The sequence below is a fragment of the Apodemus sylvaticus genome, chromosome 22 (genome assembly GCF_947179515.1).
Source record: "Apodemus sylvaticus chromosome 22, mApoSyl1.1, whole genome shotgun sequence".
Taxonomy (NCBI): Eukaryota; Metazoa; Chordata; class Mammalia; order Rodentia; family Muridae; genus Apodemus; species Apodemus sylvaticus.
In genome coordinates this window covers 30477733-30720593 of record NC_067493.1, presented here as the reverse complement: position 1 = coordinate 30720593, position 242861 = coordinate 30477733, and the positions used below count along the sequence as shown (strand labels likewise).

The window sequence follows — 242861 nt, the reverse complement described above, 5'->3', positions numbered from 1 at the left end:
CTCCTGCATTTCTTTAAGTTTTTTTTTCCTTTCTTCTTTATTGGCTTCTATCTCTTGGGCCTTATTCTCCTGCATTTCTTTAAGTGTTTTTTGTGTTTCCATTATATGGGTTTCTAGCTTATTCATGTTCCTCTGCATTTCTTTAAGAGATTCATTCATGTCCTTTTTGTGTTCTTCTAGCAGCATCATGAACAGTGATTTTAAATCCAAATCTTGTTTCTCTGGTGTGTTGGCATAACCAGGACTTGCTGATGTTGGAGAGTTTGGTTCAGATGCTGCCATATTGCCTAGATTTCTGTTAGTAGCGTTCCTGCGTTTGCCCTTTGCCATCTTGTTCTCTGGAGCTAATTGGTCTTGTCTCTGGCTGGTGTTTCAGCCTCCTGAGAGGCTCTAGGGCTATTTCTGCACCACTGGAGGGCAGGGTTTCCCCTGTTGCAGATTGCTAATGTGCTTTCCTCCTCTTGGGTGCCCTTGCAGCCCTAGTGTTCTTTGCCCCAGATTGTGTCTGTGAGCCAGAAGGTGCCCATTTGCTCCTTCAGGGAGTGCTGAGGCTGTATGCTGTAGGGACCTTTTCTGCATGCTGATCTCTCTGCTGGGCAGCGGAACTCCCAACCGGGTTGGTGCACACAAGGCTAGCCTAGCTGCTCAGGCCCTGAGTCTAGGCAAAAGCCTGGCAGGCCAATGTCTGAGCAAAGTTCCCCTCAGCTGTGAGTGTTAATTGGGTCTGTCAGGTGGCTAGGATGGTGGCGTGTGTGCGCTCCCTGAGAGTGCTGGGAGAGTCTGCTGGGCTAACAACTTCCTGGCCTCACCATCCCTGACCTCAAGAGCAATAGTGATAAAAACTGCATGGTATTGGTACAGAAATAGACATGTTGATCAATGGACTAGAATTTAAGACCCAGAAATAAAACTACACACTTACAGACACTTGATCTTTGACAAAGAAGCTAAAAATATACAGTGGAAAAAAGAAAGCATCTTCAATAAATGGTTGTGGTCTAACTAATTGTCTATATGTAGAAAATGAAAATAGGCCCATATTTGTCACCTTGCACAAAGCTCAAGTCCAAGTGGATCAAGGACTTCAACATAAAACCAGATACACTGAATCTAATGGAAGAGAAAGTGGGAAAGAGCCTTAAACTCATTGGCACAGGGGGAAACTTCCTAAACAGAACTCCAGTGGCTCATGGTCTATGATCAAGAATTGATGAATGGGATCTCATGAAACTGGAAATCTTCTGTAAGGCAAAGGACATAGTCAATAAGACAAATCAGCAACCTACAGAATGGGAAAAATCTTCACTAACCCAACATCTGATAGAGGGCTAATATCCAAAATTTATAAAGAACTCAGGAAGCTATTCACAAAAACACAAACAACCCAATCAACAACAACAACAACAACAAAAATGGGTTATAGAACTAAACCGAGATTTCATAAGAGAGGAATCTCAAATGGCTGAGAAGCCCTTTTAAAATGTTCAAAGTCCTTAGTGATCAGAGAAAAGCACATCAAAATGACCCAGAGAGTCCACCTGACACCAATCAGAATGGCTAAGATCAATGGCTAAGATCAGGTGACAACACATGTTGGAAAACCTCCCATGCTCATGGATCGCCAGAATCAATATAGTTAAAATGGCCATTTTGCCAAAAGCAATATACAGATTCAATGCAATACCCATCAAAATCCCAACTCAATTCTTTACAGAGATAGAAAAAGCAATTAACAAATTCATCTGGAATAACAAAAAACCCAGGATAGCTAAAACTATTCTCAGCAACAAAAGAAATTCTGCGGGAATCAGTATCCCTGACCTCAAGCAATACTACAGAGCAATAGTGTTAAAAACTGCATGGTATTGGTACAGTGACAGGCAGGCAGATCAATGGAACAGGATTGAAGATCCAGAAATGAACCCACACACCTATGGCCACTTGATCCTCGACAAAGGGGCTGAAAACATCCAATGGAAAAAAGATAGCCTTTTCAACAAATGGTGCTGGTTCAACTGGAGGTCAGCATGCAGAAGAATGTGAATTGATCCATCTTTATCGCCTTGTACTAAGCTCAAATCCAAATGGATCAAGAACCTCCACATAAAGCCAGACACTCTGAAGCTAATAGAAAAGAAACTGGGGAAGACCCTTGAGGACATTGGTACAGGGAGAAAATTTCTGAACAGAACGCCAATAGCGTATGCTCTAAGATCAAGAATTGACAAATGGGACCTCATAAAATTACAACGTTTCTGTACGGCAAAGGACACCACCAAAAGGACAAATCGGCAACCAACAAATTGGGAAAAGATCTTCACCAATCCTACATCAGATAGAGGGCTAATATCCAATATATATAAAGAACTTAAGAAGTTAGTCTCCAGAAAACCAAACAACCCTATTAAAAAATGGGGTACAGAGTTAAACAGGGAATTCTCACCTGAAGATCTTCGGATGGCAGAGAAGCATCTTAAAAAATGCTCAACTTCATTAGCCATTAGAGAAATGCAAATCAAAACATCCCTGAGATTTCACCTTACACCAGTCAGAATGGCTAAGATTAAAAATTCAGGAGACAGCAGGTGTTGGAGAGGATGTGGAGAAAGAGGAACACTCCTCCACTGCTGGTGGGGTTGCAAATTGGTACAACCACTCTGGAAATCAGTCTGGCGGTTCCTCCGAAAACTGGGCACCTCACTTCCAGAAGATCCTGCTATACCACTCCTGGGCATATACCCAGAGGATTCCCCACCATGTAATAAGGATACATGCTCTACTATGTTCATAGCAGCCCTATTTATAATTGCCAGATGCTGGAAAGAACCCAGGTATCCCTCAACAGAAGAGTGGATGCAAAAAATGTGGTATATCTACACAATGGAGTACTATTCAGCCATTAGAAACAATGAATTCATGAAATTCTTAGGCAAATGGATGGAGCTAGAAAACATCATACTAAGTGAGGTAACCCAGACTCAAAAGGTGACTCATGGTATGCACTCACTAATAAGTGGATATTAACCTAGAAAACTGGAATACCCCAAACATAATCCATACATCAAATGAGGTACAAGAAGAAAGGAGGAGTGGCCCCTTGTTCTAGAAAGACTCAGTGATGAAGTATAGGGCAAAACCAGAACGGGGAAGTGGCAAGGGGTCGGTGGGAGGACAGGGGGAGAAAAGGGGCTTATGGGACTTTCGGGGAGTCGGGGGCTAGAAAAGGGGAAATCATTTGAAATGTAAATGAAAAATATATCGAATAAAAAAAAATAAAGATAAAAAAAAGTCAAAATTGGCTGAGTAGTGGTGGCGCTATACCAGCACTCTCGGGAGGCAGAGGCTGATGGATCGAGGCCAGCCTGGCCTACAGAGTGATTTCTAGGGCTGTCAGGGTTGTTACACAAACACTCTAACACACACACACACACACACACACACACTACAGATTTCCCTACAGGCCAGTCTTCGCAGCAATTTTCCCCATTAAGATTCCTTCTTCCCAGATGACCCTAGCTTATATCAAGGTGACATTAATAAAGAGCCAGCATGATACCCTGAACCCAACTTTTGATATCTTTCCATAAATTCTCAAAGCCCAGAAGCTGAGGAGGTAAGTCAGTAAAGTGATTGCCACGCAAGGACAAAGACATGAAGCATTTTCCCAGCATTCACAGAAAAAGAGAGGAGAGGAGGAGCCTGGAGCTGCTGTTTAGTGAGTATAGCCAATTGGTGAGAGACCTTGCCTCAAAAACTAAGGTGGAGAGCAATAGGAGAAGACACTTGATGTTGACCTGTAACCTACATGCATTCTCAAAGGTGTTGGCAACCACATACACATAGATATAACACATTCACAGTCTCAAAGCTCCTGTTAACGGACTTGTTGTCAATGAGTCTCTGTCTGTTACTTTCAACTTGGCCCCCTTTGAACAAGTCTCCCTTCTTTGTCCTCTATTTCTATTCATCTTTTTAATTATCTCATGCAGATAATTAGAGCACATTCAGCTTGTGCTGTGGGAATTGTCAGAACCCAGACTTTTGCCCTAACCCTGGTATCAGATCAATAAGCAAGACTATTTATTTCTGAGCCTAATACTTTCTTAGCTGTTATCTAAAATTGAACTTTGACTTGTTAGGGATACAGAAAATGGTTAGTACATCAATGCTGATGAGTCTGTGTGTTTCAAACTTCCATGTGATTAAATTTTACTTAAATGTGCTGTAAACATCACCTTGTCCTCTCAGATTACAACTAGAATTGCTTCTGGCTGTAACTCACCTCTGTCCTCTGTGTGGCTGTGAGTCATCTGTGTAGTTTTAGCAAGTTGTTAAAGACATGTGGTAAAGAATTCAATTAATGTGTGTGGGGATGAGAGTGCTGAGGTTATCAGGATGGATTTCATCACCTAATGTCTGTTTGTATTTCTGCAGCTCCATCTTCAGTATTTTCATCTCTCCATGTTTAAAGCTACCATTTAAAATAGAACAAAGTTCAGAAAAAGCATGATTCTCTTTATGGTCCTTTGTAGGATAACACTGCATTAGATTTCCCACAGTACTGACTGGGTTTTAGTTTCAGGAAATGACTAGGCTATCTATCCTTACACAGTTAGGCTACAGGCCTATAGTGGATAGGACAGATAATATTCATGTTAACCCTATTTCAAGATCCTCTCATGTAAATTAAGTGTTTCAGAGTAAACTGTTATTTCCATAAGAGTTTTATATCTTATGTGCATGTGGTGTGTGTGTATGTTTGTGTGTGTGTGTGTGTGTGTGTACACACAAGCACACGTCAAAAATCAACACATGGCGGCGGCGGCGGCAGTACAGCAGTGGCTGGTCCAGCTGAAGGGCCATCAGCAGTGGAACCAAGGCGACACAGGGTCCAGTTAGGCCCTGTGCCCACGACCACTGACCTTTGCTGACCAGCCGGGCTGCAAACAGCTGCGGTTTTGCGGCGCCTTTCGCTGCACAGAAGCCACTTCAGAACTCGGCCTCTCCATCTTGATTTCGAACTCCAGTGACATCGGACAGTCTGAGGTACACAAACATAATCCGAGGCCAACACCGCGGGGGTCTGAGCCCGACGGGCATTGGCCTGCACCCAGGCCCTGGGCTGTTCGGGGGGCCATTGGGGTGCCAACCCAGCCAGGAGGTTTTTTTGCCCGGGCCTGCGCGCGCCGCCATTTTGCCTGCAGGAAGACAGAGAGCTCTGGTGGGCAGAGCCTTAACAGGCATAGCCTGAGGCTAACAAAGCAGGGGTCTAGGCCCCAAAAGGCACAGGACTGACCCTGAGAACTGGGCGGCTTGGTGGGCCATCTGTGAGTCAACCCGCCCAGGAGGTTGTTAGCACAGCAGACTCTCCCGGCGCTTTCGGGGAGCGCGGGCGCACACGCCCGCCATCCTGGTCACCTGGCGGACCCAATTAACAGTCATAGCCCTAGGGGAACTTGGCTCGGACCTTGGCCTCCCAGGCTTTTGCCTGGACTCAGGGCCTGGGCGGCCAGGCTAACCTTGTGTGCGCCAGCCCGGTTGGGGGATCGGCTGCCCAGCGGAGTGATCGGAACACAGGGGAGGTCCCAGCAACATACAGCTCCGGCGCTCCCTGGGGGTGCACACGGGCTCCATCTGGTCCACAGACACAATCTGGGGCAAGGCCTCAGGCGGCAGCCCTCAGCTCAACTCTCTCCGTTTCAGGACCCAGAGCAGCCTGGGCAGCGGCACCACATCTCCAGGTCCTGCAAGAGGCTAGAGGGGATTCCGGGCGGCCAGCTGGGAAAAGTCAGTGTGCTCCAGTGAATCCAGCGGGCCCCAGCGGGAGCCTTCGGGTGCCTGCTTCGGAATCTGAACAGCCTGGGCAGCAGCACCCTGTCTACAGGCAGTGCAGGGGGTAAGCTGTGCACCAGAGGCCAACTGGGAAGGGGCAGCTTGCACTGGTGAGTCCAGCACTGACAAGACCAAGTAACACCACTGAGAACTAGATGGCAAAAGGCAAACGCAGGAACGTCACTAACAGAAATCAAGCCAATATGGCAACATCTGAATCCAATTCTCCTCTACCAGCATGTCCTGGATACCCCAACACACCAGTAAAACAAGATTTGGATTTAAAATCACTGGTCATGATGCTGGTACAGGAACACATGAAGGACATACTTAAAGAAATTCAGGAGAAAATGGATCAAAAGTTAGAAGCCCTTGCAAGGGAAACACAAAAATCATTGAAAGAAATCCAGGAGAATACAAAAGCCAGCAATGAGGAAACACACAAAAAAAAAACTTAAAGAAATACAGGAGAACTTTGGTCAACAGGCTGAGGTCATGAAAGAGGAAACACAAAAATCTCTTAAAGAATTACAGGAAAGCACAAACAAGCAAGTGAAGGAGCTAAGCAAAACCATCCAGGATCTAAAATCAGAAGTAGAAACAACTAAGAAAACTCAAAGGGAGACAACTTTGGAGATAGAAAGCCTTGGGAAGGAATCAGGGGACAGAGATGCAAATATCAACAACAGAATACAAGAGATAGAAGAAAGAATCTCAGATGCTGAAGATTCCATAGAAACCATGGACTCAACAGTTAAGGAAAATGCAAAATGCAAAAAGCTTGTAACCCAAAATATCCAGGAAATCCAGGACACAATGAGAAGACCAAACCTAAGGATTATAGGCATAGATGAGAGTGAAGATTTACAACTTAAAGGGCCAGCAAATATCTTCAATAAAATTATGGAAGAAAACTTCCCTAACCTAAAGAGAGAGATGACCATGAATATACAAGAAGCCTACAGAACTCCAAACAGACTGGACCAGAACAGAAATACTTCCCGTCACATAATAATCAAAACACCAAATGTTCTAAACAAAGAAAGAATATTAAAGGCAGTAAGAGAAAATGGCCAAGTAACATATAAAGGAAGACCTATCAGAATCACAGCAGACTTTTCACCTGAGACTATGAAGGCTAGAAGGTCCTGGGCAGATCTCATGCAGACTCTAAGAGAACACAAATGCCAACCAAAACTACTATATCCAGCAAAACTCTCAATCACCATAGATGGAGAAACTAAGATATTTCATGACAAAACCAAGTTTACCCAATATCTATGCACAAACCCAGCCTTACAAAGGATAATAGGAGGACAACACCAATACAAGGAGGGAAACTTCACCCTGGAAAAAGCAAGATAGTATCATCAAACCCAAAAAAAGTTAAGCAATCAAATTTAAAAAATAACATCAAAAATGATAGGAAGTAACAATCACTATTCCTTAATATCTCTTAACATCAATGGACTTAATGCCCCAATAAAAAGACACAGACTAACTGACTGGATACGAAAACAGGACCCTACATTTTGCTGCTTACAGGAAACACACCTCAGGGTCAAAGACAAACACTACCTTAGAGTAAAAGGCTGGAAGACAATTTTACAAGCAAATGGTCTCAGGAAACAAGCTGGAGTAGCCATTTTAATATCAGATAAAATTGACTTTCAACCCAAAGTCATCAAAAGAGACTCTGAGGGACACTTCTTGCTGGTCAAAGGAAAAATACAACAAGAAGAACTCTCAATCCTGAACATCTATGCTCCAAATGCAAGGGCACCCTCTTTTGTAAAAGAAACTGTATTAAAACTCAAAGCACACATTGCACCTAACACAATAATTGTGGGTGACTTCAACACTGCACTTTCCTCAATCACAGTCCATAAAATCTACCATATAATTGGTCACAAGACAGACCTCAACAAATATAAGAAGATCGAACTAATCCCATGCCTCCTATCTGATCACTATGGAGTAAAAGTGGTCTTCAATAGCAACAGAAACAACAGAAAACCCACATACACGTGGAAACTGAACAATACTCTACTCAATGATACCTTGGTCAAGGAAGAAATAAAGAAAGAAATTAAAGACTTTTTAGAACACAATGAAAATGAAAACACAACATACCCAAATCTATGGGACACAATGAAAGCAGTGCTAAGAGGAAAACTCATAGCCCTGAGTGCCTCCAAAAAGAAAATGGAGAGAGCATACATTACCAGCTTAATGACACACCTGAAAGCCCTGGAACAAAAAGAAGCTGTTTCACCCAGGAGGAGTAGAAGGCAGGAAATCATCAAACTCAGGGCCGAAATCAATCAAGTAGAAACAAAGAGAACCATACAAAAAATCAACAAAACCAGGAGCTGGTTCTTTGAGAAAATCAACAAGATAGATAAACCCTTAGCCAGACTAACCAAAGGGCACAGAGAAAGTATCCAAATTAACAAACTTAGAAATGAAAAGGGAGATATAACATTGGAAACTGAGGAAATCCAAAAAATCATCAGATCCTACTACAAGAGACTGTATTCAACACAACTGGAGAATCTGGAGGAAATGGACAATTTCCTTGACAGATACCAAATACTAAAATTTAATCATGACCAACTAGACCATCTAAACAGTCCCATAATGCCTAAAGAAATAGAAGGAGTCATAGAAAGTCTTCCAACCAAAAAAAGCAGAGGACCAGATGGTTTCAGTGCAGAATTCTATCAGACCTCAAAGAAGAGTTAACACCAATAATCCTCAAACTATTCCACAAAATAGAAACAGAAGTAACACTACCCAATTCCTTCTACGAAGCCACAATTATGCTGATACCAAAGCCACACAAAGATCCAACAACAAAAGAGAACTTCAGACCAATTTCCCTTATGAACATCGATGCAAAAATACTCAATAAAATTCTTGCCAACCGAATCCAAGAACACATCAAAACAATCATCCACCATGATCAAGTAGGCTTTATCCCGGGAATGCAGGGTTGGTTCAATATATGGAAATCCATCAATACAATCCACTACATAAACAAACTCAAAGAACAAAACCACATGTTCATTTCTTTGGATGCTGAAAAATCATTTGACAAAATTCAGCATCCTTTCATGTTTAAAGTCTTGGAGAGAACAGGAATTCAAGGCCCATACCTAAACATAGTAAAAGCAATATACAGCAAACCGGTAGCCAGCATCAAACTAAATGGAGAGAATCTTGAAGCAATCCCACTGAAATCAGGGACCAGACAAGGCTGCCCCCTTTCTCCTTATCTTTTCAATATTGTACTTGAGGTACTAGCTCGGGCAATTCGACACCATAAGGAGGTCAAAGGGATACAAATTGGAAAGGAAGAAGTCAAACTATCATTATTTGCAGACGACATGATTGTCTACCTAAGTGACCCAAAAAAACTCCACTAGAGAGCTCCCACAGCTGATAAACAACTTCAGCAAAGTGGCAGGTTATAAAATCAACTCAAGCAAATCAGTGGCCTTCCTATACTCAAAGGATAAGCAGGCTGAGAAAGAAATTAGGGAAATGACCCCCTTCACAATAGCCACAAACAGTATAAAGTACCTTGGGGTGACTCTTACCAAACATGTGAAAGATCTTTATGACAAGAACTTCAAGACTCTGAAGAAGGAAATGGAAGAAGACCTCAAAAAATGGGAAAACCTCCCATGCTCATGGATCGGTAGAATCAATATAGTTAAAATGGCCATTTTGCCTAAAGCAATATACAGATTCAATGCAATACCCATCAAAATCCCAACTCAATTCTTCACAGAGTTAGAAAGAGCAATTATCAAATTCATCTGGAACAACAAAAAACCCAGGATAGCTAAAACTATTCTCAGCAACAAAAGAAAATCTGGGGGAATCAGTATCCCTGACCTCAAGCAATACTACAGAATAGTGTTAAAAACTGCATGGTATTGGTACAGTGACAGGCAGGAGGATCAATGGAACAGGATTGAAGATCCAGAAATGAACCCACACACCTATGGCCACTTGATCCTCGACAACGAGGCTGAAAACATCCAATGGAAAAAAGATAGCCTTTTCAACAAATGGTGCTGGTTCAACTGGAGGTCAGCATGCAGAAGAATGCGAATTGATCCATCCTTGTCTTCTTGTACTAAGCTCAAATCCAAATGGATCAAGGACCTCCACATAAAGCCAGACACTCTGAAGCTAATAGAAAAGAAACTGGGGAAGACCCTTGACTACATCGGTACAGGGAGAAAGTTTCTGAACAGAACACCAATAGCGTATGCTCTAAGAGCAAGAATTGACAAATGGGACCTCATAAGGTTACAGAGTTTCTGTAAGGCAAAGGACACCATTAAGAGGACAGATCGGCAACCAACAAATTGGGAAAAGATCTTCACCAATCCTACATCAGATAGAGGGCTAATATCCAATATATATAAAGAACTCAAGGAGTTAGACTCCAGAAAAGCAAACAACCCTATTAAAAAATGGGGTACAGAGTTAAACAAAGAATTCTCACCTGAAGAACTTCGGATGGCGGAGAAGCATCTTAAAAAATGCTCAACTTCATTAGTCATTAGGGAAATGCAAATCAAAACAACACTAAGATTTCATCTTACACCAGTCAGAATGGATAAGATTAAAAATTCAGGAGACAGCAGGTGTTGGAGAGGGTGTGGAGAAAGAGGAACACTCCTCCACTGCTGGTGGGGTTGCAAATTGGTACAACCACTCTGGAAATCAGTCTGGCGGTTCCTCCGAAAACTGGGCACCTCACTTCCAGAAGATCCTGCTATACCACTCCTGGGCATATACCCAGAGGATTCCCCACCATGTAATAAGGATACATGCTCTACTATGTTCATAGCAGCCCTATTTATAATTGCCAGATGCTGGAAAGAACCCAGGTATCCCTCAACAGAAGAGTGGAGGCAAAAAATGTGGTATATCTACACAATGGAGTACTATTCAGCCATTAGAAACAATGAATTCATGAAATTCTTAGGCAAATGGATGGAGCTAGAGAACATCATACTAAGTGAGGTAACCCAGACTCAAAAGGTGACTCATGGTATGCACTCACTAATAAGTGCTTATTAACCTAGAAAACTGGAATACCCAAAACATAATCCACACATCAAATGAGGTACAAGAAGAAAGGGGGAGTGGCCCCTGGTTCTGGAAAGACTCAGTGAAACAGTATTCGGCAAAACCAGAACGGGGAAGTAGGAAGGGGTCGGTGGGAGGACAGGGGAAGATAAGGGGGCTTATGGGACTTTCGGGGGTGGGGGGCTAGAAAAGGGGAAATAATTTGAAATGTAAATAAATTATATCGAATAAAAAAAAAAGAAAAAAAATCCCTGTCCTCAAAAATTGTACAAACTATTAGTGAAGGAAATGTGATAACTGTTATAAGTTTATGTGATTGGTATCTCAAATGGTCTTTTAGCTTTGGCATTTCTTTCCTTTTACTTCTTCTTTAGTAGTAAATGTGTGGGTGGTTCTCCCTAAGGAGGCCATACCCATACCTGAGTATATCCAACTTTATTCTGAACACCTCTCTTTCTCTTAATCATTGTGCCTATATTAAAATCTCCTTGATAAAATTAAAAAAAATCAACACATGTCAAAAATTCAACATCAGAAGTCTTTCTCAACCAAACTCCTTCTCAGACTCCTTGAGACAGAGTCTCTCACTGGATCTGACCGGACAGCAAGATCCTGGATCCTTTCTGGTTCTACCACCCCACCACTGGAGTTACATGTGTGGCTTTCTGACTTGCATTCCAGGAATTCTAACTAAGGTCCTCACACTTATGTAAACATTGCTTCTCTCTTAACCTGGTTTTATATAGTTTTTCTTTCTTCTTTTTTGTTGGATATGTTATTTATTTACATTTCAAATGTTACCCCCTTTCCTGATTTCCCTCAGAAACCTCCTATTACATCCCCCTCATCCTGCTTCTATGAGGGTGTGCCCCCCACCCACCAACCCACTCCTGCCTCCCCACCCTCACATTCCCCTACACTAGAACATCGAGCCTTCACAGGACCAAGGACCTCTTTTTTTTATTGACTATCATCTTCATTTACATTGCCAATGGTAAAAACTTTCCTGATTTCCCCCTCCCCAAAGACCCCAACCCCTCCTCCCACCCTCTGTATCCATGTATATGCCCCTCCACCCGATCCACTCCCACATCACCCCCACCTCGATTTCTCTATGTTGGGGCATCTAATGAGCCTTTACCTGACCAAGGACCACTCCTCCCACTGATGCCCAACAAGGCATTCCTCTGACACATTTTTGTCTGGAACCATTTGTACCCCTTGGTTGATGGTTTAGTTCCTGAGAGTCCTGGGGCATCTGAGTGGCCAAAACCATTGTTCTTCCCATGGAACGGTAAACCCCTTCAGCTTTTCTGGACCACCCTCTAGCTCCTCCATTGGGGACCCCATGCCCAGTCCAATGGTTGGCTGCTAGCATCTGCCTCTGTATTTGTAAGGTTCTGGCAGGGCCCCAAGTGGCTCTTCTATTGATGCCTGACAAGGTCATCCTCTGCTACGTATACAGCTTGTGGCTCCCTCTATGTCTACTCCTTCGTTGGTGGTTTAGAGCTCTGTGGGATCTGGTTCATTGATATTGTTCTTCCTATGGGGTTGCAAATCCTTCAGCTCCTTCAGCCCTTTCTCTAACTCTTCTATCAGGGACCCCACGCCCAGTCCAACAGTTGGTTTGTGAGCATCCCCCTCTGTATTTGTTAGGCTCTGGCAGAGCTTTTCAGGAGACACATACATCAGGCTCCTGTCAGCATGCACTTCTTGGCATCCACAATAGTGTCTGCATTTGGTGACGGTTTATGGGATGGATCCACATGTGAGGCAGACTCTGGATGGTCTTTCCCTCAGTCTTCTCTGCACTTTGCTTCTTTATTTGCTCCTGTGAGTATTGTGTTACTCCTTCTAAGAAGGACCAAAGCACCCACACTTTGGTCTTCCTTCTTCTTGAACTTCATGTGGTCTGTGAATTGTAACTTGTTTATTCTGAGCTTTTGGGCTAATATCCACCTATCAGCAAGTGCAGGCCATGTGTGTTCTTTTGTGATTGGGTTACTTCACTCAGGATGATATTTTCTAGTGCCATCCATTTGCCTAAAAATGTTGTGATTTCCTTGTTTTTAATAGCTGACTAGTACTCCATTGTGTAAATATATCACTTTTTCTGTATCCATTCCTCTCTGTTGAAGGACATCTGGGATCCTTCCAGCTTCTGACTATTATAAACAAGGCTGTTACGAACATAGTGGAACTTGTACCCTTGTTATATCTTGGATCCCTCTTGTTGAATTAGGAAAGGATGAAGGAAGCTGAGAAGAAGGGCAATCCTGTAGGAGGACTTAGCAGTCTAAATTAATCTGGACTCCGAGATGTCTCAAACACTGGACCACCAAACAGTCAGCATACACCAGCTGATATGAGGTCCTCAACACACATACAGTAGAGGACTGCCAGGGATGTGCTCATCCAGAGATGACACACCTAACCCTCAAGAGACCAGAGGCCCTAGGAAGTTTAGAGGTTAGGTGGGGTGGGGTGTGGGTGGTGGGGACATCCCCATGGAGATAGGGGTGGAGAGGAGGTATGGAATGTGGAACAGTGAGAGGGTGACAGGGGGAGGCAATGAAATCTGGAGTGTAAATAAATAAAGGATTAAATAAAAAAAGAATTTGGCTAATTTGGGGACTGGGAGGATGGCTCACTGTGTAAGTATTTACAGAGCAAGTATGAGGGCTAACATTCAAATCTGCTGCACACATATCAGGTAGATATGGCAACCTGCTTGAAATCCCTGTGTGTGTGTGTGTGTGTGTGTGTGTGTGTGTGTGTGAGAAAGAGAGAGAGAGACAGAGAGAGAGAGAGAGACAGAGAGAGAGAGAGAGAGAGAGAGAGAGAGAGAGAGAGGAGGGAGAGAGGGAGGGTGGGAGAGAGGAATGGTGGGAGAGAGAGAGAGAGAGAGAGAGAGAGAGAGAGAGAGAGAGAGAGAGAGAGAGAGAGAGAGAGCCCAGAGCAAGCTGGCTAAAGTGCCAGAGTTGGTAACTTCTGGGTATGAATGAGAGACTCAGCCTCAATACCTAAGGTAAACTAAAGGAGACACTGGAAATGTGTCTCTGGCTCCAACATATATTTTCATATACAATACTTCCCCATGCTTGTAAACACACACACACACACACACACACACACACACACACACACACACACACTTTTTCAATTAAAATAATAATCTGGCTAACTTTGTCTTCTCAGGGACTCTCATACAGGATGCATGGGAAGGAACATGAATAGATATTGGTTGGTGTAGTCACCAGCTCCATCAGGTAGTCACCAGATTGGCCTAATTTTGTTGAGAAGGTGATTGAGGTCTAGTTAAACTTTCTCCTTGTATTTATTATCAAGGATCATGAAGTAGTCACCAAAGGTTCTTAGGAAAAAGGGAAGCAGATGGACAACTTCAACCAAAGTTTTAGACTCAAACTCTTTCAACATGCTCTACTGGGAAACATAGATTTAGCTGTTAATAATATCCATGCTTATGACCTCCTCATGAATACATATATGAAAACAACCATGCTTTTTGAATGTAGAAAGAAAGTAGAATTTTTCATGCCAATAGTAAGAGTTGTCCAGGGAATAAAGAAGTTCTATTTGATGAAATTGTTGAGAAAGGACTTTTAGATGGATTTGTTTGAGGTGGTTTGTTATTGTTGTTTTATCCCTCTATCTATGAATATATATTTAAATCAAGAAAACACAATTACATTATTTTTTCTGACTATCTCCTTCCAAAATCAGGTCTTCCTCTTTTAATCATTGCTTTTACATAAACATAGAAATGCATTAAGATATAAATAAAACCACTGAGCTCATTCAATGTTTCCTGCATAGTTATGCTACTATGGATTATATGTGAGTGAGAAACCATGGTCTTTGTTTTTCTGAGTCTGGGTTACGTCACTCTATTTAATATTTTCTAGTTCTACCCATTTACCTGGAAATTTCATTTTCCTTTATAGTTGAATAGTATTCCATTGTTTATATGTACTACATTTCCAAAATCCATTTGTATGGAATTCTCAAAGTATAAGTAAAATATATATTTTAAAAATTAAAACTGTAGTACATTAGAAAACCACATTTTCTTACTAGGATCATTTTAGGAAACAGCAAGTTTCAAGACAGCAAATTTGGTTGAGATTCAGATTGTTTTATGAGATTCCCCCTGGAAGATCCAATGCATGTCTTCTATAATTACTACTTGGTCTTATATCAGCAGGGACAAATCAGGAATCAAGGGTGTTCTGTGGAAATCCCAACCAAAGCAAACAATACATGAAAATTAGGGGGAGACTGCTGTGTGCTAAGTGTTGATGACTTACAGAGCTTGCCAAATAGAAGGCCTTTATACTTTAAAAATATAAGACAAGAATAAGGGAAAAGCACTGCCAACATAACTATGAGAACTTTAGTTGGAATTCCTGGGATGCAGGTCAGAAAGTTACACAGGTAACCACAATTGTGCAGAGGTAGAGATAGAAAGGTCCCAGGAGCTTGCTGTCCAATTAGATCCAGAGGGAGACCCTGTCTCAAAAGGTGAGGTGGGGTGTGATTGAGAAAGATCCCTGAAGTTGATTTTTGACCTCCACACAGGCTTGTGTGCTTGTACACACACACACACACACACACACACACACACACACACACATACACACACACACACACACACACACAAAACTCTTATGGAAATAACAATTTACTCTGAAACACTTAATTTGCATGTGAGGATCTTGAAATAGGGTTAACATGAACTTCATCTGTCCTATCCACCTATGGGCCTATAGTCTAACTGTGTAAGGATAGATAGCTTAGTCATTTCCTGAAACTAAAACCCAGCCAGCACTGTGGCCAATCCAATGCAAAGCCTCAGCTTATAAAGTGCCATAAAGAGAGGCATGCTTTTTTTCTGAACTTTGTTCTATTTTAAATGGTAGCTTTGAACAAGAAGAGAATACTGAGAGTGGAGCTGCAGATATACAGACAGACATTAGGTGACAGAAATATATCCAATAACTGTAGCACTCTCACCCTCCCACCCCACATTTACTGAATCATTTACCACATGTCTTTCACAACTTGCTAAAAATACTTAAAGTACACAGATGACTCACAGCCCAAGGCCAGAGGCTAGTTGCAGCCAGAAGCAATTCAGATTGTAGTCTGAGATGACTAGGTGATGTTTACAGCAAGTCTAAGTAAAATTAACCACACAGGTGCTTGAAACACACAGACTTATCAGTATTGATATACTTATCTTTTCTGTATCCCTAACAAGTCAAAGTCCAATTTTACATAACAGCAGAGAAAGCATTAGGCTCAGAAATAAATACAGTCTTGCTATTGATCTGATACCAGAGTTAGGGCAGAAGCCTGGGTTCTGAGAATCCCCACAGGATAGAATTATGATAATTAAAGAGATGAATAGAGGTAGAGGACAAAGGGAGCAGATTTGATCAATGAGGCCAAGTTGAGAACAACAGGCAAAGGAGTTCATTGATAACAAGTCTGTTAACAGGAGCTTTGAGACTGTGAATGTGTTGTATGTATGTGTATGTGGTTGCACACACCTTTGAGAATGCATGTAGGTTACAGGTCAACACCAAGTGTCTTCTGCTATTGCTCTCTATGCTAGTTTTTGAGGCAGTGTCTCTTACCAATTGGCTACACTGACCAAACAGCCCAAGGAGAATCCTGTCTTTTTTCTGTGATTGCTGGGAAATTGCTTCATGTCTTTATCCTTTCATGGCCAGTACTTTACTCCGTGTTTCATCTCCTTAGCCCCTGGGCTTTGAGAATGTATGGATAGAAACAGAGTATGTGTTTAAGGTATCGTGCTGGCTAGTAATAGATTTCACCTTGATACAATCTAGGGTCATCTGGGAAGAAGGAATCTTAATGGAGAAAACTACTGCCAAAGAATTGGCATATAGGCAAATATGTAGTGCATTTTCTTAATGATTGATGTGGGAGAGCCCAGCTAGCTGTGGAGAGTGTCACCTGTGGGAAAGTTGTACTGAGTTGTATAAGAAAGAAGGCTGAGCAAGCTACAAGGAACAAGAAAGTAAGCAGTGTTCTTTCATGGAGTTTCTACTTCTAGGTTCTTGACCTAAGTTCTTGTCCTGACTTCTCTGGATGGTTGACTGACTCAAAGATGAATAAATCTTTTCACTCATGAGTTGCATATGGTCATGGATCTTCATTACCTCAATAGAAACCCTAATTAAGTCAGGTATGTATGAAGTGTAGAAAAGTAATCTTTAGTTACATAAACCAATAGTATAAGAAAACCAATAAGTCTTAAATAAATAGTCTAAGAAAAACATCCCACTGCATGTTTGCTTCTGCAGGGGCCTCTAGAGAAGCTCTTGTTGCTGTCATCATTTGCATTCCCATGTGTTGGTTGCTCCTACTCTGTGATACACCTTGCCATCAGAGATAGTTACCCTCAGTGTGAGTGTGTGTGTGTCTGTCTGTGTGTTTTGCACACATGATCTGTTCTGTAGGTTTCATTGCTGAGAGAAAGTAGGTTTGTTCTATAGTGCTTATCAAGTAGTCACATCATTCTTATAGTCTAAGGTAAATGCATGGGGGAGTAACTCGGAAAGAAAAATCCAAAGAGGCAGAAATGGGACAAAATTGAGTTGGTTAGGTCAGTGTCCAATTCTCTTCCTTATATCCTTTTGATCCATTCACCCGTTAACATTAGGATTGCACTCAGTGTGCAACTTATTATTTAAATTGATATCTTATGTGCTTTGGCTCATGGGAAAGCTAATCTGACTTCCACTGGCTAAATGAATTCCCTTCAGTAGCACAAGGAAAGCATTGCTCTGAACAATTTGCATATTACATTCAAATTTCAGAAGTCATAATCTGTTGGCTAATTAATTTGCATATATATGTGTGCTTGTGTGCAGATATGCATGTGTGGGGACATGTGTATGTGAGAGTGAAAACACATATACAGAGAGTACTTGTGGGAGTTCAAAGTTGACCAAGTCTCCCTCTATCTCTTTCCACTTTACTGAGGCATAGAGATGACTAATTGATTAGTCTAGCTAGTCAGTTTTCACAGAGATAATCTGTCCCTGCCTCTTCAGGATTGGGATTGTGTGTGACCTTCAAGCTTTCTCATCTTTTAACTTTGCTCAGGGGCTCTGAATTCCAGTTCTTTCACTTACACAATGAGGACTTTATACACACAGCCATATTCATAGCCTATGTATTCTAAGTGGGCAAAAACATCCAGTCAAAGAAGAGCACCATTGTTACCTAACAAAGACAGCTGCCTATCTTTCTGGGAGGTGATAGTTTAGCTGAGCTGAGTAGTGCAGAACTATAATTCAGCATTTGGAAGGTGGTATAAAGGGCTCCAGGATATCCACTGGTATGTAGTGAGTTCAAATCCTGCCTGGGGTAAATGTGACACTGTTTCCAAAACAATGAACCAGCTAACTCAATCTAACCAAATCCAAAGTAAAATACACTGAAATAAAAACATACACACAAAGTACTCTTGCTTTTGTCTATTTTGGGAAGCATGTGATTGTTGAACTTTGGTGACTAGAGGAAGTGAGCAGCTTGGTGAAGGCCCAGAGTCCCCCGTAGATGAAGAGAATCAATCCCATCTTCATTTCTGCACTTTCTTCACAAATGAGTTGGCTTCTGGTGCCCTGAGACACTGTGTTACAGTAGGTGCAATGTCAAGTTCCATATGTCAAGTCACATATGGTTCAATCTCTTGATACAGCCCTTAGAATGATGGGTTTTTCTGGTTGAAAAAATCCTTTCTTTCTTAGTTTTAAGGGAATCTGCAACAGTTGCATAAAGCACAGTGAGGTCCAAACAATGAGGTGTCACCAAGCACAGAAGCAAGAAATAGATTCATTAAGGATGAATATGACACATAAGCACATGAAAACTACTCTTTCCTCAGTATTGTTCTTTAGGAGCCATACACGTTTTTAAAAATTTGGGCTTCAAGGATAAAACTTGGATATTCATGCTTACAATGCAGATATTTCCCTGAATGAACTACTCTCCAGCCTCTGAATTTAGAAAATTGTCCTGTTTTATTTTTTATTTATTTTATTTATTATTTTTTTTAAAAAGCAAAAGATACAGTTTCTAAACTGAAAAACTTATGCCTCAACAGATTTCACAAAAGTAGTTGCTTGGCTCATAGAATAAATTAAAAAGCAACCAAGCATACATTTCTCTGCATATAGATGCCCCCAATTAACATACCAAACTACATGTGACTTATTGAGACATTACACTGACCTGAGTTTCCTTACAAGGTTGGAAGGAGAAGTTCTGCAGGACTCTGACAAGAGCAACTTTCATGTTCATGAGAGCAAACCTCATGCCAATGCAGTTCCTGGGTCCGTTCCCAAAGGGCAGGTACGTGTAAGGATTGATCCTGTCCTGATTTTTCTTGCTGAACCTGGTCCCACAGGTTATGATAAGTTATTATATGTTATTATAAGTTATTAACTTATCTTAGATGAAGATCTAATGCACAGTCTCCACAACTGCCACTTCTTTGATATTTCTTAGATACCTATATTCAGCACCACCAGCAGACTAAAACAGATGCAGAGACACACAGCTAGACATTGGATTTGGGGAGTCTTATGTAAGGGGTGGGGGGATAATTGAGGGCCATAAAAGAGATAGGAACTCCAGAGGAAGGCCAACAGAGTTAGCTAACCTGGAGCCTTGAGGCTTTCAGAGACTGAAGCACCAATCAAAGAGCATTCACAGGCTGGACGTAGGCCTGCCTGCACATATGTAACAGATATGGTGCATGGACTTCACGTGGGTCCCCCAACAACTGGAGTAGGGGCCATCCTTAAAGCTATTGCCTGTCTGTGAAATCTGTTCTCCTAACTGCACTGTTTTGTCTCGCCTTAGTGGGAGAGTATGGGCCTAGCCCTACAAACACTTCATGTGTCAGGGTAAGGAGATATCCAAAGGATGGCTTCCACCCTTTCAGAGGAGAAAGGGGTAGGGGGAGAGGGAGAGACTGTGTGAGGGGAGAAAGGAATGGTTGCAGTAATTGGGATGTAAAGTGAATTAAAAATGCTAGTAGTATAAAAAAATCTTGCTGGGGCTTTTTGGTAGGGTTTTTTTTAGTTATATACAACACATTATGATCCTATTTCTTTTGATCCATTCTTCCAAAGTAGTCCTCCTGCTTTCATTACTCATTTTTTTTATTGTGTTCACGTCTTTTACAGGTTGTTACAAATTCCTTGCAGTTATGATGAAACAGCCATGCCATCTCCAGAAGACATTTTATAGCACACTTGCCAAACCTCTAGCCACTATAGTCTGTCACCCCCCTCTTCTGTGATATTACCTAGGCCTTGGAGTGTGTGATATACTATACAAGTTGTAGGTTACAGGCCTCTCTCCTTCCCTTTATCATGGAGATGATTTTACCTGTATCTAGAATGCTGTTCAAAATATTTATTTTCTATCTATCTATCTATCTATCTATCTATCTATCTATCTATCTATCTATCCATCCATCCATCCATCCATCCATCCATCCATCCATCCATCCACCCACCCACCCACCCATCCTCCCATCCATCCATCCATCCATCCATCCATCCATCCATCCATCCATCCATCCATCCATCTATCTATCTATCTATCTATCTATCTATCTATCTATCTATCTATCTATCTATCTATCTATCTATCTATCATCAATCTGTTTTGATACAAGGTTGTAGTAGGGAGCCATGGCTGGTCTGACACTCTCTGTGTAGCACAAGTTGGCCTCAAACTCACAGATCTACCTGCTTTTGACTCCCAAGTGCTGGGATTAAAGGAATGGTCCACCACACATAGTTTAAGAAACAAGACCAATGAAAGGAAAGCAAGTCTTGGCTTCAGTACCTCTATTGTTCACTGCCCATTGGGCTCAGAGGATATAATGTCTACAATTATTGAAAGTTTGTTCCCTTTCACTCTATGATTCTCTCCTCACCTCTCGATTATTCCTTTCCTTTCAACTACATTCCCTGTCTTTCTTTTTTCCCAGATCTTTTCTCTCTTCCTCCCAGCTTCCCTCCTTTTATTCTCCATCTTCCATTTCTTTTTCTCCTCCCCTCTTCTCCTTTCTTTCTCCTTTTTCCTCCTTTCTCCCTTTGTTTAATTCTGCTTCTGTTTCTTCTTTGTTTGGTTCATCCTACTTCCCTTACTTTATTACTGAATATTTAAGTCAAATATTTTAAGAAAATAATAATTGAATTTGATTCTATTTAAATATTTAAGAGAAGAATAATGATTTGAGGAAGGTGACAATTGTAATATGGTTATTTATTTTTAACCCAGTTATAATTTTTATATTGAAGAAAATTGTGAAATATTTCAATTAAAATGTGTCTACCCCTCTAGAATTTTATACTCAAGAAAGCATATGTACCAAAACTTGGATAATGACATTACAAAGTAGGGTGACATTGTATATTTTGTTAAAATAGTTGACTTAAATACACAATAAGAAAGGAAGTAGGATGATATGTTATTCACAAACATGTTTCTTATACACACACATACACACACACACACACAAACACACACACATACTCACACCACATGGATAGTTTAGACAGAGAAAGAATATGGAAGTTGAATGTGTAACAGCTGACACCAGTGAATGGTTGCTGGGCACAAAGAGTTCCATTTGGAGTGTATATTAATGTCTATATATTACTGTTTTATATTTGTCAAACATTCTTATATTAGACCTATATTAATATTTAGATTTTATCAGTGTTTAGAGTAGTTCTTCATACAAAGTAGGCATGTAATACCCGTTTCACTTTAAAGAAATCAAAAATAAATATACTTGGTAGTTTGTTCTTTTATAGTCACATTACTATAGGAGGTGGGATTGCTGAGACTGGATGGAACACAGAAGTCATCTCGAATAGATCAATGTCAATTGACTAACTTGGTAAATATTATGGTGGCAATAGGCATGCCACAATCACTAAGACTATTATAGTGGCAATAGGCTTGCCACAACCACTAAGACATGGACTCTGAGAGCATAAAGTATACAGTTAGGGTCAGTACATATCTAGATAATAGGTCCTCTGACTTGCTTAGCCACATTTCTAAATTCCCATTCTCTTAAGACTCAAACCTTAGCCTGACTTTAGCTCCAAAATTGAGCCACGTATAAAGGCTTCTAGACAAATATGTGGCATAACCTTAGAAGGGCTAGTAAGGGAGCTGGTAGGATGACAGCTACAGACAAGAATGTGAGGGCCCATGGGTTCCTCTGTCCTTAGCAGGGTTGCTCTAATCATAAGGGAGAAGGACCTCCAGATATACAGCAAAACTATTACAGCCATAGTAGAATATCTAGGAGGCAAACTCTAGTGAAATGGGAGACTCAAATGCTCTCTATAGGTGATAGAACAGCTAATGGAAATGGAAAGAAAAAACCCGAGATGAATGAAAAGCACAATATATTAAAAGAGATAGTGCTAAGGAAATTATGGCAGATGCTATGCCTTCCTAAAAGTTTACATAGGCAGACAGGCAGGCAGGCAGGCAGGCAGACAGAGAGACAGACTGTTGTTGCTACAAACATTAATTCAATACCAAGAGACAACACATCATGCTTGGACTAGTCTGGCTTGGGGTAGTTTCTATTTCCCACATCTTTGTACCTTTCAGGGCAAAACTCCTCAGGCTCTGGCCAGCACTTAGGATCTTTGTGAAGAGCAAAAGTTGGTACCATCACCACAGTCCCTTTGGGAATGAACACTCCATTGATTTCAACATCTTTCTTACAGACCCTCTCCAGTCTTCCACCAACTGGATACAATCTGAGAGTTTCATTCACCACCATGTCCAGGTATTCCATCTCTGCCAGGACATCATAGGTTACAGGTGTCTGGAGGGGTGGGAAGGAAGAGGGAGGAAGAGAGGGGAAGAGAGAAGGAGGGAATGGGAGGTAGAAGGATAGAGTTAATTTTCATCTACAAGGTACTGCTGTGGGGTTTTATTCGGACTTCCATAGAATAATTCCTTTTGATAAAAACACAGCCTGGATGGAGCATTTTAATAACTCATATCCTTCGACCCGTTCAATATTCCATTGAGAAGGATATTTTTAAAATTATCCTTAAAAAGATAATCCTTAAAATTATCATGTACTCCTTTTTCTTTCTCATGTCAATGATGCTATTAATAAATAATAACAATTACATAACAACATGCCACAGTTAGGGTTACTTTACACAGAGAAGCTACACATGTATATGAAAGTCTACAAAATATAGACAAGGACAAATTTCTATTTTTTTAAAAATTATTTTTATTTATTTGTATCTATCTGTGTTGAGATTTGTGCATGCGAGTTCTTGTGCTTTGGGGGGACAGAAGAGGATATCAGAACCTCCATAACTGTAACTGAAGCCTGAAGAGAATGATAAGTCAGACAGACCACTCCTGAGACGAGACAACCTCACACTTATGGCCTCCCAGTTCTTTATGGGATTTTTGGACTGAACATACTGTAGAGTTAAGAGTATAAGTCAGGGGTCACCTATTAGTGGAAATAGATATGTGTGGTTGCACCAAATCCATCTGCCTAGCTCAGCTCAACCAAGGCCAGTCACACTCAGCCAACAGCAAGTAACAGTACAGTGCATGACATCAAAAGAATTGACCATCCAGAGATGTGACTAATTAGTGCTCATAAATCCTTGCTACTCTGGCTTGTGAATGTTTCTCGGTAATTTTTGGTGATAGTTAATGGAAAAATCTATACCATCATTTGTCTACCAAGATTTTTTTTTTTTTTACTAATATCAGCATCTGATGCCTGTTTCTCATCAATTTTTCTTTTCAGAACCTTCTTAAATAAAGATGGTGAAGAAACTAATAAATTTGTTGAAATTTCTCACTAGATGTGATTAGAAACCATTTGTGTCAATACTTCTTCCCACTGCCCTCTCCAGGTCCCTTCCCCTCACCTTATTGGGCAGAGCTGCATCAATTTCATCCTGCAGTTTCTTCTGGACATCAGGATGAGTGGCCAGCAAATACAAAGCAAAGGAAAGAGCACTGCTAGTGGTCTCATAGCCGGCAAAAATAAAGAAAATGGACTGAGCCACAATCTCCAGGTCAGATAAACCTGGAGGGAAAGGAAGTACAATTTGTTTCATTTATCTGAACATTGATGGATGGATTCAATGTGTGTGTAGATTCTAGCATGCCAAAGCTAGAAGTCAGTTTTGTGTTTAGAAGAGAGGAAACCTTGCAAGTGTGAGTTTTTCACTACTATTTGGGTCTTGGAGTTTGAACTCAGGTCTTTGACTTGGAAGCAAGTGTCTTTATCTGTTGAACCATTCCATCACACCAGGTCATAAGATTTTAGGTGAGAGAGTTGAGTATAAAACATGGTTTGATGAGGAGCAAGCCATAAAAACCATGTGAGTGTTTGTGTATATGTGGTATATTCAGTGTATGTGTGCTTGTGTATGTGTGCTATATTTGGTGTTTGTGTGTATGTGTATGTATGAATGTATGAGTGGTGTATGTATGAGTATATGAGAGTGTATGTGAATGTGTATGAGTGTGGTATGTGTGTGAGTATGGTATATGCGTGAATGTGGTATATATGTATGGCATGTATGGGTGAATATAGTATCTATGTGAGTGGTGTGTGTGTGTATGTGTGTGTGTGTGGGGGGTATATTCATGTGATTCATGGTGTGGGGTCAAAATCAGGATGCTTTGCAGACATCAACAGAGCTGATTATCAGGATACTTAACTGGCCAAAGTTCATACTTCCATGTCACTATGATCTTGTATGTCTTTGTGTTATTTCCTTGCAATAGGGTCTTTTACTGACCTGGAAGTTTGCTCTCTCAGCTGTACTGGTTAGGCAAAAATCTTTAGGATTCTCTGATCTCTGCTCTCAAATGCTGGGGTTACAAAGATGTCCAGGTACATTTGGCTTTTTTATGTGGGTGCTGGGGAAATTCAAACTGAAGTTCTTTTGCCTGTGGAGTAACAGTTCTTAACCCTGGAGGCACCTAGTCAGTCCCTGGAATTCTATTATTAAAAATAACATAGGGACTAATATTCTTCCTTAGGACAAATTAAATAGTTCTGGGCAAAATATAGCTGAATCTACTTTGAGTGAGCATTCAATATGAAGGCTTGAGTATATGGACATTAACAGATCTGAGAAGTAAATATACTTTAAATCACCTGAGACAATGGTATTAAAGATACTCAGAGTATAGTCTGTGGACTCACAGCATCAGTGTAGTTGAAATACACATTTATATTTTTCAAATCAAATTAAGAGCTTTTATGAGGTTCAATATATTTCTGAACAGTTTCAATTGATAAGCAAGGATTACTAGCCTTCCCAAATTAATGATGATAAATATTAATTATGCCAAATAAGAAGCTACTGGGTGGTGACTGACCATATTCTAATAAATGTACTTCATCAAGCTCATCTGTCTAAACACTTGGTCCCTAGATGGTGGTAATGCTTGTGAAGGTTGTAGCCTTTTTGGATGATGTGGGTCACTGGGATGGGACCTTGAGGTTTGGTTGCCTGGCCACACTTCCTGGCCACTGTAGGCACTTTCTGTGATCATGCCTAGTCCCATGTGTTGTTAAGTCTCCAAAAATGAATGAGGGATCAGCTTGAACCACAAGTCAAATTAAACCCTCCTTCCTTTTGATTTCTGAATGTCATATATCTTCTCACAGCAACAAGAAAATAACTAATCCATGAAAGTAGAGTATGGAGGCAAAAACCTCAGAACCCTGCTGTCTGATATGGCAGATAAGTAGGGACACAATACTGCTAAGTTCTAAAAAAATTAACATTTCATTTCTTTGGCCTAAGAAAAGATTTAGAAGTTCAAATGAAAGTGCTTCTATGCTAGACAAATGTAATTGAATCTGTGTGTCAAAATAAATATCTATGGTAAAGGAACAGGTTTAATGTATAATTATGTTGGAGAGAGAGAGAGAGAGAGAGAGAGAGAGAGAGAGAGAGAGAGAGAGAGAGAGAGAGAGAGAGAGAGAGAGAAGAGAGAAACATGTGGGAGAGGCAGGAAGAAAGCGAGAGAAATGAAGAAGTAAAAAAAAGAGAGCCATATGTCTCTTCTTTATAATGGGATTACAGCTGCACAGGACCTGGTAGAATTAAAAAGCCATTATTCTTCAACTATCACTGCAATGTTTTTCCCAAAAGCTATCCATGATGAAAAATTAAGTAGGGAAAGAATTGAAAAGAACGGAATATGTGTGTGGTACCCAGGCTTTCTCCACTAATTCTTTTATGAACTAGACAGGAAATCAAAGCTCGACTATAAATCAACGTCTGGGTAGAATAGCACCTCGTGTTTCCAGGGACTATAATCACTTTGGGGTATGCCTGCTCACTGGATGTCTAGATGCAAATCTCCAGGCAAAGCTTCTGACTCAGAGGTTGTAGACGAGAATGAGATTTTGTTCTGTGGCACAAGATCCAATGACCACTGATGACTTCTAATCATAGTCTGAATCATAAGCTATTACTACCTTTCAGGCTTTGAACACAGTGACAATACTGTGCTTGTAGAAATTTATTCTGGCAGTATATATAATATTCAAAAACAGTATTCCATAATTTACAGACTGTTCATCTCCATGGAAAGCATCTTATTTCCAGAACACATATCTGAATTTGTGGTTGCTTGTCCGTACATTTGACCCAATCTTTGCTTACCTTGATCAGACTCTCTGTCTCCAGAACTCTGGGAGTTTATCATCAGCTGAAGAAAATCTAATCTTTGCTGAAAGAAAATATTTTGAAAGGTGCAAAGTCAGTTGTATGAACTAATATCACAGATCTTAATCTTTGAAGAAATGAGCCATTTATAATGGTTGCAACATTGGGACCTCCTGATCCAACATTAAAGCCATAAATTCTGTTCCCAATACACAACTCTAGGATAGGATTGAGTGATATACCCATGACAACTTGAACCACTATTCAAGGATGACGCGTTTTTCAACCCATGTATATGGTCCTAACCTGAAATATATCCATAATTGGAATTTTCCAAAATACTCCTAACTAATTTACATCCTCACAGATTGTATGCAAGGGTTTTTTGGCATGTAAAGTTCTCATCTCAAAAACATTTATTTCATGCCATATCAGTCATATTATTTCTCATTTATTTTTAAATATTTTCTCCTTGGCTTATTTAATATCTCTATTCCCAATGCTTCAGTTTTTTCAAAATATAAACATTTCCATGTTCCTTTTTGTTTTTGGTTTTTTGAGACAGGGCTTCTCTGTGTAGCCCTGGCTGTCCTAGAACTTACTTTGTAGACCAGGCTGGCCTTGAACTCAGAAATCTGCCTGCCTCTGCCTCCTGGGTTCTGGGATTAAAGACGTGTGCTACCACCACCCAGCTCATTTCCATGTTCTTAACCTTGTCTATTTTTAAAAATTATATCGAGCAAATGTATACTCGCATTCATATTAACACCGTCAACAAATGAATATCATTTTGTGACCAGCTATTACCTTTACTTTTTCTTGCATGCGGTTCTTTTTCATTTGTTCTACAGAAGTTCTAAAAAACCTCATAACATCTTTTGGAAACACGGTTATTTCAAGTGCTTCAAAAACTGGGGTAAGGAATGGAAAGAGTACTAGAGGAGAAAAGAAGAAATCATGAAGAAAATACAAAATTTACCTGGAATAATTACATTTAGTCTGACACTCAGAACAACAAAAGTCATCAGGATGTCAACCAAAATGCATTCCTTCTGTGTTATTGTTCAGGTTCCAGACCATTGGCTGGAAAAGGGCAAGTCAGTTTATGTTACCAACATATCAGTGATATTAGTGTCACCTGTTGTCATCTTTAAATGCAAGACTAATGTCTGTTAGAATAAATCAACGTTTAGTCGAGTGTTGCAGTTAATAGTGTTCAAGAAAGAGCTTTTAGGGGTGAAGAGATGGCTCAGTGCGTGATGAGCTTGCCTTGCAAATGTGAGGATCTGTGTTCAGTTCCCAAAATTCAAGGTAAAAGCCAAGTGCAGTGGCTCAGCAGTGGCAACATGAGAGATGGAAACAATTATTTCTTGGAAACTTGATGGCCACATAGTCCATCCTGCTTGTTGAAGTTCTAAGTCAGTGAACACCTATTTCAAACAATGTGGAAATATGTCTACCTCAAGACCTGGCTATACCACTCCTGGGCCAAGATATTCCACTCTCCCACAAGACAATTTCTCAGCTATATTCATAACACCTTTATTAATAATAGCTACAAACTAGAAACAATCTTGATGTTGAACTGAAGAATGGATAAAGAAAATGTGATACATCTACACAATGGAATATTATTTAGATATTGAAAACAAAGACATCATTAGTTTTTGTGGAATTGTGCAGCTAAATTGTGGAAACTTGAGAATATCATCCTGAGTGAGGTAGCCCAGTTCCAAAGGGACATGCATGGTATGTATTCACCTATTAAGTGGACATTAGCCATAAAATACAGGCTACCTATGCTATATTTCACAGACACAAAGAAGTTAAACAAGACACAAATAATGATGCTTGAATTTCACTCAGAAGGAAGAATAAAATGGTCATAAGAAACAGATGGAAGGAGGAAACTGGGAGGGAGAGGGGAAGAGGAGGGATGGGCTGGGAGAGTTTATGATCAGGAGTGTGGTGGGACAGGGACTGGAGAGATGTCCAGTTGGCCATGAGAATGAATGGAAATCTGCAACAGACAGGGGTGTAGAGGTGGGGATCATCTCCAGGATGAGACAGAAACATGGGATGCAAGAGGTGCCCAAGAGTCAATTGGGGTGACATTGCTGTGACTCACAGCATTTGGGGTATGGAATCTGGAGAGACCATCTCATGTAGCCAGGTAGGGACCTCAGTGGAGTGATGGAGACACCAATCCAACTTTTGACTTCAAATTTATCCTATCTACAATAAAAACAGGGATAGGGAATGGAGCAGAGGCTGAGGGAATGGCCAACTAATAGCTGGCTCAACATGAGACCCATCCCAGGGGAAAGCACCAACCTCTGAAACTATTAATGATACTCTGTTATGCTTCCAGCATGGTGTTCCTCTGACAAAGGTTCCTCCCAGCATCTGATTCAGATGCAGACACCCACAGCCAAACAGTGGATGGAGGTTGGGGACTCTTATGGAAGAATAAGAGGAAAGATTGTGGATTCTGAAGGGTATAGGAACTCCACAGGAAGAGAAATAACATCAACTAACCCGAACTTTTGGAACTCTCAGAGTTTGAACCACCAACCAAAACGTATACATGTGCTGGACCTATGCCTCCCCACACATATGCAACAGATGTACAGCTTCGTCTTCATGTGGGTTCTGAACAACTGGAGCTAGGGCTATCCCAATAACTGTTGACTGTATGTGGGATATGTTTTCTAGCTGGGATGCTATGTCTGGCTTCAGTGGGAGAGGCAGCACTTAGCCTCACAAAGACATGATGTGGGAGGGTGAGGGTATTCCCAGGGGCCCTCACCCACTCAGAGGGAAGGACAAGTGGGATGGACTGTAGGAGAGTGGCAGTGAGTGGGATGTAAAGTGAAGAGGTAAAATAAATTAAAAAAGTAAAAAAAGAGAGAAGGGAAAATATACTTCAGGCAGAGAGGGGGTGATGATCAAAGAAGAAACTAATGAAATAAAATAAAACAAAAACATAGAGGAAAACAGCAAGATATGCTTCTTTAATAATATCTTCAGGGAAAGGTAATCCAGAGACTGTCCCCTCCTGGGGATCCATCCCATATACAGACATCAAACCCAGACACTATTGCAGATGCCAAGAAGTGCTTGTTGACAGGAGCCTGTTATAGCTGTCTCCAGAGAGGCTCTGCCACAGGCTGACAAATACAGAGATGGATGCTTGTGGCCAGCTATTGGACTGACGACAGGTCCCCAATGGAGGAGTTAGAGAAAGGACTGAAGGAGCTGAGGGGGTTGGCAACCCCATAGGAAGAACAACAATATCAACCAACCAGCCCCCACCCCCAGAGCTCCCAGGGACTAAACCACCAACCAAAGAGCACATATGGAAAGGCCTATTGTTCCAGCCACATATGTAGCAGAGGATGGCATTATGTGGCATAAATAGGAGAAGCCCTTGGTCCTGTGAAGGCTTGATTCCCCAGTGTAGGGGAATGCCAGGGTGGTGATGTGGGAGTGGGTGGGTGGGAGGGGGAGCATCCTCAATGAAGCAGGGGGAAGGGGAATTGGAGAAGGAGGTTCTAAATGGGCAATCCAGGAAAGGGGATAACATTTGAAATGTAAATATATAAAATATCCTCCCCCACCACAAAAATATCTTCAGATTGGCAAATGTTAGCTGGGATTGTTCTAGAAATAGAGTGAAGACTCAGATTGCTACTGATAAAGTTAAGGTTTTAGGGTAATAATACTGTTATTAAAAATACAAGAGCTTATTAAGGCAGTCCATTAACAATTGGAAGATAAGAAAGATTGCTTAAATTACATCATTTAGCTTTTTTTAAACATCATTTAGCAAGAATGTACAAATTCATAGAAATATACACAACATAGAAACTGACTGTATAATAGACCTGTGACATAATGAGATAGAATTAATGATAGAAGGCAGTCCACAAGAATAACCTAGGACCAGAAGATTTCAGTGGTGAATACTACCAAGTATTTACAGAGAATCCATACATACATCAGAACCCTTCCCCATCCACTTCTAAAATCAGAAGAAAAGTAGAACATCTCCAGAATTCTTGTTCGGTTTACAGCGTTCTAATTCCATGATCAAACTGACATCTCTCTGATATAGAAAACTGCAAACTAACATTACTTGTAAACATGGTTGCAGAATGCTCACAAAATAATAATACACCGAACCAAGCAACTGAAAAAATGAAATAAATAAATATTTAAGAATTATATTGCTGTATCTAAGTAAATTTTACCTCAAGGATGCTCTGCTGTGTAATAAAACATCAATATAATTTAAAATGAGCAAAATTGGTTTATAGATGTAAAGCATTCTTTGAGAAGAACCAACTCTATATTTGGATTAAATGTACTTCTAGAATTAGAAAAATGTATCAAAATTTTACAATTTATTTTCATAATTTTTAATTAAATGTAGGTGTGTGTGTCTGCATGTGGTTTTATGCATGGGAGTGAAGGTGCCCTTGAATGCCAGAGGTACTGGATTCTCGGGAGGTGGTGTTACAAATGATTGTGAGTTGTCTGATATAAATCCCAGAGATGAACATGGGTGTTCTGGAAGAGCAAGTGCTCTTAACCACTAAACTATCTCTATAGACTAAGTAAGTATATTAAACATTACTGTACAATTCATCATTTCCACTTGAGTAAATGTACAAAGAATGAAAACTATTGTTCAGTCTTGTATAAAAATATTTATAGCAAAAGTATTAATAACAATTTGAAAAATTCTAAATGGCCATCATTGACAAATTCAGCCACCAAAAGAAAGGACATACTGAAACATCTATTGAGACATACAAACTTCAACACCTGATCCATTCCTCTAGCATATAAGGGACTTTAAAAAACATAACAATTATTATGGAAAAATAAATTAGGAAACTAGACATAAGAGGTGACAAATTATACAAATCTATTTACAGGAAATTAGAAACTAAGCTGCTGGGTGCTCACATATGCAGAAGCTAGGAAGTTGATGGCTAATGTACAGGGCTGCTGAGTTGACAAGAAGATTCGATAGCTGACAATATTTACTACTGAACATCTTTAAAAATCACTGAAAGCCAAGAGTCAGCTCATTGAAGTGGGTCAAATATGTGAAATAAAGTTCACAAAAATGCAAGAAAGGGGGCTGGAGAGATGGCTCAGCAGGTAAGAGCACCGACTGCTCTTCCTGAGATCCTGAGCTCAATTCCCAGCAGCCACATGGTGGCTCACAACCATTTGTTATCGGATCTGCTGCATTCTTCTGGTGTGTCTGAAGACACCTAGTGTACTCATATACAAAAAATGTATAAAACTGTTGGAAAATAAATGAAAAAATTAGTAAATAATGAAATGTTAGTCCACTTACTCACTGAAAGGAAGAATGGGTCCAAGAAATTAAATTTTAAGAGTTTCTTCACTTTTTGTACAAAGGGATTCTGTGGGTTGTTGAGGGAATCAACGTTTACTCCAAATGATGTGCTTGTTATCACATCCATGCTGTAGGCCCCAAAGATGCTGAAGAGAGAAGTGAAAATTAACATCTACACCTCCTCCTATTCCTACTAACATAATGAATCAAATGCAAATAAATTCACAAGCCAAGGGAAGGAGACACTGTCAGAATCCCTGCTGTGGTCAATCTAGGCCTATATTATATTTTTCATATGTATTTTATCTTTTGACAGTGTTTACACTGTTCTCATGTTGAGTTGTGACAGAGACACTATGAGGGTCGATTTTAGTTGTCAACTTGATACAATCTCCAATTGTTTGGGAAGAGATTCTCAGTGAGTTATTACAACAAGTTGACATGTGGGCATATCTGTGAGGTATTTGTCGTAATTAATGTGGAAAGATCCAGTGTACTTTGGTAAGCGCCTTTTTCTTGCTTTGGGTCCCTGACTGCATGGGAATAGAAATAGCAAATTGAGCTCATCTGTATCTATTTATTTAGCTCTCTTCTTGACTGCAGATGTGACTTGTGGAGCTTCAAGTTCCCACCTTAGCTTCCCTGTAATGATTGACTGAAACCTAGAACTCTGAGATATTATGAACTCTTTCCCTCATAACTTTTGTTTTAAATTCAGTATATTTTATCACAGAAATAGATGTGGATTAGAATAGACAAAAAGAGACATGGATTTAGGATTCATAGGAAAAGTGGAACCTATATTCAGACAAACTGCTTCAATGTGAGTGAAGTGTAGATAGATGAATGATGTGGAGGTGCCATGCCTCACCAGGATGGGTACATGCACATGTACCTGATACAATTTTCCCTTGCTTAGTCCCCTAGGCTTGTTCTATCAGGTACATGTGCATCACTGATATAATTGTCTTCAGTACAACAGTCAAGGATTTTTACTAATTCTCTAGATCATATGCCATTCTCAATGTACTGATAGATCTGCTATTCTTCATCCCTTGGGGACTTCTATTACCTAGATGGCAGAAGTATTACTGTAAGTTGTGAAAACCAATATCATTCTTGGTAAGACAGAAAAATTCTCTCTACATGCATTAGAGAAAACCTCTACTTTTGTGCACACACATTCCTCATTTGCTAGAAGGGTTGAAAGTTATGTTAGTGTTTCTGAATTACTCAAAAGTCAGAGTTCATTTAAGAAAATGATCTGATTACAAAGCCCACAGCCTTACATGGACTTCCCTCTTTAAAAATAGAATAAGAAAGAAATAGCAGTATAGTTACTCTTTCATTTATTGAGTATGGGTGCATATTGCAGATATGTGTATCTCTTCTGTGGAGTGTCTGTGTATGCATATATATGTATTTGAGTAGCCACACTGGCTCTATGGCACGCGTGTAGAGGAAAACTTGTGGGGATCAATTCTCTCCTTCCCTTTGTAGATTCTGGGGATCAAACACAGGTCCTCAGTCTTGGTGGTAATCTCCTTTACTCACATAGCCATCTTGCTGATCCTAGAGAAGATTTACTGATATTCTTCATAAGTCAAAGATGAGATACAAATTGCTTTATGTTCTATATTTTCACTTCTCTGGTGCACACACAATGTTTTAATATGTCAAAGAATGCTTTCTTTGCTGTTATTTTCATGAAATCTACACTAACAATTGTGTTTTAAAACATGATCCTTCTTTCTAAACTATTAATTTTGTTTTCTAGAATCTCCAAAATAACAACTGATAGAGTAATCACAGCTCTGATATAAAGAAGTGACATCCTATCTTTTTTCCATTGGATGTTTTCAGCCTCTTTGTCGAGGATCAAGTGGCCATAGTTGTGTGGGTTCATTTCCGGATCTTCAATCCTGTTCCATTGATCCTCCTGCCTGTCACTGTACCAATACCATGCAGTTTTTAACACTATTGCTCTGTAGTATTGCTTGAGGTCAGGGATACTGATTCCCCCAGATTTTCTTTTGTTGCTGCGAATAGTTTTAGCTATCCTGGGTTTTTTGTTGTTCCAGATGAATTTGATAATTGCTCTTTCTAACTCTGTGAAGAATTGAGTTGGGATTTTGATGGGTATTGCATTGAATCTGTATATTGCTTTTGGCAAAATGGCCATTTTAACTATATTGATTCTACCGATCCATGAGCATGGGAGGTTTTCCCATTTTTTGAGGTCTTCTTCCATTTCCTTCTTCAGAGTCTTGAAGTTCTTGTCATACAGATCTTTCACATGTTTGGTAAGAGTCACCCCAAGATACTTTATATTGTTTGTGGCTATTGTGAAGGGGGTCATTTCCCTAATTTCTTTCTCAGCCTTCTTATCCTTTGAGTATAGGAAGGCCACTGATTTGCTTGAGTTGATTTTATAACCTGCCACTTTGCTGAAGTTGTTTATCAGCTGTAGGAGCTCTCTAGTGGAGTTTTTTGGGTCACTTAGGTAGACTATCATGTCGTCTGCAAATAATGATAGTTTGACTTCCTCCTTTCCAATTTGTATCCCTTTGACCTCCTTATGTTGTCGAATTGCCCGAGCTAGTACCTCAAGTACAATATTGAAAAGATAAGGAGAAAGGGGGCAGCCTTGTCTGGTCCCTGATTTCAGTGGGATTGCTTCAAGTTTCTCTCTGTTTAGTTTGATGCTGGCTACCGGTTTGCTGTATATTGCTTTTACTATGTTTGGGTATGGGCCTTGAGTTCCTGTTCTCTCCAAGACTTTAAGCATGAAAGGATGCTGAATTTTGTCAAATGCTTTTTCAGCATCCAATGAAATGACCATGTGGTTTTGCTCTTTGAGTTTGTTTATGAATTGATCCATCCTTGTCTCCTTGTACTAAGCTCAACTCCAAATGGATCAAGGACCTCCACATAAAGCCAGACACTCTGAAGCTAATAGAAAAGAAACTGGGGAAGACCCTTGACTACATCGGTACAGGGAGAAAGTTTCTGAACAAAACACCAATAGCATATGCTCTAAGAGCAAGAATTGACAAATGGGACCTCATAAGGTTACAGAGTTTCTGTAAGGCAAAGGACACCATTAAGAGGACAGATCGGCAACCAACAAATTGGGAAAAGATCTTCACCAATCCTACATCAGATAGAGGGCTAATATCCAATATATATAAAGAACTCAAGGAGTTAGACTCCAGAAAACCAAACAACCCTATTAAAAATGGGGTACAGAGTTAAACAAAGAATTCTCACCTGAAGAACTTCGGATGGCAGAGAAGCATCTTAAAAAATGCTCAACTTCATTAGTTATTAGGGAAATGCAAATCAAAACAACACTAAGATTTCATCTTACACCAGTCAGAATGGCTAAGATTAAAAATTCAGGAGACAGCAGGTGTTGGAGAGGGTGTGGAGAAAGAGGAACACTCCTCCACTGCTGGTGGGCTTGCAAATTGGTACAACCACTCTGGAAATCAGTCTGGCGGTTCCTCCGAAAACTGGGCACCTCACTTCCAGAAGATCCTGCTATACCACTCCTGGGCATATACCCAGAGGATTCCCCACCATTCAATAAGGATACATGCTCTACTATGTTCATAGCAGCCCTATTTATAATTGCCAGATGCTGGAAAGAACCCAGGTATCCCTCAACAGACGAGTGGATGCAAAAACTGTGGTATATCTACACAATGGAGTACTATTCAGCCATTAGAAACAACGAATTCATGAAATTCTTAGGCAAATGGATGGAGCTAGAGAACATCATACTAAGTGAGGTAACCCAGACTCAAAAGGTGAATCATGGTATGCACTCACTAATAAGTGGTTATTAACCTAGAAAACTGGAATACCCCAAACATAATCCACACATCAAATGAGATACAAGAAGAAAGGAGGAGCAGTCCCTGGTTCTGGAAAGACTCAGTGAAACAGTATTCGGCAAAACCAGAACGGGGAAGTGGGAAGGGGTGGGTGGGAGGACAGGGGAAGAGAAGGGGGCTTACGGGACTTTCGGAAAGTGGGGGGGTGTAGAAAAGGGGAAATCATTTGAAATGTAAATAAATTATATCAAATAAAAAAAAAGAAGTGACATCCTTTTATATATAGCTACCTGTGGTGGTTTGCATAGGTATGACCCCTATAGACTTATGTGTATGAATGCTTGGTCCATAGGGAGTGGCACTATTAGGAGGAACGGTATTGTTGGAGGAAGTGTGTTAAAGTAGAGTTGGGCTTTGAAGTCTTATGTATGCTAAAGCCATGCCAAATAGGGGCAATCCCCTTCTTCTGCCTTCTGATCAAGATATAGAGCTCTGTAGCACCATGTGTGTCTGGACTCTAGCATGCTTCCCACCATGATGATAACAGACTAAACTTCCAAGATTGTCAGTCAGCTCCAGTTAAATGTTTTTTTATAAGAGCTACCATGGTCATGGTGTCTCTTCAAAGCCATAAAACCCAAACAAAGGCATTATCCTAATTTCTCCTGGGAGATACCCTTTTTTGGATGGACTACTACAGTCATAACACTGTCGCAGGAAAATCTCCAGCTTCCTCAGGTCTTAGCCCCAGCAGAAGCCCAAGTTGTTGTAATAAACTGTAACACCATAACCTCACTTCTTTTTGGTTCCTGAAGTGACTTAACAATGTGAAGTCTAGAATCCCAGCAGGCATTTATGATATCTACTAACAACTATTGTGATTTGAATACAACAATGTCTCTTATGGGCTCACATGTTTGAACCCTTGTTTCCGAGTTCATAGTACTCTATGGGAAAGTTCTAAACTTTAGGAGGTAGAGCCTCTTTAGAGGAAGTAGATTGCTACAGCTAGATCTTGAGCCTTTATAGGCTGGGATTCCTGTTTCCTGCCCTGCCCTGCCAACATGTCTTCTTTCTATGAGGGACTTTATCTCGCTGGAAATTTAAGCCAAAATAAAGCCTTTATCTCCTAGTTGTTTTTGTTGGAGTATTTTGTCAGATCAATAGAAAATTAATGCTGTGCTGGTACTTACTCTTTCATAGTGATGGGATTGTCTTTTTCTGCTTCGTGCTTCACATTTTTCACCAGCAAATCTGCATACTGGTTAATGATGGGGAACATCTACATGTAAAACAAAATAACATCTGGTGTGATATGAGGCAACTCAATTCCCAGTGGACATAGCCTTCCCAAGGATGAATCAAGAAATCATATTAACACAAAAGGCCATTGTTAGGAGGTTTCAGTTCAGAGGACACTGATTGGAAAAGGGCTGTGATCCTCTATTTTACTTGCTCCCAGATCTGTACTTCCATTTTTCAATGAAACGCTTATTACACCATTACCTCCTTGAGCTTCCCGCTGGTGAAGGTTGGAGACAGCAATGTTCTTAATCTCTTCCATTCTTCATTCTCAGATACGGTTATAGCTTTTTTCAAAATTCCCACTGGACCAAAGCTCTAGAATCCAAAGTAAAAGAGATATTGCCATATACAGGTCTGAAAATTCCACAGGTGTAAAAACACAGGTATCATTTATTTAAAAATATTTATGACTGTATAGTCAACCATTGGACTGAGATGAGGGATCGCAATGGAAGAGTTAAGGGAAAATTTGAAGGTGTTGGGGGAGGATGGCAAACTTACAGGAAGAGAAGCATAATCAACAACCCAGACTCCTCAGAGCTGCCAGAGACTAAGCCACCAGCCAGAGAGCATACATGGGCTTGTCTGTGTCACCTAGCACATATGTAGCAGAGGACTGCCTTGTCTGGCCTCAGTGGGAGAGGATGTGCCTAATCCTGCAGAAAGTTGATCACCCAAGGGGGATAATAGGGGTGGGTGTGATGTGGGAGTGTGTATGTGTGTGGGTTTGTGTGTGTGTGTGTTGGCTGGGTGCATGGGGGAGAACTCTCTCAGAGTTAAAGGGGAGGGGGATTAGATGAAGAACTCTGAGAGTGGGGACAAGGTGGGGAGTAACATTTGTAATGTAAATAAATAAAATAATTTAATAAAAAATTGAAAAAGTACATTATATACAGTAAGAAATGTCATTAGAAAACCCATTATTTTGTATATTAAAATATGCTAATAAGGGGGAGTAAATGAAGATAGATTTCTATTAAGAAGAATCTTTAAATGGTTACTTTATCAGACTAGCAAGAGGAAGCCTTATCAATGTTGAAGGAACAGTCTTAGCTGTTGGTTATTCAGATAGATACATATGTATTAATTCTGTATGGCATTACACAATAAGGGCAAAAAAATAGATGATAACTGAATAATATGTATGGATTCTATTAGCTGTTACAGATACATACTAAGTTACAGATATTACTATTGGATAAAATGGGAGAAGGCAAATGAAAACTTCTTGTACTTTTGTGCCCAGTTACCTATGAAGGCATAATTACTTCATGATAAAAAGCTAATGCATAAATGTGGCACTGGAGAGATAGCTCAGTGATTAAAGTGCTTGCTGTGTATGATCAAATCCCAAGCACAAGCTTCAAAAGCTGTTCATGGCCAGGTGTGCCTGTAACCCCAGCTGTGGGATGGGCAGAGACAGGGATATGCTGGGGGCTTCTGCCTGCCAGGTTAACTTCAAGTTCAATGAAAGACTCCATCTTAAAGGAATGAGTGAGCAAAAGAACTGGGTAATTGACTTCCTTCTCTGGCTTCCTTACATGAGTTGGTCAGGGACATCTATACACATCTGTCATACACTACACATCTAACACACACAAACACACATAAACACACAAACACACACAAACACCTCCAGTGCATAAATATATGAATAAATATTGAAATGATTTAAAAACTGGTGCCTACCCGACGGTTTGTGAAGGTAGAATAACATTCCTTCACCAGCACTGTTTTTATTATCTCTGGATTCATTATAGCCAAAATAGGTTGTCGGCCCTCATAAAACCTGCATTGGGAAATTAGAGAGTATTTAAACAACTATCTAGATTTTATAGCTGCAGTCATGCCCAAGAATGCAGATGTTGATTCAGATGTTACAAGTCTCACAAGCCAAATCATGCAATACACAACTATATGAGCAGGTCCTAGTTCAAGTTAGAAATTCTAACCCCAAATCAAAGAAGTCTCATGAAATGAAGTATAATGTAGCTCATGCAGGGAGGGGTAAGCACAAAGTAGTTCTACAAAGAGATCATAATTAGAAATAAATGGGAACATTTGCTAATATCGGTGTCACATTCATGAATATTGAACTGAATAGCCAGATGCTGGGCAGAAAAATCAGGTGATCCATACTTGGACCATCAAGTCTAAGAGAAAAGTCAAAATGCACAACTTTCTCAGACTAATTCAGTCTGTGAACCATGATATCTGGAGACATTTGGGACTGGTGGTAGTAAAAACCTCTAAAATACAATCAAGTCTTCATTTTAAGAGATTATCACCTACAGTTGTCTTTCAGGAAATGAGGTATATACTTATTTCAAGTAAACCACTGGATGTTTCCAGAATGCTTACCCCCATATTTCCCCATATTTTTTATGGCATTGTCTATCAAACTCCCAAAATCCCTGGGAAGAGAAAAGAAATGAAAAGACACCATTATTATTTTTATATTGACTGTGTGTGTGTATGTGTGTGTGTAGAATAGAAGACCACATTTGGTAGTTAATTCTGTCCTCCCACCACCTGGGTTTTAAGGATCAAACGCAGGTGGTTAGTATTGGTAGCAGACACATTTACAAGATGAAGCATCTCCTCTCTTGACTACTATTTTAAGTAGATTGCTCTAATCTAATTGGGGAACAAATGATTTCAATTTTGCTAAATCAAGTTTATGAACTCATGATATTATTTGTCACTGGCAATGAGAGGAGGTCTTACATATATGAGTGAGTAGAAGAGAGAATACAGATGATGCCTGAAATGAGAACCTTGACTTTGTTCAGAGTTTTCTCCCAATATGGTACAAACATAGCCTCTTTTGTCTATGAACAACAGTGAATAGCATGTCTCTCTGAAGTGTGTTTGCTTTTACACATGTCATCCTTAAATGCTTAAGGACTCTGAGTCCTTTCATAGGCACAAGAGGAAACAGGAGCTAAGTGAGCATGAAGGAGAATTTCAGGGACAGGCATCATTGTGTATCTCCATATTTAATGTCCTTTGTATTCACCTCATAAGTTCTCCCTAGAAAACCAGAGAAATTGGAAGATGGAACAAACTCAGTACTTCTTTAAATCTAGAGCATGTGCAAGTCTCAGGCACATTGCTGGTGAAAAAAAGCAGTGAGCAGAAAACGACAGAGAACTTATTTCTCAGGGTTTAGAGTGAACACAGAAAGAGGAGATGCCCGAACTATACTAAACATTGCAAGTTTTGCTGGTTTGAAAGAAAAATGTTCCCCTAGGCCCATAGGGCATGCCACTAGTAGGTGTGGCCTTGTAGGAAATGGTCACTGGTTTTGAGATCTCATATGCTCAAGCCATGCACTATGGTATTCAATTATTGCTGACTACAGATCCAGATGTAAAGCTCTTAACTACCACTCCAGCACCATTTCTGCCTCCATCCTGGCATGCTGTCCATCAGGATAATAATAGACTAAACCTCTGAACTGTAAGCCAGCCTCAATTAAATATCATCTTTATAAGAGTTATGATCATTATGTTTCTTCATAGCAATAAAACCCTGGGACACATATTAAGCATTTTCTTTAACCTTTTACTTCCTGTCCTAGTTTGTTTTAATTATCAACTTGACAGAGCTTGACAGACTTGAGAAGGGAGTCTCCATAGAACAGCTGTAATTTTCAAGATCAGATTGGCCTGTGGAGTCAATGTCTATGAGAGTTCATCTTGGTAGTTAGTTGATGTAAGAGGCCTGGCACATACTTCTGAGCTGTAAAGAAAGGTAACTAACAAGAGCCTAAAAGAGACAGAAAGCATCATTCCTCTATGGTCTCCTCAGGTTCCATCCCTGATATCTCTCAATGAAGAATTCCAACCAGTAATATAAAATAAAACCCAAGTTTTGAGAAGCTGAGATTCACCATTTCTAATTGCAAAAACTAAGCTTGTTTTGACAACCACAAGACTGGTAAGGAGCACAAGCAATACTTACATTGCGGTATGCAAGGATATTGCCCAGGAAAGGCAGTGGTTTGGGTCAGAAATCCCCAAATTCTTAAAATTTCCATGTGTGTAGGTTCCATAACTGTAATGTGAGAGGTTGAGTTCTTAGAGATCATCCCTGTGCATTACCAGTCACAAACACAGAAATTTTAACATTCAAGCTGGAGGGGCCACAACATGTAAGCTACAAGAAACAAAATATAAAACCTTCCTCAAAGTAACACATTTTACTCTGAAAAAGTTTATTTGGTTAATTACACCTCCTGTCAAGAAGTTTGATATGTCTTTGTCCTGTTGTATTCACTGGGAGGCCTCTAATCTATCAGGGTGAAGAGTATAGTCATTTCTTGAGAACAAAGCCCAGCCAGGGCCATTGTCAATTCATAGCACAAGGTCTTAGTCTAGTGAGGGTCATGTAAGGAGGCATGATTTTGTGAAGTTTTTTTCTATAAGGTAATATCTTAAAGACAAAAAGACATGAACCCCAAAACACTGAGTTTCAGGCATGGATGAAGACACTGGAGTTTATCCTCATGACCTCTGTGCTTTTGTCTGCACGCACTGTCTGTATCTGATGGCTTTCTGCGAATACATGGAATAAATATATGACTCACAGACTGACAGAGAATACAGCCCAGTAACAGCCAGATTTTATTTCTATAAAGGGTAAAAGAGAGCATAAGATTTCCTGATGCCTAAGGTACAAGCAGTTGTGACCAACCAATAGTGTGCTAGGAATTAATTTTGGTCCTACACATGGGTGGCAAACATTCTTAACCACCCAGTGATCTCTCTAGCAACTCTACCTTTATTTTTTGAGGTAAGGTTTACTGCTAAACCTAAAACTCATCAATTACACTACACTTGCAGGCCATAGATCTGTCTGATTTCAGCAAGGCTACCACAGGCAAGCATTCTCATGCTTGCCTTTTAAATGGGTCCTTTAGATACAAAATCATGTCTTCATGCTTGCACAGCAGACATTTTTTTTTATTATTCGATATAATTTATTTACATTTCAAATGATTTCCCCTTTTCTAGCCCCCCCACTCCCCGAAAGTCCCGCAAGCCCCCTTCTCTTCCCCTGTCCTCCCACCCACCCCTTCCCACTTCCCCGTTCTGGTTTTGCTGAATACTGTTTCACTGAGTCTTTCCAGAACCAGGGGCCACTCCTCCTTTCTTCTTGTACCTCATTTGATGTGTGGATTATGTTTTGGGTATTCCAGTTTTCTAGGTTAATATCCACTTATTAGTGAGTGCATACCATGATTCACCTTTTGAGTCTGGGTTACCTCACTTAGTATGATATTCTCTAGCTCCATCCATTTGCCTAAGAATTTCATGAATTCATTGTTTCTAATGGCTGAATAGTACTCCATTGTGTAGATATACCACATTTTTTGCATCCACTCTTCTGTTGAGGGATACCTGGGTTCTTTCCAGCATCTGGCAATTACAAATAGGGCTGCTATGAACATAGTAGAACATGTATCCTTATTACATGGTGGGGAGTCTTCTGGGTATATGCCCAGGAGTGGTATAGCAGGATCTTCTGGAAGTAAGGTGCCCAGTTTTCGGAGGAACCGCCAGACTGATTTCCAGAGTGGTTGTACCAATTTGCAACCCCACCAGCAGTGGAGGAGTGTTCCTCTTTCTCCACACCCTCTCCAACACCTGCTGTCTCCTGAATTTTTAATCTTAGCCATTCTGACTGGTGTAAGATGAAATCTTAGGGTTGTTTTGATTTGCATTTCCCTAATGACTAATGAAGTTGAGCATTTTTTAAGATGCTTCTCCGCCATCCGAAGTTCTTCAGGTGAGAATTCTTTGTTTAACTCTGTACCCCATTTTTTAATAGGGTTGTTTGGTTTTCTGGAGTCTAACTTCTTGAGTTCTTTATATATATTGGATATTAGCCCTCTATCTGATGTAGGATTGGTGAAGATCTTTTCCCAATTTGTTGGTTGCCGATTTGTCCTCTTGATGGTGTCCTTTGCCTTACAGAAACTTTGTAATTTTATGAGGTCCCATTTGTCAATTCTTGCTCTTAGAGCATACGCTATTGGTGTTCTGTTCAGAAACTTTCTCCCTGTACCGATGTCCTCAAGGGTCTTCCCCAGTTTTTTTTCTATTAGCTTCAGAGTGTCTGGCTTTATGTGGAGGTCCTTGATCCATTTGGATTTGAGCTTAGTACAAGGAGACAAGGATGGATCAATTCGCATTCTTCTGCATGCTGACCTCCAGTTGAACCAGCACCATTTGTTGAAAAGGCTATCTTTTTTCCATTGGATGTTTTCAGCCTCTTTGTCGAGGATCAAGTGGCCATAGGTGTGTGGGTTCATTTCTGGATCTTCAATCCTGTTCCATTGATCCTCCTGTCTGTCACTGTACCAATACCATGCAGTTTTTAACACTATTGCTCTGTAGTATTGCTTGAGGTCAGGGATACTGATTCCCCCAGATTTCCTTTTGTTGCTGAGAATAGTTTTAGCTATCCTGGGTTTTTTGTTGTTCCAGATGAATTTGATAATTGCTCTTTCTAGCTCTGTGAAGAATTGAGTTGGGATTTTGATGGGTATTGCATTGAATCTGTATAGTGCTTTAGGCAAAATGGCCATTTTAACTATATTGATTCTGCCGATCCATGAGCATGGGAGGTTTTCCCATTTTTTGAGGTCTTCTTCCATTTCCTTCTTCAGAGTCTTGAAGTTCTTGTCATACAGATCTTTCACATGTTTGGTAAGAGTCACCCCAAGATACTTTATACTGTTTGTGGCTATTGTGAAGGGGGTCATTTCCCTAATTTCTTTCTCAGCCTGCTTATCCTTTGAGTATAGGAAGGCCACTGATTTGCTTGAGTTGATTTTATAACCTGCCACTTTGCTGAAGTTGTTTATCAGCTGTAGGAGCTCTCTAGTGGAGTTCTTTGGGTCACTTAGGTAGACGATCATGTCGTCTGCAAATAATGATAGTTTGACTTCTTCCTTTCCAATTTGTATCCCTTTGACCTCCTTATGTTGTCGAATTGCCCGAGCTAGTACCTCAAGTACAATATTGAAAAGATAAGGAGAAAGGGGGCAGCCTTGTCTGGTCCCTGATTTCAGTGGGATTGCTTCAAGTTTCTCTCCATTTAGTTTGATGCTGGCTACCGGTTTGCTGTATATTGCTTTTACTATGTTTAGGTATGGGCCTTGAATTCCTGTTCTCTCCAAGACTTTAAGCATGAAGGGATGCTGAATTTTGTCAAATGCTTTTTCAGCATCCAATGAAATGACCATGTGGTTTTGTTCTTTGAGTGTGTTTATGTAGTGGATTGTATTGATGGATTTCCGTATATTGAACCAACCCTGCATTCCCGGGATAAAGCCTACTTGATCATGGTGGATGATCGTTTTGATGTGTTCTTGGATTCGGTTGGCAAGAATTTTATTGAGTATTTTTGCATCGATGTTCATAAGGGAAATTGGTCTGAAGTTCTCTTTCTTTGTTGGATCTTTGTGTGGCTTTGGTATCAGCGTAATTGTGGCTTCGTAGAAGGAATTGGGTAGTGTTCCTTCTGTTTCTATTTTGTGGAATAGTTTGAAGAGTATTGGTGTTAACTCTTCTTTGAAGGTCTGGTAGAATTCTGCACTGAAGCCATCTGGTCCTGTGCTTTTTTTGGTTGGAAGACTTTCTATGACTCCTTCTATTTCTTTAGGCATTATGGGACTGTTTAGATGGTCTAGTTGGTCCTGATTTAATTTTGGTATTTGGTATCTGTCAAGGAAATTGTCCATTTCCTCCAGATTCTCCAGTTGTGTTGAGTATAGGCTCTTGTAGTAGGATCTGATGATTTTTTGGATTTCCTCAGTTTCCGTTGTTATATCTCCCTTTTCATTTCTAAGTTTCTTAATTTGGATACTTTCTCTGTGCCCTTTGGTCATTCTGGCTAAGGGTTTATCTATCTTGTTGATTTTCTCAAAGAACCAGCTCCTGGTATTGTTGATTTTTTGTATGGTTCTCTTTGTTTCTACTTGATTGATTTCGGCCCTGAGTTTGATGATTTCCTGCCTTCTACTCCTCCTGGGTAGTTCGATCTTCTTATATTTGTTGACGTCTGTCTTGTGAGCAATTATATGTTTGATTTTGGAGAAGGTACCATGGAGTGCTGGGAAAAAGGTATATTCTTTGTTTTAGGATAGAATCTTCTATATATATGTGTTAAATCTAATTGGTCCAAAGCTTCAATTAGTTTCACAGTGTCCCTGTTCAGTTTCTGTTTTCCTGATCAGTCCATTGAGGAAAGTGCAGTGTTGAAGTCACCCACAATTATTGTGTTAGGTGCAATGTGTGCTTTGAGCTTTAGTAAAGTTTCTTTTATGAAAGAGGGTGCCCTTGCATTTGGAGCATAGATGTTCAGGATTGAGAGTTCTTCTTCTTGTATTTTTCCTTTGACTAGCAAGAAGTGTACCTCAGAGTCTCTTTTGATGACTTTGAGTTGAAAATCAATTTTATCTGATATTAGAATGGCAACTCCAGCTTGTTTCCTGAGGCCATTTGCTTGTAAAATTGTCTTCCAGCTTTTTACTCTAAGGTAGTGTTTGTCTTTGATACTGAGGTGTGTTTCCTGTATGCAGCAAAATGTAGGGTCCTGTTTACGTATCCAGTCGGTTAGTCTATGTCTTTTTTTTGGGGCATTGAGCCCACTGATGTTAAGAGATATTAATGAATAGTGATTATTACTTCCTGTCATTTTTGATGTTATTTTTAAAATTTGATTGGTTATCTTCTTTTGGGTTTGATGAAAGAGGGTTAGTATCTTGCTTTTCCAGGGTGAAGTTTTCCTCCTTGTATTGCTGTTTTCCTCCTATTATCCTTTATAGGGCTGGGTTTGTGGATAGATATTGGGTAAACTTGGTTTTGTCATGGAATATCTTAGTTTCTCCATCTATGGAGATTGAGAGTTTTGCTGGGTATAGTAGTTTTGGCTGGCATTTTTTTTTTTTTTTTTTTTTTTATCTTAGAGTCTGCTTGAGATCTGCCCAGGATCTTCTAGCTTTCATAGTCTCAGGTGAGAAGTCTGGTGTGATTCTGATAGGTCTTCCTTTATATGTTACTTGGCCCTTTTCTCTTACTGCCTTTAATATTCTTTCTTTGTTTAGTACATTTGGGGTTTTGATTATTATGTGACGGGAGGTATTTCTGTTTTGGTCCAGCCTGTTTGGAGTTCTGTAGGCTACTTGTATATTCATGGGCACGTCTCTCTTTAGGTTAGGGAAGTTTTCTTTTCTTTTCTTTCTTTTTTTCTTTTTTCTTTTTGGCGAGGAAAGGGTTTATTCAGCTTACACTTCTGCATTGCTGTTCATCACAAAAGGAAGCCAGGACTGGAACTCAAGTAGGAGCTGATGCAGAGGCCATGGAGACATGTTTCTTACTGGCTTGCTTGCCCTGGCTTGCTCAGCCTGCTCTCTTATAGAACCCAAGATCACCAGCCCAAAGTGGTACCACCCACAAGGGGCCCTCCCCACTTGATCACTAACTGAGAAAATGCCCCACAGCTGGATCTCATGGAGGCACTTCCCCAACTGAAGCTCCTTTCTCTGTGATAACTCCAGCCTGTGTCAAGTTGACACACAAAACCACCCAGTACAATTGACCCCTTGTCTACTTGATACACAAACACATCACTATTAAGTCTCAACCCTTACTTTCTTATTCATCCCGAAGATCAAAATTACTTTAAAAGTACCACAGTCTTTACATGTTAAAAGTTCGATCACTTTAAAATGTCCAATATCTTTAAAATTCAAAGTCTTTTAAAAATTTAACTCTTAACTGTGGGCTTACACTAGCTGGTTTCTTCCTTCAAGATGGAAACATATCATGGGACAGTCACAACCAAAAGCAAAACTCAAACTCCAATGGTTCATTGTCTGGGATCCAACTCACAATATTCTGGGCTCCTCCAAGGGCGGACGTTTTCTTCCATAATTTTATTGAAGATATTTGCTGGCCCTTTAAGTTGTAAATCTTCACTCTCATCAATGCCTATTATCCTTAGTTTGGTCTTCTAATTGTGTCCTGGATTTCCTGAATGTTTTGGGTTACAAGTTTTGCATTTTGCATTTTCTTTAACTGTTGAGTCCATGGTTTCTATGGTATCTTCAGCATCTGAGATTCTTTCTTCTATCTCTTTTATTCTATTGTTGATATTTGCATCTATGTCCCCTGATTTCTTCCAAACGTTTTCTATCTCCAAAGTTGTCTCCCTTTGAGTTTTCTTAGTTGTTTCTACTTCTGATTTTAGATCCTGGATGGTTTTGCTTAGCTCCTTCACTTGCTTGTTTGTGTTTTCCTGTAGTTCTTTAAGAGATTTTTGTGTTTCCTCTTTCATGACCTCAGACTGTTGACCAAAGTTCTCCTGTTGTTCTTTAAGTGATTTTTGCTTTTCCTCCTTATTGGCTTTTGTATTCTCCTGAATTTCTTTCAATGATTTTTGTGTTTCCCTTGTAAGGGCTTCTAACTTTTGATCCATTTTCTCCTGAATTTCTTTAAGTATGTCCTTCATGTGTTCCTGTACCAGCATCATGACCAGTGATTTTAAATCCAAATCTTGTTTTTTTGGTGTGATGGGGTATCCAGGACATGTTGTTAAAGGAGAATTGGGTTCAGATGCTGCCATATTGCCTTGATTTCTGTTAGTGACATTCCTGCTTTTGCCTTTTGCCATCTAGTTCTCACTGGTGTTAGTTGGTCTTGTTGTCAATGCTGGACTCACCAGTGCAAGCTGCCTCTTCCCAGCTGGCCTCTGGTGCACAGCTGACCTCCTGCACTGCCTGGAGACAAGGTGCTGTGACCCATACTGTTCAGATCCCAAAGCAGACACCTTAAGGCTCACACCTGGCGCCTGCTGGACTCACCAGAGCACACTGACTTCTGGGTGCCCCTCTGGCCTCTTGCAGGTCCTGGAGATGTGGTGTTGTAGCCCAGGTTGTTCTGGATCTGGAAGCTGAGATTTGAAGGCTCCTGCCAGAGGCCTCAGGACTGGAACCTAAGCTCTGTGGGGCCGGACCCTCCGGAGCAAGCTGTGTCCTCCCAGTCTGCCTCCAGGTGCACACCAGGCTCTTGCACTTCCTGGAAACCTAGTGCTGTGGCCCAGGCTGTTCAGATCCCAAAGCAGACACCTGAAGGCTCCTGCCCGGGGCCTGCTGGACTCACCAGAGCACACTGACTCCTCCCAGTCGGCCTCCTGGGTGCCCCTCTGGCCTCTTGCAGGTCCTGGAGATGTGGTGTTGTAGCCCAGGCTGTTCTGGATCCCGAAGCAGAGATCTGAAGGCTCCTGCCAGAGGCCTCAGTACTGGAACCTAAGCTCTGTGGGGCCAGACCCACCGGAGCAAGCTGTGTCCTCCCAGTCTGCCTCCGGGTGCACCTTAAATTTACTTTTAAACAAAGCATTTTATAGCCATAATCTTACATTGATAGAAATCTTTATATTTTGATGCAAAATTGAAGTTGTATTTTCTTACCCTTGTACAGAGCTTATATACTGATACAGGTTTAAGATTTTTATTAGTATATATCTTTGTATATTGATACAAAATTTAAAATTAAAATTTGTTACTACTGGATAGGCATTACGCTTATGCAACTTATTTAAGGAAAAAGAATTAGACCCAGTCCTTTTAATTGTTTTTTTATAAGTTTTATTTAATGTTTTTTTTTTTTACTCCAGATTTTATCTCCATCCTGGTACACCCTCTGACTATTCCACATCCCATACTTCTACTCCCACTTGTTTCCATGACAATATTCCCCCCAGACCTCTCCATTCCCTGGGGCCTCCATTATCTTGAGGGTTAGGTGTATATGTGTTGGGGGATTCATATCAGCTGTCGCATGCTGCCCAGTTGGTAGTCAAGTGTCTGAGAGATCTTGGGGGTCCAGGTTAATTGAGACTGATGGTCTTCCTACAGAGTTGCCTTCCTCCTCAGCTTCATTCAGCTTTTCTCTAATTCAACCACAAGGGTTAGCAGCTTCTGTCCATTGGTTTGGTGCAAATATCTGTATCTGACTCTTTCAGCTGCTTGTTGGATCTTTTGGAGGGCAGTTATGATAGGTCCCTCTTTGTGAGCACTCCATAGCCTCCATAATAGTGTCAGGCTTTGGGGTTTCCCCTTGACCTGGATCCCACTTTGGGCCTGTCACTGACCCTGATTTTCCTCAGGCTCTTCTCCATTTTTTGTCCCTGCAGTTCTTTCGGACAGGAACAATTATGGGTCAGAGTTTTTGACTGTGGGATGGCAACCTTCTCTCTCAATTGATGCCCTGTCTTTCTGCTGGAGGTGGGCTTTACAAGTTCACTCTTCCCACTGCAGGGCATTTCATCTAAGGTCCCTTCTTTTGAGTTCTGACAGTTTATCACCTCCCAGGTCTCTGGTACATTCTGGAGGGTTCCCCCCATATATCCTACATCCTGAGGATGCCTGTTTCCAATCTTTCTACTGGCCTTCGGGGCTTCAGTCCTTTTACCCCACCTCATCATGTTCCCTGTCCTCTTTCTTTCTTATGTTCCTTCATCCCTCTCCCCTCCTGTGATTGCTTTCTTCTCCCTCCCAAGTGAGAGTGAGACATCCTCACTTGAGGACTTTGTTTTGTTAACCTTTTTGAATTCTATAGACTTTATCTTGTGTATTCTGTACTGTTTTTGGACGATATCCACTTATTAGTGAGTACATACCATGCATGTCCTTTTGGGTCTCAGTCATCTTACTCAGGATGATATTTTCTAGTTCCTTACATTCGCCTACAAAACTCAGGATGTCATTGTTCTTAATAGATGAGTAGTATTACATTGTGTAAAGAAACCACATTTTCTGTATTCATTCTTTTGTTGTGGGACATATGGGTTGTTTCCAGCTTCTGGCTATCACAAACAAGGCCACTTTGATCATAGTGGAAGACTTGCCTCTGTGGCCTGGTGGGGCATTTTTTGAGGTATATTCCCAATAGTAGTATAGCTGGGTCTTTAGGTAGACCTATTTCCAATTTTCTGAGGAACCTCCAGATTGATTTGCAGAGTGGTTGTACCAGTTTGCAATCCTAGCAGCAATGGAGGAGTGCTCCTCTTTCTCTACATCCTCCAGAACCGGTACTATCACCTGAGTTTTTTTTTATTAGATATATTTTTATTATTATTTACATTTCAAATGTTATTTCCTTTCCTCCTTTCCCCTATGAAAACTCTCTATCCCATCACCCCTCCCCTTACTCACCAAACCACCCACTCCCACTTCTCTGCCCTGGCATTCCATTATACTGAGGCATTGAGCATTCACAGGACCAAAGGCCTCTCCTTTCATTGATGTCTGAGAAGGCCATCCTCTGCTACATATGTGGCAGGAGCAATGGTTCCCTCCATGTATACTCTTGGTTGGTGCTTTAGTCCCTGGGAGCTCTGGGGGTACTGGTTGGTTCATATTGTTGTTCCACCTATGGAGCTGCACACCCCTTCAGCTCCTTGGGTTCTTTCTCAAGTTCCGCCGTTGGGGACCCTGTGCACAGTCCAATGGTTAGCTGAGAGCATCTACTGCTGTATTTATCACATACTGGCAAAGCCTCTTAGGAGACAGCTATATTAGGCTTCTGTCAGCAAGCACTTGTTGGCATTCATAATAGTGTCTGGGTTTGGTGACTCTATATGGGATGGATCCACAGGTGGGGCAGTCTCTGGATGGTCTTTCCTTCAGTTTATGCTCCATACTTTTTCTCTGTTTCGAGATTCTTGGCTAATATCCATTTATCAGTGAGTGTATATCATGTGTGTTCTTTTTTGATTGGGTTACCTCATTCAAGATGATATTTTCTAGTTTCATCCATTTGTCTAAGAATTTCATGAATTCATTGTTTTTGATATCTGACTAGCACTCCATTGTTGAAATGTACCACATTTTCTGTATCTCTTCCTCTGTGGTGGGACATCTGGACTCTTTCCAGCTTTTGGCTATTATAAACAAGGCAGCTATGAACATAGTGGAGCATGTATCCTTATTACATGCTGGAGAATTCTCTGGGTATATGTCCAGGAGTGGTAGAGCAGGGTCCTCCAGTAGTATTTTGCTCAATTTTCTGAGGAACCCCAAAGCTGGTTTCCAGAGTGGTTGTACCAGCTTGCAATTTCACCAGCAATGGAGGAGTGTTCCTCTTTCTCCACATCCTCGCCAGCACCTGCTATCACCTGAGTTTTGATCTTAGCCATTCTGACTGGTGTGAGGTGGAATCTCAGGTTTGTTTTGATTTGCATTTCCCTGGTGAGCAATAATGTTGAACATTTTTTAGGTTCTTTTCAGCCATTTGAAGAATTCTTTGTTTAGCTCTGATTCTCAGTTTTTACTAGGGATATTTGGTTCTCTGGAATCTAGCTTCTCGAGTTCTTGGTATATATTGGATATAAGTCCTCTATCAGATTTAAGATTGCTAAAGATCTTTTACAAATATGTTGGTTGCCATTTTGTCTTATTGCCAATGTCCATTGCCTTACAGAAGCTTTGCAATTTTTTTCATTCTTTTTTTTATTCGATATAATTTATTTACATTTCAAATGATTTCCCCTTTTCTAGCCCCACCCCCTCCCCGAAAGTCCCGTAAGCCCCCTTCTCTTCCCCTGTCCTCCCTCCCACCCCTTCCCAGTTCCCCGTTCTGGTTTTGCCAAATACTGTTTCACTGAGTCTTTCCAGAACCAGGGACCACTCCTGCTTTCTTCTTGTATCTCATTTGATGTGTGGATTATGTTTTGGGTATTCCAGTTTTCTAGGTTAATAACCACTTATTAGTGAGTGCATACCATGATTCACCTTTTGAGTCTGGGTTACCTCACTTAGTATGATGTTCTCCAGCTCCATCCATTTGCCTAAGAATTTCATGAATTCATTGTTTCTTGCAATTTTATGAGGTCCCATTTGTCAATTCTTGATCTTAGAGCATAATCTACTGGTTTTATGTTCTGGAAAATTTCCCCCTGTGCCCTTGTACTTGAGGTTCTTCCACATGTTCTTTTCTAATTCTTTCAGTGTATCTGGTCTTATGTTGAGATTCTTGATCCACTTGAACTTGAGCTTTTTACAAGGAAAAAAGAATGAATCAATTTGTGTTTTTCTACATGCTAACCACCAGTCAAAACAGCACAATTTGTTGGAAATGCTATATTTTTTTCTACTGGATGGTTTAAGCTCCTTTGTCAAAGATCAAATGACCATAGGTGTGTGGGTTCATTTCTGGGTCTACAATTATATTCTCTTGATCTATCTGCCTGTCTCTGTATCAAACCATACAGTTTTTTTCTTGATTGCTCTGTAGTACATCTTGAGGTCAGGGATGGTGAATCCATCAGAAGTTCTTTAATTGTTGAGAATACTTTCCACTCTCCTGGGTTTTTGTTATTCCTGATTTATTTGCAAATGGCTCTTTCTGACTCTATGAAGAATTGAGTTGGAATTTGATGGGGATTGCATTAAATCTGTAGATTGTGTTCAGCAAGATGGCCAATTTTAGAATATTAATCCCGCCAGTCCATGAGCATGTGAAATCTTTCCATCTTCTGAGATCTTCAGTTTCTTTCCTCAGAGACTTGAAGTTATTGTAATGCGGATCTTTCACTTGCTTAGTTAGAGTCACACCAAGGTATTTTATATAATTTGCGACTATTTTGAAGGGTTGTTTCCCTACTGTCTTTCTCAGTCTGTATATCCTTTGAGTAGAGGAATACCAATTGTTTGTTTGAGTTAATTTTATATCCAGCCACTTTGATGAAGTTGTTTATCATGTTTAGGAGTTCTGTGGTAGAATTATGGGGATCACTTACATATACTATCATATCATTTGCCAATAGTGATATTTTGACTTCTTTCTTTCCAATTTGTATCTGTTTGACCTCCTTTTGTTGTCTGCTTGCTCTACCTAGGACTTTCAGTACTATATTAAATAGGTACAGAGAGAGTGGGCAGCCTTGTCTAGTCCCTGATTTTAGTGGGATGGCTTCAAGATTCTCTCTATTTAGTTTGATTGTGGCTCCTAGTTTCCTGTATATTGCTTTTACTATGTTTAGGCATGGGCTTTGAATTCCTAATCTTTCCAAGACTTTTATTGTGAAGCGGTATTGGATTTTGTTAAATGTTTTCTCAGTATATCATGAAATGATCATGTGTTTTTTCTTTGAGTTTGTTTATATAGTGGATTATGTTGATGGATTTCTGCATATGGAACCATTCCTTCTTCCCTGGGATGAAGTGTACTTGATCATGATGAATAGTTGTTTTGATGTGTTCTTGGATTCCCTTTGCAAGAATTTTATTGAGTATTTCTCATTGATACTCATAAGGGAAATTGGTTTGAAATTATCTTTCTTTGCTGGGTCTTTGTGTGGTTTAGGTATCAGAGTAATTTTAGCTTCATAAAATGAAATGCTTTTGTTTCTATTTTGAGGAATAGTTTGGAGAGTATTGGTATTAGGTTTTTCTCTGATGGTCTTATAGAACTTTGCACTAAACCCTTTGGTCCTAGACTTTTTTTTGTTGGGAGACTATTAATGACTGCTTGTATTTTTTAGGGGTTACAGGACTGCTTAGATTGTTTATCTGATCCTGATTTAACTTTGGTACCTGGTATTGTCTAGAAAATTGTTCATTTCATCCAGATTTTCCAGTTTTGTTTAGTATAGGCTTTTATAGTAGGATCTGATGATTTTTTGCATTTCCTTGTTGTCTGTTATTATCTCTTCCTTTTCATTTCTGATTTTGTTGATTTGGAAACTGTTCCTGTGTCCTCTGGTTAGTCTGGTTAAGGGTTTATCTATCTTGTGGATTTTCTCAAAGAAACAGCTTCTGTTTTTTTTTTTTTTTGATTCTTTGTATACATCTGTTTGTTTCTACTTGGTTGATTTGAGCCCTAAGTTTGATTATTTTCTGCCATTGGGTGTATGTACTTCTTTTTATTCTAGAGCTTTCAGATGTGCTGTCAAGATGTTATTGTATGCTCTCTCCCATTTCTTTTTGGAGGCTCTCGGAGCTATGAGTTTTCCTCTTAACACTTCTTTCATTTTGTCCCATAACTTTGGCTATGTTTTGCCTTCATTTTCACTAAATTCTCAGAAGCCTTTAATTTATTTCTTCATTTTTTCCTTGACAAAGTTATCATTGAGTAGATTTTTCTTCAGTTTCCACATGCATGTGGGCTCTCTATTGTTTTTGTTCTTATTGAAGACCAGCCTTAGTCTATGGTGATTGATAGGATGCATCAGATTATTTCAATCTTCTTGTATCTATTGAGGCATGTTTTGTCACTGGTTATATTGCCAATTTTGGAGATGGCACCATGAGGTCCTGAGAAGAATGCCTCTTTTTTTTTTTTTTTAAGGATAAAATGTTCTATAGCTATATGTTAAACCCATTTGTTCCATAACTTCTGTTAGTTCCACTGTTTCTCTGTTTAGTTTGACTTTCCCTGATCTGTCCATTGATGAGAGTGGGGTGTCTCCCGCTATTATGATATGAGGTGAAATGTGTGCTTTGAGGTTTATTAAAGTTTTTTTATGAATGTGTGTGCCCTTGCCTTTGGAGCATAGATGTTTAGAATTGTGAGTTCTTCTTGGTAGATTTTTCCCTTTGATGATTATGAAGTATCCTTATTTATCCTTTTTGATAACTTTAGGTTGAAAGCAGATTTTATTCGATATTAGAATGGCCATTCCAGCTTATGTTTTGGGACCATTTGCTTGGAAAGTTTTTTTCCAAGTTCATAATTCTGAGATAGTGTCTCTCTTTGTCACTGAGGTTGGTTTCCTGTATGCAGCTAAATTTTGGGTCCTGTCTACATATCCAGTCTGTTAGTCTATGTCTTTTTATTGGGGAAATTGGGTCCACTTTTATCAAGAGTTATTAAGGAAAAGTGATTGTTGCTTCCTTTTACTTTTGTTGTTAGAGGTAGAATTATGTGTATGTGGCCATCTTCTTTTTGATTTATTAAAAGAAGATTATTTTCTTGGTTTTTTTTAGGGTATAGTTTTCCTCCTTCTGTTGGAGTTTTCTATTTGGTATCCTTTGAAGGGCTGGATTTTTGGAAACATATTGCATAAATTTGATTTTGCCATGGAATATCTTGGTTTTTTCATCTATAGTAATTGAGAGTTTTTCTGGTTATTGCAGACTAGGCTGGCATTTATGTTCCCTTTGGGTCTGTGTGACATCTGCCCAGGATCTGCTGGCTTTTATAGTCTTTCTTGAGATGTCTTGTGTAATTCTGATAGGTCTGTCTTTATATGTTACATGTTTATATGTTATATGTTTTCCCTTATTGCTTTTAATATTCTTTCTTTTTTTGTGCATTTGGTGTTTTGGTTATTATGTGATTATTATGTTTCCCTTTGTGATTTCTTTATTGTTTCTACTTCCATTTTTAGATCCTGGATGGTTTTGGTCAATTCTTTTACATTTTTTTCTTGGTTTTCCTGCAATTCTTTAAGGGATTTTTGTGGTTCCTCTTTAAGTTCTGCTACCTCTTTACCTGTGTTCTCCTGTATTTTTTAAGGGAGTTATTTCTGTCCTTCTTAAAGTTGTCCATCAGCATCATGAGATGTGATTTTAAAACCAAATCTTGCTTTTCTGGTGTGTTAGGCTATCCAGAACTTGTTGTGGCGGGAGAACTGGATTCTGATGATGCCACATAGCCCTGGTTTGTGTTTGTAATGTTTGTTCAGTTGCCTTTTGCCATCTGGTTATCTTTGGTACTAGTTGGTCTTGCTGTTTCTGGCTGGAGGTTGTCCCTCCTGTGGGCCTGTATGCCTGTTTCAGCACTCCTGGGAGATCAGCTGTATTCTGGCAGGACCTGTGTAAATAGCCCCAGGTTCTTCTGGGTTCAGATTGATCCCGAAATCATCCTATTCCAGTGGCTCCACAGTTACGGTGCCCTGTGTTCTCCCAGTCTCTCCCACTTTGGACAGTCACTGGAGAGCAGTGGAGATCTCACCTCTGAGACTGGAGTGAGAGCTCTCCTGGGAGACCAGCTCTCTTTTGGCAGAACCTGTGCACAAAGGGCAGTGGAATAGCTTTAGCTCCCAGATTCAGATCAAGGATCAGACCATAAGGATCCTGTCCCAGCTGCTCCACTGTTCCTGTGCCTTGTGCACCCCTGGCCAATCCTGCCTTGGTCAGTCACTGGAGAGAAAATGGCAATCTTACCTCTAAGCCTGGGAGTCAGAGCACTCCTAGGAGCCCAGCTCTCTGCTGGTGGTACCCATGCACAGAGGGCTGTGGAGCAGTCCCAGGTCCCAGGTGCAGATTGTCATCTAAGGTTTTTGTCTTAGCCATTCTGATTGGTGTAAGGTGAAATCTCAGGGTCATTTTGATTTCCCTGATCACTAAGTACTTTGAGTATTTCTTTTAGGTGTTTCTCAGCCATTCATGATTCCCCTGTTATGAATTCTCTGTTTAGTTCTATACCTCATTTTTTGATTGGACAGTTACTGGAGAGCAGTGAAGAACTCACCTCTGAGACTGGAGTGAGAGCTCTCCTGGCAGACAAGCTCTGTTTGATATTTTGGTGGTTAGCTTTTTGTGTTCTTTATATAGTTTGAATATTAGCTGATATGTTTATAAAAAGATAAAGAGAGCAGATATGTTTTGTGGAGGTGTAGTAGGGTATGGGAGACATTGGGAAGGGAATCAAGAGTGTAGAGGCAGAGAAAGTCGGAGAGAGAGAGAGAGAGAGAGAGAGAGAGAGAGAGAGAGACAGAGAGAGAGACAGAGAGAAGAGAAGAGAAGAGAAGAGAAGAAAAGAGGAGGGGAGAAGAGAAGAGAAGAGGAGAAGAGAAGAGAAGTAGAGGCTGGCCATGAGCATGTGGAGAGAGAGAGAGCAGGGAGGAGAATGGGGAGAGAGTGAGAGCAGGAAGACAAGAATATGAACAAGAGAGAGAGAGATGACAGACAAGTGGCCCCTTTTATTGTGGGTCAGGCTTACCTGGGTGTTGTTAGGTAATTGTGGGGTAGAGCTTAAACAGAATGCTAACATTCCCCTGTTTTGATTTAATTAAAAAAGAACAAATTAGAAAGAGGTAATGGTGAAGCAGGAATAGGATAGTAGTAATCTTGGAGTACTTCCTGCTGGCTTTGGGGAGACGCGTCTCTGGGAAACCTAAGAAAATGAGTATGAGGATGTTGGTCCAGCCTCAGAAGAGTTGGCCGTTTCCTTGCTGTCCAGGCTCTATGGTGATAGATGATAAGGAACAGGTCCACCAGCAGCATCTGTGTCTGTGAGAGAAGGTTGGAGCACCTGTAGGTTGCTTCTCTGGAGCTATCCTGATGTGGTAAGTGCCTGGGCTTGACACGATGCTGAAACTCACATACATATGTTAAAGGTAGAGACTAAGATTAAGTGCATTAGGACCTGTTTAGATACTTTACCTGCTCTTGATTTAACTTTGGTATGTGGCATCTGTCAAGAAAACCATCCATTACATCTAGGCTTTTGTAGTAGGATCTGATGATTTTTGGAATTTCCTCCCTTCCTGTTGTTATGCCTGCCCTTTTATTTCTGATTTTGGTAACTCCAACTTGTTTCTTGGGACCATTTGTTTGGCATACATTTTTCCAGCCTTTTACTTTGAGGTAGAATCTATCTTTGTTATTGAGGTATATTTCTTGTAGGCAGTAGAATGCTGGATCCTGTTTGTATAGCCAGTCTGTTAGTTTTTGTCTTTTTATAGGTGAGTCGAGTCCATTAATATTGAGAGATATTAAAGACAGATGATTGTTAGTTCTTGTTTTTTTTTTTTTTTTTGTAGATGGCATTATGTGCATGTGGTTTGCTCCTTTTGGCTTTGTTGTGAGATGATTAATTCCTTGTTTTTCCTTTGGTGTAAGTACCCTCCTTGTTTTGGTGTTTTCCTTCTAGAATCTTTTGCAGTCCTGAATTGGTAGATAGATACTGTTTGATTTTGGTTTTGTCCTGGAATATTTTGTTTACTCTATGTATGTTGATTGAGACTTTTGCTGGGTATAGTAGCCTGGGCTGGCATTTGTGTTTTCTTTGAGTCTTCATGACATTTGATAAGGTTTTTCTGGCTTTTAGTGTCTCTGTTGAAAAGTCTTGTGTAATTCTGATAGGTCTATATTTATACATTATTTGACCCTTTTTCTGTGCAGCTTTTATTATTCTTTCTTTGTTCTGTGCATTTAGTGTTTTGATTATTATGCTAATGAGAAGATTTTCTTTTTTGGTCCCATTCATTTGGTGTTCTACAGGCTTCTTAAACATTTATGGCCATCTCTTTCTTCAGGTTGTGGATGTTTTCTTCTATGATTTTGTTGATATTTTCAGGTCTTTTGAGGTGGGAATCTTCGTTCGCCTCTATTCCAATCATTCTTAGATTTCATCTATTCATTGTGTCCTGAATATCCTGGATGTTTTGGGTTAGGAGTTTTTTATGTTTTGAATTTTCTTTAACAGTTGTGTCAATCTCTTCGATGGTATATTTTACACTTGAGATTCTCTCTTCTGTCTCTTGTACTCTCATGGTGATGCTTACATCTGCAATTCATGACCTCTTTCCTAGTTTTTACATTTCCAGCCTTGCCTGTATTTGTATTTTCTTCATTGTTTCTACTTCTACTTTTAGTCATTGAACCACTTTATTCAATTCCTTTACCTCTTTACCTGTGTTTTCCTTTTTTTTCTTTCAGTGAGTTATTTATATCCTCTTGAAAGGATTCTAATATCTTTATGAGATAGGATTTCAGGTCAGCTTCCTGATTTTCAGGTGTGTTGGTGTATTTATGGCTTGCTGTGGTAGGAGACCTGAGTTCTGATGATGTTCACATATATTGGCTTCTGTTGCTTATGGTCTTGTGCTTGTCTCTCACCATCTGGTTATCCCTGGTGTTTACCGGTCTGAGTGACTCTCTCTGGAGCCTGCCTCTTTTGTCCCTGGGTTGCTTCACATGTCCCAGTAGGCCTGTGGCCCTGGCTGTAACAGACCTCCTGTGGGGCATTCTGACTGGGGGGTCTTCAGAGGAGCAGAAAAGCTGCTGATATGTTGACCTGGATGTGGCAGATATTCTGGGAGGCCTTCAGACTCTTGGGTTTTCAGAGAAATAGTCATGCTGTTGTCTTGTGTAAAGCTGTTCTCCAGGGGAGCCTACAGACTGTGGTTTCTGTTTCCCTGTGTGAAGCAGAACTCCAGGGAGGCTTTCAGTCTACTGGGTCAATTTCCTTGAATGCTGTGGAGCTCCCAGGAGGTCTTCAAACTGTTGTGTCAGTTGACCAGATGCCCTGAGTACAGCAGATCTTCTGAGATGCCTCAATTTGTGGTGCCTTCAGGGGAGCAGACTAGGTAGTAGTCTGCCCAGGTATAAAGGGCTAGTCATAAGTGGAGTGGAATTCAAGGGGTGTGGTTTTGGAATCCACTGGGCTCCCAGAAGCAGCTGTGGGACTTTGAGAGGGCCATTACCAGATGCCCTGAGTGCAGCAGATCTTCTGGGATACCTCCAGCTATGGTGTCTTCAGGGGAGTAGGTAGAAGTCCACACTGCAAGAAAGTGCCAGTCAGAAAGGGCCTTTTAATAGTTTTTTTTTTCTTTTTTTAAATTTATTTATTTTTATTCAATATAATTTATTTACATTTCAAATGATTTCCCCTTTTCTAGCCCCCCACTCCCCGAAAGTCCCGTAAGCCCCCTTCTCTTCCCCTGTCCTCCCATCCACCCCTTCCCACTTCCCCATTCTGGTTTTGCCGAATACTGTTTCACTGAATCTTTCCAGAACCAGGGGCCACTCCTCCTTTCTTCTTGTACCTCATTTGATGTGTGGATTATGTTTTGGGTATTCCAGTTTTCTAGGTTAATAACCACTTATTAGTGAGTGCATACCATGATTCACCTTTTGAGTCTGGGTTACCTCACTTAGTATGATGTTCTCTAGCTCCATCCATTTGCCTAAGAATTTCATGAATTCATAGTTTCTAATGGCTGAATAGTACTCCATTGTGTAGATATACCACATTTTTTGCATCCACTCTTCTGTTGAGGGATACCTGGGTTCTTTCCAGCATCTGGCAATTATAAATAGGGCTGCTATGAACATAGTAGAGCATGTATCCTTACCTTTTTCTCAGCACCTCATGGTATCTTCTCCAAAATCGACCATATAATTGGTCACAAGACAGACCTCAACAAATATAAGAAGATCGAACTAATCCCATGCCTCCTATCTGATCACTATGGAGTAAAAGTGGTCTTCAATAGCAACAGAAACAACAGAAAACCCACATACACGTGGAAACTGAACAATACTCTACTCAATGATACCTTGGTCAAGGAAGAAATAAAGAAAGAAATTAAAGGCTTTTTAGAACACAATGAAAATGAAAACACAACATACCCAAATCTATGGGACACAATGAAAGCAGTGCTAAGAGGAAAACTCATAGCCCTGAGTGCCTCCAAAAAGAAAATGGAGAGAGCATACATTACCAGCTTAATGACACACCTGAAAGCACTGGAACAAAAAGAAGCTCTTTCACCCAGGAGGAGTAGAAGGCACGAAATCATCAAACTCAGGGCCGAAATCAATCAAGTAGAAACCAAGAGAACCATACAAAAAATCAACAAAACCAGGAGCTGGTTCTTTGAGAAAATCAACAAGATAGATAAACCCTTAGCCAGACTGACCAAAGGGCACAGAGAAAGTATCCAAATTAACAAACTTAGAAATGAAAAGGGAGATATAACAACGGAAACTGAGGAAATCCAAAAAATCATCAGATCCTACTACAAGAGACTGTACTCAACACAACTGGAGAATCTGGAGGAAATGGACAATTTCCTTGACAGATACCAAATACCAAAATCAAATCAGGACCAACTTTTAATAGTTTTTAATAACTGTTTAAGATATTAAATAATACATGTTAATAGTTTAACAGTTAAATTCATGCTCCTATTGGATTCTATTTTAGTTAATTACAATAAAGAGTTTTCAAGGTAATTCAAAGAGTCAATAGCTAAGAATAATCAATGCTTGACAATTCAGTTATGCTATATAAAGATGATGGTCTTCAAAGGCACTGGAGATCCACAGACTATGTTATTAATGTTATTCCAATTATTAAAAGATCTTTTGACTATGAAACATGTAGGCTCCTGACAATACCCCAACTCTACTTTAATGAACATATTGAGTATTTTTATCTCCAGATAGTTAACTTCAATTTTAGGAAACTAGCCACTGTGAAGAAATGCCCTAATTTCAACTGCAGACAGAAAATTAATGTAGGATACTTTACTGCAAAGCTCTGACAAGACAGGGCAAGCTAATCCTTCATAATTTCTGCTTCATTTAAGGTCTGTCATATGTTCTGGACCAGAAGACTGAAGACAGATGCTTCAGCATTTTAAGGACAATTGGGGACTGTCCAGGTAGTGCGCTGTCTCTGCCAAATGTTTAAGTTTTGAAAGATACATCTTTGTGTTTTTTGCATATTCATGTTATATTCAATACTTTGTTAAATCTCTGGCAGGGTTGAAGACTAGTTATAGTTTCACAATTGAACTTAAGTTGTTTAGCATTCAAGATGTTTTAGATTTGAGAGTATGATTTTCAGATGGTAATACTATTTGAAATCAAACATGATTGAGGTACGGAATTGTAAACACTTTTAGGAAAAAAAGTTAGGATAACTTTTAGGATAAGGTAGGATAGATGATAGAATACTTTGTCTAAATTGTCAAATATGATGGACTAGGCATTATAAGTGTATGTTATACCTTATAATTTGCCTAATTGTTATAATTGTGTTCAACTTATATTTGAATAAAAGGAGCCTTTTAAATTGGACAAAAGGGGAAAATGTGGTGGGTTGGCATAATGTTGCTTGTATTCTAATGCTAATTTGAGACCTCCAAGGCTGTTTGCTCCAAAGATGATAGCATTTGAATGTAAGGCATTGAGTGACACTACCCTCAATTGACTGTGATTGGTGAATAAAAATTCCAAGAGCCAATAGCCCGGGAGAAGAGAAATAGGTAGGATTAAATTTTGGCAGGATTAAAGAATGGAGGAGAGAGGGGGAGAAAGATGTCGCTATGGGATAGAAGAAGATTTTTCAGGAGAGGAGAATGAGAGCTGCCATGGATTAATTGAACGATAAAAACATGGCCATATGTGCTGGTCAATTGTAGGTAAGTACATCCCAGATGAAACATAGTAAGTAATAACTTGGGTTATCTTTAGGGCGATAATTCTAACAGCATGTAGTTAGACAGCTTTCCAGTTATTGTGCTGCTTAAGAAACATTAAAATATAAAGTCTGTATGTGTGTATCTTTCATCCAGTAACATAAATGGTATAAGGCAGTTAGAAACCCGATGATGGAATTTTAAATAAGTTATTAGTATAGCTCTATACCTACTACAACAAGAACATCCATGGACCAAAACCATTCAGATGTCCAAAGACCATTGAACGAACACAATCAACTAGATTCAGGGCATATGACACCTCAAACCACAACTACTGTAGTACAGCAAGCCCTGTATATCCTAACAAACTAAAACCTAATACAATGACCTGAAACCCAATCTTATAAAGATGATAGAGGCCTTTAAAGGGCAAATGAATAAATTCCTTAATGAACAACAGGAAAATACAACCAAATGGATAGAGGTCTTTAAGGAGGAGAAAAATCCCTTAAAGACATATATGAAAATACAATCAAACAGGTGAAGCAAAGAAATAAAACTGTGTAAGACATGAAATTGGAAATAAAATCAACAAAGAAAATACAAACTGAGAAAATTCTGGAGATAGAAAACCTTGGAAAGAGAATAGGTGCCTTCCAGTTTCCACCTGTGCTCTGGAAATAACCCTCTGCCACAGCTCTTTGACCCAAGAAAGCAAAAGCACCTAAGCAACAGAAACCCAGGATACTTGGCATCATCAGAACCCAGGTCTTCCACTACAGCAAGTTCTAGATACCGCAACACATTGGAAAAGCAAGAGTCAGATTTAACATCACATTTCATGATGCTGATAGAGAACTTTAAGAAGGACAGAAATTACTCCCTTAAAAAGTACAGGAGGCTAATATCCACTTATCAGTGAGTGCATACCATGAATGTTCTTTTGAGACTGGGTTACCTCAACCCATTTACATTTGAAATGTAAATAAAGAATATATCGAATAAAAAAATACAGGAGAGGGCTGGAGAGATGGCTCAGCAGTTAAGAGCACCGGCTACTCTTCCACAGGTCCTGAGTTCAAACCCCAGCAACCATATGGTGACTCACAGTCACCTGTAATGGGATCTGATGCCCTCTTCTGGTATGTCAGCTACAGTGTGCTCATATACATAAAAATATAATTTTTAAAAAAAGAAGTGTATACCAGAAGGAGTGTGTCATGGTTGTCTCTGGAGGGGCCCTGCCAGAGCATTACAAATACAGAGGCAGATAGATACTAGCTACCAACCATTGGTCTGGGTGTGGGGTCCCAAATGGAGGATCTGGAGGGTGGTCTGGAGGAGCTGAAGGGGTTTTCAGCCCCATGGAAAGAACAACAATGTTGGTCACCCAGACATCCCAGGACTCCCAGGGACTAAACCATCATTCAAGGGGTACACATGGTTCTAGCCAAAAATGTGGCAAAGGAATGCCTTGTTGGGCGTCAGTGGGAGGAATAGTCCTTGGCCAGATGACGTCTCAATATATGCTCCAATAAAGGGAAATTGAGGGGGGGGAGAGGTGGGAGTGGGTCTGTTGGAGGGGCATCTACCTTGAGGCAGGGGGTGGGAGGAGGAGTTGGGGGCCTTAGGGAAGGTGGGAAATCAGGAAATGTTTTACCATTGGGAATGTGAATGAAGATGATATTCAATAAATAAAATAAAATAAATATAGGAGAACCCAGGTAAAGAGGTAGAAGCCCTTAAATAGGAACCACAGAAATCCCTGAAAGATTTATAGGAAAACACAACCACACAGGGGACGGAATTGTACAAAAACCATCCAGAATCTAAAAATGGAAATAGAATTAATAAAGAAATCACAAAGGGAGACAACTCTGGAGATAGAACATCTAGGAAATAGATCAGGAGCCATAGATGGAAGCATTCCCAACAGAATACAAGAGATAGAAGAGAGAACCTCAGGTGCAGAAGATACCATAGAAAATATTTGAGTGGAGCAGTGGGAACAGGAGCCTTCCAGTTGGCATTTGCACCTGGGAGCCAGGTGGCACCACAGCCTTCTGTGCAGAGCCTGCCAGGAGAGTGATCTCCCAGCAGTGCCTCCAATTCTGAGTGTGGATGTGGGAACTCCACTTTCTCTCCAATATCTTTCTGGAGGGGAACAGCTAGGAGCACATGGGGCATATGATCATTGGAGAAGCTGGGACAGGAGCCTTCTGATCGCCATTTGTGCCAGGGAGCCATTCATCTCCACAGCCTTCTGTGCACAGTCCCTTCCAGAAGAGAGCTGGTCTCCCAGGAGTGCTGAAACAGGCTTACAGGTCCACAGGAGGGACAAGCTCCAGCCAGAGACAGCAAGACCAACTAACACCATAGATAACCAGATGGTGACAGGCAAGTGCAAGATCCCTACCAATGGAAACCAAGGTTACTTGGCAACATCAGAACCCAGTTTTGCCACCACAGTAAGTCCCAGATACCCCAACACTGGAAAAGCAATAGTTGGATTTAAAATTGCATCTCATGATGCTGATAGAGGACTTCAAGACGGACATAAATAACTACCTTAAAGAAATATAGGAGAACATGGGTCAAGAGGTAGAAGCCCTAAAAGAGGAAGCCCAAAAATCCCTTAAGAATTATAGGAAAACACTAATAAACAAGTGACAGAACTGAACAAATCCATCCAGGATCTAAAAATGGAAGTAGAAACAGTAAAGAAATCACAAAGGTAGACAACTCGGGAGAGAGAAAACCTTGGAAAGAAATCAGGCATCACAGATGCAAGCATCAACAACAGAATCCAAGAGATAGAATAATGAATCTCATCTGATGATTGAGCAGGTGTATATAGCGCAGGGAACACCAGAGTGGCAGAACAGCTGGGACAGGGTCGGCCAGGGCCTCACCTGCACCCATGAGCTCAGCTGTGCCACAGCCATCTGTGCACAGATCCTGCCAGGGGAGAACTAACTGCTCTGCAGGGAGTGATTTGATTCCCAGGTTTAGAGGTAAGGCTGCCATCTTCTTTTTGACAACTGAGTAGGCTACTACAGCCAGGAGTACAGGGAACACAGGAGTGGCTGAGCAGCTGGGACAGGGTCAGTCCTGGCTCCACATGAAACTAGGAGCTGGGCAGTGCCACAGCACTCTACGTCAGGGGAAAGTCAGTTACCCATGGGTTCTGAGATAGGCATGCAGGCCAACAGAAGGGACAAGCACCAGGCAGAGACAGCAGGACCAACTAACATGGATAACCAGATGGCCAAATGCAAATGTAGGAACATTAGCAACAGAAATGAAGGCAACTTGGCACCATTGGAACCCAATTCTCCAACAACAGCAAGTCCTGGATCCCCTAACACACAGAAAAAAGCAAGATTTAGGTTTAAAAGCACAGCTCATGATACTGATAGACGGCTTCAAGAAGGACATAAATAACTCCCTTAAAAATACAGAAGAACACAGGTAAACAGGTAGAAACCCTTAAAGAATTAGAGGAAAACACAACAATCAGGTGAAGGAATTGAAGAAAACCATCCAGGATCTAAAAATAGAGGTAGACAAAATAATGGAATCACAAAGGGAAACAACTCTGGTCATAGAAAATCTAGGAGAGAAGTCAGGAGACATGGATGCAAGCATCAACAACAGAATACAAGAGATAGAAGAGAGAATCTCAGATGTAGAAGATACCATAGAAGATGTAGACGATGCATTGATATAACAGTCAAAGAAAAAGGCAAAATGCAAAAACTGCTGACTCAAAACATCTAGGAAATCCAAGAAAAAAAGAGAAAACCAAACCTAAGGATTATAGGTATAGAACAGAGTGAAGATTTCCAACGTAAAGGGCCAGTAAATGTCTTCAATAAACTTATAGAAGAAAACTTTCCTAACCTAAAGAAAGAGATGCCCATGAACATACAAGAGCCTACAGAAGTCCAAGTAGATTTATCCAGAAAAGAAATTCCTCCCATCACATAATAATTAAAACACCAAATGCACTAAACAAAGAATGAATATTAAAAGCAGTAAGGGAAAAGGATCAAGTAACATATAAAGGTAGACAAATCAGAATTACCCCAGACTTCTCAACAGAAAGTATGAAAGTCAGAAGAGCCTGGGTAGATGTCCTACAGACTCTAAGGGAACACAAATTCCAACCCAGGATACTATATGCAGCAAGTCTCTCAATTACTGTAGATGGAGAAACCAATGTATTCCATGACAAAACAAATGTATACAATAACTTTCCATAAATACAGCCCTTCAAAGGATAATGAATGGAAAACACCAACAAAAGGAGGGAAAGTACACACTAGGAAAGGCAAAAAATTAATATTCTTTTAGCAAACCAAAAAGAAGAGAGCCACACAATCATAACTTCACCTCTAATAACAAAAATAACAGGAAGCAAGAATTACTTCTCCTTAATATCTCTTAATATCAATGGACTCAATTCCCCAAGAAAAAGAAACAGACTAAAAGACTGAATACATAGGCAGGACCCAACATTTTGCTTCATACAGGAAATATTCATCAGGCACAGCGACAGGTACTACCTCAGAGTAAAAAGATGGAAAACAATTTTGCAAGCATATGGTCCTAAGAAAAAATTGGTGTAGCCATCCTAATATTGAATAAAACTGACTTTCAACCTAAAGTAATCAAAAAAGATAAGGAAGAACACTTCATACTCACCAAAGGAAAATCTACTAAGATGAACTCTCAATTTTGTACATATATTCTCCAAATACAAGGGTGCCCACATTCATAAAAGAAACTTTACTAAAGCTCAAAGCACACATTGTATGCCATAAAATAATAGTGGGAGATATCAACACACTATTCTCATCAGTGGAGAAATCAGGGAAACTCAAACTAAACAGAGAAACATTGAAATTAACAGAAGTTATGAACCAAATGGATTCAATGGATATCTATAGAACATTTTATCCTAAAGCAAAAGAAAATATCTTCTCAACACCTCATGGTACCTTCTCCAAAACTGGACATATACTCAGAAAAACAGACCTCAGCCAATATAAGAAGAGTGAAATAATTCCATGCACCTTTGCAGATCACCACAGACAAAGGCTGGTCTTCAATAACAACAAAAACAACACAAAGTCCACATACACATGGAAACTGAACATTCTACTCAACAATAACTTGGTCTAAAAAGACATTTTTTTATTAGATATATTCTTTAGTTATAGTTCAAATGATTTCCCCTTTCCTGGATCCTTCCTCCCAGAAAGTCCCATAAGGCCTCTTCCCTCCCCCTGTTCCCCAGCAAACCCCCTCCTTCTTCCCTGCCCTGGTATTCTCTTACCCTGCTGCATCTAGCCTTTCCAGGACCAGATGCCTCTCTTTCATTCTTCTTGGGCATCATTTGATATGTAAATTGGTTCTTGGGTATTCCGAGATTCTGGGCTAATATCCATTTATAAGTGAGTGCATACCTTGTGTCCTTTTGTGATTGGGTAACCTCACTTAGGATGATATTTTCTGCTTCCATCCATTTGCCTAAGAATTTCATGAATTCATTGTTTTTAATAGCTGAATAGTATTCCATAGTGTAAATATACCACATTTTCTGTATCAATGCCTCCATTGAGGGACATATGGGTTCTTTCCAGCTTCTGGCTATTATACATAGGGCTGCTATGAACACAGTGGAGGATGTATCCTTATTACATGCTGGGGAATCCTTTGAGTATATGACCAAGAGTGGTATAACAGTGTCTTCTGGTATTATCATGTCCAGTTTTCTGAGGAAACACCAGACTGATTTCCAGAGTGGTTGTACTAACTTGCAATCCCACCAGCAGTGGAGGAGTGTTGCTCTTTCTCCACATCCTCACCAGCACTTGCTGTCTCCACAGTTTTTGATCTTAGCCATTCTGACTGCTGTGAGGTGAAATCTCAGGGTTGTTTTAATTAGCATTTCCCTGATGACTAAGGATATTGACAATTTCTTTAGCTACTTCTCAGCCATTCGATATTACTCAGGTGAAAATTCTTTGTTTAGCTCTGTACTCCATTTTTTAATAGGGTTATTTGGCTCTCTGGAGTCTAACTTTTTGAGTTCTTTGTATATCTTGCATGTTAGCCTTCTGTTGGATGTAGGGTTGGTAAAGATGTTTGCCCAATGTGTTGGTTGCTGTTTTGCCCTATGACAGTGTCCTTTGCCTTACAGAAATTTTGTCATTTTATGAGGTTCCATTTGTCAATTATTGACCTTAGAGCATAAGCTATTGGTGTTTTCTTCAGGAAATTTTCCCCTGTTCCTATGTGCTCAAGGGTCTTCTGCAGTTTCTTTTCTATTAGTTTTAGTGTGTCTGGTTTAGTGTAGAGGTCCTGATCCACTTGACGTGAGTAGTACAAGGAGATAAGAATGGATCAATTTGCATTCTTCTGCATGCTAGCCACCAGCACCATTTGTTGAAAAGGCTATCTTCGTTTCCACTGGATGGTTTTAGCACCTTTGTCAAAGATCAAGTGACCATAGGTGTGTGGGTTCGTTTTTTGGGTCTTCAATTCTATTCCATTAATCTATTGTTAGTAACTTCTGTTAGTTTCACTGTGTCTCTTTTAAATTTGTGTTTCCATGATCTGTCCATTGTGGAGAGTGGGGTGTTGAAATCACCCACAATTATTGTGTGGGGTGCTATGTATGTTTTAAGCTTTAGTAAAGTTTCTTTTTTTTCAGTTTTTAAAAATATTTTTATTTTCTATATTCTTTGTTTACATTCCAAATGATTTCCCCTTTCGCAGATCCCCCCTCTCCATATGTCCCATAAACTTTCTTCTTTCCATCCATTCTCCAATCACCTCCCTCCTTTTTTCCTCTGTCCTTATATTCTCCTGCAATGCAAGGTCAATCCTTTCCAGGATCAGGACCCTCTCCATACTTCTTCATGGGAGTCATTTGTTATGCGATTTGTGCCTTCAGTATTCAGGGCTTCTGGGCTAATTAATATCCACTTATCAGAGATTGCATTCCATGTGTATTCTTTTGTGACTGGGTTACCTCACTTAGGATGATATTTTCCAGATCAAACCATTTGCCTAAAAATTTTGCGAATTCATTGTTTCTAATTGCTGAGTAGTATTCCATTGTGTAATATACCAAATTTTCTGTGTCCATTTCTCCTTTGAGGGACATCTGGGTTCTTTCCAGCTGCTGGCTATTATAAATAAGGTTGCTGTGAACATAATGGAGCATGTATCTTTATTGCATGCTGGGGAATCCTTTGGGTATATGCCCAGGACAGGTATAGCAGGGTCCTCCTGAAGTGTCATGTCCAGTTTTCTGAGGAACTGCCAGACTGATTTCCAAAGTGGTTGTACCGTCTTACAGCCCCACCAGCAGTGGAGGAGTGTTTCTCTTTCTCCACATCCTCGTCAACACCTGCTGTCTCCCGAGTTGTTGACCTTAGCCATTCTGACTGGTGTAAGGTGAAATCTCAGGGTTGTTTTGATTTGCATTTCCCTAATGACTAATGATGTTGAGCACTTCTTAAGGTGCCTCTCGGCCATCTGAATTTCATCAGGTGAAAATTCTTTGTTTAGATCTGTACCCCATTTCTAATAGGGTTATTTGGTTCCCTGGGGTCTAACTTCTTGAGTTCTTTGTATATATTGGATATTAGCCCTCTATCAGATGTAGGGTTGGTGAATATCCTTTCCCAATTTGATGGTTGCCATTTTGTTCTTTTAACAGTGTCCTTTGTCTTACAGAAACTTTGTAATTTTATGAGGTCCCATTTGTCAGTTCTTGATCTTAGAGCATAAGCTATTGGTCATCTGTTCAGGAACTTTTCCCCGTGCCCATGTCCTCTAGGGTCTTCCCCAGTTTCTTTTCTATTAGTTTCAGGGTGTCTGGTTTTACATGGAGGTCCTTGTTCCACATGGAGTGAAGTTTAGTACATGGAGATAAGAATGGATCAATTCGCATTCTTCTGCATGCTGACCTCCAATTGAACCAGCATCATTTGTTGAAAAGGCTATCTTTTTTCCACTTGATTTTTTTGGCTCCTTTGTCCAATATCAAGTGACCATAGGTGTGTGGGTTCATTTCTGGATCTTCAATTCTATTCCATTGGTCCACTTGTCTGTCACTGTGCCAATACCATGCAGTTTTTAACACTATTGCTCTGAAGTATTGCTTGAAGTCAGGGATACTGATTTCCCCAGAATTTCTTTTGTTGTTGAGAATAGTTTTAGCTATCCTGGGTTTTTTGTTATTCCAGATGAATTTGAGAATTGCTTTTTCTAACTCTGTGAAGAACTGAGTTGGGATTTTGATGTGGATTGTGTTGAATCTGTAGATCGCTTTTGGCAAGATAGCCATTTTAAATATATTAATCCTGTCAATCCATGAGCATGGCAGATTTTTCCATTTTGTGAGGTCTTCTTCGATTTCCTTCTTCAGAGACCTGAAGTTCTTGTCATATAGATCTTTCACTTGTTTGGTTAGAGTCACACCAAGATACTTTATATTGTTTGTGGCTATTGTGAAGGGTGTCATTTCCCTAACTTTTTTCTCAGCCTGCTTATCCTTTGAGTATAGAAAGGCAACTGATTTGCTTGAGTTGATTTTATAACCAGCTACTTTGCTGAAGTTGTTTATCAGCTGTAGGAGTTCAAGCTGGTGGAGGTTTTCGGGTCACTTAAGTAGACTATCATGTCATCTGCAAATAGTGATAATTTGACTTCATCCTTTCCAATTTGTATCCCCTTGACCTCCTTATGTTGTCTAATTGCTCTAGCTAGAACTTCAAGTACTATATTGAAAAGATATGGAGAGAGAGGACAGCCTTGTCTAGTCCCTGATTTTAGTGGCATTGCTTCAAGTTTCTCTCCATTTAGTTTGATGTTGGCTACCGGTTTGCTGTATATTGCTTTAACGATGTTTAAGTATGGGCCTTGAATTCCTGTTCTTGCCAAGACTTTTAGCATGAAAGGATGCTGAATTTTGTCAAATGCTTTCTGTGCATCTAATGAGATGATCATGTTTTTTTTTCTTTGAGTGCGTTTACGTAGTGGATAGCATTGATGGATTTCCTTATACTGAACCATCCCTGCATACCTGGGATGAAACCTACTTGATCATGGTGGATTATTGTTTTGATGTGTTCTTGGATTTGGTTGGCAAGAATTTTATTAAGTATTTTTTGCATAAATATGCATAAGGAAATTTGGCCTGAAGTTCTCTTTCTTTGTTGGATCTTTGTGTGGTTTTGGTATCAGCGTAATTGCGGCTTCATAGAACGAGTTGGGTAGAGTTCCTTCTGTTTCTATTTCGTGGAATAGTTTGAAAAGTATTGGTGTTAGGTCTTCTATGAGTTCTGATACAATTTTGCACTGAAGCCATCTGGTCCCGTGCTTTTTTTGGTTGAGAGACTTTCTATGACTCTTTTTATTTCTTCAGGTGTTATGGGACTGTTTAGATGATCTATTTGATCCTGATTTAGTTTTGGTGTTGGATATCTGTCTAGGAAACTTTTCATTTCCACCAGATTCTCCAGTTGCGTTGAGTATAGGCTTTTGTAGTAGGATCTAATGATTTTTTGAATTTCCTCAGTTTCTGTTGTTATATCTCCCTTTTCATTTCTAAGTTTGTTAATCTGGATACTGTCTCTGTGCCCTTTGTTTAGTCTGGCTAAGGGTTTATGTATCTTGTTGATTTTCTCAAAGAACCAGCTCCTGGTTTTATTGATTCTTTGTATGGTTCTCTTTGTTTCTACTTGATTGATTTCAGCCCTGAGTTCGATGATTTCCTGCCTTCTACTCCTCCTGGGTGAAATAGCTTCTATTTGTTCCAGGGCTTTCAGGTGTGTCATTAAGCTGTTAGTGTATGCTCTCTCTGTTTTCTTTTTGGAGGCACTCAGGGCGATGAGTTTTCCTCTTAGCACTGCTTTCATTGTGTCCCATAGATTTGGGTATGTTGTGTCTTCATTTTCATTAAGTTCTAAAAAGTCTTTAATTTCTTTCTTTATTTCTTCCTTGGCCATGGTATCATTGAGTAGAATATTGTTCAGTTTCCACACGTATGTTGGTTTTATGTTGTTTTTGTTGCTACTGAAGACCACTTTTACTCCATAGTGATCTGATAGGAGGCATGGGATTAGTTCGATCTTCTTATACTTGTTGAGGTTTGTCTTTTTTTTTTATTCGATACATTTTTTATTTAAATTTCAAATGATTTCCCCTTTTCTAGCCCCACACTCCCCCAAAGTCCCATAAGCCCCCTTCTCTCCCCCTGTCCTCCCACCCACCCCTTCCCACTTCCCCGTTCTGCTTTTGCCAGATACTGCTTCACTGAGTCTTTCCAGAACAAGGGGCCACTCCTCCTTTCTTCTTTTACCTCATTTGATGTGTGGATTATGTTTTGGGTATTCCAATTTTCTAGGTTAATATCCACCTATTAGTGAGTGCATACCATGATTCACCTTTTGAGTCTGGGTTACCTCACGTAGTATGATGTTCTCTAGTTCCATCCATTTGCCTAAGAATTTCATGAATTCATTGTTCAATTTCCACGTGTATGTGAGTTTTCTGTTGTTTTTGTTGCTATTGAAGACCACTTTTACTCCATAGTGATCTGATAGGAGGCATGGGATTAGTTCGATCTTATATTTGTTGAAGTCTGTCTTGTGACCAATTATATGGTCGATTTTGGAGAAGGTACCATGAGGTGCTGAGAAAAAGCTGTATTCTTTTGCTTTAGGATAGAATGTTATATATATATATATATATATATATATATATATATATATATATATATATATATATATATATATTAAATCTAATTCGTCCAAAGCGTCAATTTGTTTCATTGTGTCCCTGTTCAGTTTCTGTTTTCCTGATCGGTCCATTGAGGAAAGTGCAGTGTTGAAGTCACCCACAATTATTGTGTTAGGTGCAATGTGTGCTTTGAACTTTAATAAGGTTTCTTTTATGAATGAGGGTTCCCTTGCATAGATGTTAAGGATAGAGAGTTCTTCTTGTTGTATTTTTCCTTTGACCTGCTAGAAGTCAGAGACTCTGAGGGACACATTGGAAAAGCAAGAGTCAGACTTAACATCACATTTCATGATGCTGATAGAGAACTTTAAGAAGGACAGAAATAACTCCCTTAAAGAATACAGGAGGCTAATATCCACTTATCAGTGAGTGCATACCATGAGTTTTCTTTTGAGATTGGGTTACCTCAACCCATTTATATTTGAAATGTAAATAAAGAATATATTGAATAAAAAAATACAGGAGAGGGCTGGAGAGATGGCTCAGTGGTTAAGAGCACCGGCTACTCTTTCACAGGTCCTGAGTTCAAATCCCAGCAACCATATGGTGACTCACAGTCACCTGTAATGGGATCTGATGCCCTCTTCTGGTATGTCAGCTACAGTGTGCTCATATACATAAAAATATAACTTTTTATAAAAGAAGTGTACACCACAAGGAGTGTGTCATGGTTGTCTCTGAAGGGGCCCTGCCAGAGCATTACAAATACAGAGGCTTTTTGAATTTTGCATTTTCTTTGACTTTTGTATCAATGCTTTCTATGGTATCTTCTGCATCTGAGATTCTCTCTTCTATCTTTTGTATTCTGTTGTTGATACTAGCATCCATGACTCTTGACTTCTTTCCTAGGTTTTCTATGTCCAGAGTTGTTTCCCCCTGTGATTTCTCTATTATTTCTACCTCCATTTTAACATTCTGGATGGTTTCTTCAGTTCCTTCACCTGTTTTGCTGTGTTTTCCTTTAGATCTTCAAATCTCCCTGTTTACTTGTTTTCTCCTGTATTTCCTCAAGGGAGTGATTTATGTCCTTCTCGAAGCCCTCTATCAGCATCATGAGCTGTGATTTTAAATCCAAATGTTTCTTTTCTGGTGTGTTATGTTATCCAGGACTTGCTGTTGTGGGGGCATTGAGCTTGGATGTTGCCATATTGCCTTGATTTCTTTTTTTAACATTCCTATGTTTGCCTTTTGCCATCTGGTTATCTCTGGTGTAAGTTGAATCTGCTGTCACTGACTGGTGCTTTTCCCTCCTGTTTGCTTGCAAGCCTATCTCAGCATCCCTGGGTGACCTGATTTCCCCTGGCAGAGATTACTGTGGGACTGCCCAGCTCCTGGGTGCAGGTGTGGCCCAAGTGATCTTAAACTAGGATGTTCTCTGCATTCCTGACTGCAGCATCCTGCTCAGTCACAGGAGTGAGGATCGTGACCTCACCTCTAATCGAGGTACTCAATACAGAGCAGATATCCACTAGCAGACAAGGTGCACAGACAGCTATTGTGGTACGGCCCAGCTCCTGGGTACAGGTGGAGCCCTTGTGGGCTGTGTACCAAGTTATCTTATACTCCAGTGATCCCTGCATAGCTGGTTGGTCCTGTCTGCCCAATTACAGGAGCAAAGATGGTGGCCAGTCTAGGAAAAAATAAAGCTGACTTTACCTAAGTGGCTTATGTAAAATAAACTCAAACAAATCAGTAGCCTTCCCATACTCAAAGGATAAAGAGGTTGAGAAATTAGGGAAATGACACCCTTTACAATAGTCACAAATAATATAAAATACCTTGGTGTGACTCTAACCAAGCAATTGAAAGATTTGTTTGACATGAACTTCGAGTGTCTGAAGAAGGAAATTGAAGATCTCAGAAGATGGAAAGATCTCCCAGGCTCATGGATCGGCAGGGTTAATATTGTAAAAATAGCCATCTTGCTTAAAGCAATCTACATATTCAATGCAATACCCATCTAACTCAATTCTTCATAGAGTTAGAAAAAGCAATTTCCAAATTTATCTTGAACAACAACAACAACAACAACAAAAAAAACACAAACCAAAACACCCAAGATCACAAAAACTATTCTCCACAATAAAAGAACTTCTGGTGGAATCAACATTCCTGACCTCAAGCTCTACTACAGAGCAACAGGGCTAAAAACTGCATGGTGTTGGTACAGAGATAGGAAGATCAGTGGGACAGAATTGAAGACTAAGAAATGAATCCACACACCTATGTTCACTTGATCTTTGACAAAGTAGCTAAAACCATCCAGTGGGAAAAAGACAGCATACTCAACAAATGGTGCTGGCTCAACTGGCAGTCAACATGTAGAAGGATGTAAATTGATCCATTCTTATCTCCCCGTACAAAGCTCAAGTATAAGTGGGTAAAGGACCTCCAAATAAAACCAGATACAGTGAATCTAATAGAAGAGGAAGTGGGGAAGAACCTGGAGCACATAGGCACAGGGGAAATTTTCCTGAATAGAACACCAATAGCTTATGCATTAAGATCAAGAATTGACAAATAGGACCTTATAAAATTGCAAAACTTCTGAAAGGCAAAGGACACTGTCAATAGGACAATATGGCAACCAATGAATTGGGAAAATTCTTTACCAATTCTACATCTGATAGAGAACTAATATCCAATATATACTGAGAACTCAAGAAGTTAAACTCTAGAGAATCAAATAACTCTATTAAAAATAGGGTACAGAGCTAAATGGAATTCTCAACTGAGGAATACAGGATGGCTGAAAAAGACCCAAAGAAATGTTCAACATGTGTAATCATCAGGGCAATGCAAATCAAACCAACTGTGAGATTTCACCTCACACCAATCAGAATGGCCAAGATGAAAAATTCAGGGGACTGTAGGTGCTGGCCAGGATGTGGAGAAAGAGCAGCACTCCTCCACTAATGGTAAGATTGAAGGTTATACAACCATTCTGGAAATCAGTTTGGCAGTTCCTCAGAAAATTGGGTATAATACTATCAGAGGACCCAGCTATACCACTACTGGGCATATACCCAGATGATTCCCCAGCATTTAATAAGGACACATGCTCCACTATGTTCATAGCTGCCTTATTCATAATAGCCAGATACTGAAAAGAACCCAGATGTCCCTCTAAAGAGGAATGGATTGAGAAAACGTTGTATATTTATACAATGGAGTACTACTCAGCTATTAAAAACAATGAATTCATGAAATTCTTAGTCAAATCGATGGACTTAGAATATATCATCCTGAATGAGGTAACCCAATTATTAAAGAACACTCATGGTATCCATTCACTGATAAGTGGATATTAGCCCCAAAGCTTGGAATACTCGAGATAAACTTCACAGACCACATAAGATCAAGAAGAAAGAAGACCAAAGTGTCCATACTTTGATCCTTATTGGAAAGTGGATTAAAATTCCCATGCCTCTCAGTCAACCAATAGAATGAACATAGGATCCCCAAATGGAGCATCTAGAAAAAGGACCCAAGGAGCTGAAGAGGTTTGCAGTCTTGCAGGAGGAACAATAATATGTACCAACCAGTCCCCCAGAGCACCCACACACTAAACCACCAACCAAATAGTGCACACAGAGGACCCATGGCTCCAGGTACATATGTAGTAGAAGATGACCATTTCAGACATCAGTGAGAGGAGAGACCATTGGTGCTATGAAGGCTCAATTCCCCAAAATAGGGGAATGCAAATGAGGAAATTGGGTGGGGGGATCAGCAGAGGAAGGGCAGATAGGATAGGGGATTTTCCAGGGGGGTGTTAGGCAAAAAAGGGATACCACTTGAAATGTAAATAAAGCAAATAATTAAGAACCAAAACATTGCTAAATTAATAGAAAAATGATGCAGATTCATTTTATGATAAAATTAAAGACTTACATGGAAAATAATTCTGAAAATATTGTGGAAATATAAAGAAAAGTGTTAAATTTGAAGATGTTCATAGTAAATAATACAGATAAATTGGTTCACAAAGAGAGAACTTCAGACCAATTTCCCTTATGAATATCAATGCAAAAATACTCAATAAAATTCTTGCCAACCAAATCCAAGAACACATCAAAATGATCATTCACCATGATCAAGTAGGCTTCATCCCAGGGATGCAGGAATGGTTGAATATATGGAAATCCATTAATGTAATCCACTACATAAATACTCTCAAAGAAAATAAAACCACATGGTCATTTCATTAGATGCTGAAAAGCATTTGACAAAATTCAGCATGATTTCACGTTAAAGGTCTTGGAGAGAATAGGAATTCAAGGCCCATACCTAAACATAATAAAGCCATATACAGCAAACCATTAGCCAACATCAAACTAAATGAAGAGAAACTTGAAGCAATCCCACTAAAATTAGGGACTAGACAATACTGCCCTCTCTATATATATTTATTCAATATAGGACTTGAAGTTCTAGCTAGAGCAATTAGACAACAAAAGGAGGTGAAAGGGATACAAATTGGAAAGCAAAAAGTCAAATTATCACTATTTGCAGGTAATATGATAGCATACTTAAGAGACCCCTCCAAAAAAACCTCCACCAGGGCACTCCTCCAGCTGATAAACAGCTTCAGCAAAATGGCTAGATATTAACCAAGCAAAAATTGGTTAACTCAAGCAAATCAGTAGCCTTCCTATTCTCAAATGATAAATAGACTGAGAAAGAAATTAGGGAAATACCACCCTCCACAATAGTCACAAACAATATAAAGAATCTTGGTGTGATTGTAACCAAACAAGTGAAAGATCTGTATGACAGGAATTTTAAGTCTTTGAAGAAAGAAATAGAAGAAGACCTCAGAGGATGGAAAGATCTTCAATGCTTGTGGACTGGCAGGATTAATATAATAAAAATGGCCATTTTGCCAAAAGTAATATACAGATTCAATGCAATTCCCATCAAAATCCCGACTCGATTCTTCAAAGAGTTAGAAAGAGCAATTCTTTTTTTTTTTTTTTTTTTGGAAGAGCAATTCTTAAATTCATCTGTAATAACAAAAAACCCAGGATAGCTAAAACTATTCTCAATAGTAAAATAACTTCAGGGGGATTTAGTATCCTGGACCTCAAACAGTACTTCAGGGAAATAGTGTTAAAAACTGCTTGATATTGGTACAGTGACAAGCAGATAGATCAATAGAATAGAATTGAAGACCCAGAAATGAGCCCTCACATGTATGGTCATTTGATTTTTGACAAAGGAGTTAAAATCATCCAGTGGAAAAAAAGAGAGCCCTTTCAACAAATGGTTTTGTTTCCCCTGGAGGCTAGCATGCAGAAGAAAGCAAATTAATCCATTCTTTTTTTTATTGAATTTCACCTTCATTTACGTCTCAAATGGTAAAACTTTTCCTGGTTTCCTTCCTCCTGGAAAACCCCCAACCCTTCCTCCCACCTCCTGCCTCCAAGTATATGCCCCTCCACCCAACACACTTCCCCCCTCCCACTCCCACCTCCCCCCCTCGATTACCCTTTGTTGGGGCATCTATTGAGCCTTCCTGTGACCAAGGACTACTCCTCCCACTGATGCTCAACAAGGCATTCCTCTGTCACATTTTGGGCTGGAACCATGTGTACCCCTTGGATGATTGTTTAGTTCCTGGGAGTTTTGGGGAAACTGGGTGGCCAACATTGTTGTTCCTCCCATGAGCCTGTAACCCTTCAGCTCCTCCAGACTGCATTCCAACTCCTCCTCTGTGGACCCCACACCCAGACCAATTGTTAACTGCCTCTGTATGTGTAAGTCTCTGGTAGGGCCCCTCTAGAGACAAACTTGGCATGGTCCTTTTGGTATGCATTTCTTGCCATAATAGTGCTGGGGTTCAGTGACTGTTTATAGAATGAATCCCCAGATAGGGCAGTCTCTTGGTGGCCTTTACTTCAGTCTCTGCTCTACATTTTTCTCCTTTATTGCTCCTGTGAGTATTTTGTTTTCTTTCTCAGAGGAATCAAAGCAACCTCATGGAAGTACTCCTTCTTCTTGAGCTTCCTGTGCTCTAGGAATAGTTACTTGTTTATTTTGAGCTAATATCCACTTATAAGTGAGTACATACCATGTGCATTCTTTTGTGATTGGGTTACCTTGCTCAGGATGACACTTTCTAGTTCCATCCACTTGCCTAAGAATTTCATAAATACATTGTTTTTAATAGCTTAATAGTACTCCATTGTGTATATATACCACAGTTTCTGTATCCATTCCTCTGTTGAAGGACATCTGGGTTCTTTCCAGCTTCTGGCTATTATAAATAAGGTAGCTATGAACGTAGTGGAACAAGTGTCCTTATTACATGTAGGAGCATCTTCTGGGTATATGCCCAGGAGCAGTATAGGTGGGTACTCAGGTAGTACTATGTCTACTCATTCATACTCATTCATAAAAGAAACCTTACTAAATCTTATGCCACACATTGCACCTCACACAATAATAGTGGGAGACTTCAACACCCCACTCTTATCAATGGACAAATCATGGAAACACAAACTAAACAGTGACATAGAGTAACTAACAGAAGCTTTGGACCAATTGGATTTAATAGATATCTATAGAACATTTCATCCTAAATCAAAAGAATATACCTTCTTCTCAGCACCTCATGATACCTTCTCCAAAATTGACCATATCTTTGGTCTCAAAGCAGACTTCAACAGATATAAGAAGATCAAAGTAATCCCATGCCTCCTATCAGATCACTATGGAGTAAGGGTAGTCTTCAACAGCAACAAAAACAGCAGAACACCCACATATACATGGAAGATGAACAATGCTCTACTCAATGATACCTTGGTCAAGGAAGAAATAAGGAAAGAAATCAAAGACATTTTAGAATTCAATGAAAATGAAGGCACAGCATACCTAAATCTATGGGACACAATTAAAGCAGTCCTAAGAGGAAAACTCATAGCTCTGAGTTCCTCCAAAACAAAGCTGGAGAGAGGACACACTAGCAACTTAACAGCACACCTGAAAACTTTAGAACAGAAAGAAGCTAATACACCCAAGACGAATAGAAGGCAGGAAATCATCAAACTCAGTGCTGAAATCAACCAAGTAGAAACAAAAAGATCTACACAATGAATGAACAAATCCAGGAGCTGGTTCTTTGAGAAAATCAACAAGATAGATAAACTGTTAGCTAGACTAACCAGAGGGCACAGAAACAGTATCCAAATTAACAAAATCAGAAATGAAAAGGGAGATGTAACAACAGAAACTGTTGAAATTAAAAAAAAAATCAGATCCTATTACAAAAGTCTATACTCAATACAACTGGAAAATCTGCAGGAAATGGACAATTTCCTAGACAGATAACAACTACCAAAGTTCCATCAGGATCAGAAAAACCATTTAAACAGTCACATATCCCCTAATGAAATAGAAGCAGTCATTGAAAGTCTCCCAACCAAAAAAAAAGCACAGGACCAGATGGTTTTAGTGTAGAATTCTATCAGACATTCAAAGAAGACCTAACACCAATACTCTTCAATCTATTCCACAAAATACAAACAGAAGGAACACTATCCATCTTCTATGAAGCCACAATTATGCTGATACCAAAACCACACAAAGATCCAACAAAGAAAGAGAACTTCAGACCGATTTCCCTTATGAATCTCAATGCAAAAATACTCAGTAAAATTCTTGCCAACAGAATCCAAGAACACATCAAAATGAGCATTCACCAAGATCAAGTAGACTTCATCCCAGGAATGCAGGGATGGTTCAATATATGGAAATTCATCAATGTAATCCACTATATAAACAAACTCAAAGAAAAAAAAACCCACATGGTCATTTAATTACATGCTGAAAAAGCATTTGACAAAATTCAGTATTCTTTCATGTTAAAGGTCTTGGAAAGAATAGGAATTCAAGGCCCGTTCCTAAACATAATAAAAGCCATATACAGCAAACCAGTAGCCAACACCAAACTAAATGGAGAGAAACTTGAAGCAATTCCACTAAAATCAGGGACCAAATAAGGCTGCTGCTCTCTCTCCATATTTATTCAATATAGGACTTGAAATTCTAGCTAGAGCAATTAGATGACAAAAAGAGGTCAAAGTGATACAAATTGGAAAGGAAGAAGTCAAATTATCACTATTTGCAGATGATATGATCGTATACTTAAGCCAAAAACTCTACCAGAGAACTCCAGGTGATAAACAACTTCAGCAAAGTGGCTGGATATAAAATTAACTCAAGTGGCCAGGCAGTGCTGGGGCACACCTGTAATCCCAGCACTCTGGGAGGCAAAGGCAGGCGGATTTCTGAGTTCCAGGCCAGCCTGGTCTACAAAGTGAGTTCCGGGACAGCCAAGGCTATACAGCGAAACCCTGTCTCAAAAAAAAAAAAAAAAAAAAAAAAAAACAAATTCAAAAAACCACCACCACCACCACCACCACCACCACCACCACCACCACCACCAATGAAACTTACCTCAAGCAAATCAGTAGCCTTCCTATACTCAAAGGATAAACACTCTGAGAAAGACATTAGGGAAATGACACCATTCACAATAGCCACAAACGTTATAAAGTATCTTGGTGTGACTCTAACCATACAAGTGAAAGATCTGTATGACAGGAACTTCAGTCTCTGAAGAAGGAAATCGAAGAAGACCTCAGAAGATGGAAAAATGTTCCATGCTCTTCAAATGGCAGGATTAATATAATAAAAATGGCCATTTTGCCAAAAGTAATATACAGATTCAATACAATCCCCATCAAAATCCCAACTCAATTCTTCAAAGAGTTAGAAAGAGCACATCTCAAATTTATCTGGAATAACAAAAAATCGAGGATAGCTAAAATTATTCTTAACAGTAAACCAATTTTGGGGGGAATCAGTATCCCTGACCTCAAGTAGTACTACAGAGAAATAGTGTTAAAAACTGCCTGATATTTGTATAGAGACAGGCAGGTAGATCAATGGAATAAAATTGAAGACTCAGAAATGAACTCACACACCTATGGTCACTTGATCTTTGTCAAAGGAACTAAAACCATTCAGTATATAAAAGTTGGTGTTTTCAACAAATGGTGCTGGTTCAACTGGCAGCTAGCATGCCAAAGTGTACAAATTGATTCATCCTTGTCTCCTTGTACTAACATCAAGCCCAAGTGGTTCAAGGACCTCAACATAAAACCTGGTACACTGAATCTATTAGAAAAGAAAGTGGGATAGAACCTCAAACTACTTGGCATAGGGAGAAATTTCCTAAACAGAACTCCAATGGCTCATGATCTAAGATCAAGAATTGATAAATGGTACCTCACAATATTGGAAAGCTTCTTTACGGAAAAGGACATAGTCAATAAGGCAAATCAGCAAACTACAGATTGTGAAAAAATCTTCAATAACACCACATCTGACAGAGGGCTGATGTCCAAAATATAAAAAGAACTCAAGAAGCTAATCACCAAAAAAACCAAACAACCCAATCAAAAAATTGCGTGTAGAACTAAACTGAGATTTCATGACTAAGGAATCTCTAATGGCTGAGAAGCACCTAAAGAAATGTTTAAATTCCTTAGTCATCAGGGAATTGTATATCAAAACAACCCTGAGATTCTACCTCACACCAGTCAGAATGGCTAAGATCAAAAACTCAGGTAACAGCAGATGCTGGCAAGGATGTGAAGAAAGAGCAACATTCCTCCATTGCTGGTGGGATTTCAAGCTGATACAGTCACTCTAGAAATCAGTCTGGTGATTCCTCAGAAAATTGGACATAGTACTACTGGCAGACCTAGCTATACCACTCCTGAACATATACTGAGAAGATGCCTCAAAATATAATAAGGACACATGCTCTACTATGTCCATAGCAGCCTTATTTATAATGTCCAGAAGCTGGAAAGAACCCATATGTCCATCAACAGAGGAATGGATACAGAAAATGTGGTACATTTGCACAATGGACTACTATTCAGCTATTTAAAACAACGGATTCATGAAATTCTTAGATAAATGGATGGAACCAGATAATATTATCCTGAGTGATGTAACCTGATCACAATAGAATACACATGGCATGCTATCACTGATAAGTGGATATTAGCCCAGATGTTCGGAACACCCAAGATATAATTCACAGACCAATAAAGATCAAGGAGTAAGACCAAAGTGTGGATACTTTGGTTCTTCTTTGAAGGGGGATTGAAATACCTATGGGAGAAGATACAGAGACAAAGTGTGGAGCAGAGCCTTAAGTAACAGCCATACAGTGACTGCCCTACCTGGGGATCCACCCCATACACTTTTACCAAACTCAGACACTACTATGGATGCAAACAAGTGCTTGCTGACAGCATCCTGATACAGGTGTGTCCTGAAAGTCCTCACCAGTGCCTGACAAATGCAGAAGTGGATGTTCACAGCCATCCATTGGACTAAGCGTATGGTCCCCAATGGAGGAGCTAGAGAAAGGACTCAAGGTGATGAAGGGTTGCAGCCCCATAGGAGGAACCACAATATGAACGAACCAGTACCCCCAGAGCTCCCAGGGACTAAACCACCAACCACCAACCAAAGAGTACATCTGGAGAACCCATGGCTCTAGCTGCATGTGTAGCAGAGCAAGACCTTGTTGGACATCAGTGAGAGGAGAGGCCCTTGGTCCTGTGAAGTCTAGATGCCCCAGTGTAGTGGAATGCCAGGACAGGGAAGCAGGATTGGGTAGGTTAGTGAACAGGGGGAGGGACAGACAGGGTTTTCTGAGGAAAAAATGAGAAAATGGAATAACATTTGAAAATGTCTAATAAAAAGAGAAATGTTCAAAGTTCTTAGTGATTAGAGAAATGTAAATCAAAATGAACCTGAGATTCCACCTTACATCAATCAGAATGGCTAAAATCAAAACCTCAAGTGACAGCACATTTTGTCCAGGATGTAGAGAAAGAGTAATACTTCTCCATTTCTGGTGGGATTTTAGTGTTATTTTCTTTCATTTCCATAGTAGTCTACATACCATGCATCATCTATAGCTGAAGAAGTCTCGTATCCTCTAGTTTGGACTTTGTACAAAGAATCACATATACACTTATTGTACCTCCAGTGAATCCATAGCCTGTGTGATATTTAAGAACATAATCAGCATTATTACTAAACCCAGAGATTAACAAAAACTACTCATGAACTCTTCCCGTTTTTACCTGCATGTCTCTGATGGTTTCTGAACATTGGCTAGAGTAAGGAGTATGTATTCATGATGCAGCCTTTGATCAGGAATTCCTGTGTTAGCCATAATCCCCTCCACCTAGGCTGGAGCTCAGACCAAGGCTTACCTGCCAGCTGGTCAGGAGTTTGCACATTGGTACTCCTTTTCCCTGAGCTGGGAGTAATCCAGGGAGATGAGCCCCTGCTAATCCCAGTTGTAGATATGATAGCTGCTCTACATGAGAGGGCAGTTCAGATCATGCCACTCTTGGTTGCTACAGGAATAGCCATAGGTGTTGGTACTGGTGTGGCAGGAATAACGACTTCTCTGGCCCAATACTATACATTCACTTCCCAGTTTAAAAGCGATCTCCAGGGAATGACTGAAACTGTGCTTACTATCCAGAAGCAGATTGATTCTTTGGCAGCCGTGGTGCTTCAGAACCGACGGGGCCTAGATGTCCCGACAAATAAAGAAGGTGGTCTTTGCCTGTTTCTCCAAGAAGAATGCTGTTTCTATGTCAACCAATCCAGGATAGTGAGAAACAAAATCCAGGAGTTTCAGTCAGACATAAAGAACTTCAGAGATCATGAGACTTCCAGTTCTGGCATTTTTGAAAACCCTATATGGAAATGGATACTCCCTTTTGTAACGCCTTTTCTAGTCATCTTCCTGGTGTTATTGTTTGCTCCCTGCCTAATTAGTCTTGTTTCTACATTCCTCCAATGGCAAATGCAAAAATTTCTAACCAAACTATTAATCAGCTTCTGTTACAGAATTAGTAGCCACTGCCCACAGAAGAGCCAGTGTCTGCAGATGTACCTGATGCCTACATGTACCAAGTGGACCCAGATGATGAATGTCAGCTACACCCTAAAATTGACAATGCCCCTAGACAGCAGGAAGTGGTTTAAGAAACACGGTGCCCTCACTCCTTTTCATCATTAGGTCCCCCCCTTCCTTTTCCTTTTCTTTTTAATGGAAGAAATGCAGGAATATAGGTACTGAGACCTCCGAGGCCTGTGACGTCATACAGGCAACAATTAGGATAGTGTATAGGTCTGTTGCCAAGGCAACAGCCGCCATATACCCAGAATTCAATGGCCCACCTTTACCTGTAATTACATCATCACCCGTATATAACTGGGCAGCGTTTCTCCCCTTCCCTCTTTTCTCTCTCTGTTTCCTTCCTTCTTCCTGCCCGCTACCCCTTTCCCCATCTTAAATAAAGTCACGTGGAACTGTTTGGCCTGGTTTATCTCATTTCGGCCCACATTTCCACCGCATCCCCAAGGCCCATGCTGCCTGTGCGCGGTGGGCAGACAGGTGACCTGTGTTGTGGTGCAGGCAGATGGACCTTGGCACAGAAAAACGAACAGTACAACTAGCTATACTTTGAATTTCAGAGGCTTGCTGTCATCAGGGACTCCCAGTTCTACATACAAGCCTACTCCCTGTTGAGCTTTTGTCTTTTACTGCTTGCTAACTGTTGGTCCCCAAGGTCTTAATTCTGCATGTAGCTTCCATCACCCTGTCCCCAAAGATAAAGATGCCAAAAGGCAATAGTTGAGTGGAAGAGACATAATTGGGGTTTAGGTAGCACAGGCTTGGGGAGAGTAGGATAAAGAGAAAGAAGAAGGAACAGGAAAGAAGGAGAAGCTGCCATGGGTTAAGGATCAAGAGACTATGACCCCAAGGGATTGCCCAATTGGAGTTAAGAACAGCCCAACTAGAACATAGTAAATAGTAAGTAATAACTTACTATTGTTGATAGAAATGTAGATTCTAATATCATGGAGAGTAGGCAGCTGCCCAACCATTTTTCTGTGTAAGGCTTATTGTAAATATGAAGGCTGAGTGTGTTTTCTTCTAGGAACTCAATAATTAAGGTGATGTAAAAGCCCCTGGCTGAGATTTAAATATTTTCTACAACAATTCCCATCAGAAACTACCAGGCCTGGTAACACTAGGGATAACCAATGGCTAAAGGCCAGCATAAAAAAAACAAACAACAAAATCCAGGTCAATATGGCACCATGAGAACCCAGCTATTCTACTACAGCAAGCCCTGAATATCCTAATACACCTAAATTGAAAGAAAATGACATTAATTGTATAGAGTTGTATTGGGGTGCTATGCCACCTGGCAGGAATTTGATATTGACCAAGTTACCTGGAAGGAAAACTGGGGATAGAACGAAAGGGGCTGGAAAAACATGAAGCCAAAACAAATTTCCTGCTCAAGGCTTGAAGTTTAATGGGGGTCTCCAAATATATATAGATGGGGGAAGACCCTTCCTCCAAAGGCTGGAAACTAGTTCCCTTGCTCCACAGGTAGCTAGTGCCTCTTAGAAAACTGCAGGTCCTTGGAGAACAGTGGGCTTTGCCTTGGTCTGAGCACTCCACTCTAGGTGGAGCAGGATTATGGCTAGCACACAAATTTCTGCTCAAAGTTTGGGAGAGGAACTTCACCTTGGTCAATGTCAAGTTCCTTCCAGGTGGCATAGCACCCCAATATGGTTCTCTACAATTAAATATCATCTTGTGAAGATGATAGAGGCCCTTAAAGAGGAAATGAATAAATACAAATAAGTATGGGAATATACAATCAAATACGTGAAAGAAGTAAGTCAAACTGTTCAAGACCTGAAAATATAAATAGAAGTAAAATCAAACCAAACCAAACCAAACCACCATCTGAGGCAATCCTGCTGTTGTTTATCAAGTGATTCTACAGAAACAGAGAATACATGAACATGAATCTCTCTCTGTCTGTCTCTCTCTCTCACACACACACACTATATGTGTATGTATGTATGTATGTATGTATGTATGTATGTATGTATGTATGTATGTGTCTATGTATGCATGTTTAGACAGAAGGTAAAAGAGAGAGAAAAAGAGAGAGGACAGAGACAGAAAAGAGATAGAATTATAGAAAGTGACATAGTGAGACAGAGAAAAATGTCAGAAACAAAATGTAAAGTTTATTGTTCTAAATTCTTTGACACAGACTGATATAATTCAACCAAGAGTCTTTGGGACAGATCTTTAAAAATTAAAAAGGAAAACTTTCAGAACTTTGTTAATATTAGAATACCAAGTTCAGGAAAGATTAGTTCTCTGACACAAGAGTAAGTGCAAATAGATCTACCATTGAAGATTATACATTATAGCCCAAGGTCTGATCTTCACTGAAGACCCCACAGGATAAGTGGGAGAATGGCATCTCAGCCTAGATCTGCTGAATATATAGCAGACTTGATCTGCTTCTTAGGGACAAAATGATAATTTATAGAAAGCTCATTGATGAGGGTTGTATGATGTGAATGGATATTCATTTTTCTTTCCAGGCCCTGAAAGGTAAATTTTATAGCAAAGGAGAGAAGGTGAATTATATCATGAATGCTCATTCACTTCTGCATCCCATAGTCTCTCTCCTGATCAAGCAGCCACCAACATGTTTCTAGCACTTCTCAGATTATTCTGAGGTTTTTAATCAATTTAAATAATTATTGATGAGAACAGATTCCCTTTTCTGCAGAAGCTATGTGCCAACGACTAGAGAGAGGGGTATCAGGGAGTGGCAAAAACAACAACAACAAAAAAACTCCAAGTCAAATCACGGGTCTAACCTGGAGGCCTATGTTCTGCTCGAGATGGCTCCCTAGACAGCTCTCTGTAGATGGCTCTGTAGACTGCTCGAAACAGCTTTTCAGACTGTCTCTCCATTTTCATTTCCATCTCCTCCCTCTCCCTTTCCCTCCCTCTTCTTTCCTCCTCCCTCCTCCTCCCTCACTGTTTCTGACTTTCTTTCTGGACAGCTTTTCTTTGCTAATCTAAAAACCTATCTGGTTGAGACAGCTGTGTCTGCTAGTAAAAAATCCTAAAAATTCTTTAGATGGGTCATGTGTTTTCTGACCAAAGTCAGAAAATCTGCTATAAAACATTCTTGGATTTTCTGACCAATTCTAAAAATAACCACTTGTTTTCCAATCAAAATCAGAAAGTCAGAAAACTTTCTAAAAGAGCCATGTTTGGCCTTCAGTCAGCCTTCTCTGGATAGCTGCTTGAGGCAGGAACAGTAGGGCTACCTCTACATAAACACTGGGAATCATGCAGCTGCAGAAGAATATCCTGCAGGAGGATCCAATTGAGGACTGCCTGAGACACCAACCTTCCTGCAGAAGGACATAATTGAGGATTTGCTGAGAGAGCAAGGATTTCTGGTCCAAATAATGCCAGTTTCTGAACTGCTGTTTAGAATTGATACTTTCTTGGGAAGAATGGGGGTGTGGGTTGAGGGTCTTCAAGGAGCTTGCAGCAGTGCTCAGATGAGTTTGCTGCAGCATTTCTCACCTCCTCCTGGAGTCTGTGTCATTGACTCTGAGCCAACTCACCCTCAACCCCCAAGAGGAGGTAGGGTCCATTAGAGAGTTGTCTTGGGCAACATCTGACACCCAATGTCTTTGTTCTCCTTTTTGTGGACTTTTCTCCTAATGCTTCTGATGCTGCAAGGATTATGCTTATGCTTAGGCCTGCTCTGCTCTTCTTCTCCTCGAGATGCTACTGTTGTGCCCAATTCCATAGCTTCTTCGATGAATTGGCCCCTTAGTGTTTTATGTTGTGCATCCCATGAACATGAGTGAGTTGACCTCATTTCTGTCTTCTTTGTCTTTTCTGTCTGTCCATCCTGGTAATCTCACTTTTGGTCTTGCCTTGGTTTGAGAGTGAGTATGAGGTAAGCGTGAGACAAACATGAGGTAAGGTTGAGGCAAATATGCAGTGAGCATGCAGCAAATATCCTACCAACTTGTATTGGCCATCTTTATGTTTTTTTGTTGTCTTTGCCTGACCTTGCTGTGGCAAGTGGACTGTGAGCATGTAGCAGTCATTTTTGAGTTTTTGTTGTCTTTGGCTGATCATGCTGTGAAAAGCATGAGGTGGCCATCTTTTCTGTCTTCTTTGTCTACTTGTCCATTCATTTTCACGGAATTAGACTGAATTCCTCCTGGTACTTGACATAGGATCTGGTTTCCCAGGTGGTGGTACCAGGGATCAACTCCTAAACAACTTTTCTTTCATGGGTACAACATCCAGGCATAAGGCCTTTGAGCTACACCTGAGGGAGTCTCCTGCTTAGTACAACTTAACTTTTATTGCCTCTTCTGTCATATTTGTCATATCTGTTGGTGGTTGTTTCCTTTGAGCTTGTTGCTATGGGTTCTCTCCTCTCTACCATCAAGTAACCCCAGATTAGAGCTCTGAAAACCCTTCTGGTTACTCACAGTTTCAAGGTTAAGACACATGACCTGGATCAATTTTGGGAGGAGGCACCTATATTGGCCTCCTGAATGTCCCCGGAGAACATGTGGCACACTGACCTCTGGATGCCTGTTCTTTTCCTTACCCAGAAGAGTGAGGTACAGTCTTGGATTATTCCTCCCTTGTTCTTTGTCCTCATTCTCCTAGTAGCCATTTCCAGTCTTAAGAATTCTTTCTCAGAGGAAGTGGTTGTACCCATAACAATCACTGATAGGATCAGGCTAATAGTCATCTCTCCATTGCTGACCCACACTGCTTTCTCTTGGCAATCAGGTTGATTTTAGCAATGAGGATGATGGTGTCTCTGCTCCAACCCTCTGGATGTCAAGCTCCAAACTGTCCTCTAGTGCTGCTGTCCAATGTCCCTCACTCAATCCCCTTCTGCTTCTGCCCCATCAGAGGTGCCTCCAGCTTACTCCTGGAGTGATTTATGGGGACTTTCATGGTAATCTAACTTATGCCACCATATTTGGAGACTCACATTCCCCTTACTGATTGTAAATACCCAAAGGATCCCTCAAGTACATCATGTCCACCTATTCCTCATTTTCCAAGGGTCCCTCACATGCCATTTTCATTGGACATCCTATCCCTTAGGAACACTGACAGCCTGCACTAGTAATTCCAACATGAGGTTAACATTGGCCAAATCAAGTTTATCTTGATGAGTTCCCAGCAAATCTTGAAAAATTTGCCACCTATGCCTATTGGTGCTACTCACTAAGGGTTCCAATTTAAACATCTTTTCCTCAAATCTTTGCTTCTGTTTGAGAACAAGCTCATTCACCAAGCAATTAGGATAGAGATGGTTTATATTGCCCACAAGATAATTACACTTGGGAAAATCTATTATTGTCCTTCAAACTCTGATGAGTATACTTGTAACAAAAGCTGTGGTCACATGTTGTCATGTATGTCTCTTCACTCCTATCAAAGCAGTTGGGGGCTGTGTGATGGAGAGCTGGAAAATTCACTAGGGAATACCCAATATTATCATATAACCTTATACATGGTATGTGAATGTATTCCTCACATGATGTTTTCAGTACTACTTTCTATGTTAACAGGGTTCCTATTACATTTCAATATGACCCCATAATGAACAATTGGGACTCACATGATCATTCTAATTGTCTTGATTTAAGACCCCTTACTCTTCTAAGGGTGACTGTCTCTTTAATGGGACAATATTAAGAGGCTGTTGACCCCTTAGCCACTAATGCTATGATGTGAGAAATTCTCATACTAATAATTATTTTGTTTAAGTGTCTTGCATAGCATATCTCCAGGCAGTGTTTCATAAATAAGGGAACTCTTCAGGTGCTGATGCCTCTCAAAAATCCATATTGTGGCCACCCTAAGGAAGTGATCAAAGCATGGATGGCAGAGATCCATTAGAGCACCATGTAGGCTGTTCCTTTTCTCCCCTTTGTGTGAAATGCCTCTTGAGTCATATATATATTTTTGAGGGCTGATAGTCAATGACAGGTGAGATTCTGGAAGACAAGACAGCCTAAGATAGGCACTTAGATACTGAAATTCTCCAAGGTGCTGTCCACAATGTTGAGACAATGGCACCCTGTTACCACTAGAAAAAAATCTAAAATCAAAAGTGTGGATATGTAGAAGGAATAGCAGGAACAGCAGGACTGCCTCTATGTACATGCTGGGGGCCATACAGCTGTGGAAGTATCTCCTGCAGGAGGACCTAACTAAGGACTGCCTATGACACCAGCATTCCTGCAAGAGGTCCTAATTGAGGACTGTTGGATAGAGCAAATATTGCTGGTGCAAATAATGCCAGCCAATCAAAAACTGCTATTTACAATAGCAACTTTCTTGGGACCAGTGGGGACATGGGTGGAGTGTATTAAAGGAGCTTGCAGCAGTGCTCAGATGAGCTTGCTGCAGCATTTCTCACTTGCCCCTGGAGTCTGTGTCATTTATTCTGCACCAACTCTCCCCCAAACAACAAGGGCAGGTAGGGTGTAACTGCACATGCTTGGTAATCCCTGAACTTTTGGTATCCCTGAAATGTTACCCATTCTCCACTTTGGGGCAAGTAGACTGTGCCACCAGACAAAAGAAATAGTAAGGTAGAACAGACTCAGAACCCAGGGAATCCTCAGAGTTAAGAACAACATGAGTAGAGCCAGCTTATTGCCAAACTATCTGTTCTGGAACATCTAACTATGGCACTTCACAGTGAGGACCATGACAATCAGTCACATAGCATAAAAGCCTGGAGTTTTCCATGCTATTTGCCACACCATCCAAACCATAGAATCTTTGTGACAAGTTCCATAGACTGAGGTGAAAACTTCAAAAGAAGAAGGCCTCTTGGACCCAGTTGCAAAACTCTTGGACAGAACAAAATATTGAGTCATACTTCTCATGGAAATTTATCTGTTTTATCTTCTCGTCTTCCTTTTCTTATTTAAGAGATGTTCCTGAGAGCCTAGGCTGAGATTTTAAAGCTAGAAATTAGATAATAAAACATTCCTTGAGATGGGGTCACTAGCCATAACTTTATCTCTGGGAAAACCAGAGCTTTAGTTCATAAATCATTAATAAAATTACAAAATAGAATTAAGATTGAAAAAAATTTCACAACAACAAAATTTCATATGGCTATATGTGTATTGTCAGAAGTGGGCTCTGGTACGTGGTAAAGAAAGCCTTAAATAAAAAGAATTAAAATAGTCTTAATTTACCCCTTGAAGAGTCACAAAAATTAGGTACTAGATGTTAAATAGCAACTGACCATAAAAATTTATTAACCTGATTTTGGAAATATGCCATTAGCCTTGGATGATTTTGTGGTTGACTGTGTCAAATAACAATGATGTTATCTGTCCAATCCACGATTGCTCCACTTAATACATCTTCTAAGAGTTGTAATACTTGTTTCATTGTGTATAAAAATCCTTGCTTGAGAGCTAAAAAATACACTCTGAAAAATACAGTCCAATCCATCTCCCTCTGTTTTTGTTTTTGTTTGTCACTGCCAAATCTTAACTCACCTAGCCTTTGATGACCCTCATCTATGGGACCCCCATATCTGACTGGGGTGTCCCACAGCACTAATGTCATATTCAGTTAGGCTCTGAATGTTTATTGAAGGAACGATGATGTCCCTTCCTGGGCATGTCTTCTTGAAAAAGGTGTTTAATCCCTGGTTTACCTTGAGTAAGGTATGCGAATTCACATTTCCCATCAAATAAAACATTTTGGGCAATCCTTTAAGGGTTGCCACCAGGGAGGCCTTCATAGAGAATAGCCATGCCTAAATCTCCTGGAGAAGGCCTTTACTCTTACAGCTCTTCTATACTCTTGCACTCTCAATACTGACCTGGAACCAAACTGGGTTCTGTCCCTAGTGGTGGACTCTGTCTTCCCCTTTCTGCCTGGGACATGAATGCCCTGAAGGAAAGCTCAGAACCCTGTTCCCAACTCCCATTGGTATACAGGATACTGGGAACCACAGCAGCTTTTCCAGATCTTGCTGTTTCCCACAGGAGAAAACATGGACCAAGGATCCCTGTTATAGACTGTTTCCACTCTCCCCTGAGCAGCTTGCCAGTGGTGCTCTGGCACCTAGTGGTGAGACAGACATGCAGCCCAGCACTCAACTATATGGTTTCACACTCATGGGCATACAGTCAGGCTTGCATCAGATTCGTGTATATCAAACAATAACAACAATAACAATAACAACAACAACATCCATGAAATTAGGAGAAAAAAGTCCTGGAGTGGATAGTAGAGAAAGTGGAAGGGAGGTAATGGTGTGTAGGTTTGGTCAAACACGTTATGTAGTATGTATGAATATTTAATAAAAAAGTAAGGGGGTGGGATTGATATTCAGTGTATAAAAATGTGTTCTGTTCTTGCAAAGGACCCAAAGATGGTTCCCCAGTTTACATATCTGTAGGGCTCTGCTTGCTACCACGCCCTTAAAATGGAGCGGGTTTCTGCTTTCCGCCTTCCTGCTGGCAGGCTCCCCATCGTAAATAACTCCTTATTTGGGTGGAGCCTGTTTAGTCTTGCGCCTTCCACGTGGATACAGCCTATCAGCAATGCCCACGTGGCTAAGCCTGATTGGCTAGCTATTAGTATTTAAGGGCTTGGCTTATTCTCTCCGAGGTCAGAAGAAGCTTGTACAGGGATCCTGAGTAAACTGCTTGGAGAAGACCTTCCTGTGTTGCATCATTCCTTGCCTGCGAGGGTGGTCGAGACAACTGGTGCCAAAACCCGGGAACTCTCCTCGTTTGGGGGGTTCGAAGATCAGAACTTCTTGCAGTCAGGGTAGTGCACTGGTAAGTTCCCAAGGTAAGTTGGGACATAAGGGACCATGAAAAGTGGGTAGCCTGTTCCTCTCTGTAGACAAAGAGGGAGCGAAAAGTTTGCAGAAAGCAAACTGAAAGTAAAGTTCGCAGTCTTGCGGACCGAGGTTTAAGTTCGCAGATTAGCGACCTAGTGAAAATTAAAGGGTTACAATTTATGGACCCTGCTCTGATAGCAGTGTCCTACATTTTTGCCTGCGTTCTTTTTTGGGGAGTCGTGTTCTGGTTTTGCTGACCGTCGTGCACCCCCGGTGATTGCAAGTAAAAGGACTTAGAGCCTTAATTTTTAAAATGAGGACCTGACAGTCTCATCCAATTTTTCTAGCTCTTCAGGAGCTGCTTTTATCAAAAAATTTAAAGATCAAGAAATCGACCTTAGAGAGATTTCTTAATGAATGTGATACCGTGGGCCTACTCATTGGTAGATCATCCACTGCTTTGAGAGGCTTAATAGTGTACCTGGGGATTATTGATCCAGATTTTAAAGGAATAGTCAAGATGATTGTAGAGTCCCCAAAAGGAATTACAGTTATTTCCCCAGGAGATAGAATAGCTCATCTCATTGTGCTCCCTAGTTTGCATGCAAAGTTTCCAGCTCAGAAAATAAATAGGGGGAAAAAAGGGTTCGGATCCACTGGCAATGACCTTACATTTTTGGCACTGGCTTTAGACCAGCGCCCCATTGTAGAGTTACAAATTGATAATAGACGAATTCAGGGACTACTGGACACTGGAGCTGACAAAAGCATAATAGCTAAAAAGTATTGGCCAGCAAGCTGGCCAATCCAGACCTCCTCTCGAACGTTACAGGGCTTGGGTTATGCAAAGGCCCTGGATATTAGTGCAAGACAGCTCAAGTGGCAAGATCAGGAAGGACACTCTGGTATAATACAGCCATATGTCCTAGATTTGCCAATCACTCTATGGGGGAAGGATTTACTGAAGAATATGGGCTATAAATTAACCAATGAATATTCAGAAGTCTCACAACAACTCATGAAGCAGATGGGGCATTACCCTGGAAGGGGCATTGGGACATTTTTACAAGGAAGGACTAGCCAAGTTGTTGCTCAACAAAGACCCGATTGGCAAGGTCTGGGTTTATCCTAGGGGCCATTGAGGAGGGTATTCCCATCACATGGAAGACAGAGGAACCAGTGTGGGTTCCTCAATGGCCCCTTTCCTCTGAAAAGCTTGCAGCAGCTCATTCCTTAGTAAGTGAACAGCTCTCCCTTGGGCACATTCAAACCTCAGTATCTCCTTGGAACACACCCATTTTTGTTATAAAAAAGAAAACAGGAAAATGGAGGCTGCTTCATGACCTCCGCGCTATTAATCAACAAATGCAAGTGATGGGTCCAGTGCAGCGAGGCCTTCCCTTGTTGTCTGCCTTACCTAGCCATTGGCCAGTCATAGTAATAGATATAAAAGACTGTTTCTTTTCAATCCCTCTCTACATTAAAGACAGGGAGCGGTTTGCATTTACCATCCCTTCCTGTAATCATGAGGAACATGATAAGAGGTATGAATGGAATGTGTTACCCCAGGGCATGGCTAATAGCCCCACTATGTGTCAAGTATTTGTGAGCGCTGTCATCACTCCTCTAAAAGAGCAATATTCCAGAGTAAGATGCATCCACTACATGGATGATATCCTTCTGAGTAATAAAGATGAGAAGGTTTTGGATCAGGCTTATGAAGAGCTAATAAGATTATTGAGAAGAAAGCAATTGTTTGTTGCCCCTGATAAGGTTCAAAAAAACCAGTGTAGACTCTTATTTGGGAGCAAGATTGGATCCTCTTACAGTAGTCCCACAAAAGATTGAAATTAGAAAGGATAATCTCAAGACACTTAATGACTTTCAGAAGTTGTTGGGTGATATAAACTGGATCCGAAGCTATTTAAAAATACCTAACTATGAATTAAGGCCATTATTCAATCTTTTGGCTGGTGATTCAGCCCTGGATTCTCCTAGACAATTAACTAAGGAGGCTCGAGTGCCTTGAGAAAGGTAGAGCAAGGACTACAAGATGCAGTACTATATCGTTGCACATAGGACTTGGATATCATTCTGTGCATTCTGCCTACCTTTTTGCAGCCTACAGGGCTGTTATGGCAGGCAGGACCCTTATTATGGATTCATCATAAAGCCTCACCAGCAAAATCCATAGAGTATTACCCCACTGCTGTTGCAAAATTGGCCCTTAATGGAATACAACAGTGCGTGCAGTTTTTTGGGAGATATCCAACCTCCATGATTATTCCATATATGCTTTTCAAGTGCAAATATTATGTGGAGCAATTGATGACTGGGCCATATTGCGCTGTAGTTTCCATGGTATTATAGATAATCATTATCCCAAGCATCCTTTGCTTTTCTTTTTTAAAGAACATCCTGTTGTGTTTCCAAAAGTAACTGCGCAAAATCCTTTGCTAGATGCTCCCAATATATTTACAGATGGATCAAAAACTGGATGTGGGGTGTATATGGTAGAACATCAGAAACCAGTCCTGTATCAATTCCAGCCAAATTCTCCACAGGTGGTTGAGTTGCAAATTGTCTTGGAAGTCTTTTAAAAAATGCCTTTTCCCCTTCAATTTGCTTTCCGATTCGGCATATGTGGTAAATGCTGTAAAAATTCTAGAGGTGGCCGGACCTATAAAACAAAGCAGTACTGTTTGTCAATTACTGAGAGAGTTACAAAAGATCATTTGGCTGAGAGAGTCAAAATTTTTTATACAACATATTCGAGCTCATACAGGCTTGCCTGGCCCATTAAGTGAAGGAAATGATCTGGTTGATCGTTGCACTAGAATGGAATATGCCTTTTTGAGTTCTGCTTTCGAAAATGCCCGAATTTTTCATAAGCAATTTCATGTTCCTTCAAAGACCTTGGAACAAAGGTTTGGGTTATCCTGAGCAGATGCCAGACAAATTGTGCTCGAATGTCAACAATGTGCTGTTTATAATCATCGCTCTAGTTTAGGAATTAATCCAAGAGGTTTGCTACCTTTAAAAATTTGGCAGATGGATGTTACTCATATTTCTGAATTTGTTCATGTTTCTGTGGATACTTGTTCTGGCATCATTCATGCTACAGCCTTGAGTGGAGAGAAGACAAGTAACGTTATTACACATTGCCTTGAAGCATGGGCGGCTTGGGGGCAACCTCAACAGCTTAAGACAGACAATGACCCTGCCTATACAGCTCAGTCTTTTCAATCCTTTTGCAAGCAAATGAATATAATCTTGAATCATGGTCTACCCTATAATCCTCAGGGCCAAGGCTTTGTTGAATGTGTTCATCATACCCTTAAGGAATGTTTAACAAAACAAAAAGAGGGAATTGGGTATGGTATAACACCCAAAGAACGACTCTCATTGGCATTATTTACTTTAAATTTTTTGAATCTGGATAATGATGGTTTGGCTGCAGCTGATCGGCACCAATGCCCTAATAATTCCTTGAAGGGTTATGTTAAATGGAAGGATGTGCTTACTGGATTATGGCATGGCCCTGATCCAGTGCTGGTGTGGGCGAGAGGTTCTGTTTGTGTGTTTCCTCAGACTCAACAAGACCCACTGTAGGTGCCTGAGTGGCTGACCAGACGCTGCAATAAAAATGAAGATCCTCCTGCTGTTACTGATTCTCAGTGAGACATTGATGCTGGTGTAGATGGAGCCAAGATGGGCAATCTTGTCGGTGTTCCCAAGACCCATGCCGATATGCCATGATGCTAAGTTGTTTCCTTGTCTTTTTAGTTCTAACAAGTCTCTTGATATACCTTATTCACCTTTAGATAAAGAGGAGGGAAGTGTAAATGAAAAGCATTCCCTTGCCATCCTTTTGATAGTACTTTCAATTGTTTGCCTGAGGTGCATCTGCAGAATGAGGTTTATCCAACAAAGACAGGTTGCAATGATGGTACAGGCATTCACAGCCATTGAAGCTGGACAGTCCTTCCAGGCCTGGCTGGCAGCCGTGAAGGCCTAATAAGATGCTTTCCACACTCAGGATGCAAGGCTAAGCACTGCACTCAGGGGCCCATGATTGGAGAGCCCTTGAGAGGAGCATGTTTGACTGCACATGGGTTGGTACCCCAGAACCCATCTCTGAGCAAAAGGTACTGGACGGGTTTGACGAAATCCACTGGGATGATGGCTCAGAAGGCCATCGAAACAAGGTCCATGAGTCCACCTGATGGGCAAACAATATATCAGAGGTCAAACCTCTATTCTCACCTGAATGCATGTTTAAAAAGAAAAAGGAGGAACTGTAGGGAGCTGCTTGCTACCACGCCCTTAAAATGGCGCGGGTTTCTACTTTCTGCCTTCCTGCTGGCAGGATCCCCAGTAAACAACTCCTTATTTGGGTGGAGCCTGTTGAATCTTGCGCCTTCTGCGTGGATACAGCCTATCAGCAATGCCCGCGTGGTTAAGCCTGATTGGCTAGCTATTAGTATTTAAGGGCTTGGCTTATTTATATCTCCGGGGTCAGAAGAAGCTTGTACAGGGATCCTGAGTAAACTGCTTGGAGAAGATCTTCCTGTGTTGCATCATTCCTTGCTGGCGAGGGTGGTCGCGACACATATCAAGTGGCTATGACTACCTGAAATTCTAGTTTGAGGGAGTTTCCATGAATTCTGTGGGCACCTGCATACATGAGCACACACCTACATGTGGAAGAATATCCACTACATTGAAGTAATAAAAATGTAACTTTTTATAAAGTATAAAGCTAATGACAGAATTCATCAAATCGCCTCTGTGAGATAAGACATTCTGGTACTATTTACATTCTTACCTTAAAGATGTTAAAAGAGAGATGTGTGAAGAAAGCTTTTGCAAATTTGCAAATGCTGAAGTCAGAAAGCCAAGGCATAGAGAAAGTACTTGCACAACTGAATTCTTCTAGTGGAAAATTGCTTAGATTTCAGGGGTTAGAAAAGCAACCCTCTGATGCATCAATGTTTCACAAGGCAGATGTTATTTGCACTCAGTTCCATTACCCTGCAAAATCATTACAAACAGATTGTGTTCACAAAAATCAACACTTTCACTATACAGCCTTAACAAAATTGTAGATTAAATTGATATGCCATTTTCTGAGAAACTTCCATACTGATTTCCAAAGTGGTTGCACAGGTTTGCACTCTCACCAGCAGTGAAGGACTGTTCCCCTTGGTCTGCATCTTCATCAGCATGAGTTGCTACTTCTGTTTGATCTTAGCCATTCTACAAGGTGCAAAATGGAATCTCAAAGTCATTTTGATTTGTAATTTTCTAATGCCTAAGGATGCTGAACATTTCTTTAAATGCTTCTCTGCCATTGAGAATTCTGTTTAAATCTTCACACCATTTTAATTGGATTATTTGGTTTATTGGTATCTAGTTTCTTGAGTTCTTTATATATTTTGAATATTAGCCCTCTGTCAAATGTGGAGTAGGTGAAGATCTTTTCATATTCTGTGGGCTGCCTTTTTTTGTCCTATTGATAGCATTCTTTGCTTTACAGAAACTTTTCAGTTTCATTAGGCCCCACTTATTAATTGTTAATCTTAGTGCTTGAGCTGTTGATGTTCTGTTCAGGAAGTTGTATCCTTGCCAACCCATTGAATATTATTCCATACTTTCTCCTCTTTCAGATTCAGTGTATCTGGTTTTAACTTGAGGTTTTTGGTTCACTTGACTTGAGTTTTATGCAAGTTGATACATACAGATTTTTTTGCATTCTTCCACATACCAACATACAGTTAACATCATTTGTTAAAACCAGTGGAGAGAACCATAGTCAAACATTAACCAGAGCTCAGGAAGTTTTTAGAGGTGGGAGAGGAGGACTTGGATGAAGCAGAGGGGTCAGTGGCACACTATGAGAACAGAGATCACAGAATTAACTGACTTGTCTTCCTTGTGACTTGAGACATCAGTGATTCTGTTGGGTTTTGTCCTAGGTCATCTGTATATATGGTATGGCTAAATAGGTTGGTGTTATTGTAGAAATATGAAAAATGTGGGCTGGAGTTCTCGCTGATTCTTTTGCCTATTTGTGAGAGCCTTTTCACCCTACTATGTTGCTTTGTCCAGACTTGATGAGATGGTATGTGCCTAGTGTTATTGTAGTTTGTTATAACTTGTTTGGTCGATGTCCCTAGGAGGCCTGCTTTTTCTGAAGCAAAGAAGGGCATGGTGATTGGGCAGGGTGTTATAGGATGGACCTGGCCTATAGCTGAAGGAAAAGGGATATGGATGGAAGAAATGCTGGTTGAAGAGGAGTCTGTGGTTTGGAGGTAATCTATGACAGAAGAATAAAAATATATGCAACATATCCTCTTTCACATAATATAAACACATGAATATGTATGCACACACCCCACCTGCAAAAATAAATTCAGGATAATCTTGCATCAGAGAAAAGCATCTTGACATAACGGCTGATACTCATTTAGTCAAATGATTGAAAACCATCATTTCCCCGAGTAACTGAAGCTAAAAATAAGCAGGTGCCCTTGTACCATATGAATGATGGAGAAATGGCTCAGGGGTTAAGGGAGATCACTTGTTCTTCCTGAAGGGAACCTCTGCTGAGGTTTCAGTATATGCATGTTGATAAATCTAAAACAAGCAAACAACAAAACCAAAAAGAAAACCAAACCAGTCAAACAACCAAAAAACCCACATGTACTCAGGGGATAAGAACACTGGCTGCTCTTGCAAGGAACCTGGATTCATTTCTCAGCACTCACATGAATGCAATGCTCACACTCACATGTAACTCCAAGTTCTATGGGCAATGCATGCATGCTGTGCACAGATATAAAGACATATAACATCCATGCACATGAAATAAAAATAAGTAAACAAATGTTAAAAAATATGAAAACCTGTGCTATGCCATTAAAGTATTTTAAGAAGGATGTTTATCCTCTTAAAATCCTCTAAGTGTCTATATTTAGAAGTCATAGAGGCCTCAAATAAATGGATTAGTGACTCATCTTACAGCACTGGAAGACCATGACAAATCATACCCCAAATGAGTAAAAAGAAAGAAAGCAGAAAAAGAGAAAGAAAGAATGAAAAAAATTAAGATTAGGGAAGAAAATTATGAAATAAGAATGGGGTAAATGATACAGATAATCAATGAACAAATAAATTCTTTGAATGGATAAACATCATTGATAAGCTCTTAGCCAAAGTAACCAAAAGAAAGAATGAAAATGCCCCAATTGATAAATGAGAGATGGAAAGAAAATCAGTAATATACAAGAGCATAAAATAATAATAAAAATAAAAAATAATTCTTTGAGTATGCAGCAATGTAGCTTTCAAAAATTTAAACAACGGGCAGAGACAGCTGACTGCCTTGTTCATTTCCATATTCCTTTTAAGGTTGGAGCATCTATCTTCAGTCTTCTGGCCCAGAACATGTGACAGATCTTCAGTGAAGCAGGAATTATGAAGGACTAGGTTACCCTGTATTGGTAGGGATTAGCAGTTGACTATCTTGCATCTGTTTCTCCTTTTTGGACAGCAGTCTGTCTGTGGGTGAAATTAGGACATGTCTTACCTAGTGGATAATCTGACACAATAGAAGCAACTCCATATCAAGGTATTGATGCTCATCATCATCTTTGAAGTGGAATGGGGGTACTGTCAGGAGTAGATCTGGCTCATTATCAAAGGTTATTTTTTCCTTAAATTTTATTCAATACAACATAATCTCCAACTTCACTGACATGGCTGACTCTGTCCATGACCAAAACCACCTCTAAACTGGAATTTGGTTACTGAGCCAGCCCCAGTTGTCAGCTCCAGGGGGCACAGCACTCCTTCTGTGGTTGTTTCTGTTTGACTCCCCTCTTGTGAATCTTGCAGGCTGCCCACCCTCTGGACTTTTTGTCCAAAGCCTTCCAGTTTTCAGATGATTGTTGCACAGTGTGTTAGGCATGATCTCTGGAGGTAGGTGGAGGTAATCTTGGAGATATTCGATATCCTCATTTATAAGGTATCAGTAGAAATTTCTCTAAGCAATCTGCACATTCAAGTAGCCTTGAGACTGGAAGGGCTGCATATCCTTGATGACATGAATGTTTGACACATTCCTGTCTGTCAGCTTGGGGTATTGAGGCGTACAGACATTCCTTTTGGCACCCATCACACCTTCCTTAAAAATGAGTTTGTAGATGGCAATATGATTCTTTTTAGGTATCAACATCATGGGACTGAGCAGAGACTGGAAACTAAGGGGTGTGTGTGTCTCAAAGGAACTTTTTTTTTAATTTTAATTTTTATTTTCTATATTCTTTGTTTATATTCCAAATGATTTCCCCTTTCCGGATCCCCCCTCCCCATATGTTCCATAAACCTTCTTCTCTCCATCCATTCTCCAATAACCTCCCTCCTTTTATCTCTGTCCTTATATTCCCCTCCAATGCTATATCAATCCATTCCAGGATCAGGACCTTCTCCATACTTCTTCATGGGAGTCATTTGTTATGCAATTTGTGCCTTGGGTATTCAGGGCTTCTGGGCTAATTGATATGCACTTATCAGAGATTGCATTCCATGTGTATTCTTTTGTGACTGGGTTACCTCACTTAGGATGATATTTTCCAGATCAAACGATTTGCCTAAAAATTTTGTGAATTCATTGTTTCTAATTGCTGAGTAGTATTCCATTGTGTAAATATGCCACATTTTCTGTATCCATTCCTCCTTTGAGGGGCATCTGGGTTCTTTCCAGCTTCTGGCTATAATAAAGAAGGCTGCTATGAATATCATGGAGCATGCGTGTTTATTGCATGCCGGGGAATCCTTTGGGTATATGCCCAGGAGAGGTATAGCGGGGTCCTCCGGAAGTGTCATGTCTAGTTTTCTGAGGAACTGCCAGACTGATTTCCAAAGTGGTTGTACCATCTTACAGCCTCACCAGCAGTGGAGGAGTGTTCCTCTTTCTCCACATCCTTGCCAACACCTGCTGTATCCTGAGTTTTTGACCTTAACCATTCTGACTGGTGTAAGGTGAAATCTCAGGGTTATTTTGATTTGCATTTCCCTAATGACTAATGATGTTGAGCATTTCTTAAGGTGCCTGTCAGCCATCCAAATTTCTTCAAGTGAACATTATTTGTTTAGATCTGTGCCCCATTTTTTAATAGGGTTATTTGGTTCCCTGGGGTCTAACTTCTTGAGGTCCTTGAATATATTGGATAATAGCCCTCTATCAGATCTAGAGTTGGTGAATATCCTTTCCCAATTTGATGACTGCTGCTTTGTCCTTTTAACAGTGTCCTTTGCCTTACAGAAACTTTGTAATTTTATGAGGTCCCATTTGTCAATTCATAATCTTAGAACGTAAGCTATTGGTGATCTGTTCAGGAACTTCCCCCCCACCCCCGAGCCCATGTCCTCTAGGGTCTTCCCCAGTTTCTTTTCTATTAGTTTCAGTGTGTCTGGTTTTACATGGAGGTCCTTGATCCACATGGAGTGAAGTTTAGTACATGGAGATAAGAATGGATCAATTCACATTCTTCTGCATGCTGACCTCCAATTGATCCAGCACCATTTGTTGAAAAGGCTATCTTTTTTTCCACTGGATGTTTTTGGCTCCTTTGTCGAAGATCAAGTGACCATAGGTGTGTGAATTCACTTCTGGATCTTCAATTCTATTCCATTGGTCCACTTGTCTGTCACTGTGCCAATACCATGCAGTTTTTAACACTATTTCTCCGTAGTATTGCTTGAAGTCAGGGATACTGATTCCCCCAGAATTTATTTTGCTGTTGAGAATAGTTTTAGCTATCCTGGGTTTTTGTTATTCCAGATGAATTTGAGAATTGCTTTTTCTAACTCTGTGAAAAACTGAGTTGGGATTTTGATGGGGATTGCATTGAATCTGTAGAATGCTTTTGGGAAGATTGCCATTTTAACTATATTAATCCTGCCGATCAACGAGCATGGCAGATTTTTCCATTTTGTGAGGTCTTCTTCGATTTCCTTCTTCAGAGACCTGAAGTTCTTGTCATATAGATCTTTCACTTGTTTGGTTAGAGTCACACCAAGATACTTTATATTGTTTGTGTCTATTGTGAAGGATGTCATTTCCCTAACTTCTTTCTCGGCCTGCTTATTCTTTGAGTATAGGAAGGCAACTGATTTGCTTTTATTAACTGAGTTGATTTTGGAACCAGCCACTTTCCTGAAGTTGTTTATCAGCTGTAGGAGTTCTTTGGTGGAGGTTTTCGGGTCACTTAAATAGACTATCATGTCATCTGCAAATAGTGATAATTTGACTTCTTCCTTTCCAATTTGTATCCCCTTGACCTCCTTATGTTGTCTAATTGCTCTAGCTAGAACTTCAAGTACAATATTGAGAAGATATTGAGAGAGAGGACAGCCTTGTCTAGTCCCTGATTTTAGTGGGGTTGTATCAAGTTTCTCTCCATTTAGTTTGATGTTGGCTACTGGTTTGCTGTATATTGCTTTAACAGTGTTTATGTATGGGTCTTGAATTTCTGTTGTTTCTATGACTTTTAGCATGAAAGGATGCTGGATTTTGTCAAATGCTTTTTCTACATCTAATGAGATGATCATATGGTTTTTTTCTTTGAGTTTGTTTATGTAGTGGATAGCATTGATGGATTTCCTTATATTGAACCATCCCTGCATCCCTGGGATGAAGCCTACTTGATCATGGTGGATGATCGTTTTGATGTGTTCTTGGATTCGGTTGACAAGAATTTTATATAAGTATTTTTGCATCAATATTCATAAGGGAAATTGGCCTGAAGTTCTCTTTCTTTGTTGGATCTTTGTGTGGTTTAGGTATCAGCGTAATTGGGGCTTCATAGAATGAGTTGGGTAGAGTTCCTTCTGTTTCTATTTTGTGGAATAGTTTGAAGAGTATTGCTGTTAGGTCTTCTATGAAGGTCTGATAGAATTCTGCACTGAGGCCATCTAGTTCCGTGCTTTTTTTTTTTTTTTTTTTTTTTTTTTTTGGTTGGGAGAGTTTCTATGACCCTTTTTATTTCTTCAGGTGTTATGGGACTGTATAGTTGATCTATTTGATCCTGATTTAGTTTTGGTGTCGGATATCTGTCTAGGAAACTGTCCATTTCCTCCAGATTCTCCAGTTGTGTTGAGTACAGGATTTTGTAGTAGAATCTAATGATTTTTTGAATTTCCTCAGTTTCTGTTGTTATATCTCCCTTTTCATTTCTAAGTTTGTTAATCTGGATACTGTCTCTGTGCCCTTTGGTTAGTCTGGCTAAGGGTTTATCTATCTTGTTGATTTTCTCAAAGAACCAGCTTCTGGTTTTGTTGATTCTTTGTATGGTTCTCTTTGTTTCTACTTGATTGATTTTGGCCCTGAGTTTGATGATTTCCTGCTTTCTACTCCTCCTGGGTGAAATAACTTCTTTTTGTTCCAGGGCTATCAGGTGTGTCATTAAGCTCATAGTGTATGCTCTCTCCATTTTCTTTGTGGAGGCATTCAGGGCTATGAGTTTTCCTCTTAGCACTGCTTTCATTGTGTCCCCAAAGATTTGGGTATGTTGTGTCTTCATTTTCAATAAGTTCTAAAAAGTCTTTAATTTCTTTCTTTATTTCTGCCTTGACCAAGGTAGCATTCAGTAGAACATTGTTCAGTTTCCACGTGTATGCGGGTTTTCTGTTCTTTTTATTGCTATTGAAACCACTTTTACTCCATAGTGGTCCAATAGGAGGCATGGGATTAGTTCGATCTTCTTATATTTGTTGAGGTCTGTCTTGTGACTAATTATATGGTCGATTTTGGAGAAGGTACCATGAGGTGCTGAGGAAAAGGTATATTCTTTTGCTTTAGGATAGAATGTTATATATATATATATATATATATATATATATATATATAAATCTAATTCATCCAAAGCTTCAATTAGTTTCATTGTGTCCCTGTTTAGTTTCTGTTTTCCTGATCGGTCCATTGAGGAAAGTGCAGTGTTGAAGTCACCCACAATTATTGTGTTAGTTGCAATGTGTGCTTTGAACTTTAATAAAGTTTCTTTTGTGAATGAGGGTGCCCTTGCATTTGGAGCATAGATGTTTAGGATTGAGAGTTCTTCTTGTTGTATTTTTCCTTTAACCAGCAAGAAGTGTCCCTCAGAGTCTCTTTTGATGACTTTGGGTAGAAAGGCAATTTTATCTGATATTAGAATGGCCACTCCAGCTTCTTTCCTGAGACCATTTGCTTGTAAAATTGTCTTCCAGCCTTTTACTCTAAGGTAGTGTTTGTCTTTGAACCTGAGGTGTGTTTCCTGTATGCAGCAAAATGTAGGGTCCTGTTTACGTATCCAGTTGGTTAGTCTATGTGTTTTTACTGGGTCATTGAGTCCATTGATGTTAAGAGATATTAAGGAATAGTGATTGTTACTTCCTGTCATTTTTGATGTTATTTTTAAAATTTGATTGGATAACTTCTTTTGGGTTTGATGAGAGGTTACTATCTTGCTTTTTCCAGGGTGAAGTTTCCCTCCTTGTATGGTTTTTTCCTCCAATATCCTTTGTAGGGCTGGGTTTGTGGATAGATATTGGGTAAACTTGGTTTTGTCATGGAATATCTTAGTTTCTCCATCTATGGTGATTGAGAGTTTTGCTGGGTATAGTAGTTTTGGCTGGCATTTGTGTTCTCTTAGAGTCTTCATGAGATCTGCCCAGGATCTTCTAGCTTTCATAGTCTCAGGTGAAAAGTCTGCTGTGATTCTGATAGGTCTTCCTTTATATGTTACTTGGCCTTTTTCTCTTACTGCCTTTAATATTCTTTCTTTGTTTAGTACATTTGGGGTTTTGATTATTATGTGATGGGAGGTATTTCTGTTCTGGTCCAGTCTGTTTGGAGTTCTTTAGGCTTCTTGTATATTCATGGGCATCTCTCTCTTTAGGTTAGGGAAGTTTTCTCCCGTAATTTTATTGAAGATATTTGCTGGCTCTTTAAGCTGTAAATCTTCACTCTCATCTATGCCTATGATCCTTAGGTTTGGTCTTCTCATTGTGTCCTGGATTTCCTGGATATTTTTGGTTACAATCTTTTTGCATTTTGCATTTTCTTTAACTGTTGAGTCCATGGTTTCTATGGTATCTTCAGCATCTGAGATTCTTTCTTCTATCTCTTATATTCTGTGTTGATATTTGCATCTATGTCCCCTAATTTCTTCCCAAGGTTTTCTATCTCCAAAGTTGTCTCCCTTTGCAATTTCTTAGTTGTTTCTACTTCTGATTTTAGATCTTGGATGGTTTTGCTTAGCTCCTTCACTTGCTTGTTTGTGCTTTCTTGTAATTCTTTAAGAGATTTTTGTGTTTCCTCTTTCATGACCTCAGCCTGTTGACCAAAGTTCTCCTGTATTTCTTTAAATGATTTTTGCGTTTCCTCCTTATTGGCTTTTGTATTCTCCTGAATTTCTTTCAATGCTTTTTGTGTTTCCCTTGCAAGGAGTTCTAACTTTTGATCCATTTTCTCCTGAATTTCTTTAGTTATGTCCTTCATGTGTTCCTGTACCAGCATCATGACCAGTGATTTTAAATCCAAATTTTGTTTTACTGGTGTGATGGGGTATCCAGGACATGCTGTTAATGGAGAATTGGGTTCAGATGCTGCCATATTGCCTTGATTTCTGTTAGTGACGTTCCTGAGTTTGCCTTTTGCCATCTAGTTCTCACTGGTGTTAGTTGGTCTTGTCAATGCTGGACTCACCAGTGCAAGCTGCCTCTTCCCAGGTGGCCTCTGGTGCACAGCTGTCCTCCTGAACTACCTGGAGACTGGGTGCTGTAGCCCAGGCTGTTCAGATCCTGAAGCAGACACCTGAAGGCTCCCGCAGGGGCCTGATGGACTCACCAGAGCACACTGACTCCTCCCAGCTGGTCTCCTGGATGCCCCTCTTGCCTCTTGCAGAACCTGGAGATGTGGTGTTGCAGCCCAGGCTGTTCTGGATCCAGAAGCGGAGATCTGAGGGCTCCCACCAGAGGCCTCAGTACTGGAACCTATGTTCCATACCACTGGAGCAAGCTGTGGGCTCCCAGTCTGTTTCTGGGTGCACACCAAGTCTCTTGCACTTCCTGGACACCAAGTGCTGTGGCCCAGGCTATTCAGATCCCAAAGCAGACACCTGAAGGCTCCCTCAGGGGCCCACTGGACTCACCAGAGCACACTGACTCCTCCCACCTGGCCTCTGGGATGCCCCTCTTGCCTCTTGCAGGACCTGGAGATGTGGCATTGCAGCCCAGGCTGTTCTGGATCCCAAAGCGGAGATCTGAAGGCTCCCGCCAGAGGCCCAAGGACTCGAGAAAGATTTCTTAAGACTGGAAATGACTACAAGGAGGATGAGGACAAAGAACAAGGGAGGAATTATCCAAGTCTGTACCTCATACTTCTGGGTAAGAAAAAAAAAACAGGCATCCAGAAGTCAGTGTCCCACATGTTCTCCAGGGACATTCAGGAGGCCAATATAGGTGCCTCCTCCAAAAATTGATCCAGATCATTAGTCTTAACCTTGAAATAGTGAGTAACGAGAAGGGTTTTCAGAGCTCTAATCTGGGGTTACTTGACAGTAGAGAGGAGAGAACCCATAGCAACAAGCTCAAAGGAAACAACCAACCAATAGATATGACAAATATGACAGAAGTGGCAACAAAAATTAAGTTGTACTAAGCAGGGGACTCCCTCAGGTGTAGCTCAAATGCCTTATGCCTGGATGTTGTACCCATGAAAGAAAAGTTGTTCGGGAGTTGATCCCTGGTACTACCACCTGGGAAACCAGCTCCTATGTCAAGTACCAGGATGAATTCAGTCAAAAGTGAAAATGAATGGACAGAGTAGACAAAGAAGAAAGAAAAGATGGCCACCTCATGCTTGTCACAGGATGATCACCCAAAGACAGCAAAAAAATCAAAAATGACTGCTGCATGCTCACAGTCCACTTGCCACAGCAAAGTCAGGCAAAGACAACAAAAAAACATAAAGATGGCCAATACAAGCTGGTAGGATGTTTGCTGCATGCTCACTGCATACTTGCCTCAACCTTACCTCATGTCTGTCTCAAAATTACCTCATACTCACTCTCAAACCAATCCAAGACTAAAAGTGAGATTACCAGGATGGACAGACAGAAAAGACAAAGAAGACAGAAATGAGGTCAACTCACTCATGTTCATGGGATGCACAACATAAAACACTAAGGGGCCAATTCATCGAAGAAGCTATGGAATTGGGCACAACAGTAGCATCTTGAGGAGAAGAAGAGCAGAGCAGGCCTAAGCATAAGCATAGTCCTTGCAGCATCAGAAGCATTAGGAGAAAAGTCCACAAAAAGGAGAACAAAGACATTGGGTGTCAGATGTTGCCCAAGACAACTCTCTAATGGACCCTACCTCCTCTTGGGGGTTGAGTGTGAGTTGGCTCAGAGGCAATGACACAGACTCCAGGAGGAGGTGAGAAATGCTGCAGCAAACTCATCTGAGCACTGCTGCAAGCTCCTTGAAGACCCTCAACCCACACCCCCATTCTTCCCAAGAAAGTATCAATTCTAAACAGCAGTTCAGAAACTGGCATTATTTGGACCTGAAATCCTTGCTCTCTCAGGAAATCCTCAATTAGGTCCTTCTGCAGGAAGGTTGGTGTCACAGGCAGTCCTCAATTGGATCCTCCTGCAGGAGATTCTTCTGCAGCTGCATGATTCCCAGTGTTTATGTAGAGGTAGCCCTACTGTTCCTGCCTCAAGCAGCTATCCAGAGAAGGCTGACTGAAGGCCAAACATGGCTCTTTTAGAAAGTTTTCTGGCTTTCTGATTTTGATTGGAAAACAAATGGTTATTTTTAGAATTGGTCAGAAAATCCAAGAATGTTTTATAGCAGATTTTCTGACTTTGGTCAGAAAACCCATGACCTATCTAAAGAATTTTTAGGATTTTTTACTAGCAGAGACAGCTGTCTGAACCAGATAAGTTTTTAGATTAGCAAAGAAAAGCTGTCCAGAACAAAGAAAGTCAGAAACAGTGAGGGAGGAGGAGGGAGGAGGAAAGAAGAGCGAGGGAGAGGGAGAGGGAGGAGATGGAGATGAAAATGGAGAGACAGTCGGAAAAGCTGTTTCAAGCAGTCTACAGAGCCATCTACAGAGAGCTGTCTAGGGAGCCATATCAAGAAGAACATAGGCCTCCAGGTTAGACCCATGATTTGACTTCGAGTTTTTTTTTTTTTTTTTTTTTTTTTTTTTTACTACTCCCTGATACCCCTCTCTCTAGTCGTTGGCACATAGCCTCTGTGGAAAAGGGAATCTGTTCTCATCAATAATTATTTAAATTGATTAAAAAACCTCAAAATAATCTGAGAAGTGCTAGAAACCTGTTGGTGGCTGCTTGATCAGGAGAGTGACTATGGGATGCAGTAGTGAATGAGCATTCATGATATAATTCACCTTCTCTCCTTTGCTATAAAATTTACCTTTCAGGGCCTGGAAAGAAAAATGAATATCCATTCACATCATAGAACCCTCGTCAATGAGCTTTCTATAAATTATCATTTTGTCCCTAAAAAGCAGATCAAGTTTGGGATACTATATATTCAGCAGGTCTAGGCTGAGATGCCATTCTCCCACTTATCTTGTGGGGTCTTCAGTGAAGATCAGACCTTGGGCTATAATGTATAATCTTCAATGCTAGCTCTACTTGCACTTACTCTTGTGTCAGAGAACTAATCTTTCCTGAACTTGGTATTATAATATTAACAAAGTTCTGAAAGTTTTTCTTTTAATTTTTTAATACTTTTATTTTTTATATTCTTTGTTTACATTAAAAATGATTTCCCCTTTCCCGGATCCCCCCTCCATATATGTCCCATAAACCTTCTCTCCATCCCTTCTCCAATCACCTCCCTCCTTTTTCTCTGTCTTTATATTCCCTTCCCATGCTAGATCAATCCTTTCCAGGATAAGGACCCTCTCCATACTTCTTCATGGGAGTCATTTGTTATGCAATTTGTGCCTTGGGTATTCAGAGCTTCTGAGCTAATTAATATCCGCTTATCAGAGATTGCATTCCATGTGTATTCTTTTGTGACTGGCTTACTTCACTTAGAATGATATTTTCCAGATCAAGCCATTTGCCAAAAATTTTGTGAATTCATTGTTTCTAATTGCTGAGTAGTATTCCATTGTGTAAATATACAAAATTTTCTGTATCCATTCCTCCTTTGAGGGGCATCTGGGTTCTTTCCGGCTTCTGGCTATTATAAATAAGGCTGCTATGAACATAAAGGAGCATGTGTCTTTATTGCATGCTGGGGAATCCTTTGGGTATATATGCCTAGGAGAGGTATAGTAGAGTCCTCTGGAAGTCTCATGTCCAGTTTTCTGAGGAACCTCCAGACTGATTTCCACAGTGGTTGTACCATCTTACAGCCCCACCAGCAGTGGAGGAGTATTCCTCTTTCTCCACATCCTTGCCAACACCTGCTGTCTCCTGAGTTTTTGACCTTAGCCATTCTGACTGGTGTAAGGTGAAATCTCAGGGTTGTTTTGATCTGCATTTCCCTAATGACTAATGATGTTGAGCACTTCTTAAGGTGCCTCTCGGCCATCCAAATTTTTCAGGTGAAAATTCTTTATCAAGATCTGTACTCCATTTTTAATAGGGTTATTTGGTTTCCTGGGGTCTAACTTCTTGAGTTCTTTGTATATATTGGATATTAGCCCTCTATCAGATGTAGGGTTGGTGAATATCCTTTCCCAAATTGATGGTTGCCTTTTTGTCCTTTTAACAGTGTGCTTTGCCTTACAGAAACTTTGTAATTTTATGAGGTTCCATTTGTCAATTCTTGATGTTAAAGCATAAGCTATTGGTGATCTGTTCAGGAACTTTTCCCCTATGCCCATGTCCTCAAGGGTCTTCCCCAGTTTCTTTTCTATTAGTTTCAGTGTGTCTGGTTTTACATGGAGGTCCTTGATCCACATGGAGTGAAGTTTAGTACATGGAGATAAGAATGGATCAATTCACATTCTTCTGCATGCTGACCTCCAATTGATCCAGCACCATTTATTGAAAAGGCTATCTTTTTTTCCACTGGATGTTTTTGGCCCTTTGTCGAAGATCAAGTGACCATAGGTGTGTGGATTCATTTCTGGATCTTCAATTCTATTTCATTGGTCCACTTGTCTGTCACTGTGCCAATACCATGCAGTTTTTTAAAACTATTGCTCTGTAGTATTGCTTGAAGTCAGGAATACTGATTCCCTCAGAATTTCTTTTGTTGTTTAGAATAGTTTTAGCTATCCTGGGTTTCTTGTTATTCCAGATGAATTTGAGAATTGCTTTTTCTAACTCTGTGAAGAACTGAGTTGGGATTTTGATGGGGATTTCATTGAATCTGTAGATTGCTTTTGGCAAGATGGCCATTTTAACTATATTAATCCTGCCAATCCACGAGCATGACAGATTTTTCCATTTTCTGAGGTCTTCTTCGATTTCCTTCTTCAGAGACATGAAGTTCTTGTCATATAGATCTTTCACTTGTTTGGTTAGAATCACACCAAGATACTTTATATTGTTTGTGGCTATTTTGAAGGGTGTTGTTTCCCTAACTTCTTTCTCAGCCTGCTTATCCTTTGAGTATAGGAAGGCAACTGATTTGCTTGAGTTGATTTTATAACCAGCCACATTGCTGAAGTTGTTTATCAGATGTAGGTGTTCTCTGGTGGAGGTTTTCGGGTCACTTAAGTAGACTATCATGTCATCTGCAAATAGTGATAATTTGACTTCATCCTTTCCATTTTGGATCCCCTTGACCTGCTTCTGTTGTCTAATTGCTCTAGCTAGAACTTCAAGTACTATTTTGGAAAGATATGGAGAGAGAGGACAGCCTTGTCTAGTCCCTGATTTTAGTGGGGTTGTATCAAGTTTCTCTCCGTTTAGTTTGATGTTGGCTACCGGTTTGCTGTATATTGCTTTTACTATGTTTAGGTATGGGCCTTGAATTCCTGTTCTTTCCAAGACTTTTAGCATGAAAGGATGCTGGATTTTGTCAAATGCTTTTTCTGCATCTAATGAGATGATCATATGTTTTTTTCTTTGAGTTTGTTTATGTAGTGGATAGCATTGATGGATTTCCTTATATTGAAGCATCCCTGCATCCCTGGAATGAAGCCTACTTGATCATGGTGGATGATCGTTTTGATATGTTCTTGGATTCAGTTGGCAAGAATTTTATTAAGTATTTTTGCATCAATATTCATAAGAGAAATTGGCCTGAATTTCTCTTTCTTTGTTGGATCTTTGTGTGGTTTTGTTATCAGCGTAATTGTGGCTTCATAGAACGAGTTGGGTAGAGTTCCTTCTGTTTCAATTTTGTGGAATAGTTTGAAGAGTATTGCTGTTATGTCTTCTAAGAAGCTCTGGTAGAACTCTGCACTGAAGCCATCTGGTCCACTGCTTTTTTGGTTGGGAGACTTTCTATGACCCTTTTTATTTCTTCAGGTGTTATGGGACTGTTTAGTTGATCTATTTGATCCTGATTTAGTTTTGGTGTCGGATATCTGTCTAGGAAACTGTCCATTTCCTCCAGATTCTCCAGTTGTGTTGAGTATAGGCTTTTCTAGTAAGATCTAATGATTTTTTGAATTTCCTCAGTTTCTGTTGTTATATCTCCCTTTTCATTTCTAAGTTTGTTAATCTGGATACTGTCTCTGTGCCCTTTGGTCAGTCTGGCTAAGGGTTTATCTATCTTGTTGATTTTCTCAAAGAACCAGCTCCTGGTTTTGTTGATTCTTTGTATGGTTCTCTTTGTTTCTACTTGATTGATTTTGGCCCTGAGTTTGATGATTTCCTGCCTTCTACTCCTCCTGGGTGAAATAGCTTCTTTTTGTTCCAGGGCTTTTAGGTGTGTCATTAAGTTGGTAGTGTATGCTCTCTCCATTTTCTTTTTGGAGGCACTCAGGGCTGTGAGTTTTCCTCTTAGCATTGCTTTCATTATGTCCCATAGATTTGGGTATGTTGTGTCTTCATTTTCATTGTGTTCTAAAATGTCTTTAATTTCTTTCTTTATTTCTTCCTTGACCAAGGCATCATTGAGTAGAATATTGTTCAGTTTCCCAGTATATGTGGGTTTTCTGTTGTTTTTGTTGCTATTGAAGACTATTTTTACTCCATAGTGATCTGATAGGAGGCATGGGATTAGTTCGATCTTCTTATATTTGTTGAGGTCTGTCTTGTGACCAATTATATGGTCGATTTTGGAGAAGGTACCATGAGGTGCTGAGAAAAAGGTATATTCTTTTGCTTTAGGATAGAATGTTCTATATATATCTGTTAAATCTAATTGGTCCAAAGCTTCAATTAGTTTCATTGTGTCCCTGTTTAGTTCCTGTTTTCCTGATCGGTCCATTGAGGAAAGTGCAGTGTTGAAGTCACCCACAATTATTGTGTTAGGTGCAATGTGTGCTTTGAGCTTTAATAAAGTTTCTTTTACGAAAGATGGTGCCCTTGCATTTGGAGATGTTCAGGATTGAGAGTTCTTCTTGTTGTATTTTTCCTTTGATCAGCAAGAAGTGTCCCTCAAGTCTCTTTTGATGATTTTGGCTTGAAAGTCAATTTTATCTGATATTAGAATTGCTACTCCAGCTTGTTTCCTGAGACCATTTGCTTGTAAACTTGTCTTCCAGCCTTTTACTCTAAGGTAGTGTTTGTCTTTGACCCTGAGGTGTGTTTCCTGTAAGCAGATCAGCCTGGGCGGCAACACCTCATTTCCAGGTCCTGCAAGAGGCAAGAGGGGCTTCCAGGCGGCCAGCGGGGAGAAGTCAGTGTGCTCTGGTGAATCCAGCGAGCCCTGGCAGGAGCCTCCAGGTGTCTGCTTTGGGATCTGAACACCCTGGGCCACAGCACTGGGTCCCCAGGAAGTGTGGGAGACCTGGTGTGCACCCAGAGGCAGTCTGGGAGTGCCCAGCTTGCTATGGTGGTATGGAGCTTAGGTTCCTTTTAAATTTTTAAAAATCTGTCCCAAAGACTCTTGGTTGCATTATATCAGTCAGTGACAAAGAACTTAGAACAATAAACTTGACATTTCGTTTCTGACATTTTTCTCTGTCTCACTATGTCACTTTCCATAATTCTATCTCTTCTGTCTCTGTCCTCTCTCTTTTCCTCTCTCTTTTACCTTCTGTCTAAACATGCATGCATAGACACATACATACATACATACACACATACACATATAGTGTGTGTGTGAGAGAGACACACACACACCCACAGAGAGAGAGAGAGAGAGAGAGAGAGAGAGAGAGAGAGAGAGAATATTCATGTTCATGTATTCTCTGTCTCTGTAGAATCACTTGATAAACAACAGCAGGATTGCCTCAGATGGTGGTTTGGTTTGGTTTTACTTCTATTTACATCTTCAGGTCTTGAACAGTTTTACTTATTTCTTTCATGTATTTGATTGTATATTCCCATACTTATTGGTATTTATTCATTTCCTCTTTAAGGGCCTCTATCATCTTCATAAGATGATATTTAATTGTAGAGAACCATATTGGAGTGCTATGCCACCTGGAAGGAACTTGACATTGACCAAGGTGAAGTTCCTCTCCCAACCTTTGAGCAGAAATTTGTGTGCTAGCCATAATCCTGTTCCACCTAGGGTGGAGGGCTCAGAGCAAGGCAAAGCCCATTGTTCTCCAAGGACCTGTAGTTTTCTAAGAGGCACTAGACACCTGTGGAGCAAGGGAACTAGTTTCCAGCCTTTGGAGAAAGGGTCTTCCCCCATCTATATATATTTGGAGACCCCCGTTAAACTTCAAGCCTTGAGCAGGAAATTTGTTTTGGCTTCATGTTTTTCCAGCCACTTCCATTCTATCTCCAGCTTTCCTTCCAGGTAACTTGGTCAATATCAAATTCCTGCCAGGTGGCATAGCACCCCAATACAACTCTATACATTTAATGTCATTTTCTTTCAATTTAGGTGTATTAGGATATTCAGGGCTTGCTGTAGTAGAATACCTGGGTGCTCGTGGTGCCATATTGCCCTGGATTTTGTTGTTTGTTTTTTTATGCTGGCCTTTAGCCATTGGTTATCCCTAGTGTTACCAGGCCTGGTAGTTTCTGATGGGAATTGTTGTAGAAAATATTTAAATCTCAGCCAGGGGCTTCTACATCACCTTAATTATTGAGTTCCTAGAAGAAAACACACTCACGGCCTTCATATTTACAATAAGTCTTACACAGAAAAATGGTTGGGCAGCTGCCTACTCTCCATGATATTAGAATCTACATTTCTATCAACAATAGTAAGTTATTACTTACTATTTACTATGTTCTAGTTGGGCTGCTCTTAACTCCAATTGGGCAATCCCTTGGGGCCATAGTCTCTTGATCCTTAACCCATGGCAGCTTCTCCTTCTTTCCTGTTCCTTCTTCTTTCTCTTTATCCTACTCTCCCAAAGCCTGTGCTACCTAAACCCCAATTATGTCTCTTCCACTCAACTATTGCCTTTTGGCATCTTTATTTTTGGGGACAGGGTGATGGAGGCTACATGCAGACTTAAGGCCTTGGGGTTTCAAAGTTAGCAAGCAGTAAAAGACAAAACCTCAACAGGGAGTAGGCTTGTATGTAGAATTGGGAGTCCCTGATGACAGCAAGCCTCTGAAATTGAAAGTATAGCTGGTTGTGCTGTTCATTTTTCTGCGCCAAGGTCCATCTGCCTGCACCACAACACAGGTCACCTGTCTGCCCACCGCGGACAGGCTGCGTGGGCCTTGGGGATGCAGTGGAAATGTGGGCCATAATAAGATAAACCAGGCCAAAAAGTTCCACGTGGGACTTTATTTAAGATGGGGAAAGGGGTAGCGGGCAGGAAGAAGGAAGGAAACAGAGAGAGAAAAGAGGGAAGGGAAGAAACGCTGCCCAGTTATATACGGGTGATGATGTAATTACAGGGAAAGGTGGGCCATTGAATTCTGGGTATATGGCGGCTGTTGCCTTGGCAACAGACCTATACACTGTCCTAATTGTCACCTGTATGACGTCAAAGGCCTCGGAGGTCTCAGTGCCTATATTCCTGCATTTCTTCCATTAAAAAGAAAAGGAAAAGAAAGGGGAGACTCGATGATGAAAAGGAGTGAGGGCACCGTGTCTCTTAAACTACTTCCTGCTATCTAGGGGCATTGTCAATTTTAGGATATAGCTGACTTTCATCATCGGGGTCCACTTGGTACATATAGGCATCAGGTACATCTGCGGACAGCGGCTCTTCCGTGGGCAGCGGCTGCTAATTCTGTAAAAGAAGCTGATTAATAGTTTGGTTAGAAATTTTTGCATTTGCCATTGGAGGAATGTAGAAACAAGATTAATTAGGCAGGGAGCAAACAATAACACCAAGAAGATGACTAGAAAAGGCGTTACAAAAGGGAGTATCCATTTCCATATAGGGTTTTCAAAAATGCCAGAACTGGAGGTCTCACAATCTCTGAAGTTCTTTATGTCTGACTGAAGCTCCTAGATTTTGTTTCTCACTATCCCAGATTGGTTGACATAGAAACAGCATTCTTCTTTTTTAGGAACAGGCAAAGACCACATTCTTTAGTTGTTGGGACATCTAGGCCCTGTCGGTTCTGAAGCACCACGGCTGCCAAAGAATCAATCTGCTTCTGGATAGTAAGCACAGTTTCAGTCATTCCCTGGAGATCGCCTTTTAACTGGGAAGTGAATGTATTATATTGGGCCAGAGAAGTCGTTATTCCTGCCACACCAATACCAACACCTATGGCTATTCCTGTAGCGACCAAGAGTGGCATGATCTGAACTGCCCTCTCATGTCAAGCAGCTATCATATCTACAACTGGGATTGGCAGGGGCTCATCTCCCTGGATTACTTCCAGCTCAGGGAAAAGGAGTACCAATATGCAAACTCCTGACCAGCTGGCAGGTAAGCGATGATATACCTGAATGCCAAAAATAATTGACATGTTCTGGATTGCAGTGCATTGTGGCAGAGATGATATATCAAGGTTTTATTACAGACTAGGGAGCTTAGTGTTCCTACAGAACATGTCCCAGAGGTCTTAAAACAGTTTGCCATGCCAAAGAGAGGGACAGAGGTAAGGTACAGAGTCATGGTGACATCGGAGTCAGGACAGCTAACAAAAGGTGAGGTAAGGTTATTTGGCAGTATCACTGGAGAAGCAGTAAGTGCCAGTTTTGAGTCAATTCCTGGGGGTACACATAACCAACAATCTTTAAAGTGACCAGGCCTGGTGACATTAAGGAGCTGGTATGCTGAAGTCAAGGTTTGAAGCAACAGACGAAATGACAAGTTAGTGCCATTTATGAGGGGTGCTTGTCAAAGAATCAAGGACCTCAGAGGAGTGTTTAATTATCCCCCCCACTTTTCCAATATTTAGGGGTTGGGCGATTGAGATATATTTTCTCTGAATATGGATGGTACTTATTGGGGAACTGGGCTGGTTTTTATGATAGAGCTTAACAACAACTCCGGTTTCACATTTAGGTGAAAGACCGGGAGTTAAAACTGGATGTCTATACACAAGTTCAAAGGGTGAGATAAGAAGAGGTCACTTGGGGAGAGCTCATAGCCTGAAAAGAGCCAGAGGTAGGAGTTTTACCCAGTCAAGGTAAAGTCCCTGTGATAGCTTAGCAAGAGTAGTTTTTAAAAAGCGATTAGTTCTTTCTACCTTACCTGAAGATTGAGGATGGTAAGGAATGTGAAAATGCCAAGGAATGTTTAAGGCCTTAGATAGACTCTGAGATATCTGGGAAGTAAATTCAGGACCATTGTCTGACTGAAGGGAGGCTGGAACACCAAATCGGGGGATGATCTCTCAGAGGAGGAGATCAGAGACTGGGCCCTTTTGTTAATGGTGGGAAAGGCTTCTACCCACCCTGAGAAGGGGTCCACCAAGACCAGGAGGTACTTGGAACGCTTGACTGTAGGCATATGGGTAAAGTCAAGTTGCCAGTCAGTTCCAGGAAGGGAACCTCTAGCGTGATGGGTAGGGAAAGGGGTACTATGATACCTCAAGTTGGAATCTGACATCTGACAGATTTTACAAGAAGAAGTGATAGATTTTAAGAAATTTAAATCTTCAGGAGTAGGCTATAAGTGGGTCTTAACAAAAGAAGATAATGCTTGGCTGTTAGGATGAAAGAGTTGGTGAAGATAGGATAGAGTTTGGCGAGTGTCAGGGGGTGGAGGTGGAGATGTGGGCTGTAGTGTAAGGATGGCTTGGGGAAAGTGAGATGAGTTTAGCCCCCTAAGGGCCGCAGCTCTAGCTGCATCATCAGCTCAGTTGTTTCCCTTAGATACAATAGAGTCATCTGTCTGGTGGGATCTGCAGTGGACAATCCCAATAGCTGCGGGGAAATGGGAGGTTTTTAGCAAGGCTAAAATATGGTTTGTGTTAGTTACTGGTCCTCCTGTTGTGGTAAGTAACATGCACTCTTTCCAGATAGCAGTGTGGGACAGGAGGATATGGGAAGCATATTTGGATTCTGTATAGACATTGATGGATTGCCACTGTGCCAGTTAAAAGGCACAGGTGAGAGCTATCAGCTCAGACTGTTGATTAGTGGTGTGTACAGGGAGGGCCTGTGCCTCTACCACCTCAGTGTCTGACACTATGGCATAGCCAGCTTTTCTAGTCCCTTCATATAGAAAGGAGCTTCCATCTGTGTACCAAGTATAAATGGCTTGAGACAATGTGCCCTCCTGTATGTGTGAGGCATGATGTAATAGTTGCTCTAAAGTCTCAGTGCAGGAATGAGACAGGAAGTGGTTAGTATTAGGTCGGGGAAGAAGAGTAGAAATATTACGAGGAGGACATGATTGGAAGGTGAGCATAGAATCCTCTATTAGCACTACCTGGAGAGAAAGAACTCTGGAGGGAGGTAGAGTCTGCAAGCCTTTGTAAGTTAGGAGCTGTGACAGGTTATGAGAAGAGAGCATAGTTATAGGAGACCCCAAACTGAGTTTCTTTGATTCTTGAATAAAGAATTCAGCAGCTGTTAAGGCACGAATACAAGGTGTCCATCCCTGGATGATTAAATCCAGTCTTTTTGGCAAGTATGCTACAGGTGCAAAAGAAGGTCCCAGTTGATGACCTAAAACTCCCAGGGCAAATCCCTCCTTTTCAGTTACATAGAAGGAAAAAGGGCGAGTCAGGTCAGGGAGATGTAAGGCTGGGGCCTTAAGGAGAGCCTGATGTAGCCTCTGAAAGGACTTGGCAACAGATTTGAGAAGAGGTTCGTGGATTGGGCCTAATGCTGTCTTATATAAGGGTTGAGAGGGGAGGAAAAAGGAAGGAACCCAGGAACGTAAAAAGCTAGCCATTCCTAGGAATGATAAAATCTCTTCCTTTATAGAAGGAACAGTTAAAGACTGAATCACATTCTTTCTATCCAAGGTAATAGCCTTGTGGGTTGGGGTAATTGTTAATCCCAAATAAGTAACCTGAGGAGTGGACAGTTGAACTTTAGAAGGTGAGACCCTGTAGCCTCGACTGGAAAGGAAATTTAAAGAGCAGAGGTGTCTGCTTGGCTAATCTCTAGAGATGGGCTACAGACAAGGACGTCATCTACATAAAGAAGAATTTTAGACCTAGGGAGAGATAAAGAGAGTAAGTCAGAAGCTAGATCTTGGCCAAATAGGTGTGGGCTGTCTAGGAATCCCTGAGGCAGAACAGTCCAGGTAAGTTGGGTAGAAAAGTGGGTGTCAGGATCCGTCCAGGTAAAGGCAAATATGTTCTGTGACTGGGTGTCAAGAGGGATAGAGAAAAATACGTCCTTTAGATCCAGGACTGATAAAAGAATAGTTCCTGAGGGGATAGTAGAAAGAAATGTGTAAGGATTAGCTACGACAGGATGGAGAGGAACTACTGCAGCATTAATGCGCCTGAGGTCTTGAACCAGGCGATAGGTACCATTAGGTTTCTTAACTGCTAGTATAGGGGTATTGAAAGGAGAAGAAGTGGGACGAAGGAGTTTTTTTTTCCTTAAGAGGTCAGAAATGATAGGCTTAAGTCCCCTGAGGCTCTGGAGAGATAAGAGTGTATTGAGCTTGGGTGATGTACCTGGTAGGGTCCAGTAACTGGATGACAACCAGAGAATGATGTCTAGCAATACAGGGGTTCTGGACATCCCAAACTCTGGGGTCCACCTGAGAAGCTGGTAGAGGAAATAATATGATAGTGTTAGTAGGTTGACTGGCTAGAGGGAGAAGTAGGGGAACTGCTGGCGAGCTTGGGTTCAGGCGAGTGGGGGGGGAGCAAAACAAATTGAAGCCCCCAACTTAACTAAAAGATCTCTTCCTAATAAAGGAACAGGAGAAGTTGACACTATCAAAAAGGAATGGGTGAAGGGTATATTTCTAAAAGTGCAGTTAAGTGGTGGGATCTGGTGAGGAAGGTAAGGCTGTCCTCCTATCCCGACTATGGGAAGACGCGAGGGTGAAGTGGGACCCAAGAACTCCACCAAGACTGAGTAAGTGACCCCGGTATCCAGAAGGAAAGAGATGGGCCTCCCACACACCACGATGGTTACCTGGGGATCTCTGTTAGTGATGGGCAAAGTCGGGTCGAGGGAACTCCGGCCCCTTCATTCGTCCATAGCCAAGCCTAGGAGGTCAGTTGGAGGGGTTTCTGGGTGGGATGGTCCTCTGTTCTGTGTGACACGAGGGCAATTGATGGCCCAATGTCCCTCACGATGACACCTAGGATATGGTCCTTTTGGCTTGCGGGGGGGGGGGGGGTGGGTCAAGTCTTTGCCCAGTGACCTAATTGACCACATCTATAGCAGGGAGCTAGTGGTACCTGAGCCTTGGAAGGCCAGGGGCCAGGGGTGGTAGCTGGAGCTGGTCAGACAGCTTTTGCCAGAATGTGGTACTTTTGTTTGGGGGCTTTTTCATCTCTCCCATGGTATACCTTGAAGGCCAGAGCAAAGACTTCTGCCTGTGCAGTTAAGGGCCCCCTTTCCAAGTGCCTAAGTTTAGCTCTTATGTCGGGGTAGCTCTGGGAAAAGAAATAAGTCATTAAAAGTTGCTTACCTTCCGGATTCTTGGGATCTATATTAGTGTATTGTAATAAAGCCTTCGTGAGGTGTTCTAAAAACTGAGATGGATTTTCCTGTTTGTCCTGGGCAACCTCTTGGAGTTTTTCAAAATTTCTTGGATTTAAGGCTGCCTTTCTGAGACCAGCCAGAAGGCATGTAACAAACATGTCTCTGGCTAAAATACCAGCTGTGGAATTGTAATTCCATTGAGGGTCCTGGTCAGGCACTGTCTCAGATCCAATTGGATAGCTTCTGTCTGTCTGGTGAATTTCGTCTGCATGAGTTTTTGCCTCTTCCCAAACTCACCTGCATTCATCAGAAAGTAAATTGTTAGTAAGAATCATATGAATATTATAGAAAGTCAAGCTGTAAGATTGAGTAATGTACTGAAACTCTTTAATAAAGTTACAGGAGTTAGAAGTATAAGAACCCAGGCTACTTTCTATTTGAGAAAGTTCGTTCAACAAGAAAGGAACATGTACTCTAACCAGACCATCAATTCCAGACACTTCCCTCAGAGGAAGGACTGGCACTGGGTCAGGTGTCCCCAGATGAGAAGAACTTGGGGGTTTGGCTGTACCCTTAGAAAGCGTAATCGGAGGGGTAAAGGTTGGCGCCAGTTCAGGGTGTTTGGGGTGACCTGTATTTGGCACAGAGGGAGAGGGGGGATCTGGGGAGGTCGTGTTGGTCTGGACCTGGACTCACCAGACTCCAGGACCTGGTGAGAAGGAGAGACCGAGGCTGCAGTTTGGGATTTCGCAGTCTCAATATGCCTGTAGTGGGTGGGTGGTGGCTCATCAGTTGGATCAAATGTAGCACCATCTAGCAGAGGGTGTGTATGTTTCATGGCTAGGAGAAGCTGAGATGGGGAGCAGGCAGTGCAAAGAGAAGTCTTAGACTGTAGATAAAGGCCTGAACATATAGAATTTGGTCCCATTTACCGGATTGCTGACAATATGCATTAAGATCTCTTAAAACAATTGGGTATAGGGTGCCATTAGGTGGCCATTTGGAATTATTGTCTAACTTATATTGAGTCCAGACCTTATTACAGAGGTTTATTAGTTTTGGCCGCCTCAAATTGTGTGTTAGTTTCAGAGACTTGAGATTTTTCCAGAAGGCATCCCAGTGGGGTGCCTGGAGGTACCAAAGAAGACAATTTATTACCCATCAGGTGAGTGGGATGATGTTGGATACAAATCCAGTGTCCTGGAAGAGTAGCAACAACAAAAATGCAGCTAAGCTAAAGAGCCTAGGCCGTCGCAAAGGCCTTTAGGAGCTGGGGCGTTCATGGCAGAAGAAGTGCCTCACCTTGGCCAGGACTTTGTCTGCAGCTGTAAAAGCCAATGGGGAATTTCAGGGTCACTTCCGGATTAGGGTACACCCAAGGGTTAAGTGTCCTATCACGAGTGTTAGCTGGAGAGGCAAATCTTAGCTCCAGAGAAGGTTGGCCAGATCCCTTCTGCAGTTAAGATTCCCTCCAGCCAACCAAAAACACCTTACCAATAAGCTGCTGGTATTTGTTAAAGGTGTGCAATCTGATAGCCAGGAGCGTGGAACTATTTGGTCTAGTAGCCCAGAGACAAACCACGTGGCAAGCCGTAGCACTGTGTCTCAGGTGATGAAGCCCGTGAGTCTCAGGTTGCATGGCAGAGGCAGCGGTGGCAACAGCAGTGGCATAGCAGAAGGGATGGCGGGGATGGGGGGAGGCAACAGTGGCTAACAGTGGGGGTGTCTGCAGTACTGTTCTTGGCAGTTGTAGGCAGGATCTCCTGGATAGCTCGCCAAAATGTTGGTTTTTCTGCGCAAAGGTCCGTGACACAGGTCACCAGTCTGCCCGCCACACACAGGCCACGCACAGGCCGTGCAGGCCGCGGGGATGCAGTAGAGATGTGGGCCGCAATGAGATACACCAGGCCAAACAGTTCCACGTGGGACTTTATTTAAGATGGGGAAAGGAGTAGCGGGCGGGAAGAAGGAAGGAAAGAGAGAAAAGAGGGAGGGGGATAAACGCTGCCCAGTTATATATGGGTGATGATGTAATTACAGGTAAAAGTGGGCCATTGAATTCTGTGTAAATGGCGGCTGTTGCCTTGGCAACAGACCTATACACTGTCCTAATTGTCGCCTGTATGACCTCACAGGCCTCACAGCTCTCGGTGCCTACATGTACCTAGTAGCACAAGGCTTCCAGGGATATAGGCGAAGCTAGTAGACACTGATGGCTTCAACCTGCTATTTGTGCTGGGTGGGAGCAGTCCTCCCGGGATGGAGGTAACACTGGTGGTCCCTGGTGGTGGATGGCCTCAGTTTGTCCCAGGCAACTAAAAGCATCCGTGGATATGAGCAGAGCTGTGGCCAAGAAAATGGAGTGCAGAGGGGACAGCGTAATGCTTACTGCTATTGGATTTCCCAGCAAATGAGTCAGGAAGGAAACTGAGGGTAGGCGTCTCACTTGATGGTCACTAATGTCTGCACATGTCTGGTGTTGTGGTTACAGAGTAGAATTGGAGAACAAAGGTGTTAAGGCAGACCTCTTGACTGCAAAACTGTTTGGGAACATAAAAAGCAGAAATTTGGGCCTTGTTGACCCTTGGAGCAGCAGGCAAAGGGAGCAGGAGCAGGAAAATCAAGTGTAGAGAGAGCATGGGGAAATAGATGGGAAATCAGAGATGGGGCATCTTTAGGACATTCCAGAGACCTGGGAAATGGACACACATTAAGATTTCCTGGGATACTGTAACTGCCCACAGTTACATCAAACAGGTTGCCGGATTACCTGGAAGGAAAGCTGGGGATAGAACAGGGTTGTGAGAGAAATATGAAGCCAGGACAAAAGGTTTTCTGATCAAGGCTCAAAGTTTAGTTGGAATTCTCCAAATATATATATATATGTGGGGGAGGAGGGTGTGGGGGAACCCTTCCCCCAAAGACTGGAAACTCTTCAGCAAAACTGGCAGTTGAACAGCTGGGGGCTAGTGCCTCTCAGGAAACCACAGGTCCTTGGAGAACAATGGGCTTCACCTTGGTCTGAGCTCCACCCTAGGTGGAGGGCATTATGGCTAACACAGGAATTCCTGACCAAAGGCTGCATCATGAATGCATACTCCTTACTCTAGCCAATGTTCAGAAACCATCAGAGGCATGCAGGTAAAAATGGGAAGAGTTTGTGAGTAGTTTTTGTTAATCTCTGGGTTTAGTAATAATGCTGATTATGTTCTTAAATATCACACAGGCTATGGATTCACTGGAGGTACAATAAGTGTATATGTGATTCTTTGTACAAAGTCCAAACTAGAGGATATGAGACTTCTTCAGCTATAGATGATGCATGGTATGTAGACTACTATGGAAATGAAAGAAAACAACACTAAAATCCCACCAGCAATGGAGAAGTATTACTCTTTCTCTACATCCTGGACAAAATGTGCTGTCACCTGAGGTTTTGATTTTAGCCATTCTGATTGCTGTAAGGTGGAATCTCAGGTTCATTTTGATTTGCTTTTCTCTAATCACTAAGAACTTTGAACATTTCTCTTTTTATTAGACATTTTCTTAATTTAAACTTCAAATGTTATTCCATTTCCTAATTTTTTCCTCAGAAAACTCCCTATCACACTGTCCCTCCCCCTGCTTCCCTGTCCTGGCATTCCACTACACTGGGGCATCCAGACTTCACAGGACCAAGGGCCTCTCCTCTCACTGATGTCCAACAAGGTCTTGCTCTGCTACACATGCAGCTAGAGCCATCGGTCCTCCAGATGCACTCTTTGGTTGGTGGTTGGTGGTTTAGTCCCTGGGAGCTCTGGGGGTACTGGTTGGTTCATATTGTGGTTCCTCCTATGGGGCTGCAACCCTTCAGCACTTTGAGTCCTTTCTCTAGCTCCTCCATTGGGGACCATGCGCTTAGTCCAATGGATGGCTGTGAACATCCACTTCTGCATTTGTCAGGCACTGGCAGGGCCTCTCAGGACACACCTGTATCGGGCTGCTGTCAGCAAACACTTTTTGTCATCCACAATGGTGTCTGAGTTTGGTAAACGTGTATGGGGTGGATCCCCAGGTGGGGCAGTCACTGTATGGCTGTTACTTAAGGCTCTGCTCCACACTTTATCTCTGTATCTCCTCCCATAGGTATTTCAATCCCCCTTCAAAGAAGAACCAAAGTATCCACACTTTGGTCTTACTCCTTGATCTTCATTGGTCTGTGAATTGTATCTTGGGTGTTCCGAACATCTGGGCTAATATCCACTTATCAGTGATAGCATACCATGTGTGTTCTATTGTGATCAGGTTACATCACTCAGGATAATATTATCTGGTTCCATCCATTTATCTAAGAATTTCATGAATCTGTTGTTTTAAATAGCTGAATAGTAGTCCATTGTATAAATGTACCACATTTTCTGTATCCATTCCTCTGTTGATGGACTTGTGGGTTCTTTCCAGCTTCTGGCCATTATAAATAAGGCTGCTATGAACATAGTGGAGCATGTGTCCTTATTATATTTTGAGGCGTCTTCTCAGTATATATTCAGGAGTGGTATAGCTAGGTCTGCTAGTAGTACTATGTCCAATTTTCTGAGGAATCACCAGACTGGTTTCTTTTTATTTAAATTTATTGATATCTTTTATATTTATTTACATTTCAAATGATTTCCCCTTTTCTAGCCCCCCACTCCCCAAAAGTCCCATCAGTCGCCTTCCCTCCCCTGTTTTCCCACCCAACCCTTCCCACTTCCCTGTTCTGATTTTGCCCTGTACTGCTTCACTGAGTCTTTCCAAAACAAGGAGCCACTCCTCTGTTCTTCTTGTACCTCATTTGATGTGTGGATTATGTTTTGGGTATTCCAGTTTTATAGGTTAATATCCACATATTAGTGAGTGCATACCATGATTCGTCTTTTGAGTCTGGATTACCTCACTTAGTATGATGTTATCCAGCTCCATCTATTTGCCTAAGAATTTCATGAATTCATTGTTTCTAATGGCTGAATAGTACTCCATTGTGTATATATACCACATTTTTTGCATCCACTCTTCTGTTGAGGGATACCTGGGTTCTTTCCAACTTCTGGCAATTATAAATAGGGCTTCTATGAACATAGTGGAACATGTATTCTTATTACATGCTGGGGAATCTTTTGGGTATATGCCCAAAAGTGGTATTGCAAGATCTTCTGGAAATGAGGTGCCCAGTTTTCGGAGGAACCGCCAGACTGATTTCCAGAGTGGTTGTACCAATTTGCAACCCCACCAGCAGTCGAGGAGTGTTCCTCTTTCTCCACATCCTCGCCAACACCTGCTGTCTCCTGAATTTTTAATAGCTGAGTAGTACTTCATTGTATAAATGTACCACGTTTTCTCAATCCATTCCTCTTTTGAGGGACAACTGGGTTCTTTTCAGTATCTGGCTATTATGAATAAGGAAGCTATGAACATAGTGGAGCATGTGTCCTGATTAAATGCTGGGGAATCATCTGGGTATATGCCCAGTAGTGGTGTAGCTGGGTCCTCTGATAGTATTATACCCAATTTTCTGAGGAACTGCCAAACTGATTTCCATAATGGTTGTATAACCTTCAATCTTATCATCAGTGGAAGAGTGCTGCTCTTTCTCCACATCCTTGCCAGCACCTACAGTCCCCTGAATTTTTCATCTTGGCCATTCTGATTGGTGTGAGGTGAAATCTCACAGTTGGTTTGATTTGCATTTCCCTGATGATTACAGATGTTGAACATTTCTTTAGGTGTTTTTTCAGCCATCCTGTATTCTTCAGTTGAGAATTCCATTTAGCTTTGTACCCCATTTTAATAGAGTTATTTGATTCTCTAGAGTTTAACTTTTTGAGTTCTCTGTATATATTGGATATTAGTCCTTTATCAGATGTAGAATTGGTAAAGAATTTTCCCAATTCATTGGTTGCCATATTGTCCTATTGACAGTGCCCTTTGCCTTTCAGAAGTTTTGCAATTTTATGAGGTCCTATTTGTCACTTCTTGATCTTAATGCAAAAGCTATTGGTGTTCTATTCAGGAAAATTTCCCCTGTGCCTATGTGCTCCAGGTTCTTCCCCACTTCCTCTTCTATTAGATTCACTGTATCTGGTTTTATGTGGAGGTCCTTTACCCACTTATACTTGAGCTTTGTACAGGGAGATAAGAATGGATCAATTTACATCCTTCTACATGTTGACTGCCAGTTGAGGCAGCACCATTTGTTGAATATGCTGTCTTTTTCCCACTGGTTGGTTTTAGCTACTTTGTCAAAGATCAAGTGACCATATGTGTGTGGATTCATTTCTGAGTCTTCAATTCTGTCCCATTGATCTTCCAATCTCTGTACCAACACCATGCAGTTTTTAACCCTGTTGCTCTGTAGTAGAGCTTGAGGTCAGGAATGTTGATTCCACCAGAAGTTCTTTTATTGTGGAGAATAGTTTTCATGATCCTGGGTTGTTTTGTTTTGTTTTTTTTCTTATTCAAGATAAATTTGGAAATTGCTCTTTCTAACTCTATGTAGAATTGAGTTGGAATTTTGATGGGTATTGCATTGAATATGTAGATTGCTTTAAGCAAGATGGCCATTTTTCAATATTAACCCTGCCAATCCATGAGCCTGGGAGATCTTTCCATCTTCTGAGATCTTCAATTTCCTTCTTCAGACACTTGAAGTTCATGTCAAACAAATCTTTCAGTTGCTTGGTTAGAGTCACACCAAGGTATTTTATATTATTTGTGACTATTGTAAAGGGTGTCATTTCCCTAATTTCTCAACCTTTTTATCCTTTGAGTATGGGAAGGCTACTGATTTGTTTGAGTTTATTTTACATATGCCACTTAAGTAAAGTCAGCTTTATTTTTTCCTAGACCAGCCACCATCTTTGCTCCTGTGATTGGGCAGACAGGACCAACCAGCTATGCAGGGATCACCCGAGTATGAGATAACTTGGTACACAGCCCACAAGGGCTCTACCTGCACCCAGGAGCTGGGCAGTACCACCATAGCTGTCTGTGTACCTTGTCTGCTAGTGGATATCTGCTCTGTATTGAGTACCTTGATTAGAGGTGAGGTCACGCTCCTCACTCCTGCAACTGAGCTGCAGTCAGGAATGCAGAGAACATCCTAGTGTAAGATCACTTGGGCCACACCTGCACCCAGGAGCTGGGAAGTCCCACAGTAATCTCTGCCAGGGGAAATCAGGTCAGCCAGGGATGCTGAGATAGGCTTGCAAGCAAACAGGAGGGACAAGCACCAGTCAGTGACATCAGATTCAACTTACACCAGAGATAACCAGATGGCAAAAGGCAAACATAGGAATGTTAATAAAAGAAATCAAGGCAATATGGCAACATCCAAGCTCAATGACCTCACAACAGCGAGTCCTGGATAATATAACACACCAGAAAAGAAACATTTGGATTTAAAATCACAGCTCAGGATGCTGATGGAGGGCTTCAAGAAGGACATAAATAACTCCCTTGAGGAAATACAGGAGAAAACAAGTAAACAGGGAGATTTGAAGAACTAAAGGAAAACAGAGCAAAACAGGTGAAGGAACTGAACAAACCATCCAGAATCTTAAAATGGAGGTAGAAATAATAAAGAAATCACAGGGGGAAACAAATCTGGACATAGAAAACCTAGGAAAGAAGTCAGGAGTCATGGATGCTAGTATCAACAACAGAACACAAAAGATAGAAGAGAGAATCTCAGATGCAGAAGATACCATAGAAAGCATTGATACAAAAGTCAAAGAAAATGCAAAATTCAAAAAGCCTCTGTATTTGTAATGCTCTGGCAGGGCCCCTTCAGAGACAACCATGACACACTCCTTGTGGTGTACACTTCTTTTATAAAAAGTTATATTTTTATGTATATGAGCACACTGTAGCTGACATACCAGAAGAGGGCATCAGATCCCATTACAGGTGACTGTGAGTCACCATATGGTTGCTGGGATTTGAACTCAGGACCTGTGAAAGAGTAGCCGGTGCTCTTAACCACTGAGCCATCTCTCCAGCCCTCTCCTGTATTTTTTTATTCAATATATTCTTTATTTACATTTCAAATATAAATGGGTTGAGGTAACCCAATCTCAAAAGAAAACTCATGGTATGCACTCACTGATAAGTGGATATTAGCCTCCTGTATTCTTTAAGGGAGTTATTTCTGTCCTTCTTAAAGTTCTCTATCAGCATCATGAAATGTGATGTTAAGTCTGACTCTTGCTTTTCCAATGTGTTGCGGTATCTAGGACTTGCTGTAGTGGAAGACCTGAGTTCTGATGATGCCAAGTATCCTGGGTTTCTGTTGCTTAGGTGCTTTTGCTTTCTTGGGTCAAAGAGCTGTGGCAGAGGGTTATTTCCAGAGCACAGGTGGAAACTGGAAGGCACCTATTCTCTTTCCAAGGTTTTCTATCTCCAGAATTTTCTCAGTTTGTATTTTCTTTGTTGATTTTATTTCCAATTTCATGTCTTACACAGTTTTATTTCTTTACTTCACCTGTTTGATTGTATTTTCATATATGTCTTTAAGGGATTTTTCTCCTCCTTAAAGACCTCTATCCATTTGATTGTATTTTCCTGTTTTTCATTAAGGAATTTATTCATTTGCCCTTTAAAGGCCTCTATCATCTTTACAAGATTGGGTTTCAGGTCATTGTATTACGTTTTAGTTTATTAGGATATACAGGGCTTGCTGTACTACAAGGGTTTGAGGTGTCATAATGTCCTGAATCTAGTTGATTGTGTTCTTTCAATGGTCTTTGGACATCTAAATGGTTTTGGCCCATGGATATTCTTGTTGTAGTAGGTATAGAGCTATAGTAATAACTTATTTAAAATTCCATCATGGGGTTTCTGCCTGCCTTATACCATTTATGTTACTGGATGAAAGATACACACATACAGACTTTACATTTTAATGTTCCTTAAGCAGCACAATATCTGGGAAGCTGCCTAACTCCATGCTGTTAGAATTATTGCCCTAAAGATAACCCAAGTTATTACTTACTATGTTTCATCTGGGATGTTCTTACCTTCAATTGACCAGCACATATGGCCATGTTTTTATAGTTCAGTTAATCCATGGCAGTTCTCATTCTCCTCTCCTGAAAAATCATCTTCTATCCCATAGCGACTTCTTTCTCCCCCTCTCTCCTCCATCCTTTAATCCTGCCAAAATTTAATCCTACCTATTTGTCTTCTCCCAGGCTATTGGCTCTTGGAATTTTTATTCACCAATCACATTCAATTGGAGGTAGTGTCACTCAATATCTTACATTCAGATGCTATCTTCTTTGGAGCAAACAGCCTTGGAGGTCTCAAATTAGCATTAGAATACAAGCAACATTATGCCAACCCACCACATTTTCCCCTTTTGTCCAATTTAAAAGGCTCCTTTTTTTCAAATATAAGTTGAACACAATTATAACAATTAGGCAAATTATAAGGTATAACATACACTTATAATGCCTAGTCCATCATATTTGGCAATTTAGACAAAGTATTCTATCATCTATCCTAACTTATCCTAAAAGTTATCCTAACTTTTTTCCTAAAAGAGTTTGCAATTCTGTACCTCAATCATGTTTGATTTCAAATAGTATTACCATCTGAAAATCATACTCTCAAATCTAAAACATCTTGAATGCTAAACAACTTACGTTCAATTGTGAAACTATAACTAGTCTTCAACCCTACCAGAGATTTAACAAAGTATTGACTATAACATGAATATGCAAAAAACACAAAGATGTATCTTTCAAAACTTAAACATTTGGCAGAGACAGCTCACTACCTGGATAGTCCCCAATAGTCCTTAAAAAGTTGAAGCATCTGTCTTCAGTCTTCTGGTCCAGAACATATGACAGACCTTAAATGAAGCAGAAATTATGAAAGATTAGCTTGCCCTGTCTTGTCAGAGCTTTGCAGTAAAGTATCCTACATTAATTTTCTGTCTGGAGTTGAAATTAGGGCATTTCTTCACAGTGGCTAGTTTCCTAAAATTGAAGTAACTATCTGGAGATAACAATACTCTATTTGTTCATTAAATTAGAGTTGGGGTATTGTCAGGAGCATACATGTTTCATAGTCAAAAGATCTTTTAATAATTGGAATAACATTAATAACATAGTCTGTGGATCTCCAGTACCTTTGAAGACCATCATTTTTATTAAGCACAACTGAATTGTCAAGCATTGATTATTCTTAGCTATTGACTCTTTGAATAACCTTGAAAACTCTTTATTGTAATTAACTAAAATAGAATCCAATAGGAGCATGAGCGTAACTGTCTAACTATTAACATGCATTACTTAATATCTTAAACAGTTATTAAAAACTATTAAAAGGCCCTTTCTGGCTGGCCCTTTCTTGCAAGGTGGACTGCTAGCTACTCCCCTGAAGACACCTTAGCTGGAGGTATCCCAGAAGATCTGCTGCACTCAGGGCATCTGGTCAACTGACACCACAGTTTGAAGACCTCCTGGGAGCTCCACAGCATTCAAGGAAACTGACCCAGTAGACTGAAAGCCTCCCTGGAGTTCTGCTTCACACAGGGAAACAGAAACCACAGTCTGTAGGCTCCCCTGGAGAACAGCTTTACACAAGACAACAGCTTGACTATTTCTCTAAAAACCCAAGAGTCTGAAGGCCTCCCAGAATATCTGCCACATCCAGGTCAACATATCAGCAGATTTTCTGCTCCTCTGAAGACCCCCCAGTCAGAATGCCCCACAGGAGGTATGTTACAACCAGGGCCACAGGCCTACTGGGACATGTGAGGCAACCCAGGGACAAATGAGGCAGGCTACAGAGAGTGTCACTCAGACCAGTAAACACCAGGGATAACCAGATGGTGAGAGGCAAGCACAAGACCATAAGCAACAGAAGCCAATATATGTGAACATCATCAGAACTCAGGTCTCCCACCACAGCAAGCCACAAATACACCAACACACCTGAAATTCAGGAAGCTGACCTGAAATCCTATCTCATAAAGATAATAGAATCCTTTCAAGAGGATATAAATAACTCACTGAAAGAATAAAAAGGAAAACACAGGTAAAGAGGTAAAGGAATTGAATAAAGTGGTTCAATGACTAAAAGTAGAGGTAGAAACAATGAAGAAAATACAAATATAGGCAAGCCTGGAAATGTAAAAACTAGGAAAGAGGTCATGAATTGCAGATGCAAGCATCACTATGAGAGTACAAGAGACAGAAGAGAGAATCTCAAGTGTAAAATATACCATAGAAGAGATTGACACAACTGTTAAAGAAAATTCAAAACATAAAAAACTCCTAACCCAAAACATCCAGGATATTCAGGACACAATGAATAGATGAAATCTAAGAATGATTGGAATAGAGGCGAACGAAGATTCCCACCTCAAAAGACCTGAAAATATCAACAAAATCATAGAAGAAAACATCCACAACCTGAAGAAAGAGATGGCCATAAATGTTTAAGAAGCCTGTAGAACACCAAATGAATGGGACCAAAAAAGGAAATCTTCTCATTAGCATAATAATCAAAACACTAAATGCACAGAACAAAGAACGAATAATAAAAGCTGCAAAGAAAAAGGGTCAAATAATGTATAAATATAAACCTATCAGAATTACACAAGACTTTTCAACAGAGACACTAAAAGCCAGAAAAACCTTATCAAATGTCATGAAGACTCAAAGAAAACACAAATGCCAGACCAGGCTACTATACCCAGCAAAAGTCTCAATCAACATACATAGAGTAAACAAAATATTCCAGGACAAAACCGAAATCAAACAGTATCTATCTACCAATTCAGGACTGCAAAAGATTCTAGAAGGAAAACACCAAAACAAGGAGGGTACTTACACCAAAGGAAAAACAAGGAATTAATCATCTCACAACAAAGCCAAAAGGAGCAAACCACATGCACATAATGCCATCTACAAAAAAAAAAAAAAAAAAAAACAACAACAACAAGAACTAACAATCATCTGCCTTTAATATCTCTCAATATTAATGGACTCGACTCACCTATAAAAAGACAAAAACTAACAGACTGGCTATACAAACAGGATCCAGCATTTTACTGCCTACAAGAAATATACCTCAATAACAAAGATAGATTCTACCTCAAAGTAAAAGGCTGGAAAAATACATGCCAAACAAATGGTCCCAAGAAACAAGTTGGAGTTACCAAAATCAGAAATAAAAGGGCAGGCATAACAACAGGAAGGGAGGAAATTCCAAAAATCATCAGATCCTACTACAAAAGCCTAGATGTAATGGATGGTTTTCTTGACAGATGCCACATACCAAAGTTAAATCAAGAGCAGGTAAAGTATCTAAACAGGTCCTAATGCACTTAATCTTAGTCTCTACCTTTAACATATGTATGTGAGTTTCAGCATCGTGTCAAGTCCAGGCACTTACCACATCTAGGATAGCTCCAGAGAAGCAACCTACAGGTGCTCCAACCTTCTCTCACAGACACAGATGCTGCTGGTGGACCTGTTCCTTATCATCTATCACCATAGAGCCTGGACAGCAAGGAAACGGCCAACTCTTCAGAGGCTGGACCAACATCCTCATATCCATTTTCTTAGGTTTCCCAGAGACACGTCTCCCCAAAGCCAGCAGGAAGTACTCCAAGATTACTACTACCCTATTCCTGCTTCACCATTACCTCTTGCTAATTTGTTCTTTTTTAATTAAATCAAAACAGGGGAATGTTAGCATTCTGTTTAAGCTCTACCCCACAATTACCTAACAACACCCAGGTAAGCCTGACCCACAATAAAAGGGGCCACTTGTCTGTCATCTCGCTCTCTCTTGTTCTTATTCTTGTCTTCCTGCTCTCACTCTCTCCCCATTCTCCTCCCTGCTCTCTCTCTCTCCACATGCTCATGGCCAGCCTCTACTTCTCTTCTCCTCTTCTCCTCTCCTCTTTTCTTTTCTTCTCTTCTCTTCTCTTCTCTTCTCTTCTCTTCTCTTCTCTTCTCTTCTCTTCTCTTCTCTTCTCTTCTCTTCTCTCTCTCTCTCTCTCTCTCTCTCTCTCTCTCTCTCTCTCTGACTTTCTCTGCCTCTACACTCTTGATTCCCTTCCCAATGTCTCCCATACCCTACTACACCTCCACAAAACATATCTGCTCTCTTTATCTTTTTATAAACATATAAGCTAATATTCAAACTATATAAAGAACACAAAATGCTAACCACCAAAATATCAAACAGAGCTTGTCTGCCAGGAGAGCTCTCACTCCAGTCTCAGAAGTGAGTTCTCCACTGCTCTCCAGTAACTGTCCAATCAAAAAATGAGGTATAGAACTAAACAGAGAATTCATAACAGGGGAATCATGAATGGCTGAGAAACACCTAAAAGAAATACTCAAAGTCCTTAGTGATCAGAGAAATTAAAATGACCCTGAGATTTCACCTTACACCAATCAGAATGGCTAAGACAAAAACCTTAGATGACAGTCTGCACCTGGGACCTGGGACTGCTCCACAGCCCTCTGTGCATGGGTACCACCAGCAGAGAGCTGGGCTCCTAGGAGTGCTCTGACTCCCAGGCTTAGAGGTAAGATTGCCATTTTCTCTCCAGTGACTGACCAAGGCAGGATTGGCCAGGGGTGCACAAGGCTCAGGAACAGTGGAGCAGCTGGGACAGGATCCTTATGGTCTGATCCTTGATCTGAATCAGGGAGCTAAAGCTTTTCCACTGCCCTTTGTGCACAGGTTCTGCCAAAAGAGAGCTGGTCTCCCAGGAGAGCTCTCACTCTAGTCTCAGAGGTGAGATCTCCACTGCTCTCCAGTGACTGTCCAAAGTGGGAGAGACTGGGAGAACACAGGGCACCGGAACTGTGGAGCCACTGGAATAGGATGATTTCAGGATCAATCTGAACCCAGAAGAACCTGGGGCTATTTACACAGGTCCTGCCAGAATACAGCTGATCTCCCAGGAGTGCTGAAACAGGCATACAGGCCCACAGGAGGGACAACCTCCAGCCAGAAACAGCAAGACCAACTAGTACCAAAGATAACCAGATGGCAAAAGGCAACTGAACGAACATTACAAACACAAACCAGGGCTATGTGGCATCATCAGAATCCAGTTCTCCCGCCACAACAAGTTCTGGATAGCCCAACACACCAGAAAAGCAAGATTTGGTTTTAAAATCACATCTCATGATGCTGATGGACAACTTTAAGAAGGACATAAATAACTCCCTTAAAAAATACAGGAGAACACAGGTAAAGAGGTAGCAGAACTTAAAGAGGAACCACAAAAATCCCTTAAAGAATTGCAGGAAAACACAAGAAAAAATGTAAAAGAATTGACCAAAACCATCCAGGATCTAAAAATGGAAGTAGAAACAATAAAGAAATCACAAAGGGAGACATAATAATCACATAATAACCAAAACACCAAATGCACAAAAAAAGAAAGAATATTAAAAGCAATAAGGGAAAACATATAACATATAAACATGTAACATATAAAGACAGACCTATCAGTATTACACAAGACGTCTCGAGAAAGACTATAAAAGCCAGAAGATCCTGGGCAGATGTCACACAGACCCAAAGGGAACATAAATGCCAGCCTAGTCTGCTATACCCAGAAAAACTCTCAATTACTATAGATGAAGAAACCAAGGTATTCCATGACAAAATCAAATTTATGCAATATGTTTCTACAAATCCAGCCCTTCAAAGGATACCAAATGGAAAACTCCAACAGAAGGAGGAAAACTATACCCTAAAAAAACCAAGAAAATAATCTTCTTTTAATAAATCAAAAAGAAGATGGCCACATACACATAATTCTACCTCTAACAACAAAAGTAATAGGAAGCAACAATCACTTTTCCTTAATAACTCTTGATAAAAGTGGACCCAATTTCCCCAATAAAAAGACATAGACTAACAGACTGGATATGTAGACAGGACCCAAAATTTAGCTGCATACAGGAAACCAACCTCAGTGACACTATCTCAGAATTATGAACTTGGAAAAAAACTTTCCAAGCAAATGGTCCCAAAACATAAGCTGGAATGGCCATTCTAATATCGAATAAAATCAGCTTTCAACCTAAAGTTATCAAAAAGGATAAATAAGGATACTTCATAATCATCAAAGGAAAAAATCTACCAAGAAGAACTCACAATTCTAAACATCTATGCTCCAAAGACAAGGGCACACATATTCATAAAAAAAACTTTAATAAACCTCAAAGCACACATTTCACCTCATATCATAATAGTGGGAGACTTCAACACTCCACTCTCATCAATGGACAGATCAGGGAAAGTCGAACTAAACAGAGAAACAGTGGAACTAACAGAAGTTATGGAACAAATGGGTTTAACATATAGCTATAGAACATTTTATCCTTAAAAAAAAAGAGGCATTCTTCTCAGCACCTCATGGTGCCATCTCCAAAATTGGCAATATAACCAGTGACAAAACAGGCATCAATAGATACAAGAAGATTGAAATAATCTGATGCATCCTATCAATCACCGTAGACTAAGGCTGGTCTTCAATAAGAACAAAAACAATAGAGAGCCCACATGCATGTGGAAACTGAAGAAAAATCTACTCAATGATAACTTTGTCAAGGAAAAAATGAAGAAATAAATTAAAGGCTTCTGAGAATTTAATGAAAATGAAGGCAAAACATAGCCAAAGTTATGGGACAAAATGAAAGAAGTGTTAAGAGGAAAATCATAGCTCTGAGAGCCCCTAAAATGAAATGGGGGAGAGCATACAATAACATCTTGACAGCACATCTGAAAGCTCTAGAATAAAAAGAAGTACATACACCCAATGGCAGAAAATAATCAAACTTAGGGCTGAAATCAACCAAGTAGAAACAAACAGATGTATACAAAGAATCAAAAAAAAAAAACAAAAACAAAAACCAAAAAACAAAAAAACAGAAGCTGTTTCTTTGAGAAAATCCACAAGATAGATAAACCCTTAACCAGACTAACCAGAGGACACATGAACAGTTTCCAAATCAACAAAATCAGAAATGAAAAGGAAGACATAATAACAGACATCAAGGAAATGCAAAAAATCATCAGATCCTACTATAAAAGCCTATACTAAACAAAACTGGAAAATCTGGATGAAATGAACAATTTTCTAGACAATACCAGGTACCAAAGTTAAATCAGGATCAGATAAACAATCTAAGTAGTCCTGTAACCCCTAAAAAATACAAGCAGTCATTAATAGTCTCCCAACAAAAAAAAGTCCAGGACCAAAGGGTTTAGTGCAAAGTTCTATAAGACCATCAGAGAAAAACCTAATACCAATACTCTCCAAACTATTCCTCAAAATAGAAACAAAAGCATTTCATTTTACGAAGCTAAAATTACTCTGATACCTAAACCACACAAAGATCCAGCAAAGAAAGATAATTTCAGACCAATTTCCCTTATGAGTATCAATGAGAAATACTCAATAAAATTCTTGCAAAGGGAATCCAAGAACACATCAAAACAACTATTCATCATGATCAAGTACACTTCATCCCAGGGAAGAAGGAATGGTTCCATATGCAGAAATCCATCAACATAATCCACTATATAAACAAACTCAAAGAAAAAACACATGATCATTTCATGATATACTGAGAAAACATTTAACAAAATCCAATACCACTTCACAATAAAAGTCTTGGAAAGATTAGGAATTCAAAGCCCATGACTAAACATAGTAAAAGCAATATACAGGAAACTAGGAGCCACAATCAAACTAAATAGAGAGAATCTTGAAGCCATCCCACTAAAATCAGGGACTAGACAAGGCTGTCCACTCTCTCTGTACCTATTTAATATAGTACTGAAAGTCCTAGGTAGAGCAAGCAGACAACAAAAGGAGGTCAAACTGATACAAATTGGAAAGAAAGAAGTCAAAATATCACTATTGGCAAATGATATGATAGTATATGTAAGTGATCCCCATAATTCTACCACAGAACTCCTAAACATGATAAACAACTTCATCAAAGTGGCTGGATATAAAATTAACTCAAACAAACAATTGGTATTCCTCTACTCAAAGGATATACAGACTGAGAAAGACATTAGGGAAACAACCCTTAAAAATAGTCGCAAATTATATAAAATACCTTGGTGTGACTCTAACTAAGCAAGTGAAAGATCCGCATTACAATAACTTCAAGTCTCTGAGGAAAGAAACTGAAGATCTCAGAAGATGGAAAGATTTCACATGCTCATGGACTGGCGGGATTAATATTCTAAAATTGGCCATCTTGCTGAACACAATCTACAGATTTAATGCAATCCCCATCAAATTCCAACTCAATTCTTCATAGCGTCAGAAAGAGCCATTTGCAAATAAATCAGGAATAACAAAAACCAGGATAGTGGAAACTATTCTCAACAATTAAAGAACTTCTGATGGATTCACCATCCCTGAACTCAAGATGTACTACAGAGCAATCAAGAAAAAAACTGTATGGTATTGATACAGAGACAGGCAGATAGATCAAGAGAATATAATTGTAGACCCAGAAATGAACCCACACACCTATGGTCATTTGATCTTTGACAAAGGAGCTTAAACCATCCAGTAGAAAAAAATATAGCATTTACAACAAATTGTGCTGTTTTGACTGGTGGTTAGCATGTAGAAAAACACAAATTGATTCATTCTTTTTTCCCCGCAAAAAGCTCAAGTTCAAGTGGATCAAGAATCTCAACATAAGACCAGATACACTGAAAGAATTAGAAAAGAACATGTGGAAGAACCTCAAGTACAAGGGCACAGGGGAAATTTTCCAGAACATAAAACCAGTAGATTATGCTCTAAGATCAAGAATTGACAAATGGGACCTCATAAAATTGCAAAGCTTCTGTAAGGCAATGGACATTGGCAATAAGACAAAATGGCAACCAACATATTTGTAAAAGATCTTTAGCAATCTTAAATCTGATAGAGGACTTATATCCAATATATACCAAGAACTCGAGAAGCTAGATTCCAGAGAACCAAATATCCCTAGTAAAAACTGAGAATCAGAGCTAAACAAAGAATTCTTCAAATGGCTGAAAAGAACCTAAAAAATGTTCAACAGTATTACTCACCAGGGAAATGCAAATCATAACAATCCTGAGAGTCCACCTCACACCAGTCAGAATGGCTAAGATTAAAACTCAGGTGATAGCAGGTGCTGGCGAGGATGTGGAGAAAGAGGAACACTCCTCCATTGCTGGTGGAATTGCAAGCTGGTACAACCACTCTGGAAACCAGCTTTGGGGTTCCTCAGAAAATTGAGCAAAATACTACTGGAGGACCCTGCTCTACCACTCCTGGACATATACCCAGAGAATTCTCCAGCATGTAATAAGGATACATGCTCCACTATGTTCATAGCTGCCTTGTTTATAATAGCCAAAAGCTGGAAAGAGCCCAGATGTCCCACCACAGAGGAAGAGATACAGAAAATGTGGTACATTTCAACAATGGAGTGCTAGTCAGATATCAAAAACAATGAATTCATGAAATTCTTAGACAAATGGATGAAACTAGAAAATATCATCTTGAATGAGGTAACCCAATCAAAAAAGAACACACATGATATACACTCACTGATAAATGGATATTAGCACAGAATCTCAAAACAGAGAAAAAGTATGGAGCATAAACTGAAGGAAAGACCATCCAGAGACTGCCCCACCTGTGGATCCATCCCATATAGAGTCACCAAACCCAGACACTATTATGAATGCCAACAAGTGCTTGCTGACAGAAGCCTAATATAGCTGTCTCCTAAGAGCCTTGCCAGTACATGATAAATACAGCAGTAGATGCTCTCAGCTAACCATTGGACTGTGCACAGGGTCCCCAACGGTGGAACTTGAGAAAGAACCCAAGGAGCTGAAGGGGTGTGCAGCTCCATAGGTGGAACAACAATATGAACAAACCAGTACCCCCAGAGCTCCCAGGGACTAAAGCACCAACCAAGAGTATACATGGAGGGAACCATTGCTCCTGCCACATATGTAGCAGAGGATGGCCTTCTCAGACATCAATGAAAGGAGAGGCCTTTGGTCCTGTGAATGCTCAATGCCTCAGTATAATGGAATGCCAGGACAGAGAAGTGGGAGTGGGTGGTTTGGAGAGCAAGGGGAGGGGTGATGGGATAGAGAGTTTTCATAGGGGAAAGGAGGAAAGGAAATAACATTTGAAATGTAAATAATAATAAAAAATATATCTAATAAAAAAAAACTCAGGTGATAATACCGGTTCTGGAGGATGTAGAGAAAGCCTCCATTGCTGCTAGGATTGCAAACTGGTACAACCACTCTGCAAATCAATCTGGAGGTTCCTCAGAAAATTGGAATTAGGTCTACCTAAAGACCCAGCTATACTACTATTGGGAATATACCTCAAAAAATGCCCCACCAGGCCACAGAGGCAAGTCTTCCACTATGATCAAAGTGGCCTTGTTTGTGATAGCCAGAAGCTGGAAACAACCCATGTCCCACAACAAAAGAATGAATACAGAAAATGTGGTTTCCTTACACAATGTAATACTACTCATCTATTAAGAACAATGACATCCTGAGTTTTGTAGGCGAATGTAAGGAACTAGAAAATATCATCCTGAGTAAGATGACTGAGACCCAAAAGGACATGCATGGTATGTACTCACTAATAAGTGGATATCATCCAAAAACAGTACAGAATACACAAGATAAAGTCTATAGAATTCAAAAAGGTTAACAAAACAAAGTCCTCAAGTGAGGATGTCTCACTCTCACTTGGGAGGGAGAAGAAAGCAATCACAGGAGGGGAGAGGGATGAAGGAACATAAGAAAGAAAGAGGACATGGAACATGATGAGGTGGGGTAAAAGGACTGAAGCCCCGAAGGCCAGTAGAAAGATTGGAAACAGGCATCCTCAGGAGGTAGGATATATGGGGGGAACCCTCCAGAATGTACCAGAGACCTGGGAGGTGATAAACTGTCAGAACTCAAAAGAAGGGACCTTAGATGAAATGCCCTGCAGTCGGAAGAGTGAACTTGTAAAGCCCACTTCCAACAGAAAGACGGGATCCAGAACAGCCTGGGCTACAATACCACATCTCCAGGACCTGCAAGAGGCCAGAGGGGCACCCAGGAGGCCGACTGGGAGGAGTCACTGTGCTCTGGTGAGTCCAGCAGGCCCCGGGCAGGAGCCTTCAGGTATCTGCTTTGGGATCTGAACAGCCTGGGCCACAGCACTCGGTTTCCAGGAAGTGCAAGAGCCTGGTGTGCACCTGGAGGCAGACAGGGAGGACACAGCTTTCTCCGGAGGGTCCGGCCCCACAGAGCTTAGGTTCCAGTCCTGAGGCCTCTGGCAGGAGCCTTCAAATCTCAGCTTCCAGATCCAGAACAACCTGGGCTACAACACCACATCTCCAGGACCTGCAAGAGGCCAGAGGGGCACCCAGGAAGCCGGCTGAGAGGAGTCAGTGTGCTCTGGTAAGTCCAGCAGGCACCAGGTGGGAGCCTTAAGGTGTCTGCTTTGGGATCTGAACAGTATGGGTCACTGCACCCTGTCTTCAGGCAGTGCAGGAGGTCAGCTCTGTACCAGAGGCCAGCTGGGAAGAGGAAGCTTGCAATGGTGAGTCCAGCATTTACAACAAGACCAACTAACACCAGTGAGAACTAGATGGCAAAAGGCAAAAGCAGGAATGTCACTAACAGAAATCAAGGCAATATGGCAGCATCTGAACCCAATTCTCCTTTAACAACATGTCCTGGATACCCCATCACACCAAAAAAAACAAGATTTGGATTTAAAATCACTGGTCATGATGCTGGTACAGGAACACATGAAGGACATACTTAAAGAAATTCAGGAGAAAATGGATCAAGAGTTAGAAGCCCTTACAAGGGAAACACAAAAATCATTGAAAGAAATTCAGGAGAATACAAAAGCAAATAAGGAGGAAAAGCAAAAATCACTTAAAGAACAACAGGAGAACTTTGGTCAACAGGCTGAGGTCATGAAAGAGGAAACACAAAAATCTCTTAAAGAACTACAGGAAAACACAAACAAGCAAATGAAAGAGCTAAGCAAAACCATCCAGGATCTAAAATCAGAAGTAGAAACAACTAAGAAAACTCAAAGGGAGACAACTTTGGAGATAGAAAACGTTTGGAAGAAATCAGGGGACACAGATGCAAATATCAACAATAGAATAAAAGAGATAGAAGAAAGAATCTCAGATGCTGAAGATACCATAGAAACCATGGACTCAACAGTTAAAGAAAATGCAAAATGCAAAACTTGTAACCCAAAACATTCAGGAAATCCAGGACACAATTAGAAGACCAAACCTAAGGATAATAGGCATTGATGAGAGTGAAGATTTGCAACTTAAAGGGCCAGCAAATATCTTCAATAAAATTATGGAAGAAAACGTCCGCCCTTGGAGGAGCCCAGAATATTGTGAGTTGGATCCCAGACAATGAACCATTGGAGTTTGAGTTTTGCTTTTGGTTGTGACTGTCCCATGATATGTTTCCATCTTGAAGGAAGAAACCAGCTAGTGTAAGCCCACAGTAAAGAGACTTTAAATTTTTAAAAGACTTTGAATTTTAAAGATATTGGACATTTTAAAGTGATCAAACTTTTAACATGTAAAGACTGTGGTACTTTTAAAGTAATTTTGATCTTCGGGATGGATAAGAAAGTAAGGGTTGAGACTTAATAGTGATGTGTTTGTGTATCAAGTAGACAAGGGGTCAATTGTACTGGGTGGTTTTGTGTGTCAACTTGACACAGGCTGGAGTTATCACAGAGAAAGGAGCTTCAGTTGGGGAAGTGCCTCCATGAGATCCAGCTGTGGGGCATTTTCTCAGTTAGTGATCAAGTGGGGAGGGCCCCTTGTGGGTGGTACCACTTTGGGCTGGTGATCTTGGGTTCTATAAGAGAGCAGGCTGAGCAAGCCAGGGCAAGCAAGCCAGTAGGAAACATGTCTCCATGGCCTCTGCATCAGCTCCTACTTGAGTTCCAGTCCTGGCTTCCTTTTGTGATGAACAGCAATGCAGAAGTGTAAGCTGAATAAACCCTTTCCTCGCCAAAAAAAAAAAAAAAAAAAAAGAAAGAAAGAAAGAAAGAAAAGAAAAGAAAACTTCCCTAACCTAAAGAGAGACGTGCCAATGAATATACAAGAAGCCTACAGAACTCCAAACAGGCTGGACCAAAACAGAAATACCTCCCGTCACATAATAATCAAAACCCCAAATGTACTAAACAAAGAAAGAATATTAAAGGCAGTAAGAGAAAAAGGCCAAGTAACATATAAAGGAAGACCTATCAGAATCACACCAGACTTCTCACCTGAGACTATGAAAGCTACAAGATCCTGGGCAGATCTCAAGCAGACTCTAAGATAAAAAAAAAATGCCAGCCAAAACTACTATACCCAGCAAAACTCTCAATCTCCATAGATGTAGAAACTAAGATATTCCATGACAAACCAAGTTTACACAATATCTATCCACAAACCCAGCCCTATAAAGGATAATAGGAGGAAAACAGCAATACAAGGAGGAAAACTTCACCCTGGAAAAGCAAGATACTAACCTTCTTTCATCAAACCCAAAAGAAGATAACCAATCAAATTTTAAAAATAACATCAAAAATGACAGGAAGTAATAATCACTATTCATTAATATCTCTTAGCATCAGTGGGCTCAATGCCCCAACAAAAAGACATAGACTAACTGACTGGATACGTAAACAGGACCCTACATTTTGCTGCATACAGGAAACATACCTCAGTATCAAAGACAAACACTACCTTAGAGTAAAAAGCTGGAAGACAATTTTACAAGCAAATGGCCTCAGGAAACAAGCTGGAGTTGCCATTCTAATATCAGATAAAATTGATTTTCAACCCAAAGTCATCAAAAGAGTCTCTGAGGTACACTTCTTGCTAGTCAAAGGAAAAATACAAGAAGAAGAACTCTCAATCCTGAACATCTATGCTCCAAATGCAAGGTCACCCTCTTTCATAAAAGAAACTTTACTAAAGCTCAAAGCACACATTGCACCTAACACAATAATTGTGGGTGACTTCAACACTGCACTTTCCTCAATGGACTGCTCAGGAAAACAGAAACTGAACAGGGACACTGTGAAACTAATTGAAGCTTTGGACCAATTAGATTTAACACACATATATATAGAACATTCTATCCTAAAACAAAAGAATATACCTTTTTCTCAGCACTCAATGGTACCTTCTCCATAATCAACCATATAATTGCTCACAAGACAGACGTCAACAAATATAAGAAGATCGAACTAATCCCATGCCTCCTATCAGATCACTATGGAGTAAAAGTGGTCTTCAATAGCAACAAAAACAACAGAAAAGCCACATATATGTGGAAACTGAACAACATTCTACTCAAGGATACCTTGGTCAAGGAAGAAATAAAGAAAGAAATTAAAGACTTTTTAGAACTTAATGAAAATGAAGACACAACACACCCAAATCTTTGGGACACAATGAAAGCAGTGCTAAGAGGAAAACTCATAGCCCTGCGTGCCTCCAAAAGGAAAATGGAGAGAACATACACTAACAGCTTAATGACACACCTGAAAGCCCTGGAACAAAAAGAAGCTATTTCACCCAGGAGGAGTAGAAGGCAGGAAATCATCAAACTCAGGGCCAAAATCAATCAAGTAGAAACAAAGGAACCATACAAAGAATCAACAAAACCAGGAGCTGGTTCTTTGAGAAAATCAACAAGATAGATAAACCCTTAGCCATACTAACCAAAGGACACAGAGACAGTATACAGATTAACAAACGTAGAAATGAAAAGAGAGATATAACAACAGAAACTGAGGAAATTAAAAAAATCATTAGATCCTACTAGAAAAGCCTATACTCAACACACCTGGAGAATCTGGAGGAAATGGACAGTTTCCTAGACAGATATCTGACACCAAAACTAAATCAGGATCAAATAGATCATATAAACAGTCCCATAACACATGAAGAAATAAAAAAGGGTCATAGAAAGTCTCCCAGCCAAAAAAAAAAAAAAAAAAAAAAAGCACAAGACCAGATGGTTTCAGTGCAGAATTCTATCAGACCTTCATAGCAGACCTAACACCAATACTCTTCAAACTATTCCACAAAATAGAAACAGAAGGAACACTACCCAACTCGTTCTATGAAGCCACAATTACGTTGATACAAAAGCCACACAAAGATCCAACAAAGAAAGAGAACTTCAGGCCAATTTCCCTTATGATTATTGATGCAAAAATACTTAATAAAATTCTTGCCAACCAAATGGAAGAACACATCAAAATGATCATCCACCATGATCAAGTAGGCTTCATCGCAGAGATGCAGGGATGGTTCACTATAAGGAAATCCATCAGTGCTATCCACTGCATAAACAAACTCAAAGAAAAAAAACATATGAACATCTCATTAGATGCAGAAAAAGCATTTGACAAAATTCAGCATCCTTTCATGCTTAAAGTCTTGCAAAGAAGAGGAATTAAAGGCCCATACCTATACATCGTTAAAGCAATATACAGCAAACTGGTAGCCAACATCAAACTAAATGGAGAGAAACTTGAAGCAATCCCACTAAAATCCACATAAAGCCAGACACTCTGAAGCTAATAGAAAAGAAACTGGGGAAGACTCTTGAGGACATCGGTACAGGGAGAAAGTTCCTGAACAGAACACCAATAGCTTATGCTCTAAGATCAAGAATTGACAAATGGGACCTCATAAAATTACAAAGTTTCTGTAAATCAAAGGATGCCATCAAAAGGACAAATCGGCAACCAACAAATTGGGAAAAGATCTTCACCAACCCTACATCAGATAGAGGGCTAATATCCAATATATACAAAGAACTCAAGAAGTTAGACCTCAGAAAACCAAATAACCCTATTAAAAAATGGGGTACAGAGTTAAACAAAGAATTCACACCTGAAGAACTTCAGATGGTGGAGAAACATCTTAAAAAATGCTCAACTTCAATAGTCATCAGGGAAATGCAAATCAAAACAACCCTGAGATTTCACCTTACACGAGTCAGAATGGCTAAGATTAAAAACTCAGGAGACAGCAGATGCTGGCCAGGATGTGGAGAAAGAGGAACACTCCTCCACTGCTTGTGGGGTTGCAAATTAGTACAACCTCTCTGGAAATCAGTCTGGCAGTCCCTCAGAAAACTGGGCATGTCACTTCTGAAAGATCTGGCTATACCACTCCTGGGCATATACCCAGAAGATTCCCCAGCATGTAATAAGGATATATGTTCCACTATGTTCATAGCAGCCCTATTTATAATAGCCAGAAGCTGGAAAGAACACAGGTATCCCTCAACAGAAGAATAGATGCAAAAAATGTGGTATATCTACACAATGGAGTACTATTCAGCCATTAGAAACAATGAATTCATGAAATTCTTAGGCAAATGGATGGAGCTGGAGAACATCATACTAAGTGAGGTAACCCAGTCTCAAAAGATCAATCATGGTATGCACTCACTAATAAGTGGATATTAGCTTGGAAAACTGGAATATGCAAAACATAATCCACACTTCAAATGAGGTACAAAAAGAATGGAGGAGTGGCCCCTAGTTCTGGAAAGACCCAGTGTAGCAGTATAAGACAAAACAGAACAGGGAAGTGGGAAAGGATGGGTAGGAGAACAGAGGGAGGGAAGGGGGCTTATGTGACTTTCGAGGAGTGGGGAACCAGAAAAGGGGAAATCATTTGAAATGTAAATAAAAAATATATTGAGGGTGTGCTCTGGTGAATCCAGCGGGCCCCAGCAGGAGCCGTCGGGCGCCTGCTTTAGGATCTGAAGAGCCTGGGCCACAGCACTCGGTCTCCAGGAAGTGCAGGGGACCTGGTGTGCGCCCAGAGGCAGTCTGGGAGCACACAGCACAGCTAGGTCTAGCTTAGGCTTCAGTCCTGAGGCCTCTGGCGGTAGCCCTCGGACCTCTCCGCTTCCAGATCCAGATCGGCCTGAGCAGCAGCTGCACATCTCCAGGTCCTGAAAGAGGCAGGTGGGGCTTTCGGGCGGCCAGCATGAGAGGTCGGTGTGCTCCAGGGAAACCAGCAGGCCCCAGCAGGAGCCTTCAGGTGTCTGCTTCAGGGTCTGAACAACCAGGACAACAACACCCTGTCTCCAGGCAGTGCAGGAGGTAAGCTGTGCCCCAGAGGCCACCTGGGAAGGGGCAGCTTGCACTGGTGAGTCCAGCATTGACAACACCAACTAACACCAGTGAGAACTAGATGGCAAAAGGCAGACACAGGAACGTCACTAACAGAAATCAAGGCAATATGGCAACATCTGAACCCAGTTCTCCTTTACCAGCATGTCCTGGAAACCCCATCACACCAGTAAAACAAGATTTGGATTTAAAATCACTGGTCATGATGCTGGTACAGGAACACATGAAGGACATACTTAAAGAAATTCAGGAGAAAATGGATCAAAAGTTAGAAGCCCTTGCAAGGGAAACACAAAAATCATTGAAAGAAATCCAGGAGAATACAAAAGCCAAGAATGAGGAAACACAAAAATCACTTAAAGAAATACAGGAGAACTTTGGTCAACAGGCTGCAGTCATGAAAGAGGAAACACAAAAATCTCTTAAAGAATTACAGGAAAGCACAAACAAGCAAGTGAAGGAGCTAAGCAAAACAATCCAGGATCTAAAATCAGAAGTAGAAACAACTAAGAAAACTCAAAGGGAGACAACTTTGGAGATAGAAAGCCTTGGGAAGAAATCAGTGGACATAGATACAAATATCAACAACAGAATACAAGAGATAGAAGAAAGAATCTCAGATGCTAAAGATACCATAGAAACCATGGACTCAACAGTTAAAGAAAATGCAAAGTGCAAAATGCTTGTAATGCAAAATATCCAAGAAATCCAGGACACAATGAGAAGACCAAACCTAAGGATTAAAGGCATAGATGAGAGTGAAGATTTACAGCTTAAAGGGCCAGCAAATATCTTCAATAAAATTATGGAAGAAAACTTCCCTAACCTAAAGAGAGAGATGCCCATGAATATACAAGAAGCCTACAGAACTCCAAACAGACTGGACCAGAACAGAAATACTTCCCGTCACATAATATTAAAAACACCAAATGTACTAAACAAAGAAAGAATATTAAAGGCAGTAAGAGAAAAAGGCCAAGTAACATATAAAGGAAGACCTATCAGAATCACAGCAGACTTTTCACCTGACACTATGAAGGCTAGAAGATCCTGGGCTGATCTCATGCAGACTCTAAGAGAACACAAATGCCAGCCAAAACTACTATATCCAGCAAAACTCTCAATCACCATAGATGGAGAAACTAAGATATTCCATGACAAAACCAAGTTTACCCAATATCTATCCACAAACCCAGCCCTACAAAGGATAATAGGTGGAAAACACCAATACAGGGAGGGAAACTTCACCCTGGAAAAAGCAAGATAGTAACCTTTCATCAAACTCAAAAGAAGTTAACCAATCAAATTTAAAAAATAACGTCAAAAATGACAGGAAGTAACAATCACTATTCCTTAATATCTCTTAACATCAATGGACTCAATGCCCCAATAAAAGGACATAGACTAACTGACTGGATACGTAAACAGGACCCTACATTTTGCTGCTTACAGGAAACACACCTAAGGGTCAAAGACAAACACTACCTTAGAGTAAAAGGCTGGAAGACAATTTTACAAGCAAATGGTCTCAGGAAACAAGCTGGAGTAGCCATTTTAATATCAGATAAAATTGACTTTCAACCCAAAATCATCAAAAGAGACCTTGAGGGACACTTCTTGCTGGTCAAAGGAAAAATACAAGAAGAACTCTCAATCCTGAACATCTATGCTCCAAATGCAAGGGCACCCACTTTCTTAAAGAAACTTTATTATAGCTCAAAGCACACATTGCACCTAACACAATAATTGTGGGTGACTTTAACACTGCTCTTTCCTCAATGGACCGATCAGGAAAACAGAAACTAAACAGGGACATAACGAAATTAATTGAAGCTTTGGACCAATTAGATTTAACAGATATATATATATAGAACATTCTATCCTAAAGCAAAAGAATATACCTTTTTCTCAGCACCTCATGGTACCTTCTCCAAAATCAACCATATCGTTGGTCACAAGACAGACCTCAACAAATATAAGAAGATCGAACTAATCCCATGCCTCCTATCAGATCACTATGGAGTAAAAGTGGTCTTCAATAGCAACAAAACAACAGAAAACCCACATACACGTGGAAATTGAACAATATGCTACTCAATGATACCTTGGTCAAGGAAGAAATAAAGAAAGAAATTAAAGACTTTTTAGAACACAATGAAAATGAAGACACAACATACCCAAATCTATGGGACACAATGAAAGCAGTGCTAAGAGGAAAACTCATAGCCCTGAGTGCCTCCAAAAAGAAAATGGAGAGAGCATACATAACCAGCTTAATGACACACCTTAAAGCCCTGGAACAAAAAGAAGCTATTTCACCCAGGAGGAGTAGAAGGCAGGAAATCATCAAACTCAGGGCTGAAATCAATCAGGTAGAAACAAAGAGAACCATACAAAGAATCAACAAAACCAGGAGCTGGTTCTTTGAGAAAATCAACAAGATAGATAAACCCTTAGCCAGACTGACCAAAGGGCACAGAGAAAGTATCCAAATTAACAAACTTAGAAATGAAAAGGGAGATATAACAACAGAAACTGAGGAAATCCAAAAAATCATCAGATCCTACTACAAGAGCCTGTACTGAACACAACTGGAGAATCTGGAGGAAATGGACAATTTCCTTGACGGATACCAAATACCAAAATTAAATCAGGACCAAATAGATCATCTAAACAGTCCCATAATGCCTAAAGAAATTGAAGGAGTCATAGAAAGTCTTCCAACCAAAAAAAGCACAGGACCAGATGGTTTCAGTGCAGAATTCTATCAGACCTTCAAAGAAGAGTTAACACCAATACTCTTCAAATTATTCCACAAAATAGAAACAGAAGGAACACTACCCAATTCCTTCTATGAAGCCACAATTACGCTGATACCAAAACCACACAAAGATCCAACAAAGAAAGAGAACTTCAGACCAATTTCCCTTATGAACATCGATGCAAAAATACTCAATAAAATTCTTGCCAACCGAATCCAAGAACACATCAAAATGATCATCCACAATGATCAAGTAGGCTTTATCCCGGGAATGCAGGGTTGGTTCAATATACGGAAATCCATCAATGCAATCCACTACATAAACAAACTCAAAGAAAAAAACCACATGGTCATTTCATTGGATGCTGAAAAAGCTTTTGACAAAATTCACCATCCTTTCATGCTTAAAGTCTTGGAAAGAACAGGAATTCAAGGCCCATACCTAAACATAGTAAAAGCAATATACAGCAAACCAGTAGCCAGAATCAAACTAAATGGAGAGAAACTTGAAGCAATCCCACTAAAATCAGGGACTAGACAGGGCTGCCCCCTTTCTCCTTATCTTTTCAATATTGTACTTGAGGTACTAGCTCAGGCAATTCGACAACATAAGGAGGTCAAAGGGATACAAATTGGAAAGGAAGAAGTCAAACTATCATTATTTGCAGATGACATGATAGTCTACCTAAGTGACCCAAAAAACTCCACTAGAGAACTCCTACAGCTGATAAACAACTTCAGCAAAGTGGCAGGTTACAAAATCAACTCAAGCAAATCAGTGGCCTTCCTATACTCAAAGGATAAGCAGGCTGAGAAAGAAATTAGGGAAATGACCCCCTTTACAATAGCCACTAATAGTATAAAGTATCTTGGGGTGACTCTTACCAAACATGTGAAAGATCTGTATGACAAGAACTTCAAGACTCTGAAGAAGGAAATGGAAGAAGACCTCAAAAAATGGGAAAAGCTCCCATGCTCATGGATCGGTAGAATCAATATAGTTAAAATGGCCATTTTGCCAAAAGTAATCTACAGATTCAATGCAATACCCATCAAAATCCCAACTCAATTCTTCACAGAGTTAGAAAGAGCAATTATCAAATTCATCTGGAACAACAAAAAACCCAGGATAGCTAAAACTATTCTCAGCAACAAAAGAAAGTCTGGGGGAATCAGTATCCCTGACCTTAAGCAATACTACAGAGCAATAGTGTTAAAAACTGCATGGTATTGGTACAGTGACAGGCAGAAGGATCAATGGAACAGGATTGAAGATCCAGAAATGAACCCACACACCTATGGCCACTTGATCCTCGACAAAGAGGCTGAAAACATCCAATTGAAAAAAGATAGCCTTTTCAACAAATGGTGCTGGTTCAACTGGAGGTCAGCATGCAGAAGAATGCGAATTGATCCATCCTTGTCTCCTTGTACTAAGCTCAAATCCAAATGGATCAAGGACCTCCACATAAAGCCAGACACTCTGAAGTTAATAGAAAAGAAACTGGGGAAGACCCTTGAGGACATCGGTACAGGGAGAAAGTTTCTGAACAGAACACCAATAGCGTATGCTCTAAGATCAAGAATTGACAAATGGGACCTCATAAAATTACAATGTTTCTGTAAGGCAAAGGACACCATCAAGAGGACAAATCGGCAACCAACAAATTGGGAGAAGATCTTCACCAATCCTACATCAGATAGAGGGCTAATATCCAGTATATATAAAGAACTCAAGAAATTAGACTCCAGAAAACCAAACAACCCTATTAAAAATGGGGTACAGAGTTAAACAAAGAATTCTCACCTGAAGAACTTCGGATTGCGGAGAAGCATCTTAAAAAATGTTCAACTTCATTGGTCATTAGGGAAATGCAAATCAAAAGAACCCTGAGATTTCACCTTACACCAGTCAGAATGGCTAAGATTAAAAATTCCGGAGATAGCAGGTGTTGGAGAGGGTGTGGAGAAAGAGGAACACTCCTCCACTGCTGGTGGGGTTGCAAATTGGTACAACCACTCTGGAAATCAGTCTGGCGGTTCCTCCGAAAACTGGGCACCTCACTTCCAGAAGATCCTGCTATACCACTCCTGGGCATATACCCAGAGGATTCACCACCATGTAATAAGGATACATGCTCTACTATGTTCATAGCAGCCCTATTTATAATTGCCAGGTGCTGGAAAGAATCCAGGTATCTCCCCCAACAGAAGAGTGGATGCAAAAAATGTGGTATATCTACACAATGGAGTACTATTCAGCCATTAGAAACAGTGAATTCATGAAATTCTTAGGGAAATGGATGAAGCTAGAGAACATCATACTAAGTAAGGTAACCCAGACTCAAAAGATGAATCATGGTATGCACTCACTAATAAGTGGATATTAACCTAGAAACCTGGATTACCCAAAACATAATCTACACATCAAATGAGGTACAAGAAGACAGGAAGAATGGCCCCTTGTTCTGGAAAGACTCAATGAAGCAGTATTCAGCAAAACCAGAACGGAGAAGTGGGAAGGGGTGGGTTGGAGGACAGAGGGAGAGAAGGGGGCTTACGGGACTTTTTGGGAGTGGGGGGGCTAGGAAAGGGAAAATCGTTTGAAATGTAAATAAAAAATATACCGAATAAAAAAATTAAAAAAAAATATCGAATAAAATTAAAAAAAAAACTGCATGGTATTGGCACAGTGACAGACAAGTGGACCAATGGAATAGAATTGAAGATCCAGAAATGAATCCACACACCTATGGTCACTTGATCTTCGACAAAGGAGCCAAAAACATCCAGTGGAAAAAAGATAGCCTTTTCAACAAATGGTTCTGGTTCAATTGGAGGTCAGCATGCAGAAGAATGCGAATTGATCCATTCTTATCTCCACATACTAAACTTCACTCCAAGTGTGTCAAGGACCTCCATGTAAAACCAGACACACTGAAACTAATAGAAAAGAAACTGCGGAAGACCCTTGAGGACATGGGCAGAGGGGAAAAGTTCCTGAACAGATCACCAATAGCTTATGCTCTAAGATCAAGAATTGACAAATGGGACCTCATAAAATTACAAAGTTTCTGTAAGGCAAAGGACACTGTTAAAAGGACAAAACGGCAACCATCAAATTGGGAAAGGATATTCACCAACCCTACATCTGATAGAGGGCTAATATCCAATATATACAAAGAACTCAAGAAGTTAGACCCCAGGGAACTAAATAACCCTATTAAAAAATGGGGTACAGATCTAAACAAAGAATTTTCACCTGATGAAATTCGGATGGCCGAGAGGCACCTTAAGAAGTGCTCAACATCATTAGTCATTAGGGAAATGCAAATCAAAACAACCCTGAGATTTCACCTTACACCAGTCAGAATGGCTAAGGTCAAAAACTCAGGAAACAGCAGCTGTTGGCAAGGATGTGGAGAAAGAGGAACACACCTCCACTGCTGGGTGGGGCTGTAAGATGGTACAACCACTTTGGAAATCAGTCTGGCGGTTCCTCAGAAAACTGGACATGACACTTCTGGAGGACCCTGCTATACCTCTCCTGGGCATATACCCAAAGGATTCCCCGGCATGCAATAAAGTCACATGCTCCATTATGTTCATAGCAGCCTTATTTATAATAGCCAGAAGTTGGAAAGAACCCAGATGCCCCTCAAAGGAGGAATGGATACAGAGAATGTGGTATATTTACACAATGGAATACTACTCAGCAATTAGAAACAATGAATTCATAAAAATTTTAGGCAAATGGTTTGATCTGGAAAATATCATCCTAAGTGAGGTAACCCAATCACAAAAGAATACACATGGAATGCAATCTCTGATAAGTGGATATTAATTAGCTCAGAAGCTCTGAATACCCAAGGCACAAATCGCATAACAAATGACTCCCATGAAGAAGTATGGATAGGGTCCTGATCCAGGAAAGGATTGATCTAGCATTGGAGGGGAATATAAGGACAGAGAAAAAGGAGGGGGGTGATTGCAGAATCGATGGAGAAAAGAAGGTTTATGGGACATATGGGGAGGGGGCATCTGGGAAAGGGGAAATCATTTGGAATGTAAACAAAGAATATAGAAAATAAAAATATTTTAAAAATCAAAAATAAAAGTAAATTTAATAATCCATCCGCATACATCTAATTTCTTATAATATTATTATATCCACCTTTTCCCCTTTTAGACCCCTTCCATTTATCTAAACAAAGAAAGGATAGAAAAGAGGAAAGAAAAGCTAGTAATATCTGAGTCTAAGTTCTCTATTTAATTTCCTCACTGTTCAAAATTGCAACCATTTCCACATTATCCCTTAAAATGAATCCATAATTCATAAAATAACCAAAGCCAGACACCCAAATTTAAGGGATTGAGGAAATGCTTTTCCATGACTGCTTACTGCTGAACTGGGGTGAATAAATCCTTTTTTACTTTTAAGGAGTAGGGAGGGACAAGAAAATTACCAAAAAACAATGATTATACTTAAGAAAGCTATTTGTAACATTTGTTGTCCAGTCTCTATATGCTGAGATAGCTCAAGGCAGGGCTTAACTGAAGTCTGGACAGGAACTATCTGAAAGGCTGGATGAACCAAGTGTCATTGGGGATTAGAAGCCTTTCCTGAAGCTGTTTTGGAAACAAGTCCCTAGAAACAGTATTAGGTGAGGTAGAAGCAGGCAGAGATCTAAAACAGCAGGTCATTTAAGCATCCTCGGGGGTGAATATTGTCAGAGCTGCATCTTAGAATTTTATTCTGTAATATATAAGTATTGCAACTAATTTTAGCTCTATCAAGTTATTTGCATGGATTGTGCAAGGTGCACAAATCAGTTAAGGATGAATATTTGCTCCTTCTTTGAACAGGTGAACATTTTTATGAGATAATTTGATCAATAACCAAATTGTAATAAATCTTCATTCATGCCATATGAATGCTGGTGTGATGAATTTTGAGGATTTTGTAATCAACAAGATTTATTGGCTATGTATAGCTAAAGTTTTTGCTAGCGACATCTACATGTCTGCCACACAACCTCCAGTAGGATCTGTGTGACAAGTTCTACAGACTGAGGTGACTGACCTCAACAGGGGGAGGTCTCCTGGAACCAGTTGTGGAACTCTTCACCAGAGAAAAAATATTGAGCCATAGTTTTCTTGGTAACTTATCTGTCTTATGTTTTCTATTCCTTTTTCTATTTACTGGATGTTCCTGATTGCCTAGGCTAAGATCTTAAGCAAGAAGAATGGGTCCAAAACTGTCCCTTGAGATGACCTCATCTCCAGGAAAATCAGCACTTCACTTTATAAGTCATGTGTAAGATAGTATTGATAAATGTAAACTTTGGAAATGACTGCTCATGTGTCATCAGAAGTAGGGTTTGCTACATTGTTTTTAAAAAGCCTTAAATAAAAAGAATTAAAAGTTTAAAATTATGCTTTGACGATTTACAGAAAAACAGGAACTACAAGTTAAACAGTAACTGATCATAAAAATTCATTAGTTTATTCTTGGATATTTGCCATCTAGCCATAGGTGATTTTTATATTTTGACGTACCAAACTTTCATAATACTGTTTGTTCTACTTGGCTGTCTTTATTGGAAACACCCTTTTGAAGTTCTAATACTTGGATGATTTTGTATTTTGTATTTTGTATTTTATATTTTGCTGACCCAATGATTATTGCAATACCCATTCTGTTGTACTGCTTCACTAAACATAGCTTTTCAGTGTTTTAATACCTGTTTCTCTATGCATAAAAACCCTTGCTTGAGAGCTGCAAAATACACTCAGATTCAAACTGCCTCTGTCTTTGTTTGTTTGTCACAGCTGAATCCTTACCCACCTGCTTCAAGAACCCATATCCCAGGGACCCCCCCAATCCCAGCTGGGGTGGTCTGTGGAATATGTCTCAGTCAATTTCATGACTGTTCCCATGTAGAGGGATCAGCAGTTCAAGTTATCTGTCTTGTTTTGTCTTAAACTTTCCTTTCCTGACTGAAGCCAAGATCTTAATATCCTTTCCCCTAATAAACTTCATTTTTAAAAGGTAATTATGCATCAGCTTCATTCTAGTATTAACAGGATGCTTAGTCTGTATTAACAAATCAAGAGACTACTGAAAGTGACTTTTTAATATAGGAGTCCACAGAGCAGGAGGTCAGCATAGATGTTAAACGATGGTCCTGAAGAAATGGTACAGGAGTAAAAAGCACTAGAGGATCTTGCAAAGAAAATGTATTTAGTTCCATGCACCCACATGGGAACTCACAACCATCTAGTTTCAGGGGATATGAAACCCTCTTTTGTCTCTATGGTCGCTACAATATGCATTATGAACAGACACACATGAAGGCTAAACACTTATGCATATAAAATCAAAATAAATAAGTGAATTTTTAAAATATAATCCATGATCACAAGTAAGTTCTGCTCCTTTAACCTATAGCCTGATTCTCCAAGAATAACATGGCCCAAGACTTTAGCATCACTGACTCCATGATGGAATGCCATTTAGGCTGTAATTCTCAGTACATGGATTGTACCACCTGCCAAAAATGAAAGCAAAGGCCTAATTGATCAAAGTCTACAGTTATGGGAAATCTCTAAAGGTACTAACCTTGCTGTTTTACTTCTGTGGTTCCACTTCTGGCTAACTGTTCTTGTTAATTGAGTTATGTCAAAACAGAACATGGGTTTTGTGCTTAAATGTTCACCTTGAGAATGTCTGAGGCTACACTTTGATCACAAACACCCAGTACAGTTGCTGATCAGCTAATAAAGATGTTCTATCTTAACCAATGTCCAAGACTTCTCTAGTGAAACCCTACAACACTGGTCACTACAATCTTCACATTCTTCTAGCATGGCCTCCAATCTTAAGTTGTTTCATGGTGCAAAATATAATCTAGTTAATATCTTGGGTCTTGAGAATACCTCCTTTTCTGTTTATGTTCTTGGTCACATGGTGGACTGCCATTTTTCAAGTCTTAGAGCTACAAGACCAGTAGCCATTAGCTACTAGTGGAAACAGGGGCCTAGTGCCTCCTGCTCATTTGTGACTTATGATGAGCTCTAAAACTAACTCATACTGAAAATCAACAACTTTAATGTACAGCTTAATGTACAACTTCCTCATTTTCTTTCATTTCTGTTGGATTTTCAAATTGACTTTTAACTTTTTATTCAACCTAGCAATTTATAACTCTTTTAGCATAAGATAGATGTTTTGGACAAGTATCTAAAAGCATCAGGTTATCTTGATATGCTATGGTATTTGTTAATTGCTGTTTTAGTGGGTTTCTGAGTTAGCCTTCTTGTACAAAGAATAAAGCAGCATCTGACTGCAGTTAGCATTCTAGCTATAATTATTAGGGAGGTTATGTCTGAAGTCATCAACCCTTTCTGCTCTTCATACTAACCTCTTTGTCAGTGTTAAGTGGATCATGTCCTTATGTATGTGTGCTAAGTGTTCTTAAAGACCTCATCCATAACAGCTTCCTTCTCTGTCCTTTACCACTATGCATCTCTTTGACTAACACATAGAAATTGTTGCTCAGATTATTATTTTGAAATTCCCATAGCACAAGTTTTTTTTTTTTTTTTTACTAAGACATGTAACGCAACAATTTTCAACCTCTGGGTCACAACTCCTTTGGGGTAGTCAAAAGACCCTTTCACAAAATTCACCTAAAAAAGACCACTGATAATGTCAGATATTTACACTATGATTCAAAACAGTAGCAAAATTACAATTATGAGGCATCAATGAAAATAAATTTATAGATAGGGGTCACTACACCATGAGGAACTGTATTAAAGGGTCACAGTATGAAGCAGATTGAAAACTGCAGGCATAACACATAATATGACTGTAGTCATTTATTTGCCTATTGGCTTCCCTTACTGTTATCTTAGACTGAACTTTGCCTTTTTAGAGAAACTGAAAAAGATAAGTAAATAATATTGACCTGGCTAATTTTAGCTCAAGTACTATAAATATCACCTTATCTCTATCTGCAGCCAAAGTAGAATCTGTAATCTGTCTGTCTGTGAGTTATCTGCTTGGTCCATGCATTCATGACAGGTGTTGAATGCTTAAAATGAATGCTGTGATAAATTTGTGAGTAGACAAGAATGCTGAGGTCATCAGGATGTATTTTCTAACACATTGGCAGCCCAATTCTCAGTGTGTGTATTTCTTCACATTTAAAAGTATTAGCTTATAGAACTATTTTTACAAAAACCATGCTTCTTATGATCCTTTCTGGGCTAAGACTTTTTTGCATTGGATTGGCATGGTAATGGCTGGGTTTTAGTCTCAACAAACAAGAAAGCTATTCCACCCAATTGGATTAAAGGCTTTGTAACAAGAACCCAGATCTTAGCACAACTGATACCATGATGGATATATACCACATTACAATCATTCAGACCTTAATATTCAGCATGCAGATAGCACTGCCAATCAAAAAGAAAACAAGTTCTAATCCACCAAAGGCCATAGTTGTGGGAAAGTCTTAAAATATTCTGACCTCAAGTTTTAGCCTTTGTAGCATGGCTTTTGTGCTTAATACCTCACCATGGGAAAGATTCAGAGCTATAATGGAACCCAAACACACAGTGTACACTATAAAGCTATATATATATATATATATATATATATATATATATATATATATATATATATGCTAATAAAGACTTTCTATTGGCTTAAATCTATACACATATCCATTCCTTTGTGACACCATCCACCTACCCACAGAATCTCTCTCTTCCAGAAACCCACAGCTGCTACTCTAGGTTCATGTAGGGCATGTCCATCCCACTTCCTGTCCTCCCTTCTGGACTCTCAATTTACATTTAGTCCTGCTGCACCTTGCTTGACAGGAACCCTCCTCCCAAATTACCTCTATCCCCCTGAGATTGGGTCTCCTATTACGGTGCAAATGCCAGGGTCTCCCTAGTTCTTTCTGGAAGCTCCTCTTTGAAGTTCCTTCAAGCCTATATCCATCCTTCTTTGACTTCCTCACTGGCCTCCAGTATAGTTCTCTACCAGAGACTCCACAGTCACCACACTTGGCTGAGATTCAGGGACCCAACTGATGCTACACTTGGCTAGATCCCAGAGTGGACAACAGCAACCGATAAATGGAATATCCACCCAATAAATGTAAGTCTATATATCTACACCAACAAAGACTACAAACAGCATAAATCCAGATGCCTTAGACCCAGTACAAAAATACAAAAGCAAACAGTCAAGAGAACACGTGTACTCTAGATGCAACCTTATGTGTAAGGCCTTGTGAAAAACAATTTATCTGAAGCACAACACAAGGATTTGAAATTAGAAATTATGAATATGTCCAAAGACCTTAAAAAGGTTTAAATAAATGCCTTAATAAAAAGACCATAAAAATATGAGTAAACAATTATATGAAATTTTTAAAAAATTGAAAGTAAATGAAAGTAAATTTTAACAAAGAAATACAATCCAAAAAAAGGAATAAAATGAAAAATGAAAAACTCAGCATAAGATGTAAAGAAACAAAGGAGACTATTTCAGCCACTGAAAACAGAATAACAATAAATGGATAGCTCCTTCAAAGAAAATGTTAAATCTTTAAAATTCCAGAACAAAATAGCCCCGAAATCTGAGGCAATATGAAAAAAAAAAAAAAACAAATTTAAGAATGGAAGAAAACAGGACCAACTAGACCATCTAAACAGTCCCATAATGCCTAAAGAAATAGAAGGAGTCATAGAAAGTCTTCCAACCAAAAAAAGCACAGGACCAGATGGCTTCAGTGCAGAATTCTACCAGACCTTCAAAGAAGAGTTAACACCAATACTCTTCAAACTATTCCACAAAATAGAAACAGAAGGAACACTACCCAATTCCTTCTACGAAGCCACAATTACGCTGATACCAAAGCCACACAAAGATCCAACAAAGAAAGAGAACTTCAGACCAATTTCCCTTATGAACATCGATGCAAAAATACTCAATAAAATTCTTGCCAACCGAATCCAAGAACACATCAAAACGATCATCCACCATGATCAAGTAGGCTTTATCCCGGGAATGCATGGTTGGTTCAATATACGGAAATCCATCAATACAATCCACTACATAAACAAACTCAAAGAACAAAACCACATGGTCATTTCATTGGATGCTGAAAAAGCATTTGACAAAATTCAGCATCCCTTCATGCTTAAAGTCTTGGAGAGAACAGGAATTCAAGGCCCATACCTAAACATAGTAAAAGCAATATACAGCAAACCGGTAGCCAGCATCAAACTAAATGGAGAGAAACTTGAAGCAATCCCACTGAAATCAGGGACCAGACAAGGCTGCCCCCTTTCTCCTTATCTTTTCAATATTGTACTTGAGGTACTAGCTCGGGCAATTCGACAACATAAGGAGGTCAAAGGGATACAAATTGGAAAGGAAGAAGTCAAACTATCATTATTTGCAGACGACATGATTGTCTACCTAAGTGACCCAAAGAACTCCACTAGAGAGCTCCTACAGCTGATAAACAACTTCAGCAAAGTGGCAGGTTATAAAGTCAACTCAAGCAAATCAGTGGCCTTCCTATACTCAAAGGATAAGCAGGCTGAGAAAGAAATTAGGGAAATGACCCCCTTCACAATAGCCACAAACAGTATAAAGTATCTTGGGGTGACTCTTACTAAACATGTGAAAGATCTGTATGACAAGAACTTCAAGACTCTGAAGAAGGAAATGGAATAAGACCTCAAAAAATGGGAAAACCTCCCATGCTCATGGATCGGTAGAATCAATATAGTTAAAATGGCCATTTTGCCTAAAGCACTATACAGATTCAATGCAATACCCATCAAAATCCCAACTCAATTCTTCACAGAGTTAGAAAGAGCAATTATCAAATTCATCTGGAACAACAAAAAACCCAGGATAGCTAAAACTATTCTCAGCAACAAAAGGAAATGTGGGGGAATCAGTATCCCTGACCTCAAGCAATACTACAGAGCAATAGTGTTAAAAACTGCATGGTATTGGTACAGTGACAGGCAGGAGGATCAATGGAACAGGATTGAAGATCCAGAAATGAACCCACACACCTATGGCCACTTGATCCTCGACAAAGAGGCTGAAAACATCCAATGGAAAAAAGATAGCCTTTTCAACAAATGGTGCTGGTTCAACTGGAGGTCAGCATGCAGAAGAATGCGAATTGATCCATCCTTGTCTCCTTGTACTAAGCTCAAATCCAAATGGATCAAGGACCTCCACATAAAGCCAGACACTCTGAAGCTAATAGAAAAAAAACTGGGGAAGACCCTTGAGGACATCGGTACAGGGAGAAAGTTCCTGAACAGAACACCAATAGCGTATGCTCTAAGAGCAAGAATTGACAAATGGGACCTCATAAAATTACAAAGTTTCTGTAAGGCAAAGGACACCATCAAGAGGACAAATCGGCAACCAACAAATTGGGAAAAGATCTTCACCAATCCTACATCAGATAGAGGGCTAATATCCAATATATATAAAGAACTCAAGAAGTTAGACTCCAGAAAACCAAACAACCCTATTAAAAAATGGGGTACAGAGTTAAACAAAGAATTCTCACCTGAAGAACTTCGGATGGCGGAGAAGCATCTTAAAAAATGCTCAACTTCATTAGTCATTAGGGAAATGCAAATCAAAACAACCCTAAGATTTCATCTTACACCAGTCAGAATGGCTAAGATTAAAAATTCAGGAGACAGCAGGTGTTGGAGAGGGTGTGGAGAAAGAGGAACACTCCTCCACTGCTGGTGGGGTTGCAAATTGGTACAACCACTCTGGAAATCAGTCTGGCGGTTCCTCCGAAAACTGGGCACCTTACTTCCAGAAGATCCTGCTATACCACTCCTGGGCATATACCCAGAAGACTCCCCACCATGTAATAAGGATACATGTTCTACTATGTTCATAGCAGCCCTATTTGTAATTGCCAGATGCTGGAAAGAACCCAGGTATCCCTCAACAGAAGAGTGGATGCAAAAAATGTGGTATATCTACACAATGGAGTACTATTCAGCCATTAGAAACAATGAATTCATGAAATTCTTAGGCAAATGGATGGAGCTAGAGAATATCATACTAAGTGAGGTAACCCAGACTCAAAAGGTGAATCATGGTATGCACTCACTAATAAGTGGATATTAACCTAGAAAACTGGAATACCCAAAACATAATCCACACATCAAATGAGGTACAAGAAGAAAGGAGGAGTGGCCCCTGGTTCTGGAAAGACTCAGTGAAACAGTATTCAGCAAAACCAGAACGGGGAAGTGGGAAGGGGTGGGTGGGAGGACAGGGGAAGAGAAGGGGGCTTGCGGGACTTTCGGGGAGTGGGGGGGCTAGAAGAGGGGAAATCATTTGAAATGTAAATAAATTATATCGAATAATAAAAAAAAAGGAAAAAAAAGAATGGAAGAAAATTTATTTCTAGTCTTATCTGCACTGAGATCAAGTTTTAAGCTGTATACCAATAAAATTGTATGTACTTATATTAAAAAAAATAAAAATAAAAATAAATCAACAAAACTAAGAGCTGGTTCATTGAGAAAATCAACTAGGTAAACACACCTTTAGCCAAACTAACTAGAGAGCATAATGACAGTATCCAAATTAAAAAAATCAGAAATGGAAAGGTAGATAGCATATGTTGTTGAAGAACTAAAGAAAGAGAAACACTTCTACATTACTGGTCTGATTGCAAACTGGTATGACCACTGTGCAAATCAATCCTCAGAAAATTGGAAATAGATTTACCTGAACACCCAGCTATACCACTTTAGGGCATATGACCAAAAGATGACCCACAGGGCACATGCTCCACTATGTTCATAGTGGCCTTGTTTGTGATTGTCAGAAGCTGGAAACAACCCATATGCTCTACAACAGAAGAATGGATACTGAAAATGTGGTTCATTTACACAATGAAATACTACTCAGCTATTAAGAGCGATGACATTATGAGTTTTGCAGGCAAATGGCTGGAAGTGGAAAATATCATTCTGCATGAGGTAACTCAGACCCAAAAGAACATACACAGTATGTACTCACTAATAAGTGGATATCAGCCAAAAATGTACATAATATCTGGGATACAATCCACAGAACTCAAGGTTAACAAGCAGAAGGGTCCAAGTGAGGATGTTTCAATCCCACTTGGGAGGCAGAAGTCAACAATCACAGGAGGCAGAGGGAGGGAGGGACCTAGGTGGGAGAGGGGAGAGGGAGAGGGAAGGAGGAATATGATCAGGTATGGGGGAGACAAGAGAGAAGTCCTGAGGGCCAGCAGAATAAATAAATGGAAATATGCAGCCTTGTGGGTGGGAGGTGGAGGAGGGACTCTGTAGAAAGTACCAGACACCTGGGAGGTGAGAGACTCTCAGGACTCAAAAGGAGGGACATTGGATGAAATGCCAAACAGTGGGGAAAGGGAATTCATAGAGTCCACCTCCAGTAGAAAGACTGGGCATGAAGTGGAGGGATAGGGTTGTCATCTCACAGTCAAAAACTCTGACCTAGGATTTTTCCTGTATAAAAGAAATGCAGGAACAAAAATGGAGACGAGACTGAGGGAAAAGTGGTTCCAAGACTCCTCTAAATGGGAGACTCTAAGTCCTGACACTATTACTGATGCTTACAGAGAGGATCCTAGCATGGCTGTCCTCTGAGAGGCCCAACCAGCAGCTGACTGAGACACATGTAGATATTTACAACCAACCTTTGGACTGGAGTCAAAGACCCCTGTGGTTATATTAGGAAAAGGCTGGAAGAAGCTGGGAAGGAGAGCAACCCTATAGGAAAGCCAGCAGTCTCAACTAACCCAGACTCCTGAGATCTCTCAGACACTGTGCCACCAACCAAGCAACACACATGAGCTGGTCTGAGACTCCAAACACATATTCAGCAGAATTCTGTCTGGTCTAGCTTTAGTGGAAGAAGACGCACCTAACCCTAGAGAGCCATGAGGCCACATGGAGTGGGGAGGCATTGCAAGGGGCCGAACATCCTCTTGGAGACAGGGGAAGGAGGGATGGGATGAGGAACTATTAGAGAGTGGACTAGAATTGGTGCAATGACTGTATCATGTATATATATATATATATATATATATATATATATATGAGAGAGAGAGAGAGAGAGAGAGAGAGAGAGAGAGAGAGAGAGAGAATGCCTTTACTAACTGAGAATTCTATATACATATGTGCAATGTACTTTTACATCTTAATGAAGTTCCTCTCCACATTATACATGGGGGTTTCTCTTTTCCTATAAGGTTATAGTATGGTGTTTTTAATATGGTGTGCTTTTCTTTCTAATGCTCATCCATATTAAGGTCTAATCACGGTCTCAAGGCCCTTTATCCTAAAATTTTTCATTCCTAAAAAGTAATTATGTGTCAGCTTGCTTTGGGAATAAACAAGACTCTTGTTCTGGGTTAAAAAAAATAAATCAATAAAACAGTGCAAGTGTCATGACTTACACTAGCAGTTAGGAACACTGGCTGCTCTCGCAGAAGACATGAGTTTGGTTCCCCTTTACCGACAGGGGGGTTCACAAGCTTGTAACATTAAAAGTATGATTGGAGTCATTTATGGGCTTAATTTCTTCCTTTGCAGATTATCTAAAAGTGAACTTTAACTTTTTAAGGAAAGGAAAAGATAAACACATCAATATTGATAAAGACTTTATGTTGTTGTGTGGTTACCTTTATCTCAAAGCATTATAACCTTGTCTCTACTTGCGAAATAAAAACTGGCTGTTACTGGGCTGTGTTCTCTGTCAGTCTGTGAGTCATATATTTATTCCATGTATTCGCAGAAAGCCATCAGATGCAGACAGTGTGTGCAGACAAAAGCACAGAGGTCATGAGGATAAACTCCAGTGTCTTCATCTGTGGGAAGCCACTTTATCCAGCGCTATTGCAAGATGGCGCTGGTAGGAAATATCTAGTCCTGGTAAACAACTGTAACACACGTGCAGCTGGTAAACAACTTTAGCACACGTGCAGTTGGCAAACAACTGTAACACATGTGCAGCTGGTAAACAACTTTAATGACTCAACATTGGCATGCTAATGAGGTGAACCTTAGTTCTCCTATCACAATGCGACATGCCCCTAAGCGAGGGCTGCTGGGCTATATAAGGGCTGCAAAAGACAGGCTTGGGGCCCCATGTAGAAGAAGAAAAGGAAGGTCCTAAATAAAGTGCTGCAGAGAAGAACCTGGTCGTGTCGCGTCTTTCCTTGCGGGACAAGGTTAGGCACTGACAGTTGGTGGCCCGTCCGGGGACGGTTCAGAACTCTCCTCAGGAGTGGTACTGAAAAGCTGTACAGTAAAGAGTGTCCGCAGAAGAATCCTGCAGAAGAATCCTGTTGCCGTGCGTCGTTCGTGAGAGACGATAGGCGCGCGACATTCATCCATGCCTGCAACTCAGTTTTTTGGGTTCATGTCTTTTTGTCTTTAAGATATTACCTTATAGAAAAAAACTTCACAAAATCATGCCTCCTTAAATGACCCTTACTGGACTAAGACCTATTGGTATGAACTGACCATGGCCCTGGCTGGGCTTTGTTCTCAAGAAATGACTAGAGAGGAAGTCTGGGAGCTCACAGCACAGCTTGCTCCTGTGGCACAGAGCTTAGATTCCAGTCCTGAGGCCTCTGGCAGGAGCCCTCAGACCTCCCTGCTTCCGGATCCAGATCAGCCTGGGTGGCAACACCACATCTCCAGGTCCTGCAAGAGGCAAGAGGGGCTTCCGGGCGGACAGCAGGGAGAAGTCGGTGTGCTCCGGTGAATCCAGCAGGCCCCAGCAGGAGCCTTCAGGTGTCTGCTTCGGGATCTGAACAGCCTGGACAACAGCACCCTATCTCCAGGCAGTACAGGAGGTAAGCTGTGCACCAGAGGCCACCTGGGAAGGAGCAGCTTGCACTGGTGAGTCAAGCATTGACAAGACCAACTAACACCAGTGAGAACTAGATGGCAAGAGGCAAAGGCAGGAACGTCACTAACAGAAATCAAGGCAATATGGCAACATCTGAACCCAATTCTCCTTTACCAGCATGTCCTGGATACCCCATCACATCAGTAACACAAGATTTGGATTTAAAATCACTGGTCATGATGCTGGTACAGGAACACATGAAGGACATACTTAAAGAAATTCAGGGGAAAATGGATCAAAAGTTAGAAGCCCTTGCAAGGGAAACACAAAAATCAATGAAAGAAATCCAGGAGAATACAAAAGCCAATAATGAGGAAATGCAAAAAAACACTTAAAGAAATACAGGAGAACTTTGGTCAACAGGCTGAGGTCATGAAAGAGGAAACACAAAAATCTCTTAAAGAATTACATGAAAGCACAAACAAGCAAGTGAAGGAGCTAAGCAAAACCATCCAGGATCTAAAATCAGAAGTAGAAACAACTAAGAAAACTCAAAGGGAGACAACTTTGGAGATAGAAAGCCTTGGGAAGAAATCAGGGGACAGAGATGCAAATATCAACAACAGAATACAAGAGATAGAAGAAAGAATCTCAGATGCTAAAGATACCATAGAAACCATGGACTCAACAGTTAAAGAAAATGCAAAGTGCAAAATGCTTGTAACGCAAAATATCCAGGAAATCCAGGACACAATGAGAAGACCAAACCTAAGGATTATAGGCATTGATGAGAGTGAAGATTTACAACTTAAAGGGCCAGCAAATATCTTCAATAAAATTATGGAAGAAAACTTCCCTAACCTAAAGAGAGAGATGCCCATGAATATACAAGAAGCCTACAGAACTCCAAACAGACTGGACCAGAACAGAAATACTTCCCATCACATAACAATCAAAACACCAAATGTACTAATCAAAGAAAGAATATTAAAGGCAGTAAGAGAAAAAGGCCAAGTAACCTATAAAGTAAGACCTATCAGAATCACAGCAGACTTTTCACCTGAGACTATGAAGGCTAGAAGATCCTGGGCTGATCTCATGCAGACTCTAAGAGAACACAAATGCCAGCCAAAACTTCTATATCCAGCAAAACTATCAATCACTGTAGATGGAGAAACTAAGATATTCCATGACAAAACCAAGTTTACCCAATATCTATCCACAAACCCAGCCCTACAAAGGATAATAGGAGAAAAACACCAATACAAGGAGGGAAACATCACCCTGGAAAAAGCAAGATAGTAAACTTTCATCAAACCCAAAAGAAGTTAACCAATCAAATTTAAAAAATAACGCCAAAAATGACAGGAAGTAACAATCACTATTCCTTAATATCTCTTAACATCAATGGACTCAATGCCCCAATAAAAAGACATAGACTAACCGACTGGTTACATAAACAGGACCCTACATTTTGCTGCTTACAGGAAACACACCTAAGGGTCAAAGACAAACACTCCCTTAGAGTAAAAGACTGGAAGACAATTTTATAAGCAAATGGTCTCAGGAAACAAGCTGGAGTAGCCATTTTAATATCAGATAAAATTGACTTTCAACCCAAAGTCATCAAAAGAGACTCTGAGGGACACTTCTTGCTGGTCAAAGGAAAAATACAACAAGAAGAACTCTCAATCCTGAACATCTATGCTCCAAATGCAAGGGCACCCACTTTCTTAAAGAAACTTTATTAAAGCTCAAAGCACACATTGCACCTAACACAATAATTGTGGGTGACTTCAACACTGCACTTTCCTCAATGGACCGATCAGGAAAACAGAAACTAAACAGGGACACAATGAAACTAATTGAAGCTTTGGACCAATTAGATTTAACAGCTATATATAGAACATTCTATCTTAAAGCAAAAGAATATACCTTTTTCTTAGCACCTCATGGTACCTTCTCCAAAATCGACCATATAATTGGTCACAAGACAGACCTCAACAAATATAAGAAGATCGAACTAATCCCATGCCTCCTATCAGATCACTATGGAGTAAAAGTGGTCTTCAATAGCAACAAAAACAACAGAAAACACACATACACGTGGAAACTGACCAATATTCTACTCAATGATACCTTGGTCAAGGAAGAAATAAAGAAAGAAATTAAAGACTTTTTAGAACACCATGAAAATGAAGACACAACATACCCAAATCTATGGGACACAATGAAAGCAGTGCTATGAGGAAAACTCATACCATGAGTGCCTCCAAAAAGAAAATGGAGAGAGCATACACTACCTGCTTAATGACACACCTGAAAGCCCTGGAACAAAAAGAAGCTATTTCACCCAGGAGGAGTAGAAGGCAGGAAATCATCAAACTCAGGGCTGAAATCAATCAGGTAGAAACAAAGAGAACCATACAAAGAATCAACAAAACCAGGAGCTGGTTCTTTGAGAAAATCAACAAGATAGATAAACCCTTAGCCAGACTGACCAAAGGGCACAGAGAAAGTATCCAAATTAACAAACTTAGAAATGAAAAGGGAGATATAACAACAGAAACTGAGGAAATCCAAAAAATCATCAGATCCTACTACAAGAGCCTGTACTGAACACAACTGGAGAATCTGGAGGAAATGGACAATTTCCTTGACAGATACCAAATACCAAAGTTAAATCAGGACCAAATAGATCATCTAAACAGATCCATAACACCCAAAGAAATAGAAGGAGTCATAGAAAGTCTTCCAACCAAAAAAAGCACAGGACCAGATGGTTTCAGTGCAGAATTCTATCAGACCTTCAAAGAAGAGTTAACACCAATACTCTTCAAATTATTCCACAAAATAGAAACAGAAGGAACACTACCCAATTCCTTCTATGAAGCCACAATTACGCTGATACCAAAACCACACAAAGATCCAACAAAGAAAGAGAACTTCAGACCAATTTCCCTTATGAACATCGATGCAAAAATACTCAATAAAATTCTTGCCAACCGAATCCAAGAACACATCAAAACGATCATCCACCATGATCAAGTAGGCTTTATCCCGGGAATGCAGGGTTGGTTCAATATATGGAAATCCATCAATGCAATCCACTACATAAACAAATTCAAAGAAAAAAACCACATGGTCATTTCATTGGATGCTGAAAAAGCATTTGACAAAATTCAGCATCCTTTCATGCTTAAAGTCTCACAAAATCTCTATTTTTAAAAAGCTTTATTTTTATTTATGTGTATGTATCTTTAAAACATGATATTTATTTATATATGTATCCGTGTAGAGATTTGTGCATGGGGGTTCATGTGCTCCGGCGGGACAGAAAAGGGCATCAGAGTCTCTTGAACTGCAGCTACAGGTGGTTGTGAGCGTCCTGATGTAGGGATTAGGAACTGAACTAAGGTCCTCTGAAAGAGCAGCCAATCTCTTAACTGATGAGCCATCTTTCCAGCCTTTTAGCAAATCTTTATCTTATTGGAAATACTTTGCAGTATTATTCGTTTTATTATATATAATATTGAAAAAATATTCCATTTATTTACAAAATAGCTCCTACAGTTCACAAAAAAAGCCCCTCTTTACATCAAATGGAGATCATCAGTGGAAACCACAGCTGGACACAAAGTATGGATTAATGGATCATGTGGAGCTCAGAAGTAACAGATACATCTACATTACAGCTCCTGCCCTTATAGTTCAGGGAACATGGGGAAGAGAAGGTGCAAATCTGCTGTAAATTGGTCTATCTTAGAAATGGATGCATGAGCAAGACCCGAACAGTGGCAATATTAATAGACATGTTAACGTGGATGGAGATCATTTCACTTGGTCCCACTCCTAGACAAAAAACTTCAGGCAATCAGTGACAGCTGGAGAATTAGCCTCTCTCAAGGGTGAGACTTCTAATTGGTTGTTCATCACAGAGCAGCTAGTCTTGAAAACATATACATATAAATGGACTCAGGAGGTTGTGTAAGTGTCTGTGTATGCGTACACATACATACAAACATATGCACATATTTCTGTAACAGTAGTTATCAAAGGGGGTTATAAACATGCTAGTGAGGGGGACATGTTTAAGGCATAGGCTGGAGGGAGAAAAAAGAAGAGGGAATGTGATATAGTTATATTTCAATTAAAATATTTTTAAAAGATTTAGTATATCTGTTTTTATGTTGAGGTCCTTCAACCACTTGAACTTGAGTTTTGTGCAGGATGATGAATATGGATTTATTTTCATTCTTGTACATGCAGACATCTTGTTAGAAAAGCACCACTTGTTGAAGATGCTTTCTTTTCCCATTGTATGGTTTTGGCTTCTTTATTAAAAATCAAGTGTCCGTAAGTGTGTGGGTTTATTTTGGGGTGTTCAATTTGATTCTGTTGATATCTGCTTCTTTACCAATGCCATGCACTTTTTATCAATATTACTCTGTAGTACAGCTTGAGGTCAGGGATGGTGATTCCTCCAAAGTTCTTCTATTGTTCACTGTCATTTTGACTATTGTGGGTTTTTTTGTTTTTCCGTATAACCTTGAGAAATTCTGTTTCAAGGTCTATGAAAAATTGTGATGGAATCTTGATGGGGATTGCATTGAATCTGTAGATTGTTTTGGTAAGATGGACATTTGTACTGTGTTAATCTTACCTATCCATGAGCATGGGAGATCTTTCCATCTTCTGATATCTTCTTCAATTTCCTTCTTCAGGGATTGTTTGTCATACAGATTTTTCACTTGCTTGGGAGAGTTACACCAAATGTTTTTATTATTCAAGGCTATTGTAAAGGGTGTTGTTTCCCTAATTTCTTTCTCAGCCCATTTATCATTTGTATAATGGAGGATGACAGATTTCTTTGAATTAATTTAGTATCCAACTACTTTTCTGAAAGTGTTGATCAGCTGTGGTAGTTCTCTTGTAGAGTTTTGGGAGTCACTTATGTACACTTTCATATCTGCAAATAGTGATGGTTTGACTTCTTCCTTTCCAATTTGTATTCCCTGCATCTCCTTTAGTTGTTTTATTGCTCTGGATAGAACTTTGAGTACTATATTAAATAGATTTGGAAGAGAATGAGCAACCTTGTCTTGTCCATGATTTTAGAGGAATTGCTGGAAGTTTTTCTCCATTTAGTTTGATGTTGACTATTGTCTGGCTATATATTGTTTTAATTTTGTTTAGGTATGTGCCCTGTATCCATGGTTTCTCTAATATCTTTGACATGAAGGGGTGCTGGTTTTTGTTCAGTGTCTAATGAGATAATTATGGGATTTTTTTCTTTCAGTTTTTTCATATGGTGGATTACCTTGAAGGGTTTTGGCATATTAAAGCATCCCTGCATCCCTGGGATGAAGCCTACTTAATCTTGATGGATGATATGTTTTATGTGTTCCTGGATTTGGTTTGCAAATATGTTATTGAATGTTTTCACATCAATGCTCAATAAGAAAAATATGTCTGAAGTTCTCTTTCTTTCTTGAGTCTCTGTATAGTTTAGGTATCAGGGTGACTGTGGCCTAATAGAATGAGTTTGGCAGTGTTCCTTCTGTTTATATTTTGTTGAATAGTTTGAGAAGCATTGGTATTAGCTCTACTTTGAAATTCTGGTAGAATTCTGCACTAAAACTATCTGGTCCTGGGCTTTTTTTGTTGGTAGACTTTTAATGACTGCTTCTGTATCTTTAGGGGTTATCGAGTAGGTTTAATAGACTTTAGGGGTTATCAGACTAGGTAACCTCACACCCTACAGCTTCCCAGTTTGGGAAGAGTTATAAAGACCAATGTGACTATTACTTTACCAGATTTTTGGACAGACTGTATGTAGGGTTAAGAATATTACTTAGGAACCACCTATGAGTAGAAAGTTATATGTGGGGCTGCACCAAATCCATCTGCTTAGCACAGCACAGCCAAAACCAGTCATACTCAACTGAAAGCAGGTAAGAGAACAGTTCATGATAGCAACAGAACTGACTATCCAGATATTTGACTAACCAATGCTCACACTTCCATGCCTTTGCAATATTTACGTGTGTTTCTTGCTAGAAACCATACTGACATTCATTCTACAATGATGTTATCTTGCTAAAAGTAGTATCTGATGCTGGTTTCCTATTGATTGCTCTTTTCAACATTCTTAAATAAATATGGTGAAGGAATCTATAAATTTGTTGAAAATTTCTCACTAAATATGATAAGAAGCCATTCAAGTCAATGTTTCTCCCTACTGCCCTCTCCAGGTCCCATCTCCTCACCTTATTGGGCAGAGCTGCATCAATTTCATCCTGCAGTTTCTTCTGGACATCAGGATGAGTGGCCAGCAAATACAAAGCAAAGGAAAGTGTACTGCTAGTGGTCTCATAGCTGGCAAAAATAAAGAAAATGGACTGAGCCACAATCTCCAGGTCAGATAAACCTGAAGGGGAAGAAAGTACATTTCATTTATTTTTACATTGATTGATTGATTGGTTGGTTGGTTGGTTGGTTAGTAGGTCGGTTGGTTGGTTGGTTGGTTGATTAATTGATTGACTGAAAGATTGGTTGATGTGTGTGTGTGTGTGTGTGTGTGTGTGTGTGTGTGTGTAGACTCCAGCATTCCAAAGCTTGTGTTTAGAAGTCAGAGGAAATCTTGCAATTGTGAGTTCTTTTTTTCTACTATTTGGGTCTTAGAGTTTTTTTTGTTTTTGTTTTTTGTTTTTTGTTTTTTTGTTTGTATTTTTTTATTCGATATAATTTATTTACATTTCAAATGACTTCCCCTTTTCTAGCCCCCCCACTCCCCGAAAGTCCCGTAAGCCCCCTTCTCTTCCCCTGTCCTCCCACCCACCCCTTCCCACTTCCCCATTCTGGTTTTGCTGAGTACTGTTTCACTGAGTCTTTCCAGAACCAGGGGCCACTCCTCCTTTCTTCTTGTACCTCATTTGATGTGTGGATTATGTTTTGGGTATTCCAGTTTTCTGGGTTAATATCCACTTAATAGTGAATGCATACCATGATTCACCTTTTGAGTCTGGGTTACCTCACTTAGTATGATATTCTCTAGCTCCATCCATTTGCCTAAGAATTTCATGAATTCATTGTTTCTAATGGCTGAATAGTACACCATTGTGTAGATATACCACATTTTTTGCATCCACTCTTCTGTTGAGGGATACCTGGGTTCTTTCCAGCATCTGGCAATTATAAATAGGACTGCTATGAACATAGTAGAACATGTATCCTTATTACATGGTGGGGAGTCTTCTGGGTATATGCCCAGGAGTGGTATAGCAGGATCTTCTGGAAGTGAGGTGCCCAGTTTTCGGAGGAACCACCAGACTGATTTCCAGAGTGGTTGTACCAATTTGCAACCCCACCAGCAGTGGAGGAGTGTTCCTCTTTCTCTGCACCCTCTCCAACACCTGCTGTCTCCTGAATTTTTAATCTTAGCCATTCTGACTGGTGTAAGATGAAATCTTAGGGTTGTTTTGATTTGCATTTCCCTAATGACTAATGAAGTTGAGCATTTTTTAAGATGCTTCTCCACCATCCGAAGTTCTTCAGGTGAGAATTCTTTGTTTAACTCTGTACCCCATTTTTTATAGGGTCTTAGAGTTTTAACTCAGGTGTTTTGGGGCTTAGCAGCAAGTGTCTAGATGTTGAGCTATCTCATCAGTCTAGAACATATATTTTAGGTGATAGAGGTGAATATAAACCAGGGTTTAGATGAGGAGCAACAGAAAGATCACAAATCTCTACAGAGAACAGGAAAAACAATTCAGGGTCATATCAGGTTTGTTTTTCATTCCCTGACAACAGAGTAAAATTAAAAAGTCGTTTTCATCCAGTTTCCTTTTTTCTTTATTTTTATTTTTTTTATTCGATATAATTTATTTACATTTGAAATGATTTCCCCTTTTCTAGCCCCCCCACTCCCCGAAAGTCCCGCAAACCCCCTTCTCTTCCCCTGTCCTCCCACCCACCCCTTCCCACTTCCCCGTTCTGGTTTTGCTGAATACTGTTTCACTGAGTCTTTCCAGAACCAGGGGCCACTCCTCCTTTCTTCTTGTACCTCATTTGATGTGTGGATTATGTTTTGGGTATTCCAGTTTTCTAGGTTAATATCCACTTATTAGTGAGTGCATACCATGATTCACCTTTTGAGTCTGGGTTATCTCACTTAGTATGATATTCTCTAGCTCCATCCATTTGCCTAAGAATTTCATAAATTCATTGTTTCTAATGGCTGAATAGTACTCCATTGTGTAGATATACCACATTTTTTGCATCCACTCTTCTGTTGAGGGATACCTGGGTTCTTTCCAGCATCTGGCAATTACAAATAGGGCTGCTATGAACATAGTAGAACATGTATCCTTATTACATGGTGGGGAGTCTTCTGGGTATATGCCCAAGAGTGGTATAGCAGGATCTTCTGGAAGTAAGGTACCCAGTTTTCGGAGGAACCACCAGACTGATTTCCAGAGTGGTTGTACCAATTTGCAACCCCACCAGCAGTGGAGGAGTGTTCCTCTTTCTCCACACCCTCTCCAACACCTGCTGTCTCCTGAATTTTTAATCTTAGCCATTCTGACTGGTGTAAGATGAAATCTTAGGGTTGTTTTGATTTGCATTTCCCTAATGACTAATGAAGTTGAGCATTTTTTAAGATGTTTCTCCGCCATCCGAAGTTCTTCAGGTGAGAATTCTTTGTTTAACTCTGTACCCCATTTTTTAATAGGGTTGTTTGGTTTTCTGGAGTCTAACTTCTTGAGTTCTTTACATATATTGGATATTAGCCCTCTATCTGATGTAGGATTGGTGAAGATCTTTTCCCAATTTGTTGGTTGCCGATTTGTCCTCTTGATGGTGTCCTTTGCCTTACAGAAACTTTGTAATTTTATGAGGTCCCATTTGTCAATTCTTGCTCTTAGAGCATACGCTATTGGTGTTCTGTTCAGAAACTTTCTCCCTGTACCGATGTCCTCAAGGGTCTTCCCCAATTTCTTTTCTATTAGCTTCAGAGTTTCTGGCTTTATGTGGAGGTCCTTGATCCATTTGGATTTGAGCTTAGTACAAGGAGACAAGGATGGATCAATTCGCATTCTTCTGCATGCTGACCTCCAGTTGAACCAGCACCATTTGTTGAAAAGGCTATCTTTTTTCCATTGGATGTTTTCAGCCTCTTTGTCGAGGATCAAGTGGCCATAGGTGTGTGGGTTCATTTCTGGATCTTCAATCCTGTTCCATTGATCCTCCTGCCTGTCACTGTACCAATACCATTCAGTTTTTAACACTATTGCTCTGTAGTATTGCTTGAGGTCAGGGATACTGATTCCCCCAGATTTTCTTTTGTTGCTGAGAATAGTTTTAGCTATCCTGGGTTTTTTGTTGTTCCAGATGAATTTGATAATTGCTCTTTCTAACTCTGTGAAGAATTGAGTTGGGATTTTGATGGGTATTGCATTGAATCTGTATATTGCTTTTGGCAAAATGGCCATTTTAACTATATTGATTCTACCGATCCATGAGCATGGGAGGTTTTCCCATTTTTTTGAGGTCTTCTTCCATTTCCTTCTTCAGAGTCTTGAAGTTCTTGTCATACAGATCTTTCATATGTTTGGTAAGAGTCATCCCAAGATACTTTATACTGTTTGTGGCTATTGTGAAGGGGGTCATTTCCCTAGTTTCTTTCTCAGCCTGCTTATCCTTTGAGTATAGGAAGGCCACTGATTTGCTTGAGTTGATTTTATAACCTGCCACTTTGCTGAAGTTGTTTATCAGCTATAGGAGCTCTCTAGTGGAGTTCTTTGGGTCACTTAGGTAGACGATCATGTCGTCTGCAAATAATGATAGTTTGACTTCTTCCTTTCCAATTCGTATCCCTTTGACCTCCTTATGTTGTCGAATTGCCCGAGCTAGTACCTCAAGTACAATATTGAAAAGATAAGGAGAAAGGGGGCAGCCTTGTCTGGTCCCTGATTTCAGTGGGATTGTTTCAAGTTTCTCTCCATTTAGTTTGATGCTGGCTACTGGTTTGCTGTATATTGCTTTTACTATGTTTAGGTATGGGCCTTGAATTCCTGTTCTCTCCAAGACTTTAAGCATGAAAGGATGCTGAATTTTGTCAAATGCTTTTTCAGCATCCAATGAAATGACCATGTGGTTTTGTTCTTTGAGTTTGTTTATGTAGTGGATTGTATTGATGGATTTCCGTATATTGAACCAACCCTGCATTCCTGGGATAAAGCCTACTTGATCATGGTGGATGATCGTTTTGATGTGTTCTTGGATTCGGTTGGCAAGAATTTTATTGAGTATTTTTGCATCGATGTTCATAAGGGAAATTGGTCTGAAGTTCTCTTTCTTTGTTGGATCTTTGTGTGGCTTTGGTATCAGCGTAATTGTGGCTTCGTAGAAGGAATTGGGTAGTGTTCCTTCTGTTTCTATTTTGTGGAATAGTTTGAAGAGTATTGGTGTTAACTCTTCTTTGAAGGTCTGGTAGAATTCTGCACTGAAGCCATCTGGTCCTGTGCTTTTTTTGGTTGGAAGACTTTCTATGACTCCTTCTGTTTCTTTAGGCATTATGGGACTGTTTAGATGGTCTAGTTGGTCCTGAGTTAATTTTGGTATTTGGTATCTGTCAAGGAAATTGTCCATTTCCTCCAGATTCTCCAGTTGTGTTGAGTATAGGCTCTTGTAGTAGGATCTGATGATTTTTTGGATTTCCTCAGTTTCCGTTGTTATATCTCCCTTTTCATTTCTAAGTTTGTTAATTTGGATACTTTCTCTGTGCCCTTTGGTCATTCTGGCTAAGGGTTTATCTATCTTGTTGATTTTCTCAAAGAACCAGCTCCTGGTATTGTTGATTTTTTGTATGGTTCTCTTTGTTTCTACTTGATTGATTTCGGCCCTGAGTTTGATGATTTCCTGCCTTCTACTCCTCCTGGGCGAAATAGCTTCTTTTTATTCTAAGGCTTTCAGGTGTGTCATTAAGCTGGTAATGTATGCTCTCTCCATATTCTTTTTGGAGGCACTCAGGGCTATGAGTTTTCCTCTTAGCACTGCTTTCATTGTGTCCCATAGGTTTGGGTATGTTGTGTTTTCATTTTCATTGTGTTCTAAAAAGTCTTTAATTTCTTTCTTTATTTCTTCCTTGACCAAGGTATCATTGAGTAGAGTATTGTTCAGTTTCCACGTGTATGTGGGCTTTCTGTTGTTTCTGTTGCTACTGAAGACCACTTTTACTCCATAGTGATCAGATAGGAGGCATGGGATTAGTTCGATCTTCTTATATTTGTTGAGGTCTGTCTTGTGACCAATTATATGGTCGATTTTGGAGAAGGTACCATGAGGTGCTGAGAAAAAGGTATATTCTTTTGTTTTAGGATAGAATGTTCTATATATATCTGTTAAATCTAATTGGTCCAAAGCTTCAATTAGTTTCATTGTGTCCCTGTTTAGTTTCTGTTTTCCTGATCAGTCCATTGAGGAAAGTGCAGTGTTGAAGTCACCCACAATTATTGTGTTAGGTGCAATGTGTGCTTTTAGTTTTAATAAAGTTTCTTTTACGAAAGAGGGTGCCCTTGCATTTGGTGCATAGATGTTCAGGATTGACAGTTCTTCTTTTTGTATTTTTCCTTTGACCAGCAAGAAGTGTCCCTCAGGGTCTCTTTTGATGACTTTGGGTTGAAAGTCAATTTTATCTGATATTAAAATGGCTACTCCAGCTTGTTTCCTGAGACCATTTGCTTGTAAAATTGTCTTCCAGCCTTTTATTCTAAGGTAGTGTTTGTCTTTGACCTTGAGGTGTGTTTCCTGTAAGCAGCAAAATGTAGGGTCCTGTTTACGTATCCATTCAGTTAGTCTGTGTCTTTTTATTGGGGCATTAAGTCCATTGATGTTAAGAGATATTAAGGAATAGTGATTGTTAGTTCCTATCATTTTTGACGTTATTTTTTAAATTTTCATGCTTAACTTCTTTTGGGTTTGATGAAAGGTTACTATCTTGCTTTTTCCAGGGTGAAGTTTCCCTCCTTGTATTGGTGTTGTCCTCCTATTATCCTTTTTAGGGCCGGGTTTGTGGATAGATATTGGGTAAACTTGGTTTTGTCATGAAATATCTTAGTTTCTCCATCTATGGTGATTGAGAGTTTTGCTGGATATAGTAGTTTTGGTTGGCATTTGTGTTCTCTTAGAGTCTGCATGAGATCTGCCCAGGACCTTCTAGCCTTCATAGTCTCAGGTGAAAAGTCTGCTGTGATTCTGATAGGTCTTCCTTTATATGTTACTTGGCCTTTTTCTCTTACTGCCTTTAGTATTCTTTCTTTGTTTAGAACATTTGGTGTTTTGATTATTATGTGACGGGAAGTATTTCTGTTCTGGTCCAGTCTGTTTGGAGTTCTGTAGGCTTCTTGTATATTCATGGGCATCTCTCTCTTTAGGTTAGGGAAGTTTTCTTCCATAATTTTATTGAAGATGTTTGCTGGCCCTTTACGTTGTAAATCTTCACTCTCATCTATGCCTATAATCCTTAGGTTTGGTCTTCTCATTGTGTCCTGGATTTCCTGGATATTTTGGGTTACAAGCTTTTTGCATTTTCTATGGAATCTTCAGCATCTGAGATTCTTTCTTCTATCTCTTGTATTCTGTTGTTGATATTTGCATCTCTGTCCCCTGATTTCTTCCCAAGGCTTTCTATCTCCAAAGTTGTCTCCCTTTGAGTTTTCTTAGTTGTTTCTACTTCTGATTTTAGATCCTGGATGGTTTTGCTTAGTTCCTTCACTTGCATGTTTGTGTTTTCCTGTAATTCTTTAAGAGATTTTTGTGTTTCCTCTTTCATGAGCTCAGTCTGTTGACCAAAGTTCTCCTGTATTTCTTTAAGAGATTTTTGTGTTTCGTCTTTCATGACCTCAGCCTGTTGAGCAAAGTTCTCCTGTATTTCTTTAAGTATTTTTTGCATTTCCTCCTTGTTGGCTTTTGTATTCTCCTGGATTTCTTTCAATGATTTTTGTGTTTCCCTTGCAAGGGCTTCTAACTTTTGATCCATTTTCTCCTGAATTTCTTTATGTATGACCTTCATGTGTTCCTGTACCAGCATCATGACCAGTGATTTTAAATCCAAATCTTGTTTTACTGGTGTGCTGGGGTATCCAGGACATGTTGGTAGAGGAGAATTGGGTTCAGATGTTGCCATATTGCCTTGATTTCTGTTAGTGATGTTCCTGTGTTTGCCTTTGCCATCTAGTTCTCACTGGTGTTAGTTTATCTTCTCAGTGCTGGACTCACCAGTGCAAGCTGCCCCTTCCCAGTTGGCCTCTGGTGCACAGCTTACCTCCTGCACTGCTTGTAGACAGTGTGCTGCTGCCCAGGCTGTTCCGATCCCAAAGCAGGCACCCGAAGGCTCCCGCTGGGGCCCGCTGGATTCACTGGAGCACACTGACTTCTCCCAGCTGGCCGCCCGGAAGCCCAGCTAGCCACTTGCAGGACTTGGAGATGTAATGCTGCCGCCCAGACTGATCTGGATCTCAGTCCGATCCGTGGAGTACGGAACCAAGATGGATGCGCCTCTCCTGACTAGTGGGAGACCGAGTTCTGAAGTGGCCTCCGTGCAGGAAAGGCACCGCACAACTGCAGCTGCTTGCTGCCCGGCTGGTCAGCGAAGGTCAGTGGTCGTGGGCGCAGGGCCTAACTGGTCCCTGTGACGCCTTGGTTCCACTGCTGATGGCCCTTCAGCTGGAGCAGCCACTGCTGCTGCTGCCGCTGCTGCCGCCCGATGCTTTTCTTTATTTTTAAATGTGTAGCCCAGGCTAGTCTCAAACTCATGTTCCTCCTACCTCTGCTTCTGCCCCCTTCAGCAAATCCTACCAGCGTGTGCCACCATAGCTGGGCTAATCCAGTTTCTTTAAGTGTACACTACTCTTTTCCCCAATCTGTTCCTCATCTCATCATTTCAACAGTGCCACAGCTGGGCAATCTAGAAAGAAGCATGTCCTCCTAGTATGGCACAGTGTCTTTAGCAGTCCCCTGGATGACTAGACATGATTGTGGAAAATATCTACATGTTTTCTTCACTTTTATTTCTTCCCTTTATTGGGATAAAAATTATCCCATACTCCTTTAAAGACAGGCAAGTGTGGGATATTTAAACTTTTATTTTGCTTATATAAAAAATATTGTGCATGTATGAATGTGTTTATGTATGTGTGAATATATGAGTAGTGTATGTTTGAGTGTATGTGAGTGTGGATGTGTGTGTACATGTGAGTGATATATTTGATATATATATATGCATGTGTTTGTGTATGTATGAGTAGTGTTTTCAGTGTGTGTGTTTGTGTGTTTGTCTACATATAAATGGTATGTTCAGTGTTTGTGTTTGTGTGTATGTGTTAGTATATAAGTGGTGTATATATAAGTGTATGTAAGTGCATGTGAGTGTATATGGGTGTGCCATGTGTTTAAGTGTATGTTAGTATGTATGTATGTGGTATGTGTGTATGTGTAAGTGTGGTGTGTATGTGTGTGAATGTAGTATGTGTGTTAGTGTGATGTGTGTGTGGTATATTCATGTGAAACATGGTATGTGGGTAAGAGCAGACTCAACAGAGCTGACTATCCAAATACATGATTGGTCAATGTTCACATTTCCAATCCAGGGTGATGCCTTTTTTGATGTCTTTCTCTGTTATTTTCTGTATTATTTCCTTGCAACAGGATATTTTCCTGACCTGGAAGCATACATTCTCTGCTGTACTAGTTAGGCAGAGATCTTTAGGATTCTCCTACCTTGGTACTCAAATATTAGGCTTGCAATGATGTTCAGGTATGTTTGGCTTTTTATGTGGGTTCGGGGGAAATTCAAATTGTAGTTCTTGTGCCTGTAGAGTAACTGTTCTCAACCACGTAGATACCTAGCCAGTCCCTGGAATCTATTTTTATGAATAAAATGGGGACTAGTATTTTCCCTTAGGAAAAAATAAATAATACTTGATAAAATATAGTTGGAACCACTTGAATAAGCATTCAGTACAAAGGCTTGTGTGTGTGGAGCAGTAACATGACTGTGAACTACACAAATCTTAGGTAACCCAAGACAATTGTTTTAAAGATACTCACAGTATAGTCTGTAAAGTCACAGCATCAGTGAAGATGAAATACAGAGTGTCAAAGGAAACTTATGTTCCTCAAATCAAAATAACAACTTTCATGAGGTGTGATATTTTTGTGAACAATCTCACTGGGTAAGCAAAGACTGCTAGTCTTCCAAAATGGATGATCAGAGAAATTATGATAAATAAGAAGCTATGGGAGTGGTGACTGGCCTTATTCTAATAAATGCACTAATGTAGCAGGAAAAGAAAATGTCAGAAGAAGAACCATTGTGCATGGAAAGCACAAAAATCTGTATCCACAGAATAAAGTTAGCAAAGCTATTAAATCATGGCTAAATGTCATCTTTCTTCCACTTTCCCAGCTATGTTTCATGTGGACCACACTGCTCCAGACAAGTGTTTTCCTTCCACTTGGGTTTCAATCTGCACAAAAGTTCAGTTCAGTTAAGCACTGAACAGTTAAGCACTAAGTAGTTGGTAGTGTAAGACCTTTAGAAATATATGGCCTGCTCCAACCTTGCAAAAAATTCAAAACTGAAAGAGTAAGCCCCAGTGGAAAATGAATATTTAAAGGGTTTGCAGAACTCTGGTTGATTGACTACATTTGTGCTGTTCTTGATGGAAAGATGGTCAATCAGATTCTTTGCCTCAGTGAACATGAACTTTGTGTTATTGTAGTGGGTCGAATATTAAGTATTCTGTCAATCTCATCTGTCTGAACACTTGGTCCCCCAGATAGAGGTGATGCTTGTGAAAGTTGTAGCCTCCTTGGATTATGTGGGTCAGTGAGATGGGACCTTGAGGTTTTGTAGCCTGGCCACACTTCCTGGCCACTGTGCAGTTTCTGTCACCATGCCTAGTACTATGTGTTATCAGGTCTCCAAAAAAGAATGAGGGATCAGCTTGAACCACAAGTCAAATTAAACCCTCCTTCCTTTTGTTTTCTGATTCTCATGTACCTTCTCACATCAACAAGAAAATAACCAATACATGAAAGTAGAGTATGGAGGCAAAAACCTCAGAACCCTACTCTGTGGAATGGTAGATAAGTAGAGACACAAAGCTGCTAAGTCCTAATAAATTAACATTGCATTGGCCTAAGAAAGTATTTAGAAGTTCAAATTAAAGGGCTTCTACACTAGACAATGTACTTGAATGTGTATGTCAAAATAAATTACCATGATAAAGGAACAGGTTTAATGTATGATTATGTTGGAGAGAGAGAAATGTGTGGGAGAAGTTGGAGGATAGAAGGAAGGGAATGAGGAAAGTAGAAATGAAGTTAAGAGTCAGGAAAGAAGGGAGAGAAATGAAAAAAGAAAACAAAAAGAAAGACACCTATCTTTTCTTTATAATGGGACTATAGCTGCATAGGACCTGGTGGAATTAAAAAGTCATCATTCTTCATTATCACAAAAATGGTTTTCTCAAAAGCCATCCATGATGGGAAAATAAGTAGAGCAAAAACTGAAAAGTAATGGAATATGTGCTTAGTGCCATAGCTTTCTCTACACATTCCTTATCAACTAGACAGGGAACCAAAGTTTGACTATAGATCAAAGACTGGGTAGACTAGCACACTGAGTTTCCAGGGACCATTACCACTGTGGGGCTGTTCCTGCTCACCAGCTGTCTAGATGCAAATCTCCAGGCTAAGCTTCTGAATCAATGAGTCTAAATGAAGATTAGATGGTGTTTGTTCTGTGGTACAAAATTCAGAGATCACTGATGACCTCCAGACCTGAACCACACGCGTCTGGCTGCCCTTCAGACTTTGGACATAGTAACAATACTATGCTTCTGGAAATTTCCTCTGGCTGCATATATAGTATCCCAAACTGTTATTCTGTAATCTTCAGACTTTTTTCTTCCATATGGAAAGCCTCTTGCATATTTCCAGAATAAATATCTGTCTTTCCCGTTCCACATCAGTAGACATGATCCATCTTTGCTTACCTTGATGAGACTCTCTGTCTCCAGAAATTTGAGAATTTATCATCAGCTGAAGAAAATCTTGTCTTTGCTGAAAGAAAAGTTTTTGGAAGGTGAAAGTCAGTTGTGTGTTTGGAGAGAGTCACAAAGGCAGAATGGGCCATACTTCAACAATAATACTTCTTTAAGTCCAGAAATCTCACTAGGGTGCCAGAGCTAATGATAAACAAATATGTCCACATACCAGCTATTTACAGCAGAATGCTTTTCTGAGTAAACACTGGTTATGTGTCTAGTGGTGCTGGGTTTTGCTGCCCTTGACCCTGATTTCTCTGGATTCTGGGCTACCCTGGTTGGCCCCTTCCCTTCTCACATGTGTTTACCCAGGAAGAAGTTCTGGAATTCAATCTGTGTTCTCCAATCTTAATCCTGAACCATATCCTTATAGATGAAATTCAGCCATTTCCAGATCTCTTCAATAGCTTGGGGGTGAGGATCTTGAAATGTTACATGGAACTAAAATGCTAGGATTATTAGTGACATGTGGGGGAGGGGGGATACTGCGCCTCTGACCTATGGACTTTCTTATTCTGAAGTTAAGCTATGTATAACGAAGTCTGAATACCTGGAAAAGCCATGGGACCACTTCAAGCCACAAGAGACTCAAATTTAATTTAGATCACCAGGCAGGTTTGACATACTTGTATTCCTAGCTTTTTAGGCAGGTTGACTAAACATTATAGGCAAACCTGCGCTACATAGGCATAGTATGCCTCAAAAAAATAGAACCTGAAAATAAAACAAACTGAACAGCACCAGATAACGTAAAATGGATTTCTTTTGGAAAAGTTATAAAATAATAGGTTTGGAAGTGAAGGTTTTCCTTGCCAATAATGAATTAAAATACCTGGAAACTAGTGTTTAAATAGAATAATTATCCTTTTAGGAAAAGCTATGGTAACTTTTGTTCCACAATTTTTAAAGATATATTTGTATTTGTCTCTATGTGCATATGTGCATGTGTGAGTGCTGGTGCCCATAACGGCCAGAAGATGGTACTGGGATCCATGAGGCTAAGGTTACAGTATACTATGAAGCCCCAGGCCCACCTCAGTATGGATCTTAATCTCTGGTCCTATGCAAAAAAAGGTCAACTTTTAAACACTGAGCCATTTCTTCAGCTCTTTTACCTCCTTATTTTAATTATTTATGTTGAGCCATTCTTTAAAAATAAAAAAATGTACATATCAAGGAGTACAGTGGGGTTTTGATATATATATATGTATATATATACATATATATATGTGTGTGTGTGTGTATGTACACACATATATATGTATGTATGTGTATATATATATATATATATATATATATATATATATATATATATATATATATAAAATGTACGCAGTTCAAATCAGGTTAAACATATTTTCAGACATATATTATTCATTCATGATAAAACTTTCTAAGCCCACTCCTCTAATAGCTTTCGGAATTTTACAAATAGCTTCAATACACATAAGAGTACATATATTTTCCACACAAGCTTATCTCATTATATGACCAGAAGTAAGATGGCTGGATCATATGGGAATTCTATTTTTTAACTTTTTGCTCACCCTTTTCCACTTTTACAAACTAAGATCACAGACCTTAATCCTTGAAGAAATGAGCTGCCATTAATAATAGTTGCACCATTGACATTTCCTGGTCCAACATTAAAGCTGTTCACAACATGCAACTCTAGAATAGGGTTCAGCTATATACCCAGAGTAACTAGGGCCACTATTCAAGGATGATATTTTTTCAACCATATTAACCTGAGTTGAAGTATATAAAGAAAGTTTTCTGACAGGAGCCATGCAGGAAAGGCTATGGCAAACAAGTGAGTTTTCTGGAGAAAGCTCACCATTTTGCATGACTGCAATGGGTGCACTCTTAGAGACATGGATCCTGAAGACTTCAAACCAGGATTATTCACACTGCTGATATGGCTTTCAAGCCACTATTACATAGCCTAATGAATCCTGAGGTTCAGCCCACTCTATTGGGTAAGTTTCCTGCAGATCAATATGAAGATGTACTTTCATGTAATAATGCTGTTTAGATGAATTGATGATTTCATAATTCCTGATAATGCTTTTATAGAATTGGTTCCAGTAATTTTTAAGCCCTCTGCTGAATAAAAATAGAGTTTTTGCAAGTAGAGATTTGTGTCATGAGCGAATTGCACTAGGAAAAGAAAAATAGGCTTGCAACAAATTATGGTCAAGGAAAAACATTCATTGTAGGACAGGTCCAAGGAAAAAGCCACAGGCGTATGCACTATAATAAAGCCATGTAAAACTATTGCTTTGAACTTGTAGAATGAAACACTACTTTGAAATTATAATCTACATTCCGTTGTAACTCCCTTTTGTGTGATATTTATCTATTAGATATTTTTTTCCTTACATAGAAGACTTTTGTCTAAAAAGCTATAAAAAGTTGAAAGCAAAAATAAAGGTTCAATGTACCTTTTTCTACTTCATCCAGTGTGTGTGTGTGTGTGTGTGTGTGTGTGTGTGTGTGTATGACTTTCTTTCCCTTTCACTCTAACTCACAAAGACTTAATGAGCTCAAATTTTCTTGCCTGGCTAGCTATCAGACCCCTGAGATAAAGAATAAAGAGCCTAACTAATAAATTTTCTTTTACTAATCCCCTACGGCTATCAGCAGGAGTCAACTGCAAAAAGACACCAGCTTTTGGCCTCAGGAGAGCAAAAGAGTTGCCAGGAGCCTGGAGCTCTGGCTCCCAGAACAATAGTAAGAGAGAGTTAATTGCCAGAAGTCTTCAACTTCTGGTCTGTCCAGAAGCTGCAACCCACATCAGTGCCTGAATGTCAAGACCAGATCTTGACAGCTTTTCATAATCCCCCTAATTAATTTACATCCTCACAAATTGTATGCAAGGGATTTTTCTGGTATATAAAATCCTCATTTCAAAAATGTTTATTTTATGGCATATTGGTTGTAATACATGCAATTTAATTTTAAGTAATTTCTCCTGGCTTATTTCATATCTCTATACTCAATGCTTCATTTTCTTCAAATTATAAAAATTTCCCAGTTCTTGGCCTACTCTAATTTTTAAAATTATACAAAACAAATATGCACAAATTCACATTTAACACTATAAATAAATGAATATCCTCCCATGACCAGCTATTACCTTTACTTTTTCTTGCATGCGGTCCTCCTTCATTCGTTCTACAGAAGTTCTAAGAAACCTTATAACATCTTTTGGAAACACGGTTATTTCAAGTGCTTCAAAAACTGGGGTAAGGAATGGAAAGAGTACTAGAGGGGGGAAAGGAAATCATGATGAAAATACAAAATTGACCTGCAATGATTACTTGTATACTGACAGAACAATAAAAGTAATCAGGATGTCAACCAAGAGCCATTCCTTCTGTGATTTGCTCAGGTTCCAGGCCATTGTCTGGAAAAGGTTGAGTCAATGTATGTTACCAATATATCAGTGATGTCAATGTCACCTGCTGCATAGTTTCAGAGTTAACTTCCTTGACCCCTCACCTTTTACATTTTAAAATCAGAAGAAAAGTGAGACATCTCAAAAATTCTTTTTAGGTTTACAATGCTCTAATCCCAGGATCATACTGACATCTATCAGATAGAGAAAACTGCAAACTAGCAGGAATTGTAAATATGGTCAAAAATACGCACAAAATATTAATACACTGAACCAAGCAACTACTAAAATATAATACAATAATTTAAGTAGAATTATATTACAGTATCTAAGTAGAATTCCCCTCAATGATGTGAAATAGAGCATACAAATACAATGAAAATGAGCACAACAGGTTCATAGACGCAAAACATCCCTTGAGAACAGCCAACACTGTGTTGTGATTAAAGGTATTTCCAGAATTAGATAAATGTATCATGCATTTTTACAATTTATTTTTATAATTTTTTTTCATTTTTTATTGAAAAGGGAAGCAAAAACACTTTATGATAAAATTAAAGATTTACATGAAAAATATTTCAGAGAAATAGAAGAGATGCATAGACAAACATGTTTAAATTGACAATTTTTATGGAAAATTAAAGAGTAAAGTGGTACACATAAAAAACATTGCTAACTTAATTGAAATATGAAACAAAAACATTTTATGATAGAATTAAAGATTTACATGGAAAATATATCTGATAAAATTGCAGGAAAATGTAGAAAAATGTGTTAGAATTAAGCTTATCATGGAAAATTTTATATAGATATAATAATGGTCAGCATAAAAGTATTCCTAAGTTGATTGAAAGTGGAATTATAAACATTTTCTGATAAACTTGAAAATTTACATGGAAAATATTTCTGATAAAATTGAAGAAATATGTAGAAAAACATGTTAAAATGAAAGATTATCATGGAAATTATACAGATAAAGTAAGAGGCACAAAGATAATACTTTCTTTTTTATTTATTGAAAAGGGGAGTAAAGGGAAATAAAAACACTTTATGATAAAATTAAAGATTTACATTGAAAATATTTCAGATAAACATGTTTGAATTGACAATTTTCATGAAACATTAAAGAGTAAAGTGGTCGACATGTAAAACATTGCTAAATTAATTGAAATATGGGATAGTAACATTTTATGATAGAACTGAAGATTTATGGGAAAATATTTCTGGTAAAATTGTAGAAAATGTAGAAAAGCATGTTAGAATTGAAGATTATCATGGAAAATTTTATATAGATATAATAATGGTAGGTATAAAAGTATTCGTAAGTTTATTGAAAATTGCATTATAAACATTTTCTGATAAACTTGAACATTTACATAGAAAATATTTCTAATAAAATTAAAGAAATATATAGAAAAAACATGTTAAAATTAAAAATTACCATGGAAACTCTATAGATAAAATGATATGTATAAAGATAATTCTAATTGAAGGTGTAATTATACACATTTTCAGATAAAATGAAGATTTACATGAAAACTATTTCTGGTAAAATTCAAGAAATATATAGAAAAATACATTAAAATTGATTATTTTGTGGAAATAATCAATATAAAATGGTAGATATAAAAACTCTAATTAATTGAAAGTGGAATTAGAAACATTTGTGATAAAAAGAGATTTACATTGAAAACATTTCTGATAAAATAGAGAAAATATATAAAAAGTCATTAAAATTGAAGATTATCATGAAAAATAATGCAGATAAAATGGTATACATAAAAACATTACTAAATTAATTAAAAGGGGAATTACAAATATTTTCTTATAAAATTGAAGATTTACATGAAAAATATTTCTGTTAGTCTAGTTTTTTTATTGGGGAGTTGAGTCCATTGTTGTTAAGAAATATTAAGGAATGGTAATTGCTGCTTCCTGTTATTTTTGATGTTATTTTTATGTCTGTGTGGGTATCCTCTTTTGGGTTTGTTGGAAGAAGATCACTTTTTTGTTTTTTCTAGGGTATAGTTTCCCTCCTTGTGTTGACATTTTCCATCTATTATCCTTTGTAGTGCTGGATTGTGGACAGATATTGTGTAAATTTGGTTTTATCATGGAATATCTTGGTTTCTCCATCTATGATGATTGAGAGTTTTGCTGGGTATAGTAGCCTGGGCTGGCATTTGTGTTCTCTTAGGGTCTGTATGAGATCTGCCCAGGATCTTCTAGCTTTCATCGTTTCTGGTGAGAAGTCTGGTGTAATTTTGATAGATGTCCCTTTATAAGTTACTTGCCATTTTTCCCTTACTGCTTTTAATATTCTTTCTTTCTATAGTGGATTTGGTGTTTTCGTTATTATGTGCCAGGGGGACTTTCTGTTCTGGTCCAGTCTGTTTCGACTTCTGAAGGCTTCTCATATGTTCATGGGAATCTCTTTCTCTAGGTTAGGGAAGTTTTCTTCTATAATTTCTTTGAAGATATTTTCTGGCCCTTTAAGTTGGAAATCTTCGCTCTCATCTATACCTATAATCCTTAGGTTTGGTCCTCTCATTGTGTCCTGGTGTTCCTTGATGTTTTGGATTACCTCTATGCATTTTGCATTTTCTTTGACTGTTGAGTCAATGTTTTCTATGGTATCTTTAGCACTTGAGGTTCTTTTTCTATCTTTTTTAAAATATTTTTTATTGAATATCTTCTTCATTTACATTGCCAATGGTAAAACCTTTCCCAATTTCCCCCTTCCCAAAGGCCCCCCTCCCCAAAGATTCTCTCCCCCTCCTCCCACCCCATGCCTCCTTGTATATGCCCCTCTACCCAACACACTCCCACCTCCCCCTCACCCCCCCCCCACTGCCATCTGTTTCCCTTTGTTGGGGCCTCTACTGAGCTTTTACCTGACCAAAGACCATTCCTCCCACTGATGCCCAACAAGGCATTCCTCTGCCACATTTTTTGCTGGAACCCTGTGTACCCCCTTGGTTAATGGTTCAGTCCCTGGGAGTCTTGGCGTGTCTGGGTATCCAAAGTCATTGTTCTTCCCATGGAGCTGTAAACCCCTTCAGCTCTTCCGGACCACCCTCTAGATCATCTGTTGGGGACCCCAAGCCCAGTCCAATAGTTGGTTGCTAGTTTCTGCCTCTGTATTTGTAGGGCTCTGGCAGGGCCTCTCTGGAGACAGCTATGGCATGCTCCTTTTGGTACATGCTTCTTGTCATAGTGTTGGGGTTTTGGTGACTGTTTATAGGATAAATCCCCAGGTAGGGCAGTCTCTGGGTTGCCTTTACTTCAGACTCTGCTCCACACATTGCCTCCCTTATTGCTCCTGTGAGTATTATAATCCCTTTCTCAGAGGAACCATAGCACCCTCACTTAAGTCCTCCTTCTTCTTGAGCTTTCCTGTGCTGGGTGAATTGTAAATTGTTTATTTTGAGGTTTTGGACTAGCATCTGCTTATTAGTGAGTGCATACCATGTGCATTCTTTTGTGATTGGGTTACCTCGCTCAGAATGACACTTTCTAGTTCCATCCATTTGCCTAAGAATTTCATGAATTCATTGCTTGTAATAGCTGAATAGTACTCCATTGTGTATATATACCACAGTTTGTGTATCCATTCCTTTGTTCAGGGACATCTGAGTTCTTTCTAGCTTCTGGCTATTATAAATAAGGCAGCTATGAACATAGTGGAGCATGTGTCCTTATTACATGTAGGAGCACCTTCTGGGTATATGCCCGGAAGTGGTATAGCTGGGTCCATAGGTAGCACTATGTCTGATTTTCTGAGGAATCGCCAAACTGATTTCCAGAGTGGTTTTACCAGCTTGAAATCCCACCAACAATGGAGAAGTGTTCCTCTTTCCCCACATCCTCTCCAGCATCTGCTGTCCCATGAGTTTTTCATCTTAGCCATTCTTACTGGTGTAAGGTGAAATCTCAGTGTTGTTTTGATTTGCATTTCCCTGATAACTAAGAATGCTGAACATTTCTTTAGGTGCTTTAGAGCCATTTGAGTTTCCTCAGTTGAGAATTCCCTGTTTAGCTCTGTTCCCCATTTTTAATAGGGTTATTTCATTCTCTGGAGACTAACTTCTTGAATTCTTTGTATATGTTGGATATTAGCCCCCTATCGGATGTAGGGTTAGTAAAGATCTTTTCCCAATTTGTTGGTTGCCATTTTGTCCTATTGACTATGTCCTTTGCCTTACAGAAGCTTTGCAGTTTTATGAGGTCCCATTTGTCAATTCTTGTTCTTAGAGCATAAGCCATTGGTGGTCTGTTCAGAAACTTTTCCCCTGTGCCCATGTGTTCAAGGTTTGTCCCCACTTTCTCCTCTATAAGCTTCAGTGTGCCTGATTTTATGTGTAGATCTTTGATCCACTTGGACTTGAGCTTTGTACAAGGAGATAAGAATGGGTCGTTTGCATTTTTCTGCATGCAGACCTCCAGTTGATCCAGCACCATTTGTTAAAAATGCTGTCTTTTTTTCCACTGGATGTTTTTAGCTCCTTTGTCAAATATCAAGTGACCATATGTGTGTGGGTTATTTTCTGGGTCTTCAATTCTATTCCATTGATCTTCCTGCCTGTCTGCATACCAATACCAAGCAGGCTTTATCACTATTGCTCTGTAGCAGAGCTTGAGGTCAGGGATGGTGATTCCTCCAGAAGATCTTTTGTTGTGGAGAATAGTTTTTGCTATCCTGGTTTTTTGGTTATTCCAGATGAATTTGAGAATTGCTCTTTCCAGATGTATGAAGAATTGATTTGGAATTTTGATGCGAATTGCATTGAATCTGTTGATTGCTTTCAGCAAGATGGCCATTTTTACTCTATTGATCCTGCCAATCCATGAACATGGGAGAGATTTCCATCTTCTGAGACTTTCTTCGATTTCTTTCTTCAGAAGCTTAAAATTCTTGTCATAGACCCTTCACTCATCAGGGTCACACCTGGGTATGAAATATTATTTGGGACTATTGTGAAGGGTGTCATTTCCCTAATTTCTTTCTCATCTTGTTTATCCTTTGAGTAGAGGAAGGCTACTGATTTGCTTGAGTTAATTTTATATCCAGACACTTTGCTGAAGTTGTTTATCAGCTTTAGGAGTTCTCTGGTGGAACTCTTTGAAGAAGGTACCATGAGGTTCTGAGAAGAAGGTATATTCTTTTGCTTGAGGGTGGAATGTTCTATAAATATCTGTTAGATACAGTTGTTCCATAACTTCAGTTAGTTTCACTGTATCTCTGTTTAGATTCTGGTTCCATGATTTGTCCATTTTTGACAGTGGGGTGTTGAAGTCTCCCACTATTATTGTGTGGGGTGCAATGTGTGCAGTGAGCTTTAGTAAAGTTTCTTTTATGAATGTGGGTGCCCTTGCACTCAAAGCATAGATGTTCAGAATTGAGACTTCATCTAGATAGACTTTTCCTTTGGCCAGTGTGAAGTATCCCTCCTTGTCTTTTTCGACAACTTTTGGTTGAAAGTCAATTTTATCCCATATAAGAATGGCCACTCCAGCTTGTTTCTTGGGACCATGTGCTTGGAAAATTGTTTTCCATCCTTTGACTCTTAAATAGTACCTGTCTTTGCCACCAAGGTGGGTTTCTTGTATGCAGCAAAACGTTGGGTCCTGTTTCTGTATCCAGTCCTTTAGGCTACATCTTTTTATAGGAGAATTGAGACCATTGATATTGAGAGATATTAAGGAAAAGTGATTGTTGCTTACTGTTATCTTCTTAGTTAATGGTGACATTTTGGTTGTGTAGCTATCTTCTATTGGGTTTGAAGAAAGATTACCTTATTGATTTTTCTACAGTGTAGTTTGCAGTCTTGTGTTGGTATTTTCCACTCATCCTTTGCAGAGCTGGATTTGTGGAAAGATACTGTGTAATTTTGCTTTTGCCATGGAATATCTTGTTTTCACCAACTATGGTAATTGAAATTTTTGCTGGGTATAGTAGTCTGGACTGACATTTATGTTCTCTTAGGCTCTGCAGGACATCTGCCCAGGCTCTTCTGGCTTTCACAGTCTCTGGTTAGAAGTCTGGTGTAATTCTGATAGGTCTGCCGTTATATGTTGCTTGACCCATTTCTCTCGCTACTTTTAATATCTTTCTTTGTTTAGTGCATTTGGTGTTTTGATTATTATGTGACAGGAGGAATTTCTGCTCTGGTCCAATCTGTTTGGAGTTCTGTAGGCTTCCGATATGTTCATAGACATCTCTTTCTTAGGTTAAGGAAGTTTTCTTCTATGATTTTGTTGAAGATATTTATTAGACCTTTAAGATTAAATCCTCACTTTCTTCTATTCCTATAATCCTTAGGTTTGGTCTTCTCATTGTGTCCTGGAGTTCCTGGATATTTTGGGTTACAAGCTTTTTGCATTTTGCATTTTCTTTGACTGTCGAGTCAATGATTTCTATGGAATCTTCAGCATCTGAGAGTCTTTCTTCTATCTCTTACATTCTGTTGTTGATGCTTGCATCTATGAGTCCTGACTTCTTTTCAAGGTTTTCTATTTCAGAGATGTCTCACTTTGTGATTTCTTTGTGGATTCTATTTCCAGGATTAGATCCTGGATAGTTTTGTTCAGTTCCTTCACTTGTTTGTTTGTTTTTTCCTGAAATTCCTTAAGGAATTTTTGTGTTTCCTCTTTAAGGGCTTCTACCTGTTTATCCATGTTCTCCTGTGTTTCTTTTAGGGATTTTTGTGATTCCTCTTTAAGGGTTTCTGCAGGTTGACCCATGTTCTCCCATAATTCCCTATGGGATTTTTGTTTTGACCCTTTAAGGGCTTCAACCTGTTGACTCATATTCTCCCATATTTCTTTAAGAGATTTTTTGTGTTTCCTCTTTAAAGGCTTCTACCTTTTGATCCTTATTCTCTTGTCTTTCTTTAAGGGATTTTTGTGTTTCTACCTGTTGACCCATGTTCTTTTGTATTTCTTTAAGGGAGTTATTTATGTCCTTCTTGAAGTCCTCCATCAGTGATATGAGATGTGATTTTAAATCTGGTTCTTGCTTTTCTGATGTGATGGAGTATCCAAGATTTGCTATTGTGGGAGAGCTGGGAGACCTGGGTTCTGATGGTGCCATGTTGCCTTGGTTTCTGTTGGTAATGATTTTGTATTTGCCTTTGGCCATCTCATCATCTCTGCTGTTAGCTGGTCTTGCTGACACTATCTTCTCTATCCTGCAGGCCTGTGTTCCTGTACTCCTGGGGTTCTCTTTCTGTCCAATGCCCTGTAAACAGCTAATTCTCCAGGAAGTATCAGGAGATGGGGGTCTCCCCTGTGGCAGACTTGTCAAGGGTCGAATGCCCTGCTCCTGCCAATTCTCGAATGCCCTGCTCCTATAGGTTTTCTAATACCCTGCTCCTGTCAGTTCTCTAGAGAGTATCAGGAAGTGGTGTCCTCTCCATGCCAGATGTGGAACAGGTCTCCCTTTCTTTTATCTCTTGTATTCTGTTGTTGATGCTGATTCCGATGTTGATGCATCTATGACTCCTGAATTCTTTCCAAGGTTTTCTATCTCCAGAGATGACTCACTTTGTCATTTCTTTATTGTTTCTACTTCCACTTTTATATCCTGGATAGTTTTGTTCAATTTCTTCACTTGATTGTTTGTGTTTTCCTATAATTCTTTAAGGCATTGACCCATGATCTTCTGTATTTCTTTAAGGGATTTTTGTGTTTCCTCTTTACCAGCTTTTACTTGTTGACTGATATTCTCCTGTTTTCTTTAAGGTAGTTATTTAAGTCTTTTTTGAAGCCCTCTATCAGCATCTAGAGATACGATTTTAAATCTGACTCTTGCTTTTCCGGTGTGTTGGGAGAACTGGTTTCTGATGTTGCCATGTGGCCTTGGTTTCTGTTGGTAGGGTTCTTGTGCTTGCCTTTCACCATCTGGTTATCTCTGGTGCTAGTTGGAATTGTTGTCTCTAGCTGGAGTTTGTTCCTCCTGTGGGCCTGTAAGCCTGTGTCCTTACTTTTCTGAGCTCAGAAGTGAAAGCACTGCTGGGAGATCACTCTCTCCTGGTGGGCTATGCACAGAAGGCTGTGGAGTCTCCTGGTTCCCTGGTGCAAATGGCAGCAAGAAGACTTTCATTTCAGCTGTTCCACTAATCTTATGCCCTGTGTGCTTCAAGCTCTTCCCCTCCAGAGAGAAGGTGGAGATATCACCTCTGTGCTCAGAAGTGAAAGCGCTGCTGGGAGATAACTCTCTCCTGGTGGGCTGTGCACAGAAGACTGTGGAGTCTCCTGGCTCCCTGGTGCCTAGTTTTATAATTTTTAATTACATGTAGGTTGTGTGTGTGCGTGTGGCTATGGGCATGTGAGTGCAGGTGCCCTTTAATGCCAAAGTCACTGGATCCTCTGTAGCTGGAGTTACAAATAATTGTAAGTTATCTGATATGAATCCCAGGGTTGAAAGTGGGTGCTCTGGAAAAGCAGCAAGTGCTCTTAACTGCTGAACTATCTCTCCAGCTCAAGTAAATATATAATATTAAACATTAAACTGTGCAACTCATCAATTCACCTTGAGTATATGTCCAAAAGAAATAAAAACTAATGTTTAAACCTGTATAAAATATTTAGAGCAACACAATGAATAACAATTGGAAAAATTCCAAATATATATCAATGACAAATTCAGCCACTAAAAAATAAAGAGAGAGATACTGAAACATCCTCCAAGATACATAAATGTTTGAAGTTTTGGTGACACACTGAAACTAATTGAAAAGAAACTGGGAAAGAGCCTTGAGCACATGGGCACAGGAGAAAATTTCCTAAAGAGAACACCAATAGCTCATGCTGTAGAATTGACAAATGGGACCACATAAAATTACAAAGTTTCTGTAAAGCAAAGGACACTGTCAATAGGACAAAACGGCAACCAACAAATTGGGAAAAGATCTTCACCAACCCTACATCTGACAGAGGGCTAATATCCAATATATACAAAGAACTCAAGAAGTTAGACCCCAGAAAACCAAATAACCCTATTTAAAAATGGGGTACAGAGCTAAACATAGAATTTTCACCTGAAGAACTTTGGATGACTGTGAATACCTTTAAATACACTGAAAGCCATGAGTCAGCTCATTGTAGTGGGTCAAATATGTGAAATAAAGTTCACAAAAATGTAAGAAAGTTACCAGTGGGAGAAGGAAGAATGAGACAGAGGAATGGGGGAAAGAAAATAATTACAATCCATTTTAAAATGTAAAAAACCTGGAAAATAAAATGGAAGAATTTATAAATTATGAAATGATAGTTCACATACTCACTGAGAGGAAGAATGGGTCCAAGAAATTAAATTTTAAGAGTTTCTTCAGTTTTTGTACAAAGGGATTCTGTCGGTTGTTGAGGGAATCAACATTTACTCCAAATGATGTGGCTGTGATCACATCCATGCTGTAGGCCCCAAAGACACTGAAGAGAGAGATGGAAAGTAACATCTATACCTTCTTCTATTCCTTCTAACATAATGGATCAAATGGGAGTAAATTCACAAGCCAAGGGAAGGCAGACACTGTCAGAATCCCTGCTGTGGTCAACCTAACCCTCCATCACACTTTTCATGAGAATTTTCTTATTTGACAATGTGAACACTATCCTTGCACTGGGTTGTGACAGGGATACTATTAGTTTGTTTTAGTTGTCAACTTGACACAATCTACAATCATTTGGAAATAGATTCTCAGTAAGCAGTTATCTGCAACAAGTTAGCATTGGGCATTTCTAGGAGATATTACCTTGATTGTGGAAAAAGCCTGTCCACTTTGGGCAGCACCTTTGCCTTAGCTTAAGTCTTTATCCTGAGTGAGGTAACTCAGACCCAAAAGGACATGCATGGTATGTACTCACTAATAAGTGAATGCTAGCCAAAAAAAAGTACAGAGCACCAAAATATACAGTCGAGAGAACTCAAAATGATCAACAAGCTGAAGTGCCCAAGTGAGGATGCCTCAGTCCCACTTGGGAGGGAAAACAAAGCAATCACAAGTGGGGAGGGAGGAAGGGACCTGGGAGGGAAAGTGGACGGGGTCAGGGATGGGGGGGAGGAGTAGAAGGGAGAGGGGAACCTGATCTGGTATTGGGTGAAGGAAAAGGGATGAATCCCTGAGGGCCAACAGAAAGGGTGGAAATAGGCAACCTCGGGAGATAGGCGGTTGGAGGACCTCTTCAGAATGCACCAGAAGCCTGGGTTGTAAGAGACTCTCATGACTCAAAGATAAAATGCCCAACAATAGGGAGAGGGAACTAACACCTCAGGCAGAGGGTTAAGACAATATATCAAATGAGGGAGAGGGGCCATCCTACAATCACAACCCTGACCCAAAATTGTTCCTGTCTGAAAGAACTACATGGATGGAAATGGAGAAGAGCATGCAGAAAATAAGGTCCAATAACAGGCCCAAAGTGCAATCCAGCTCAAGGGGAGGTCCCAAGATCTGACACTATTACTGAGGCTATGGGACGCTCACAAAATGGACCTAGCATGACTGTACTCTGGAAGTCCCAACAAGCAGCTCAAAGAGTCAGATGCAGATATTTGCATCCAACCAATGGACAGAAGCAGACCCCTGTTGTTGAATTAGGGAAAGTTGAAAGAAGATGAGGAGAAGGGCAATCCTGTAGAAGGACTAGCAATCTCAATTAATCTGGACCCAGAGATGTCTCAAACACTGGACCACCAAACAGGCAGCATACACCAGCTGATATGAGGTCCCCAACACACATATAGTAGAGGACTGCCAGGTCTGTGCTCATTCAGAAAAGATGCATCTAACCCTCAAGAGACTGGAGGCCCCAGGGAGTTTAGAGGTCAGTTGGGATGGGGGATGAGGATATCTATATTGAGAGAGGGGAGTGGGAAGGAGGCATGCTATGTGGAACAGTCGGAGGGTGGATGAGGGTGGAGGGAATAAAATATGGAGTGTAAAATTAATTAATTAATTAATTAATAAAAAGAAACTCAAAAAATCAGAACACCGAATGCACAAAACAAAGAGTATTAAAAGCAGTAAAGAAAAAAGCTCAAGTAACATAAAAAGGCAGGCCTATCAGAATTACACCAGACTTCTCTACAGAGACTCTAAAAGCCAGAAGATCCTGGGTAAATGTTATACAGACACCAAGATAACACAAATGCCAGCCCAGGTTACTCTATACTCAGCAAAACTCTCAATTAACATAGATGAAGAAACCAAGATATTCCATGACTAAACCAAATTTACACAATAGCTTTCCACAAATCCAGCCCTACAAAGGATAATAGATGGAAAACTCCAACACAAGGAAGGAAACTACACCCTAGAAAAAGCAAGAAAGTAATCTTCCTGTCTAAAGAAAATGCAGGGACAAAGAGTGGAGCAGAGACTGAAGGAAAGACCATCCAGGGACCATCTCATCTGCAGACACCAAATCCAGACACTATTGCTGATGCCAAGAAGCACTTGATGACAGGAGCCTGGAATAGCTGTCCCCTGAGATGCTCTGCCAGAGCCTGACCAATACAGATGTGAATACTTCCAACCAATCATCAGACTGAGCATGGGGATCCTAATGGAAGACTTAGAGGAAGGACTGAAGGAGCTGAAGGGGATTTCAACTCTATAGGAAGAACAACAATATCAACTAACTGAAACCCCCAGAGCTCCAAGGGACTAAACTACCATCCAAAAAATACATATGGAGGGAACTATGACTCCAGCTGCTTATGTAGCAAAGGATTGCCTCATCTGGCATCAAGGGGGAGGGAAAGCCCTTGGTCCTGTGGATGCTTGATGCTAAAACATAGAGCAATGCTAGGGCAGTGAGGCAGGAGTGGGTGGGTTGGGGATCACCGTCATAGAGGCAAGGGGAGCAGATGTGATGGGGGTTTTCCAATGGGAAACAGGGAGGGGCATAACATTTGAAATGTAAAGAAATAAAATAACCAATAAAGAGATAAATTTTTTTAAAAAAAAGAGTTGACATGGTCATTGTCTCTTCAAAGCCATAAAACCCAAACTAAGACACCACTTTCTCCAAAGAGATGCTTTTTTCCTTGAATGGCCTATCATAGTCATAACACTGTTACAGGAAAGTCTCCAGTTTTCCTATGGTCTCAGCCCCAGCAGAAGCCTGAGATGTAATCACCATTCTATTTGGTTCCTGAGGTGATTTAACAGTATGAACTCCAGAATCCCAGTAGGCCGTTATAGTGTTAATTGAATATAAAATGTTTGAGCCTTGATTCTGGGCCCATGGTATTCTTTGGGAAGGTCCTGAACTTTAGGAAGTGTAGCCTCTCCAGAGGAAGTAGATTGCTACAGTCAGATCTTGAATCTTTATATGCTGAGATTTCTGTTTCTTGAGTGTTAGATGCAGTGTGATCAGGTGACCATCTGCCAACATGTCTTCCTGCAACGAGGGACTGTATCTCCCTGGAAATGTAACCCAAAATAGGGTCTTTCTCTTTCCAGTTGCTTTGCTTGGATAATTTTGTAAAGGCAACAGGAAAATAACTAATGCAATGGTCTTATTTAATCCAACAACTGTGCTGGTACTTACTCTTTCATTGCGATGGGATTGCCTTGCTCTGCTTCACGCCTCATGTTTTTCACCAGCAAATCTGTATACTGGTTAATGATGGGGAACATCTACATGCAAAAAAAATATCATCTGTAGTGAGATGAAGGGGGTTAATTCCCAGTGAACACAGCCTTCCCAAGGATGAATCAAAAATCACATTAACCCAAAAGGCCATTGTTAGGAGGTTCAACTCAGAGGCCACTGGCTGGAAAAGGGTTGTGATCCTCCATTCTACCTGTCCCCAGGTCTGTTCTTTATGTTTCCAATGAAAAGTTTACTATGCCATTACTTCCTTGAGCTTCCCACTGGTGAAGGTTGGAGACAGCAATGTTCTTAATCTCTTCCATTCTTCATTCTCAGAAAAGTGGATGGCTTTTTTCAAAATTCCCACTGGAACAACCCTCTAGAATGCAAAGCAAAAGAGATGTTGCTATATACAAGTTTGGAGAACCCCACAGTTGTAATAAATAAATAAATAAATAAATAAATAAATAAATAAATGGTATCATTTATTTTTAAATATTTATGACTCTACAATTAATTCAGGTAACAAGTTCAATGAATATTTGTCTCAAATGTCTAACTCTACAGCAGGATGGAGGTGGCACACAGCCAATGCATGTAGCTTTAGGACATTATTATTTACCCTCTCTTTCTACAGTATTTCCACACAGATGAAGAACCAGTTTCACGGATAGCAACAATAATTTTAGTCTGTGCCATGTAGTCAGGAACCTATTTAAACTGGTGGCCTTGTAGAGACAGGCCTGTTATGTATTTACATGTATTCATAGGGTGAGCTTCTTGATAAAAGGGTGACAAACGTGGTTTGAGAAAACAATAACATTATTTGCTTATTTGTATTAATAAAAATAATGCTATTCTATGCAAAATCTTTTTTCTTACTGATTTTCTTTAGGTATAGATGATTTTACATCCCACTTTAGTCGGGGACTACCCCCTTGAATGTTATGCCTGCTGTGAAAACACATATTTTGTACAAAAATAGATATTTTTGTCATTCTGAATGTTAAAATGAGAACATCTTGCATCTGATGCTTATACATGAAAAAATTTATATATGATGTCAAAATTGAATATGACAAAAGAAATTTAAGTAAAAATCACTGGTTTTAGTGTTTTCAGTAGAGGTAAGCAATGTGTACATGTACAGAGATAAGAGGAGAACATCAGGCGTCCTGCTCTGTCACTATACCTTATTCCTTTGAGACAAGATCTCTTTTAGAACTGAAAGTTCCCTGTTATGTATAGACTGGCTGGCTAGAGAGCTCCTGGAATCTACCTATCCCCAGTGCTGGAGTTATTGCACCTGTGGCCATGCCCAACTTTTTTATGTTAGTGCAAAAACCTTTGTAAGATACAAGAAAAATAAACAAAGATTTGGGTGCATTTCTCAGGTAAGTGAGAGTAGGTAAGAAACACACAATCACTTTCACAATCATTCCAAAGAAATAAAATACTGAGGGTTAGAAAGATGGCTCAACAGCTAAGCAGTAGCTGCTCTTGGTTCTCAGCATGCTCATGCCAACTTAGATCATCTGCAACTCCAGATCTTGGGGCTTGATGGCCTTATCTAGCTCCATAGGGATGCCGCGTGCATATGCTACACAGACATACACACACATATAGGCAAAACATCCATACTCATGAAATGATACAATAAAAGTAAATAAATAAATGAAGAGGATATATTTGGTGTGAATCTAACAAAAAATGTACACTATGCCGAAAGCTGTAAAAATGATGGTGAAAGGGAATTTGAAGGAATGGAAAAGCATATCATATTTTTAGACCAGATGACAGCCAGGAAGATGGCTCAGCAAACCAAAGCACTTTTTTCTTCAAATTTGAATTCCCAGCTACAGCTGCTATAACTAAAGTGTTGGAGAGAGGCAGATCTCAAGAACTTCAATTTATCACTGGCAATTTATCCAGGATAAAACAGTGAACTTGGGTTAACATCTCAAGGGAATAAAGCAGGATACCCAAAGTCCTCCTCTTGCTTCAGCACATGCATACTTAGACACAAGTATCTAGGCAACACAGATAAAATTCAAAATACTAACAACATTGTTTTTCTCCAAATTTATCAAAAAATTAAATTCCATTCTGATAGCATAAGTAGGTTTTTATATGTAAACATCAATAAACTCATTCTGAATTTGCATGAAAAGACAATGAAATAAGACTTTAAGTGAAAGATACATAGAAAGGATTCTGAAAATGAGGAGGAACCAATTGTTTCATTTCATGTGGAATCACAACACATTTACAGCAATTAAGAGTTTGTGCTGAAAAACTCAAATCCAAATGGATCAAAGACCTCAATATAAAACCAGATACACTAAATCTAATAGAACACAAAATGGGGAATAGCCTTGAACTCACTGGTACAGAAAACAACTTCCTGAACAGAATACCAATGGCTCAGGCTCTAAGATCAACAATTGATAAATGGGACCTCATAAAATTGAAAAGCTTATGTAAAACAAAGGACAATGTCAATCTGACAAAACAGTTACCTACATATTGGGAAAAGATCTTCACCAATCCTCAATCTGACAGAAGGCTAATATTCAAAGTGCATAAAGAACTCAAGAAGTTAGACACCAACACACCAATAACAATTTGAAAAATGTGGTATTCTCCTGAACAGAATACCAATGGCTCAGGCTCTAAGATCAACAACTGATAAATGGGACCTCATGAAATGGAAAAGCCTATGTAAAGCAGAGGTCAATGTCAATAGGACAAAACAGTGACCTACAGATTGGGGAAAGATCTTCACCAACTCCATCTGACAGAAGGCTAATATCCAAAGTATATAAAGAACTCAAGAAGTTAGACACAAACAAACCAAATAACAATTTTTTTAAATGTGGTAGAAATCTAAAAAGAGAGTTCACAACAGAGGAATCTCAAATGGCTGAGAAGCACTTAAAGGAATGTTCAAAGTTGGGTGGAAGAACACACTCATCAAAGTAGGGGGAGAGAGGATAGAACAGGGGCTACCTTGGGATGGGAGAAACTGGGAAAGGGCATAACATTTGAAATGTAAATAAAGAATATATCCAATAAAAAAGTCCCCTTCTGCAGGATCCTTCATTCTGGGGCAGACTCCAAGCTAGTCTTCTCCCTTGAAAATATAATATCCTGACCCATCCCAGAAGACCCACTGCACTCAGAACAGTTGGTAAGAATTCCCTCATCCCTCTCCAGAGACCCAGAATGGTTGTTGGACTCAGAACTCATCACCCATCAAAACTCCCACCCTCCAAATACCACTCCCCTTCTACTCCTTCCACCCCTTTCAAATCCTTCCTGCTGGGGCAGACTCCTAGCTAGTCTGCTCCCTTGAAGATACAATATCCTGAGTCATCCCAGAGGACCTAATTCACTCAGAGCAGTTGAGGACCAGTTGCACCCAGAGAAGTTGAGGACCAGCTGCAGAGCAGTTGGACAACAGCTTGACTGCTACACTGAAGACCTAACAGTCTGAAGGCCTCCCAGGAGATCTACTACAGCCACAGCAACAGGTCAGCAACTTCTCTGCCCCTGTGAAGAGCCCCTAGTTGGAAGGACCCACAGGTGGTCCACTACAACCAAGGCTGCAGACCTTCCCAGAGGCCTGAAACAATGCAAGGACAAAGAGGCAGTCTCCAGACAGTCAGACAGACCAACAAACACCAGGGATATCCAGATGATGAAAGGCAAGCATAAGACCAAAAGTAACAGAGGCCAATATTAGTGGGCATCATCAGATCCCAGTTCTCCCACCATAGCAAGCCCTGAATACACCAATACACCTGAAAATCAGAAACCTGTCCTAAAATCCTATCTCATGAAGATAACAGAATCCTTTAAGGAGGATATGAATAATTCACTGAAAGAAATACAGAAAAACGGTGCCCTGCAGGGTGGTCGGTGGCCGCCATCTTCACTCCCAGTCAGATAGGACAAGCAATCCCAGGTATGAAGATATCCTGAGTCTAGGATCTCTGAGGACAAAGGCTGCCGAGCTGTGGGCTGCCACCTGCACCTGGGACCTGGGCAGATGGGCAGTTTGTCTGTTTGTCAGCCAAGCATGGGTCCTGTGTCCTGTAGGGTGGTCAATGGTCACCATCTTCGCTCCCAGTTGGATAGGATGGGCAACCCCAGATACTGAGATATCCCAAGACTAAGATCTCTGGGGTTGCAGACCACCAAGCTGCGGGCTGCCACCTGTGCCCAGGACCTGGGCAGATCAGCAGTTCATCTCTGTGCCAGCCAGACATGGGTCCTATGCCCTGTGGGGTGCCTGCAGGATCCCCGCTGCCATCTTTGCTTCCTAACAGAGCAGACAGGCAGCACCAGCTTTGGTTCACACAGACAACCCAAGTATTACATTGCATTGAGCAGGACACACCAGAGATCCAACAGCACCCAAGAGAAGGGCAGCACATCAGCAATCTGTACCAGGGGAAAACCAGTCATTCAATGTTGTGGAAATAACCTTAGGAGCTCACAGGAGGTTCAAGCACCAGCCAGTGACAACAGGACCAACTAACACCAGAAATAACCAGATGGCAAAAGGCAAACGTAGGAATGTTACCAAGAGAAATCAAAGCAATATGGCAGCATCTGAACCCAATTCTCCAACAACAGTAAGTCCTGTATACCCCAACACAACAGAAGCACAAGAATTGGAATTTAAAATTACTTATGATGATGCTGTTAGAGGAACACATGAAGGACATAAAAAAAAATCTCTTAAAGAAATTTAGGAGAAACTGGATCAAAAGTTAGAAGCTCTTACAAGGGAAACACAAAAATCATTGAAGAAATTCAAGAGAATATGGGTCAAAAGATAGAAGCCAATAAGGAGGAAATGCAAAAATTACTTAAAGAAATACAGGAGAACTTGGGTCAACAGGCAGAAGTCATGAAAGAGGAAACATAAAAATCTCTTAAAGAATTACAAGAAAACACAAACAAGCAAGTGAAGGAACTGAGCAAAACCATCCAGGATCTAAAAACAGAAGTAGAAACAACTATGAAATCAGAAAGGGAGACAACTTTGGAGATAGAAAACCTTGGGAAGAAATCAGGGGCCATAGATGCAAATATCAACAGAATACAAGAGATAGAAGAAAGATTCTCAGATGCTGAAGATACCATAGAAACCATGAACAAAACAATCAAAGAAAATGAAAAATGCAAAAAGCTTGTAACCTAAAACATCCAGGAAATGAATGAGAAGACTAAACCTAAGGATTATAGGCATAGATGAGAGTGAAGATTTACAACTTAAAGGGCCAGCAAATATCTTCAATAAAATTATGGAAGAAAACTTCCCTAACCTTAAGAGAGAGATGTCCATGAGTATACAAGAAGCCTACCGAACTCCAAACAGACTAGACCAGAACAGAAATACCTCTGGTCACATAATAAGCAAAACCCCAAATGTACTAAACAAAGAAAGAATATCAAAAGCAGTAAGAGAAAAAGGCCAAGTAACATATAAAGGAAGACCTATCAGAATAACACTAGAGTTCACACCAGAGAATATGAAAACTAAAAGATCCTAGGTAGGTCTCATGCAGATTCTAAGAGAACACAAATGTCAGCCAAAACTACTATAACCAGCAAAACTCTCAAACACCATAGATGGACAAACCAAGACATTCCATGACAAAACCAAATTTATACAATATCTTTTAAAAAACTCAGCCCTACAAAGGATAATAGAATGAAAACACCAATACAAGGAGGGAAACTACACCCTGGAAAAAAAGCAAGATAGTAACCTTCTTTCATCAAACCAAAAAGAAGATAACCAAATATAAAAAATAACATCTAAAATGACAGGAAGTAATAATCAGTATTCCTTAATATCTCTTAACATCAATGGACTCAATTCCCCAATAAAAAGAAATAGACTAAAAGACTGGATACATGAACAGGACCCTACATTTTGCTGCATACAGGAAACACACCTCAGTGTCAAAGACAAACACTACCTTAGAGTAAAAGGCTAGAAGACAATTTTACAAGCAAATCATCTCAGGAAACAAGCCAGAGTAGCCACTCTAATATCAGATAAAATTGACTTTCAATCTAAAGTCATTCCATGACAAAACCAAATTTATACAATATCTTTTAAAAAACCCAGCCCTACAAAGGATAATAGAATGAAAACACCAATACAAGGAGGGAAACTACACCCTGGAAAAAGCAAGATAGTAACCTTCTTTCATCAAACCAAAAAGAAGATAACCAAATATAAAAAATAACATCTAAAATGACAGGAAGTAATAATCAGTATTCCTTAATATCTCTTAACATCAATGGACTCAATTCCCCAATAAAAAGAAATAGACTAAAAGACTGGATACATGAACAGGACCCTACATTTTGCTGCATCAAAAGAGACACAAAATGACACTTCTTGCTGGTCAAAGGAAAACTACACCAAAAATAACTCTCAATCCTGAACATCTAGGCTCCAAATGCAAGGGCACCTTCATTCGTAAAAGAAACTTTTTAAGTTAATAAGGCTCAAAGCACACATTGCACCTAACACAATAATTGTGGGTGACTTCAACACTCCACTATCCTCAATGGACCGATCAGGAAAACAGAAACTAAACAGGGACATACTGAAAATATTGAAGCTTTGGACCAATTAGATTTAACATATATATATATATATATATATATATATAGAACATTTCATCCTAATGGACTGATTAGGAAAACAGAAACTAAAAAGGGACACAGTGGAAATATTGAAGCTTTTGGACCAAATAGATTTAACAGATATATATATATATATATATATATATATATATATATATATATATATATATATAACATTTCATCCTAAGGCAAAAGAACATACCTTTTTTTTCTCAGCACCTCATGGTACCTTCTTCAAAATCAATCATATAATTGGTCACAAGACAGACCTCAACAAATATAAGAAGATCAAACTAATCCCATGCCTCCTATAAGATCACTATGGAGTAAAAGTGGTCTTCAATAGCAACAAAAACAACAGAAAACCCACATACACATAGAAACTGAACAACACTCTACTCAATGATTCCTTGGTCAAGGAAGAAATAAAGAAAGAAGTCAAAGACTTTTTAGAATTTAATGAAAATGAAGATACAACATACCCAAACCTATGGGACACAATGAACGCAGTGCTAAGAGAAAAACTCATAGCCCTGAGTGCCTCCTAAAAGAAAATGGAGAAAGCATATTCTAGCAGCTTAATGATGCACCTGAAAGTCCTGGAACAAAAAGAAGCTAATTCACCCAGGAGGAGAAGAAGACAGGAAATCATCAAACTCAGGGCTGAAATCAATCAAGTAGAAACAAAGAGAACCATACAAAGAATCAAGAAAACCAGGAGATGGTTCTTTGAGAAAATCAACAAGATAGATAAACCCTTAGCCAGACTAACCAAAGGGCACAGAGACAATATCCAAATTAACAAAATTAGAAATGAAAAGGAAGATATAACAACAGAAACTGAGGAAATTCAAAAAATTATCAGATCCTTCTACAAAAGCCTATACTCAACACAACTGGAGAATCTGGAGGAAATGGACAATTTCTTAGACAGATACGAAACACCAAAATTAAATCAGGATCAAGTTGATCATCTAAACAGTCCCATAACCACTAAAGAAATGAAAGGGGTCATAGAAAGTCTCCCAACCAAAAAAAGCACGGGACGAGATGACTTTAGTGCAGAATTCTATCAGACATTCAAAGAAGAACTAACACCAACACTCTTCAAACTATTCCACCAGATAGACACAGAAGGAACACTACCCAACTTGTTCTACAATTACACTGATACCAAAACCACACAAAGATCCAACAAAGAAAGAGAACTTCAGGCCAATTTCCCTTATGAATATCGATGCAAAATACTAAATAAAAATCTTGCCAACTGAATCCAAAACACACCAAAATAATCATCCACCATGATCAAGTAGGCTTCATCCCAGGGATGCAGGGATGGTTCAATATAAGGAAATCCATCAATGCAATCCACTACATAAACAAACTCAAAGAAAAAACCACATGATCATTTCATTAGATGCTGAAAAAGCATTTGACAAAATTCAGCACCCTTTCATGCTAAAAGTCTTGGAAAAATGGGAATTCAAGGCCCACACCTAAACATAATTAAAGCAATATACAGCAAACCAGTAGCCAACATCAAACTAAGAGAGAAACTTGAAGCACTCCCACTAAAATCAGGGACTAGACAAGGCTTTTCAATATAGTACTTGAAGTTCTAGCTAGAGCAATTAGACAACATAAGGAGGTCAAAGGGATACAAATTGGGAAGGAAGAAGTCAAACTATCACTATTTGCAGATGACATGATAGTCTACATAAGTGACCCAAAAACCTCCACCAGAGAACTCCTACAGTTGATAAACAACTTCAGCAAAGTGGCTGATTATGAAATCAACTCAAGCAAATCAGTTGCTTTCCTATACTCAAAGGATAAGCAGGATGAGAAAGAAGTAAGGGAAATGACACCCTTCACAATAGCCATAAACAATATAAAGTATCTTGATGTGACGCTAACCAAACAAATAAAAGATCTGTATGAGAAGAACTTCAGGTCTCTGAAGAAGGAAATTGAAGAAGACCTCAGAAAATGGAAAAATCTTCCATGCTCATGGATTAGCAGGATTAATATAGATAAAATGGCTATCTTGCCAAAAGCAATCTACAGATTCAATGCTATCCCCATAAAAATCCCAACCCAGTTCTTCACAGAGTTAGAAAGAGCAATTCTCAAATTCATCTGGAAGAACAAAAAACCCAGGATAGCTAAAACTATTCTCAACAACAAAAGAAATTCTGGGGGAATCAGTATCCCAGACCTCAAGCAATACTACAGAGCAATAGTGTTAAAAACTGCATGGTATTGGTACTGTGAAAGGCAAGTGGACTAATGGAATAGGATTGAAGATCCAGAAATGAACCCACACACTTAGGGTCACTTGATCTTTGACAAAGGAGCGGAAAACATCCAGTGGAAAAAAGATAGCCTTTTCAACAAATGGTGCTGGTTCAATTGGAGGTCAGCATGCAGAAGAATGTGAATTGATCCAATCTTATCTACTTGTATTAAGCTCAACTCCAAGTGGATGAAGGACCTCCACATAAAACCAGACACGCTGAAACTAAAAGAAAAGAAACAAGGGCACAGGAGAAAAGTTCTTGAACAGAACACCAATAGCTCATGCTCTAAGATCAAATACTGACAAATGGGACCTCTTAAAATTACAAAGCTTCTGTAAGGCAAAGGACACCATCAAAAGGCCAAAATGGCAACCAACAAATTGGGAAAAGATCTTCACCAACCCTACATCCGACAGAGGGCTAATATCCAATATATACAAAGAACTCAAGAAGTTAGAGCCCCATAGAACAAAATAACCCTATTAAAAAATGGGGTACAGAGCTAAACAAAGAATTTTCACGTGAAGAAATTCAAATGTCTAAGAAGCACCTTAAGAAATGCTCAATATCGTTAATCATTAGGGAAATGAAAAGCATAACAACCCTGAGATTTCACCTCATACCAGAATGAGGCTTAGTCAGAATGACTAAGGTTAAAAACTCAGGAGACAGCAGGTGTTGGTGAGGATGTGGAGAAAGAGGAACACTCCTCCACTGCTGGTGGGGCTGTAAGATGGTACAACCACTCTGGAAATCAGTCTAGCGGTTTCTCAGAAAACGGGACATGACACTTCAGAGGACCCTGCTAAACCACTCCTGTGCATATACACCAGAGTATTCCCCAGCATGCACTAAGGACACATGCTCCACTATGTTCATAGCAGCCTTATTTATAATAGCCAGAAGCTGAAAAGAACCCAGATGTCCCTCAATGGAGGAACGAATACAGAAAATGTAGTATATTTACACAATGGAATACTACTCAGGAATTAAAAACAATGAATTCATGAATTTTTAGGCAAATGGTTGGAACTGGAATATATCATCCTAAGTGAGGTAACCCAATCACAAAAGAATACACATGGAATGCAATCACTGATAAGTGGATATTAGTTAGCCCAGAAGCTCTGAGTACTCAAGGCACAATTAGCATATCAAATGATTCCCATGAAGAAGGGAGGAGAGAGCCCTGATCCTGGAGAGGCTTGATCCAGCATTGAAGGGGAGTACTAGGACAGATAAAAAGGAAGGGAGTGATTGGAGAATGGATGGAGAGAAGAGGGCTTATGGGACATATGGGGAGCGGGGCAACCAGGAAAGGGGAAAGCATTTGGAATGTAAACAAAGAATATAGAAAATTAAAAAAAAAAAAGAAATACAGGAAGACACAGGTAGACAGATGAGGGAATTGAATAAAGTGATCCAAGACCTAAAAGTGGAAGTAGAAACAATAAAGAAGACATAAATGGAGGCAAACCTGGAAACAGAAAACCTAGGAAAAGGTCAAGAACTACAGATGCAAGTATCACCAACAGAATACAAGAGATGGAAAAGCAAATCTCAGGTGTAGAAGATGCTGTGGAAATGATTGAAACAACTGTCAAAAATTCAAAACATAAAAAACTCCTTACACAAAGCAGTCAGGAAATTCAGGACACAATGAAAAGACCAAATCAAAGAATAATCAGAATGGAGGAGAATGAAGATTCCCGGCTCAAAGGACCTGAAAACGTCTTCAACAAAATCATAGAAGAAAACTTCCCCAACCCAAATAAAGAGATGGCCATAAAGGTACAAGAAGCCTATAGAACACCAAATAAATGGGACCAGAAAAGAAATTCCTCTCATCTAATAATCAAAACACTAAACGCAGAGAAGAAAAAAAATATATTAAAAGCTGCAAGGGAAAAGGTTCAAGTCACATACAACGGTAGGCCTATCAGAATTACACCCAACTTCTCAACAAAGAATATGAAAGCCAGAAGAGCCTGGTCAGAGGTCATGCAGATTCTAAGAGAACACAAATGCCAGCCCAGGCTACTATACCCAGCAAAACTCACAATCAACATAGATGGAGCAAACAAAACATTCCAGGACAAACCAAATTCAAAATGTATCTATCGACCAATACAGACCTACAGAGGATCCTAGAAGGAAAGCTTCAACACAAGAAAGGATAAGATATTAAGCATCTCACAACAACGCCAAAAGGAGAGGACCACAAGCATAAAAAGCCACCTACAAAAACAAACATATCAGGAACCAACAGTCATCTCTCTTTAATATCTCTCAATATTAATGGACTCAACTCACCCATAGAAAGTCATAAGCTAACAGACTGGATACTCAAACACGATCCAGCATTTTGCTGCAAAAAAAGAAATACACCTCAATAAAAAAGACAGTAAAAGCATGGAAAAAGCTCTTCCAAGAAAATGGTTCCAGGAAACAAGCAGGAGTTGCCATCTTAATATCCAATAAAATAGATTTTCAACCAAAAGTTATCAAGAGTGATGAAGAAGGACACTTCATATTTATCAAGAAGAAAATCCACCACGATGAACTCACAATTCTGAACATCTATGTCCCAAATGCAAGGTTACCCACATTCATAAAAGAAACTTTACTAAGGCCCCAAACACACATTGAAACCCACACAATAGTAGTGGGAGACTCCAATACCCCACTCTAACCATTGGACAGGTCATTGAAACAGAAACTAAACAAAGACACAGTGAAAACTAATAGAGGTTATAAACCAAATGGATTTCACAAATATCTACAGAACATTTCACCCTAAAACAAATACACCTTCTTCTCAGCACTTCATGGTACCTTCTCCAAAATCGATCATATACTTGATCACAAAAAAAAAAAAAAAAACAAAAACAAAAAACCTTGACTGCTACTAGAAGATTGAAATAATACCATGGATTCTATCAGATCACCATGGCCTGAGGCTAGCCTTTAAGAACAGCAAAAACTACACAAAGTCCAAATACATGTGGAAACTGAACAACTCTTTACTCAATGATAACTTGGTCAGGGAAGAAAGAAAAAATGAAATTAATGACTTCCTGGAATTTAATGAAAATATTGATACATCATACCCAAACTTGTGGGACACAATGAAAGCAGTGCTAAGAGGAAAATTCATAGTACTAAGTGCCCTGGTAAAGAAACTGGAGAGATCTTACTGAGTCCAAGAACACATCCAAACCACCATTCCCCACAATCAAGTAGGCTTCAGCCTAGAGATGCAAGGCTGGTTTAATATATGAAATGTATTGGTGTAAACCACTAAATAAACCAACTCAATGAAAAAAATCACATGATCATCTCCTTCGATGTAGAAAAAGCATTTGACAAAATACAACACCCCTTCATGTTCAAAGTATTGAAGAGATCAGGAATGCAAAGCCCATACCTAAACATAATAAAAGCAATTTACTACAAACCAATAGCCAATATCAAATTAAATGGAGACATACTTGAGTCAATCCCTCTGAAATCAGGGACAAGACAAGGATGCCCACTCGCCCCATATCTATTCAACATAATACTCCAAGTGCTAGCTAAAACAATAAAACAACAAAAAGAGATCAAGGGGATACAAATTGGCAAAGAAGAAATAAAAGTATCACTACTTTCAGATGATATGATAGTATACATAAGCGACCCCAAAAATTCTACCAGGGAACTTCTCCACCTGATAAACAACTTTAGCAAACTGGCCAGATATACAATTAAGTCAAGGGCTGGAGAGATGGCTCAGCAGCTAAGAGCACTGACTACTCTTCCAAAGGTCCTGAGTTAAAATCCCAGCAACCACATGGTAGCTCACAACCATCCATAACGAGATCTGACCTCCTCTCCTTTAGTGTCTGAAGAGAGCTATGGTGAACTTATATATAATAAATAAATAAATCTTTTAAAAAATAAAATTAAATTAACTCAAATAGATCAGTGGTCTTCCTGTATACAAATGACAAAGAAGCTGAGAAAGAATTTAGGGAACCAACACCCTTCACAATAGCCACAAATAATATATCTTGGGGTAGCTCTAACCAAACAAGTGAAAGATCTGTATGACAATAAATTCAAGTCTCTCAAGAAAGAAATTGAGGAAGATCTCAGAAAATGGAGAGATCTCCCTTTTTCATGAACTGACAGAATTAACATAGTAAAAATGGCCATCCTACCAAAAGCAATCTATAGATTCAATGCAATCCCCATCAAAATCCCAACATAATTCTTCATTGACATGGAAAGAGCAATTCCCAAATTCATCCAGAAAGACAAAAAACCCAGAATAACTAAAATAATTCTTAACAATAAAAGAATGGCTGGGGGAGTCACCATCCCTGACCTCAAGAGCAATAGTGATAAAAACTGCATGGTATTGGTACAGAAATAGACATGTTGATCAATGGACTAGAATTTAAGACCCAGAAATAAAACCACACACTTACAGACACTTGATCTTTGACAAAGAAGCTAAAAATATACAGTGAAAAAAAGAAAGCATCTTCAATAAATGGTTCTGGTCTAACTAATTGTCTATATGTAGAAAATGAAAATAGGCCCATATTTGTCACCTTGCACAAAGCTCAAGTCCAAGTGGATCAAGGACCTCAACATAAAACCAGATACACTGAATCTAATGGAAGAGAAAGTGGGAAAGAGCCTTAAACTCATTGGCACAGGGGGAAACTTCCTAAACAGAACTCCAGTGGATCATGGTCTATGATCAAGAATTGATAAATGGGATCTCATGAAACTGGAAATCTTCTGTAAGGCAAAGGACATAGTCAATAAAACAAATCAGCAACCTATAGAATGGGAAAAATCTTCACTAACCCAACATCTGATAGAGGGCTAATATCCAAAATTTATAAAGAACTCAGGAAGCTATTCACCAAAACACAAACAACCCAATCAACAACAACAACAAAAAAAATGGGGTATAGAACTAAACCGAGATTTTACAAGAGAGGAATCTCAAATGGCTGAGAAGCTCTTTTAAAATGTTCAAAGTCCTTAGTGATCAGAGAAAAGCACATCAAAATGACCCCGAGAGTCTACCTGACACCAATCAGAATGGCTAAAATCAATGGCTAAGATCAGGTGACAACACATGTTGGAGAGGATGTAGAAAAGAAGGAACACACCTCCATTGGTGGTGGGATTGCAAACTGGTACAACCACTCTGAAATCAATCTAGAGGTTCCTCAGAAAATTGGAAATAGATCTTTCTGAAGACCCAGCTATATCACTCTTGGGAATATACCCAAATGATCCCTCACTATGCCACAGGGGCACATGTTCCACTCTGTTCATAGCAGCCTTGTTTGTGACAGCCAGAACCTGGAAACAACCTAGATGTCACACAACAGAAGCATGGATACATGAAATTTGGTTCATTTACACCTTGGAATAATACTCAGTTATTAAGAACGAGGACATCCTGAGCTTTGCAGGCAAATGAATGGAACTAGAAAATATCCTGAGTGAGGTAACTCAGACCCAAAAGGACATGCATGGTATGTACTCACTAATAAGTGGATATTAGCCACATAAAAATTACAGAATACTTGAGATTCAGTCCACAGAACTCAAAAAGTTCAACAAGCTGAAGTGCCCAACTGAGGACACCTCAGTTCCACTTGGGATGGAGAAGAAAGCAATCACAAGTGAGGAGGGAGTTAGGAACCTGGAAGGGAAAAGTAGATGGGGCTGGGGAGAGTAGGAAAGTAGGGAACCTGATCTGACATTGGGGGATAGAAAATGACTGAAGTCCTAAGAGACAGTAGAAAAAAAATGGAAAAAGACAACCTCAGGAGATAGGAGGTTGGGGGGGCAGGGTGACTCTCCAGAATGCACCAGAGACCTGTGAGGTGAGAAAGTCATGGGACTAAAAGGAAGGGACCTTAGATGAAATGCCTGACAGTAGGGAGAGGGAACTTAAAGAGTCTACCTCCAGCAGGAAGATAGGGCTTCAAATAAGGGAGAAGGAAGCCATCCCACAGTCATAACTCTGACCCATAATTGTTCCTATCTGAAAGAATTACAGGGATGGAAATGTAGAGGAGGCTAAGGAAAAGAAGGTTCAGCGACAGATTGAAAGTGAGATTCAATGCAAGGGGAAGTCCCAGGGCCTGACACCATTACTGAGGCTGTGGAGCACTCACAAAAAGGGACCTAGCATGAGAGCATTCTGAATGACCCAACTAACAGCTGAAAGAATCATATGCAGATGTTTGTACCCAACCAATGGACAGAAGCAGCTGACCCCTGCTGTTGAATTAGGGAAGGCTGAATGAAGCTGAGGGTGACCCTGTAGGAGGACCAGCAGTCTCAATTAATCTGCACCCCAGGATCTCTCAAACACTGAACCACCAAACAGGCAGCATACATCAGCTGATATGAGGTCCCTAGCACACATACACTAGAGGACTGTTAGGTATGTGTTCATTCAGAGATAATGCACCTAACCCTCAAGAGACTAGAGCCCCCAGGGAGTTTAGAAGTCAGGTGGGGTGGGGGGTAGGGTCATCCACATGGGCATAGGGGGAAGAGGTATGGGATGTGGAACAGTTGGAGGGTGGACAGGGGTTGGTATATAAAAATAATTAATAAAAATATTTATTAAAAATAATTGACCTTAATGTGAGCAAAGCACTCAATAAAGTATGTATGAAACGGGGAAAAATTTTTAAAAAGAGCAATCTATGGAGAGAAATGAATAAAAAAGAAAATATCACATGCACACATAGACACACACACACACACACACACACAAGCAAACATACCAAAACACCTACCAAGTACATAAATATATGAATAAATGGTGAAATAATTTTTAAAATGGGTACCTACCTGATGGTTTGTGAAGGTAGAATAACATTCTTTTACCAGCACTGTTTTTATTATGTCTGGATCCATTATAGCCAAAATAGGTTGTCAGCCCTCATAAAACCTACATTGGGAAAACAGAAGGTTTAACCAACTACATTTTGCAGCTGGAGGCATGCCCAGGAACCCTGATGTTATTTCAAATGATACAAGACCCATAATCCAAACTTTGTAATACACAATTATATGGGTTCCTAGTTAATAATGCTAACCCCATACTACAAAAGTCTCATGAAATAAAGCAAAATGTAGCTCATGCAAGGAGGGGCAAATACAAAGTAGTTCTACAAAGAGATTGCAATTAGAAATAAATGGGAACATTTTTTAAATCTGGTGGTGCATACATGAATATTAAGTTTGAATTGCCAGACACTGGGCAGAAAATTATTTGAATCATTGCTGGACCATCAAATTTAAGAGAAAGCTAAAATATGTGACTTTCTCTGACAAATTCAGTCTATGAACTATACTCGTAGACATATGGGACCAGTAGTAGTAAGACAATTAGAATCATACCTTCAGCTCAAGAAAACTATAGACTATGATTGTTTTCCAGGCACTGAAATGTGTAATCATTTCAAGTAAACCAATGGAAGTTTCCAGAACACTTACCCCCAAATTTTCCCATATTTTTGATGGCATTGTCTATCAAACTCCCAAAATCCCTGGGAAGAAAAAAAATGAAAACTCATTTTTATATTCATTTATTTATTTTGTGTGTGTATGTGTGTGCCAGTGTGTGTGTGTGTGTGTGTGTGTGTGTGTGTGTGTCTGCATGTCATCTCTGACAGGACTTCGAGTTATTCCTCTCATAGGCACAAGAGGAAAAAGGAGCTAAGTGAACACAAGGGAGAACCCCAGGCACAGACATCACTGCGTGTCTCCATATTTAAAGTTCTTTTTATTCAACCGATAAGCTCACCCTAGAACACCAGAGGAATTGTTAGATGGAACAAACTCAGGATCTCTTTCAGTCTAGAGTGTATATGAGTCTCAGACACATTGTTGAGTAAGAAAACAGGTGAGCAAAGAATGACAGAGAACTCTCTTATCATGTGTTCTACTGAGCACAGAAAGAGAAGAGATACCACAACTACATCAAACATTACAAATTATGGTGGTTAAAAAAATGTTCCCCTAGACCCATAGGTGATGCCACTAGTAAATGTGGCCTTGTACAAAGTGGTCACTGGGCGTGGGCTTTGAGGTCTCAGAAATTAAAGCCATTCAGTATATCAGTCACTTCCTGCTGCTTGCAGATCCAGATGTAGACCTCTTAGCTACCTCTCCAACACCATGTCTGCCTGCATACTGACATGTGTCATGCCATGGTAATAACAGACTAGACCTGTAGGTCAGCCCCAATTAAATATTTTCCTTTATAAGAGTTGTTATGATCATTATGTCTATTTATATCAATAAATCCTGGGACATATATTAAGCATTTTCTTTAACCTTTTACTTCCTGTCCTAGTTTGTTTTAATTATCAACTTGACAGAGCCAATAATGAGAAGGGAGTCTCCATAGAGCAGTTGCAGTTTTCAAGATGAGATTGGCCTGTGGAGTCAATGTCTATGAGAGTTCATATTGGTGGTTAGTTGATATAAGAGGTCCAGCTAACTAATCCATAGGCACACACTTCTGAGATGTAAAAGAAAGGTAGCCAACAAGGGCCTAAGAGAGACAGAAAGCAGCATTCCTCTATGGTCTCTTCCTCAGGCTCCATCCCTAATATCTCTCAATGAAGAATCCCAACCAGTAAGATAAATAAAACCAAAGACTTGAGAAGCCTAGATTAGCCATTTCTAATTGCAGGAACTAAGGCAGTTTTGACCATAACAAGACTGGCAAGGAGCTGGAGCAATACTTACATTGCAGTATGCCAGAATATTTCCCAGGAACGGCAGTGGTTTGGGTCCAGAAATCCCCAAATTCTTAAATTTTCCATGTGTGTAAGTTCCATAACTGTAATGTGAGAGGTTGAGTTCTTAGGGATTGCATTATGTAGGCTTACCAGTCACAGACACAGGAACATTAACATTCAAGCTGTAGGGATCATAACATGTAAGCAACAAATCACAGTGAAAGCTACAACTGCAACAATTACTGTTGATCTTCTTATTTATCCTCATATTCTCTGAAAGACAAAGTGAACCCACAAAGGTTAGCTAAAAATTAGATGAATTCTTGGGCTGTAAGTCCCAAAGTAAATTATTTGCAAATGTCCCACAACTTCACTGGTAATATGAGATTGAAACCAGAATACTTTTACATAATGTAATTTTCTTATGTCATTTAGGAAATTGATTGGTTACCAATGAGTCTTGCCCTGTAGGTGATCTTTAGTGAAGCTGCAACACAAAAGTGTATCTGAGATTTCTTCCCTGAGAGGAGAGGAATATTTTCTTATTTATACCTAATTCAGTGGTTCTTAACCTCCCTAATGCTGTGACACATTAATACAGTTCATCATGTTATAGTGACCACAAAAACATGACTTTATAAAATTAATTTGGCTATCATTATCAACCATAATGTAAATATTGGATATGCAGGATATTTGATATGTTACTCCTCTGAAAGGGTCAAGATCCACAGGTTGAGAACTGATGTCCTGATTCATAGCTATCTATAATGTATGTTATCACTGGCCCATTCTCTTCTTTATCCATCTATTCTGAGAGATTCACATGACCTGATGAACAGACCTAGAAAAAAACTGTTGAATTAAAACCCTGCTAAGTTAATAGAAAAGAAACTGGGGAAGACCCTTGAGGACATTGGTACAGGGGGAAAGTTTCTGAACAGAACACCAATAGCTTATGCTCTAAGATCAAGAATTGACAAATGGGACCTCATAAAATTACAAAGTTTCTGTAAGACAAAGGACACCATCAAAAGGACAAATCAGCAACCAACAAATTGGGAAAAGATCTTCACCAACCCTACATCAGATAGAGGGCTAATATTAAATATATACAAAGAACTCAAGAAGTTAGACCCCAGAAAACCAAATAACCCTATTTAAAAATGGGGTACAGAGCTAAACAAAGAATTTTCACCTGAAGAACTTCAGATGGCTGAGAAGCATCTTTAAAAATGCTTAACTTCATTAGTCATTAGGGAAATGCAAATCAAAACAACCCTGAGATTTCACCTTACACCAGTCAGAATGGCTAAGATTAAAAATTCAGGAGACAGCAGGTGTTAGCAAGGATGTGGAAAAAGAGAAACACTCCTCCACTGGTGGTGGGGTTGCAAATTGGTACAACCACTCTGGAAATCAGTCTGGCAGTTCCTCAGAAAACTGGATACCTCAATTCTGGAAGATCCTGCTATACCACTCCTGGGCGTATACCCAGAAGATTCCCCATCATGTAGTAAGGATGCATGTTCCACTATGTTCATAGCAGCCCTATTTATAATAGCCAGAAGCTGGAAAGAACCCAGGTATCCCTCAACAGAAGAATGGGTGCAAAAAATGTGGTATATATACACAATGGAGTACTATTCAGCCATTAGAAACAATGAATTCATGAAATTCTTAGTCAAGTGGGTGGAGCTGGAGAACATCATACTAAGTGAGGTAACCCAGTCTCAAAAGATCAATCATGGTGTGCATTCACTAATAAGTGGATATTAGCCTAGAAAATTGGAATACACAAAACATAATCCACATATCAAATGATGTCCAAGAAGAACAGAGGAGAGGCCCCTGGTTCTGGAAAGACTCAGTGCAGCAGTATAGGGCAAAACCAGAACAGGGAAGTGGGAAGGGGTGGATGGGAGAACAGGGGAAGGGAAGGGGGCTTATGTGACTTTCGGAAAGTGGGGGGCCAGAAAAGGGGAAATCATTTGAAATGTAAATAAAAATATATCGAATGAAAAAAAGAATAAAGTCAATCAACCCTTTTGCAGCTAAAAAAATAAAAAATAAAAATAAAAAAACCTGCTAAGCAAGTTTATTTCATAGCATGCATACCATCCAACTGATGTATTTTCTTATGCATTAGGCTTATATCTCTGACACACATGACCCAATGAAATTACTTTATCTGTTGTCACAAATCCTGAGAGCAATAATATTTGCCTTTAACTTTAACCTTCTGAAAGATGGCTGCAATATTATCTCCCAAAAGCTTTAGGACCAAATAGAATGAAATGAAATATTTTCAATTAACTGTAAAACATGATCAGATGAAAAGATGTTACCAAAAAACCTGTATACTTAGCCTTTCCTTAAAAGAATAAAACCATGTTTGAGATTTCTGTTTTCACATTACAATGTAAATGATGACAGAAGTTAAATGTGAAGTGTTTGGTAAGGGGGAGCAGCTACTATCCATGGAGTCAAAGGTGTGCACACACACACAAACACAGACACACAATCATACACATACATGCACTCATGCAAATATGAACACATGGACACTCACATAGGTAGTAGAATGAGTTGTCCATGGTGTCACATATGTTATCCTGGAACTCAGGATAATCTTTCTTCCTGTATATCATTATGAAGTCATCCTATCATGGAAAGGAAGTACTGAAATAGATGTTTTGACTGATGCTTTCAGTGGAACTTAGAAGGAAAATATTTAAAATCCAAATTGCTTCAGAATGCCTGTCATTTGAAGATGCAAGTAGATTTCATAGCAGGGGAAGTGTAACTCCCTATACTGATGCTTGGAAATGGTGAAGGGAAATAATGAGAGTCAGGTCTTTTTGCTCTAAAAATTCATTACTTAGGGGTGCTAGAGAGGTGGCTCAATGGTTAAGAGCACTCCTTGCTCTTACAGAGGACTAAGATTCACTCCTCAGCATCCACATGGTGGCCTACAGTCATCTGTAACTCCAATTTCAAGGGATATGATGTCCTCTGCTGACCTCCATGGGCACCAAGCACACATGTAGTGCACATACATGCATGCATACAGGCAAAACACAAAAATTAAATGACTAAATGCAACATACTATGGGCATTGTATAAATGGTCCTTGTGGTGAGAAAATGGAGCAAAAACTATCCATGTGCCCGTGGAAAACTCCTTGACTCCTGTATCAGAGAAAGCAGAGGTGAAGACAACACAAAAGGTCTTCCCATCCCCACAATACCAATAATCCTGAGACCTTGAAGTGGAGGCCTCCTATCAAACACAGTGACCAGTTATTTGTAATCTGCTTCACTGAGCCCTGGGTAGTTAATCTGGAGAAATAGTGAGACTCACTGGAGCATAAGACAGGTCTAAATGGGTTCATTCAATCCTCCTGTCTACAAAATGTGGATTTTAGTAGAAGAGGAATATACACTTATCCCCTAGGAGGGATTTTCATAGAAACAAAAGAAACACCTTAAGTCTTTGTACACCCCATGTTCAAGCAGTGTCCCCTTCATTTTCTCTTTGAATTTTCTAAACAAGTAAAGGTAAGAAATTTCTGATTCACATCCCCCAAGTTCTGATCATTAAGGACAGGAGCCTGGGCAGTTTACTCACAGGTAGAGGAGCACCAGGATGGTAGCCAAGAGCATCCAGGTTTCCATGGAAAGTTTTGGGATCAAATCCATTGCTGCTTTCTTTAATCAGGTCTCTTCTCTATGCTTATCTGTATGTGCTGCTCTTTGCAGGGCTGAACTTTCTGAGTTCGCTTCCCTGCTTAGTTTTGATTCAAGGCAGTCCTCCTTCAGTGCTTAAATACTGGAAAAGGAGGTTGGGCTGACCTTACCTTCAGTAGAAATACTATTATGCCCACAGTTCCAAGAGTTTGGTACATTCTCCACCTCCACTGTTGGCCAAGAATCGTGGATATACCCACACTGATTCATTTGGTAGATATAGCAATGAAAAAAACACAACCTGTGATATCATTAAATCAAAAGGTTGTTGTCTCTTATCAGAAGCTCAGATGAAGCTATTGTCATTGACTTCCTACAGTCTGCCGTTTTGCCCAGGGCTGCTTTTATTTTGCAATACTGGAAATTCATCCAAGTGAGCTCCACCTACAGGTATTATTTTTATTCACTTCCCTCTGCCTACAATATCCTCTGCCTCAGAGAGGGCTCTTACTCATCCTTCAAATCCATCCATTAAAATTCCATCTGATAGAATCCTTCCTCACTAACCTCAACAAAAGATAGAAATAGTCTCCTGGACAGTCTTTTTATGGCCAGGAAACAATCCTAATTTTCTCTCTCCAAGAACATTGTTGGTTTCTACATGAGTTTCCAATACCAGATTATAAGCTTATGCAAGGCATAGTCTATCACTAGCTTTTATGTCTGTCTAGAGGTATTATTTAAGAAATGTGGTATTTAGGTGACTGAGCAGCCAGGTACAGACAGATACACAGAGATCACCCGATAGAAAGTGACTTGAGACACGGCCTGTCAAGGCTCCACCTGCACCCAGGAGCTGGGCAGCACCACAGCCATTGTTCCACCTACCCTGCCAGGGGACATCTGCCTTGCAGGGAGTCCTGCAGTTAGAGGGAGTCCAGCATTTAGAGTTGAGGCTACCGCCATTTTTTTTTTCTGTGACTGAGCAGCCAGATGCAGACAGGTACTTAGATATCATCAGAGTATAAGATTGCTTGGGACTCAGACTGACAGGGCTCCACCTGCACCCAGGAGCTGAGCAGCTCCACAGCAATCTGTGCCAGAGGAAATCAGGTAATCCAGGGGTGCTGAGATAGGCTTGAAGGCACACAGGAGGGAAAAGCACCGGCCAGTAACAGCAGAACCAACTAACACCAGAGATAACCAGATGACAAAAGGCAAATGTAGGAACATTACTAACAGAAATCAAGGCAACATGGTACCATCTGAACCTAGTTCTCCAGCAAGTCCTGGATAACACCAGAAAAGCAAGATTTGGATTTAAAAATCACAGCTCATGGTGCTTATGAAGGGCTTCATGAAGGACATAAATGACTCCCTTAAAGAAATACAGGAAAATACAAGTAAACAGGGAGAAGCCATTATAGAACTACAGGAAAGCACAATACAACAGGTGAAGGAATTGAACAAACCCATCCAGGATCTAAAAATGGAGGTAGAAACAATAAATAAATCACAAAGGGAAACAACTCTGGACATAGAAAACCTAGGAAAGAAGTCAGAAGTCATGAATGCAAGCATCAACAACACAATACAAGATAGAAGAGAGAATCTCAGATACAGAAGATATCATAAAAAGCATTGATAAAACAGTCAAAGAAAATGCAAAATGCAAAAAGCTCCTGACCCAAAACATCCAGGAAATCCAGAACAAAATGAGAAGACCAAACCTAAGGATTATAGGTATAGAAGACAGTGAAGATTTCCAATTTAAAAGGCCAGTAAATGTCTTCAACAAAATGATAGAAGAAAACTTCCCTAACCTGAAGAAAGAGATGCCCATGAACATACAAGAAGTCTACAGAACTTCAAAAAAATTGACCAGAAAAGAAATTTCTCCCAGCACATAATAATTAAAATCCCAAATGCACTAAACAAAGAAAAAATGTTAAAAGCAGTAAGGGGAAAAGGTCAAAATAAGGAAAGAAATCAAAGATTTTTTTTTTAATTTAATAAAAGTAAAGATACAACACACCCAAATTTATGGGACACAGTGAAAGCACTGTTAAGAGGAAAACTCATAGCTCTGAGTGCCTCATAAAAGAAGCCGGAGAGCACATAAACTAGCAGCTTAACAGCACATCTGAAAGCTTTAGAACAGAAAGAAGCTAATACACTTACTCCCAAGAGCTACTCCCAAGCTACTCCCAAGAGAAGTAGAAGGCAGGAAATCATGAAACTCAGGGCTGAAATCAACCAAGTTGAATCAAAAAGAACTATACAAAGAATCAACAAAACCAGGACCTGGTTCTTTGAGAAAATCAACAAGATAGATAAAGTGTTAGCCAGACTAACCAGAGGGCACAGAGACAGTATCCAAATTAACAAAATCAGAAATCAAAAGGGAAAAATAACAACAGAAACTAAGGAAATTTAAAAAAACCAACTAGACCATCTAAACAGTCCCATAATGCCTAAAGAAATAAAAGGAGTCATAGAAAGTCTTCCAAAATTCAGCATCCTTTCATGCTTAAAGTCTTGGAGAGAACAGGAATTCAAGGCCCATACCTAAACATAGTAAAAGCAATATACAGCAAACCGGTAGCCAGCATCAAACTAAATGGAGAGAAACTTGAAGCAATCCCACTGAAATCAGGGACCAGACAAGGCTGCCCCCTTTCTCCTTATCTTTTCAATATTGTACTTGAGGTACTAGCTCGGGCAATTAGACAACATAAGGAGGTCAAAGGGATACAAATTGGAAAGGAAGAAGTCAAACTATCATTATTTGCAGACGACATGATCGTCTACCTAAGTGACCCAAAGAACTCCACTAGAGAGCTCCTACAGCTGATAAACAACTTCAGCAAAGTGGCAGGTTATAAAATCAACTCAAGCAAATCAGTGGCCTTCCTATACTCAAAGGATAAGCAGGCTGAGAAAGAAATTAGGGAAATGACCCCCTTCACAATATCCACAAACAGTATAAAGTATCTTGGGGTGACTCTTACCAAACATGTGAAAGATCTGTATGACAAGAACTTCAAGACTCTGAAGAAGGAAATGGAAGAAGACCTGAAAAAATGGGAAAACCTCCCATGCTCATGGATCGGTAGAATCAATATAGTTAAAATGTCCATTTTGCCCAAAGCACTATACAGATTCAATGTAATACCCATCAAAATCCCAACTCAATTCTTCACAGAGTTAGAAAGAGCAATTATCAAATTCATCTGGAACAACAAAAAACCCAGGATAGCTAAAACTATTCTCAGCAACAAAAGAAAATTTGGGGGAATCAGTATCCCTGACCTCAAGCAATACTACAGAGCAATAGTGTTAAAAACTGCATGGTATTAGTACAGTGACAGGCAGGAGGATCAATGGAACAGGATTGAAGATCCAGAAATGAACCCACACACCTATGGCCAGTTGATCCTCGACAAAGAAGCTGAAAACATCCAATGGAAAAAAGATAGCCTTTTCAACAAATGGTGCTGGTTCAACTGGAGGTCAGCATGCAGAAGAATGCGAATTGATCTATCCTTGTCTCCTTGTACTAAGCTCAACTCCAAATGGATCAAGGACCTCCACATAAAGCCAGACACTCTGAAGTTAATAGAAAAGAAACTGGGGAAGACCCTTGAGGACATCGGTACAGGGAGAAAGTTTCTGAACAGAACACCAATAGCGTATGCTCTAAGAGCAAGAATTGACAAATGGGACCTCATAAAATTACAAAGTTTCTGTAAGGCAAAGGACACCATCAAGAGGACAAATCGGCAAGCAACAAATTGGGAAAAGATCTTCACCAATCCTACATCAGATAGAGGGCTAATATCCAATATATATAAAGAACTCAAGAAGTTAGACTCCAGAAAACCGAACAACCCTATTAAAAAATGGGGTACAGAGTTAAACAAAGAATTCTCACCTGAAGAACTTTGGATTGCGGAGAAGCATCTTAAAAAATGCTCAACTTCATTAGTCATTAGGGAAATGCAAATCAAAACAACCCTAAGATTTCATCTTACACCAGTCAGAATGGCTAAGATTAAAAATTCAGGAGACAGCAGGTGTTGGTGAGGGTGTGGAGAAAGAGGAACAGTCCTCCACTGCTGGTGGGGTTGCAAATTGGTACAACCACTCTGGAAATCAGTCTGGCGGTTCCTCCGAAAACTGGGCACCTCACTTCCAGAAGATCCTGCTATACCACTCCTGGGCATATACCCAGAAGGCTCCCCACCATGTAATAAGGATACATGCTCTACTATGTTCATAGCAACCCTATTTATAATTGCCAGATGCTGGAAAGAACCCAGATATCCCTCAACAGAAGAGTGGATGCAAAAAATGTGGTATATCTACACAATGGAGTACTATTCAGCCATTAGAAACAATGAATTCATGAAATTCTTAGGCAAATGGATGGAGCTAGAGAACATCATACTAAGTGAGGTAACCCAGACTCAAAAGGTGAATCATGGTATTCACTCACTAAGTGGATATTAACCTAGAAAACTGGAATACCCAAAACATAATCCACACATCAAATGAGGTACAAGAAGAAAGGAGGAGTGGCCCCTGGTTCTGGAAAGACTCAGTGAAACAGTACTCAGCAAAACCAGAACGGGGAAGTGGGAAGGGGTGGGTGGGAGGACAGGGGAAGAGAAGGGGGCTTACGGGACTTTCGGGGAGTGGGGGGGCTAGAAAAGGGGAAATCATTTGAAATGTAAATAAATTATATCGAATAAAAAAATTAAAAAAAATTATCAGATCCTACTGCAAAAGCCTAGATTCAACACAACTCGAAAATCTCGATGAAATGGACAATTTCCTAGACAAATACCAAATACCAAAGTTAAATCAGGATCAGATAGAACATCTAAAAGTCTTATAACCCCTAAAGAAATAGAAGCGGTCATTGACAGTGTTCCAACCAAAAAAAAAAAAAAGCACAGAACCAGATGGTTTTAGTGTAGAATTCTATCAGACCTTCAAAGAAGACCTAACGCCAAGACTCTTCAAGCTATTCCACAAAATAGAAACAGAAGGAATACTACCCAACTCATTCTATGAAGCTACAATTTCACTGATACCAAATCCACACAAAGATCCAACAAAGAAAGAGAACTTTAGACCAATTTTCCTTATGAATATCGATGCAAAAATACCCAGTAAAATTCTTGCTAATCACTCACTGATAATTGGATATTAGTCTAGAAGCTTGGAATACCCAAGACACAATCCACATATCAAATGATGTCCAAGAAGAAAGAAGGAGTAGCCCCTGGTTCTGGAAAGGCCCAGTGTAGCAGTGTAGGGGAATACCAGAGCAGGGAGGTAGGAAGGGGTAGATGGGGGAACAGGGTGAGGGAAGAGGATTATGGGATTTTCGGGGAGGGGGGATCAAGGAAAGTGGAAATCATTTGAAATGTAAATAAAGAATATATCAAATAAAAAATTCTTACCAACCAAATCCAAGAACACATCAAAACAATCATTCATCATGATCAAGTAAGCTTCATACCAGGGATGCAGGGATGGTTCAATATACAGAAATCCATCAACATAATCCACATTAAAAAAAAAACTCAAAGAAAAAAACACATGGTCATTTCACTAAATGCTAAAAAAAGCATTTGACAAAATTCAGCATCCATTCATGTTAATGGTCTTGGAAAGAACAATAATTCAAGACCCATACCTAAACATAGTAAAAGAAATATACAGCAAACCAGTATCCAACATTAAACTAAATGGAGAGAAACTTGAAGCAATCCCACTAAAATAAGGTACTAGACAAGGCTGCCCTCTTCTTCAGATTTATTCAATATAGTACTTGAAGTTTTAGCTAGAGAAATTAGACAACAAAAGGAGGTAAAGGGAATACAAATTGGAAAGGAAGAAGTCAAATTATCACTATTTGCAGATGATATGGTAGTATACTTATGTGACCCCAAAAAAAAAAATCCTCCAGAGAACTCCTACAGCTGATAAACAACTTCAGTAAAGTGGCCAGATATAAAATTAACTACAGGAAACCAGTAGCCTTCCTATACCCAAAGGATAAACAGGCTGAGAAAGAAATTAGGTAACTGACACCCTTTACAATAGCCACTAACAATATAAAGTATCTTGGTGTGACTCTAACCAAACAAGTGAAAGATCTGTATAAGAAGAACTTCAGATCTCTGAAGAAGGAAGTCGAAGGAAACCTCAGAAGATGGAAAAATCTTCCATGCTAGTGGATTGTCAGGATTAAAATAGTAAAAATGACCATCTTGCCAAAAGCAATATACAGATTGAGTGCAATTCCCATCAAAATCCCAACTCAATTCTTCATTGAGTTAGAAAGAGGAATTCTCAAATTCATCTGAAATAACAAAAAACCCAGGATAGCTAAAACTGTTCTCAACAGTAAAACAACTTCTGGGGGGAATCATTATCCCCAACCTCAAGCAGTACTACAGAGCAATAGTGTTAAAAAAAAAAAAACTGCATGGTATTGGTACGGTGACAGGCAGGTAGATCAATGGAATAGAATTGAAAACCCAAAAAGGAACCCACATACCTATGGTCACTTGATCTTTGACAAAGGAGCTAAAACTATGCAGTGGAAAAAAAGATAGCATTTTCAACAAATGGTGCTGGTTCAAGTGGAGGTCAGCATGCAGAAGAATGCAAATCGATCCATTCTTAACTCCTTGTACTAAGCTCAACTCCAAGTGGATGGAGGATCTCCACATAAAACCAGACACACTGAAACTAATAGAAAAGAAACTGGGAAAGAGCCTTGAGCACATGGGCACAGGGTAAATTTTCCTAAACAGAACACCAATAGCTTATCCTCTAAGATCAAGAATTGACAAATGGGACCTCATAAAATTACAAAGTTTCTGTAAAGCAATAGGACAAAACAGCAACCAACAAATTGGGAAAAGATCTTTACCACCTACATTTGAAAGAGGGCTAATATCCAATATATACAAAGAACTCAAGAAGTTATACTCCAGAGAGCCAAATAACCCTATTAAAAATGGGGTACACCTATCTCTCTGTATATGCCTCTCTCTGTCTCTCTATCTCTGTCTCTTTCTCTCTCTCTGTTTCTGTGTGTGTGTGTGTGTGTGTGTATGTGTGTGTTCTGCAAACAACAAGAAATACAAGTTAAACCTTGAAGAAAGACTTTTTAATTTAATTTTTTTTACATTTTCTTATTTACTTTGTGGGGGGCTTGTGGGAAGGTCAGGACAACTTGCAGAAGCTGGTTTTTTCCTTCCACCAAGTGAGTTCTGGGGAACTGAACTCAGGCTGTGAGGCTTTGGCAACAACTGCTTTTACTCACTGGGCCATCCTGCAGGCCAGAATGATTGTTTTTAACTTGCTTTTTAGTGTTCTCTTTTGTGGACATTTCCTTTGTGTTCATGCATACAGAAACTTCTCTGGGGCACACTTGATTTATGAAGTTTAAAGAATGAATAAAGTTAAGTGTCAGATAGCAAAAAAAAAAATGGGTGACAGAGCTAAACAAGGAATTTTCACCTGGGGAATATCAAATGGCTGAGAAGCACCTAAAGAAATGTTCAACATCCTTGGTCATCAGGGAAATGCAAATCAAAACAACCCTGAGATTTCACCTCACACCAGACAGAATGGCTAAGATCAAAAACTCAGGAGACAGCAGGTGCTGGCAAGGATGTGAAGAAAGAGGAACACTCCTCCTCTGCTGGTGGGATTGCAAGTTGGTAAAAACCACTCTGGAAATCAGTCTGGCGGTTCCTCAGAAAACTGGGCATGATACTACCAGAGGACCCTATTATACCACTCCTGAGCTACACCCAGAGGATTCCCCAGCATGTAATAAGGACACATGCTCCATGTTCATAGCAGCCTTATCTATAATAGCCAGAAGCTAGAAAGAACCCAGATGTCCCTCAACAGAGGAATGGATACAGAAAATGTGGTATATTTACACAATGGAAAACTACTCAGCTATTAAAAACAATGAATTCATGAAATTCTTAGGCAAATGGGTGGAACTGGAAAACTGAGTTACCTCACTCATCCTAAGTGAAATAACCCAATCACAAAAGAATACACATGGTATGCACTCACTGATAAGTGGGTATTAGCCCAGAAGCTCGGAATATCCAAGACACAATTCACATATCAAGTGATATCCAAGAAGAAGGAAGGAAGCCTTTCCCCTGGTCCTGGAAAGGCTTGATGCAATAGTGTAGGGGAATACCAGGACAGGGAAGAGGGAGGGGTTGACTGGGTAACAGGGGGAGGGAAAAGGGCTTATGAGACTTTTGGGGAGGAGGGAACCAGGAAAGGGGACATCATCTGAAATGTAAATGAAGAATATATCTAATAAAAAAAAGTAAAAAAATAAAAAAATGTTCACCTTTCTGATTCAAGAATTGGATTTTAAAAGGTTTGTCTTCCCTTCTCAAGTTCCAGAATAGAAGTGTGTTTTTCTTCTTTAAAAAAAAAAGGCCTCATGGGGTTTACCGCCCCATGGGAAGAACAATGATGTTGGCTACCCAGATGCCCCAGGACTCTCAGGGACTAAACCATCAACCAAGGGATAGACATGGTTCCTGCCAAAAATGTGGCAGAGGAATGTGGGAGGAGTGGTCTTTGTTCTGGTGAATGCTCAATAGATGGCCCAACAAAGGGAAATCAAGGGGGAGGAGGTAGGAGTGAGTAGGTGGGAGTCATATACTTGGAGGTGGGAAGAGGAGTTGGGGGGTTTTGGGGAAGAGGGAAACCAGGAAAGCTTTTAGCATTTGAAATGTAAATGAAGATTGTATTCAATTAAAAAAAGCCCTCATTTTGGATTTTAGTTAATTCCATATGTAGTCAAGTTGACAACCAGGAATGACCATCGTGTTCCTTTATGCTGCTTTTGTGTCTCTGAGAGACAATAGCTTCTGATTCTCTCCTTCACCATTGTTTTGCTGACTAACATCTGTATTCATTCATATGGGAACTAGATTTTCTAATACACCAACCTCAATATAATGCTCTCAGAAAGTTTCATTGACGAATTGAATAAAATGATTTGTGAATATTAAAAAAAAGAAATGTGCCATTTAGAAAATTCAGATGACATTTCCTATGAACTGACCACTTCATATTTGATGGTCATAAAAGCAAGAATGTTAGTTAGACCCAGTCTCCTTGCTGACCTATGCAGGTTGATCTGTCATGGGGCTGATTGTTCCATCACTTGAGGCTGGAGACTTGTCTCAAGACTTTAGAGTTTAGAGTTTAGAGCTTTGCTGTCTTTATCATCTATCTGTAACATCTTTCCCTATCTGTATTCCTATCGGGGCCTTGCATAATCCCTAGTAACTCACCCTACAATTACGAACACACACAAACACACACATACCATACACCAAAGGATGAAGAGTCAATTCCCAATACCCACATGATCACTTAGTACTGTCTAAATTTGAACTTCAATGGCTCCAACTCCCTCTTCTGGCCTCTGTGAGCACTACAAACATAGGTATACATGCAGGCAAAACATCTATACACATAAGATAATTTTAAAACCTGTGTATGCATATAAATGTGATGTGTGTGCATGTATGTCTGTGTGTGTGTGTGTGCGTGCGTGTGTGTGTGTGTGTGTGTGTGTGTGTGTGTTCACAATTTTAGGAGTGAGTTCCTAGGGACTATGCAAGTCCCTGATAGGAGTACTGATAGGGAAAGATGTCACAGACAGATGATAAAGATGATAAATATATGGCTTCTTCCTCATTCTCTTGACTTAAACAAGAGCCTGGCAGGCTTTACAACAAGTTGTATGGTGGGATCGTGATAAGTTTATCCAAAACTGTGAGCCTTTTGGATACCTTTTTTTGTTTAAATTAATCAATCCTAAATCAGGGGAAGAACCTAGTAGTTCCTTCCACCTGCAGTCCTTAAAGCCACCAGCCTTCCTGAAAATGCTGGTCTTCAGTTTACTAAATTCCCTTCTGTTTTCAGGGCTTCTTCTGTATGAGTGCCTTAATGTGTGTGTGTGTGCTCCTTCATCTTCAATAAAAGTATTTTTCATCTGTTTGCTCTGCCTGATGTACCTGAGATTTTCCCCACTGCTACCTGCTGTGTTCCAAATATCTCTGCCTTTTAATTCTTCTACTGGCAGACAAAACAAATCTGATCCAGAATGCCTTGCTGGTATTAGGAGTGCATGTGTATTCGAGTGTGGATATGTGCATGCACACGTGTGCCTGTGCGTGTGGAGGCTGGAGCCACATGGCAGATACCCTCCTTGATCGCAGCCCATCTTATGTATTGGATTAGTGTCTCTCACTTGAACCATGACCTTGACAGTTTGGTTCATCTAAATGGTTAGCTTGCTATGCTGTTTCCCTGGTTCTGCCTCACACATTCTTGGATTCAGCTAGTCCATTATACCTGTGAGATATTGTGAGCAAATTCTGGTCCTTATGCTTGCATAGCAGGTACTTTATCCACTAAACCATATGCCCAAGTTAGTCAAATTCATAACCAAATAATGTGAACTCTCCCACATGCATGATGAATGTGTATGAAGGGATTAAAGACAACAGCAGCCTAAAAAGATGTGTGTATAAAAGAATTGAAGATGACAGTCCTGGGAAGACAGGTAGACCACATGCACTTTAGCTACAAATCTATGACAAGTGTTACTACATATACCAGTCAAGGGTGCCCCAGACTCCAGAATAAAATATGATTCAAGCTACAGACTTGAGGGAAAGGAGTATAACACAGACATGTCCCTGTTTTCAGGTAAATGAATGGTTTCTGCATAAGCACAAAGCAGACTTGAAAAATTATATCTGGTGCCTTACCTTTGAAGTGCTATCTATCAGATTAAGTTCTTCTTGTCCTTTCTCCCCATACATCTCCTTCTCACCCACCACTGAGTACACAGTTTTGTTTTGACACATAGTCCCTGCCTTGATGTTTCATTCAGACTTGCCACATGCCCAAAGTAATTGATCAAAATAGAAACTCCTCACATTATGAGCCAAAACAAATCTTCCCTCCCTTGGCTTGTTTATCTGAGGAATTTTCTCAAGCTCATGAATAGGATAAAAAAAATGGCATAAATAAGTGAGGTCATTGTTGTAGCCATGCATGACTGTGAGACTCAGAAACCTGTGGAACTTGTTTGCAGAAGAATAAGAAAAAAAATCTGGGACAGAATAGACATTAGATTGCTGTAAGCAAAGACCTGATGGGTGATTGCAGTGTTAACAAGGGCCACTGTATCATTAAGGGTATGAAATCCTGGCTGATGATGTTTCAGATGGAAATGACTACTTTGTTGAGATTCTTTTGGGAAATCAGGGACCATTCATGCTACATGCAGGCCACAAACATGTCTGCATTTTATCCAATCCCTTAAGTGTTGGAGGCTGAATTTAAAGGAGACAGGCTAGTTATTAAGGACATTTTAAAGTAACACAGCATTAAGCTGCTTCTGGCTAGATTGATCACTAGAAAAGGGAGTCCAATGCTAACAGTCCTAACAGTCAATACATGAAAAGTTTGCAGCTTGGTCAGGAAAGAAATGTATGTAAAGTCAGGGCCAAAATACTATGGTTACTGAAAAGAGGAGGGTGCCATTTTTTTAAAAGGTGAGGTAGTTTTGATTTGTATTTCCATAAGTTCTCAAGAGTCACAGAACTTATGGGTAGTCTCTATATAGTGTGGGAATTTGTTGATGACTTACAGTCTATAGTTCAACTTCCCAACAATGGTCAGCAGCAGCTGTGAATGGAAGGCCAAGGATCTAGTTGCTCAGTCCCATGAGGCAATGTCCTTATGTAGGTCTCTAGCAGAAGGTGTGGTCCAGATTAAAGGTGTGTGCCACCGTGCCTGGATCTGGGATCTGCTTTGTCCCAGATGGCCTTGAACCCAGAGATCTCCCTGTTTTAATATTCTGGGATTCACAGCCACTATGCCTCAAGATCTACAAGTCAAGATCCAGGACAAAAACTTGTATCTCCCAGCCTCCAGATTAGGATCGCAGGTAAGCCTTCCAATTCTGGATTGAAGTTCATTCCAAATAGAGTCAAATTGACAACCAAATATGTTGAATATTTATTTCTTGATGGTTTAGTCATTCCCGTTTCATCACTGGAAAGTATATATTTAGTATCTATGCTATCTAGTTGTATGTAAACTTGACACAAGGTAAAGTCATTTCAAAAGAGAAAACTTCAGTTGAGAAAATGTGCCTAACAGATTGGCTTGTGGGCAAATCTTTAGTGAATTTTCTTAATCAGTGATTGATGTGGGAGGATCCAGAACATTTTGGGTGGTGTTGCATCTGGGTTGATGGCCCTGAGAACTATAAGAAAGCAGGCTGAGCAAGCCTTGAGTAGCTAGCAGGAAAGCAGTGCTTCTCCATGGCCTCTGCACAGTTCATGCCCTCCTTGAGTTCCTCACCTTATTTCGTTCAGTGATGGACTATGCTATCAAAGTGTGGTGGTTTGAATGAAAATGGTCGTACAGCAGCAGCGGCTGGTCGAGAGGAAGGGCCATCAGCAGTAGAACCAAGCTGACAGGGTCCAGCAGACCCTGCGCCCACGACCACTGGCCATCGCTGGCCAGCTGGGCTGCAAGCAGCGGCGGATTTATGGTGCCTTTCACCACGCAGAAGCCACATCAGAACTCTGCCTCCCGCCAGTCAGTTATGAGGCCTCCATATTGGTTCTCGGATGCCAGAGAAATGAGACAGACTGAGGTACGCAAATACAACCCGAGACCAACATCGCGGGGGTCTAAGCCCAGCGGGCGTTGGCCTGCACCCAGGCACTGAGCTGGTCGGGGGGCCACCGGTGTACAAACTGGGCCAGGTGGTTGTTTGCCCGGGCCAGTCTGTGTGCCCCCGCCATTTTGCCTACGGCAAGCCAGAGAGTCCTAGCAGGCAAAACCAAACCAGCTAACAGGCATAGCCCAAGGTGGACATAGCAGGGGTATCAGATGGTCAGGCCCTGGACTGCCCTGAGGCCTTGGGCTGCTCGGTGGGCCATCTGTGTGCCAACCTGGCCAGGAGGTTGTTAGCTCAGGCCGGCACGCACTCGTACAAGCACTGCCGCCATTTTGCCTACGGGAAGCCAGAGAGTCCTAGCCAGCAAAACCAGCTAACAGGCTAGCCCGAGGCTAACATAGCTGGGGTCTAAGACAGTCAGGCGCTGGACTGCCTCCAGGCCCTGGGCTGCTCGGTGGGCCATCTGTGTGCCAACCCAGCCAGGAGGTTGTTAGCCCAACAGACTCTCCAGACACTCTCAGGGAGCGCGTGCATGCCTCCATCCTGGCCACCTGACAGACCCAATTAACACTCACAGCTGAGGGGAACTTTGCTCAGACATTGGCCTGCCAGGCTTTTGCCTAGTCTCAGGGCCTGAGCAGCAAGGCTAGCCTTGTGTGCACCAACCTGGTTGGGAGTTCCGCTGGCCAGCAGAGTGATCAGCACTCAGAAAAGGTCCCCACAGCATACACCCTCAGCACTCCCTGAAGGAGCAAACGGGCACCATCTGGTTCAGAGACACAATCTGGGCAAAACACACTAGGGCTGCAAAAGCACCCAAGAGGAGGACAGCACATCAGCAATCTGCAACAGGGGAATCCCTGACATCCAGTGTTGCAGAAATAGCCCTAGAGCCTCTCAGGAGGCTGAAACACCAGCCAGAGACAAGACCAACTAGCTCCAGAAAACAAGATGGCAAAGGTCAAACGCAGGAACGCTACTAACAGAAATCTAGGCAATATGGCAGCATCTGAACCAAACTCTCCAACACCAGCAAGTCCTGGTTATGCCAACACACCAGAGAAACAAGATTTGGATTTAAAATCACTGTTCATGATGCTGCTAGAAGAACACAAAAAGGACATGAATGAATCTCTTAAAGAAATACAGGGGAACATGAATAAGCTAGAAACCCGTATAATGGAAACACAAAAATCTCTTAAAGAAATGCAGGAGAATAAGGCCCAAGAGCTAGAAGCCAATAAAGAAGAAAGGCAAAACAAACTTAAAGAAATGCAGGAAAACTTGAGTCAACAGGCAGAAGTCATGAAAGAGGAAACACAAAAATCTCTTAAAGAATTACAGGAAAACACAAACAAACAAATGATGGAACTGAGCAAAACCACCCCGGATCTAAAAACAGAAGTAGAAACAACTAAGAAATCACAAAGGGAGACAACTTTGGAGATAGAAAACCTTGAGAAGAAATCAGGGCCCATAGATGCAAATATAAACAACAGAATACAAGAGATGGAATAAAGAATCTCAGATGCTGAAGATACCATAGAAACCATTGACTCACCTATCAAAGAAAATGCAAAATGCAAAAAGCTTGTATCCCAGAACATCCAGGAAATCCAGGATACAATGAGAAGACCAAACCTAAGGATTATAGGTATAGATGAGAGTGAAGATTTACAACTGAAAGGGCCAGCAAATATCTTCAACAAAATTATGGAAGAAAACTTTCCTAACTTAAAGAGAGAGATGCCTATGAATATACAAGAAGCCTACAGAACTCCAAACAGACTGGACCTGAGCAGAAATACCTCCCGTCACATAATAATCAAAACCCCAAATGCACTTAAGAAAGAATATTAAAGGCAGTAAGAGAAAAAGGCCAAGTAACATATAAAGGAAGACCTATCAGAATCACACCAGACTTCTCACCAGAGACCATGAAAGCTAGAAGATCCTGGGCAGATCTCATGCAGACTCTAAGAGAACACAAATGTCAGCCAAGACTACTATACCCAGCAAAACTCTCATTCACCATAGATGGAGAAACCAAGATATTCCATGACAAAGCCAAATTTACACAATATCTTTCCACAAACCCAGCTCTGCAAAGAATAATAGGAGGAAAACTCCAATTCAAGGGGGGGAGAACTACACCCTGGAAAAAGCAAGATTCATCATCAAACCCAAAAGAAGATAACCACTCAAATATAAAAAGAACATCAAAAATGACAGGAAGTAATAATCACTATTCCTTAATATCTCTTAACATAAATGGTCTCAATTCCCCAATAAAAAGACATAGACTAACAGACTGGATAAGGAAACAGGACCCTACAATTTGCTGCATACAGGAGACACACCTCAGTGTCAAAGATAAAAACTACCTTAGAGTAAAAGGCTGGAAGACAATCTTACAAGCCAATGGTCACAGGAAACGAGCAGGAGTAGCCATTCTAATATCAGATAAAATTGACTTTCAACCTAAAATCATCAAAGAGACACAGAAGGACACTTCTTGCTGGTCAAAGGAAAAATCCACCAAGAAGAACTTTCAATTCTGAACATCTATGCGCCAAATGCAAGGGCACCCTTTATTCGTAAAAGAAACTTTACTAAAGCTCAAAGCACACATTGTACCTAACACAGTAATTGTGGGGGACTTCAACACTCCACTCTCCTCAATGGACCGATCGGGAAAACAGAAACTAAACAAACAGGGACACAGTAAAACTAATTGAAGCTTTGGACCCATTGGATTTGACTGATATTTATAGAACATTTCACCCTAAAGCAAAAGAATATACCTTTTTCTCAGCACCTCATGGTTCCTTCTCCAAAATCGACCATATAATTGGTCACAAGACAGACCTCAACAAATATAAGAAGATTGAACTTATCCCATGCCTCTTATCAGATCATTATGGAGTAAGAGTGGTTTTCAATAGCAACAAAAACAACAGAGAGCCCACATACACATGGAGGCTGAACAATACTCTACTCAATGACACCTCTGCCAAAGAAGAAATAAGGAAAGAAATCAGAGACTTTTTAGAATTTAATGAAAATGAAGGCACAACATACCCAAATCTTTGGGACAAAATGAAAGCAGTGCTAAGAAGAAAACTCATAGCCCTGAGTGCCTCCAAAAAGAAAATGGAGAGAGCATACACTAGCAGCTTAACGACACACCTGAAAGTCCTGGAACAAAAAGAAGCTAATTCACCCAGGAGGAGTAGAAGACAGGAAATCATCAAACTCAGGGCTCAAATCAATCAATTGGAAAAAAAAGAGAACCATACAAAGAATCAACGAATCCAGGTGCTGGTTCTTTGAGAAAATCAACAAGATAGATAAAGCCTTAGCCAGACTAACCAAAGGGCACAGAGAAAGTATCCAAATTAACAAACTCAGAAGTGAAAAGGGGGATATAACAACAGAAACTGAGGAAATCCAAAAAATCATCAGATGCTAATACAAGAGCCTATACTCAACACAACTGGAGAATCTGGAGGAAATGGACAATTTCCTTGACAGATACCAAATACCAAAATTAAATCAGGACCAAATACATCATCTAAACAGTCCCATAACGCCTAATGAATTATAAGGTGTAATAGAAAGTCTTCCAACCAAAAAAAGCACAGGACCAGATGGTTTCAGTGCAGAATTCTATCAGACCTTCAAAGAAGACTTAACACCAATACTCTTCAAACTATTCCACAAAATAGAAACAGAAGGAACACTACCCAATTCCTTCTATGAAGCCACAATTACGCTGATACCAAAACCACAGAAAGATCCAACAAAGAAAGAGAACTTCAGGCCAATTTCCCGTATGAACATCGATGCAAAAATACTCAATAAAATCCTTGCCAACCGAATCCAAGAACACATCAAAACGATCATCCACCATGATCAAGTAGGCTTTATCCCAGGAATTCAGGGTTGGTACAATATATGGAAATCCATCAATGCAATCCACTACATAAACAAACTCAAAGAAAAAAACACATGGTCATTTCATTGGATGCTGAAAAATCATTTGACAAAATTCAGCATCCTTTCATGCTTAAAGACTTGGAAAGAACAGGAATTCAAGGCCCATGCTTTAACATAGTAAAAGCAATATACAGCAAACCGGTAGCCAGCATCAAACTAAATGGAGAGAAACTTGAAGCAATCCCTCTAAAATCAGGGACTAGACAGGGATGCCCCCTTTCTCCTTATCTTTTCAATATTGTACTTGAGGTACTAGCTCAGGCAATTCGACAACATAAGGAGGTCAAAGGGATACAAATTGGAAAGGAAGAAGTCAAACTATCATTATTTGCAGATGACATGATAGTCTACCTAAGTGACCCAAAAAACTCCACTAGAGGACTCCTACAGTTGATAAACAACTTCAGCAAAGTGGCAGGTTATAAAATCAACTCAAGCAAATCAGTGGCCTTCCTATACTCAAAGGATAAGCAGGCTGAGAAAGAAATTAGGGAAATGACCCCCTTCACAATAGCTACAAACAGTATAAAGTATCTTGGGGTGACTCTTACCAAACATGTGAAAGATCTATATGACAAGAACTTCAAGACTCTGAAGAAGGAAATGGAAGAAGACCTCAAAAAAATGGGAAAACCTCCCATGCTCATGGATCGGTAGAATCAATATAGTTAAAATGGCCATTTTGCCAAAAACAATATACAGATTCAATGCAATACCCATCAAAATCCCAACTCAATTCTTCACAGAGTTAGAAAGAGCAATTATCAAATTCATCTGGAATAACAAAAAACCCAGGATAGCTAAAACTATTCTCAGCAACAAAAGAAAGTCTGGGGGAATCAGTATCCCTGACCTCAAGCAATGCTACAGAGCAATAGTGTTAAAAACTGTGTGGTATTGTCACAGTGACAGGCAGGAGGATCAATGGAACAGGATTGAAGATCCAGAAATGAACCCACACACCTATGGCCACTTGATCTTCGACAAAGGGGCCGAAAACATCCAATGGAAAAAAGATAGCCTTTTCAACAAATGGTGCTGGTTCAACTGGAGGTCAGCATGCAGAAGAATGCGAATTGATCCATCCCTGTCTCCTTGTACTAAGCTCAACTCCAAATGGATCAAGGACCTCCACATAAAGCCAGACACTATGAAGCTAATAGAAAAGAAACTGGGGAAGACCCTTGAGGACATCGGTACAGGGAGAAAGTTTCTGAACAGAACACCAATAACGTATGCTCTAAGATCAAAAATTGACAAATGGGACCTCATAAAATTACAAATTTCTGTACGGCAAAGGACACCATCAAAAGGACCAATCGGCAACCAACAAATTGGGAAAAGATCTTCACCAATCCTACATCTGATAGAGGGCTAATATCCAATATATATAAAGAACTCAAGAAGTTGGACTCCAGAAAACCAAACAACCCTATTAAAAAATGGGGTACAGAGTTAAACAAAGAATTCTCACCTGAAGAACTTTGGATGGCGGAGAAGCATCTTAAAAAATGCTCAACCTCATTAGTCATTAGGGAAATGCAAATCAAAACAACTCTGAGATTTCACCTTACACCAGTCAGAATGGCTAAGATTAAAAATTCAGGAGACAGCAGGTGTTGGTGAGGATGTGGAGAAAGAGGAACACTCCTCCACTGCTGGTGGGGTTGCAAATTGGTACAACCACTCTGAAAAGCAGTCTGGCGGTTCCTCTGAAAACTGGGCACCTCACTTCCAGAAGATCCTGCTATACCACTCCTGGGCATATACCCAGAGGATTCCCCACCATGTAATAAGGATACATGCTCTACTATGTTCATAGCAGCCCTATTTATAATTGCCAGATGCTGGAAAGAACCCAGGTATCCCTCAACAGAAGAGTGGATGCAAAAAAAATGTGGTATATCTACACAATGGAGTACTATTCAGCCATTAGAAACAATGAATTCACGAAATTCTTAGGCAAATGGATGGAGCTAGAGAACATCATACTAAGTGAGGTAACCCAGACTCAAAAGGTGAATCATGGTATGCACTCACTAATAAGTGGATATTAACCTAGAAAATTGGAATACCCAAAATATAATCCACACATCAAATAAGGTACAAGAAGAAAGGAGGAGTGGCCCCTTGTTCTGGAAAGACTCACTGAAGCAGTATTTGGCAAAACCAGAACGGGGAAATGGGAAGGGGTGGGTGGGAGGACAGGGGGAGAGAAGGGGGCTTATGGGACTTTCGGGGAGTTGGGGGCTAGAAAAGGGGAAATCATTTGAAATGTAAATAAAAAATATATCGTATAAAAAAAAAAGAAATGTTCAACATCATTAGTCATTAGGGAAATGCAAATCAAAACAACCTTGAGATTTCACCTCACACCAGTCAGAATGGCTAAGATTAAAAACTCAGGAGACAGCAGGTATTGTTGAGGATGTGGAGAAAGAGGAACACACCTCCATTGCTGTTGGGATTGCAAGCTGGTACAATCAGCCTGGAAATCAGTCTGCCAGTTCCTCAAAAAACTGGCCATGACACTTCCAGAGGACCCTGTTATACCCAGAGCATTCCCCAGCATGCAATAAGGACACATGTTCCACTATGTTCATAGCAGCCTTATTTATAATAGCCAGAAGCTGGAAAGAATCCAGATGTCCCTCAATGGAAGAATGGATACAGACAATGTGGTATATTTACACAATGGAATACTACTCAGCAATTAAAAACAATGAATTCATGAAATTCTTAGGTAAATGTTTGGAACTTAAAAATATCATCCTACGTGAGGTAACCCAACCACAAAAGAACACTCATGGTATGCACTCACTGATAAGTGGGTATTAGCCCAGAAGCTCAGAATACCCAGGACACAATTCACACATCAAATGATGCCCAAGAAGAAGGAAGAAGAAGAACCTGGTCCTGGAAAGGCTTGATGCAGCAATGTAGGGGATTACCAGGACAGAGAAGTGTGGGAGGGTGTTGATGGGAGTGGGAGGAGGGAACAGGGCTTATGGGACTTATGGGGAGGGGGAAACTAGGAAAGGGGAAATCATTTGGAATGTAAACAAAGAATATAGAAAATTAAAAAAAAGGAAAAGTAAAAAAAAAGTAATAATAATACTGCATAATAAAACAGTTAATACACTGTTTAAAAAAAAAGAAAGAAAGAAAGAAAGAAAATGGTCCTCACAGAAGGTTTGAATACTCGGGCAATAATTCATTTGGTAAGGATTAGAAGGTGTGGTCTTATTGGAAAAGGTGTGTCACTGGAGGTATATTTTGAGGTTTCAAAAGTCCATGTCACTCCAGTTCTCTCTCTCTCTCTCTCTCTCTCTCTCTCTCTCTCTCTCTCTCTCTCTCTCTCTCTCTCTCTCCTCTCTCCTCTCTCCTCTCTCTCTCCCTCTCTCTCTTTCTCTGCCTGTGGTTGTTTTCTCAGCATGTATGGTTCCAGGTACAACATATGTGCTGCCTGCCTGCTGCTATGTTCCCTGCCATGACGATCATGGACTAACACTAAAATTTTAAGCAAGCATAGACATTAACAAATATATATAAAATCTTTCTAGAACTAACAGATCTTACTTTGAAAAACTTAATTTTGTTGATTACACCTCCTGTAATAAGGTGTAATATGACTGTGACCTGTCCTATTCACCAGGAGGCTTCTAGTCTATCTGGGTGAAAGAGACTTGTCATTTTTTCAGAACAAAACCCAGCCAGGATCATAGCCAATCAAAAGCAAAAGGTCTTAGTCTACCAAGGGTCTTATAAAAAGGCATGATTTCTGTGAAATTTGTGCTGTTAGGTAATATCTTTTTTTAAATGCACAAAGAATTGAGCTGCAGGCATGGATGAAGACACTCTGTACTAGAGGTTTGTCATGATGACTGTAGTGGCTTCTGTTCTTATGCTAATTATGTTACATAAAAAAGCCTGATTGCAGTGTCCCTTACATAGGATTAAAGGAAGCCTGTCCCAGTTGTTTTTTGACTGGTCAATAAAGTTACCGATGGCCAATGGCTAGACAAGGAGACAGAAGACTTTTAGGATTCCCAAGAAGGGACTGAGGAAGGAGGAAGAGGGGATTCAGACTTGACAGAGTGGGAGATAGACTACACCAGAAAGGTAAAGGAGAGAGAGAGAGACAGTAGTCATGTAGGTACGGGGGAAAGTGGCCCAAGAAGGGCTGCCCAGCAGGGTACAGGGCAGCAAAGGTAAAATGCAGATTTGGTAAGTGTTAACTCAGGAATATCAGACTGGAGTGTGTGGTAGCCACATGGATTTAGGGAATGGCCCAGTCATTGAGCTTCTTAGGGAATATTAAAAATAAGGCTCTCTCTCTCTCTCTCTCTCTCTCTCTCTCTCTCTCTCTCTCTCTCTCTCTCTCTC

General features: G+C 40.0%; 1 protein-coding gene and 1 pseudogene across 1 annotated transcript; both read right to left on the bottom strand.

Annotated features, from left to right (window-relative positions):
* Positions 1–18683: 18683 nt before the first annotated feature.
* LOC127672638 (cytochrome P450 3A9-like) lies at positions 18684–221701 on the bottom strand. Its single transcript, XM_052167940.1, has 13 exons — positions 221631–221701; positions 218008–218101; positions 216748–216800; positions 38940–39039; positions 37452–37565; positions 37139–37227; positions 32104–32252; positions 27537–27664; positions 26727–26793; positions 23961–24121; positions 22650–22876; positions 19234–19396; positions 18684–18761 (listed from the first exon to the last, which is right to left on the bottom strand). The coding sequence occupies exons 1-13, from the start codon at positions 221699–221701 to the stop codon at positions 18684–18686; spliced, it is 1494 nt and encodes a 497-aa protein (XP_052023900.1).
* On the bottom strand, positions 101831–102317 carry LOC127672639 (40S ribosomal protein S10-like; annotated as a pseudogene).
* Positions 221702–242861: the final 21160 nt, after the last annotated feature.

What these genes read in the sequence shown, in the direction of transcription:
- LOC127672638 (XM_052167940.1), bottom strand. Translation starts at nt 221,701, where the DNA reads ATGGATTTGATCCCAAAACTTTCCATGGAAACCTGGATGCTCTTGGCT. An exon ending in AAATATGGGAAAATTTGGGG is followed by an intron (nt 39,040 to 216,747) that starts GTAAGTGTTCTG and finishes TTCCCAATGCAG; the next exon opens with GTTTTATGAGGGCCGACAAC. An exon ending in AGACAGAGAGTCTGATCAAG is followed by an intron (nt 24,122 to 26,726) that starts GTAAGCAAAGAT and finishes CTTTCCCTCCAG; the next exon opens with GTTTATCTGACCTGGAGATT.